Genomic DNA, 265,715 nt, shown 5'->3' with positions numbered 1-265,715 from the left:
TTCTCTGTTGGCCCCTTTCTACTTCTTATCCGCTCTTTCTCTCTCTTTTTTTTTTTTTTTAAGATTTTCTTTATTTATTTGTCAGAGAGAGTGAGCACAGGCAGATAGAGGCAGAGGGAGAAGCAGGCTCCCTGCTGAGCAAGGAGCCCGATGTGGGACTCGATCCGAGGATGCAGGAATCATTACCTGAGCCGAAGGCAGCAGCTGAACCAACTGAGCCACCCAGATGTCCCCACTCTTTCTCTCTTAATTGGATCTCTCCATTTATTGGAATCTTGGCTCATGACTTTTTAACTTTCTATGGTTTATGGCTTGTATTCTCCTCCTTGGCAGGGTCCTTTTTATGACAGCATTCCTGGAAACAAGAATTGAGCTTTATTCAGGAGACTTCTGGGTTCTGCTCCCAAGCTTGTTAGATACCATTCACCTCGTCAGGCTCCAGATCCTCTCCATGTTGGACTGCATTCCTGAAATTTGAGGTAGGATGTAGCTGGAGAAGAAGCTGAAAGTGAGGTTGGGAAGTTGGCCCAGATATTGATTATGAAAGGACCTGAATTCAGGTTCAATCTTGGGAAAGAAACATTTGGGGTTTGAAGCACAAGTGGAGAGGGAGGTTTTCTACAAAAGAGTGAAAGAGTTAAGACGTTGGGTAGATTTGTAACCCTGCAAATTCAGCCCCAGCGTAATCTGCTGAAAGTGAACAGAGGAAGGATGTTGGGAAGTGATGAAGGTTTAGAATTTCCTATGAATGTAATGAGATATATAAAAAATAATGAGTGGTGTTAAGGGTCTGTTTGAGGTTGGGGACCACTCATTTGTGGATTTAGCCTCCTGGGAAGAAATTACCTCATTGTGTGCATTTTAAATTCTGAGCAGTAATTTATTGCTGTTACATTTACTTCTAGCCTGGGTACAGAAGCTGAGGCAGATTGTCAAAATATTCAGGGCTTATGGTTTCCTCAAGATAGTCAGGGCCAGTGGTTTCTGAGCTGACACCACCAGCGGTGGAGGCCAGCGGAATTAACAGTGTCGATAAGAGAGCAGTGGAAGTGATGTTGCCAGGGGGTTAGTAGAACAGGGAGTGTGCAAAGCCATGGTCAGTTTGATAGTTGGGAAGAAAGGATTGAAGAATTGAGGGCTGGTGCTGACAGACTAGTAGTGTTTGTATGAAGACAGAAGGTTATGGCCAGAGTGTGAAATACTGGAACTTTCCATTTCCAAGGTATAGTAGTTCTGTGTGATGGTAATGTGGCAAAACTCAGGTAGTAAAGCTCAATGGTATTGACATCCAGAAACTTTAAACTAAGGTATGGATGGTCTTTCTCCTAAGAGTGGTGGGAAGTCGAAAGGTTTTCGGTAAGTAGCGATATGGTCACAGTGGCAGTTTAAAAAGATAACCTGGCTTTTGAGATGCAGAATGGATTGGTTAGAGGTGAGAGTGAAAGTAGGAAGACCAATTCACTTAGTTTGGGTTCTGAAACAGGATTCTAGGGCAAGTAGTTTATTCACAAAACAATTCCAGGAAACCTGGGTAAAGGGAGGCAAAGAGAGATAGGGAAGCGCAGAGCAAATAAAAAGTGAATTAAGATATAGCTGGGGTATCCTAACATACAAGCCCACTGTAGAACTCTTGTAAATGGTATAGAACACATAATGCTGGATTACCTCATCCGAGGACAATGGGCTGTGGTATTTATATACCAACTCCTGTTAGTTACCGGTTGAGGATTCCTCTTGGGGAATGCTAATTTCTTGGTACTTTCTCTGCCACACATATAGGAACAGAGTGGGATCCTGTGGCCAGAGAAAGCTTTGGGGGAAAAAAAGTAGAAAGTAGATTTTGGCAGAAGGAAGTCTGACATGGGGCTCAATCTCATGACCCTGGGATCATGACCTGAGCTGAAGAGTTAGACACTTAAGCGACTGAGCCTCCCAGGCAACCCGCCCTTTTTTTCAGGACAAAAATTATTAATGAAATAGTTTATAGTCTTGTTTTGTGCTAAGTCTTTAAAATCTGATGAGTATTTTACAGTTCATGCATACCTTAATTTGAACTGGCCGCATTTCTGACACTTAATTGTTGCTATATTGGACAGTACAAGTCTAGGGTATGGGTTATTTAAGAAATGCGTTCTTTTTTTTTTTCTTCAAAGATTTTATTTGTCAGAGAGAGATAGAGGGTGAAAGAGAACACAGAAGCAACAGGAGCTGCAGGCAGAGGGAGAAGCAGGTTCCCCACTGAGCAGGTAGCCCAGTGCGGGGTTTCATCCCAGGACCCCGAGATCATGACCTGAGCCTAAGGTAGGCACTTAACTGACTGAGCCATCCAGGCTCCCTGGATAAATATTTCTTATAGTTTGCCAGTTGAACAGGAAGTCCCCTTTAAGTTTTTGACATCAGAATCAGCCTTTTTATAGCTCATGGTCCTTTCATGTCTCTTAGGCCCTCTCTTCCTTTTATTATTTCAAAACCCACAATTATCAGCAGGTAATATAAGGCTGGAATTCAGAGCTCATTATCATATGAATCATATTCATGCTCCTTTTCTTTCTCCATCTTCATGATGGGAATGGGAAATTGCTATTGCCAGGTCAGTGAAATAACTTAGGACAATATAAAATGGTCCTTGAATGAGATTGTGACCTAATTATCAGAGGGCCAGAGATACTGAGATGAATAGGATGAAATATTTCAATATATTTACACGTATACAATTGGATCCTTTAGGATACTTTTATGACAGCCATGGTCAATGTGGTTCACTTATGTTTTTCTCCCAATTTGTTCATATAGGCAGTATAAAAATGAAGGCAACTCAGGCCTAGAGTGGCTTAATTGACATTAGGAGTCATAATGGCTATAACTAATTTGGAGATGATAAGTTTACTAGTTATAAAAATCTCATTTTCATGAGCTCTTTAGGAAATGTGTAGTATATTTCCTTATTTTATACATGAAAAATTCCCCTCATAAGCCTGGGCCACCTTGTAAATGGTGTCCAAAGCAGTAAACTAACAAAGTATGAAAAAAGCTTTGGATCTTTGGCTTCAGGTACACGTGGATCAAATCCTGGCTTTATTATTACTATTTTTTTTAATAAGACATGGCCTCAGTTCTATTACTTAGGTTCTCTAAGTTTCAGATGTTCCCAATATATCTTAAAGAGTTTTTTAAAAAGTGTATAACTCACTAGTTGCTGTGATGTATACACCTAAGTATGTGGGCATATTTCTATAAAAATGAGACCATATTGTGCATCTTGTTTGGTAATTTTTCCCATTTTATAATATGTTATAGGGGCGCCTGCGTGGCTCAGTGGGTTAAGCCTCTGCCTTCAGCTCAGGTCATGATCTCAGGGTTCTGGGATTGAGCCCCACATTGGGCTCTCTGCTCAGGGGGAGCCTGCTTCCCCCCCTCTCTCTCTGTCTGCCTCTCTGCCTATTCGTGATTTCTCTCTCTTTCTGTGTCAAATAAATAAATAAAATCTTAAAAAAATAATATGTTAGGGCGCCTGGGTGGCTCAGTGGGTTAAGCCACTGCCTTCGGCTCAGGTCATGATCTCAGGGTCCTGGGATCGAGTCCCGCATCAGGCTCTCTGCTCAGCAGGGAGCCTGCTTCCTCCTCTCTCTCTGCCTGCCTCTCTGCCTGCTTGTAATCTCTCTCTGTCAAATAAATAAATAAAAATCTTTAAAAAAAATAATATGTTATAAATGTTTGCCGTATCAGTAAACAGTATGCTAATCATTATACATCTATATCATCATACAGCGGTCCATCCCAAATTACTTTGAGGATTAAATGTGATGAAATACATGAATATAACTTATATAATAGTTTAAGAACAACTACAGAATATACATGTTACTGAAATTTGGATTTCATCCAGTCAGCCTGGTGGTTGACCTTTGCTAGCTGGCTGCCATCCTACAGGTGGTCTCCAGCCACCTTAAAGCAAAAACTCCATAAAAATTGCTTCCCACATCAGAACCAGGATTCATGTGTTTCAGACATCACGTAGGCACCACAATGAAGGTGACTCAGGGACCTGCATAGAAGATGTTTGTATGTCTGAAGGTAAATAATAGAATAATATTGAGCTCTTTAAAGAAAAAATGTACTATTACTAGTTCAAGACATGGAAAGCCAGCAGACTTCCAGAGGTTTTCTCAGGCATCGTTCATCAGAGCAGGAAGTTAATTTTCATTTCTGTGAAGTCCTTTATTTCCATCACCCTGGAAGTGTTTTTTCCCTTCCTTATGGAACAAAGCTCAGTTAATGACCTTCCCATTTCAGCAAGATTATCAGAACATGAAGAACACTCCAGATTTCTGTTTGAAAATATGTGTTCCTCCTACTATATTTCTAGTTTTAAAATACCTTCTTTAACATTCCAAGAATTATTTTTGTAAATGATCTTGGCTGCAGTTCAAAACACTGTATGTAGCATTTGCTCGCCTATTTCCTAGTCCTCCTCTGAGTACCATTTTATAGAAGCACTCTCAGATGGTCTGGGATGGAGACAGATCCTGAGGCCTGAGCTCCATCATGTTTCTTTCCTAAGTCATATGGGGCTGGGTCTAAGAGAGGAACTTTGAGGTCTATTGTTAGCCATTCCTCCTTTTTTTTTTTTTTTTAAGATTTTATTTATTTGACAGAGAGAGATCACAAGTAGGCAGAGAGGCAGGCAGAGAGAGAGAGAGAGAGGAGGAAGCAGGCTCCCTGCTAAGCAGAGAGCCCAATGCGGGACTCGATCCCAGGACCCTGAGATCATGACCTGAGCCGAAGGCAGCAGCTTAACCCACTGAGCCACCCAGGCGTCCCTAGCCATTCCTCCTTTTAACTACGTCTCATGAGGAGGATACTCTGAGCTAGGAGTGCTGGTGAAAATAGAGCCTGAGGGAAAGAAGGGCTGCATATTGGGCATCTGATGGTACTGCCCCAGTGGCTTCTCAACTAAGCCAGTTGATATCTCAATTCCTCAACAGAGGTAATTGTAAATACCGAAACAGAGAATCTGTCATATGGTCAACTAATATTTATGGAAGCCCCCCTATTTGTCAAGGACCATGCTGACACTGTATCGAGAAGTAAACAAGATGGGAGTAGTTTGGTTCTTGTGGACCTTCTGAATTAGAGGGGAAAAAAGGAGATATGGCAAATAATAACAACTGTGTTTAGGGAAATTGCCCTAGACCAGATTCAAGGAGATTTCCCTGAGGAAGTGACCTTTGAACTGAGACTTGAAATTAAGCGGGTGATGGGAGTGGGGGACTGGCACTTCTAGCAAAGGAAACACCTGTGAGAAGTTCCAGGTATGTATGAGAACTAAGGCTAGAGGGAAGACAGCTAAGGAGAGGGATTAGGTGGGAGATATCCACAGGGCCAAATCATATAGGGCTTTATAGGCCCTGCATATTACACCCATTTTATTTTACAGGTAAGAGGAAGAGGGAAGACACCATATGTATTAGTTTGCTAGGGCTTCCAAAGCAAAATGCTACAGACTGGGTGGCTCAAACAACAGAAATTTATTTTCTCACAGCCCTGGAGGCTGGAAGTCCAAGATCAAGGTGTTGGCAGAATGAGTTTCTCTGAGGCCTCTCTCTTTAGTTTGCCGATGGCTGCTCTTTTGCTGCCTCTTCATATGGTATTTTCCAGTGTGTGTATGCCCTTATGCCCTGGGGTCTCTTTGTGTGTAGAAGTTTCCTCTTCCCATAAGAATCCTACTCAGATTGGTTTGGGGCTCACCATACTGCCGCGTTTTAACTGAATTGCCTCCTTAAAGGTCTTATTCCTCAAAGCAGTCACATTCTGAGGAATTGGGGATTGGGGCTTCAACATGTGAATTTCGGGGGACATAATTCAGCCCATAATACTATTAATGTGCTTGTAGTGTGGAAAATAGGTTGGAGAGGGGCAGTACGGAGACACATAGGAGATTACCGAGAAGACCGATAGCGGCTTGACCAGGGTGTATGCTGTGAAGATAGACCTGCGTCAGCATCAGCAGGTCTGAGAAGCACTCTGTTGGAGGAATGATGGGATCTGAGGGTCAGAGAGTGGGAGGAGGCAGAAATGACCCCGACATTTCTGGCTTTTGCATCTGACTAGATGATGATGCACTTTATTTAGATAAAGGACAGAGTGGAAATGGAAGAGTGGTTTGTGGGGAAGATGATGGGTTTGGTTCTGCTCATGTTGAATTTGACATACTTGTCATTCACCAAGTGGATATGAAGAGTAGTTTGTTTACTGGAAGAGAAATGGACCTTTGTAACAGATAGAGCAGATTATTATATATACCAACATCCATAATAGACAAAATTGCTCTTACCTGGCTCTCATTTTGTTTTCTGTGGAAAACACTGTAGCCTTTTTCAAAAAGGTGCTCTTGACATCCTTAGAAATTTGTTCTCAGGATGCCTGGGTGGCTCAGTTGGTTGAGCAGCTGCCTTCGGCTCAGGTCATGATCCCAGCATCCTGGGATCGAGTCCCACGTCGGGCTCCTTGCTTGGCAGGGAGCCTGCTTCTCCCTCTGCCTCTGCCTGCTATTCTGTCTGCCTGTGCTCTCTCTCCACCCCCCCGATCTGATAAATAAATAAAATCTTTAAAAAAAAAAAAAGAAATTTGTTCTCAAAATTTGCGAGATTAGGGTTCTTATTAATCAATATTGTAGAATATTTCTTTAACCATCTTTCTTAGCTTTACTTGTGATTTAATGTACCTAAAGAAATTGTCTAATGTTTATACCTCCTTTTTGAGGATACAACAAATCTTTTTTCATTTCCTTCCCACATGCCAGAGCTTAGTGAAAAATGAAATCTTACATTAAAAATGAAGTCCTTGAAGGGGCGCCTGGGTGGCTCAGTGGGTTGATCCTCTGCCTTCGGCTCAGGTCATGGTCTCAGGGTCCTGGGATCGAGCCCCGCATCGGGCTCTCTGCTTGGCGGGGGGCCTGCTTCCTCCTCTCTGCCTGTGTCTCTGCCTACTTGTGATCTCTGTCTGTCAAATAAATAAATAAAATCTTTAAAAAAAAAAATGAAGTCCTTGAAACTCTTTTTAAAAAAGATTTTATTCATTTGAGAAAAAGCATGCACCACAAAAGAAGAGGGAGGAGCAGACTCACTGCTGAGCAGGAAGCCCAACTTGGGACTTGATCCCAGGACCCCAGAATCATGACCTGAGCTGAAGGCAGAGGCTGAATCAACTGAGCCACCCAGGAGTCCCCAGAGTCCTTAAAACTCTGATGTGGATGGTAGAACAGAGAGATTTTTTGTGGCAGCATTAAAGTCCCAAGCAGTACAGCTTGGTGGGGACTTGGAGGCCCCTCAGTGGAAGCAAGGGTGTTTAGTGGTAGCTGGGGAGCAGAAAGGCAGTGTTAACAGGTAGCATGGGCTTTGGCACCAGGGTCACAGATAGTGGTGTCCTTGAAATGAAGGGTGAACTTTGGGGCAGCTGGAGGCAGGCTGGAGCTAAATCAGCGGTTGGGGAAGAGCTGGGTCAGTGCTGGTAAAAGAATTTTGTTCCGTGCCCTTCCTCACACCACTTCAAGGGCCAAGGGGGAGATACAACCTTGCTAAAAGGCAGCTGTAAGGAATTAGGGTGACCAACCTGCCTGGTTTGTCCAAGCTAGAGGGATTTCTGAGGTGAGGGACTTTTGGTTTTAAAACTAGGAATGTCCTGGGAAGACTTCTAGGAAGATGGCTACCCAGTGATGAGATTGGAATAGACCTAAAATCCTTGGTCCTTAAGTGGTCTTAGAAGGAAAAATTTTAGTGTACAGCAAAGAAAGCTGCATGATTCACTCATCATAACCTTCTTAGTAAAAGGACTGCTACAATTTGCTTTATGTTTTAATAAATCAAATAATTCATGTTTTTAAAAAATTTGAGATCATTAGGTTGACCTAATCCTAGTTTGTCTGGGATGATTCCAGTTTATGTCTGTTGTCTCATGTTATTAATAGTGTCCTTTTCAGTCTCAAAGTGTCCTGATTTGAATGACAAATTATATAGTCATTCTATCTTTAATAAAATGGTCTTTCTAATTGGTTAAGAGTACTGTTTTGTGAATCTTGGCAAAGCAGGCCAATTTTTATGTCATTATGTTTGACAGTGTTCCTTTTAAGATGATTTACTATCTATTACTCCTAATAAATTAAATTTTAAAAATTAAGGTTTTCTATTCAGAAGTACTTGACCATAGTTCCACCTCTGAAATCAGAATTTATTATACACTTATATATTCTCTCTTCATCTCACTCACATTCTACCATCTCGTCATTTTACAAAAGCATCATGAATTTTAAAATTTATTTTTATTTATTTATTTATTAAAGATTTTATTTATTTATTTGACAGAGAGAGATCACAAGTAGGCAGAGAGGCAGGCAGAGAGAGAGAGAGAGGAGGAAGCAGTCTCCCTGCTGAGCAGAGAGCCCAATGCGGGACTCGATCCCAGGACCCTGAGATCATGACCTGAGCCGAAGGCAGCGACTTAACCCACTGAGCCACCCAGGCGCCCCTTAAATTTATTTCTAATTAAACAATTTTTCATAACATTTTATAAACAAGAAATCAGAATTTGAAATGGAGAAGATACTAGTGCAAATTAAGCAAGGGAAGAGGGGGAAGGATTATCTTATTAAGGAAAAAAATTAAAATAATCTGTGATGTGCTTATTGCTTGGATATATTAGATAACTTTGTTGAAAGTCACATTTTATGAATAGAAAATTAATTATACAGAATGTCTAAAAATAATTACTGTGAAATAGAAATATTTTATTATTCAAAGAATATAGAGAGTATCTGTGGATCTAAAGAAATTGTATCTCAAATAAACCTCTTTTCGGATTATGACACAGATTTGAACACATTTCACATTTGTTTACAACAAAACTGAACGTCCATTTTCATCTTTTACCCACATCTAAGATCACCCTTGTTTGCGTTTCCATGTCAATGAATGTTATTGACCACTAGAGGGAGAAACAAGAAAAGCTTTGAAGATTTTGACAAATTGAGAGATTAGTTACAAGCCAGTGGTAAAATGTATTAATTGTAGTGAATAAGGATTCAAGGAAGGCATTAACAGATACTGTTGGTTGTTGGAGATCTGTCAGTTCTAAGGGATTCTATAGAAATAATGTAACAGAAAGATGATGTGGCTTCTTTAAAGCACGAGGAAGAACATATTCTGTGGTTCCAGTTATGTTATAGTTTTGTTCAATGTGTACCTTAATCCAAAAAGTAAGTGCCATAAGTAAACATATTTTAGGATGAATGATAAGAGGATTAGCTGCTTCAGGCTTCACAGGGGGGGATAGTGGCAGTAAAGGAAAAATACTATTATAATCAAAATGATTTCCCTGTATTTTACATTAAGTGAATTTGACAATTAATACTTAAAATTATAGTTAGATATGTAGAACATAGTTGTCATAAAGTGCAGAAAATCTAATCAACTAAAGGTGTTATCTCAAATTATTCAGTACATGAATTTATCAAGAGATAATTTCTTAAATTCTTCATTAGAAAATATCTTTGAATTATTTGTTATCTAAGAAATTACTGACTCCTTAGTTATATGGAAAAGATATAAAATCTACTAATTTAACCAATATATGTTGAATATCTACTCAATGTAAAATACTCGGGAGATTCAAGACTGACTTGGACATGATCTCTTTTCTCAAGAAATTTATAGTGTGAAAAATCTATCCATAAAAATCTGTAAAACAAGGTATATGCAGGACATGCCAAGAGAGAAGCAGAGTCAGCATATGAGTATTGGGAAGGAAGAGTTACTCCTAGTTTGATGTGTCTGTGGAGGGTAGTCAGACAGGAGGAATCAGAGAAAGCTTTCTTTTTAAAAAATTTTTTTATTATTTTTTTAATAAACATATAATGTATTATTAGCTCCAGGGGTACAGGTCTGTGAATCACCAGGTTTACACACTTCACAGCACTCGCCATAGCACATACCTTCCCCAATGTCCATAACCCCACCCAGTTTGTTTTGTGAGATTGAGTCTCTTATGGTTTGTCTCCCTCCTGATCCCATCTTGTTTCATTTATTCTTTTCCTACCCCTGAAACCCCCACATTGCATCTCATCTTCCTCATATAAGGGAGATCATATGATAATTGTCAGAGAAAACTTTCTAAAAGATGGGGTATTTGAGCAAGGCCTGAAAATATTTAGGATTTATAAATGTGGCAATTACCGGAAAAACATTCTAGGTACATGGAACAGCATGAGCAAAGGCATGGAGTTAAAGTCCATGCAAATGCATGGAGCAAATGCAAATTTTTTTTTTTTTTAAAGATTTTATTAATTTATTTGACAGAGAGAAAGATCACAAGTAGGCAGAGAGTCAGGCAGAGAGAGAGGAGGAAGCAGGCTCCCGCTGAGCAAAGAGCCCGATGCGGGGCTCGATCCCAGGCCACTGGGATCATGACCTGAGCTGAAGGCAGCGGCTTAATCCACTGAGCCACCCAGGCGCCCCCCAAATTTTTTTTTTTAAAGATTTTATTTATTTATTTGACACAGAGAGATCACAAGTAGGCAGAGAGGCAGGCAGAGAGAGAGAGAGAGAGAGGGAAGCAGGCTCCCTGCTGAGCAGAGAGCCCGATGTGGGACTCGATCTCAGGACCCTGAGATCATGACCTGAGCCGAAGGCAGCGGCTTAACCCACTGAGCCACCCAGGCACCCCAACAAATGCAAAATTTTTAAGCACACTAAAACAGAGTAAAGGACAGATAATCTAAAAAGAGATAAATTCATTCTATCGTGAAATATTCTTGGTTTGAATGATAACTGTGATGGTTAATTTTATGTGTCAACTTGATTAGGCCATGGGGTGGCCAGATATTTGGTAAAAAATTCTGGATATTTCTGGGAGGTGTTTTTGGAGGAGGTTTAACTGATTTAACAGTTAAATCAGTAGACTGTGTAAAGTAGATTGCTCTCCATAATTTGGGTGGGTCTCATCCCATCAGTTGAAGGCATGGTTGACCCTACCTCAACTGAGAGTTCTCCCTTTCTTTCTTTCTTTCTTTCTTTCTTTCTTTCTTTCTTTCTTTCTTTCTTTCTTTCTTGACAGAGAGATCACAAGTAGGCAGAGAGGCAGGCAGAGAGGTGGGGGGAATCAGGGTCCTTGCTGAGCAGAGAGCCTGATGTGGGGCTCGATCCCAGGACCCTGAGATCATGACCTGAGCTGAAGGCAGAGGCTTAACCCACTGAGCCACTCAAGCGCTGCTCAACTGAGAGTTCTGACTGATGACTTTTGGTTTTGAACTGGGACATCAGCTCTGCAAACTTTGGATTTACCAGCCTTTATAACATGAGCCAATTCCTTATTTTTAAAGTTGTATTTATTTGAGAGAGAGAAAAAGGGAGAGAGTGCACAAGAGAGTGCACAAGGGAGGAGGGGCAGAGAGAGGGGGAGAAACAGATTCCCCACTTAGCAGGTAGTCCAAAGTGGGGTTTGATCCTAGGATCCTGAGATCATGACCTAAGCCAAAGGCAGACACTTAACCAACTGAGCCACTCACACGTCCCGCCGATTCCTTATAATAAATCTCTTTCTTTTTCTTTTTTCTTCTTTTTTAAGATTTTCGTTTATTTATTTGACAGAAGGAGAGAGAGCGAGCACAAGCAGGGGAGTGGCAGGCAGAGGGAGAGGAAGAAGCACACTTCCTGCCAAGCAGAGAGGCCGAGTTGGGGCTCAATCCCAGGACCCTGGGATCATGACCTGAGCAGAAGGTAGGTGCTTAATCAACTGAGCCACTCAGGTGCCCCAAGTCATATAATATTAAGTATGGATAGTTAAAAAAATATAGTGATTTCCCTTTTGGAAGCTAACCAAATTTACTTTAATATATTACTTTGTAAGAATGCTTCTTTAGCTATTACACTTGCGTTCTGGCATTTATGGGTTGTTCCCCCAAACTCTCAATTATTGATAATAAGACTTAAAAGTGCACTCATGATTTAAGCTTTAGATTAAGGCATAAAAGGAAAGCAATTTTTTTTTCTTCAAGTAGCCTAGAGGATTTTTTTGGTAAGCTATAAATATTTTATTCCTTTTTAAATGTACTAAATATTCATTCAGTTGGTGTCTATGGCAGTCATTTCACATATTTTTATGGTCCACATGGAATCTTACGATTCTAGACAGCAAGGGCAGTGGCTGCAGATTCTCTAATCCTTTCTTCCCAGGCTTTGACATAAGCGTAGCTCTAGGATATTGCATGAGGCAAAGGGGTGAGACAATAAGTCATCATCATGTGTAGCTTTGCTCACATAATCCCACCAAACTGAATATATTAGTTATCTATTCAAGTATAATTAAGATACAGTGTTATATTAACTTTAGGTGTACAGTATAATGATTTAGCAATTCTATGCGTTACTCAGTGCTCATCACAAGTACCCCTAATTCCTTTCACCTATATCACCCATCCATTTGAATTTAAATACCTGTCAAAAGAGGGGCAATCAAGACATAAAAATAAGTGACACACTGGTGATACCATGGACTCAATATATTGAATCAGCTTGATCTCCTCTTCTTCCAGAGAAAGGGCTGGTGATAATTGATGGAGTCTTTTCTGTGCCCTTTGAATCTGCTGCTGTGTCTAGTTGCTCTAGACCAGCTACCATCTGTTATGCTATTTGGGCTGAGAAAGAAACTTTTAAAAAGTCTTTCAGAGTACTTAAAAAATAATGGGTAAAAATATCTGAGACATAGTGATCTGACCATCAATATTAATTATATCAGGACTTGCATTGGAAAGGCTTATTCAGGGAAGTTTGCAAACTTGCCATTTAGGCCGCTGTATTTTATCCAGAGCCCATAGCAATGACATTTAACTTCCAGCAGATATCCGGGGTCCTAGTTAGGGCTACATGCAGCTTGAAGCACCCTGATATCCATCTGATCTTATGCTTTTATACCTTTTTATGTTTTGTCTCTCTTGCCTAGAATTCTGTATTTTGTCCTCTGGGAGTTAGCATGAGTTTGTGTTCTCTTGTAAGTGCTTTCTGAGCACTCCCATTGCAGCATGAGTTAGGTGCCCCTTGTCTGTACCCTCAGAACATCTTGTTCATAATCATGTCATTGAGCTCTGATGTAATTGATTTGCTTACCTGTCTGCCCCGCTGAAATTTCAGGCCTGGCTGCAACTGTGTCTTATTCATCCGTGGCCTAGCAAAATACCTGGCTCAGTAGACACTCAGAGAGTATTTGTTGAAAGGATGAAAGCAGTTGAAGTTTATCTTTGGAATCCTCTCATCTCCCTCCTGGCTTCCCTTCTTTTCCTTTGTAGTGCCCCAGTTGCCACTTCATCTTACCATTTTTATGCCTTTTTTCATTCTTCTGACTTGATACTGGCTCCTATTACCAGCCCCCATCTGGGTTAGGAGAAAAGGTTACTTATGTCAGAAATTACAAACTGCTGGAAAATGGGAAAGTGTTGATCACCCATTTGAAAGTGTTGCATCCTTCAGTACTTAGCAGACTGATTTTCATGCATTAGGTGTTTATTTAGATTTAAAAATGTACTGCTTTTATCCATTCATGAAAGTAATATAGTCATGTAGAGAATTTTTTAAAAATATGGATTATCATTAATAATAAAAATCACAGTCATCTGTAGATAAGCACCATCAATACTTTGGTCCATTGAGAACTTTTTCCTGTGCATATATACTCTTCCTTTTTTCTTTTTTTTTAAAGATTTTATTTATTTGACAGACAAGAGATCACAAATAGGCAGAAAGACAGGCGGTGGGGGTAGGGGGGGAAGCAGGTTCCCTGCCAAGCAGAGAGCCCAGTGTTGGTCTTGATCCCAGGACCCTAGGATCATGACCTGAGCTGAAGGCAGAGGCTTTAACCCACTGAGCCACCCAGGCGCCCCTACTCTTTTCCTTTTCGGAACAATTGGGACCATGCTTTATTAGTTCTTTTGTCCTACTTTTTTCATTTAACATTATATCATGAGCATTTCATCATGGTTTTAAGTATTCTTCTAAAATGTCACTGATTTAATGTTTTTCTTTCTTTTTTTTTTTTAAGATTTTATTTATTTATTTGACAGACAGAGATCACAAGTAAGCAGAGAGGCAGGCAGAGAGAGAGGAGGAAGCAGGTTCCTTGCTGAGCAGAGAGCCCAGGGGGCTCGATCCCAGGACCCTGAGATCATGACCTGAGCTGAAGACAGAGGCTTTAACCCACTGAGCCACCCAGACGCCTCATGTTTTTCTTATTTCTGGGAATTCAGATCCAGTTTTTTCCTTTTATAGACAAGTCTGTGATGAAAATTCTGTGACAAATCTGAACATTTCCAATTATTTCCTTAAGGTAAATTAGAATTATTTGATTGGGACACCTGGGTGGCTCAGTTGGTTAAGCATCTGACTCTTGATTTCATGTCTTGATGTCAGGATTGGGCTCTGAGGTGAGTACTGGGTGTGAAGCCTGCTCTGAAGCAGGCTTCAGAGAATCTGATTCTCCCTCTCTTTCTTCCTCTCTTTTTGCCCCTCCCTCCACTGAAAAAGAGAATTATTTGATCAGTCTGTGTCAGCATCTTAAGGTCTTTATAGATAAATCAACTTCAAGAAATGTTGCATTATTTTATCATTTATTCATTCTCTTACATATTTAGCAAGCCTTTACTATGTGCTTGATACTGTGTAGGGGTTAGGATTTTAATGGTGGATAATATATTCAAGGTCCTTGACCTTAAGCTTCTAGGGAGAGACAGATAAACAGGTAAATGATAAAAGATAAAAGAATAAGATTGTTAGTAGTGCCCTGAAGGAAACTCTGATATGATAGAGTAGGACTCTCCTTAGGTGCTGAAGGGAGGGCTTTTATGAGAGATCTCTTTTAATTTGAAACCTGAAGCACTGAGAAGGCACTAGTCTGGAGGTGAGGGTGGGGGTCTGCTGGGAAGAAGAGCATGGCAAGTAATGAGGTTGAGAAGGTCGGTAGGGCCAAAGGACCAAACCATGGTTCTCTGTTAGGTGATAGGGAGCTACTTAAAAAAACTAAGCATGAAAATATGTTTATAGGTATCAGCAGATTAATGCAATTTCAGTTTTCCTGAATACATGCACTGTAACAGAAGATTCCTAGAGAAGTTTCTTTAACTCAAAGGAATGCCCCACAGATGGAATGTGGGGTACTATGATAGGTGTCCTCTCAGATCACATTTTACATTAGGTGGCCTACATTTCCCGCATTAGGGAGTTCTTTCCAGGTTGTATTTGTTTCCACCACTGTCCGGGAGTCTGCAGAGGTATCCTGGCACGGCTAGCAGCCATGCATGGACCATGGTTCATATCTCCCCTTCAGTTAAGGTTAATAAAACTACCCAGTCATGACTTTCTTGGACTTATTGTATATGTCTACAGCAATGGAATTTGTTAAGATGTATTCTTAAATCTTTAATTTAAATATGCTTGCCACAGTTGTACTCTTTGTTTCTATACAATAATACATATTATAATTTATTTATGTATTTATTATAGGATTATATATTCTGTATAATTATTATATTTGATCTCTATACAGATAATGCATATTAGATAATCAGGATAATTTCTTATATAGAGAATTAGGAAAGAATTAATTTCAAAAAACCTCATTATTGTATGTGAGATACAGATTGAGATTCAGCAACAGGAGCTGTTTCAAATTCTAAATCCTTGGCTTTGATTAGTTTGTGTTTATATTAAAAGTCAGGCTCTGTATTCAGCTTTCAGATTTATTTTTTAGTATTGTGCATTGATGTTTACTGAGAACTTTCAGATTTATACACATTTATAAATGAAAAGCTTATTTATTTATTCTTTTTGTGTCTGGATTTTACTTCTTACCCATCAAAAATAAAATGACCCTTTATTAGAATTCAGACTTTTTTGAGACTACTCCAAAATCAAACAAGATTATAGCCAGGAAAGCATTCTTTTGATTCTTTGCCTAAAAAAGCAAGTCTAGACAATATATTCTGAGTGTTCACTTTGACAAGATATATTATAAGCAATCAAAACAAAGCTGTCTTGCATAAAAAGCAAATGAAGTCAACAAATGTTTACAGTACATCAGACCTGAGCAGTCACTGTGAGGGCAATGGAGTAGTGTATAATCTGTGCCCTATAAGAGCTTACATGCAGTCTAACAAGGAGACAAAGGTAAATTGAGTGGGGTGGGGTGTGGAATTAGGACACTGACATGTAGGAGTTTCTACTATGGCCTAGGAATTGTGCTAGTTGCTTTCATGTAAATTATTTCATGTGTAACAGAATTCATTACCATACACCAAATTCTTTAGTATTTTTCCCACTCTCCACCCATTCATCCATCTTTAGGTCATCCACAGTCCCCACTACCCTTGCTCCCCTCCCACATGCAATCATCACTGAATTCTGTTCCTGAATGCTTCCAGTAGCCTCCTGTCTGGTCTCCTTCCTCTGTTCTTTTCTCTTATTAGCTCATCTTCCCTCACATTGTGCACAGAGTGAACTCTCTAAAAGACAAATATCATTAGATTAATTACAACTCTTTTGGGATGCAAGTAACAGAATTCATTTAAAGTAACCTAAGCAGGGATGGCTGGGTGGCTCAGTTGTTTAAGCCTGTGCCTTATTTATTGGACAGAGAGAGCAAGAGAGCACAACCAAGGGGAACAACAGAGGAAGAGGGAGAAGCAAGCTCCCTACTGAGCAAGGAGACCAACACTGGGCTCAATCCCAGGACCCTCGGATCACGATCTGAGCAGAAGGTAGATGCTTAACAAACTGAGCCACCCAGGTACCTCTGAATCCATGGGTTTCCAAAAACTCCATCACATTTCTTTTTTTTTAAATAAATTAAAAAAAAATTTAAATTAACATATAGTGTATTATTAACCCCAGGGGTACAAGTCTGTGAATTGCCAGGTCCCTCACATTTCTGACAGTTTCAAATTTTTTCCCTTTGGGAGATAGGGGCCAGGGGTTTTTGTTGTTGTTTTGTTTCCTCCCCTCTCTCTCACCATTAGCACCCCAGCTTACCACTTTGGGAGGATATTGCTAGAAATGATACGAAGCTGCAAAACTCTAGGGACAAGTTAGGTGGAGAGAGTGACAAAATAGTGATGAATTGTTTAGAATTCAAGAGTGGAGCTCCTGTAACAAGGAAAAAGGTAATATCATGAACCAAGAGCACTGGATAGTGAGTGATTTTTAAAGAAGTTCTGTCATGTTTCCATAGCACCTTCTGTGTGAAGTTTACTTTACCATTTATCACAGTTCATTCTATTTGTCTGTCCATGTGGCCACATGCACATTGAGCTGTCAGCTTCCTTAAGGCAGAGACTCTTGCTTATTAATCTTTCCATCTATGGTGCTTGGCATATAGCATTTGATATATTTAGATGTCCAAAAAATGTTGAATATCCTCCACTGATTATAGGATTGTAAAGGTAGGGTCTGTGCTTCTTCATATAACCTATAAAGCACTTGGAAAGGGTAACTGAACACAAATTACTGAAAAATGATCTAAACCTTTTCTCTGTCCTTTTTTTTTTTTTTAAATATATTTTTAAAGTAAGAATTGGGACCAAAAAAGGTGTGAAAGGAGAACCAAAGCACTAGGGTTGGATGAAAATTTTTCCGGGGCCATGTACAAAAGCAGCAAAAGACTACCTAGTATGGGGGCACCTGGGTGGCTCAGTGGGTTAAAGCCTCTGCCTTCGGCTCAGGTCATGATCTCAGGGTCCTGGGATAGAGCCCCACATGGTGCTCTCTGCTCAGCAGGGAGCCTGCTTCCCTTCCTCTCTGCCTGCCTCTCTGCCTACTTGTGATCTCTCTCTCTCTCTCTCTCTCTCTGTCAAATAAATAAATAAAATCTTAAAAAAAAAAAAAAAGGACTACCTAGTATGTGTGAGGACAGTGGATAAGAGAGAATACAGGGGATTTTAAGAACTGAATTGTGAATTGTGTGTTCTTTTCTTGGTATTTGCAATTTTTTAAAGGTCCTTTTTGTTCTTGGATTGTGTTCTTTTGATAATACCAGATAGAACTCCATGGGTCACAGATTTTTAAATTTTTTATTTGTTTAATAAGGATCTGTGAAATAGAGAAGAAAAAAGATAGCCAGAAGAGAGGACAGTGAGGGTTAGAAGAAAAAAGGAGGGAATTTCAGGACACATTAATGTCAGAATGTACAAAGGAGATCCGTGAACGTAAACCATACACCCTGATTTACATTTTGAAAATAATACATTTCATTTAAATTATATATAATTTTTTCTCTGAAATTAGTGAGATTTTCACTCAGATATAAGAACTTGAGTTTTAGGGAGAGTTGAAAGACTTAGGAGAAGTTCATTTGGCATTAAGAAATTGAGCCAATCTTTTATTCTAAATTAAATGAACACTGCATAGTAATTTTTATTAAAGAAAGGAAGCCTTAACATTAAAAAACCCTCTATTATTATTTTTCAAAATGAATTATTTTATAGTAGAAACTAAAACTCCTTTTTTCCCCAAGGAAATTGAGTATTTTTATATAGAAGCATCATTTTGGGAATCAATAAAAATACTTTTTTTCCTCAATGACATATTTAGATATTGAGACTAATATAGTATATTATATTAGACTTTACCCTAAGGAACTTTAATATGCAACATCAAAAATATTCAAAAGGCAATAGAAATAAAATGAATTTCAAGAATGAATTCATTTTTAGGAACATGTGTAACTACTACAGTTATGTTATATAATCCCAAATGAATAAATTGTAAATGTGCATAAACAAGCTAGAAGCTTATCTTAAAAGTTTCTTGAGGCTTGTTCACATTTTTAAAAGTCAGGCTATTGATTACAGAATCATAGAGTTTGAGAACGGAAAGGGACTTTTAAGATGATTTTATTCAACTCTCTCATTCTATAGATGATTAAAATATGCTAATTAGGTATCAGCAAAATCGAAGTCTTCAATAATGGCTCTCTGTTGGGACAACATTTACTTCAATCTAACCATTCCTTCACCAAATCACTGCAACACACACATGCTGAAACGTGGAAAGAACAAAAACAAGCTCAGAGTTCTCTGACATTGATAATATCCCCTCATGCTGAGCCAACAAAACCTTGAAGCAGAAAGGAGGTTGTCTTTTTTTAGTTGAGTTTGCCTCAGTGTTATAAGGGTGGATGTAGAGACAGTAGATGACTCCAGTTGCATGGTTGTGGTGGCCAAAAGGAATCATTCTTATCTTCATGGGATATGGTCCACATGGTTGTTACCAGATGATTCTAGAGGGGCTGCTTTCAGTGTTTTGTTGTCAAGTCAACCTCGAGTGGGAAGATCTACAGCAGAACAGGCTGGTGTGTTCCCACAAACCCATCTTACATTTAGAGAAAAGATCCATGCTTCTGCCATGAAACAAATGAGTGAAGGCAGTCCTATGAGCAAAGTGGCCTTCAAGTATCTGCTAAGGTATGATTTTCCTACTTTCCAACCCTATCATTGGAATTAATCCAGCAATATAGCAGTTTTTGGTTTACATGCTTTTCTAGATGACTGGAAATAAATACCTTGAGGATAGGGATGGTTTTCTTCCTCTTTGTATGTCAAACACCTCACACCTGGCAGATATTCCATAACATTTTCTTAAAAAGATTTTTTAAAATTTATTTGACAGAGATCACAAGTAGGCAGAGAGGCAGGCAGAGAGAGGAGGAAGCAGACTCCCCACCGAGCAGAGAGCTCGATGCAGGGCTCCATCCCAGAACCCTGGGATCATGACCTGAGCCGAAGGCAGAGGCTTTAACCCACTGAACCACCCAGGCGCCCCTTATATAACGTTTTTGAATTGAATATGTTGCTGTTGTTTTTTTGGTCTTGTAGGGTCTTATCACCTACATCTGGTCAAGAATAATTTTAACTGAGTCTTGAAATAATAAAAGATAAACACTGAAAACATGCCTTTAATGCCCAAGGCTTTATAAAAGGTACAAAGATGAATATGTCCAGGACTCTCCTTTGGAGAGGCTCATATAGACAAGGGAAGTTTATTAGCATGGTAGGTGCCATAATAAAATACTACAGACTGGGTGGCTTAAACAAAATAATTTCTTTGCTCATAGTTCAGCAGGTTAAGAGTCTGTCAAGGGGTTCGTGGGGTTGGGTTTCCTCTAAGGCCTCTCCCCTTGCCTTGGAGATGGTAGACTTCTCCCCAGTCAGATTGGATTAGGGCCTACACTAAAGACCTCTTTTTACTTTCGCCTTTTTAAAGGTCCAGTCTTCAAATACAGTCACATCCTAAGGTACTTGGGTTAAGGCTTCAACATATAAATTTTGGGGAGTCACAGTTTAGCCCACAATAGGAAGAAAACAAAAATAAATAGCTTTAGAAATAAGTCAATCAAAGATAATTATCATATGATCTCTCTGATATGAGGAATTTGAGAGGCAGGGTGGAGTGTGGGGGCTGGGTAGGGAAGGGAAAAATGAAACAAGATGGAACTGGAGAAGGAGACAAACCATAAGAGACACTTAGTCTCAGAAAATAAACTGAGGGTTCCTGGGGGGTAGGGAGGAAAGGAGAGGGTGGCTGGGTTATGGACATTTGGAGGGTATGGTGAGTGTTGTGAATTGTGTAAGACTGATGATTCACAGACCTGTTCCCCTGAAGCAAATAATACATTATATGTTAACAAAAAATTAAAAAAAAAACACAAATAGCTTTAATACCATTCAACTCTGATGAAAAGGATCTGGGAGAAGGAGTCTCTGACAGGACGTCAGCAGGTAGAATGAAAGAGTATACTGATAATTAGAAAGGACAGTCTCCTATTACTGGAGTCTAGAGTGATTTGGCTTCTGACACACCATTGTCACCTGATTCAGATTTTCCTTAACAGAATTCACCATCCTTTTGACTTGACCGCTTGGTTAAGAGAGTTAAAATTATAGTGGTGCCAGATCAGGCAGAGTTTTCATCTTTAAATTTAATAAACCTAACTGGTGCACCCACTGTTGGAAACAAATCTGGTAAACTGTATTACAAATAATTGGCTCAGAACAGCAAACTTTGCAGGAGAACTCTGAGAAGTTCGAGTCTTAAATGGTATCTAGAATAATCAGAACATTCTCTTGAAGTTATTTTACGAAAATCAGTATGAATTTTTGAAAATCTTATTTGGAAAGCCATTGTCTAACTGGGTGAGATGATCTTGCATGAACTACACTCACTTTACATGTTACTTTTTTAAATTTAAATTTTAATTTTTTAAAAGACTTTATTTATTTGACAGAGAGAGAAACAGTGAGAGAGGGAACATAAGCAGGGGGAGTGGGAGAGGAAGAAGCAGGCTTCTCGCAGAGCAGGGAGCTCAACACAGGGCTCAGTCCCAGAATTCTGGGATCACTACCCAAGCCGAAGGCAGAAGCTTAATTACTAAGCCACCCAGGCAGCCCTACATGTTACTTTTTATGTTAAAGTCTTTAACATACAGTACAGTAGGTTCTTAGCAACTATTTGGGAGTTAGAGCCTCCTGATTCTAGTCCCATTCTGCCAGGTTCTCTCCTATGTTGCTTATTCTCAGGCAAATGGCTATTGTCAGTCTGTTTCCTTTGTTGTCTGTAAAACAGGGGTTGGTGCTTTACTTAACTTTGTGTTTTCTGGCAAGATACTTAACCATTTGATAACTCATTCATCTGTGGAGTAGCAATTGTAGGAATATCTACGTCATAAAAGTTCCTCTAAGGACTAAATAAATGAGTATAGGAAAAGCACTTAAAATAGTACCTGGCATTCAGTAAGCATTCAGTAGGTATTACTCATCATTAGTATAGTAACAGCTTAGTTCTGCTTAATAAACATTTGTTACCTGAATGAATGATACTGATTATGCGTAGTTAGAAACTGGTGGCATTCTATAACTAGGCATACATCCAAATTTGTATGATGAAGGGCCGGCCACTGGTAGGGAACAGTGGCTTATACTAGTGATGTGCAAGTGAAGACATGGAAGTAAGTTTCTGATGACTTCCTGTACCGGGTGCTATGCTACACCTCCTTCGGTGAGAGGGGAAAATTCTCTGAAAAAAATCAGTTCCGTAAAACTTTTGCTTTATTTTTGATTTGGCACAGAAGGAAGGGTGCAGACCTCATTCTGAGCTGAAGGAAGTTCAGGGAAATTTTTGTTTCATGTTTCTTTTTTGTCTTTGGTATATAGCAGGGTCAGCTAGTGCTCACCCAATATCCCTTCCTCCTTCTTCCTTGCCATTAGAGTCCTGATTTTGTTCTGGTATCCGCTCCATACCCTCTTGACACAGGAAAATCCTGATTAGTCTAAGTTGCTGATGGTAAACCACTCCCCACCATCCCAACAGCAAAAGTCTCATTTAGGAAGGGGCATGAGACAGGGTTCTGGCCAGTGATAAAGGAGGGGAAATCTACAATGGGGGTTTCTAGAAAATATTTTCTTACTCATAAAAAGACACACAGGCCAAAGTACCCTCTTTTTCTGCTGCATATTGCCATGTCAAGGTGGAATATTTGGCATTGTGGCAGCCATCCTATAAGCTAGCTATTCAAATGTAAACAATTTTTCTACTAGATCAATGAGATTCAATCTATAGCAGAAACTTAAGCCTTGATGTAAATGACTTTCTCTATGTCTCATGTGATGTTTGTGATTATCTGGTTATTACATTCTAGATTTTTATTTATTTATTTTTAAGATTTTATTAAAAAATAAAGAGAGAGAGTGAGAGAGCATGCAAGAGGAGGGGGGCAAAGGGAGAGAGAGAAGCAGAGTTGCCAATGAGCAGGGAGCCCAATGTGGGGCTCAATTCCAGGACCCTGAGATTGTTACCTGAGCTGAAGGAAGACACTTAACCACCTGAGCCACCCAGGCACCCCAATATTCTAGATTTTTAGATTCTTGATCCAGCGCATTTCAATATGTTGAAAGTTTTTAGAATTAAAAAAAGTGTTGCTTTAAATCTCTCACGATTTTTATGATTTTATTTATTTCTTTGATAGAAGACTATCAAAGATTGAGCCACCCAGATGCCCCTGTTTTCTTAATTTCAGTTTGGGTTGTTATTGCTAATGTAGAGAAATATAATTGATTTTTTGTATCCTGTAATCTTATGAGTTTTTTTTAATCTCAAATAGTTTTCAGTAGATCAATCAAGATTTTCTATATATGAGATCACATCATCAGCAAATAGAAATAGGTTTACTTTTTCCTTTCCAATCTAGATTTGTATTTCATTTTCTTGGCTACTTGCCCTGGCTAAAAATTCCAGGACAGTGTTGAACAGAAGTGGCTAAAGTAGACATCTTTATCTGGCTCCTGATCTTAGGGAAAAAGCATTCTGGCTTTCACTATTCAGTATGATGTTAGCTGTGGGTTTTTCATCCATGCCTTTTTTGGGGGTGCCTTGAAAGAGAAGAGATAGCAAGGAAACAATGGAAAAATAGATGTTGGTGGGTCTGACATTGATAGTCTTGTGCCCTGTCTTTTGGACAAAGCCCTAAAACTCATGACTATTTGAGGCATCCAAGAATAAAGCCTGACTATGGCTCCATGTGGATAGTACTAGGATTTGAAATAAAAATGCAATTAAGGGGACACCTGGGTGGCTCAGTTGGTTAAGCAGCTGCCTTTGGCTCAGGTCATGATCCCAGCGTCCTGGGATTGAGTCCCACATTGGGCTCCTTGCTCAGCAGGGAGCCTGCTTCTGCCTCTGCCTGCCATTCTGTCTGCCATTCTGTCTGCCTGTGCTCGCTCGATCTCCCTCTCTCTCTCACTGATAAATAAATAAAATCTTTAAAAAAAATGCAATTAAGTTGTAGAAAAACAAACCAAGTTATATTTCTTCCTCGTTGAGATTGGAAACTGTCTCTAATCACTGTGCTATTACTAATCATGGAATAGCTTTTATGTAAGGTGTTTTTTCACTCATAATTACTAGTAGGTAATATAATAATAATTTCAAGTAATGTACTCTTTTTGGATGCCAGTCCTGTTCAATATGAATCAATCTAGTGAATAAAATTAGTGAATAAAATTTTAAAATGCTAAAACATTTTTTGGAATTAGTATTGATTTGTTAGGGCATTTCCTCTGGATATAGTAGGGTATCTTTAATTGATTTGGAGTCAGAGAATAATACATTTACAGAAAAGTTAATTTCATTTTACACAGCAATCAATGACATTTTAGCATGTAAAGACTGTTGGAAACCTAACTGAAGATTTGAATCTTGACACGTTCCCTTTTACACATTCAAAGGAAATATTTATTCATCTGTATAAGATGAGAAATTATACTTTCTTATTTTGTAGGACTGTTGTGTAATCAGAAGCAGGGTTTCATGCAAAATGTGGACATACATTATGATTTTCCTAGCAAGATAATTACTACACTGCATTTTAATTAAAGGAAAAATCCATCTAAGTTCTTGAATTTGGCACTGGAATTCAAAACAAAAAAATACTTAAAATATTCTTTTCTCTACTTTTTCATTTATTTATTCATTTTAAGAAGCATACATTATTGTATCCATTTGAGTTTTTATTTCATTTCTCCATTTTGAAAATTTAGAAAAAGCACTGATATTGTTGCTATGTCTCTACCACATACTCACTCAATATAATTCTGTCCTCTGGCTTCAGACACTACCACCTCACTGAAATTGCCCTCTTGGAGATGACTTCTTGTCTTTAAACCCAACAATTCACCTGTGTCTACTGCTGATCCTTTCCTCCATTTTTCCTTACTTCTGTGGCATAGTATCAAACTGCTTTTTCTCTTTCTCAAACTATTCCCATTTCCTTTGTCAGTTTCATTTCTTCTTGTTTGTCCCCTTGTTTGTTCTTGGCTCTCTTTTCTTGCCTATACATGCTCATGGTTTCACTTGCTTTCTTTCTGCATATATTTCCTGTAGTTGGTAGTGGTTATCATGATCAGATACTTATTCCCCCTCAATATCTATGGACTCATTAGGGTAGCAGGAGAGATAGATGTGGCTTGCAAAATCTTAGAAAACTTTATCATTTTCATGATTAGTCCTGTTACTATAGGGGCCAGAGATGTGATGTAAATATCTAAGACAGATTCACAGGAATTAACTTTGATGATGGTTTATATTTCCTACCTCAATAAATGGCAACCCCCATGAGGAACTCTCTATTGTATCCCTAACATTTAGCAAAGTGCCTGGTGCATAATCAGTACTAAAAATAAATAAATAAATAAATAAATGAATAAAGAAAGAAAGAAAGAAAGAAAGAAAGAAACAAAGATAGAAAAACACATCTTCAACATCAACACATTTTCAGCCACTTCTCAGTTCTCTCTTATACCATACTAAGTTTTCATGCCACAATGGGTGGGGGTGTGGGGGTGGGAAGAACCTCACTGTAGATGATATTTGTCCTGAGTGTTTTCTTGAGCTCTCTTAGAATTATGACATATAGCATCCACCCATGAACCCTGGAAAAGTTCCCTGACAGCTGCAGATACTTTAGAGATGAATCTATTGCTATTCCAATTTTCATCAAACTTTGAAATTCCATAAATCATAACAATACTATCTAACTATGGTACAGTTCCAAAGGAACTATATATTATTGTAATAAAAAGGAATGTAGGGGAGGTTCTGTAAGGAGCCTAGAAGAAAGGGAGTCAATGGGTAAAACTTCAGTATCATGTTTCCATCTCTGTCTGGGAAACAACTGATAGGTCAGAAGGAAGAAGCTTTATTACCTCTTGGCAAAAGTTTCTCTGTGGCTTAATGAATGCAGGAGGCTAGTACCATTCCTGACATTGTTCAGCTCATTCTCCCAGCTTTGATTCTGTGATAAGAAGGATTCAGATATTCTACCTACCCTACATATATTTGTCTACAGGTACTAACTAAATAATGCAAACTCTACTATTGAGTCGGTAGTTTATGTTTTTCATTTTAAAAGTGTGTACTTTTAGCATGAGTTAGTTGTCCCAAATCCATTCATCTCTGGATACACTGACAAAATAGAATTTCTTTGACCTGAAAAACTAGAGGTCATACAGGGAAATGTAGTAGCTGCATCAAGGAGATATCACTCTGTGAACAATAAGCTGACCCCTTCGACAACATGTCTGGCTCTCCTATCTCTGACTCTGAAATCTCTATTTCATATCTTTTGTTCTAACTTTTGAGTTTCAGTCATCTGGACACCTCCATTTGGATATCTCAGGTCCATCTCAGACTAATTTCTAAATGCAAATTTATCATCTGAAACTCCTAGTCCAACATTACTGCTTTGGATTTCTTCATATGACATTTAGTCTTCATAGCATTTACTTGTTTTACCTACTGTCTGTCCTGCTCCACCAGAATATAAGCTCCACAAATGCAGGGGTTTTTGTATGTTTTGTTCACTGCTGTTTTCCCACTACCTACAAAAGTGCCAGGCATGAGGTGAATATTTAGTGAATATATGTTGAATGAATCTTTATGCCAAATTTGCTCCTTTCTTGGACTAAAGTCCTTACAAGTATTCATAACAATACAATTTTCTAATTTATTCAGACTCAGATCCTTGTAGTTGTTTTTGACTTTTCCTTATTCTCTTCCTATATCCATTTAGTAGACCAGTACTTTCCATGTTGTTCCTAAATATCTTATAAGTTAATGTTATACTTTCTGTATAACATTCTGACTGGGACTATGAAATAGAGATTTACTGAGTCTCATGTGTTCTAGGTTTTTGTTACCCTAATTAATCTTACAAATCACTGCCAGATCAATCTTACTTGGATATCAGCTCTCATTATGTCATTCCTTTACTTGAGGCTCGGCACTGTTTAAGTACAGAATCCTCAGTCTAGCATTTGGAACTACCACAGTATGACCCCAATCTGTCGCTTCAATTTTATCTCCTACTTTTATTTACAGATTCCTTATGGCACAAACAAACTGGGCTACTTGTTCTTTGAATACTCTTTGAACTTTCCTATCTCTGTACTTTCCTCATGCTACCTACTTCAGGAATGTTCATTACCAGCTGTTTCTTGTATTATTTGCTTTTGTAAAGCTAAATGATATCCATATACTACAATCTTTTTTTAAAAAAAAACATTTATTTATGAGAGAGAGAGAGAGCAGGGGAAGGAGCAGAGGGAGAAGGAGAGAGAGAATCCTCAAGCAGACTCCCCCAGTAAGAATGGAACCTAATGTTGGGCTCTATCCCAGGTCCCCAAGATCATGACCTGAGCCCAGAATCAAGAGTTGGATGCTTGGGGCACCTGGGTGGCTCAGTGGGTTAAGCCTCTGCCTTTGGCTCAGGTCATGATCCTGGGGTCCTGGGATCAAGCCCCGCATCAGGCTCTCTGCTCAGCAGGGAGCCTGCTTCCCTTCCTCTCTCTCTGCCTGCCTCTCTGCCTACTTGTGATCTCTCTCTGTCAAATAAATAAATAAAAATCTTTAATAAAAAAAAAAAAGAGTCGGATGCTTAAGTGACTGAACCACCCAGGAATTCTTATAATCTTTTGGTTCATCAGTTTTAAAAACTGATTTACTGTGGTAGGTGGTAGGTGAAGATTTAGCACTTTCACACTATCACACCTCTGTGCCAGGTATCTCTTATTTGTCCCTCCAGTTCCACCGACCACATGTTCTCTCTCCTAGGAGTCTTACCCGTCTCATCTGTATAGACCACATATACTGGCTTCTTGTTGGATTTGGGTCAATAGAGGTCTGAGGGAAGGAAGAGAAAGAGATTAGGGTATTTATTATCCAACTCCCTTTCAGTATCCCTCAAAAAAAGATTGTTGTTTTTTTTCACAGTGGCCTCCTCCTCACACCCCTCTTCCTTTGGGTTTTGGTAATAGCTTCCTTCCTCCTTCCTTTGGGACTAGGGAGTCTAACCTTGTGATTCCTTTACATTCCACCCATATCTGTGTGAATTATTCCTTTATAAATATATCCTTCTGGTTTATCCCAATTTATGTGTACCATTTGTTTCCTGATAGGATCTGACTGACAGGTATACTCTCCTTGCATCCTCCCAATTTAAATAAAAATTTATGGTTAAGTCAAAATTTATTGTTTATATTATGACATTACAAACACTAGTATATTTTCTTCCTGGCATAGCCTTTCATTTTTCCACAAGTTGGTTATTATCTCATTCGCTTAGTTGTCTATGCAATTTTTGCTAATTCTTACCAGGAAGACATTGAATACATTAGACATTCTATAAATTCTATTTATTCCTGGAAATCTCCCTCCTGGGCCTTACCATCTTTCTGTTTAGTCATGCTTAGGAATTGTCTGAAGCTGTTATTAGTATCTCCAGAATGCTATGAATCTCTCTTTCTTGATTTACTTTTTTGTCTTTCTGGAGCATGTGCTCTAGTAGCTTCCTAAGAAATGATACATGGGAGATATTCCTAAGAAATGATACATGGAAGGTATACTTTAAGAGGCTTTGAATATCTAAAGAAGTCTTATAATTTGGTTGGATATAAAATTCTTGGTTAAAAATGACTTTTCTCTCAGAATTTAGAAGGCATTGCTGTATTCTAATTTCTTGTGTTTCTGTTGAGAAGTGCAGTGTCATTCTAATTTCCTACTTTTGAATGTGGCTTTACGAAGTGTTTAGGATATGTGTCTTTGTGTTGGTCTTAAGATGCTTTGACTGCAGTTGGCCCTTGACATACTCTTTCACTCTGAAGATCTCTGTCCTTCAGTCCTGATATCTTCCCTGCATTACTGTAGAAGACAATCTCAGCTGCCTGGTCATTGACTTTTCTACCTATATTCTTTACAAACAGTTCTGATTTTATTTAGGCAGCAATGTGCCTATCATTGCTGTATCCAGACATGGTAATCCCATTCTTATTTGCCAGATACAGTACTTGTTTTTCCAGTTTACCTTGTAACTAATGGTGGTTGTGTATTGCTTTTCTGATCAATGAAATAAAAGCAGTCTGCTGGAGGGAGGGAGAGCTTCAGTGAATGGTTTTATTTTCTGATATGAGTCAGATGTATGGGAGAAGCTCATTGTATTATTTCTGTTTTCCTGCTTTGGATGTGATTATGGGGTTCTGGGGTCCTGGGATCAAGTCCCAGGTTGGACTCTCTGCTCAGTGGGGAGCCTGCTTCTCCCCTGAGTGCCATTCCCCCTGCTTGTGTGCTCTTTCTGTCTCTCTGTCTGACAAATAAATAAATTTTAAAAAATAATAAGAGCAGATGCTCTGCTTTTCTGGGTCAGTTACTGCTGTTCCTCTGCTTCCTATCTTCTAAGAAGATGTTGACATAACTTGTTATTGTCTTCTCTCTCATTTTCTTTGTGCTTATGGGTTTACAACTTTTTTACTTCCCCCTTTTTGGTGAGAGCAGATAAATAAGTGTGTTCAATTAGGTTTTTTTTTTTTAATGGGAAGGGGAGCTTAGTAAGTATTACATTTAAAATTTGTTGAATTGACTTAAGATACTTGGATGCCTATGGTAGCAACTAAACTTTGTCAATTCATAGGACTTCACTAACGAATGATTTATTTTTTATTTTTTTAAAAGATTTTATTTATTTATTTGGCAGGCAGAGTTCACAAATAGGCAGAGAGGCAGGCAGAGAGAGGAGGGAGCAGGCTCCCTGCTGAGCAGAGAGCTGGATGCGGGGTTCGATCCCAGGACCCTGGGATCATGATCTGAGCTGAAGGCAGAGGCTTTAACCCACTGAGCCACCCAGGCACCCCTAACCAATGATTTATTTAATGTATTATTGTATTCTAGGTTATCAGATATCTACTTTGATTTTTCTTCTGTGTTTTTTTTAATAAATTTTAAATTTTAGAACAGTTTTAGATTTATGGAAAAGTTGTAAAATTGTACAGTGTTTTCATATACTCCACACCCACTTTTCCTTATTATAAATATCTTACCTTTGTTCATTACACTATCACAATTAATGAACAAATATAACATCATTATTATTTAAAGATTTATTTATCTTAGATAGAGAGAGTGCATGCATGAGTGGAGACAGGGGCAAAGGGAGAGAGAGTGTGGAGCCCAAATTGGGGTTCAGTCCCACCACTTTGAGATCATGACCTGAGCTGAAACCAAGAGTTGGCTGCTTTAACTAACTGAGCCATCCAGGCACCATGTATTGATAGATTGTTTTAAAAAATGTCCATACTTTGTTCTGGATTCCTAAGTTTTTACCTAATATGCTTTTTCTGTTTCAGAATCCTATCCAGTCAATCCCATTTACAATTGCACCCAAAACCATAAGATACCTAGGAATAAACCTAACCAAAGAGGCAAAGAATCTGTACTCAGAATCCTATCCAGGATTTATATTTTGTTATTTATTTATTTATTTTAAAAAATATTTTATTTATTTGACAGAGAGAGAGGGAGGGAAAGAGAGCACAGAAGATAAGGGAGCAACAGGCAGAGGGAGAGGGAGAAGCAGGTTCCTCGCTAAGCAGGGAGTCCAATATGGGGCTTGATCCCAAGACCCTGAGATCATGACTTGAGCTAAAGGTAGACGCTTAACTGACTGAGCAACCCAGGAGCTCCTAATGACATTATATTTAATCATTATGTCTCCTTAGGCTCTTCTTGGCTATGACAGCTTCTCATACTTTTCTTATTTTTGATGACTTTGACAATTTTAAGGAGTGGAAATTAGCTGTTTCATAAAATGTCCCTCGGCTGGGATTTCTGTGTTATTTTTCTCACAGTTAGACTGGGTTGATGGTTTTTGGGAGGGAGACCATGGAGATAAAGTGCCATTTTTATCACATCATATCAGGAGTATTGCAGTATTGCAATATAGTTCCAATGTTAACTGCCTGGGTTTAGCAGAGACTCTGGATTAATGGCACAGTCCCTAGCAAGAATGGCTCACATAATTCAGGAGAGAGCTTACTTACTTAAGCATATACTTACAATTACAGTTTTATTATAAAGGATATAAAACACAGAGCTTTTATGTCCTTTTGCTATGGAATCAGAGTGTGTCCATCTCCTGGCACAGCATGTGTTCACTAACCAGGAAGGTCCCCTAAGCTTTGGTGTTCAGAGTTTATACTGGGGTTTCCTTACATAGGCAAAATTGACTGAATCATTAGCCATGTGATTGATCTCAATCTCCAGTACACCTCCCCTCCATGACGGAGGTTGCACTTGGCTAATCTTACCTGGTCTAAAGCCCCAACTCTCCAATTACATGGTTGGTCACTCTGGCATGTCCAGCTTCCATCATAAGTCCTTTTGTTGTCATAAACTCAGGTGTGGTCCAAGGGGCTTAAAAATGACAAAGATAAAAATATATGTTTATAAAAAATAAAAAATTAAAAAAAAATGACAAAGATACTACTATTTGGGAAATTCCAAGAATTTAAGAGTTTCCTTTCAGGAACCAGGGATAAACACCAGTCAATTTTTCTTTTATTTCACAATTACATACTGTCAACATGACTTATGACATTTATGCTGACTTTAGTCACCTGGCTGAGGTAGTGTTTGTCAGGTTTCTCTACTGTAGTTTCTTCCTCTCCACTCTTTTCCTAGTGTACTCTTTGGAAGAAAGTCACTTTGTGCACTTTGAAGGTATAGGGAGTTATTTATGCTCAACCTCTTTGAGAGGGAAGTATTTACATTAAATTATTTTGAATTCTTTGACAAAGGAGATTTCTTTCCCCACACTTATTTATTCATGATTTATATCAGTACAGCTTTATGCATATTTTATACTTTCAATTGTAATTTAACAGTACTTTGTTTATTTTATTGCTCAAGTTTTTCAGCTTTGGCCATTAGGAGCTCTTTCAGTTGGATCCTTTGTCTTTGACATGCCCCCATGACTATGTTATTTTTGTTTTTCTTCAAAAAGCACTTCCTTACTTTCTGGCACTACAATATGCTTCAATCTCATCTTGTATATTTCCTGTATCAGTCCAAGTATCAACCATTTCTCCAAGGCTTAGTAGTTCCTTTTTATTGGAGAATGATGTTACCTACATTCTTTTAAACCTGACTCCTTGTTTTAACTTTATTTTTGGAAATAATATTACCAGTCAGTGCTCATTCCCATTTTGATTTGGATGAGATTACCAAGATCTGGAAACTCTAAATCAGAGCCTCTCAATTCTCTTGCACAGGAGAAAAAACAGAGCTTTAAGTAAAAACTGCAGTTGTAAGGACACTGAATGTTTACTTTTCGGTAACCTTCAGAATCCCTGAGGATGGAATTATCTCATGAGATAGAGAAGTGAAGCTCAGGGAACTAAAGGATGAAGCTATGGAAAAGAGCAAGAGAAAACACGGTTTGACTTTTTGATTTTTTGTCTTAATTTGTATTTTTGGAGATATAACACTGGAATTCTATCTGAAAGGCCTGGGATATCTTTTCTTCTCACCAACACTTTTTATTATGAAAAATACAGACATATAGCAAGGTTGAAAGAATTTTAGAGTAAAATAATTTTACAGTGCAATCTATTCACACTACCCAGATTTTATTAACTTTTTATTCTATTGCTCTACCACATATCTACCCATCTAGTCACCCCTTTTTCATCAGTCTTACTTTTTGATGCATTTTAAAGTAAATTGCAGACATTATACTTCTCCCTAAATACTTCAGCATATGTATCAATAACTAGAGTTTAATACAGTTGTTAAACTGTAAAATTTACATATTATAACGTGTAAATCTTATGTGTATATTTGCTGAGTTTGAAACATACACATGGGTAAGGCAAACCACTATGATAATGTAGAACATTATTACTCATTATTATTAGTTCTATCATGCCCCTTTCCAAATAATCCATGCCCCCACCTCCTCCAGAGGCAATAACTATTATAATTTTTTCTCTACCTTGGATTAGTTTTATCTGTTCTAGAATTTCATATAAATGAAATCATAGAGTATGTACTCTCATGTGTTAGGTTTCTTTCACTAGCATAATGTTTTTGAGATTTATCTATATTGTTTCACATTTGTTCCTTTTCTTGCCTTTATTTATAAATACACAATAATTTGAAAATCTTTTCTTCCATTGAAGTACATCTGGGCTATTTCCAGTTTGAGGCCTTTATAAATGAAGCTGTTATGAGCACTTGCATTTGAATTTTTGTGGGATATGTTTTTGTTTCTCTTGGGTAAATGCCCAGGAGTAGAATTGCTGGTCATAGGGTAGGTGTATATTTAAGTCTTCTAATGTCAGACTATTTTTCCAAGTGGTTATATCATTTTAAATCTCCATCAATAATATAAGAAAGTGCCCTGTCAGTGTTTGGTTCTGTCATTCCTTTAAATTTTAGACATTCCAGTGTGTATGTAATGACTGATACATCACTGTAATTTTAATGTGCATTTCCCTATTGGTTAGTTATGTTGAGTACTTTTTTCATGTCCTTATTGGCTTACTGTATTTGTGTACTTATTGTCCTTTTATGAAACATCTTTTCAAACCTTTATTTTCTATCAGATTGTCTCTTTATTGTGAGTAGTATTTCTTTATATTCTAAATGAGTGCTGTCCATTGGAATTTTCTGCATAATCCAATATGTTTATTGTGAAAAGTGCTTAGTACAAATGAGGAAGTATATATATATTTTAAAGATTTTATTTATTTATTTGAAAGAGGGAAGGAGAACATGAGAAGGAGGGTCAGAGGGAGAAGCAGACTCCACATCAAGCAGGGAGCCTGATGTGGAACTCAATCCAGGGACTCCAGGGTCATGACCTGAGCTAAAGGCATTTGCTTAACCATCTTAGCCACCCAGGCACCCAAGGAAGTGTATTTTTAATTGTATTTAACTTTAATTAATTTAAATTGAAATAGCTACATTAGCTAATGGCTACCATATTGGACAGTGCAGTTTTAGATACCAGTCCTTATCAGATATATGTTTTGTAACTATTTTCTCTCAGTCTGTGGCTTGGTGATCCATTTTTTAAAAAGATTTATTTATTTATTTTAGAGAGAGAGAGAGAGAGAGAGAGAGTATGCAGGAGCAGGAGGGGTAGAGGAAGAGTGAGGGAGCATCTCAAGCAGACTCCAAGCTGAGGGCAGAGCCTGACAGGGGGTTCAATCTCATGACCTTGAGATCATGACCTGACCCCAAACTGAGTTAGCTGGTTAACTTACTGTGTCATCCAGGTGCCCCTGACTCTTCATTTTTAAAAATATCCTTTTTTAAAAAAGATTTTATTTATTTGACAGAGAGAGACACAGCAAGAGAGGGAATACAAGCATGGGGAGTAGGAGAGGGATAAGCAGGCTTCCCACCAAGCAGGGAGCCTGATGTGGGGCTTGATCCCAGAACCCTGAGATCATGAACTGAGCCAAAGGCAGATACTTAATAACTGAGCTACCCAGGCACCCCTCTTCATTTTTTTTTTAAATGGTATCTTTTGATGAGCAAAACTTTCAAATTCAATCAAGACTAATTTTTCGTTTTTTTTTTTTTTTTTTAAAAGGATGTCTGCCAAGAGCAACTCGACAGTCTCACTTTTTTTTTTTTTTTTAAAGATTTTATTTATTTAAGAGAGAGACAGTGAGAGAGAGCATGAGCGAGGAGAAGGTCAGAGGGAGAAGCAGACTCCCCGTGGAGCTGGGAGCCTGATGCGGGACTCGATCCCGGGATTCCGGGATCATGACCTGAGCCGAAGGCAGTCGTCCAACCAACTGAGCCACCCAGGCGTCCCATCGTTTTTTTTTTTTTTTTTTTAATGGCTATTTCATTCTTTGTCCCAGTTAAGAAACTTGTGATTACTCTTAAGTCAGTGGATTTATGGTCAACCTTGATGATGTGGGATGAGGGTCACCACTGTTTGAGTAACACTGTTGAAAAGATCTTTGTTACCTGATTGGATACTTTGGCACCTTTTTGAAGAACAAAAAAATTGTGTAAGTGTAGATCTATTTCTGTCCCGTTCTCTTGTATTAATCTATTTGTTGAGCTTCATGCCATTACTATACTGTTTCGTTTACTGTAGTTTTATTTTAAGTCCTAAAGTTAGAAGTGTGAACCCTTTGATTTTTTTCTTTCTCAAGATTGTTTTGAGTATTTTAGGTCCTTTGAATTTCCATAGAAATCTTAAAGTCAACTTGTTAATTTGGATTATGACTGGGATTTTGATGATTTAGATGTAATGAAAGAAACATTTGAGATATATATATATCTATATCTGTATCTATCTATCTATCTATCTATCTATCTATCTATGATTTTATTTATTTATTTGACAGAGAGATAGAGAGAGCACAAGTAGGTTGTGTGACAGGCAGAGGGAGAGGGAAAAGCAGGGTCTCCATTGAGCAGGGAGCCCGATGTGGGGCTCTATCCCAGGACTCTGGGATCATGACCTGAGCTGAAGACAGTCGCTTAACTGACTGACCCACTCAGGTGTCCCTATTTTTGAAAATGGATATTTATATAGGTTGACATATTTTAAAACTTTGTCAAGAAGGAAAATAGGGTCTGATCAGTCTCCTATGACCTAGGCCAGAAGAGAACCTATAATAATCTGTTTCTTCCATTTTGTATTGTTTACTTAGAAAGGACTTTGGACAATAATTTCTTTGGAAGAAACTGTGGTTAGAGTTGCAAACTCTCTGGAGCATAAGAAGTCAAAAATCGAGGTCCCAAGAAACGGAACAGAAACCACTTCCAAGATGAACTAGTGATTCTAAATGCAAAAACCCTCTATATAACTCTTTGATTTATGTCCTATTTAAGGAAGGCAATAAACTTTGTGCTTTTTCTGGTCTGCAGCATCTCTAAACTATTTTGCCTTTATTTTTCTCAAAATTATTTTGGGAAAAGGGAAGTTACACAACCTTGTACCCTTCAGTATAAGCTTGGAAAGTAAATCTACAGATTGTTTAATCTTTTCATGTTGCATATGAAGAAATAGAGGGGTACATGATTTGTCCAAGATCAGATAGTTATTTAGTAGCAGAGTTCTGACAATATTCCAGGCTAATATTTCCACCATGTATTCTGTGACAATAGCTAACCAGTCACTAACCCCCACACCCTGTATGTGCCTGGCAGGAGGCTAGGTATAGATGATATAAATTACCATTATGATATAGCTCTGGTCCTCAAACACCATAGAGTCCTGTGTAAGAGAAGTCACAATTAGAAAACAGTAAAAGGCAATATATAATAATGTTCCAAATTGGGTAGATTTTAAGATAAAGTGGTATGGATGCACATAGAAGCAATATTGTGCTTCATTTTAAATAAACATGGCTGTTTTATGGCAATATTGAACTGTAATCGAGAGTAGGTTGTATAAGGGAGACCTGAAATAGGCTTAGTTTGCTAACTTAAATGTATAAAATGAAAGCAATGAAATTTCACCTTAAATTCATGCTCTGTTAAACAAAATGTTAACAACTGTTAAGGAATGTAAAGATTAATACTTGGTGAAATTATCAGAGAAGGCTTAATGGAAGAAGTAGGGTTTGAGAAAGAATTTCAAGGAATGATAAAATTATGAAGGGCAAAGGATTATAAACTGTTATAAATGTTTTTTAATATTTTAATGAAATTTTATTTTAATATAATTTATATTACATTTTATATTATATTGTAAATATATATAAATATATATTTTATATTATAAATATATTTATATATAAGAATATTTAATATTTTAATGAAAATTTGAATACCTTATAAATTAAAATGTTATTTCAATGCAGTGCAAGAGAAGGCCATTAAATATGTTTATGGGTCTCTGAAATAAATTATTTTTAACTAAAGCTAGTGAAGCCCAAATTTGTCTGGGAAGCTTAGAGGTGGAAATGTCTACTGAATTAGTCAAGTCAGTATTTAGATTTCTTCTTGCAGAGGTGGTGCTATTTTGCCCAGGTGCTTCTCCTATGAGAGCTGGTCCACATGGAATTGTTTTTTTTTTTAGACAATATTCCTGTAAAGGTAATGAGAGACCTGTTTTTCCATTTTGCTTTCAGCAATTTGTCCTAAAATAAATAAACTAACGTCTCCAATATCTCATTGCCTTATCTAGAGATGGGACCAATAATAACTTCCCTACCGACCTCATAGCAGTTGTGAAACCTGAAAGGATAATATGTGTGAAAATGCTTTGAAAATCTTTCAGGTATAAGATTCAATAAATAACAATAATTGTACAGATATAGCTCAGTCGGGATTCTATAAATATTTTTAGGGATAAATTCTGCAGAATTCTCTGTAGTATTGACTTGGCTTGTCTCCAAAGACTCTAATGGACATTATTATATTTTTCCTGGGCTGTAGATAACTGTATGATTTATGTACAATATGATTAATTGAATGCTTCATATGTACTGAATCATCTTTCATCAAATTGGCAGATTTACAACTTTGCAGTGAGTTGTTATTTAGAATATCATTGGAAAAATTCTTGTTTGTATTATTTTTTACTTCTACATTAAGTACAAAAAATTGCTTTCTTTATACTTGTATCCAGATTAGTGCAATTATTTAGGAATGATGATGAACTGCTAATGCAGATAATGAAGATGAAACTTGAATTTCTTACATAACTGAAGAGAAACTATTTTTTTAAAAGATTTTATTTATTTGACAGAAAGAGAGACATCACAAGTAGGCAGAGAGGCAGGCAGAGAGAGAGGGGGAAGCAGGCTCCCCACTGAACAGAGAGCCTGATGTGGGACTCCATCCCAGGACCCTGAGATCACGACCTGAGCCGAAGGCAGAGGCTCAACCCAATGAGCCACCCAGGCTCCCCAAAGAGAAACTATTTTGATCATTGAGAGAAGAGCAAAAAGAGTAGAACTGTAACACTAATTTTTCTTTCATTAGAAAGTGAGTTCAATTGTTATCAAAAGTAGATTCAAGGGGAACCTGGGTGGCTCAGTTGGTAGAGCATGGGACTCTGGATCTCAGGGTCATGCATTCAAGCCCCATGTTGGGCATGGAGCCTGCTTTAAAATAAAAGGTGTGCTCAATTGTTACTAAGAAAAACATAACTTGATTTGTGAAGCAAAGATAGTCTTCAATTCATTGCCTTCATGTGTCTATTCTTTAGTATCGCATATTAAAATAATATTTTATGAGGTTTGATAACATAACTATTAATACTAAAATAATAACACTTAAAATTCTCAACATAGGTTCGAAATACACAAAGGATTTAATTTCTTAGCAAAATATTCACATTTTTATATGGCAAAAAAGAATTGCCATTATATGTCAATTATATCTCAATAATTAAAAAAAAACTGCTACAAGAAACAATACCTTGACTATATTATTTCCAAAATCTGGGTTACTGAATATTAGTTATCTATTGCTGCATAATTAATTACCATAAACTTGCCAGCTTAAACAACATACTTTTTTTTTTTTAAACGAGATTTATTTATTTGAGTGAGAGTAAGCAAGAGAATACAGGGAGTGGGAAGGGGCAGAGGGAGAGAGAGAATCTCAAGCAGACTCAAAGCTGAGCTCAGAGTCCTATGTGGGGCTCTATCTCACTACCCTGAGATCATGACCTGAGCTGAAACCAAGAGTTGGACCAACTCTTAACCAACAGCTTAACCAGCTGTGCCACCCAGGTGCTCCAAAGAACACACATTTATTATCTTACAGTTCCTATGGATCAGGAATCTGGGTACAACTTAACTGAGTCCTTTGCTTCATGATCTTTCATAAGGCTACAAACACGGGGTCATCCAGGGCTGGAGTCTCATTTGAAAGCTCACCTGGGAAGCATCTACTTTCAATCTACTTCCAGTCTGGTTGTTGGCAAAATTTAATTCCTTGCAGACTGTTGGGCCTCAGTTCTTTGCTGGCTGTCACCTGCTCCTTGCCACATGGCCTTTTCCATATGCAGTTTATAACTTGGCAGTTTGCTTTGTCAAAGCCAGCCAGGAGGTGCCCTAGAAAGCCAAAAGTTACAGTCCTACATATTGTAATCACAGAAGTGACATTCTATCACTGTTGTTGTATTCTGTTGGTGAGAACCAATTTATAGGTCCTGGTCACACTTAAAGGGAGAGGATTACAAAAGGGTATCAATACCAAGAGACAAGGATCATTTTGGGCCATCTTAGAGTCTGTTGGCAAGAAACTGATTCTTGTATAACATAAGCTACAGAGGGGTGCCCACGAAGAGATCATTCTCAATTAATTCTATAATCCAGAAGGAATTAGTGAGATTGGCTTAAATAATTTCCTGTTAACTATACAGCATCATAAACAAATAAGTGCCAACTAATAAGCACATTATTTTCTTCTTCTACTATTCTGTTCTTTGTCCAGTACTGTCAATTATGATATGAGATAGCCCTATATCAGACCCTGGAAAAGTGGCAAATAGTACTTCAGAAAAGTATTAGAGAAAATATAATTATATGTGTATATATTTCATCAGCAAAGTGTACTGCTTTAGTAAATGGTGTTTATTTTGTTATACTGGTAACATATCTATTAAAAATGTCATTCTCAATAGCACATTGCCAGCATGTTCCTTCACATTAATGGCCTTGGTTAAATAAAACCCTAATTCTTGCACATGATTAGAAACTTGCAAAAGGGATTCAATGTGGCATTGATATAATAAAGTCTTTGACTTTGAGAAATTGACAGAACTTCTTTTGGTAATTAAAAGAACTTTTTGTATTCTTAATTAAATCAAAACACCAGTTTTTAAACTACTTAAAATAATTATGTCACAAGTGAGTATTTTCTATGCAAAAATATTTTTCTCTTTTAAAGACTAGCAAAGACTGGAAAAGCCTGAGATGGAAGAGATTAGTAATTATCACTTCAATAGTGTTTAGACTGTTGTGTTATAGTCAGTAGATGGCCGCTAATAAGAATGAAAGTAAATTTATTAGTCTGAATCATAGGTGGTTAGGAAAATCCTACTTTTTTTTTTTGTAAGATTTTATTTATTTATTATTTTAAGAGAGAGAGGGAAAGAGAGACAGAGAGCATGCTCAAGTTGTGGGGAGGGGCAGAGGGAGAGAGAGAATCTCAAGCAGACTCCACACTGAGCACAGAGCACAGGGCTCCATCTTACAACCCTGAGATCATGACCTGAGCTGAAATCAAGAGTCAGATGTGTAACTGACTGGGCCACCCAGGCACCCCTGGAAAATTCTATTTTAAGATGCAGTGAAAAATGGACCCAAATATTGCCTAAAATGTTGTTTGGTATGAATTGGAGCATTTTGAACAGCTTAAGAGCTGTGTGGAAGGTTGAAGACAAAGATAAACTTCAGACTTTGAAGTCTGTCTGTCTATCCTAGATCATGTCGATATTATAACCCTTAATGATGGTATTTCCACTTTATTGCTCTAAATCAGCATGCAGTTGTATTTTGAGAGATTATAGTGGTTTGGTAGGAGCTCTTTACTTTTATAAATGGATGGAACAAATTTTTTTGCCTGCATATTTTTAACATGTCATGTGTAATCCCTATATATATGGTTAATAAATCCTAAATAGAAAAGGTTATTAAATGAATAGACAAGATTTGGTATCAGAACACCAAGTAGACTAAGACATTATATAAGCTTATATTATTATATTATTATTATAGAGGACATCCTCACATTTGGGGTGCTGTGTACCACAGACAAAAATCTACATTATCTCCTTTTCCCTGAAAAAAATAGAACTTCACATTAGCTGATAGGGAGGTTTGGTATCTTGATGGGGCTCTGCTTTGTCATTGTCCTTGGTGTGTTCTCCAAAGTACACAGGAAAATTCTCTTCTGAATACAGAATGAAGTAAGGTTTTAGCAAAATCTTGTAGAGACTTACGTCTTCTAATCTCTAGGATAGAACTGGAGGGTAGGAAGCACTTGGCTGAATGAATACAGGCTTGTTACTTGGAGAAAATAAACTAAAAAAGCAAAAGCATGAGAATACTAAGGCTCTGTGTGTAGCAAGTATTTGTCTTGGGGGACAATAATTTTTCTAAATTCTGATTGTGTGGCTTCTATTTCAGGATAGGATCTTCTCTGAAGCCTTAAACAGTAAATAGAGAATATATTCAGCTATAACTCGAGCCCTGTGACCTTTGTCCAAGGATTCAGCTGAGTCTTATAAATCAGAAATTCAAATGTCAAATCACCCATGATTTACCCAGCTTTGAATACTGGTATTTAGAAACCCATCCTGTCTCATTCTAGAGGTAGATTTTTAGTCAGTGGGAGGTCTATTCTCAGAAGACTATCTAGTCTAAGAATATACATATATTTGCTTTATGTAATTTAAAAAAATAAGACTGGGGAGTTTCTGTGGCAGCACCTTAGTTAACTTGAGCTAAGGTACTAAAAAGTGTTTGATATGGGAAAACTTTCTAGACCAGCTTTCCTACAGAAAGATTGACTCACTGAGAAGCTATTTACCTAAGCAGAAATAATTTATATTTCAATGTGAAAATTTATATTAGGTATAGGTAAGAAACAGTGTCATGTTTAGTCATGAGCAGAGATATTTAGAAACAAATTACACCATAGGACAAAGTAGGGGCAATAAATGGGGCTGTCATTTAGACAGGTCCATTGATGGGGTGAGGTTTTCATTTCAGCAAGCCCTCTGGACAGGATAAAAGGTTCAGTTGGGGACAACAACTTTAAAATGAAGGAACTGGCACAAGTTTCTAAGCTTTAGTTAGTATATTTAACAGACAGGAAACTGTAATACTCTCTTCTTCCTTAGTGAATTGAACAGAGGAATGAAGCAGGTTCTCAGCTGAAAAGTGAGGCTTATGGACAGTGGATCAGGCAGGCACTGCTTCTGTGTGGAAATCTGAACTTTCAGGATGTCTGTGGTCACCTGAGTATCTTTTTGGGGGGTACGGAGGGAGGGAATCTAGCAGATACAAATACATGCTTTCTAGGAAATAATACAAAGTATTACTCTATTCATAGTTAGGAGACATTTAAAAGAATCCTCTTTGTTTTGAACAAATTTGTTCATTTCTCTTGGCTGGTAGAAACCAGGACTATGCCTATGTAGTGTCCAGATGTCCACATGGTGATGTGACCTTTAATCTTCAAGGTCTTTATCTATTTATACCAGCATTGATTGAGATGCCAGATCTTTAACCATGCAGATTGTTGCCAAGTCTTCCCTTATTCTTGACCTTAAGTTCTCTTAAAGATCAGCTTTCTCTCGGCCACTCTTACAGGAGCTCTCTCAGACTGTCTGCCTACACACAACACTCGCTGTTTTTATTCTGTGGTTCTGCCACTACACTGGTAATGGGGGCATTGATTCTATTGTTCTTATATCTCTTACCCTGATTTGGGGCTCGGATGTTCCCCCTCTTTACTGAGATTCAATAGGAGAGAGGTAATCACAGTGTATCACATTCTTTCTTTGACTCTGTAATAAGCACTAATTATTTTAACTTCAAAAATCCTAATCAGCAGTGGTTAAAACAATTAATTATCTCACACAACAAGAGCTCTGGAGATTCAGTTCAGTATTGGCATAACAGCTTAACTATATGACTAAGAATTCATCTACCTGACATATGTTCACTTCATTACCCTTAGCTCTGTTGGCTTTTATCATTATATCTGTTATCACTGTGCTTCTCATGTTCACCAGATGACTGTCACACCTCCAGGTGTCACTTCCATGGTTAAGATGGGAAAAAGGAGTAGCATCAGTTATGTTCTACCTTATATAGCAAGCTTCTCAGAAGCTCCTCCAGAAAATTTCCCTTATACCATGTTGTCCAGAACTATACCATACATGCCAAGAATTATGTCTAGAATTAGCAAGTGAGACTAGGAAAGTAAGTATTTGGTTTTCCATCCTCTATAGTTGTATGATGCAAGGAAATTGAGGGTTGAAAATGCTATCTGGCCTAAGAACTTGTGAATATCTAAGTTCTCACTTTTTTTCTGTCTTGATTCCCCATAATCCCACAAAATTTTATATAGTCTTTCTAGGACAGATACTGAGTTGGCTTATTCAATACCCATTTCCAATAAATTTTTCCATGGTTTTCCTCTAGGTTAAAGATATGTATATGTTTGATTTCTCAGCTACTTTTGCTTATAGGGGTGGTCATGTGAACTGGTTCTAGACAGTTTGGTGTGTATATGGCTTCTCCCCCGACCTTCAAAGGGCAAATACTCACTAGAGAAAGCTTTTTATCTTTGTCATTCTCCTCCTTTCCTGTGTGGAACATAGCCTTGATGCCTGGAGGTGCAGCCACCATCTTGGGACAAAAGAAAGGCAACAAGATGATGGAACCTGAAGAATGAATTTGGCACATAACAACACAGTGGAGCCACTGAATCAGACCTGAATAGTCTACCAGTGACCTTTTCTTTATGAGACTAATATATCTCTGCTTATTTAAGACAATGACAGAGTTTTCTGCTACTTGCAGCCAATGTAATCCTAACTTATATAGGTAAGAAACCATGTTTTTATATCATGTGTTTCTCCCAAAGGTATTTATTGTCTTTGCCAGAGCTGTCTCCATTCTCCTTAAAGGTCCCAATTTTGAAAACTGAAAACAAAGAAACAAATTTCTTTTCTCTAATATTTTTATGTATCATAAAATGATGCCAAATAGTTTATCAAAATAGGGAAGGGCTATATAAGTAACAAGGAATTATAGGGGAAAAAGTCTTTATAAATACTACAAAACATATCTTACCATAGTTATAAGTACAAAGAAACACACCCAAATTAGGCCAAGGCAGAAGAAAGAGAATTTTTTAGATGGCTGTAGGTATATCTTATGGATTTACGAATAGGAAGTATAGCTTGAACCTCACTATGGACTAGAACCAGGAATTGGAAAGCTATTATGAATCAGTGCAGTTGTTCTCCCCTCCCTCTTTGAACACATGATCTCTTATGGTCTGCTTTATTCTTCTCTCTTGGCATTAGCTTTTTCTGCTTCTCTGTGCACAAAGAAGAAATTAGTCACTTCAGCCTCACCATTTCCAATGCAAACTAAGATTGAGTAACATCTCTTGTTTTAAAGTTTTCTGGAGAAAGACTCTCTTGGTCCAATTTTATTTTTGTGTCAATCTTTAACTCAGTTAGTGACCATGGGATGGGGTCAGATGGCTTAGATATTCTTGGGAGAAAAGGGAAAATAGTCTTTGAGAAGGGGCCATGGATGTGTGTGTGTGTGTGTGTGTGTGTGCACACGTGTATGTATGTGTGTGTTTGTGGTAGTGGTTGCTAGAGAAGAAATAATGGACATCTCTACAACTCTTCTAATATTCTATTCTGCTGAAAGGTAAATCAAATTAATGATTTATTCATTCTATGAACACTGGTATTACTTGTTCCTCCCTTTATGTTCTCTCTCAGAGAATGTCAAGACCATTTATCTAATTGTCCATGTCATAAACGTCTACATAACCAATAAGCAGCACAATAGCTAACACTTATTGAATATGTGTACTTTGTGATAGGTATTCTGCATGCATTATTTTATGTATGTATGTATGTTTATATTTTCTACATGCATTATTTTAAATTTAACCTTAAAACAACCCTACAAGTAGGTATTATCTATCTTATAAGCAAACATTTCTCTTGGATTAGTATAATAACCTTCTACCTCCCTCACCCTGGTCACACCTCACCTCTCCCAACCATTTTTTAAAATGTGGTAATCCGTAGTAATTCTAAAATAGATATCTAATTATGTTATTTTCTCACTTTAAGCCCTTCTGTGGTTCCCCTAGGATAAAGTCCAAATTCCTTTAAATGATATATAAAGTCTTTTATGATCTATGCACTCTTCATCTTTGCCAACTTCCATCTCTCTGCACCATCTTGTACCTCACACTCTATTTGCAAGCCTTAAAAATTATTTAAAGTTCTTACCAGTTCATTTCTTACTTCTGCACAACCACCATCTAGCTGTTCTCTCAGCTGATGCCTACACATTACCCACATTAAGGATTCATCTTAGAGGTTACCCTATCCAAAAGACTTCCCTGAATGATTTAGGTGCGCCTTCTTTGTAATTCTGTATCTCTCAGTGCTTTTTTCCTATACTTATTACACTGAACTGTCAGTTAACTTATTCTGTCTCTGACACTGATTGGTAAAGTCCTTGAGTGGAAGGACTTTATCTGGTTTTGTTGAAAATCCTATGTTTAGGGTAGTACTTGGTCATAGTAAGTTGCTCAGTAAATATTTGTTCAATGAATGTATCTTCATAAGTCTAGAAGAAGTTGAAAAGCCACGTGGACAGAAACAGATATTCAGCATTTCTTGCTTACTGAGTGGATTATTTTGACAGCCATTCTCTTTATTCTTATTGTTTGGGCTTATAATTTATAAAAATTGAGCAGATAAAAATTGATAAAATTAACTGAGAAAACATATTGCAAAATAAGAAAGTGACAAGCCAAAGGAAGCAGTAAGGTGAGATTGGGGGAGAAAAGGCAAGGAACTGAATTTTTTTCAGAGCTTATTTAATCAAATGTCCTTGTTAGTAAACCTAAGCCTTGCAATAATTCTTTGAGACTGAAATGTTGTGCCCGTAGTAAAGACAAGAAAATTGAAGACCAAAGTAGAGCAAAACAAACTGAATGATTATACAACAAATTCTCTACAAATAAGCAGCAAACAACAGAAATTAAAATCAACCTTAGAAAATATGGAGAATATGCCTGAGTAAGGCAACCTACACCCTAAATAATCCTTTTGCTGGGTCTGGGTTTCTGTATCAGCTTTCTAGCTTTTCTTGTACCTCTGTTTCCTTCACTCTCATCCGATTTGGATGTAGGTATACTTCATTCCTCTATACAAAATAAATTCCACTTTTGCCCTCAAGTTTTGTCTCACTTAACTTTTTCATGAGTGAAACTGACTTTATTAGACCTGCTTTCTGGTTTAACTAAACTTCTCTGAGCCCAGCAAAGCACCTGACTTCTCTTTCAGGGAATTGTAGGCAACACAGCAGTAAATATAAATATAAATATAAATATAAATATAAATATAAATATAAATACACACACACACACACACACACACACACTATTATTGTAGATCACGCGGGTTCGGGGAGGGGAGAGGTAAAATACTTAGGGGTGGGAATGTTTAAGTTACCATATTCTGCGCAGTGAGAATCTGGAGTCATTTTCAAGTTACACAATTTCCTACTTCTTTTCAGTCGGGTCAAGTCGCTAGACTTTGTTAAGTCTCATTTATTACTACTGAAAAGAGAATACTAGTAAGAGGCCCCTACCTACCTACCCGAGGATTTCTGTTAAGGACCAAACAGATGAGGTATGTGAAAAGCGCTTCACAAACATTTGGTTAACTCCGTAAACATTTGTACCTGGCTACGAACGAGACTGCATTAACTCAGGTTTCCCGGCTGAAGAAATTCAAAGACGGCTTGTCTCTAGGGAGAGGAAGCCGAGCGTTACTACGTGACGTCATCATCCCACGCCGGCCGCGACGGTTTCCGGGTTGGGCTTACAGCCGTGTTCCACGCTATGGGGTTTTGGCGGCGTTTGTTGATTTTTGGCTGGGTATCGCTTCGGGGTGGTGGCGGGGCATGTGTCCCGCTTGGGGGAAGCCGAGTGTTGGTTTGTCGGCGCCAGGTTCGTGGTGCTGCTGGACAGGGGGAGTCGGGAGGACTGAGATGCTCGGGCGGCAGGGCCCTAGGTGCCCTGGCATAACCTCTTGCGGAGGCCTCACCTCAGATCTTAACGGGTCCCCGCCAACTAGACGGCAAAATGAGACCCCGGTTGGCTGGATGTCCCCAGTTTCCAAGCAGGCCCCCAGTAGGACCTGGCCGAGGAGTGGCGGAATATGAAACAATTCTTAAACATGGATGTGTGACTTGTGCATTGTTTTATCTGTTACTTTATTTAGAAAATAGATTAAAGAGAAGTAAACACGTGGAGGATTTAACTCCGTAAGGAGACAGTTTACTTACTTTCCATTTTTAATGTCTGCGTATGCTGGCAGGTAAATTTCAGCTTAAACAGTGTATTTCCACAACTGTGATCAATAGTGGTAGGTAGATAGTACAAAAGACCTAACAAATGGAGATCAAAAGGAAGGCCCTCTAACAAACTCCGAATTTTTACTTTAACAGCATGATAATAGAGATGGCTTATTTTAAAACTTTTTTTTTTTTTTTTTTAAGTTATCTGGCGCTGACAATGAGACCTTAAAACAAAGAAGAATGCAAATCATGTCCCGAGGACTTCCAAAGCAGAAACCAATAGAAGGTGTAAAGCAAGTTATAGTTGTGGCTTCTGGAAAAGGTGGAGTTGGAAAGTCTACTACAGCAGGTATTATAGGGTATAGGATATTCTGATCTCAAGTAGGAATTTATGCCAACTGGGAAGTGCACAGCATTAAAATTAATAGTTTTAATTTTTAAAGAGTTATTTGTGAAATTGTTAATAGCTGATTTTGTAGTATTAGGAGTTGGTAGTGATTAGGAAGTTAGATTAGCAGTTTCAGAAAGCTAGGTACATAGCCAGATGCTTGACTCCTTAACTGAGGAAAAGGTGGTCAGATTATCCATCAGATCTTCAGTTTACCTAATTGTAAAATGACAATGATAACCTTTTTCATAGGGTGGCTATGTAAATTAAACATGCTAGCCACTTAGCTCAGAGTCTCTTAGATAGTAAGTGCTCAATATTTGGTTGCTGTTATTATTTTTTAAACATTTAATAACTTTAATACTAAATTATTTCTGTTCTTTGATGTTCTCTTCCAGTCTATGAATGTACATATAGCTACAAAATTGCAATGAGACTTTTTAGATTATTAAGACCTTTTTCATTTAACCATAATGTAATTTTCAACATTTATAAAATAAGCATTGATCTAATATTTGAAAAAAAATTTTTTTTATACATTTTATTTATTTATTTGACAGAGAGAGATCACAAGTAGGCGGAGAGGCAGGCAGAGAGCGAGAGAGGAGGAAGCAGGCTCCCCATTGAGCAGAGAGCCTGATGCAGGGCTTGATCCTAGGACCCTGGGATCATGACCTGAGCCAAAGGCAGAGGCTTTAACCCACTGAGCCAGCCAGGCGCCCCTGAAAATGTTTGTAAAGGTTTAACATTGTTTTAATTGTTTAAAATACCATCTAATCTTTATATCTTTTCTATTAATAATACTGGAGCAGAAAATTTGTTTTTGGTGGCTCTTTTGAATTGATTGTAGATTTCATGGTGACTGAAATGCTGCTTTCAGATTCATAGGAGAAATATCACCAGAAATAGAAGAGTTACCAGCCAAGACTAATAACTGGATATTCCTAAACTTTTTCAAAAGAAATTTTTAATTTTTTTTAAAGATGTATTTGAGAGAGGGAGAGAACAAACAGAGGGAAGGGCAGAGGAAGGAGAGAATATCCTTAAGCAGATTACCCGCTGAGCATGGAGCCTAATGCCAGGCTCTATCCCAGGCCCCTGAGATCATGCCCAAGCCAAAATCAAGAGCTAACCAATTGAGCTACCCAGATGCCCCAGAATTTCTTATTTCTAAAATGATTATTCCGGTGTAATAAGGGTAAAAGGGTAATAATTTCCCTTCTGGTCCTACAACACAATTTGTATTATTAATTTGGAGTCATAGACCCCCCACCCCTTTTTTTAAAGATATGCTTATTTTAGAGACACAGAGAGAGAGAGAGACAGCATGAACAGGAGGGGCAGAGGGAAAGGAGAGAATCTCAAGCAGACTCTTGCACTGAGCCCTGAGACAGGGCTCAGCCTCACAACCCCGGGATCAAAACATGAGTTAAAATCAAGAGTGGGCTGCTTAACTGCCTGCACTACCAGGTGCTCCTGGAGTCAGAAAACACTATTATCTTATTGTTGCCTTGTATTTTCAGTCATTAATATAGGAATGGCTGCTAATTCAAGTCTTATCCAGTTGATCTTTTTTTGCAGGTAATTTTTAAAAAATTACTATTTTATTTGTTGATTTTGGTGTAGTTCCAGATTGTCAAGATCTTTTAAATTATAGTTTTTTTGGTCCGACTATTAACCTAAAGTTGGGGAATATATGTACCTTAAAATTCTTCAGTTCCATTGAAATCAATGACATTTTGAAATAACAAGGGCTAGTACAGAGTTTTGTGACTAAAGATCTTATGTCTTCACTTAAAATGCCATTTTTAGTAATTTCCCAGTATAGCAGTTTTATGGTTGTACAACCAGCTACAAATCCAACTATATAGTTTATTAGCCTAATTTTTTTTCTCATTTTTACCTGAAGGTAACTGTGGAAGAGTTTTTCAGAAACTCTATGTTTTGAAGAAAATAAGACTTACCAAGTATTATAGTTATAATAATAGACCTCTAATATTATTATTGTTTGATAGATACTGTATTATTACTTAAGAAAGATTAGTGATTGTTCCAATGCTATATGCTACACATTTTTTTTTATTATTTTTATTTTAAAGATTTTTATTTATTTACTTGAGAGAGAGATAGTGAGAGAGAGCATGAATGAGGAGAAGGTCAGAGAGAGAAGCAGACTCCCCATGGAGCTGGGAGTCCGATGCGGGACTCGATCCCGGGACTCCAGGATCATGACCTGAGCCGAAGGCGGTCGTCTAACCAACTGAGCCACCCAGGCGTCCCTATGCTACACATTTTTACTTTCTTTCCTAAGGGCCTACAATCCATCTGTTTAATATTTTGTTTTTAAAATTTAGAAGCTTTGGGGCGCCTGGGTGGCTCAGTGGATTAAGCCGCTGCCTTCGGCTCAGGTCGGTCATGATCTCATGGTCCTGGGATTGAGTCCCGCATCAGGCTCTCTGCACAGCAGGGAGCCTGCTTCCCTCCCACCCCCCAACACCTGACTCTCTGCCTACTTGTGATATCTCTCTCTCTCTGTCAAATAAATAAGTAAAATCTTAAAAAAAATAAAATTTAGAAGCTTTTAGTCTTTGGTTCTAGAATCCACCTCTTCCTGTTTTTTGAAAATTCAGAGTACATTTATTTGTTTTCAGTAAAGTGAATTCCTTTGGATGCTGTGTGATTACTTGGACTGGTTGAAGTTGGAAAATATTTTCATGATGATATCCCTAAGTTCTTTGAGTTTTATGCAATATAATTTGTTGGGTCTGTAGGCTAGTACTTGTTTAAAATATTGTTTTTGTTTTTGGTTAGCGGATCATCTATTGCCAAGGAATGTGACAGCATTTAAATAGGAAAATATATGAAAAAATATGCAGTTGTGACATACAGTAGTATTTCAGTAAATGCCCCTTCCTTGCTTTTTTTCTTTGTTAGCATTAAACCATCTGTCCCAAAGAACTGGCCTTTACTTTTTTTCTAACAGCTCTGTCTGCATATATATACACACACATATATATGTTTGAAACTAAATATATGTTCCAAGCTATCTCAAAATTTTTCCCATTTGAATATGTATGCTAGAGATTTTTTTCAGTTATAATGATGATACATGGTTAATCCAAACATGCTCTGATTCCATTGTGTAAATGTGAGAGGATCCTAACAATGAAATGAAGTATTCTCTAAAAGTTTCTGCTTAATACTTAGATTGTATAACCTGTAATATACCTAAAATTCAGAATTATTTGATAATTTATAAAAATTGATTTGTCAAGTGTCATGTCTTAGTCTAAGTACTTTATATCAGTATTTCATTTAAATTCGCACAACAGTTATGAAAGAGGAATTATCCTCGTTTTATAGAGGAGGAAAATAAATTTAGGGGTAAAATATCCTACTGAAGGTTATGTAATAGAAGGTGGTAGAAGTAGGATTTGAACCAGGTCTGCCTTGAAAATTTATGCTCTTAATTACTTTAAAGGAAGTAATCTCAGCATCATTAATGACGTTGTTCTGTTAAAGGTGGTTGATTCACAATATGGAAGTCTACTAATCATTCTTGGAATTTTGTTACCTTGGGATCTCTTTATCTCAGGTGTAACATACCTCTGTTGCTGGGCTCAACGTGGTTTGGGGACTACTTTCCTTCTTTATGTCTTTGGGATTCACTAGCAATAGGCAGTTTTGGGAATATGTTTTACTACCTTACCTTTGACCCTCTTCTCTTTCCTTTGCACAGTGGTCCAGCCTTTCATACAGGGGTATTTGTGAGTTAGGTACTTGGAATTCCTGCAATTTCAGCATTTATGTTTAAAAGGCAAAGGATCATATATATTTTTATTTGTTAAAAGGTATATACTTTTTTGGCAAAATGTTTTTGAAAATAATTGAACTATATATATCAGTAACATTGTTTTTTAAAAGCTAAGTAGATTATTTAAACAACATTATAACAGATTATAAAAATGAGTCATTTAAAATGTTAATTGTAGGGCAGGCATCGATTGCTTATGTTGGGATGTTACTGTCTTTTTGTCTTTTTTACTTTCTGTATTCTCTCTGTCTTTATTTTTTATAAGTAAAGGAAATATATTAAAAATTTCTGTGCTTTGGTTATTACATTGAAAATATTAGAAGGCAAACTGAATTTTAATAGAGGGAAAGTCACTAAGTTTAATTACTTTTTTGTTTCTTACAGTGAACCTTGCACTTGCATTAGCAGCGAATGATTCGGTAGGTGTTTATTAATAAAAACATTAATTTATTAAAATGTTTTTTAAGGAAATGATAAAGAGCGTATTTTTCATTTATTCTGTTAGGGGCTATATCGTGTAGCTGTAGTCCCTTGCTTTTCTTTAAGGAACTAAGAAATCTGCCATAAGTACCGAGTACATCTAATGGTAATGATGAAAATGGAAGGGGTCAAAGAATTTAGGCAGCGTTTGGAAGGTAGAGAAGGCAAGAAAATGGATTCTTCCTTAGAGCTTCCAAAAGATATGTGATTCTGCCAACACCTTAATGTTAGCTCATTGAAACCCATTTTGGACGTCTGTGATAATTTCTCACAGTAGAAGTAGGAAATAAATATAGGATATCATTTTTCTTAGTTCTTAAATTTCCAAAGATGTCTTTATTTTGCCTTTATATTTGATTTGACTTTGATTTGCCTAGATGTAGAATTCCAGGTTCAAAATAATTGCATCTCTGAACCTTGTAAACAACATTCCTTTTTCTTCTGTCACGCTAATGAAATATCTGATGCTAGTCTGATTCATATTGCTCTGTAATAACCTGTGTTTTTCCCCTCAAAGCTTTTAGAGTTTTCTTTATGTCTTTTAATTTTAGAAATGTCACAAGTATGCATCCACTTGTTGACTTCAAAATTTTTTACCTGACTGGAAATTAGCCAGGCAGTTTTCAAGTTTTGAAATTTCTTCCTTGATTACTTTAAGTGGTGTGTTTGTTCTGTCTCCAGAAATCTATTAGATAGATATTAATCCTTTATGCATGTTGATTTTTTAAAGAAGATTTTATTTATTTATTTAACAGACAGAGATCACAAGTAGGCAGAGAGGCAGGCAGAGAGAGAGGGGGAAGCAGGCTCCCCACTGAGTGGAGAACCTGATGCGGGGCTCAATCCCAGGACCCTGAGATGACCTGAGCCAAAGGCAGAGGCTTAACCGATTGAGCCACCCAGGTGCCCCTGCATGTTAATTTTTCTCTCATATTCTCCATCTCTGTCTTTTGTTGTATGTTTTGGAAGATATCTTAGACTATTTTCCACATACTTTGTTGGGTTTTAGTTGTTATTTTAGCCCTTCTAATTTTTATTTTTAAATTCCAGAATTGTATTTTTTCCAGGTTTCCAGAACTCTTTCTTATATTACAAATAGTGAGAAACAATGCGTCTATCATTCATTTGAATCTCTTTGAGGATGCTAATTAAAACTAATTTAAAAATTCTTCCTTTTAGTGATCTCTACTTACTTAGCATGGTGATTCTTATAATATGGTCCTCAGACCAGCAGAATCATTATCACCTGGGAACTTGTTGGACATGCAAAATCTTGAGCCCATCTTAAACCTAATGAATCAGAATCCATGAAGGTAGAATTCTGCAGTCTGTGTGTTTTCTCTACAACCTGTTTTTAATTTGATTTAATTTAATCTAATTTTTTTTATAGAAGTGGATTCAACTTACAGTGTTATATTAGCTGGAATCTATGTTTTAATCAGCCCCTTAGATGATTTTGATGCATGCTAATGTTTGAGAATTATGGATCTAGAGTTTGTGAAAACTCTTGTCTGCTGATGGCATCCTTTTTTGTTTTCTAGTGTGGTTATGTTTTTTATTTGGTTTTAAACCATTTTTTCTCTTGTTGTTTCAATGGGAATTTGGAAAGAAGAGAGATAATCATGTGTTTTTAGGCAGCCTTATTGAAGTAAGAGCCAGTAATATATTTTTAAAAATAATTTCTCTTAGGGGACTTAGTTACTCTGGAGAAGAGACACAATCTTCGTTAAAGAAGGAAGGAGACAGGGAAGAGTCAATAGATGGGAAGGTAGATAATTTGTAGATGTGGGTTTTTTTTTTTTTTTAAGATTTTATTTATTTGACAGAGACACAGCAAGAGAGGAAGCACTAGCAGGGGGAGTGGGAGAGGGAGAAGCAGGCCTCCTGATGAGCAGGCAGCCCTCTGGGTGCTAGGCTCTATCCCAGGACCTTAGGATCATGACCTGAGCCAAAGGTAGATGCCTAATGACTGAGCCATACAGACATCCCAGTGTGGGGATCTTTTAAGTTGGTTATCATTTTAGTCAAAGCCTTGAGTCTTAAGTCAGTGTGAAGCAGCTATGTAATAGGGATCAAAGGATGAAAAGAATAGTTAAAAAGGGGTTGATTCCTTCATGTAAAGATTGCTCTTTATCTTTTTTTTTTTTTTTTTTTTTTTAAGATCTTTTAAATTTATCTGATAGAGCACACAAGCAGGTGGAGCAGCAGGCAGAAGGAGAGGAAGAAGCAGGCTTTTTGCTGAGCAGAGCCCAACCGGGGGCTTGATCCCAGAACTCTGGGATCATGACCAGACCTGAAGGCAGATGCTTAACTGACTCAGCCACCCAGGTGCCCCAGATATTGCTACTCTTGATGAGATGGTAGTTCAGAATTTTTTTTTTTATTTCTGTGTTTTTGTTTTTTTCCTTTTCTCTTCTTTCAAGGAGCAGGGTTGAAGGCAGATTCATCTTTAGTGCTTTATATGTGTGATGGAAATTGGCAACAAGAAAGGTAAAGTAGTAACACTTCACCTGGCTCATTTAGTAACCTTGAGTATCCTTACTGTTTTTAATGTTTGTAAAATCTTCCTTAGGAAGGTTTTTAGTATTCTGTGATCCTAGTGAAGGTGTTTTTTGTTGTTCATTTCTTGATTTTTTTTTTTTTTTAAGCAAAGTTAGTGTTTTTGATTCGGGACTAGCGTGTTTAATTTAAACTGTGCTCTGCCAGAGGACAGCTTGCATACAGAAAAGAAGAGCTATATCTGTTCTATATGATTTATATGTATCTGGCATAGTTTTATACTCTTCTATTTCCCAATTTAAGATTTTATTAATATTATACTTATTTGGAGGACATGTTTGGTCCTTAGGGGAAGCTCATGGTTCCTCCCAGTTCTTCTGTTTGCCTAAGTTGATATCAATGGCCAGAATATGTCTCTTTATGGGGTTAAAAACTCCAGTTAGGATGGTGTCTTTGGAGCCTCTCCAGTAATTCATTCCCAGGGAGGCTTAATTCTGTGGAGTTTGAATTATAAAAGAGGTCTCTGATTTTCTTCTCTGTAGGCCATTTTTGTTTAAGACCTTGCTAACTTTTACCTCCTTTCTTTTCCATGGGTTGTACTTGCCCTTTTTTAGCATTGGAATAGAAGATCCAGATCCAGGAAAGGGATATAGGACCAGGAAGCTATTCATTTTACTTTTGATATTGACCTTAGTAGTCTCTAAACAAGATTGTGTAAACCCCAGGGGTGTATGTAATATAGTCCATTGGGATGTAGGAAGGAAATTTTTCTTTTCTATCTGTATTAATTTTTATCTTTTAAAATTTATGTTTTTTGTGTATGCTTTATAATTTATACTATGTTAGTATATATAGTATATATGGTAGTTGCAATGTAATTTATAAACAAATATATTAACATATATTAAGGATATATGCTTAAACATATTTTACTGATTGGAGTGCATGATCAGAAAATTTCAGATGTCACTAGCCTAGGCAAAAGAAATTTCTGGGCTGGATTAGATGCCCAGTTTATAAGAAGACTACTTTATAGATTGAGGTAAAGGCCTTAATGGGAATAGGGTGCACCTTTTCCTTTTCCCTTGTCTTTTGTACTTTCATTTGGGGGATGTAGAAGGTAGTATTGCAGAGTAGAGTTTGAGATCATATGTGCTATGCATCTAAATAATGCATCCAGTGATTTGTTGGAGCTGACTCATGCTTGTTTGTGAGGGCCAATTGTTAAATTTTCAGGAATTTGGGAACTAGTTGATACCATGTTGTTACCATGAAATAGGCCATTGTGGGAATATTTAAACCATGGAAGTTGGCAAATATTGAAAATCAGAGCCCCACCACATCTTGAGCCATTTGTTAAACATTTCCTGGCACACCACAGATCATATATATTGACAATCCTTTTTTGATTTTTCTTTTTTTCAATCTTTTTTATTTTATTTTATTTTATTTGTGTGTGTGTGTTTGTGTTTCAAAATTCATTGTTTATGCACCTCACCCAGTGCTCCATGCAATATGTGCCCTCCTTAATACCCCACCAGGCTCACCCAACCCCCCACCCACCTCCCCTTCAAAACCCTCAGTTTGTTTCTCAGAGTCCACAGTCTTTCATGGTTCATCTCCCCCTCTGATTTTCCAATCATTTTTTTTTGAGAGAGGGAGAGAGGGGCAGGGCTTGGGGAGGGGCAGAGAGAGAATCCACACCCAGTGCAGAGCCTGATGCATGAGATCATGACCTGAGCCAAAATCAAGAGTCTGGTGCTTAACTGACTGAGCCACCCAGGTGTCCCCTTTTTTCTGTCTTCTTAACCATGTTATGGGTCTCATTCTTTTACAGTGTAAATTTAATAAACAGTGAGAAGGGCACTGAGACTGGGAGAGGGAAACTTAAAGACTACCAGATACCATTGATTAGCTCTGTGAGATTCCTGTCAGTTCAGTTCATTTTAGTCCAACAAATATTTGAGTTCCTATAACACTTGTTGCCAGATACCCTGAGAATATAAAGAAAAGTAAATGTGCCGTGGGAGTTCACAGCCTAAGACTACATTCACAAAACAGTGTTGTGTGTGTGTATATGTGTTTGTTTAGGTGTGTACATATTTCTGTGTATCTGTGTGTGTGTATATTTTGGTGGTGTATAGATAAATTTAGTTCAGTAATCATTTGTGAGTGAGAAAGTGCTAATTAAGACAACAGTAAGGTTTTATTGTGCTTCATAAGAGTAGACACGTTGTGTACTCTTAAAGGTTTTATAATCCTGTGAACACAAAAGGAAGATAAAAGTCTTAAAATGACGAGATATATTCAAGGTCAAATATAGTAGTGTATCCTTCTAGGATGAGTAGCTTTTCTTCCAGAGAAAAGTGATCTTTTTTTTTTTTTTTTTTTATAGAGCATTTTCATGCACATAATTGTATTTGGTTCTCACAGAAACCTGTAATGCAATGTCATAGTATTTATCAGCTTTACAGTCTTTATTGATTCTGCCCTTTCCTTGCCACATTTCATCAGTCAGCAAATACCCTTGTTTCTATCCCTGCGATGTTTTTCCAATATGTATTTTTCTATTGTCATTATTCCCACTCTAACTAAGACCCACATTACTGTTTGGCTCTTTTATTCATTTTATACTTCAGTTTTTGAGTGCCTCTTCTATCCTAAGCACTTTATTTGGAGGATATAGAAAGGAATGAGACACCTGGTCCCTGCCTTTGAGTAACTCAGACTAGAAGACCACTGCAGTGGTCCAATCTATTACCTGCTTATGCTCAAATCCATTCAGTACATAATGCCTAATTACTCTTACTAAAGCATTATTGGAATTGCATCATTCCTGCTTAGTGTCACTACTGAATGCTTTTGCTCAAGATCTTCAGCGATCTGGCTTCCATCTGCCTTCATAGGTTTGTGTTCAGTCTATCATCTAAATGGTCTTTGTGCTCTGGCCAATCTGGGTTACTTGAAGTTTCTTGCCAATTTGGGCTTGGATGTACTATGTTCTTGCTGAAATGGAGTATTCTCTTCACCTTTCTTCAGCTTACATGCCCTATCTTCCAGACTACCATTTATGGCTGTGCTGGTTATATCATGCATAAGGGTACTTGTCAAGGAGGTTGAGTATGATAGAAATCCAGACTACCCTCTTCTTGTACAACTGTAGGCTTCATTTTGTTTTATTTATTTATTTATTTTTAAAGTAAGCTCTAGACTTGGCTTGGGACTTGAACTCACAGTCCATTAAGAGTCACATGTTGTACCTACTGAACCAGCCAGGCACCCCTGCAGGCTGCATTCTCATTCACACAGAGGCACTGTATGAGCCAGCTTTGCCCTGAGGGGCAGCTTAGTGAAGTGCTTCCTAAATTCCTTTCTTTCTCTGTCTTGGGAAATCCAGTAGCACTATTTATTTGTATGATTATTGTTCTTATGCAACCATTGTGGTAATTTTTATAATGACAAATGATATAACTAACATTTATTATATGTCAAGCACTTTCCCTCATGACAGATTCTTAACTCATTTATGTTTCATAGCAACCATATGGGAATAGATACTATTATGATCCCTTTTGTAGCTAGAAAGCAGAAGTATTTGGAAGTTGAGTATTTTGCCCAGGGTCACTGAAGAAGTAAATGGCAGAGCCAAGATTTGAATGCTAACCTAGATCCTGTGCTCTTAACCTACTTGCTCAACTGCTTCTATCTTAGGTAGATTTTTATAGTTAAAGGTTGTGTTGTCTTCATCCTTGGCTATCCTTAGCAACAGCACAGTGCTTTATGATTTTGGAAATGCACAATAAATGTTTGCTGCACAGATGAATTAAGTATATAGAATGGTTTCATAGTATGTCAAGTGCCAAGTTTTGTTTTGTTTTGTTTTTTGAGAGGTGGTGTGGGACAAGAGGACTTTTTATGGCTTAGTGGGCTATTCACTGTTTTTTTCTTGCTTCTTAAAGCATGGTACATTCTATGATTCCACTTAACCCTTTTCTCATTTTGTACTCTGTATCTGCTAATCTCATTTTTTCAAATCCCTGCTCCAGTTACTACTGATGTGCCCTTGGTTCCAAATTCGTTACCAGCCAGGATCTCTCTCCTGGGTACCAGACCTGTCTGTCTAGTTGTCTCTGTAGACATCTACTGGAATGGCATCCAAGCTCAGTGTGTGTAAAACCAAACCCTTTTTCCTTATAACTTTCTTTGTCATGTGGGATCATTTGGTTCCTGCCCGCCTTCAAATTGGTCACCCATCCCTGCTGCTTCTACCACTTAAAATTCTGTATATTGTGTCCTCTCCTTTCATTCCTTAATGCTGCTGCTTTATTCAGACTCTTAACTGTGTATCTTCTGTGAGGTGATCCCTGCTGTCTATTTCTTTGCTATGATGTTTTGAGGAAAGGACTAACACTTAACCATATTATTTTAGAAGAGTTTACTTGTTTATCTCCTATGCTAATCTGTGAACCTTTTAGGGTCAATAGTTTTGGTTTTATAACTCTTTTTTAAAAATCCTCAGTGCTTAGTCCAGTGATGATACATAGTAGCTTTTTGATAAATGTTGGTAAAGACTGTGGGACATATTAAATGAAGACTGGTTGTGAATATATATACACACATACATATATATTTCATTTCTATGGCAAATTCTAACTGTTGAATAAGTTGTTCACTGCTAAATTATGCTTTTTTTTTCCTGAGGAAATGAAGTAATTAAAATTTAAATGGGATAATGTATGTGAAGAGCTTAGCACTCCGGCTGATACATAGTAAGTTCTAAATCAGTTTTTGGTATGGGTGGCTAAATAAAAGCTTTTTGTAAGTAGTATTTAAAAGTAAAAGCTGATACATGTTTTACTTACTTGACTGTTTTTGCAAAACTTATTTTAGGTTTTTACTTATTTTCCATTGCTAGAATGAATCATTAATTAGAATTTTAATTGAACTTAAAGATGGAAAGTGAAGCAGTATTATCTTCAAAGAGTTTGGGTCTTTTTGTTTTTTTTTTTCCCATTGATGTTTATCTTAAAATATTTTTTTCCCATGATCTCATAATGTCTTTACACTTAATCTTTCCAGACATACTTCTCTTCTTCACAAATTATCACTAGTGGTTCTTTAAATGTAATTAAGATTATATTAAGCCTGGAAGTTTTGTGATCATGTTATGAAAAATTAGGAAGTTTTAGTTCAAGATTTCCTTCAAGATTTAGTTTTGGTTTTTGAAAAGTTCAGCAATCTTAGAATATGTTATGTACCACCACTTAAAACACTGTAATTTTCTTCAATAATAGTTACATGTATTAGCAGTTAATAGTTATGTGTATAGCTTTTTTGTATACAGAACTGGGCTTAATTCTGGTTCTGCCTCTTGGAAGCTATATGACTTTGGCCTGTACCTATCTCCTAAGGTTTTAAGTATTAAAGGAGGTAATGTATATAAAGAATGAAGCACAGTGTCTGGCATATAATAAATGCTAATAAGAGCTATACTTATTAGCTATTGTAGTACTCCACATGCCAACCTGGACATTTTTTTTTTTTTTTAAAGATTTTATTTATTTATTTGAGAGAGAGAATGACAGAGAGAGCATGGGAAGGGGGAGGGTCAGAAGGAGAAGCAGACTCCCTGCTGAGCAGGGAGTCCAATGGGGGACTCGATCCTGGGACTCCAGGATCATGACCTGAGGCAAACGCAGTTGCTTCACCTACTGACCCACCCTGGTGCCCCTGCATATGTTATTATAATCTGGATTATTTTTATGATGTGAATTTGGATTAAATATGTATGAAACTGTGTTTCTCACAATTACCTATGTGAAATCCTGATGTATAGTACTTAGTTCAAGTTTGTAAGGTTGGGGCTTATCTTTTCTTTAATGCCAGTGTTATGAGGGGATTGCATTATTTTCAAATTGACCTGTTCTTAATGTTTTTTTTTTTTTAAATTATTGTTTTTTAGTATATGTAACATACATTTCTTATAAATATATTTTGTTTCAATATTATGGTTAGCTATTTTGGAGAAAGGGTACACTATTAGTGTTTGAAGTATAATAACTTTAAAGTTAAAGGGAAACTGGGGCAAGAGATCCAGAAGGAACATTTGCAAAACTGTAATTTTTTTCTTTTTGTTCTTCAATTCAAAGATAATTCTTGGTAAGAACTGTGTTTTATAAGTGCATTTGAATTAATAAATTTTGACTTTTACCAAGGAGAAAAAGTCTCCGAAAATGTATTTGCAATTAGAACAAAAGTCTTTACTAAAACTAAGATTTCTTTTGGTATAAATGGAACTATTTGTAATAACTGATGACTTTTCTTGCAAATATTTGATAATTGTGATATGTACATACTCATACATACATAGGGGATTATCACTTTATAATCAGTGAAAAAATAGATTTTTATTTTATTATTTTATTTTATTTTTTATTTTTTTTAAGATTTTATTTATTTATTTGTCAGAGAGAGAGCAAGCGAGAGCGAGCACAGGCAGACAGAGTGGAAGGCAGAGTCAGAGGGAGAAGCAGGCTCCCTGCGGAGCAAGGAGCCCGATGTGGGACTCGATCCCAGGACTCTGGGATCATGACCTGAGCTGAAGGCAGCTGCTTAACCAACTGAGCCACCCAGGCGTCCTGAAAAAATAGATTTTTAATGAATTACTTTTTCTTATTCTTTCATATATAGATTTGTTCATTCATTCAGTCATTCATCAGCCATCCATTTGAAGGCCCATTCTCTAGGTCCTCTGCTTAGCGTGGGATACAGAATTGAAAAAACCCTGTGTCTGTCCTCATCTTAGTTAATTTACAGCCTGAGTGACTGGAGGATTTTATTTCCATTCAAAGCAGGGATCTCTGTATGACTTGATGATTCTTGTTTCCTGTCTTTTTTCTTTCCCATTTACCACAGATGGCTTTTTCTGCTCTTTAGCCTTCTATACTGTTCCAGTTTCTTCGTTCCCATTCCATGTGACTTTTCATTGGTAATGTATTTACTGTTTTCTTTCTCTGTCTAGTATATTTTTATACAGTCATCATGCTCTTCATTTCTTTCTACCTCAGAGAAAGAGATATCACATCTGGTATCTTTATATGGACTCTTCATCCTTCACTTCCTACCTTTTCTAAGACTTTGATTCATTAATTCCTTCTGGTTATCTTCAGTTTCTCTTTACTAATTCCTTCCTTTTGATCTATTGATCTACTCATTTTACTCATACACCCCGAAAAATATAAATGTGCATTTTTTGCGTTAGTGAATAAAACAGCAGATTGTCTTTACCTCGTTTCCCTCAAGCTTCTGCCCTCTGTTACTTTCCCATTATAGGCATAGTCATACTGGAGAGAGTAATCTATACTGGCTATGTCAGTATAGATTCCTATTTTATTTTGCTACTTCCATAATTTGACTTATCACCATACAACTGAATTTCCTCTCCTAGTTACCAGTTCTCTGCCAAGTGTATTTGTTCCCTTTCTCTTGATCCTGCTTGATTTCCTGCTGCATGTGATACTGCTGACACCTTAAGAGAATTTGTTTGGCTTTTACAACAACCTTCTGTCTTAATTCTTCCCCCTTTCTCTGACTCTTTCACTATCCTCTCTAACTTTTCATATTATTCCATTTCCATAACTCTTGATTTTTCTCCCTCATACGTGCACGTCCTCCTTTGTTTTCATATACTGCTTCTTCAGTGTCTATGTCTTTTTTTAAAATCCTTATTTTCAGTAGTTTACTCAAGATCTCCATATGGTGTTTTACAGATTATGTCAGATATATTTATTTATTTATGTATTTGTTTATTCTCCAAGATTCAAATTAACAAAATAGTATAGTATTAGTTTTAGGAATAGAATTTAGTAATTCATCACTTACATATAACACCCAGTGCTCATCACAACAAGTGCCCTCCACATCACTCATTTACCCCTATTACCCCACTCACTTGCCCTCTAGCAACACTCAGTTTGTTCTCTAGTTAAGAGTCTCTTGTGGTTTGCCTCCCTCTCTGTTTTTATCTTATTTTTCCTCTCCTTCCCCTATGTTCATCTGTTCTTTGTTTTTTAAACTCCACATGAGTGGAATCATATGGTATTTTTCTTTTTCTGACTGGCTTATTTCACTTAGCATAATACATTCTAGTTCTGTCCATGGTGTTGCAAATGGCAAGATTTCATTCTTTTTCGACGACTGAGTAATATTCCTGTGTGTGTGTGTGTGTGTGTGTGTTGTGTGTGTGTGTGTGTGTATGTGTTTGTGTTTATACACATCTTTATCCATTCATCAGCCAATGGATATTTGGGCTCTTTCCATACCTTGGCTATTGTTGATAGTGCTGCTGTAAACATTGGGGTGCATGTGCCCCTTTGAATCAGTATTTTTGTATCCTTTGGATAAATACAATTGCTGAATTGTAGGGTAGTTGTCTTTGTTTTTTTTTAAGATTTTCAAGATTTTATTTATTTATTTTTTTATTTGAGAGAGAGAGAGAGAGAGAGCATGAGAGGGGGAAGGTCAGAGGGAGAAGCAGAACTCGCTGTGGAGCACGGAGCCCAATGCAGGACTTGATCCTGGGACTCCAGGATCATGATCCGAGGCAAAGGCAGTCCCTTAACCAACTGAGCCACCCAGGCACCCTGTCCTTTTAACTTAAGGAACCTCTATACTATTTTCCAGAGTGGCTGTACCAGCACTGTATCAGCTGTACCAGCTGTACCACCAACAGTGTAAGAGGGTTCCCCTTTCTCTGCATCCTTGCCAATATCTCATTTCCTGTGTTGTTAATTTTAGCCATTCTGTAAATATGACAGATTTAAATGATTGAAATGGAACCTCTTTCTCTGCAAACCTCTGTTCTGTATTCCTTAATAATTCACTTATATGTTACTATCACCCATTTCAGTTACCTATTGTTATGAAACAAGCTACCCTAAAGTGTGTGACATCAACAGCTGTTATGTTCACAGATTCTGTGAGACAGGAATTGGGATAGGAAATAGCAGGGATGGCTTGTCTTTGTTCTACAATGTTTGAGGCTTCACAAGGGAAGACTCAAAAGGCTCGATCTGGAGGCTCTTCACTCACATCTTGAACTCTTGGATTTGAAGACTGAGTTTAGCTGGGATAGTTGATTGGAGTGCATTTCCATGTTACATGAGCTTCCTTATAGCATGGAGGCCTTAGTGTAGTAGTTTGACTTCTTAAATAGTGGCTCAGGGCTCCAAGTTTGTGTCCCAGGGAATAGGGAAGCTGTATGGTCTTCTTTGACCTAGGCTTGATAGTCAGCCTAAATTCTGGATTGAAGTAGTCCTCCCCAGATTCAGGAAGAGGAAACATATACTGAACTTCCTGGGAGGGGTATCAAAAAATACGTGTCCATGTTTTAAAATTACCATACCATATCTGCTCGTATCTTGCTTAGAAACCTTGATATTATCCTTGTATTTCATTTCTCTAATCCCACTCCTCTTTTGTGTATCAGCCACTAAGTACTGGCCTTTTTAATTTGAGAAATACCTGCTTTTCTCCATTATAATGAACCTTGGTAAGAATTTGATCATATTTCATTTAAGAGTTTTCTGTAACCTCTTATTTGATCTACGTAATCTCTCTCACCTTGAATTAAATAATTCCTCGTATTGATTGTAGGATAGTTCTTACTACATACAGGTCTCTGTCCAAATTGCATAGCTTAGCTCTTAAAGGTTGGCTCTACCTAAATTTCCAGTGTGCACTTGACTTTGTGTTAACTGGTCCTTTGAATTGACTGTCTTCCTTCCTCTCCCACTTCCTTTCATCCTTTGGGTCTCGTGTTGGCTGTTCCTTCCTATGTGAAGTCTTCCTAGAGACTTCAAATAATGTCAGTTATTCCATTATTGTTCATATATTTATCTTCTGCCATTAGGGTGACTGTAGCTTCCATGAGGCCAGGGACTGTATCTTAAATCATCCATCACTGTTGGCTGGCCCATCATTACATACTTGGTAAGTGCTTGCTAGGTTGATTGGAAACAGATTATACTTTGGTGGAATTCTCCAAAGGTTTGAGTTACTGGGCTTTATTAAATGTCTGTTAAAGTTTTTAAATAAGGGAGTTTATATTCTGTACTTCAACAATTTTATTTCATTTAAAACATATACAACAAAACCCAAAAAGACCTATTTGAAATATTATTCTTGTGTGCCAGAAAATTTAGGGAAGTGGGCAAGTATTAGATTTAAAACAATCTTTGATAAGATTCAAAGCTAGAAGGATAAAGTTGAGATCAGAATAGTATTGTTTTCAGTAGTGGCATTTTTAAGCTCTAATTTTGGCCTTGAAATATTCCACATTACAGATTTCATTCCAGCCTATTTCTCTTTTGTCAGAAACATGTGATAGTTCACTTTTGGCAGTTGCACTCTGTGAAAGGGCTAGGGTCAGCACTGCTGTGCAGAATTGGGTCACTGAGTGTTCAGATGAAAGGGGGAAGAACTTTTTTAAAGAGTCTTTATGTATTGTTGGTGTAATAAGACTAAATAATTATAAGCTTGAACCTCTCACCATATTCTTGCTTCCTCCTTTGCCTCTCAAGTGCTTTGCCAAATTAACCACATCAACCAATTTTATAGAAAATGGATTGCTGTTTTTAGTAGTTCTTTAGCTATTATTCTTAGAAGCTTCTTCAGAAAGTCTCTCTCTTCTTGTCTTCCAAAAGGACATAAGTCTCCTTTGTACTTCCATAAAAATCTTAAATGGTCACTTAAAGAGAGCAGACAGTATGTTCTACTTCCGTGATTGATAAAGTGTAACTGCCTATTTTTCAGCTGAGTTGGAAGGAAGAACTCTATCCTACTGTAGCTTTAAAAGATGATTTTATTACTGTCAAGACAGATAATAAGCTAGGATTTTCTAAGAGCAATAAATGACAAAGTTGGTTTATGCCTGTGGCTCTTAAACAATGTAACATTCTTAAGGTGGGACTGGAGTAGCCTTTAAAAGCAGTTCTCTGCATGGGTTGTTCTCTGTTTAGATTTTTCCTGAATAGAATAAGACACACAAGTTTTCTTCAAACTCTGGAGCAGAGTTTGCTCTGAAATCTGCTGGAATGTTATCTGGAGTGTGATGGGGCTCTTTGCCAGTCACCATGGAAACTGATCAGGCTCTATCTAGTTCTATCCTTTGAGCTATTTGGGGTGGCTTAAATAAAAGATGACCAACATATCTAATCCTGTTCTTCACTTACATGTTTTCTTCAAAAATAATTAAAAATACAGCTTACTTAAGATAGAATAGGAGAGTTGTATCATTTCTATTAGGTTATTTAAAATATTCCATGCATTTGAAGATATTCTGGCCAAGAAACATGAATGAAAATTTTCATATTGGTGTCTTGTTTGTTGGCCTTTGTGCTTATATATGCAACAGAATAACAAATGCTAAATTTCCATTTACCTGCTTCTTGATGGAGTGGATCTTGTTATAGAAATTAAGGCATGGGTATTATTTTATCATACCATTGCCAGGTGAAATCGGGTTTAAGTGCTGATGGTGGAGACATAAAAGCTAAAAGCATTTGTGAGCAATTAAGACAATTAAATATTCAGATATTATAGACATTCAGTAGTACATCTTCTAAAATGATCAGTCTATCTAAACTTAGGGAGAGGTTTATATTTATGGTAATGTTTAGAAATTTGAACATAGTCTTTCTTATTTCCTTAGTGGGGAATTGGTGAACAGAAGGGGAAAATCTGGGCTGAAGCTGTGTGAGGAGTTGACTGGTGCTGATACAATAGTCTTTTTTTTTTTTTTTTTAATTAAATTTTAAAAATTGAGGTGAAATTCACATTGACCAAGGGTTTTGTGTTATGGGACACAGTGATTGCATTCTTCCATTTTCAAGGGTTTGTTCCATTTTCAAGGGGTGACTCTGATTAAAAAGGTATATGGGATATTGGGTGATTGAGGTTCCTCTTGGTTATTTCAAATAACATGATTTCCTTTAATGTATAATAGTGTCTATTTATATGAAATGAAAATGAAGGGTCTAATACTTGGTGCTTTGACAAATAAGAAGACTTATATTTGTTCAAGTATTTACTGAATATTTACCATTTGCTGGGCACTTTTCTGGGTCCTGGAGATATAGTGGTAAATAAGTCTAAGTTTCTGTTCTTAAGGAGTTTATATTCTAGTACAGGAGATATAATAGATAAACATATACTTTTAGGTAGTAATAAGATTTATGAAAGATTGTAAAGCAGTGTAAGGAGATAGTAATGGAAGGTGGTCTTTTAGATGGGGTTGTCAGGAAGGGGCTCTCTGAACACATTTGAACAGAGATCTCACTGAATTGAGAAACTGGGCCACAGGAAAGGCAAAAGCCCTGAGGTCGGTTCAACTTAGCTTATTTTAAAGAACAGCACGAAAATCTGTGTGGTTAGTTAGAGTGGACTCAGGGAGATATAGGCAGGGACTTGTTATGTAAACCCTTATGAGCTTTGGTGGAAATTTGGACTTTTTTCTAAGTATGATCTGGTGATTTTTGACCAGGGCGGTGATATGATTTAACTTACTCCTTAAAAGGATGTGGTTTTATTTTAGAGTATAGATGTAAGGGAATAAGAATAGAAGCAGGGAGATTTGACTAATACCTAATGCAGTAGTTTAAGCTGAAGATGATAGCTTGGACCGTGACCTACGGTGGTAGTAAAGATGTAGTGGTAAGTGTTCAGGTTCTAAAATTATGTTGAAGATAGAGACAGGAGGACTTGCTGATAAATTGGTTGTGGATTATTAAGGAAATAGATAATTTCTTGTTACTTTCTTTTTTTGATACAGCGAAATGATTTACATAATTTAATATTTTAACCATTTTTATATATAGAGTCCAGTGACATTACATGCATTCACACTATTATATAACCATTAGCACTATTTATCCCCAGAACTATTTTATCATCCCAAACTGAAATTCTGTATCTGTTAAATAATGAGACCCTATTTCCCCCACTCCCAGCCTATGGCAGCTGGCATTCTACTTTTGTTCTCTATGAATTTGGCTACTCTAGGTACTCATGTAACAGAATCATAACAGTATTTGTCCTTTTGTGTCTGCTTCTTTCACTTAGCATAATGTTTTCAAGATTTATCTATGTTGTAGCATGTATCTGAATTTCATTTCTTTTTAGCTTTCTTGATTTTGGTTTAAGCAACTGTGAGAGAGTTTAAAAAATTGATATTTTTCAAAAATATTCTAATTGGTATAGCACATTGGTTTTAAGTGGTTGTCTGCTTGTTAGTTTATTAGCCAGTTCCCTTCCTTTCTTTGTCTTAAAATAGTGGTAAGCTTTGGTATTTTAGGAGTTCTCTGAGAAATTAAAAAATTGTGGCAAGATGACTTGGGTATTGACAAGAATGGTTATTTCCAAAAACTACATAGCATAGTAATTTTATCATGGTAGAGATAGTTGAAAATTAATAGATGCTAGTGATAATAGGATAGAGGGGGCTTGTTTATGAATGGAGCATTTAGTGAGCAAACACCAGCTGTGCACCACTAAAGGTGGCATTCATCCAGGGGAAAGACATTTTGAGGAAAATTTGTGTACTTTTTTTTTTTTTTTTTTTAAACAGCAGAGAGGCTTTTTACTTAGATTGCTGGTCTCTTTTCTTTTCCAAAGGATTAAGTTTCAAAAGAAGGATCAGACCACTCTGGTGGGGTGAGATGGGGTGGAGGACATATTTGGAATAAGAAGGATGTTTGCAACATACTGGGTAGAACTTTCCCTAGGCACTGTGGTTCTTAGGCATTTGACTAAGTACTTAAGAGCCAAATCTTAATATTACTTGTTTTTCTTCATTTAATGAGAATTACTCAGCTTAATTAGCTCTCAGTTTTGTTCCTCTCAGTGGTCACACTGCAGAGCTGGTGAATATCAATTCTTTTAAAAGAATTTTCCCCATTATAAATAATACATGTTTTGAGCATCAAATCTTTACAAAAGTAGTCTGGTAGTAGAAATTGTTTTTATAATGGGGAAAGAAGGGGTTGATTTCATGTTACCAAAGGGTGTTATAAGTAATCAAAAGAAAAAGGAAAATTTGAGAATCTAGAGAGTCTATCAAATGTCATTTTTAAAAGAGGAAATTGAAGTCAGGAAAGAACAGATTTGCTTGGAAACAAGCCCTATAAATGGAACTTGAGTAGCTAACATCTGCCTTCGACAAAAATCCCCTGCAAAGCTGTGACTTCTTGTAGTCCTTGAGTTAGGACTTTGATATTTTCATATTTGCCATGGAAATGATTGTGATAATATAAATGATGTTTTATTTTTATACATGATTAAATAGGGATGATGGAAGCCAGCTGTTGTTGAAGTGCGTGTCTTACGAAACATTGGAGGGTACATGACATAGGCAGTACTAAATCAAAGGTGGCAGAGAGGGTATTGTTGAGGCTCATGGAGCAGGGGTGGGACAGATAACTTATCTTGGTGACTCTTGGTTTTGACTCTGGCAGAGTTGGATAGGTTAGCTAATTACATTACATGGCCTGTGGTTTTATGACTCAGTTTGTGAAACTGGAGAACCCAACGCATTCTTTTACAGTGTGTTTATTAAATATCTGCTGTATGTCTGATACCATGGTAGGAATTTTGGATAGAGTGGTGGATAAGACAGTCCAGCTTGTTTATTTACATCTGTAATAAGTGCCGCAAAGAGAAATCCCATCGTTACAAGGCATTTAACAGAATGCTGATCCTAATCTGAAGGTTGAGGGAGGACTTCCCAGAGGGATTAATGATACCCGCTTTCCTGCAAACACCACTATTCTCTGTCACATTACTCTGTTTCACTTTTTTCAAGGTAGTTCTTATTTATCTTTTGCTTCCATGTCTCCACCTCCTCCCTTTCCCTGCAGTTGGAATGAAAACTCCTGGGACAAGGGCCTTTATGCCAGGAAACCATGGTCGAAAGAAGCACGGGTGTGGTGGTATGAAGGAACTGAAAGAAGGCCAGTGAGGTAGTCAGTGTGAGTCACTGTGAGAGGGAAAGTAGTAACCTTAGCGATGGTGTCAAGAATTTTAGAATATATCATACTGGTAATGGGAAGCAATTTTAGACAGCGGATAGACATGATCAGATTTACTTAAAAATTACATTACTGCTACATGGTGAATGGAAGGAATATTTGAGTGGGTGCAGAAGACTAATTTAAGCTATTACACCAACCTAAGCAGGAGAGCATAGTGAGGTCTTAGACTAGGGTGTTGGTAGAGGAAATGGAAGAGGAGTTTTGGTAGGTCTTGTTGATGGACTGGATATAGGAGAGGAGAGGAAGCACTCAGCAATGACCTCCATTCCAGGTTTCTTGATTGTACAACTGAGTTGATATCAGATACATTTTCTGAATGCATTCGAAAAATACTTATTTTCAGATTTGGTATACAGTAGAATTGCCCTGATTGCAAAAACTCAGAAATATGTTGACCTTTTCCAGTCAATTTTTGGTCAGGATAGAAGAGCACAGTACTTTTTAGTCTATATTGTTTCACCTACTTATAAGTAATCTGTATCCTTGCTTGAGGTTTGTGAATTTTTATAATTGGAGTCCTGCCACTTTTAAGAATTTTTTTTTATTTGCTTTTTATTTTGATGTAGTCCCAATAGTTTGTTTTTGCTTTTGTTTCCTGTGCTTCTGGGACCTATCTAGAAAAAAGTTGCATGACTGATACCAGAAAATTACTGCCTGTACTTTCTTCTAGGATTTTTGTGGTTTCAGGTCTCATCTTTAGATCCTTAATCCATTTTGAGTTTATTTTTGTGTATGGTAAAAGAGGGTGGTCTAGTTTCATTCTTTGGATGTAGCTGTTTTTTTTTCCCCAGCACCATTTGTTGAAGAGACTGTCTTTTTCTCATTTCATATTCTTGGCTCTTTTATCGAAGATTAATTGGGTATATATCATGAGTTTGTTTCTGGGCTTTAGATCCTGTTCCATTGATATATGTATCTGTTTTTGTGCCAGTATCATACTGTTTTGATTACTACAGCTTTGAAGTATAACTTGAAATCTGGAATTGTGCTACCTCCAGCTTTCTTTTTCTTTTTCAAGATTGTTTTGGCTATTTGGGGTCTTTTGTGATTCCATACAAATTTTGGGATTACTTGTTCTAGTTCTGTGAAAAATGCTGTTGGTATTTTGTTAGGGATTGCATTAAATCTGTGGATTGCTTTGAGTAGTATGGACATTGTAACAATATTATTCTCATTCTATATTCTGTAATCTATTCTATTTTATTCTAATCCATGTGCATGAAATATCTTTCCATTTATTTGTGTTGTCTTCAGTTTCTTTCACTGGTGTTTTATAGTTTACAGAGTACAAATCTTTTACCTTTTCAGTTAAGTTTATTCCTAGGTATTTTATTATGTAGTTATAAGTGGAGTTGCTTTCTTGATTTCTTTTTTCGTTGCTTCATTATTAGTATTTATAAATACAGCAGATTTCTATACAATGATTTTGTGTCCTGTGACCTTACTGAATTCATTTATCAGTTCTAGTAGTTTTTTGGTATAGTTTTTAGGGTTTTCTTTTTTTCCCCCCAAGCTTTTTTTTTTTTTTTTTTGAACTCAGGTTAGTTAACATATAGTGTAGTATTAGTTTCTGGAGTATAATTTAGTGATTCATCATTTACATACAACATCCAGTGCTCATCACAAGTGTTCTCCTTAATAACCATGACCCATTTACCCATTCTCTCCACCCAGCTCCCCTCCAGAAACCCTCAGTTTGTTCTCTCAACAGTCTCTTATGGTTTGCTTCCCTCTCTGTTTTTTATCTTACTTTATTTCTCCTCTCCTTCCCCTCTTGTTCATCTGTTATGTTTCTTAAATTCTACATGTGAGTGAAATCATATGGTATTTGTCTTTTCTCTGACTTATTTCACTTATCATAATACATTCTAGTTCCATTCACATTATTGCAAATGGCAAGATTTTATTCTTTTTGGTGGCTGAGTAATGTAAATAACGAATCTCTTTATCCATTCCTTCAGTTAATAGTCATTTGTGCTCTTTCTAAACTTAGTCTGTTGTTGATAATAGTGCTATAAACATCGAAATGCATGTGTTCCTTTGAATTAGTATTTTTGTATCCCTTGGATAAATACTTAGTAGTGCAATTGCTGGTCGTAGGGTAAATCTATTTTAACTTTTTGAGGACCCTCCATACTGTTTTCTGGAGTTGCTGCATCAGTTTGCATTCCTACCTATAGTGTAAGAGGGTTCTCCTTTCTCTGCATTCTTGCAAGGTCAAAGAGGTTGCTGCCTGTTTTCTCTAGGATTTTGATGTTTTCTACATTTAGGTGTTTTATCCATTTTGAATTTATTTTTGTGTATGGTATGAGAAAGTGGTCTAGTTTCATTCTTCTGCATGCTGCTGTTCAGTTTTCCCAGCACCATTTGTTGAAGAGACTTCTTTCCAGCTTTGCTGAAGACTAGTTGACCATATAGTTGTGGGTCCATTTCTAGGTTCTCTAGTTGGTTCCATTGATGTATATCTGTTTTTGTGCCAATGTCATACCATCTTGATGATTATAACTTTGTAATACAGCTTGAAGTCTGCTATTGTCATACCTCCCACTTTGCTTTTATTTTTCAAAATTACTTCGGCTATTTGGGGTCTTTTCTGATTCCATACCAATTTTGGATTGTTTGTTCTAGCTCTGTTAAAAATGCTTTTGATATTTTGATAGGGATGGCACTGAATGTGTAGATTGCTTTGGGTAGTATAGACATTTTAATAATATTTGTTCTTTTTTTTTTATTAAAGATTTTATTTATTTATTTGACAGAGAGAGAGAGATCACAGTAGGCAGAGAGGCAGGCAGAGAGAGAAGGGGGAAGCAGGCTCTCCCCCGAGCAGAGAGTCCGATGGGGGCTTGATCCCAGGACCCTGAGATCATGACCTGAGCAGAGGCAGAGGCTTAACCCACTGAGTCACCCAGGTACCCCAATAATATTTGTTCTTCCAGTCCAAGAGCATGGAATGTTTTTCCATTTCGTTGTGTCTTCTTCAGTTTCTTTCATAAATGTTCTATAGTTTTCAGTGTAACCTCTTTGGTTAGGTATATTCCTGCGTATCTTATAGTTTTAGTTGCAATGTAGATGGGATTGAATCCTTGATTTCTCTTTCTGCTGCTTTATTATTGGTGTATAGAAGTGCAACAGATTTCTGTATGTTGATTTTATATACTGCAACTTTGCTGAATTCCTCTATCAGTTCTAGCCATTTTTTTGTGGACTCTGTTAGGTTTTCTATATAGAGTATCATGTCATCTATAAAGAGTGAAAGTTTGACTTCTTCCTTGCTGAGATGGATGCCTTTTATTTCTTTTTTTGTCTGATTGCTGAGGCTAAGACTTCCAGTGCTATGATGAACAGCAGTGGTGAACATGGACATCTGTGTTGTGTTCCTGACCTTAGAGGAAAGGCTCTAAGTTTTTTTTACATTGAGGATGGTATTAGCTCTGGGTTGGCTATGGATATGTTCTTTCTATCCCTACTTTCTTGAGGGTTTTTATCAAGAAAGGATGCTGTATTTTGTCAAATACTTACTCTGCATCTATTGAGAGGATCATATAGTTCTTGTCCTTTCTTTTTTTAATGTGGTATATCATGTTGATTGTTTTGCAGATATTGAACCATCCCTGAAGCCCAGGAATAAATCCCACTTGAACATGGTGAATAATACTTTTAATGTACTGTTGGATTTGGTTAGCTAGTATCTTGTTGAGGATTTTTGCATCCATGTTCATCAGGGGTATTGGTCTATAATTCTCATTTTTGGTGGGGTCTCTCTGGTTTTAAAATCAAGGTAATGCTGGCCTTGTAGAATGAGTTTGGAAACTTCCCTTCTATTTCTATTTTTTGGAACAGCTTCAAAAGAACAGGTATTAATTCTTCTTTAAGTGTTTGGTAGAATTCCCCTGGGAAGCCATCTGGTCCTGGGGTCTTGTTTGTTGGGAGATTTTTTTTAATACTACTTCAGCTTCTTTGTTGGTTATGGCTCTGTTCAGATTTTCTGTTTCTTCCTGTTTCAGTTTTGGCAGTTTGTATGTTTCCAGGAATGTATCCACTTCTTTCAGATTGCCCAGTGTTTTGGCACATGATTGCTTATAATATTCTCTTATTGTTTGTATTTTTGTGGTGTTGGTTGCGAACTCTCCTTTTCATTTGTAATTTTATTTGGGTTCTCTTTTCTTTTTGATAAGTCTGTCTAGGGGTTTACCAATTTTGTTAATTCTTTCAAAGAACCAGCTCCTAGTTTTGTTGATCTGTTCTACTGTTTTATTTTTATTTCTTTATCATTTATTCATGCCCTGATCTTAATTATTTCCCTGTGCCTGCTAGTTTTAGGCCTTATTTGCTATTCTTTTTCTAGCTCTTTTAGGTGTGAGGTTAGGTTGTGCATTTGAGACTTTTCTTGCTTCTTGAGGAGAGACTCTATTGTTAGATCCTGCTAGATACTTCCCTCTTATGACAGCCTTTGCTGTGTCCCAAAGATTTTGGACTGCTGTGTTTTTATTTTTATTTGCTTCCATGTATTATTTAAATTCTTCTTTAATTTTCTGATTAACCCATTCATTCTTTAGTATGCTGTTCTTTAGCCTTTATGTTTTTTGGTCTTTCCAAATTTTTTCTTGTGATTGACTTCAAGTTTCAAAGCATTGTGATCTGAATATATACATGGTATCATCTCAGTCTTTTTGTATTGGTTGAGGCATGATTTGTGACCCAGTATATGATCTGTTTTGGAGAATGTTCTATGTGCACTTCAAAAGAATGTGTATTCTGCTTTAGGCTGAAGTGCTCCAAATATATCTGTTAAGTCTGATCCATTATGTCATTCAAAGCCTTTGTTTCCTTGCTGATCTTCTGCTTAGATGATCTGACCATACCTACTGTATGAGTAGGGCATTAAAGTCCCATATTATTATTGTATTATTATTAATGAATTTCTTTAAGCTTAACTAATTTATATATTATATATTCATTTGTTATTAATTGATTTACATATATTTGCTCTCAAGTCGAGGTCATAAATTTATAGTTGTTAGATCTTCTTGTTGGATAGACCCCTTTATTATGATAGAGTGCCCTTCTTCATCTTTTATTACAGTCTTTGGTTTAAAATCTAATTTGTCTGATGTAAGTATGGCTACTCCAGCTTTCTTTTGATGTCCATTAGTATGATAAATGGTTCTTTACCCCCTTACTTTAAATCTGGAGGTGTCTTTGGGTCTAAAATGAGTCTCTTGTAAGCAGCATATCAATAGGTCTTTTTTTTTTTTTTTAATCTATTCTGATAGCCTGTGTCTTTTGATTTAGGATTTAGTCCATTTGCATTCAAAGTAGCTATTGGTAGTTATGAATTTAGTGCCATTATATTATCATAAAGTCTCTGTTTCTATAGATTGTTTCTGTTCCTTTGTAGTCTTCCTGCTCAAGCTCTTGCAGAGCTGTTATAGTGTTCTAGTGTTCATGAACTCTGTTCATAAACTCTTTTAGTTCTTGCTTATCTTGAAAACTCTTTATCCCTCCTGTTCTGAAAGACAGCCTTGCTGGATATAGTATTTTTGGCTGCATGTTTTTCCCATTCAGCATTTTGACTATATCATGCCACTCTCTCTGGCCTGCTGTGTTTTTGTGGTCTGGTCTGCTGCCAATCTTATGTGTCTACTCTTGTAGGTTAAGGGTGTTTTGTCTCTAGTTGTTTTCAGAATTCTCTGTCTTTGTATTTTGCAAGTTTCCCTGTGATATGTCTTGGTATTGACCTGTTTTTGTTGATCTTGAAAGGAGTTCACCTTGCCTTTTGGGTTTTAATGCATTTGAGCTATAATTGTTCAAACAGATCTTCTGCCCCTTTTTTCTGTTCTTCTTCTGGGACTCCTATGCTATGGATACTATTGCACTTGGTGGAATCTCTCAGTTCCCTAAGTCTATATTTGTGATCTAGTAGTTTTCTTTCCCTCTTTTCAGCTTCATTATTTTCTATAATTTTATCTTCTTTATCACCTATTCACTTTTTTGCTTCTTCCATCTTCATTGGGATTACATCCAGTCAATTTTGCATTGCAGTTACAGCATTTTTTTATTTTGGCCTGACTAGTTTTTAGGTCTTTTATCTCTGCAGCCAGGGTTTCTCTGGTTACTTTTATGCTTCTTTCAAACCCAACTAGTGTTCTTTTTTTTTTTTTTTAAGATTTTTTATTTATTTATTTGACAGATCACAAGTAGGCAGAGAGAGAGGAGGAAGCAGGCTCCCCGCTGAGCAGAGAGCCTGATGTGGGGCTCAATCCTGGGGTCATGACCTGAGCTGAAGGCAGAGGCTTTAACCCACTGAGCCACCCAGGTGGCCCCCCTCAGCTAGTGTTCTTATAACTATTTTTCTAAATTCTTATTTAGATATATTGCTTGTATCTGTTTTGAGCAAATCCCTTGCTGTGATTTCTTTTTTTTTTTTTTTAGTTTTTTAAAATTTATAAACATATATTTTTATCCCTCTTGCTGTGATTTCTTGATCTTCCTTTGGGGAGAATTCCTCTGTCTTATTATGTCTAGGTTTCTTCCCTTTGCATGTTATGAAAGCATGTACTGATTCATGCTTCTGAGAGATCCTGTATTAAGAAGGGGTCCTAGGAAGCCTGGGTGGCTCAGTTGTTTAAGCTTCTGCTCAAGTTATGATCTCAGGGTCCTGGGATCAAGCCCCATGTCAGGCTTCCTGCTCATTGGGGAGTCTGCTTCTCCCTCTGGTCATCCTGGCTCCCCTGCTCCCCCACTCATGCATGCTTGCTCTGTCTCTCACAAATAAATAAATAAAATCTTAAAAAAAAAAAAAAGAATGGGTCCTACACTGTCCAGGGCCTGGCACTCTGGGAAGTGTTTCTGGTGTGTGCTGTGTGCACTCTGCTATTGTGTTTGGCTGCTCTTTAACACAGGTGGGTCCTCTACAGAGTTCTTCCTTCTTGTAGTGAGGAGTGTTTGGACCTTTAATTAGGTTTGCTTTATTTGTTTGTGAAGATAGGCCTGATTAAAAAAAAAAAAAAAAAAAAAAAGCCTGATCCCAGAAAAGAGAAAAGGAAAAGGAAAAAGAAAACAAACTAACAAAGGAAGTACAAGCCTGATTCCAAAGAAAAAGGAGGAAGAAAAAAAAAGCCTGATCCAAAAAACTGAGAAAAGGAAACAAGCCAGGAGGAAGGAAAAAAAAAAGGCCTGATCTTACTTCCACCAGAATTGAAGCTGACTCTTTGGGAGCACTTTATGATCAGTAGCCTTGATGCATGTGGAGGGCCTATGTTGGTCTTCTGAGGGAGAGGCCCACTGCAGTGGCTCAGAGTCAGACCTGCCCTTGTAAAGATTCTCCTGCCGTGTAGGGGACAGGGTTTGGTATAAGTGACTCCAGCCTCTGCTGGAGGTGCTGTGTTTCTCTCTGAAGTCCAGCCATGCTAGTGTGTGTGCATGTGTGTGTAAGATGCTGTCCCCTTATCCTTTCATCCCCGAAGAGGGGAACCTGGGGCTGCCACTGTTAAGGAGGCCCTCAGAGAAAAGTGAACAGTCTCCTTACCTGTGTCCCAGGCTTTCATAAGATCCTTGTCCTCCATTAATCTTTGCCTGGCTGTCTGCACGCATGGTGCCACAGTGCTTCTGAGTTTTATCTCTGGCCAGTGGCTGGGATTCAAAACAAAGTTTAAAGTACCCAGCAGCACATGGACTCTCTCCCGTCCTCTGGAGGAGAGCCTTGCAGTGTTACTCTTGGCATTCTCTGTCCCAGAAAAGCAGTCGCATGCTTGCATGAGTGTCTGGAGTCTTACGTTGAAGCACAGTAAAGAGCTGCCGCTAGGTTTATCTGCCTGTGTGCCTCTGTCCCCTGCTGTTGAATGTCCCCTTAGTACCACTCGGAGGGCCATTTGTCCTTGGAGAGGCAAAATACCGTCTTCCAAATGTGCTCCAGGAAGGGGAACATTCTCTCCTTGTGTGACCCAGGGGATCCCCATACCTTGATGTCTTGCACAAACCCTACTCACTGATCTCTCTCCCCCTATTCCTGACTTTACTCTTCAAAAAGGGTTCCCACCCCTCCATGGCACCATGGCTTTTCTCTCTCCTAATTCACGTCTCTCAACCTCCTATCTGCCTCGTTCTTCCCTCCGATTGTGTATATTGTGTATATTGTTTCCTCCCTCCCTCCCTTCTTCCCTTTCCCTCGCTCTTTCTTTCTATTTTATTTATTTATTTGAGAGAGGGTGAAGGCGAGCACAACAGGGGGGGAAGGGCAGAGGGAAAGCGCTTAGCAGGGAATCTGACATGGGACTTGATCATGACCTGAGCTACAGGTAGATGCTTAACTGATTGAGCTACCCAGGTGCCCTGTATAGATTATTTTTAAAATCCTCATTAATTTTCTAGTTGTTCAAAATGATTTGACGTTGATCTAGCTGTGTTTGAAGAATGAGGCTTGAAGAACGAGGCAACCCCAGGGTCCCACTACTACTCTGCCATCTTCACTCCTTCCTCTTAAAGGTTTTCTATATATAGTATGTTGTCTGCAAGTAGTGACAGTTTTACTTCTTCCTTACCAATTTGGATGCCTTTTATTCGTTGTCTGATTTCTGGGCTAGGACCTACAGTACTACGGTGAATAAAAGTGGTGAGAGTGGATGTTCTCGTCTTATTCCTAATCTTAGGGGAAAAGCTCTCAGTTTTTCACCTTTAAAATACAATGTTTGCTGTGGGTTTTTCATGTGTGGACTTTGTTATGTTGAGGTATGTTCCCTCTGCTACTTTTTTGAGAGTGTTTATCATAAACGGGTGTTGTACTTCATCAAGTGCTTTTTCTGCATCTATGAAACTATCATATGGTTTTTATTCTTTTATTTTTATTTATTTATTTATTAGTTTATTAATATTTTATTTATTTATTTGATAGACAGAGGCCCCAAGCTGGCAGAAAGGCAGGCAGAGAGGGAGAAGGGGGGGAAGCAGGCTCCCTGGTGAGCAGAGAGCCCGATGCCGGGCTGGATCCCAGGATCCTGGGATCATGACCTGAGCCGAAGGCAGAGGCCCAACCCACTGAGCCTCCCAGGCACCTCTATTCGTTCTTTTATTGATTCGATGTATTACATCGATAGATTTGCACATATTGAACCACCCTCCCTTGCCTTGCAGAAATAAATCTCACTTGATCATGGTGAATGATTTTCTTTAATATATTGTTGGATTTGGTTTGCTAATATTTTACTGACAATTTTTGCTTATTTGTTCATCATAGATATGTGCCTGGAGTTCTCTTTTTTTTGTACTGTCTTTATCTGGTTTTGGGTAATGTAGTCCTCATAGAATAAATCTGGAAGTTTTCCATCCTCTACTATTTTTTGGAATGGTTTGAGAACAATCAGTATTAACTCTTCTTTAAATGTTTGGTAGAATCCACCTGTGAAGCAATCTGGTCCTGGACTTTTATTTGTTGGGAGTTTTTTGATTACTGATTGAATTTCATGTTCAGATTTTCTATTTCTTCTTGATTCAATTTTAGAAGGTTATATGTTTCTAGGAATTACCCATTTCTTCTATGTTATCCAATTTGTTGGCATATAATTTTTCATAATATTCTCTTACGATTGTATGTCTGTGGTGTCATTGTTATTTCTTGTCTTCTTGTCTTGCATTTCTCATTTTGTTTATTTGAGACTTTTCTCTCTCTTTTTTTTTTTTTTTGGATGAGTCTGGTTAAAGTTTTATCAATTTTGTTGATCATTTGATGAGCCAGCTCTTGGTTTTGTTAATCTGTTTTGTTTTTTGTTTCTTTTTTTTTTTTTTAAGACTTTATTTATTCATTTGATAGAGATCACAAGTAGGCAGAGAGGCAGGCAGAGAGAGAGGAAGGGAAGCAGGCCCCCTGCTGAGCAGAGAGCCCGATGCGGGACTCGATCCCAGGATCCCGAGATCACGACCTGAGCCGAAGGCAGCGGCTTAATCCACTGAGCCACCCAGGCGCCCCTTGTTTTTTGTTTCTATTTCATTTATTTCTGCTCTAATCTTTATTATTTCCTTCTTTCTGCTGCTTTTGGATTTTGTTTGTTCTTCTTTTTCTAGCTCTTTTAGGTGTAAGGTTAGGTATTGGAGATTTTTTTTTTTGCTTTTTTATTAGGCCTTTATTGTTATAAACGTCTCTCTTAGCTCCAAGATTTTGGAATGTTGTGTTTTCATTCCTATCTTTTTTTAATGGTTTGAGATAAAATTCACATACCATATAGTTCATCTGCTTGAAGTATAATTTAATGGCTCTTAATATAGTCACAGAATTGTATATCTTTCATCACCAATTTTAGAACATTTTCATTGCTCAAAAAATAAACCTTATATCCTTAGCTTCTATTTCTTCATGTACCCTTAGTTCTAGGCAACCATGAATTTATTTTCTGTCTTTATAGATTTACCTATTTGGACATTTCATATAAATGGAATCATACAATGTGGTCTTTTGTGACTGGCTTCTTTCACTTAGCTTTATGTTTTCAAGATTAATCCATGTTGTGGTATCTTTCAGTTCTTCATTTCTTTGTATTGCTGAGTCTGTTGTATGGGTATACCACTTTTTATTTATCTGTTTAACCAGTTGATGAACATTTGGTTGTTTCTACTTTTTGGCTATTATGAATAATGCTGCTATGAATATTTGTTTATAACTTTTTTTTTAAAGATTTTATTTATTTTTTTGACAGAGAGAAATCACAAGTAGAGAGGCAGGCAGAGAGAGAGAGAGAGAGAGAGAGAGGAGGAAGCAGGCTCCCTGCCAAGCAGAGAGCCCGATGCAGGACTCCATCCCTGAGATCTCAGGGACATGATCCCTGAGATTATGACCTGAGCTGAAAGCAGAGGCTTAACCCACTGAGCCACCCAGGCGCCCCTGTTTATAACTTTTTATAAAGTTTTTATATAAACTTTATATAAAAGTGTATGTCCAATACACTTTCTGTTCTCTTGGGGATATACCTAGTAGAGAATGCTGGATCATGTCACAACTCTATGTTTAACCATTTGGGGAATTGCCAGAGTGTTTCCAAACTTCATACTTACACCACTTTACATTTCTTCTAGCAGTGATGGAACATTCCAAATTTTCAACATCCTTTTCTAAAACTTACTTTCTCTTTTTGATTATAGTTATATTTCTGGGTATGAAGTGGTTTCCCAGTGTAGTTTCAATAAAAACTAAATGATAAAACCAAACTAAAGCAATAATGAGATTGAAGCTGGGCAGTTTACTGGCTAGTCGAATTTAAGAAGTCATTTTAATCATAAAAGAGTAGAGATGATTTGCATATATGACTATATATATGTGTATATATATATGTGTGTGTGTATATATATATATATATGACTTGCATTTTGTAAGGCTTTACCTTCTCTTTTTGGTTCTTATTTAGCAATTAACAGTTAACTTTTATACCTAGGTTCAAAAGGTTTTGAGGTTCCACAAAAATGATCTTTACAACTATCTCAAATATATATATATATTTTTAAGATTTTATTTATTTATTTGACAGACAGAGATCACAAGTAGGCAGAGAGGCAGGCAGAGAGAGAGAGAGAGAGAGAGAGAGGGAAGCAGGCTTCCTGCGGAGCAGGGAGCCCGATGCGGGGCTCGATCCCAGGACCCTGAGATCATGACCTGAGCCGAAGGCAGCAGCCCAAACCACTGAGCCACCCAGGCGCCCCTACCTCAAATATTTTTGTTATAGTTTTTCTTTCCCTTTAAATTACAGTGTCCATCCCTTTTGGCTCCAAAACAACATAGTTGAGAATGCCGAGGTGATTGTGAGCAAACTCAGTTGACCAATATAAGGACCATCTTCAGACACTGTGTTTACTCATGGGTGCTACCTTTATGAAGTTTCCAGCCTTGTGGGATAAATGTATTTATTTATTTATTAAAAATTTTTTTTTTAAAAAGATTTATGTATTTATTTTTTAAGATTTTATTTATTTATTTGGACAGAGAGAGATCACAAGTAGGCAGAGAGAGAGGGGGAAGCAGGCTTCCTGCTGAGCAGAGAGCCCAATGCGGGCCTTGATCCCAGGACTCTGAGACCATGACCTAAGCCGAAGGCAGAGACCCAACCCATTGAGCCACGCAGGCACCCTACATGTATTTATTTATGTATGAGGAAGAATGCAGCAAGCATAGTAATTGGTAGGTATAAACAGAGTGTGTTAATACCATAATGGAGAGGAATTAATTCCAGTTTTAAGCAAAGGCAGTATTTTGAAAATTAAGTAGAATGTTGGCAGGTAGAAAAATAGCAGAAAAGAAGAAAATTCTAGGTTGAAGTTACTATGTGAGCAAAGTCATGATAGGAGATATTGGAATCAGAAGTAATCTGTATGGGGGCGCCTGGGTGGCTTAGTGGGTTAAAGCCTCTGCCTTTGGCTAAGGTCATGATCCCAGGGTCTTGGGAACGAGCTCCGCATCGGGCTCTCTGCTCAGTGGGGAGCCTGCTTCCTCCTCTCTCTCTGCCTGCTTCTCTGCCTACTTGTGATCTCTGTCTGTCAAATAAATAAATAAAATCTTAAAAAAAAAAAAAAGAAGTAATCTGTATGGCTAGTGTATGGTGTATTGGGACCAGAGGGCTTGTGGGGAGTCAAACGGAAGATAGACTGGATGCTTATGTTATGTAAAAGAGTTTGGATTTTGTCCTATAATCAGTGGGATATGCTAAAAAGTTTTCTACTAATGCACAATACGTGATAAAATTTATGCTTTCAGAGGTAAGATTTATAGTGATATTGAACAACAAATTAGGACAGATGGGTGGCAAGGATACTGTCACAATAGCCAAAGTGAGAGTTGACTTTTCAGCTAAAATTGACTTAAGAAATAGTTGTTGTTGTTTTTTAAAATCACTTAACAAGAAATGTGGAAGTTACAGAGTTGGTTAAAAGGAAGCCCAGCTCTATCAGGTAGCATTTCTGCATTTCTTTTGGCTTAATCCTTGTGGTCACAAGATGGCTGTCTCATTCAGTCATGAAGAGGAAGGTAAAGCGTGTGCTTTCTTACGTTTTTTTGTTAGGGAAGAAAACTTTCATTAGGCACTCTGAAGTTTCATTAACCAGGACTGGATCTTATGACTGGTTTAGCTGCAAGGGAAAGTGGGGAATCTGACATTTTACACCTTAATATTAGGAGGTGTGTTCTACCTTTGAAAAGAAGGGGTGGGGGCAAGGCTTCTCAGGGGGCTAACAACCAGCAGTCCTCAGATGCTAATATCCTGTGGTTAGTAGTAAAAAGGCAAAGGAAGAGACAGATTTAATAGGTTAGAAGGGATTAAGGACTACTCTAGGCTTTGGTGGTGAATGAGAAGATGGTGATGCCATTTACCATAATGTATTTCCCAATTTGAAATTGAATTGAGTCCTTACTCTATTAATAACATTTATTGTCCATAAAACTTGATTCCTAGGACCCTTTAATCTTACTTTCTAATTACTAATGTAATGGAACATGGAGGAGGAAGTGGAGGTAGCATGGCAGTTTTTAAGTGCTACTTCTAGGACCAGTGCCAGCTTGCTACATCAGAATCACCTTGGGAGCTTGTTAAATCAGAATTTCTGGGAATTGATATTTTTAGGTCTGGGATTTGACCATCAATTTTGTTAACAAGATCCCCAGGTAATTCTGATACACAGCTCGGTTTGGATATATTTGGTAGGAAAAGTGTGGACTTCAGTTTTAGGCAAACCTGTATTTGAATCCCCGCTCTTCACTTATTAACTCTGTGAACTTGACTTCTCAGAGCTGAGGCCCCCCACCTGTGATATATGTAATAATAGTAATATAATTATTAATGTTACCAAATGATATACCACAATTGCTAACCCAGGAAATGAATGGGTGCCCCTTGGCACTGCTGTGGTCAGTTGCTCTGTCCTGGCTAATCTGAGGGGCCTAGACAAGTTGAAAGCATAACCCCTGTGCTGGATTTGCCAACACTTTTTCTTAAGAAACTCGAATAAACTTGTTGCAAGAGAAACCAGTCACTCAAGAAATGAGGATTTGGAAAAGAGTAATGGAGAAACTTATTTGAGATGTTGGCAGCCAGGACAGGTGGCAGGGTCAAGTCTTACCAACTGACCTCTCCACCGGCAAGATGGACATCTAGAATTTTACAGGAGATATTCAGGGGGTATGCCAAGAGAGCAGGCAGAGAGTGCATGGTCATGGGTGGGGGGACTCTGTATGTGTTCAGCTCACAATTATGGGCAGGGAAGAGGATGTGTGGTCTAGGCATTCTTTTGCTGTCAGGACTTTTCTGGTTTGGTGGTTGGAATGTTCTGGTCCTTGTAGAATGTCTTGTCAGTGCCTCAAGAAAGTGCAATTAGAAATAAGCACAATGGGGGCGCCTGGGTGGCTCAGTGGGTTAAGTCACTGCCTTCGGCTCAGGTCATGATCTCAGGGTCCTGGGATCGAGTCCCGCATCGGGCTCTCTGCTCAGCGGGGAGCTTGCTTCCTCTCTCTCTGCCTGCCTCTCCATCTATGTGATTTCTGTCAAATAAATAAATAAAAAATCTTTAAAAAAAAAAAAAGAAATAAGCACAATGATTTTTAGTTAGAGCATGAGTTAAGCAGTCTTGTTTGTTACTGGTTTTATTTTATTTTTTTTTTTATAGATTTTTTTTTGTTTGTTTGTTTATTTGACAGAGATTACAAGTAGACAGAGAGGCAGGCAGAGAGAGAGAGGAGGAAGCAGGCTCCCTGCTGAGCAGAGAGCCCGATGCGGGACTTGATCCCAGGACCCTGGGATCATGACCTGAGCCTAAGGCAGCGGCTTAACCCACTGAGCCACCCAGGCGCCCCTATTACTGGTTTTAATTGTTGGGGTCTATAGTTGAGCCAGAGGTTTTGCTAACATTAGTAGCTACTGTATAGAGCTATTGTAAAATATAGGGATACATATGCAATGTGTCTAGCATAGTAACTGGTACATTGTAAACATTCATTAAATCACTTTTTTTTTTGCATGGAGCAATGGGTGTGGTGCATAAACAATGAATTATGGAGCACTGAAAAAAAATTAAATAAAAAAAAAACACTTTTTTTTTGGGTATTAGCCTGTAGTAAGTACTACATATTTGAATTAGCAAAGAAACACAGATTTCTATACAACTACAACAAAAGGCAAATAAGAAACAGACTATAGTAAATTGCTTCTCTTGGTGCTTGCTTCTCTTAGTATCCATTGTTATCAGTAGCTGATTTCCTTTTGGTCCAGCTAAATATCTTCCAGTCTTGAGCATTTGAATCTTTGTTTTCTATTTTTGCATTTAAAAAATTGTTTTTTTAAAGATTTTATTTATTTGGCAGAGAGAGAGAGAGAAAGAGCACAAGCAGAGGGAGCAGCAGGTAGAGGGAGAAGCAGGCTTCTGCTGACTGAGCAAGGAGCCCAATGCAGGACTTGATCCCAGGACCCTGGAACCATGACCTGAGCCAAAGGCAGATACTTAACTGATTGAGCCACCTAGCTGTCCCCTTTTTTTACATCTTTAAAAAGATTTGTTTATTTGTTTATTATTATGTTCGATTAGCCAACATACAGTACATCATTAGTTTTTGATGTAGTGTTCAATGATTCATTAGTTGTGTATAACTCCCAGTGCTCATCACAACACGTGCCCTCCTTAATGCCCGTCACCCATTATCCCAACCCCCTAACCCCCTACCTTCTGTAACCCTCAGTTTGTTTCCCAGAGTCTTTGTTTTCTTAACTGCATTTTTGGCTGCGTCTGTTTTGTGCAATCTATAAAAATCAGGTACACCAAAAACTCTAAATCCAATTTCTGTGAAATATGTTACTTAATAATAGTAGAGGCTATTTTTCACAGTGTTTTCATATAAAACCTTAAACTAGACATAGTTCTTGATCTTAAAAAACAAAAAACAGTATCAATTCAGATGAAAGTAATAAGTGCACATTAAGGATCATTTTGTTACTCTCAAAGCTTATGTAGTTACCTGGGTTAATAATGAGAATTTTTTTTAGGTGGTTGTCGTGTGTGGGGAATAACTCCTTGTTGAGAGTGAATGCTTATTTTTCCAGTTTCAGTGTATAAAGGCGTATTGGTGGAAGGGAGGGAAGGCACTAACATTGAAAACTTATGCTGCTTGAGGAATTTGACTTAATTTGTTTCATTGGACAGAGACAGCATATTGTAGTATTACCTGTAGACTCTGAAGACACGCTGCCTGAGTTTGTGTCCCAGTTCTGCACTTAAAGCTTCCTGACTTTGGGTAAATTACTAACCTTTCTGTGCCTCGGTTTCTTTATTGAGGATTATTATACACCTACTTCAAAAGGTTGTTGTGAGGATTAAATAAGCTAACATACATAAAGTCTCTAGAAAGTGCCTGGTCTGTAGTACTATATAGTTGTTAGCTTTCCTTTACATTTCACAAATTTATGTTGCTCTGTAATTTCACAAAACTCCTGTAAGGTCCGTGTCTTCTTAATCTTTATTTTATCGGTAATAAACTAAAGTTCCATGAGGTTAGCAACTTATCTGTAATCAATCACCCATTTATTTATTTATTTAGTAAAAGATTTTATTTATTTATTTGTCAGAGTGAGCATAGGCAGACTGAGTGGCAAGCAGAGGCAGACGGAGAAGCAGGCTCCTGCCGAGCAAGGAGCCCGATGCTGGGATCACGACCTGAGCCCAAGGCAGCGGCTTAACCAACTGACTGAGCCACCCAGGCGTCCCATTGCGCATTTATTTAGTGATGCAAATCCTAGATTGCTTCTTCATGCATTCGACTATGACGTTAGTATGTTAGTTATTAAAAAAATTCTAAAAATAGTAATCACTTATGAGATTTATATGGTATTAAGTAATACCAATTTTCATTTATCAGAAAAACATTTTTGCTACTTGGCAATAGAATTAATAAATTAACCATTTTTGAATTTTGAGTAGGGTGTTAATACTTTGAAAAAAATCTGTTGTTGACCTTTACTTTAAAATATTGCATCAAGGGGCACTTGGATGGCTCAGTTGGGTAAGCGTTGCTCAGGTCATGCACCCAGGATCATGTGATCCAGTCCTATTTTGGGCACTTTGCTCACTGGGTAGTCTTCTGCTCCCTCTCACTGTTCCTCTGTGAGATAAATAAATAGATAAATAAATAGAATCTTAAAAAAAAAAATACCCCTTCAAGAGGTAATGGAGATATTTTAAAATGTGTTGTATATTGCAATAGCTATTTAATTCAAATTTGTTTGTAAGTTTTATATTATGTTATATAATATAGTATATAAATATAATTAAATATATAATATGTATAAGTATATAGCATATCTATGTAATTTGTAACATCATTTTGTAGATGACAATCATAAGGGTACCTTGAGGGTTTTTCATAATTATTTTTTTCACTTATGATCTGGATGCTATCTGTGATTAAGTAGATTTTCCAGATCCCCAAGGTTCACACATTTTATAGAAAATAGAGGTAGTAATGTTAACTAATTTTAAACACTAATGTATATTAATCGTATTACCTGACTTGAGACATAGGTGTCTGCCTCTATGGCATCTTTTATAATAGTTCAGAGTACTGAGTAAGAACTTAAAATCAAATATTAAAATAAAAGATGAGGCAATTAAAAAAAAATTTTTTTAAATTTTTATTTATTTATTTGGCAGAGAGAGAGATCACAAGTAGACAGAGAGGCAGGCAGAGAGAAGGGAAAAGCAGGCCCCCTGCCGAGTAGAGAGCCCAATGTGGGGCTCGATCCCAGGACCCTGAGATCATGACCCGAGCTGAAGGCAGAGGCTTAACCCACTGGGCCACCCAGGCGCCCCAAGATGAGGCAATTTTAATAAAATTATGTAACAGAGGGGTGGAAGTGTGTTAAACTAAATCCTAAAGCCAATCTTCTTTTAGGAATCCTTCCTTGGTTTTTCTTCCGCTTCCTCCACAAGCACACAGACACAATATACCACACTCACCCAACAGGATGAAATAGAAATATTGTTTTATAATCTTCAGATAGGTAAAAAGCCTAAAACTGCCCTTCTTCTCTATTTTCTACATGGTTTCAGGAAGCTTTATGCACAACATACTTTGAGATTTCCAATTAGAAGCGGTAGCAATTTTGTTTTGAATAGTTCTAAAGAATCTATTGGCTGGGTGTTTCCTCTTCAGTACCCTTTGGCCTACCTTTTAAATTTCTTTTGGGAAAATGCAGCTTGCTGCCAGTAATTCATTCTCTCACTTTGTTCATGGAAGTTGCTGAATTCGATTATGAGTTAGAACACTTACCCTGGTTTTACATTTGGTATATTCTTTCTTACTTTCATTTCATGTATAACATATTGGTGGCAAAACTGCTGCATATCATTTGAATTTCTGGATCTGATTCTGTCCAATAAGAAGTTACCCAGATCTTTTTCACAGAACAATCTATCTTTCTTTCTTAATTATTCTCCTGCCTCTTCCCTAATTTGGTTCTCACCAATTCATTTTACTTCTCTCAATTTTTTTTTTCTCAGTAAATTATTTTCCCCCATCCCATCTCCTTGAGGAATAAGGAGGGCTCTTCATCCTCAGCAGGGCAGAGTTTCCTCTCAGGCCACTGAGAGGAAATGAGCAGAAGGGGTTTCAAAACCAGCTGCTTGGCTCCTATGATTTTGAGTCTGGAGGGTGGATCTAGTGCTCTGTTAACATCCAATTCCTGTGATTGCTCTATTGCTCTTCTCTGGAAGAGCTGCGTTCAGAATTGTAAATGCTTTCCCCTGCATTGCAGTTTAGCTAAGAATATTCTAAAGGAATTGATGTTGGTTTTCAGTGCTTTTGCTGTAGTACTTTATCTGGTTTAGGAAAGGTTCTTGTTTGGTTAGGTTTCTAAGTTTGTAGGCTTGGATTCTGGCAAAAAACTGGTTGGTTGATGTAACAATGCGATGACTTATTTTTAGGGTTTACTGTCTAGAAGTATCTTTTTCAGCATTTTATGAATTACCATAGTGATAATAGGCTAATTTTTCTCTGTATTTGAAGACTTGACTGAGGACAATAATACCTTTCCCCCACCTTGAATTATACAGGCCAAGGATTTAAGGTTTTTCTTTTCTTAATATTAAGTTGTTTTATCTGTGATTTACTGTCTCTGTTACTAGATGAAAATGTGGAATTTAAGGGAATTGCTTTTTGTTAAATAATATGTTACTTATTTTGTTCTGGAAAGGAAAAAAACCACAATGGAAGTCTGGTGCAGCCATTTTATATTCGAAACTCTACTGAACCTAATCTTGCTAGTGAGCAGGTTTAAAAGTTGCTCTCTTTTTAATGGGCCCTCTCATACCATGTTTGTGGCTTTTGTTTTCAAAGATTTATCTATTATACTTTGATTATTTATTTATTTACTGTAGCCCACCGTAGCCATTCTTTGCACTAGATCTTCTTTCTGGAAGTCCTGTTTTTCTGGAGTTGAGATCAATAGAAAAATGAAGATGACATGGATTTTCATTGGGAAAAGTGGTGGTTAGGCATTGGTTGCAAGGATATGAATCTTTCTCTAACACCAGAATACTTTTAGCCGTATATATATTATGTGATTTTAAATCCTGTAAGTTAAAATGTTTGTATAGAAGTAGTAGAAGAGGGACTTTTATGAAATCATAGAATGTTAAAGCTGAAGAGGGATCTTAGGGATCATATAGTAACTATCCTGATATTGTGTAGAGGAACAAATGGAGGCTTGTTCATTTCTTTTTTAGTCCATCCATCCATCCATCCATCCATTCACTGAACAAATATTTATTTAATGTTTACTGTTTAAGGTGCTGGAGATGTCCCTACCCTTAAGGAGTTTGTAGTAAATAGATAATAAACATTATAAGTAAGCTAAAGAGGTAGAAAGTGGTAAAAGTGATCTGGGGTTGGGGTGGTGCTTGAGGGTGAAGGTAGATTTAGGGTAAGCTGCATTGAAAAGATGATATTTGGGCAGAGATTTAAAGGAGATGAGAAAATGGACTTATGACTCTCTGAGGGAAGAGTCTGTCAAGCAAAAGGAGCAGCCAGTTTAAGGGCAAATGGATAGGAGCATGTCTAGCTTTCTGTTCAAGGGCCAGTAAAAAGGCAATTGGCTCCTTGGCTTAGAAGTGGAGAGAGTAATAGGTGATGAAATTAACAGAATTGGGAGGTAGGAGGTAGGGAACTGGCTAGATTATGTGGAGTGTGGTGAATTGTGAGGACTTTGGTTTTTACATGAGTGAAATGGGGGAAGGTTGGGGGTGTGATGAGGGTTTTGAGCACGCATGATCTGACTTACATTTCAACTGAATCATTCTGACTGCACTGTTGATGAGAGATGCCAGGGTAGGGTTGCTAGATTTAGAAAATAAAAATATAGGACACCCCACTCAGTTAAATTTGAATTTCAGATAAACAGCGAATAATTTTTGTATATATATGTCCCATGCAATATGTGACTGACTATTCACCCATATGGCAGAATGTTAACTACTCTTTTATATCTATGTCTATTTATATATATATATACACTTTAAATTCTTCAGTGTTACTGTTGCTTACTATAAATTACCATTACCACGATCCTGCTGGTTCCAAGGCTTGTGCCCTTAATGCAAATTTTGTCTTACTCTTTCCTGTATTATCTATATTACTGTTTTTCACATCGTAGTCATCTTATACCTTAGAACATTAAAATGCAGTTTGTTGGACCCCAGCCTACACCTACTGAAGCAGAATTTCTTGGGGTAGAACACGGGGTCTCTATGACTGCCTACTGTTCAAGGTTCTAGGTACAGTAGAACAAGACATACAGAAATCCTTACTGTAATGGAATTAACATTTTACTGGGGAGACACAATTAATAAAACAAGTAAGTAAATATACAGTATGTTAAGTATCAGTAGAGATGCTAAGAAGAAAGAAAAAGTAGGAAGGGAGGGGGAAATGTCCAGTAGAATGGTGAAGAAACTGCATTTTAGATGGTGGCCAGTGAAAGCATCACTATGCAGTGATGTTTAAAAAAAGTAATGGAGAGAACCAGGTGGGTATCTGGGGGAACAGGATTGTAGGCTGAAGGAACAACTGCAGAAGGCAGGTGCATGCTTCGTGTGTTTAAGATGCTGCGGGGGGTGGGGGGGAGGGCGGTGTCTGTGGAATGGAAGGAAAAGGAGGAGAAGGATAGAGGATGAGATGAGAGAGATAAAGGGGAATGGCTGGTGACTGTTAGCATTTGGGCTTTATTGTGTGTTGGAGAGAGATTTGGATATTAGACCCAGTTGTGGCATTATCTCTGGATCTGTTGCTTCACCACTAAAAAGTGAACAGAAGACTAAGATGATCTCTTTAAGTTTTCTTCTGCCCTAAAATAGTCTGTAATTTGAAATCTATTATTTCTCTTCTGTTTCTGCTTTCCCCCCCAGCTCTTCGCAAGTAATTAGTTAATCATTTGGGATTGTTGTATATTTTTCATGAATCTATCTCTGTTTGTGCTCCTATAGCCGAAGTTTGAGCTCCTTATAGCTCCTTTTTACCTTTATGTTGCCCTTGTTCCTCTTTCGTTACCAAACTTGAAGATTTAGACAGTCCTTTAGTAAATAGGAGGAAATAGTTTCTTTGTCACCTTGTTTAACCGTTCGTTAGCCATTAGTTTTGTCCCCATCAGATTCTTGTTTAATTTTAGCTAATATAATTAAGAAACATATTTTTCTCTACCAAGAGATTGAAATTCTAGTGAATGGCAGCTTGACTTAAAACACGGCAGAAAGAGAAGAAAGAGCCTTGACTGAATTCAAATCCCAAATGCTAGTCCAAGATTAAGTGAAATGTAATGTGCAGGGAATCATGAGATTCTTAACTAGATGATGATTCTTCCTTTTTTTTTTTTTTTTAAGCTTTTATTTATTTATTTGACACACAGAGATCACAAGTAGGCAGGCAGGCAGGCAGAGAGAGAGAAAGAGAGAGAGGAAGAAGCAGGCTTCCTACAGCACAGAGAGCCCAATGTGGGACTTGATCCCAGGAATCATGACCTGAGCCGAAGGCAGAGCCTTAACCCACTGAGCCACCGAGGCGTCCTTAACTAGATACTTTTATGGAAAGGAAAACCTTTTGGTAGGTCTTAGTCTTAAATAGATGTATGCCTAGAAATAATTGGGTGAGATCCTTCTAAAATTATTTTTGTTTGTTTTTTGGTGGGATCTGTTAACAGATGACAAGGATAAAAGGAACATGTCATGAAGTTTTATGATCTTTAATATAAATTCTGTTGAAAGAACGAAGCAGTATTAAAACTGTTGTTGGTGCCTTTGAAACCCAACACAAGAAAATAGGACTTGTAGGCTCTCAAATTATAGCTTTCATGTGGTAGTAATGAAACAGTATAATCACTCTGAGTAAATCTGCCATATTACAGGGTGATATGAATTGTAAAGAAAGAAATCCCAAAATCTAAATAGTATTTTGGAGTTTGATCTGTTTTGTTTTATGTCATCTGCTAGACTTTGAGAACTTCAGGAGAGTCAGAAAAAGAGTGTAATGTTAGGTACCAACATATTAGGTTACATTTATGACAACTTTAAAGATTGGGCAATCACACTCTAAGATAGTAAGTTTATAGTTATTTTTGCTAATCATTTTTATCTGTTGTGTATTTGGTGGGACTTTTATGTGACTATTCTCTTAAGCCTGGCTGAAATTAAATATAAGAGAAGTTCTAATTGGAGCTTTCTTGACTGAATATTTCAGGAGGAATGAGGTAGAAGGGACTCATAAAACTTAGCTAGTTAGACACTCAGCTGCATATATTTATTTATAGCCTTCTATCTTGCTCATTTGTGTTCTTACAGTATAAAACTCTGAAAATTTAAATTAACAGACTATTTATACACCTATAATAGGAGTCTATTTAAAAACAATGGAGTAAATTATGAAAAACAAACGAGGCTTTTTTGGCACTTTTTGAACATTAGTGAGTTCTTGAGTTGAAAATATGTTCAAGGTAATTTTTGTAGCTATGGTAATTTTACTGGTCCAGGAACTATGCCAATTCTAAGTACAATATGATTTAATTAGTATAGGCTCAGTGTTTTTGTTTAATGGACACCAATTTTATTCATGATATTCAAGACATGCTTAGTTCCAGTGAAACAGCATGAAAAGTATGCTCTTTATTGCTTTTAAAAACTACCCAATTAAAGATATGGAAGTAAATCTTTAATGAGATAGCTTCTCTGACATTAAAAGAGATGACTGTGTTCTACCTGCTCTTGGCAAAACCAAAATTAGATTGTTGGGTGATTGAATAACTTGGTCATGAAAACGTTTATTTTTTATTTTATTTTTTAAAAAATATTTTATTTATTTATTTGTCAGAGAGAAAGGGAGAGAGAAAGCGCACAAGCAGGTAGAGAGGCAGGCAGAGGCGGGGAGAGAAGCAGGCTCCCTGCTGAGCAAGGAGCCCGGCGCAGGAGACTTGATCCCAGGACCCTGGGATCATGACCTAAGCCAAAGGCAGTGGCTTAACCCACTGAGCCACCCAGGCATCCCGAAAACTTTTATTTTCTAAATTGAAGTTGGCAAACTGTGATCTGTGGACCATACCCTGACTGTTTTTGTAAATAAAGTTTTATTGGAACACAGCTGTGTTCATTCATGGACATACTGACTGTGCTTTTGTGCTATAGTGATAGTGTTGAGTAGTTGTGGATCATATGATTCCCAATGCCTAAAATAGTACTGTTTGGCCCTTTAAGGAAAAGCATGCTGACCCCTGCCATATATCTAAACTTTTTGTAGTCAAACCGTGTTAAAGTTCTGATGGAGATTTTTGAAGTTAGTATTTTGGGGTTTAATTTCTCACTCTGCTTCATTCTAAAACACGCACACACACACACACACACACACACACACACAAACACACACACTTTTGAGTGTTAGTTTCCAGCTTTCTCATCCATAGGTAAGCATAATACCACCTTGCACCATTGCTATGAGTAGTCAAGGAGAAATGTAAATAAAATGTTTAGGGTACTTGGCATCAAGAAGGAATTCAAGCAATAAGGGGGTATAATTAGGGGGAAGTTTAGGTGTTTAGTTGGGTAATTTAGGATGGCGTGCTTTCTAAAAATTTTCTTTCTTTTTTTTTCTTCCTAAAATTAACCAAAAAAAAAAAAAAATTCTGAATTCTAATTTGTCCATAGAACTGGCTGTAGAGGTCTGTTTTATCCATGTTTTAATATAATCTTGTTGATTAACTTCCCATCTTTTCCTCCCTCCCTTCTTACCTGTCCTTGTCTTCTCTTCTTCCTGAACTTCATACCTTCCTTTCTGTTTCCTTTTTGATATATGTAAACCTTGGTACTAAATTTAGGTCAGTGAGTAGTAACTATTCCTAGGGAGAGTATGCAGAGAACCTAACACACTGAAGATTCTCTTATCTTTGGCTCTGTTTTCTAGGAAACAAAGGAACTCTAAAATCTTGTAATGGCCTCTCCCCCTCCACCCTCTATTCGTTTTTTTTTAAGAGAGTGAGTGAGCATACTTGTGGCTGCCCCCTTTATTCTTATGTTATTATGTATATTAATAGCCATCTAGGTGTGTGTAAAATCTGTTTTTACCACAGCAAATTTTGGGGCAGATCTTGAGCTTTGTCTTGAACCTGATGCCAAGAATGTTTAGATAGGCATGGTTTTCATATTTTCAGGACAAATAGATGATAGATTCTCTTTAACATTTTGAAGGAAACTTAAAGACTGAGGGATGAAAAAATTGACCCAAGCAGGATCACTTAGTTATTTCCTTGTTTCATAAAAATAAACTTAGAAGTTAAGTTATTTTACTTGACTTTATTTTTAGGAAATCAGTTTGAAACCTGGGACCTAACCTTTTCAAGTTATTACAAAACCAACATTAATATAAATAACAAAGCAGAAAAAATTGTTAGAATAGTTTTGTTTTTATTGACATTTATTATTTTGTGAACTTGGTGTAGGCAGCCTGGGTCTAAGGATCCAGAGTGGGGGTTCTCCACAGGACCAGCCAAGAGAGTCCTTGGCTTGTGTGTAGGGTAGAAATCAGACATGAGCTGGAGAAAGTGAAAGTGAAACAACAGAACAAGATGGTCTGTCTGGGCAATCTGGAAAGGAAAACAGAATGAGTCTCATTGTTGCTTGGGGCTAGGGTTTTTATATTGGAAAGGGGTCTAGGGCATGTATTCCTTTGGGAATCCAGGGTAGGGTCTGATCAAAGGTGAGAGTCAAGTGAACAATAAGGTAGCACTATTGGTGCCAGTGTCAGCTGAGGTTTGTTCAAGCTAATGTCCTGGAACATATTTGGGATCTAGCTCTTCTTAGGTATTTGGGGCTTAGGACAAGCTCAGAGAATGGTTAACTTTTTTGCTTCCCTCTTAAAGTGGGAACTGAGCTTCTTTGGCTTATTCAGAGGCAAATAAGGATCATAAGTAAATGAGTTTTACTAGAAAAACAGAGTATTTCTAGAATGGAGTCTCTTCAGCTTCTTTACCTTAATAGTTCTAGCATTAGCAGACCCTTGGATAATAGTATCAACAGTTACCCACATTTCATAAGGCTTTAGTCTCCCTCATTTGAAAATCTCTTTTTAAAATATATTTATTTATTTATTGGAGAGAGAGAGGGAGAGAAAGAGAGAAGGAGTGGGATAAGAGGGAGGGAGAAAGCAGACTCCCCACTGAGCAGGGAGCCTGACATGGGGCTGGATCCCTGGACCTGAGCCCAAGACAGACACTTAACCAACTGAGCCACCCAGGCACCCCTGAAAATCTTTTTATCCATAATAAATTTAATTCTGTTCTAGTTTAGTTTAACTAAATCAGTTTATGGTTTAAAAAAGAGTTCAGAACTGGTCAGAATTTTTCATTGGGAATTCCAACCCTTTTTAAAGCTAATACTTAAATGCATTAAACCTAAATTTTATATGCTATCTTTCTATTAAAGTTAAAGTATTCTTCCTGTTTTCTCACTTATTTTACAGTAAGCTGAGATTTTGGTAGAGGCAGATTTTAATCCCTAGTCCTTCAGGTTTCTGTGAGTCACACAGGGACGTTAAATGATTTTCTGAGAACTGCAGTTTTAGTATAAAATTAGGGACATAAGTGTTGAATGTACCTTATTTTATGTATTAATAGGAACCAGAGAGCAAGGTTTAAAAAGTAATTTTGTGTCTGGAAATAGGTAAATAACATGGAAGATGGGGGATTATTTAATTAAAAGAAGGTTTTTTTGAGGGGTTAAGAATTTTATCTTGCCAGGATACAGAGAGAGAGAGGGAGGAGATTCCAAGTCCTGGTGAAACATAACTCAAAGACATATAGTTAGAGTTAGCATTCTGTTTGCTCATGTATGGAAAAACCAGTAACAGATTGATTTACTCCCATCAAAGGAGAAATGGGCAGGGGGGAGAAGAAAAAAAAAACATATTTGGGAATAGTGAATTTTGTTTCCCTTTAATTGGCTATGTCGTTGATGAACTGGCAACTAGTAAAGAGGACAATCAGGTTATTCTGCCCGTGGTAGGTAGATGCGTTGTCAATGAAAAACAGTTTTAGTTGTTTATGAATTCTCCAGAGGACGTTGGGTGTTTAACTGTGACTTCCATGTAAGAGGTTGTCTCTGTATTATGTCTGCCACTGTCCTCATTAGCATTTCCATGTGGGGTCTGTGTCAGAATTTCTCACTTGCTTTATTAAGTCTTAGTCCCATGATTTTTTTTTTTTTTTCATTTTGTATTCTTAGGTGTGTTGGATGGGCTTTCCAAAGGTTGATGCTCCATCTTCCTGTGGTTTTGTTTGCCATTGTATGTCATTATTTTAACATTGTCTTTGTGTAAATTGTTAGTCTTCAGACCAAAAAGGTCTTAGTCTATTTGAGACTCTATGGGAGATCTGAAGCACAATGTGTAAAGTGTTTGCAGGGAGTTTCTCTCCTCAGTTATCTAGAAGAAATTGGTAAACCAATAAGAAGTATTTATCTAAGTAGTTTATGATCTTTTACCTTACTTTTGCTTTGAGAAAGTTTAGGTTAGGATTTTGGAATATTTTGCGAGTTTTCTTCTTTATAGTTAGATTTACTATTGCTGTGTGTGTTATCATTGACAAAGAGTGGAAATAATCTTACAATAATTTCTGTTTCCTTCTAGTCAAAGACTGTTGGTTTGCTCGATGTGGATGTGTATGGCCCTTCGATTCCAAAGATGATGAATCTGAAAGGAAGTCCAGAATTATCACAGAGTAAGTAAAGACAAGCTAGATAATATAGTTAGACATAATAGTTATGCCTTTTTTTAAATTAACTCCTGAGTTTCAGGCATTTTGCCATGTACCCTGTGTACCTTCAGCATAGTGTAGTATGGTAATTCTGAAATCAGAAATGGAGCCACACTGTCTGGGTTTGAATCCTAGCTCTGTTATTGACTGTGTGGCTTTGGCTGAATTGTTTAACCTCTTTGTACCTCGCCTCTGCCCCTTATGTAAAATAAACTTAACAATTTTGCTGTGAGAAATCATTCAGTTAGAAATTGCAGGATGCCTGGGTGGCTCAGTCAATTAAGCCGTTGCCTTTGGCTCAGGTCATTACCCCAGGGTACTGGGATCGAGTCTTGCATCGGGCTCCTTGCTCGACAGGGAGCCTCCTTCTCTCTCTGCCTCAGCCTGCTATTCTGCCTGCTTATGTGCTCTCTCTCTCTCTCTCTCTCTGACAAATAAATAAATAAATAAATAAAATCTTAAAAAAAAAGAAATTGCTATTAAGTGTAATGCATTTGACCTTGTGCATGGCACATAGTCAGTGATCATTATCTCTTTACACTAAGTGTTTGGATGTTTGAAAGTATTTGAATAGAAAGTATATATTTGTGTTAGCAGACATAAAGGTTATTTTTTCTAATCAAATTTTTGTCATGTTTGTCTTAAGGTATTTTGAAAAAAAACACCCAAAACATTAGTTTATTTTTCCAGCCTTCACTGCTATTAATAGGACAGTAATTTTTTAAAAAATTTTATTTATTTATTTGACAGACAGAGATCACAAGTAGGCAGAGAGGCAGGTAGAGATAGGGGGAAGCAGTCTCCCTGCTGAGCAGAGAGCCCAATGTGGGGCTCGATTCCAGGACACTGGGATCATGACCTGAGCCGAAGGCAGAGGCTTTAACCCACTGAGCCACCCAGGTGCCCCAGGACAGTAATTTTTTGAGTAAATCTTTTAATATTTACTCTGCTTGTTATTACACTCTCTTGGAAAGCTGGAAAATATAAAGCATTAAGAACAAAGAGGGGTCACCTGGGTGGCTCAGTGGGTTAAAGCCTCTGCCTTCGGCTCAGGTCATGATCCCAGGGTCCTGGAATTGAGCCCCACATCAGGCTCTCTGCTCAGCGGGGAGCCTGCTTCCGCCTCTCTCTGCCTGCCTCTCTGACTACGTGTAATCTCTGTCTATCAAATAAATAAATAAAAAAAATTAAAAAAAAAAGAACAAGGAGATGCTGTGATCATAGAATGAAGTATTGGATGGGGGTGCCTGGCTGCATTGGGCTGTGGAGACTACTTTAAAAAAAAAAGTATTGGAAAAACTTGTAATTTCTTGAAAAATGGTTTTAAGTGAATGAAATTAACTTATTCAAATTTATTTCAAATTTTAGGGGTGCCTGGGTGGCTTAGTTGGTTAAGCAGCTGACTTTTGATTTAGGCTGAGGTCATGATCTCAGAGTCCTGGGATGGGGCCCTGTGCGTTGGCTCTGTGCTCAGTGGGGAGTCAACCTGAAGATTCTCTCTCTCTCTTCCCCTTCCCCTGTCTGTGCTCATGTGTGCTCTCTCTCTCTCAAACAAATGAATGTTTAAAGAAAATTGTATTTCAAATTATAACTAGAGTATATAATTGAAGAATTTCTTCTCATTTCTTATTGGGCTTTTTCTTTTCCATAGATCTAGAACAAAATGACTATTTACTATAGGGTTTTTGTTGGATTATCTGTGTAAATAATAGAAGTATTTTGTTGTTGTCATTAAATGTTAATTAGGCACTGTCTGCTATTTAATGTGCTTTTGTTTGTGTTTTCGTTGTTGGAGTCAATTACAGTGTTAAGTTCTGAATAATTGTAGGAAATTTGAAGATGTAGTGATGATAAAATTGACCCTAGCAGTCCTATATCATAAACACCCACTGAGTTTTCTTGTTTGATGAAAATATAAACTTAAAAAGCTAAGTTATTCTAGCTTCTTTTTTCTTTGTCCTTTCAGTGGAATGCATACTTAGTTTGCAAATATGTGACATATGCCAAGATGTCAAACTTTCACAAAGGAGTAATGAATTTGCGTACTTTAAATGATAGACTTATTATGTCTGTCTCTTGATTAAAGTAATGTGAAAACTGGTGCAGCAGCACATGAGTGATGGCAAAACGGAGCCCTGGTGTCAGTTTTTTCTTAAGTAGTCTGTTCAGTCTATGCCAACATAAATACTTGAAATGAACTTTAATTTCTTTCTTCTTGTTTTACTGAAGCTGTAATCTTAAATTTGATGTTTGCAAATTGGCTGCCATTAAATAGGCTTTCTGGTAAAGATGAGATACTGGAAATCTTGGAAAGCCTTAAAAGAATACTTCTTTTGTGTTGACAAGCTGATCTTAAGTCACCCAAGAAATAAATTGAATGGTTAAGGCATTCACTTAAAAGAATGTGGATTCTTAAAGGCCCAAACTTATAAATTATTTTTTTGAATCTTAGATAAACCTGCCACCATTATACTAATTGGTCTCATTTTGACATTTCTGTATTTTAACATTTTAATTTATCCTGTTATACTCTCTATTGCAGAAAAAATTATCTAATTAACAATAAAGAAAAACTGTGAAAGATTTGTTATCAGCAGGTCCTAAATCTTTGTAGTCTCTGAGAAACAAACTGAGGGTTTTGGAGGGGAGAGGAGTGGAGGGTTAGGTGAGCCTGGCGGTGGGTACTAAGGAGGGCACGTATTACTGGGTGTGGTACATAAACAATGAATTTTGTAACACTGAGAAAATAAAAAAAAATCTTTGTGTTTATGATTAACACCTCCCTCAAGATAAATGGGTTCGTCTATGTCTCTTTCACTTTTTGAGTTATATCAGGGAGCTGTCATTAAGATATGTAGACTAGTGGTATGGTACATTTGTAATATGCCATATCTTTTAGGGCTGTTTGTACTTCACGTTTCTCTTTTCTAGTCTGATTCCAGGTTAAAAATTTTTTTTTCTTATTTCCTAATCTCTGATCATTCCCAGTGTTTTTCAAAATTTTTGGCACATTTTCAATATCTTCTCTCAGATGAGAAAAATTAAAAGAACTTGCTATTGTTAGGTAGTGGGAGGATTAACTTGCAATTTTATTTTTAATACTCTATTTTTACTTATGTGCCTTGCAAATTTTTGCTTTTTAAAATAGACTTCATTATTGCTGATTCATAGTTACTTTAATAATTTACTGGGTACTTTAGAAACCTTTTAGGGGTACTTAAAATGTATTTCTTTTTTTTTTCCTTTTCCTTTTTTTACAGGAGAACAGAGCTTTATTTTTATTTTTGATTAAGATATAATTCACATACCATAAATGTCACCATTTCTCTTTTCTTTTCTTTTTTCTTCTTTTTCTTTTTCTTTCTTCCTTTCTTCCTCCCTCCCTCCCTTTCTTTCTTTCCTTTCTTCTTTGTTTCTTTGTTTCTTTCTTCTTTCTTGTTAACAGAAAGTAAAGCATTTAGGAAAGTAATTAGGTAAAAGCAGGGTGTAAAATGAGTTTGGAAGGTGAAAGACCCAGGCACCTGTGTGGCTCAATCGGTTAAGCATCTGCTTTCTGCTTAGGCCGTGATCCCAGGGCCCTGGAATTGAGCTACCTTTGAGCTCCCTGCTCAGAGTCAATTTCTCCTTCTCCTTTGGGTTCTCTCTATCTCTCTTTCTCTCAAATAAATAAATAAAATCTTTAAAAAAGCCAAAATAAAATAAGATAAAATATTGAAGGTGGAAGATGTCGGGAATATTCACATGTGAGTTGAAGACTATATAGGAAAAGGCAAAAAGCCATAAAAAAGAACACTATACTAAGAGGCAAGGAAAGTTTTGATAGTCTAGATTTGGTTAGGCTAACTTAGAAGAGATTAGACATGTTACAAAAAAAAAAAAGAAGTAATCTTTTTCACGTTCCTTCTGGATCTCTACTCTAGATTTTGTGTATGTGGTGTGCATACAGGGTAATGCATTGGAATGAGATTTTTCTTGTCAAAATTGGATAGTTTTTATATCCCCATGTTCATAGTAGCATTATTCACTGTTACGATTATGAATTCACTATTCATTATTCCATTACGTGGAAGCTATCCCGTATCTATTGGGAGATGATTAGATAAGCAAAATGTGGTATACGCATAGAATACAATGTTATTCAGTCTTAAAAAGGAAGGCAGGAGCTTCATTGGTGAACACGTGATTTGGGGAGAGTGGAACACTTGCAGAGGTATTTCTGTTTACGTAGCAAATATTAATGGGCGTATTGTATAGTTAGTAAGCATGAGAAATATTTGATCTGTTGACTGTCAGATCAAATAAGGTTTGATACCCATTCTCTTGGAGCTTATAGTAGATAGACTAGCCAGTGATCATAAGCATAATAAGCATAAGTAAATGCTATAAAATAAGTGTGGGCTTGCTTCTTTGTGAACCGAGATGAGGACTCTAAAGCAGGGAATTTAGAGAGGAGTCATTCTTGGAGGAATGATTTTTGAGCTAAATTTTTTAAAATGGATAAGCCAGGAGTTTGTTGTAAGAGGGGGTTGGGGATTGAAAGGGAGGAGGAGATTCCAGGCAGAAGGAATATTATGTGTCAAAAGCCCGCAGAATGCAAACTGCTTAGTATGGCAGAAGTGAAGAATCTCTGTGGATATTCTTCTGTGGAATCACTGTGGAGATTCTCTGTGAAGTTGTAGGAGTAAGATTGGGCCCAGAAAGATAGGTGATGGTCTTACCATAAATACCTTTTTGTGCTTGTTCGAGGAACTGAAGTGTAACTCACAGGCAATGAGAAACTGTCATGGATTTTAGGGAAGGGAGTGACATCAGTTCTGTATCTTAGGAAGATCATTTTGGCAGTGTTGTGGAGGAAAGATAATAGGCCCACCGGGTGGGGGTGGGTAGGGCCAGTTAGGATACTATTAAAGTGATCCGGTGAGATGTGATAAGGCTTGATTTAAGTCTGTGAACTGGAGGGGAAGGGTCCTAATTGAAAGATATTCAAGAGATTGAAAGAATAGGGTTTGGTAATTCATTGAGTATTACTGGGAAAAAGGTCTCTAGGACAGCTCCTGGATTTCTGGGTTGAGTGATTGTTTAGATAGTTGTATCATTCATCAGGATAGAGCAGAGAGGAAAAAGGCGTAAATTTGAGGAAAATAGTAATGAGTTAAGGTTTATTGAATTTGATGTCCAAAGAGAGTCAACAGGTGTTGGAATATATTGTGTTCAGGAGAGAGGTTTGGGTTAACAATACAGATTTGGGAGTTAGCAGTGTGTGGGTGTGTGTATGATATTTGAAGTTGTTAGTTTAGATGACTGATTTTCAGCCTGGAGTGATTTTTCCCTCAGGAGACATTTGGCAATGAATAGAGAATTTTGATTGTCACAAATGAGGGATCTAGTGGGTAGAGGCCAGGGATGCTGCTAAAACACCCTGCAGTGCACTAAACATCCCCTTACAATAAAATGTTACCTGGTCCAAAATGTGAGTTATGCTGTGGTTGAGAAATTCTGACTTATCTGATAGCCTGGAAGGGTTATAAATGGAGTCAGGTATAGGACTGAGGGTAGAATTTGGGGAGGTTAACCTAAAGGGATTAGAAAAAGACTGAGAAGCACTGACCAGAGAAGTAGAAAGAAGACAAGGAAAATGGTGCCCCTTAAAAGCCAAGAGGAAGTTTTAGGAGGGAGTAGTAAGTAAACATTTTCAGAGTGGCTAAATAAGGTAATAGTTTAAAATTATATTTAAATTTAACAATGTCTTCCAACTACTTTCGAAGACAGTACAACTTGCGTTTTGCTTCTTGAGGAAATTTATTTTATCAAGTATATATGGTTATTGGGAAATCAGTCATTTGGGAAGCAATTATTGAACATGTCTATAATGATACTGTGCTATGTTCTAGGGAATAAAGATGAGTAAGATGTAAACTCTGTTCTTGAGGAGCTTACAGTCTGGGGGGGACATGGAAAATGTTAGCACCCTATGTACTATGGGAAGGTAGGAACAGAGGATCATGGAAAAAGAGAGGAACTTCTTCTTCTTTTTTTTTTTCTGAAGATTTTATTTATTTATTTCACAGAGAGGGAGACAGTGAGAGCAGGAACACAAGCAGGGGAAATAGGAGAGGGAGAAGCAGGCTTCCCCTCGAGCAGGGAGTCTGATGCGGGGCTTGATCCCAGGACCCTGGGATCATGACCTGAGCAGAAGGCAGATGCTTAATGACGGAGGCACCCAGGCACCCATTAAAAAAAAAAAAAAAAATATATATATATATATATATATATATATATGTGTGTGTGTGTGTGTGTGTGTGTGTGTGTGTGTGTGTATATCTATTTTTATTAACATAAAGTGTATTATTGGGATACAGGTCTGTGACTCATCAGCCTTATAAATTCACAGCACTCACATAGCACATACCCTCCCCAATGTCTATAACCCAGCCACATATCTCTCCCCCACCTCCCTCCAGCAACCCTCAGGTTGTTTCCTGAGATTAAGAGGCTCTTATGGTTTGTCTCCCTCCCAGGTCCCATCTTGTTTCATTTCTTCCCTCTCTACCCCCAACGACCCCCGCCCTGCCTCTCAAATTCCTCATATCAGAGAGATCATATGATCATTGTCTTTCTCTAATTGATTTATTTCGCTTAGCATCTTTCTGTGATGTAGGCCAGCCAGATTTGGACCCTGATAAGCCTTTGAACCATAAGGCACAAAAAAGAGTAAGAGACTTGGTCATATTAGAGAGAGAGAGAGAGAGAAAGAGATTATATTTATCTTTTAAATTTTGTTTTAAATTTTGATATTGAACAAAAAACAAACATTTAAACTATGGGTGATATTCCATCTGTCATAAACAAAATATGTATGTGGGATGTATTTATAAATCATAATTTAATCTCCCATCCTTCTGCTACTTCCACCCCAAAATAGTCCTTTGTCTTCAGTGGCTGAGGCTTGCCTTGTGTGCTCTATAACCTTCCTCCTTCCTCTCTGCTGACTTTTGTTTCTTTGTAATCTCAGATGGACACTGGAAATGGTAGTAGTAACTGGGGGCTGTATCCGAATCTGAACAGTATCATGTGTCTCTCAGTTTGTCTTTTTTTTTTTTTTTTATGTATGGTATTCTGTAAAAAAATACATCTTGTTTAGCTTGCAACTTAAACAGTTACACAGGTGTTTTTCCCCCTGAGACAGCCATTGGAATGCCGTACATGGCAGAGCTGCTTTATGTGTACTTCTCATTTGTCACACAGACTGTTAAAAAGACATGCATTCAAGGGTCAGGATTTCATAAATTAAATACTTACCACTACTTTATTGAGGACATTCTAGAGTGAAATTGGCTTTTATTTTTACTGTTGTGCATGGTGGTGAATATGATGACTGTTAAATACAGTTTGGTTCTGCCACTGCCTTGGTTTCTACTGAGGTGCTGGCAGTCTTACCTACTATTGTTTTTAAACCATCAGTGCAAAAGTCTACTCAGTTAAAAGCCAATAATATCTTAATTTTTTATGAAAATAGTTTTACCCTGTTGGATCATTTGAAAGGTTCTTGAGGATCTCCAGAGGACCAGTGACCATACTTGGAGAACTGTTGGCTTAATGGAAGGTTCTTTAATCAGAAATCGGAAGTCTTACTTTCTAGTTTAGTAATTCTTATTATGGATTTCACAAAATTATTTGCTTCATTTTTTTCCTTTTTTTAAAAAATGATGTAGAAGTGAGTGGTCCAAAGTTTATGTTTGAAGTCTGGAAATAATATTTTAGATGTGGCACTTTGTAAACAATCCTGTAGAGACTTGAACTAGTTCTTTTCTCTCCATTTATTTTGTTTACTGTACTGGCATTAAGGTGCCTGGGGCAATAACTTGTTTTTAAAAAACTTCTAAATAATTTTTAAAAAAATGTAATACTTGAATATGATTTTTGTCAACAAAAACACTGCATTCGTGTTGGAATCTAGACTGTAAGATACAAAGTTGTCCTCAAGCTACTTGTAACCTGATTAATAAAACACTCAGAAATAGCAATATAATGTATTCTATGCTATCACATAATTGATTTAAAGGAGATACAGGAGACCCATGAGGGTAAGATTGAGAGCTGGGGAAGTGGAGAATAGCTCTGTGAAGATACTAGACTTAAATTGTACCTTAATGGAAATGGGGAAATAATATGTGGCAAGGTACAGAGAGAACATATCATATTTCTCAATTACTCTTTTTCCTTCTCAAATTCTGTTCATCCCTTTTTCTGTTTATATTCCCTTTTCCCTTTCTGTGGTTTGGGATGTACTTTTTCTTTTACTCCTTTTCTTTGAACTGATCTGAGGACTGTCATTTGTGCTTCTTTTAAGCCAATGTGCTGTGTTGGAAAGATCTTGGGCTTTCATTCAGGCTGACCCACCCCCCAGTTCCCATGGCAGTACTCAGTGCTGTGTATTCCTGGGCAAGTTCCACAACTTTGAAGGCAGTATGAAAAAATAAGTGAGTTAATAAATTTAAGGGTTCTTAATACATGTTAACTGCTTTTCCCTATCTTTACAAATGGTCAGTGGTAACAGAAAGTGCATTAATTGGTTAATAGCATGATTTGATGGAATTTATCTGTTACAGAGCAAAAGACTTATTACAAGGTGGGCAGTAAGCTACAGTAGGGCTTTAGAGTCTAAGAGGCTTGCAGTTAGATCCTGGCTATAGCTTATGTTACTACTTTTGTGTACTTTGGGCAAGTTGTTTTAAACTCTTCTTGCCTTAGTTTGTTTATATAATGAATGGGAATGGTTTTGGGAAGATAGTTGGCAAGGTCTCCCCAAGTATTTCCTTCTTTAATTGAATATGATTTTGTTCAGCCTCAACTGTCATAAATATCTTAACACACTTTGCCCACTTCTAGAGGTCTGTCCATGTAAAAAAGCCCGTCTTGTCCTTTACTGAAAAGTTTGCCAGTTTCTGTTGTATGCAGTTAAGTTACTTGTAATCTATTTGATTCTTTTAAACTTTGCCTGGGTGGGTCCAGAGCAGTCTTTAGTCTATGGCTAATATACTCCAGTACTATAGCAGTACCTTTCTGAACACTTTACCATGTATTGTGAGATCTCTCCTCTTTGGCTGGTGGAAACGTAAGTATTCCAGCTGTGTGCCATTTGGGGGAATTGTACAGTGTACAGCCCTCCACTGATTCTTTCGTCAGTCCTGTGGAATTTTCTTTCACTCCTGTGCAGATGAATACTCAGCCAGGGACTCCATAGATACCCTCTGTGGTTCTCTTGAGTTCTTTGTGTTGCTCCTTCCTCTCTGATATTCTGCCTTATAAATTCTAGCTGCCTTTGTCTTGCCTAACTTTGATTCTGTTGTCTCAGCTCAGCAAGCTTACTGGGGTTCGTTTGAATTTCCCCTCTCTGGGCTACAGCCTGGAAACTGCTTCTAGGGCAGTATACTGTAGCAGTCATAGGACTCATGTTCTTGTTTCTCTTCTTTTAGGGATCATGGTCCTCCTACCTATTGTAGCATGTCTAAAAACATACTTTTACATGTTTTGTTCAGTTTTTTAAAGTATGTGTATTGGGGGGTAGTGGTGGTGATTATTAGAGAGCCAGTTCTGCTCCTGCTACTCTTTTATCAACCAGAAGCAAAGTTATATTCATAGTTTTTACTTTTTTTTTTCCTTTTCCTATATACTCTCTAGAGCACTAAGAATTCAGATGAGTTTGCCATCTTTGCAGTTACTTTTGTTTTCAAAGCAGTTTAGTGCCATAGCTACCTGTATTAATCTGGGTTCTTCAGAAAACCAGAATCAAGAGATACAGATAGATACATTGGCTTACATGGTTAAGGAGACTGAGGAGTCCCAAGACCTACATTTAGCAAGCTGGAGACTCAAGAGAGCTGTTTTGTGTAGTTCTAGTATGTGTCCAAAGGCCTGAGAACCAGGAGAACCAATGGTGTAAATTGCAGTCTGACTCTGAAGGCAGCTGACTGGCAGAGAGAACAAATTCTGCCTTATTCTGCCTTTTTGTTCTATTCTGGTCTTCAGTGGATTGGATGAAGCCTACCCAGGGAGGATAATCTATTTTACTCTATTTGTTGATTCAGATGTTAATCTTATCAGAAAGACTCTCACAGGTACATTCCAAATAATGTTAAATCATTTATCTGGATACCCCGTGGTCAAATTGCCAAAATTAGCCACTGCTCTACTGGGTGTCCCCGCTTTGCTCTTCATCTAATTTGTATAATCATGAATCTTGATAATGTGAAATACATTTCTAGTGGTCCCATTTCTTTCCACTATAGAGATTATCTCTTCATTTTAGAATAACTTTAGTCTCATTTTGAGGATCTTTTTCTTGGGGCCACTTTCCAACAAAAAGACATGATTATTTGAGATGGACTATTTGTATTAGATAGAATAACTGTTGATTAACAGTGAAGCAATTACTGCTTCCAGCCTGAAGAGGTTAAGAGAGGAAGCATATCCAAATCTTGAAGGAGACAGTCCTATAGAGATGTCTGCCTTGGGAGAATCAGTGATTGACACTCAGTGGAGGGACCCAGCCAGCCCAAGACCACCCCACTGAGAGAAAAACAAGGAAATGAAATACCCTGACCTCCCTCTCCTTCCTCTTTCTGCTCTGCTTTTGATGCAGTCTATACAGGAGTCTCCCCAGGTCTGAGGACAAGGTGAACTGGAAGGGTGAGTGACAGATAATCAACAAAGACAGGGTTATAGTAGTTGCCTGGCCCTTTCCTTCAGAAACAGAGGGGTTTCAGGGTGCTCTCTGCCTTCAGCTCGGTCATGATCCCAGGACCCTGGAATCGAGCCCCGCATAGGGCTCTCTGATCAGCAGGAAACCTGCTTCCTCTTCTCTCTCTCTCTGCCTGCCTTTCTGCCTACTTGTGATTTGTCTGTCAAATAAATATATAAAATCTTAAAAAAAACAAAAACAAAAACAAAGGTGTTTCAAGACTCAATCCTAGGATTTGAAATGAGAGAAACATCCATCTTATAAATTGTCATCTGCTTGCCTTTTTGTATGCATATAGTTACTCCTAGTAGTATTCTGTGTATGTACTGAAGAATTGATGAGGGAGGAAGGAATAATGTTATATTTTCTAGATTCCATTAAATTCATGTGCAAATTTGTGTTACAGATAAGGAGGGTGATACAAAAAACAAAGTTTGCCCAGAGTAGTAGGCTAGAATCTAGATACTCTGTAGCCCACAATGTATTTGTGTATAAGAAAATTATCAGACGAAAAGACTACCAGAGGGAAAGAGAATAAAATATTGATGTATATCGAAGTGGTTTATTCAACTCTAAAACAATAGTGGCAATGATTTATATGTAAGCTGTATTTCTATGTCAGCTGTATGTTACATGCCTCTTCTACTTTGAACTTATTAATAGACATAGATAGGTAATTAATTCAGTCTCTTAGTCATTAAGAAGAACCTTGGTGGAAATGAGGCATTCCTTATTATTATTTTTTAATTTTTATTATTTATTTATTTAATTCTTATTAATTAATTAATTAATTTGTTGGCATTCCTTATTATGAACAGAGACTGAGAACATTTAATTATCAACAAATTAGGAATATGAATTAAAATGGCTGCTGCTCTGTACCTTTAGCTGATGTGAAACTCTCAGTTTGTGGTATTATAAAATTATGGAATCCACAAAAGTATGATAGGTGGTGATCTGGCTCCTGTCTAAACACCTCCAGTGAGGGAGATTTTGCTAGTTTATGACAGGTCTATTTAATGTTATTGTTTTGAACAAAAATCTGCCGCCTTATAACTTTGACGTGCTTTCACTAGTTCTGTCCTTATGAGAACCACCTAATCTATTTTCTTTTGATAACATGTGAGATATTTGTACACCATGATTGCAGCCTCAGGTTTTTTCTCAGGTACGCAGTTTCCAGCTTTCAGCTCTTTCTCCTATTAATACATTTTTGAGTAGGATGACCGTTCTAGTTATTTTTCTGGTCATGGGTCACTTTGTCAATATGCCACTTAAATAAAAGTTGCCCATGTTTGAATATTATTTCTTGGCGTATTCTGAAGTGATGTAGTGAATGCATTTTTAATTACCCAGTACAAAATGGTGAGCAAGGCAATAAAGGAGAAAAGGGCTAGAATCAGTTCTTTATACTTCCTTACTTCTTTATAGTATACTTACTCAACCCCCATAGTTATGGAATTACGAAAGGAAACAACTGGATTCATCAGTTTCCTTTAATCTTTTATTTCCCTATTGATTGTCTGTGATTTTTTTGTCCCCACCGTCGGTTTTTTTCCCCCAACATCTTAAGTTCCTTTAGCTCTAAGGAATCGACAAACTGCAGTTACTGTGAGATACTTGAATTTACACGTTGAAACTTCATTTAGGCTTACTCGTCGGTTTTTTTCCCCCAACATCTTAAGTTCCTTTAGCTCTAAGGAATCGACAAACTGCAGTTACTGTGAGATACTTGAATTTACACGTTGAAACTTCATTTAGGCTTACTCACTTTCAAAAACTCTCACAGTTTTGGCAGTTTGGCTATTGTAATGTTTATGTTTACTATTTGCTATCTAGTTTATTGCTAGCCATTGAAAATAGGGACTGTTTCTTGGCCTTACTATGATAGCTGATTACTCTTTGAAAAGATTACCTTCAACCTTTTAGAGTAGTTAGTAAGATTGTATAAGTAGACAGCCATGAAAGTCAAGTAGGAAGTAATGGTGGGCATGCAAGGTTATGTTTTATAGTCATGATTTATATCATACCTAATTGTTGGTTATCATTTTGTAAGAGCAACAGCAGTAAATTACAAACTAATATCTTTGTTGCCTCTTTCCTGTCAATAAAAAGAATAGTATTGTGGCATGAGTCAGATGAGAAAAATAAGAGAAAAAAGCAGAATCCAATCAGTCAGTAAAGAGGTTAGTTGAGGAGCTCCTGGGTGGTTCAGTTGGTTAAGCCTCTGCCTTTGGCTCAGGTCATGATCTCAGGGTCCTGGGATCGAGCCCCACATCGGGCTCTCTGCTCAGCAGGGGGCCTCATTCCCCATCCCCCGACCACCTGCCTCTTTGCCTACTTGTGATTCTCTCTCTGTCAAATAAATAAATAAAATCTTAAAAAAAAAAGAGTTTAGTTGAATCTGAGTATAGTATACAGAACATCACCGGCTTAAAGCAGGTGATTAAATGTTGTGTTAGGAGGTTGCTTAAAGCAATGGAAGGAATGCATGATATATTGCATTGCAAAAAAGTAATGTGCTTGAAAGTCCCAGTAATGTAAGAAGAAATTTAGCATGCTAGCCAGGTAGAACTCTGCTAGGAGCCCCTGTGATCCTTTCTTGACTCTCTCTGACTGATGATCACTATCCCTAAACCATATCTTGGTGAACATGATACCTTTAGTTATGAAACAGATCTATTATTAATAATTTTATATTAAGTTTAGGAAGAAGTTTTATAATCCTTGTGACACTATGTGTGTATTTGTTTTTAAAGGTGCTTGAAATGTTTTGTTTTGTTTGGTTAAGAGATCAAACATACTAGAGAATCTGACCTGTTAACTTTGTGATTTTAAATGATTTTAAATTTTGAAGTGTTTGATACTATATACTAAGTGAATGAGTGAATGAATGGATAGAATTCTCTTAAGTGAATAGTGTTTCAATAAACACTAAATAAATGGATAAATGAATAAAATAAAATTCATTTTTATAGAATTGTAATTTATATTTAGTGTTTGTTAGGGTTACAGCTATTATATAAATTAATGACTTTTAATCCTAAATGATGTAGAATGAAATTTTTAAAAGCACTTGCTATTCTAGAACTACTTTAATGATAGCCCTATAACCAGAATCACACAACTATCTGATATTGCAGTGTTTCATTACCTTTCTGTACAGTGTCTAGTTTACTGTGGGGTCACAGATATCAGTGACAATACTTGCTATTCCTTCTTCCCTCTGATTTCTTATGTATATACTCTGATATATGGGCTATTCATATGAGCCACCAAACCTCTAGTATAACTAAATGGGTAATGTACTAAGGCTTTTATTGTATACACAAAATATTTATGGAAGGGAGTTGGCCCATGAGTTTTGTAAATGTATTATCTTTGATAGTTTTTACGTTTTTATTGTAATTTATTTATATTCTACAGCTGTGTCTTTTTTTTTAATTTTTTATTTTTTATAAACATATATTTTTATCCCCAGGGGTACAGGTCTGTGAATCACCAGGTTTACATACTTCACAGCACTCACCAAAGCACATACCCTCCCCAATGTCCATAATCCCACCCCCTTCTCCCAAACCCCCTCCCCCCAGCAACCCTCAGTTTGTTTTGTGAGATTAAGAGTCACTTATGGTTTGTCTCCCTCCCAATCCCATCTTGTTTCATTTATTCTTCTCCTACCCACTTAAGCCCCCATGTTGCATCACCACTTCCTCATATTAGGGAGATCATATGATAGTTGTCTTTCTCTGCTTGACTTATTTCACTAAGCATGATACGCTCTAGTTCCATCCATGTTGTCGCAAATGGCAAGATTTCATTTCTTTTGATGGCTGCATAGTATTCCATTGTGTATATATACCACATCTTCTTGATCCATTCATTTGTTGATGGACATCTAGGTTCTTTCCATAGTTTGGCTATTGTGGACATTGTACAGCTGTGTCTTTTTACTACATAACATTTTTGTTATGTTAGATCAGTTTTTTTAGTAGTCTTCTTAAAATAGTTTTTCATTTCTATGATGATGTGGGGCTTGATTCCAGGACCCTGGGATCACTACCTGAGCTGAAGGCAGAAGCTTAATGACTCAGCCATCCAGGGACCCCTAATTTCTTATAATAAATAATATTTTACTGCACTACAAATGCCTGGATGACCAAATATAGGGTTTTCAGGTTTCCTTCAGTATCTATTTACTTTTGACTATTTAGCTATTCAGAAAATTGTTTTGGTCATAATATAAACATAAGTTTTGAGTACCAGTTACACTAAGTAAGTGGAATATGGTATTTTTTGGGGGAGATAGTTTGGAGCCACAAAAAATAAACAATCATACAGGATAACATTTGGTAAGTGTTAGATCCTAGAGAAGATAGGAAGAGGAAATGATTTTGGAGAGCTGGTCTGGAGGCTGCCAGGGAAGAAAGGGATTTAGATAAGCAGAGAGGAGGCTGGGGATAGACTTGCACTTTTCTTAGCTGTAAAATAGAGATAAGCACTTGCCTCATAGGATTGTTGTAAGGTTTCATTGAAAGACAGTATCTGTAAACTACCTTCTGCATGCAGTGCTGCATGACACAAAATGTAACTCTTGGGGTGCCTGGGTGGCTCAGTGGGTTAAAGCCTCTGCCTTCAGCTCAGGTCATGGTCCCAGGGTCCTGGGATCGAGCCGCAAATCGGGCTCTCTGCTCAGCAGGGAGCCTGCTTCCTCCCCTCTCTGCCTCCCTCTCTGCCTACTTGTGATCTTTGTCTGTCAAATAAATAAATAAAATCTTTAAAAAAAAATAGTAACTTTTATTGTGTTACTCCTCTAGAGTGAATGTAAGTGGTTCATTCTGTCATCTTTTAAATTTTTTCTTCCCAGATGCCTGACTATTCCCTTTAAGATCTCACATTGTTTCCATCTTAAATATTAACTGGTTACCTGGCACATAATGTGGAAAAATTCTGAGTTTCTATCTGGTTTCAGCAGGAAGGAATGTGATCAGTTAGCAATTAGTAAGCGATCATTTAATGATGCCAAGGCAGGTATAAAGTGGAATGGTGGTATATGGTTTGTGGAAGTTAGAGCATACTTGCATACATGTATTTATCGTCTTTACCGAAAGTTCCATTTTCACCTGTTTTTTTCTAGCTTTCCTTTCATTTGTTCCTGTTAAATCTACAATATAAATTAGCAAGTTTTCAGAGGTAGGATATCAAGTTTATTTTCTATGCTTCTAGTTAGTATTTGCTGAGTGATTAAGTAAATGAATAGAATTTTAGCCCTATAGTAGACAAGAGTCTAAGATACCACCATTGCTCTAAAATATCCCTTATATAGATAGTCTGCCATTTATATTCTCTCTTTTTCCTTTTTTTTTTTTTGAGACAGAGAGAGAGAGAAAGCATGCATGTGCATGCGAGCAGGGACAGGGGCCAGAGGGAGAGGGTACCTTAAGCAGGGTCCACACCCCACATGGGGCTTGATCTCACAACCCTGGGATCATAATCTGAGCCAGAATCAAGAGTCAGAGGCTTAACTGACTGAGCCACCCAGGTGCCCCTCCCCATTTATATTCTATTGAGTAGATTCCATTTAAAAATACTTGTATCTTTTACAAAGCTTAAGCTTTCAAAGTGATTTACTTGTTTCAGGTTCTTTTCCTGATGGAAACCTCATGAGAAAATGAGTTTTGATTAAGAAAGGGATGCATTGGAAAAGAAAGGGGCAGTTTCTTTCCTGGGGATAGAGGTTGGATTTTAAAAGGGATACCTGGATGGCTTTCAGTTTTGAGATGGGTGGATGCCTGGGGTGAGATAGTAAGACTCCAAGGTGGTACAAAAGGGAAAGTATGTTGAAGATAAATGCAATATATTTTATTTTATTTTAGGGGATTTACTAACTTTTTAATTTAAATTCAATTAATAGGGGTGCCTGGGTGGTTCAGTGGGTTAAAGCCTTTGCTTTCGGCTCAGGTCATGATCCCAGGGTCCTGGGATCAAGCCCCGCATCGGGCTCTCTGAGTGGCAGGGAGCCTGCTTCCCTTCCTCTCTCTCCCTGCCTTTCTGCCTACTTGTGATATCTGTCTGTCAGATGAATAAATAAAATCTTGTAAAAAATTAAAAAACAGACAATCATATCAAAAAATGGGCAGAAGATATGAACAGACACTTCTCCAATGAAGACATACAAATGGCTATCAGACACATGAAAAAATGTTCATCATCACTAGCCATCAGGGAGATTCAGATTAAAACCACATTGAGATACCACCTTACACTAGTTAGAATGGCCAAAATTAGCAAGACAGGAAGCAACATGTGTTGGAGGGGATGTGGAGAAAGGGGAACCCTCTTACACTGTTGGTGGCAATGCAAGTTGGTGCAGCCACTTTGGAAACCAGTGTGGAGATTCCTCAAGAAATTAAAAATAGAGCTTCCCTATGACCCTGCAATTGCACTACTGGGTATACCCCAAAGATACAGATGGAGTGAAAAGAAGGGCCATCTGTATCCCAGTGTTTATAGCAGCAATGGCCATGGTCACCAAACTGTGGAAAGAACCAAGATGCCCTTAAACGGACGAATGGATAAGGAAGATGTGGTGCATATACACTATGTAGTATTATGCCTCCATCAGAAAGGACAAATACCCAACTTTTGTAGCAATGTGGACGGGACTGGGAGAGATTATGCTGAGTGAAATAAGTCAAGCAGAGAGAGTCAATTATCATATGGTTTCACTTATTTGTGGAGCATAACAAATAGCATGGAGGACATGGGGAGTTAGAGAGGAGGAGGGAGTTAGGGGAAATTGGAAGGGGAGGTGAACCATGAGAGACTATGGACTCTGAAAAACAATCTGAGGGTTTTGAAGGGGCGGGGGGTGGGAGGTCGGGGTACCAGGTGGTGGGTATTATAGAGGGCATGGATTGCATGGAGCACTGGGTGTGGTGAAAAAAATAACGAATACTGTTATGCTGAAAATAAATAAAAAATAAATTTAAAAAATTAAAAATCAATTCAATTAATATATAATGTACTATTGGTTTCAGAGATACAGGTCTATGATTCATCAGTCTTATATAATACTCAATGTCATTACATCATGTGCCTTCCTTAATGTCCACCACCCAGTTACCCCATTCCCCCACCTTTCTCCCCTCCAGCAACCCTCAGTTTGTTTCCTATGATTAAGAGTTTCTTATGGTTTGTCTTCCCTCTGATTTTGTCTTGTTTTACTTTTTCCTCTCTTCACCTATGATCTTCTTTTTTGTTTCTTAAATTCCACATATCAGTGAGATCATATGATAATTGTCTTTCTCTGATTGTTTTATTTCATTTAGTATAATACCCTCTAGTTCCATCTATATTGTTGCAAATGGGAAGATTTCATTTTTTGATGGCTGAGTAGTATTCTATAGTGTGTGTGTACACCACATTTTCTTTATCCATAATGAAAAATTTTAAGATTTTACTTATTTATTTATTTGTCAGAGAGAGAGAGAGAGAGAGCGCGCACTAGCGGGCAGTCAGGCAGAGGCAGAGAAAGAAGCAGGTTCCCTGCTGAGCAAGGAGCCTGATTTGGGACTTGATCCCAGGACCCTGGGATCATGACCTGAGCTGAAGGCAGCAGCTTAACTGATTGAGCCACCCAGGTGTCCCCATAATAAAAAAAATTTAAAATATTTATTTATTTTAGAAAGAGCAAGTGGGGGTGGGGCAGAGGAAGAGGGAGAGAATCCTCAAGCAGAGTCCCCACTGAGCATGGAGCTCAATGCAGGGCTCAATCCCAGAGTCCTGATATCATGACCTGAGCCAAAACCAAGAGTCAGTTGTTTAATCGATTGAGCCACCCAGGTGCCCTGGTAAATGAAATTTTAATATCAAAAGTGATAGGTGTAAAATTGGAAAAACATTGAAGATTTTTCTTTGTAGTCTTTCTGCTCCCTTTCTAGATCTCTTTCCTTTCTACTTCTAGATACAGTATTATTATACTGCATATTATACTACAGTATTTTTGTACAGTATTATTATACTATACTAGGTAGTCCAGGTTGGCATTTGCTTTTTGATCCATTCCATTTTCTTACCTTTACTCATCTTTTTTCTAAATCATTTTCTTCCAGTAAGCAAGTAGGGTATTCTAAACCTTTTCTGGATACTAACTTGGTGGAACTACTTTGTCAAATCCAGCCACTTGAAGTTCTCCTGAAAGAATAGGATGCAACTTCTTTCTTGCATCTGATTTCTCATGAGAAAGGATCTTGGTTTTAGAAAGAAAAGAAGAAATAGGAAAGTAGATGGTGAGAACGTGAAATTGTAAACTTCATACTGGGTGTCCTTTCCTACTTTCTGAAGGTTTTTGTACCCTTTGAATGTCTTGTCATGAATATGTGGATATGTGTTTGTTTTTATAAACTATTGCATCTATGTTATGTTTAAGTATTCTTTAAAATTCATGAAATGAGGGTGCATATTCTCTGTCCTCATTAAAAAAATGGATTTAATATCTCTGTTATGTGATTTCAACTTACAATTTTTTTTCAGAAATATATTCCTGAACCTTGGTGTTCAGCTGTATTTAAAACTCTTCTTTTATTTTTGGAACCAGTGAACAGAGTAGAAGGTACAGAGATTTTTCAGCTTATTGCTAATACCAACTTAAGTGGGATTGTCTACTATTTAGGTGATTCATGAACAGTGGGATCCCTACAAAAAGAAAATTTGATTCTAGATGAGAGTTATCCTTGGAACATTTAACAATTTCAACTTTAATAGAAAGATTTAAAGCAGCCTTTCTTATGCCTTTTTCCTTTTTGCCTAGCTCTTTGACATGGTCACAATGTCTTTTCTAGCTTGACAATTAATTTATGATATAAAAGTGATCCCTAAGCCTGTTTGAAATCCACTAGTGACACACAGTCCATTAATTAAATTCACACCTGTTAGCAATGATGGAACTTTGTTGTAATAGAGTGAGGAGGATGTGGTATAGTGTCATTCATTCTGTGAATGGCATTATGGCAGTCGAAATGGTTTGACTTGCAGTAAGAATCTTTTGTGCTTCAATGTATGAGCTATCACAAAGATAGGAGGAAATAGGAAATAATGATCTGTATCATGAGATACAGACTTCAGATAATGGTGAAGCTGTTACAGGACAGTGGATTCCAAAGTTTCAATGTAAACTTTCAACCACTGGTACTTTGTTAGTTTTTCTATTAGGTTTTGTGTAGGAATTGCTATACACATTTTTTAAACATAAAATTTTTTGGAAAATAAACTAATTTGTACCTGAAATCATGAGTTGTTGTTCAGAACATTTCTCTACTAATTTAAAAGTATGGTTTCAGTTTGTGTGGTCATTCAGTTCTGGTAATTTTACTAACTAAGATAAAATGCTTTTAGGCATTATTGATTTTGCTTACTGGTATGCTGGAAAAGATAAAGAAGAATGTGCCTCTAACCTTCTTTTTACTGTATATGCTGCACATGTTTAGGACTCTCAGTGTACATTTTTCTCTGTTAAATTCTGAAGAAATGCATTTTAACATGATGATGAATCTACTCACATTGCTAATTTCAGTTTACAATTTATCATTCACTAAACTACAAGAAATATTTAAATTACACATTTTCCCTGAATTGGGATTAGGCATACTGATAAAGTAGATTAAAGAGTATTCACATATGGTGTTAGAGATTTTGGTTTTCAATTTTGTGAAAAGGCTTTGGACTGTCCCAGTGGCTTAGTTTGTTCCGGCTGCTATAACAAAAATACTCTAGGCTGGGTGGCTTAAACAACAAACATTTATTTCTCCCTGTTTTGGAGGCTAGAAAATTCAAGGTCAAGGTTCAAGATCAAAATAATGAAAATGAAAACTGCTTACTGCTTCATAAACAGCTGTCTTCTCACTCTGTCCTCTCATGGCAGACCGGGCAAGAGAACTCTCCATGGAGTATCTAAGCCCATTCACAAGAGCTCTGCCCTCCTGACCTAATTACTAATACCATCACATTGAGGGTTAGGATTTCAACATATAAATTTAGACGGGAACACAACATTCAGTTTCTAACACATAGTTTAAATTTCCAATTTTAATTTGAACTTAAAGCCATGTTTTGAGCAGATCTAAGTCCTTAGATTATCTGTTTCAAATGGAGGATTAGGTGAATAGATGATATCCATATTCTCCTGTTTTATTTTGGTGTAAACTTTTCCATGTTACACTAAAAATAAGTGTAGTGCCATTGCTATTGCAGTTTTTTTTTTTTAAAATAAAGATTGTTTATTTATTTATTTGAAGGACAGAGATTACAAACAGGGAGAGAGATAGGCAGAGAGAGGGGAGGGAAGCAGGCTCCCTGCTGAGCAGAGAGCCCGATTTGGGACTCCCGATCCCAGGACCCTGGGATCATGACCTGAGCCAAAGGCAGAAGCTTTAACGCACTGAGCCACCCAGGCACCCCTGCGATTGCAGGTTTTAGCCAATCCACTAAAACAAGGAAAGCAGTAGGGGTTATTAATAGTGGAAAGGGAAAGGCAAAATATGGCTGTCCACATAGAAAATTTAAAGGAAATGATCAGGAAACTTTTCGAAAAGTAAGAGTTCTGGAAGATACCAGAGGGGATATAAGATCACTAAAAATCAGTAGCTTTCCATTTCCAATACTGGCAATATGGCAGACTCTCCAGGAATAGCATACCTTAAAATATTATATGGAATATTAACAAAAACGACTTTTCAGTATATGTCTGATATAGTAGGAAAGGAAGGGAATTACTCAGAACTCAGAAATAACAGTGTGGCCCAACTGGTGTAAGTGGGCACTGGAATTGGCATTTACCCAGGTGTTATCTGATAATCCTTGGGGGTTTAGGGACTATATTTTACAGGACTGTGTGTGAAGGAATGGAGACAAAGTTTGACACCTAAGGCAGGAGGAAAGTTCAATGGGGAATCACCATGTAAGAGCTGGGCACCCTTAGGATGTCATCCTTAAATGACCAATGAAATAAATCTTTCCTGCATTAGTGGTTATTGGGGATATGTGTTAGATTTGTCCTTGTCTCTGGGAAGAAATGGCAGATAAGATTAGGAACAACTGAACAGAAAATTAACTGGAATATAGATGAAAAGAAAGTACTCAGAACATAGTACATAGAGAAGAACTGGAAAACAAATGAAAAGTTTGAGAGACATGGAGGATACCAGAAGGTCCAACATAGGTCTAATCCTTGTTCTAGAAGGAGATAATGGAGAAACAAACAGAGGTGACATTTAAGGAGATAATGGCTGAGAATTTGTGGAGATAGAACTAAGATTCAGGAAAACAGTGGCACATGTGTTGGTTTGGGAGGGACAGTGATTGGATTTGAAACAATCAAAGAAGAAGAAGATAGAAGTATTGCTTAACTTTATACTTTAAATATGTTTTTAAAAAATACTAGATAATCATTGTATGAGTAGAAATGGAGTATATGATTTCTATTCTAAAAGAGGGAAAAATGTAATGAGGGGAAGAATCTAAAAAAATAAGACTACTAAAAAAAGTGAGGTAAAGAAAGTACAAAGTAGAATGGTAGATGTTAAGTACAAATATATCAACAATATAGATATAAATATTACACAACTTACCAGTGAAAGCATAATATTGTAAGTCAAGAGAAAATGAAAAATAAAACCAAAACCCAGATAGGTTAAAGCTATTTACAAGAGATATCACCTAAAACATAAAAATATACATAGGTGGAGAGTTAAAGGATTGAAAAACATAAATCAGGTGATATGAAAGAAAGTAAGTATAGTTATGTTAATATCAGACAAAATAGACTTTAAAGCAAAAGTATTACTGAAGGTAAAGAATAACTACCTATAAACAAGCCTGATCTAATGGCCATAAATAGAATATTTTTTTCAAGCACACGTACAACATTTACAAAAATTGATTATGGAATAGGCCATGAAGCAAGTTTCAGTGAATTTCAAAGATTGGTATCATTCAGACTGCATTCCTTAACTACCATGCAATTACTTTAGAAGTTTATAGCAAAATAATGACTAAAAACATCTATGCATTTGGAAATTAAAAACAATTTCTAAATAACCTGTGGTCGAAAGGAGAAATAATGAAAATGAAAACTTGTGGTATAAAGCTAAAATAATATTTAGAGATAGACTTCAGTATTTATATTTACAAAAGAAGAAAGACTGAAAATAAATGAGCTGTTTAACTTAAGAAGTTAGAACAATGCAATAAATCCAAAGGAAGTAGAAGGAAGGAAGTGATTAAGAGCAGAAGTTAATGAACTTGAAAACAAAGATACAGTAAAGAATCAAGAGAACAAAAATTGGTTTTTTGAAAACTAATAAGTTAGACAATGCGTGGCAAGGTAAAATTAAAAAGTAAAGGGAGAGAAGACCTATAAATATATTGAAAATAAAAAAAAGAACTTGATAGGTATAACCATGGGTTTCAAGTAGAGAAGATGTTTGGACAACTTTATGCTAATACATTTGAAAATTTTGTTGAGATGGGAAATCTCTAGAAAAATACACATAACTAAATCAGATTGAGGAAGAAATAGAATATCTATATTATTCCATTAATAAATGGAATCAGTAGTTAAAAATCTTACCATGAACATAGCAAGCCAATATTCAATAAATAATTCCAATCTTATATACAAACTAATTCATGGAATAGAAAATATATAGAAGTATATAATACTTCCCAGTTTAGTTTATGAGGCTAGTAAAACCTTAGTAGGATAGAAGAATTTCTGAAAAGGGAAAATTACAGGCCAGCCTCTCTAATTAATGTATGTAAAAATTTTTAAGCAAATATTAGCAAGCCATTTAGCATTTATAAAATAACTATATTGTAGTTAAATTGGATTTAATCCAGGGAAGCAAGTTTGGTTCAACATTAAAAAAAAAAAAGTTTGTTAATGTAATTTACCATTTTAGTAGGTTAAAGGAGAAAAAGTATATGATAATTCAGAAAGATGCAGGGAAGGCATTTATAAATCTGAATAAGCATTTATATCTTCTTCAACTAGGACTAAGAGGGAATTTTACTTGACCTGATTTATAAAAAATACATAGCAAGCATCATACTGTGAACTGTTTTTTTTTTTTGTTTGTTTGTTTTTTGTTTTTTTTTTTTTTTTTACTGTTAAAGCATTTCATTTAAAATTAGGAATGAGACAAGGAGTCCTGGTATCATAGCTTTTATTTAACATCGCACAGGCACTCCTAATCTGCAAATAAATCCAAACACAGTAACATTCATGAATGGGGAATTGAATTAAAAAAAAACTGTAATTATTTGTAGTAAATATCATTATTAAAATAGAAAAATTAAAAAAAACTTTAAATTATGAAAATGGATAAGAGAATTTAGCGGGGTGGCTAGATATAAGAATAATATATGAGAAAATTAAATTTCTGTGTGCTAGCAATAATGAGTTAGAAATTACAGTTTCAGAAAATGTATAAATAGCTTACAAAATACAGGGCACCTAGGGACAAATATAACAAAAAGTGTACAAATTTTATGTGGAAAAAATTCCAAAACTTTATAGAAAGATTTCAAAGATGTATATAAGCAGAAAAACAAGATATTCATGGATAGGAATACAGAATTTTATAAAGACGTCAGTTTTTTCTAATAATATCACAAATCTACTCAAACTTCCGTTTGTGGGAAGTGACCGAGTATACAATTTATAAAGATGAGCAAAAGGCTGTGAATAGGTAAGACACTTCTGAAGAGAGAGAACCAGGTAGGTGATTTACTCTGCCACAGAGTAGAACTTAAATGGTATGTAAAGGTATTGCATGCACCCTGCTTGGTTTTGGCTTGAGAATAGACAAATTAGTGGAACTGCATGAAAAGAGAGCCCAGAAACAGACTTACACATATATGGAAACCTGACTTATGACAAAGCTGGCATTGCAGATTATTGAAGGTAGGACAATTTATTATCCACTTGGAAAGAAAAGAAAATGGATTCTTACATGCTACACAGAATTAATTACAGATGGTTTAAGGACTTACATATGAAATGTAAAACTATAAAGGGTTTAGAAGACAATATAGGAGAATATCTCAATGACAATATATTAGGGAAGGCTTTCTTCAGTAAGAAAAAGGATAAACCATAAAGGAAAAAATTAATTTATTTGATTACATAAAAATAAAAACTTGTGTGGGTGCCTGGCTGGCTCAGTGAGTAGAGCATGTGACTCTTGATTTGGGGGTTGTAAATCTCTCTACCCTACATTGGGTATAGAGATTACTTTAAAACACACACACACACACACACACACGCACATGCACATTGAAAAATATAAAAATATATAAAACATATATTTAAAAAGTAAGCTTCTGTTTTTCTAAAGACACTATAATGAGTTCAGCAGAGGGGCACCAGGGTGGCTCAGTTGGTTAAGCAGCTGCCTTTGGCTCAGGTCATGATGCCGGGGGTCCTGGAATCGAACTGCGTATCGGGCTTCCTGCTCAGTAGAGAGCCTGCTTCTGCCTCTCCCTCTGCCTGCCACCCCGCCTACTTGTGCTTTCACTCTATCTCTGTCAAATACATAACTCAAATCTTTAAAAAAAAAAAAAAAGTTCAGCGGAGGGTTTTTCAAGATAAGGAACATTATTGCCTAGTGCATTTGATGAATATATTTGATACACAACTGGAAGATAGTTTAGGAACAAATTACTAGGAAATACTAGGAAATGAAGGACACACATAAATGCATCACAAAGATCTCCCTACCACCAATTTAGGGAGACAAAGGAAAAATAATCATATTGTATGCTATATTACTCAGCTGTTAATAACCTTTATGTGATTATCTAATAAAAATGGTGATATAATTATATTGAGAGGATGAGTGCATGAAAAGTGTGCCTGTGTTCATGAATAAGAACTATATCCTATAATATTTTATGAGATAACTGAAAACTTTGAAACTTTAAATAAGGTTCACAGATTAATGAATCATAATCAATTTACTGATTGTGGTAATTATACTATGGTTATGTAAGATGTTAACATTATGGAAAGCTAGATAAAGGGTATATGAGGATTCTGTACTGTTTCTGCAACTTTCTGTAAGCCTAAGATTAATTCAAAATAAGGAGTTAAAAAAACCAATTGAGAGTTGTTGGCTCTGGGAATTAAGAAATGGGAGAGGGTTGTAGGATATTGCTTTTCAGTAACCATTTTATAGTACAACTTGTCTATTTTTAAAAATATATTTTATTTGAATTAATTTAGGTGACATATACTATATTACTAGTTTCAGGGGTTGAATTTTAGTGATTCATCAGTTGCATATAACACCCAGTGCTTCCACTCACCTCCCCTCCAGCAATCCTCAGTTTGTTTCCTACAGTTAAGAGTCTCTTATGGTTTGCCTCCCTCTCTGTTTTCATCTTAGTTTATTTTTCCTTCCCTTTCCTATGTTCATCTGTTTTGTTTCTTAAATTTCACATATGAGTGAAATCAAATGGCATTTGTCTTTCTCTGACTGACTTATTTTGCTTATTGTAGTATACTGTAGCTCCATCCACATTGTTGCAAATGGCAAGATTTCCTTCTTTTCGATGGCTGAATAATGTTCCATTATATATGGGAATGTAGCTGCACAGATAGTTTGATAAAAGAAACTATATTTTACAGTAATCTAAACTACTTTATAGTTTATATACTTGTTAGTTGATTATATAAAGTGTATCTTTTTTAGATTTGGGCATAATCAGTCGATTGTTTTTCCCTTGAGATTAGTGTAACTTGTTTCAGATTACAAAGTAGAGTTTAAAATATTTTCTTTATTTTGGTAAAATACACATAACATAAAATTTACCATCTTAACCTTTTTAAATATATAGTTCAGTGGTATTAAATACATTAGTAACATTGTGCAACTATTACCACCATCCATCTCCATTGCTCTTTTTGTCTTGTAAAACTGAAACTTCATATTCTTCAAACAGTAACACACCTCTTTGTGCCCCTGGCAACAGCCATTCTCCTTTTTGTCTGTTTGATTTTCACTACTTTAAGTACTTCATCCGATGAGAATTATACAGTTTTTCTCTTTTTGTGTCACCTAGGATAATGTCCTCATAGTTCATCCATGTTGTAGCATATGTCAGAATTTCCTTCTTTTTAAAGACTGAATAATATTCCACTGTGTGTGTGTGTGTGTGTATGTGTATGTGTGTGTGTGAGAGAGAGAGAGAGAGAGAGAGAGAGAGAGACTTGGCTTTATCCATTCATCTGTCAGTGGACACTTGGGTTGCTTCCATATTGTGGAATGTGAATAATTATTGTGAATAATGCTGCCATGAACATGAGTGGACAAATACCTCTTTGAGACCCTGAGACCCTCCTTTCATCTATTTTGGGTATGTACCAAGAAGTGGAATTCTTGAATCATGTGGTAATTTATCTTTAATTTTTTGAGGAACCACCCTATTATTTTCCATAGCAGCTATACTATTTTAAATCCCTACGGATAGTGTATAAACTTCTTCAGATTTCTCCATATTCTCCAATACTTGTTACTTTCTGTTTTTGTTTGTGGGGTTTTTTTTTTTTTTGGTGGGGGGATGGTAATAGGTATGAGATGGTATCTTATTTTAATTTTGATACACATTTCCCCAATGATCAGTGATGTTGAACATTTTTCCATGTGCTTTTTGGCCATTTGTATATCTTTCTTGAAGAAATGTCTCTTCGCTTCCTTTGCTGGTTTTCAAATTAGGCTTTGTTTTTTATTGTCATTGTAGAGTTTTGAGATTTAATATGTTCTGGATATGAATTCCTTGTAAGATATATGATTTATAGATGTTTTCTCTCATTTTGTGCCTTGCTTTTTTACTTGTTGATATTGTCTTTGATGCACAACATTTAAATATTTTCATTAAGTCCAGGGATGCCTTGGTGGTTCAGTTGGTTAAATGTCTGCCTTTGGCTCGGGTCATGATCCCAGAGTGCTGGGATCAAGTGCTGCATCGGGCTCCTCCCTCTGTTTTCTGCTCTCCTGCTTGTGCTTTCTCTCTCTCTCTTCTTCTGACAAATAAATATATAAATAAAATCTTTAAATAAAAATTTTTCTTCATTAAGTCCAATTTGTCTATTACTTTTGTTGCCTGTGCTTTTGATGTCAGACCCAAGGAAACATTGCTAAATCCAATGATATGAGGCTTTTACTCTGTTGTTTTTTTTTTCTAAAAATCTTACAGTTTTAGCTCTCAGTTTAACTTAATTTTTATATGTGTAAGGGTCTAACTTCATTCTTTTGCATGTGGATATCCAGTTTTCTCAGCACCAATTGTTTTCTTTTTTTTTTTTTTTTTAAAGATTTATTTATTTGACAGAGAGAAATCACAAGTAGATTGTGAGAGAAATCACAAGTAGACGGAGAGGCAGGCAGAGAGAGAGAGAGGGAAGCAGGCTCCCTGCTGAGCAGAGAGCCCGATGTGGGACTCGATCCCAGGACCCTGAGATCATGACCTGAGCCGAAGGCAGCGGCTTAAACCACTGAGCCACCCAGGCGCCCTCAGCACCAATTGTTGAAAAGACTGTCCTTTCTGCCTTGAATGATCTTGGCTTCCCATAAAAAACCATTTGACTGTATATATGATGGTTTTATTTCTAGGCTCTCTGTTCTTTTTTATTTTTTTTTTTAAGATTTTATTTATTTATTTGACAGAGAGAGAGATCACAAGTAGGCAGAGAGTCAGGCAGAGAGAGAGGGGGAAGCAGGCTCCCCAATGCAGGGCTTGATCCCAGGACCCTTAGATCGTGACCTGAGCCAAAGGCAGCAGCTTAATCCACTGAGCCACCCAGATGCCCCTAGACTCTCTGTGCTTTTCCATTGATCTATTTTCGGTCTTTATGCCAATATCTCACTGATTTATTTAATGTAGCTTTGTAATAAATTTTGAAATCAGGAGGTATGAATGCTCCAGCTTTGTTCTTTTTTTTCTTGATTGATTTGCTTATTTGGGATCCCTTCAGATTCCATATGAATTTTTGGATGAAATTTTTTATTTCTGCAAAAAATGACATTGGAATTTTGGTAAGGTTGCATTGCATCAGCAGATTGCTTTGGACAATATTGACAATATTATGTCTTCCAGTCAATGAACATGATACGTGTTTCCTTTTATTTATGTCTTCTTTGATTTTTTCAGCAATGTTTTGAGATTTTCATGTACAAGTCTTTCATTCTTTGTGGTGACGGTAGTTCTGAAGTATTTAATTCTTTTTGATGCTGTTATAAATGGGAAAGTTTTCATAATTTTGTTTTCAGATTATTTATCGTTCGTGTCTAGAAATGCAATGGATTTTTATGTGTTAATTTTGTATCCTGATATTATGCTGAGTTCATTTATTAGCTCTAGTAGTTTTTTGTGGAATCTTAAGGGTTTTCTATATAAGATCATATCGTCTGTGAAAAGGGAGAACTTGACTTCTTCCTTTCCAATTTGGATGCTGTTTATTTCTTTTTCTTGTGTAATTGCTCTGGCTCTTCCAGTATTATGTTGCATAAAAGTGGCAGAAGTGGGCATCCTTGTCTTGTTCCTGATCTTAGAGGAAAAACTTTAAGTCTTTTACCGTTAAGTATGATGTTTGCTGTGGGTTTTTCATATACTGCTTTTATTATGTTGAGATACAAAGTAGAGTTTTTCTACTCTTGAATTTTTTATACTTTACAAATTCTTCAAGTAAGGAAAAAAGAAATAGGGATAACTTATTAGATGCCTGTGTGCATATTTGTGTACTTGTCTTGCAAATGCATACTACATAAACTTAAGAATGTAATTTATATATCTATATATGAATAAAATTGGTGGATAAAATTACTTATTGAGGATATTTTTTAGAGACACTTAAAAATTATACATGGATTGTTTCTTTTTTTCTTTTCTTTCCTTTATTTTTTAAAAAGATTTTATTTATTTGAGAGAGAGGGAGATAGAGAGAACATGAGTGATGAGGGGGAGGGACAGGGGAGAAACAGGCTTCCTGCTTAACAGGGAGCTTGACACGGGGCTTGATCCAGAACCCTGGGATCATGCCCCCTGCCAAAGGCAGATAGTTAACTGACTGAACTGCCCAAACACCCCAGCTGGGTTGTTTCTTAATAAAATTGTATTCCAGCTGTTTATAGATGTGCATCTATTGGAAGTATTGGTTGTATGCTTGGTATAATGTTTAAACTATTGCAGATTTAGGTGGAATCAGTTGAAAGTTAAAGAGCAGCAGTATGAGTAGCCATTTGTATTTTTAATTTGATACTTTTTTTGGTTAATTTGACACTTTTTGTTAAAAAAAAGTCATTACGTTTATATATTCTAAAAGAGAGGGTTTTTTTGTTTTTTAAATTTCAGGCAATCTAATGAGGCCTCTTTTGAATTATGGTATTGCTTGGTAAGTATATGTTACTTTTTTTATGCTACTTTTCAGAATAATGTTGATTAATATGTGTAAATTAGTTGCATTTTTGGTTTACTATTGCAGTATGTCTATGGGCTTCCTGGTTGAAGAGACTGCACCAGTTGTTTGGAGAGGCCTTATGGTAATGTCAGCTATTGAGAAATTATTAAGGCAGGTAAGAAAATTGCATTGAGTATCATTTTATTATTGGCACACGGTGGTTAATGCATTTGCTGATTGGAGAGTTGTTAAAATTTGTGGTCAGGTCTTTTTTCTCTTTTTCGTCGCCATCCTGCCACGTGCTGCGCGCTGTTAATTGACCATATCTTCTCACAAGACTTTCAGGATTAAGTGATTCCTGGCCAAGAAACAAAAGCATAATCGTCCCATTCCCCAGTAGATTCGGATAAAAACTGGTAATAAAATCAGGTACAACTCCAAGAGGAGGCACTGGAGGAGAACCAAGCTGGGTCTCTAAGACGTCCCACATCACACAATGACACACCTAATTGGCACCACGTATTTAATTAAGCTACTTGAGGATCATGTGTTCTATTCCATCACCCTGTAAACACCTTTCTGCCTGGCCAATAGATACCATTTATCAGCGAAAGATTTTTCTGTTACTATAGCTCTGCACTAGTGGGTTGGTTTGGTAATAAACGTGAGGCCTTTGAGCTGTAAAATAAATAAATAAATAAATAAAATTTGTGGTCAGGTTTGAGATGTTTTGCAGAAGAATCCAGCTGATGGGGGAAAAAAAAAAAAGAATCCAGCTGATAAACTGAATATATAATGACTTCTGTGGTGCAAAGACCAATTTCACTGGTCTGTGATTTAATCTTCCCTATTGCTTAGGAGTAGGGAAAATCCTAACATCTTATTTTACATTATTCTTTTGCCTTGTTGAGTCTGTTTTGAGACAAATCTATTTGATAAGTAATCTCTCTTCTTTAAATTTATGGTTAATCTCATCATGGCCAATGTTGGATTATAAGGGCAGTATAGAAGTTCTTGGATATAGAAAAATTTACGTAAATCATGCTCATTTTAAAATTGCTTAGGACCAAAATGAGGGGTGCCTGGGTGGCTCAGTGGGTTGAGCCGCTTCCTTCGGCTTGGGTCATGATCCCAGGGTCCTGGGATCGAGCCCCACATCGGGTTCTCTGCTCCGAGGAGTGTCTGCTTCCTCCTCTCTCTCTGCCTGCCTCTCTGCCTACTTGCGATCTGTCAAATAAATAAATAAAATCTTAAAAAAAAAAAAAAGACCAAAATGAAATTTTGTTTTATTTTGAGTATATCTGGCTCTATATTTATGTATATAATATCTGTCCAATCAGCTTAAATTTATCCTTAAGGAAGAGACCAGTTGATTGGATAATATAAAAATATCAGATGGGCTATATGTTATTTATAGAAATAATTTTAATTTTTTTCTGGTAGCTGTGAATTTACAGTTAATTATGTTTTGGTAAGTACCATAAGTAATTTGGAATTTCTCTACCATTTACAGCAATTACCCTGATATATTCAGATTTCACTTTGGGTCAGGCATCATGCCATAGGTTGATAATTTCAATCATAGATATTTCTATATTCATTTCTATTTGTAAGAGTTGATAGCTGAAATATATCTTGGACTCTGAAACTCTTCTTTTTTCATTGTCACATCTTGTCTTCCTTCTGCTTGAATTTTCATAAATGTGCTCTTTGATCTCTGGTCCCAGAATCCTCCCACTTACTAGTGCATTCAAGTCTCTCAGCTGCATTTCCTCCACTTTTATACTCAGATCCTAATTGGCTATTTCAGTTATATTCCCAACAATACCCCTTCTTTATCATTTCCTTTGTGACCTTGATCTTTATCCTTTATTTGTGTGAATTAGCCAGTCTTTCTCTCTTTTTTTAAAGGAAATTATAAAAAAGTCTTTATTTAGTTTATATTTAAAGTTAGAATCAATAGAAATTTAGAAACACTGAAAGGAAAATTCTGATTTTGTCATCAGAATATTTTCAGTGCTCATTTTTCCCCTCCTCTGTTAGTGTTTTAATTCTCAACAGGGAAATGATTCAGATTTTCTTCTAAGCCTTATGGATGGCCACAAGAAGATAGAAATACTTCTACTTTCCACAGTGATCAGAGACTTAGAGACCCTAGTCAGTGATAAGAGTCACACAGCTAAGTGTTTGTGCTCCCCTCTGAGGGATGCAGGATCCTGCCTTTAAGTGTCCTTTTTGAGTATTAAGTTCCATTTAAACCTCAGATTGCAACAGGTGGTGAAAACATCTCTACAAAGGAGCCCCTGAACGTGGAAGAGAGAGATCCGTGTGCACATACCCTTAGGAGAGGGACAGAGGAGGTGTCCCATGGGAAAAGTGAGAGTAAACCTGACAGTACAAGTTAATTAGGCTGCAAACAATTTTGCACCTAAAATTCAAACTTAGCAGTTTAGTAACTGCTTTTATAAATGAAGAAAACTTTTATTAGACTAGAAGTGGATGATCAAAAGTCTGAAAGAACCAGAATATATTGTTTTTTTCATTCTGTGAGGAATTGGGAAAGAGAAGAGGGGCAGGATTCCATTTCATATTCTCAGTCAATATCCCTCTATAACCCAGCCTCTTTTATCTACTGCTGATTACTGTCAGAGAGTGTAGAATAATTGTGTTAGTTGCTGGCAATATATACATTTTTGATTTCTGAATTCAGCTACACTCTCATCACTTTAGTCATCTGACATTATTCATGTTCTTCTCAACATTCATCAAATGCCAAGCTTAAAAATTATTTATGGAATTTGATAGTCTGGCTGAGGAGCTAGTGGAGATTTGGAGAATTGGCTCTCTGACACATAAATCATATAAAAGTCAGTTTACTTTGATAAGTGCTGAAAGTACATTTTTAGCAAACTTGCTATAAAATATCAAGATGGAAGATGGGGTGACAAAATGGCTCCTTTACTTATTTTATTAGAATGCTCTAGGTATTTCCTAAGACTTCTAAGATATTAGGTAAAATATTAGGATATTAGGACATTAGACTACATATTTATCTTGCAGTCTTTTGAAAAGTTACCATTATCATTTGCTCATCTTAATTGGAGCTGAAAACAATATTTTTGGACTACCCTGTGACCTGTACTAATCATGTCAACTGCTAATTAAGGAGTGTTTTGTTTTTGTTTTTTTGTTTTGCTTTAAAAGGTAGACCAGTTTTCGGAAGTTTAACAGCCCTTGTGAAAATTTACTATCTGGGTAGATGCTCTGTATAGCAGTTGATTGTGGAGGCTGCCTAATTCATTGGCTGATGAAAAAAATTTAATGTAATATATACATAAAAGAGTGTACAAATCATAAGTGTACAGATAGATGGATTATCCCTAAGTGAAAATACCTTTATATTTTTTCAGGACATAATAAATAGAATACTAGTGTTCAAGTTATGTCTCTTCCTAGTTGGTGTTTTTGGGGGAACAAGATAAATACTTGTGGTCAGTCTGCCATTTGAACTGAAAGTTCAGTATTTTCCCACCCCTGTCTCTTATATTTTATTGAGTTAGTTATATGTACTATGGGATGCAGAGATCTTACATGTATGGTTCAATTATTTTTGATAAATGTATATACCTGTATAACCACACTTCAATCAAGATAGAGAACATTTCCATCCCCTTACTACATTTCCTTGGGCTTCCTTCTGTTCAATCCCCCATTCATAAGCCATCACAGTTCTGATTTGTAGTATCATAAATGAGTTCTGTTTTGTTCTTATACTTCATATAAATGGAACCCTACAGACTGTATAGCCTTTTTTATCTGGTTTCTTTCTTTTAGCCTAATGCTTTTGAACATCATCCTCTTATTGCCTATATCAGTAGTTGAGTACTTTCTATTACTGAGTAATATTGAGTTATAATACTCAGTAATAAAAAGTTATAGTGCTCAATATTACTCAATACTCAATTGAGTAATACTCAATATTATTGAGTAATATTGAGTAATTACTGAGTAGTATTCCATCAAATGAATATAATCAAATATTGTTTGTTCTTCTGTTGATGGACATTTGGGTAGACTCCAGTTTTTGGCTAATATGAGTAATTCTGCTATAAATACTTATACACGGTTCATTTGAGTTTTAGTTGCTTCACATCTTGTCACTATTGCTGTGTCATTTTCTTCACTAGTGGGTATAAAATAGTATCTTCTTACTGTTGTATATTAGATATCACACTGTATCTTCCTTTATGAAGTGTCTATTCAAGTCTTTTGCTCATTTTTTTAATTGGCCCATTTTTCTTCTTGTACTTGAGTTGCAAGAGTTTTAATATATTCTTGCTGTGAGTCCATTGTCATTCCCAATATGTGTATTGGGAATATTTTTCCCAGTCTGTGGATTGCCTTTTCATTAACTGATGTTTTAAATTTTCATGAAATCTGATTTATCCAAAAAATTTTTTTCATGCTGAATGCTTTTTGTGTCCTCTCTAAGAAATCCTTGCCTATCTACCCCAAGGTTATGAAGATATTCTTATATATTTTTTCTCAAAGCTTTATAGCTTTGGCTTGCCCATCTAGATTTAAATTTTCTGTGGGATGTGAGATAAGGGTATATATTTATTCATAGTTTTGGTATAATAGCAAATACATTTGTTTTTTGTTCCTGGGTCCTGGTACAAAGCTCCTAAGACCCTTGGAATTTCCTGATGATAGGAGTAGCTTTTGTAACTCATGTGGGGCCCCTTTTTGAGCACACCTGAGTTCAGGCTAGTAAGATGAATTAGGGTGGGGTCCCTGGATAATCTCAGGATGGGGCTGATCACCAGAAAGATCAACTGTTTAGAGGGTTAGGACTTTTAGCCCCACCCACTGACCTCTGGGAAGGGGAAGGAGGGTGGAGTGCAGATTAAGCTCTGTGAAAACTCTTGATGAACTTCTGGGTTGGTGAGTGTATCTATATCCTGATGGGTTGTGCAAAACTAGCTTCCTTCTACGCTGAGGGCCTTTTTGGACCTCTCCCTTTGTATCTCTTCATCTGGCTATTTATCTATATCCTTTTAATAACCTTTATGATAAATTAATAAACATAAGTAAATGTTACTCTGAGTTCTGTGAGCCACTCTAGCAAATTAATCAAACCTGAAGGCAGAGTTCATGATTTATAGCTAGTCAGTCCAGAAGCATGCATAGGTAACAACCTGAACTTGTGATTGGTATCTGAAGTGGTAGTAGTCTAGTCAGACTGAGCCCTTAATCAGACCTGTGGGATCTTATGCTGTATCCAGATAATATCGGAATCAAACTAATTGTTTGGAGTAGGAAAACACATAGTAGTTTATCTAGCTGTTCTAGCACCATTTGTTTTAAGATTTCATTTTCCCCATTGAATTGACTTGATACCTTAGATGAAAATCAGTGGAGTATATGTGTATGGGTTTATCTCTGGGTAATACTGTATTGTATTCCATCTGTCTTATTTAAGCCTTACAGCAAAACCATACTATCTGATATTTGTAGCTGTGTAGAAAGCTCAAAGTCAGAAGGTGTGGGTCTTCCAACTTTTTTTTTTTTTAAGATTAAAAGAACCTTCACTAGTTTCTTTTCCATTTCTGTATAAATTTTAGATTCAGCTTGTCAGTTCGTACAGAAAAGCATGTTGGTATTTTCACTACGTTGCTATTGAATGTATAGTGGAATAGTATTGAATGTATAGATCAGTGTTTTGTGAATCAAGATCCTGACAACATTGAGGTTTCTAATCCATGAGCATGGTATGTTTTTATATTTATTTAGATTTTCTTTGATTTCTTGGAGTAATATATAGTTTTTAGTATATTGGTCTTAGAGTTTTGTTAGATTTATTCGGAATATTTTATGTTCTGAGATGGTTTTAGAATTGTATTTTGTATTTAATTTCAAATTTTTGCTGTTAGGACAGAGTATCACTTAAGTAGTATAGTAAATTTCTTAGGTATTTTATATGCACATTTAATAACTTTCTTAGGTAGTTTATATGCACGTGATTTAGTAACTTTCTTAGGTATTTTATATGCACATGATTATGTTGTCTGTAAGTAAAACAGCTTCACCACTTCGTTTCCTATCTATTTCTTTCATTTCATTTCATTTTCTTATTGTATTGCCTAGTAGAAAAGATGAGAGGTGATATCCTTGTCTTCATCTGGATTTGTAGGGTACAGTAACGGTAAGTATTTCATCTTAAAGAATGATAGTGGTAGGTTTTCACTGGTGACCTCTGACCTCCCTGTTTCTTTGTTTGCTAAGAGTTCTTATTATGGATGGGCATTGAATTTTTTTCAAATGCTTTTTCCTTCCCATTTATTGAAATGATGATATGGTTTTTCTCTTTCATTTTATGGATTTGGTGATTTACATTGATTTTCTGTGTTAGGCCAACCTTGCATTCCTGGGATAGATTTTCCTTGGTCATAATATTTTAATTATTATAAGTAATATTGTAATTACTTCTAAAATATTGCTAGATTAAATTTGCTAATGTCTTATTAAGTTTTATGTCATATTTGTGAGGATATTAATAGTTTAATGTTAATTAATATTGATAGTTTTTTTTAAATAAAGATTTTATTTATTTATTTGATAGAGAGAGATCACAAGTAGGCAGAGAGGCAGGCAGAGAGAGAGGAGGAAGCAGGCTCCCTGCTGAGCAGAGGGCCTGACGTGGGGCTCAATCCCAAGACCCTGGGATCATGACCCGAGTTGAAGACAGAGGCCTTAACTCACTGAGCCACTGAGGCGCCCCTGGGATTTTCTATATAGAGTATCATGTCATCTGCAAAAATGGAAAGATTATTTTTTCCTTACCAATCTGGATGCCTTTTATTTTTTTCCTCTTGTCTGATTGCTGCGGCCAGGACTTCCAGCACTGTGTTGAGTGAATGTGGTGAGAATTGACATTCTTATCTTGTCCCTGATCTTACAGGAAAAGCTCTCAGTTTTTCCCCATTGAGTATAATGATAGTTGTGGGTTTTTTCATATATGGCCTTTATAATGTTAGCTATGTTCCTTCCATACCTGCTTTGTTTTGAGGGTTTTTATCGTGAATGGATGTGTACTTTGTCAATGATTTTTACTATACCTATTGAAATGATCATATGATTTTGATATTTTCTGTTGATGGGATAAATCATGTTGATTGATTTGCAGATACTGAACCATGCATCATGGGAATAAATCTTACTTGATTGTAGTGTACTTCTTATAAAATTAATTATCTTACAACAGTATAGTTTGCTTCACCACCTCCCATCCTTTGTGTATTGTTGAGATATATTTTATTTTACCTATTTTTTATTTTGAGAGAGAGAGTGGGGAAGGAGGGACAAAGGGAGAGGGAGAGAGAGAATCTCAAGCAGGCTTCACACTCAATGCAGAGCCTGACGTGGGGCTTTTTATCTCGTGATCTGAGTCAGACACTTAACCACCTGAGCCACTCGGGTGTCCCTGTTGTGATGTATTTTAAATATATGTACATTATAGGGACACCTGGGTGGCTCAATCCTTTAGTGGTGCCTTCAGCTCAGGTCATGATCCCAAGGTCCTGGGATCGAGCCCTGCCTTCTGCTCCCCATTCATCATCCCCCTTCTTCTTCTGCCCCTCCCTGCTCATTCTCTCACTCTCTGTCCCAAATAATAAATAAATAAATAACCTTTTAAAAAAATAAATATATGTATATAACAAATCTCACAATATGGTGTTAACTGGTTTATTTAAATAGTGATTCTTTAAAGAAACTAAGAAAACAGTCTATTGTAATTACACATAATTTGCTATATGTGTGCTTTTCATTTCTTTAGATTTGAGTTTCATCTATCACTTTTCTTTATCCTGAAGAATTTTGTTTAGTGTCTTGTTGTGTGGGTCTGCTGGTGAAGAATTTTCTCAACATTCATTTTATTTTATCTTTTTTACTTTCACTGCATATAGAATTGTGTGTTGGTATTTTTTTCTTCAATTCTTTAAAGGTGCTGTTCCATTGTCATCTGTCTTTCATCATTTCCAATGAGAAATCTGCCATCATTTTTATAATTTTTCCTTGTGATTAATATATTTTTTTCTCTGTATACCACTTAAACGTTGATATTCTCCAGAAATATGCCCATAGCTCAGGAACTAAGGGCATGGACTCTGGAGCCACATTTGCTTGGTTCCAATCTCAGTTGCACATCTGATTGTTATATGTTCCTTGGGCAAAACCTGAGCTATAGTTTCCTTATGTATAAAATGGGGCTTATAGCAGTTAAGTAGTTGTGAAGATTCAATGATTTAATATGTAATATGATAAAAAGCATATTAAGTAACTCTAAGTGTGCCCTGTTTCTATTGTATTTTATTATTTGTAATACAAATTAGACTGTTTTTGTATGATTTAACATTAATCAGGGTGCATCTTCTTAGAGATGGCTTCTTAGAATTGCTTTATTCCCGGCTTTGTCAGATTCTTTCCCAGAGGTTTTGTGTTTCTCCAGTAACCTGGGGCACTTTCAACCTGAGGCAACTTTAAATTGACTTCTCTGTTGGAGGTTTTGAGACCAGTCTGGTGGTATAAATTCAGATCTGAAAGCTGCATGCTTAACAACTTGCAATTTATCTTCTTATGGAGGTATTTTTCTGCTTTATAGCAGTGCCCAAATTGAGAGATGAACATTTCCTTGAAATTTATTTCTAAATTGTGGTTTTATATTTCATCTGTCTTTAGTTTAAGAGAGAGTAGTCCTTTGGGGCCCCAGCTGTATATAGGATTCTTGTATTAGATTCCTCCTCATCGTAGGTGTTTTTTTCCTCTTTCAGTGCTTCATAAAATAATGATTCATCATATATAGTCAGTGTGGTATTAGATTTGTTGATGTTAGGTATCATCTTTATTGTCACCATCATCATCATCCTCCCTGAGACACCTCTTCTATTTTCATAGCTTCAACTATATTAATTACAGCAAGAGAAAAGTAATGGGTTGAGGACTTCTGTTTGATTGACATTCCTAGTTTAGAGTAGGTGATTTTGTGGGAGAAAAAGAAAATAATAAAGAGGAAAAGAAGTACTTCAAGAAGTAGGAAAACAAGGATACTAATGTCATGAAAATTAAGTGTTTAGAGCAGTGGCTCTTCAACATACCTAAATATTAGAATCATTTGGGATTTTTTAAAAAGATTTTATTTATTTATTTGAGAGAGCGTGTACATAGAGGGAGAGGGAAAAGCGGACTCCCCACTGAGCAGAGAGCCCAATGTGGGTCTTGATCCCAGGACCCTGAGATCATGACCCAAGCTGAAGGTAGACACTTAACCGACTGAGCTAGCCAGGTGCCCTTACTTCTACCTGAATCATGTAGGAACCTCAAACATTTCAGTTTTCAGGTCACACTCTAGACTGGTTAAATCATGAATTCTTGGTATGTAACCCAGGCATCAGCATTTTTGGAGTTCTCCAACTGATACCATTGTGTAGACAAGTTTGGGAGCCAGTGGTTTTCTAAGTTTTAAGAATAAAAGGTTATTGAGAATGAGGCTTGAAAACAGGCAAGGAGATAATAGATGTTAGGTGGTTACTTGTAATCCTTTAGTAGAACAGTGAATGAAAAAAGTCATAGGGTTTTAAGAATGGATACATACAGCAAGACCATGGATGTAGAGGTATAGTCTGCTTGTTAGATAAAATTGGCCGTGCTGTGGGCTTTGAGGTGTGGAAAAGGAAAGGAAAATAGGATGAAGGCCTAAGGAGGCCCTTTTCATTTGCTTTCCATTTGAAAGCGCATTTCATTTGCTTACAAAAGAGGCAGCCATATCTGTTCCAAGGCGTAGGATACAATGAACAGGGACTGAATACGTAGAATGTGAGAGGATTACTGGGAAGGTCTTATTAGGAAAGAGTCAAAGGGAATAGGATTAAAAATTTATGTAAATGAATTAGTTTTGGAAAATAAGTCTAGTTCCATGTTTGGTGAGTAGAATGGAAAGAAGAGTAGATGAGGGAGCCCATTGTACCTGGTACTAAAAAGACAAGAATTACATTTTCTTTACATCTTCTCAGTGGAAGGAAAAAGATAGTTTACTCAATAGAGCAAATTTGATCCATAAATTTCAGTATTCATAAAAATTATATGGGGAGCAAGTTGAAAATTCAGTTGAATTTTCAGTTGAAATCCAGGGGAGGAACCAAGAGTTTGCATTTTTAATAGACGATCCCAGTTGGCTTAACTAATGCTGGTGGTTCTAAAAGGTCAGGCCTAGGCATTCAACTGTCCAGAGGTGTAGTGCTTTTTAACTGCTTTTAAAATTAAAAAAGAGAGAGAGAGAGAGATGAAGAGATTAATGATAGGATCCCTATGTCGTCATAAAGCCCCACTGGATGCTAAATATGGTGAATTTTTAGTTTTGCTAAGTTTTTGTAATGTCTTTAGCAACTCTCTGAAATCTGAAAACTGACATGCAAACTTGTTGGATTCAGGATCAGCATGGCGGAAAGTCTAAAGGGGGAAGTAATTTAGAGCATTAATGAGGGAAATACTGAAATCTAGGCTTGATTTCCAGTCAAACAGTAGTGAGGAGGAATTAGGAGTATGGGTAAAATTGGAGGGATTAAATAATAGAAAATCACCTGTGATAGGAAGAAGTGCTTCAGTAGCTAGGGAAGGAACTGGTGAAAAAAGTGACAGATAAATTGATTTTATTCTGAGAAGGGACATTAGAAAAGTTAGGCTTTTCTTTTTCTTTCTCTTTTTTTTTCTTTCTTTTTTTAAAAAATTCAGATGGAATTGGAAAATGAGGTATTATTGAGGAAACTCAGGTTTCTATTCAAGTGAGAAAAATGTCAAGTATCAAGGTATCTCATGGTGGAGCAGTAATAGGGTTGCCAGCAGTTAATTTGAATATCAGATACACAATGGATAATTTTTGGTACAGGTATGTCACAAATATTGGTTGGGACATACACTAAAATGTTTGATATTCAAACTTAACTGAATGGGGGGTCCTCTACTTTATTTGCTAAATCTGGCAACGCTAAGTGGAGGTGATGTTTTATAAGACACACAGGAAGGTGTATAAGAGTCAGGTTGGGAGAAGGTAGGCATGGTGGGGTTTTGAGTGTCAAAATATGAAGTAATGTCAAGGGAACGTTAGTGGAGAGTGGCAGGTGTGAGTAAATGAAAGAGGTATGCATTAAAATGGGAGATGGGGCAAGAATTATATTAGGATGGGGGAACCTTACTGGGATCATTCTTTGTAATTTGGTGAAGGAAGATATTTGGTCAACTTCTTTTACTGACATCTGGAGCTTCTTCTGGAGGGTAACATTTTTCTGCATACAGAATTGACAGTATAGGGAATCTCATGGTTTCAACTTGCCAATGTCTAGTAATTTATAGGCATAATTTCACTCCATCTCCTTTGTGCTTCACTTGGTAAAAGGAAGGAAAGAGATCGAGGAATGAATATGATATATGTTCATAATGTTTTTGGTGTTGCATTGTGAAAAAGCATGTCAGTTTATAAAAATAGCAGTTAAATTTTATGATCAATTAAGATAATTAGGCAGATAAATGTTAGAATGTCATTTTGAGCACTGGATTTATCAGTGTGTCTTCTTTTTTATTCTCCTGAGTTTTGAAACAATTTCCTTTTATTTTCTATTTTGATTTTAAATAATTAAAGACAGAGACATCTAGTACATTTCATTCAATGAATATCTAATGTTTTAAATTCTTTTGTTGCTTGTTAAGATTACTGAGTAGTATTTTTTCTCCTAAATTGTGCTCAACATACATATCATTAGTTTTAACTCAAATGACTAAGTCTAGTTTTAGAATCTTTGAGTTTAAAAATGTGGGATATTGGGAAAAAATAATTTTAGGTATTAGAAAGAGCACTACGGAAAGAAAAACTTCAAAGGCTAGTCTGGTGTCAGCTCCTGCTGTGGTCACAGTGTAAACCCTGGAGACCAGGGATTTGGCAGCAGTTTCAGTGCTTTTAGTTCAATCTCCAGTATCCCCAAATGCGATGCAGATGCCAGTTTTCTTCTCTAGGGTTCTGATAATGGCATATAATGAGTTGGTTGTTTCCTAGCAACTGAAGAAGCAGTTTTACTTTAGCTGATCCTGCGGTAGGAATGAGACATTTTCCCTTGATAGTTGGTATTAGTGATTTCCCTGACAATGGAATTTCACTTCTGAATAAGGAATGTTCTCAGCCTTTGGTTTCCTAAAGAATTTTGCTTTTGAGTGTGGGCTAAGCTCTGCTTAATCCTGTGTAAAGTGAAAAAAAAAAAAAAAAAAAAAAAATTGAGCTCCCTAAGCACCTCTCATGGGAAGAGCCAAAGGAGTTTGATACATCATTTTTCAAATGGTAAGTGATTGTACAAAGAGCTATAATAGGTCTATTTTTCCCAGTGTTAAAGGTAATCAACAACCATTTTTTTTTTTCTGTATTTGATGTTTGAGGTAATAGAGATTTATTAAGTATTGGCTGGCATGTTGTCGAAAAGATATATATGAAATTATATTACCAGTACCATTTCAAATACAAGGGAATATAACACAATCCTATTTTCTAATCTGTAACCCACTTGATTTCAAACAGTATTGAATACAAAAATGTTATGGTAATTATTATCATTATAGTTTACTTTAAAGTAAACCATTGAACAGTTCAGTGTTTAAATATTAGTAGTTGTAAAGCAGTAGTTGTAAGGTACCTCCAACTGAATACTATTAGCAGTACTACTAAATCCAGAGGTCTTCTGATTCTTAAGTTAAATGGAGGCATGAGAAAATTATTATCAACGACCTTCTTTTAGTCATTCATAGTTTAAACAGTTTCTAAAGAAATACCCGTTTTTCTCCTTTGACATAACTAATAAATTACCTTTCTCTTCCAGATTTATATGTATATTAGGTTTCAGAGGTTCCCAAATGCTTAGGCAAAGAGATAAAATATTAAATGATGTTCTTAAGATAATTAAGTTAACCATATCTAAATATACCAAAAAAATTTGTTGCCTTGCATGAAAAGGTTTATAGACTACGCACTAACTGTATAGATAAAGTTACTGATTGTCTTCATTGTCAGTTTTGGGCATCTGGCCTTACTCATTCCTCTCTATGATTCTTGCATCATTGGATACTTAGCAGGTCTCATATTTAAAAATATTTAATAAATAAAAATACTTTACTAGGTCTCCATGAAGCATTAAGAAATAAAGAACACTAATTAGTTAATTTTTTCCTTAAAACCCTTTTAAACAAACACAAAACATTTAAGTTAGTGCTCTTAGATTTCTTTGGAACTTAAATCTGAGGCTAAAGAGTCAAGTATGTTAAGCCTCTCTCCTTTCCCTTTAAAACTATAGATTAGTGAAGAAGGAAGTAGATATATAACTAAAGCCCAATTCTTTGAAATATTTTTCTGAGGCAGTATTATCTAGTAAATAGCTCAGTTTGATTAATCTGGTTTGATTGTGCATTCATTCATTCGTTCATTCAACAATTTATTGAGCTGGCATCATATAATTATTGCTGTACTTTTAAAATGTCATTGGGCTTTTCATCATCTGCAACAGGAGACATTTAGCAGTTACTATAGAGGCATTGGTTAGATGCTGAGGACATATGGATGTATAAATAAAGCTTTTAGTTACAGACCTAGTGTTAATTTATAGTCATAAGCAGGATATTTAGGTATATTAGAAATTTTGATGATTCTCAGATACTTTTTAACAGTGTTTTATTTCAGGCAGTTAAAGTTGGAACTTTGAGATCAAGTGTAAGTATTATCTAGTGTTGACCATTCTTGGTGGTGGTATTGTTATAGGATACCAGATTTCATGGATTCATTTGGGTTCTATGCCATAGAAGAAAACATATGGTCTTAGCATTGAAAGAGAACATGTTCTGAGGAATTAGGCACAGCTTATGAATATTAATTGCTGGTTATTTCCTCTTATTAAAATGCTCTTCTTTTTCCAGTAATCAGAGGTGACATTCATGAGTACCTCCCAACTCACTGTGATGCCTGAGTACTTAACACATGCAGTTTTCAATATTGTAATGTTCTTTTTTCACATGTTGTATTGTACATATCTATTGTACATACGTAAGAGGGAAAGCTAGTATAGTTTTTCAGATTGGTATCTTTTGTCCCCAGCCCTCTACCCAAGTCATTTTTTGCTGGGGTTTTCAAGAGTTAGTGTAGGTCTGGTCAGTGTCATTACTAATTTACTCTTCTATTCTGGTTCCTATTAGAACAGGTATAAAGCACTTTTCACCTGATAAAACTACTTAGTGACCTGAAGGTTTAAGTGGGTAATTTTATAAAACAACAACAACAACAAAAAATAGAACGATAGAAATAAAGCAAGGAAAGCATTTAAAAAAAGAGTTACTGTTCTTCAGTGTCAACCACTGATATTCTCCTTTCTTACTCTGTGTAGTTTTGGTTTGGAGTAATTTGTAAGGCTGGGAGGGCCTTGACTTTTAGAGCTTCTTTTCTAACCTGACACCCAGGGAAAGCCTCCTGGTGCAGCCCTCTCATTATATATAGCTGAACCAAACTACCTTCTGCTCTGTGTGAGTGATTGGCCTCATTGGATCAGCCCTAGTCCTGGTACCTTTGGAAGATGAAGGTACTTTTCTTTTCTTGGCCATGAATTCCTTGAATTTCTTACTTAGGTTTTAGGCCTTTCTGTTACATCTTGTTCTTCCCTGGGTGCAGGAACTAGCAAGTCACTTCCTCTTCTCCCATTTGGTGTATCATTAGCTCTTTTTTCATACCAGTCCTCTTCTTTGGCGAGGTTAGGCTTCTTTACCTATCTAGTTACATGTCCTTCTTACCCAGAACTTTTAAATATGATATTGGGTTTCTCATCTATGATCTTTCCCTTTCTTCCCAGTTCAAAGCTTTTGTTTACTTTGGATGGATCTTTTGATCTGAGTGAAAAACAAGTTCTCAGCTCATTTATAGGCTAACCCATACTCTAAGAATGATTGAAGCCATGGGCTTAGATTACCGGTTTTACTTCTCTGTCACTGGCTCAAGTGCTTCCTAAGGAGGGGTGTGTGGGACCTTGCCCTGATTTTATCCCTTCATATCAATTTTCATTCTTAGCGGTGAACATAAAGAAACAGAAATCTTACTTTCAGGGCATAGAATGGGAAGAGGGACACAACTTAATTATCGGATCAAAATGAGTTTTAACAACAGATTTCATTTATGATTGTTCTGGCATCTCAATAAATGAGTTAGGACAATTAGGAAACCAGAGCATCTGGTGCCTGACTCTGAAAGGAGAGTAGGAAAGGAAGTAAAAAGAAAGAGAAAGGATAAGCAGGTACCAAGAAAGCAAAGTCAGCATTGTGATTTAAACTTGGCCAATGTTTCATTGATGAAGCAAAGGTGCTTAAGTATTGATTTGTGTGACAACACAGAGAAACTTCCCATTTCCTTCTTTCTGGCCCAGGAGAAGTATTTACCAGAGGACAGTCTAGAGGTCCTGGGATAGTTCATATAAGTGTGAGCTCTAACTAGAGCTCTAACACAAGTACAAAGAATGCTGACTTGTTTATAACAGAACTGATAAAATGGACTGTCTCGTTTAATTCAACGCAGCAGTCAAAATTAGTGCAAAAGGAAGCACTAATAGAAAAATGTGCCAAGTCAGTGAAATACATCGATCAAAGGGGAATAGAAGGATGGCAGACACAATTCATTAGCAAACGCTGGTAAGGCTAAAATAATTTGCCTTAGAAAATGAATAAATTAAAAGGCCGGTTCCCAAACCCTTATAATATCCTATTTCTACCTTGAACACTTTAGAATCCTAACTTTTTCACTCTTTTGTCTTATTGATACAGATCTTAAAGATTTAATCTACATTGATTAGAGGGAGGGCCTTGATTTCTGTAGTCATGATCAGGGAGCATTAATAAAAGATCACATAATGGAATGCCTAGGTGGCTCAGTGGGTTAAAGCCTCTGCCTTTGGCTCAGGTAATGATCCCAGGGTCCTGGGATCGAGCCCTACATCAGACTCTCTGCTCCCCCCTCCTCTCTCTGCCTCCCTCTCTGCCTACCTGTGATCTCTGTCTGTCAAATAAATAAATAAAATCTTTAAAAAAAAAAAGGTCATGTAAGCTTACTTATTGGGCCCTTAAGAATCTTAGACCTGTGGTCCCTGTCAGTTGATCAGGGGTTGCCCCATCTCAGGTGCAGATGGGGAGTCTTAGTTGGGGTAGATTTCATATTTAACTCTAACCCCATCTAAGGGGTTAGAGTTAAATATTAGAAGCCTGCCAAAGCTATTCAAATTCCAACAAGGTTTGGATCCCAAGCAGGTTATGAGAGAGTTGTGGATACTTTTGAGGATTTCATAGGATTATGACCCTTTATTATTACTTAGGCAGATACTATATTTAATTGATTTTAAGATACATGTATTTCTAATTTTCATATCTCTGAATTGGATTATGTTCTATAATCAGCAACATCTTGGCATTATATCAGTTTAATTATTAACTTTTTCTCTTTGTTAGTATATAAAATAATGGGTGGTGTATTTTATAATCTGTGGTATTTTCTATTTGATGAGACGCATTAATTATTTTGTTGTGATTACTTTAATGCATTTGAATTGTATTCTCGCCTTTTCCACAATCACTGCAGAGTGATTCCATGTCATTCATTTTGGTCCGGTGGCTCTCTTTTGGGAGGGAGGGTGTTTGTTTGTTTGTTTGTTTGTTTGTTTTAATCAGGGACTCAATCCCCAAACCCTGGGATCATGACCTGAGCTGGAGGCAGATGCTTAACCGACTTAGCCACCCAGGCGCCCAGTTGTTGAAGGACTGTATTAAGCTGCTGATGGCAATTTTGGCAACCTGTTCATTCTCTTTCATTCCTCTATCACTAGCTTAATTTTCCTTCTCATTACTTACTCAGAGACTGCCAGAGTATTCTTCCCAGTATGTAACTCAAATGATGTCAGTCATTTCAAAGACTATCAGTATCTCCCTATTTACTTATTAAAGCGACCTACCCTCTAACTTTATTCATTCTTTCAACGGTTAGATTTTAGACAGATTGTGATTAAAGAAGACACAGAACCTGTCACTGTAGATTCTTTTCTTTCCTGTGAACCTTCACGTACTGAATTTTTAAAAAATTGTCAATGCTATGTATCTTTCATAGTTTGAAAATAATGCAGTACTAATTTATATTCGTAGATGGTTGTATGTAATACTTGTTTTATAAAATATTGGTTCATTTTATGCTGATAAAAGGAAATGACTTGTGATCAATTAAAATGTTTTCAAAACTTTCTTTTTTGTGTTTACGCTAAACCTATGCATATATTTATAAGTACAAGTATGTTAGAACTAATTAGTTTATCTTGATAGAGTCTTAAATTTGGTATATTAGTTTTTTGAATGTAGACAACATGAGATTAAATAGGTTGAATTAATGTATTAACCTTAGATAATTCCATACTACTAAAAATAGCTACCTGTTGTCAGGTATTTATTAGGTGTAAATACTATTGATTTGTATTATCTCATTTAATCCACACAATTCTGTATAATAAATACTATTGTTATTTTGCCCAAATGAAGAAACTGAGGCATTAAGAGATTAAATAACTTGGGCAGAGCCCCATAAGTAATTTCTGATTCTGTAAGCTAAATTTTTTTTTATTCTCAATTATATATCTTTATTAACAAAAGATAAATAAAATAAAAAGTAGACATTGTTAGACTTTATGTTGAACCACTCCATATTATGGTAGGAGTATGAAAACGTAAATCATTGACTTTCTTGAAGTAGATAAGAATGAGCTCTCTTTGCATTGCTGTTTGAACTTCGTACTAGTACTAGTTTGAATCTAGCTATGGTATCCATAGTACTTGACAATTTGATTGTTACTCTCACCAGCACAATTTCTTAGATGGTAACTTAATGTGGTATCCTAGTGGGTTTTGGTAGCTTAGAAGCCAGAGAGCTGTTAAAAGCCAATTACTTATGTCAGGGTTTGAAACAGGCTGTTTTCATGATCCCACTCTCACTGTATTATCTTCACAATGTTCTTAGAAGAGGCCTGAGGATCATGGTAGTCTCAGTTATTAATAGCCCTATAAGCTATCCTTGTAATTCTCAATTTCAGGTTTTGCTTTCTGCAATTTTTATACAATTACAAGCAATTTTTGCTTTCTGTAAAGATTAGGTACAATGGATACTCTACAGTCTTCTAAAATTTAATATTCATGATCATTATATAAAGGCAATCACAATTAAAACAACAAATAGTACCACAAACCATACTCTATGATAGAGGAAAGGGTTTCTGTGTCTAAAGGCTCATGTCCAGAATGGTAAAACACCTAGTACTGATCAGTGACTCGAAGATAACAAAAGAGTTATTTTTCCATTCAAAGACTAATCCATTTAGTTCTGGGTATAAAGTATAAGGAAATATTTAAAAAATCAAAATTATATAACCAAATAGAAAACAGAATTATGACTATACAAACTGAAATGGGGCATAAAGTCATACATATATTCTAAAGGTTTCCTTTCAGTAACCTGATTTATTTTTAGCTTTAGACCAGGAAAACCTTAGAAGGCAAAAACAAACAATACTCAAATAACTACAACTATAGTTACTAGTAATTTGAAAAAACAAAACTGTGATTTTGAGAAAGAGTAACTCATCTGTCTTTAAAATGTGTACTAGCACTAGATAAAGGGCCATAAGAATTGAGGAAATAAAGTTAGAGACTTAATAAATGTTGAGTAGAAGATGTTCTTGTTAGGTAGAGAGCCAAGGCCTCTTTGCACATCACTTAATATAAAACTGGAAGTAAAATAAAAATATACACTTAATGTGCTTCCTCTTTGTTTTTGTTTCTTCAGTGTGTAAAGAAATGAATTTGCTATGAGACTTCCAGAGTCTTTATTAAAGTCAGGCAGCAAGAGTAGTAGTCATGGGTTTTTTCCATCTATAATCATCAGCAAGAAGCTGAAAAGAATGTATCAGCTGTGTCTATCTTGGGTGACTGTCTATAACTAGTTACTACTGTCCAAGGAAGGAAGCCATGGGGTCATCTGGCCTCTGACGTTTCATTCTATAGGCTTCCATTTCCTCTTCAGTGGGTTCCCGAGTTTCATATATGCTGTTGTAAGGCCGCTTCCTCTCATCAATTTGCATGATCTCCTTGACATGAAGAAGGCGGGCCTCCTCTGCATTCAGTGCCTTTTTCAATTTTTCATGTTTCTTTTCTTCAATCATCACTATCTGAACTGTTCTTTCGATGCTTCTTTTTCTTCTTCTTTTTCTTCTTTTTATCTTCTTTTAATTTTTCCTGATGCATCTCCATGAGGGTTTGAGGTTTTTTCACAGATTCTTCTCCAGTTATATCATTTATAATACATTCCTCTGAATTAGCAATCTCCTTGCCAGCTTCTCCAGTGCAATAGGAATACTTGAAAAAAGAGTGACAGCATTTGTATCCCCATCGGCCTTCTTTCCAGTAAGATCCCCAGATATGTGTGTGATTGTGGATCTTCACATCTTCCTCATACTTAGAGCAGGCGACAGCCCGCTCCTGTCCTTTGATGACTGTCCCATGTCTTGAATACTCCACATAGTCTTCAGTCTGAGCTAAAAGCAATTCAGCTGGAGGGGCATCCAAGTGTTCTTGGCCACCATACTTTTCCAAGATGCTTTCTTTCTGCTGTTCTTTGAAGTCTTCTTTTTTGACTTTGAAGGACTTGTACAGCAGCTCTAGTTTTGTAGGATCAGCCTGCAGATGCACTTCAGATCCCTTGTCATAGGCTTCCCAAGCAAACAACTGTGTCTGAGCCATTGAAATGGTGTCTCCTGTGTATCTTACAAAGTTATCCCCTGCATAGCTCACTTCATCTGGATTCTTCCCTGCGTTGGCATAGGGATTCTCTCTCATCGCTCTAGTTTTGGGATCATAGTAAGCAGAATTTGGATCTAAATTCCGCAAATATTTTGCAATATCTTCTCGAATCCTGAGATTCCGGACAGTAATTCGCCTCTTAGAGTCAAAGTTCTGTCCAGGCATGTCAATATCATCTGCATATTTATCTTCATCCTCATCTTCACTATTATGATCTTTTTCCGTCTGAGAATTTGGTTCCTCTTCTCCCCACTGGTGTTTTGGAGAATTAGCCTGTTCCACTAATTTTCCTGAGGCTAATTCCTCTTGGAGTTTCTGGGCTTTCAGGGTTCGTTTTGCCAGATCAACTTTGGCATATTCTTCCACAATTTTCATGTGTTCCTCTGGATTGTAGCCATTCCACCGGTCCCTCTTCCCATCATAGTCAAACATCAGCTGAGGCTGGACATGTTCATCTGGAGCTATATTAGTACCTGTAAATTTTGCTCCAACTCGCCTAGGTCTCTCAAAGCAGTCTTTCTTTTTGTGTGTCATGGCCCCGCAATTTTCACATGCCCCCTTGCGGTACTTAGTAGTTATGGAATTCTCTTTTACACCTCTCTTGTACCATTCTCCAGATGAGCTGTATTGCTTCTGTTTCTCTGGTTGTGGTCTCTGGTGCTTTAAAGTAGGTCTTTTTGATGGATCGATATACCATGGCACTGAAGAAACATACTGAGGTATATGAGGATTGATGTCTTTTCCTTCTTCATCAACTTCTGCTGGAGCATTACCCAGTTTTCGTTGTTCTTCTAGCTCCTTCTTCTTTCTCCAGTCCTCTCTGGTCATCTTCTTTGGTTCCTCTAGACTCATTTCTTTGGACCCCGACAGGGGGGCCGCATTAACTGCATCTACAGCTGCAGCTGACATGGTTATCTGGACCCCTCCAGTCGGGCCACAGGCCACCCCGAAATCACCCGACAAAAATGAAATCAATCCCTGTAAGCTAAATTTTTTAACTATCAACTGAAGTTTCAAAAGGTTCAAGTTTTCACTTTCATATTATCTTAATATTATTGAAATGCTAATTGATGTTATTAAGAACTTTCCTTTGTCAATTGACTGCAGATTTTTTATTTTGTACTTTGTACATTATAAGACATATTTGAGACAATGTCTTTGCAATCTTTTAGCTCTACTATTCATTATTTAAATGCCACTTTTCAGTCTCCCTCACTGCATTTTATTAATTTAGATGATTTCTTACTTTGGTGCAGTTTTATATGGAGATGAGTTATAAAGTCTTTTTAGTAGTGTTTGGCAGTGAAAAGTTTGACAAACATGTTTATGTTATGATGCCAGTAACTGTAGTAATATAAGTTATTTATAAACTGTAGTAGTTATAAAATGCTTTTTATTAATTAAAAAATTGAATGTTTTATAAATATCCATTATTTGGACTGAATCATACTTCGCTGAGGTACGATGGCATTTCCCAGGCAGTTATCTAGAAGAAGCTATACTTTAGTAAAAGGAAATGACTTTCTCTCTCAGTGACATAGCTGGTGTTTATTATATCCAAATTAAAACACAATAGTACTTTTCTTAGTATTTAATTGTTGAGACTTCTTTACTGCTTAGTGAAATTTAGGGAAGCACTCGGCCATTAATAGTTCAGTAGACTAGTTACTGTTCTAGTAATTTCAGTTAGACATTTTCAGCTCTTGAAAGCTCAGGTAGTGAGTTCTTTTTAAGTAATTCTTTTCACCTTGCAAACAGATTTATTTAGACAGAACAGATATTACAGAGAGTTTAGATCAAATATGAAGTTACAGGGCATAGTTCCCACAAGACTGACCTCACTTCTGACTCCAATTTAGGGATTGCCGAGACCACCCTTAAATTTAATAATTTGCTAGAAGGATTCACAGAAGACACTGAAAGGTCTATACTCATGTGTATGGTTATTACAGGGAAAGGAAACAGATTAGAACCAATTAGGAGAAGAAGCACACTGGGCAGCATTTGGGTAATTACCAAATGCAGAGCGTCCATTGTCTTCTTCCTGTGATGTGAGGGCACATTACTTTCCTGGTCTTGATGTATGATGTTATATGTTGAGTATATCCAGGCAAGGAAGCTCACCTGAGTCTTGGTTTTTAGAATTCTTTTTTTCTTATTCTTTTAATTAAAATATTTTTTTAAATTATGAATTTTTAAAAGAAAATTTAAAAATTAAAAAATTTTAATTCAGTTAATCAACATATAATGTATTATTGGTTTCAGAGATACAGGTCTGTGGCTCATCAGTCTTATATAATACCTGGTGCTCATTATATCACTTGGTCTCCTTAATGTCCATCACCCAGTTACTCCATTCCCCCCACCCTTTGCCCCTCCAGCAACCCTCAGTTTGTTTCCTATGATTAAAAGAGTCTCTCATGGTTTGTCTCCTTCACTGGTGTCGTCTTGTTTTATTTTTTTCTTCTTTTCCCCTATGATCCATTTTTTTTTTCTCTAAAATTCCATGTATCAGTGAGATCATATGATAATTGTCTTTTTCTGATTGACTTATTTCACTTAGCATGATACCCCTAGTTCCATCCATATCATGGCAAATGGCAAGATTTCATCTTCTTGATGGCTATGTAATATTCCATTATAGATATATATCACGTCTTCTTTATCCATTCATCTGTTGATGGGCATCTGGGCTCTTTCCATAGTTTGCTGTTGTGGACATTGTTGCTATAAACATTGGGGTGTAGATACCCCTTCAGATCGCTACATTTGTATCCTTGGGGTAAATACCCAGTGATTCAGTTGCTGGGTCATAGAGTAACTGTATTTGCAACTTTTTGAGGAACCTCCATACTATTTTCCAGAGTGGCTGCACCAGCTTACATTCTCACCAACAGCGTAGGAGGGTTCCCCTTCTGCATCCTCACCAACAGCTTCCATTTCCTGATTTGCTAATTTTAGCCATTGAAACTGGTGTGAAGTGGTATCTCATTGTGGTTTTGATTTGTATTTCCCTGATGCTATGTGATGTTCAGGACTTTTTCATATGTCTGTTGGCCATTTGGATGTCTTCTTTGGAGAAATATCTTTGTTGGAACTCTTGTCATATGGTCATGATTGATTGTACGTATGGCTGATCTCAGTCTTTAATCTCTAGCTGCTCCAAGCATGACCCAAAGCCACCCTAAATTACATTGTTATTGTCCGGCTAGCCCAAGGCACTGGGTGAACAAAGACCTTAGAGATTACTTCCTAGAAGCTGGTAAAAGGCCACTTTTAGGGGGAGAGGAGGTTTGCTTTTTTGGGCAAGGTTAAATTCTATACAGATACTGTGTGTATAATACTTGTTTATAGAATGAATTTGTGTCTGAGGCTAAATCTAGTGTGTTAGAAACACTGGGAAAATCTAAGTATTTTAACTCAGAATGGGAATTTCTGGAAATTATAGTTGGTCTGAGCGTGGCGTTTTCCAGCCAGAGAGATTTCTGGGAATGCTTTGGGTATCTTGAGGCCTGCTGATTCTGCTATACCCCATATTCCTGTCACTCTTGTTAACTGCCCAAATATAAGCCTCTCTGATCATTAAAAAAAAAAAAAACAACTCTTTTTTATAATGTTTAGGATTCCCTTTCTCCTAAACCTATAACTTCCTTCCTCTTCTTCCCAAATTGTTGTTTTGAGCTCTAGTTTCTATTAAATGCATTCTCCTTAATAACCTTAACTGAGAACTCCTCAGTCTCTTTGCCCTAACTGAAAACTGCTATTCTTTGTAGACACTGCTTTTCACAAAGTCTTCTTAAGTGGATGCAGCTCATTCTTTACTCATTGTCTACATGTGGATTTAGGGTGAGATTTTGCATATTCCTAGGGCAACTTCTGTTCTAGCTCTCCTCCATAATCATATTCTTTTTGATAATCATGGTTATTAAAAGTTTAATCACCTTTTCCCTCTCTTCTTTGATCACCTTTTTCATTTCATTTCTTAAAGACAGTGACACTTCCTTTTCAGCCACCATCTTGGTTCCAGCCACCATCTTGGATGACTTTAGAGTTTATGTACATTAACTCCGATTAATATCCTTAGCCTTTCAATTTCTTCACTTTCGTAGTGTGAGTTCCCTCAATCTTTGTTCTGCTTCAGCTGTCTGTTTTCATGGTATACCCTCAATCTTGTCCTCTGGTAGAATTCATTGTCCTTATCTTACCATATTGTCTCATCCTTTCTTCCCTCTTATTATGGCCACTGTAGCTTAGGTTCCTTGGCTGTCCCACTCTGTCTGTCTTTTCATACCTTTGATTTCTTTCCTAACAAAGATTTCATGACACACTATTTCACTACCTTACTGATAACTTCATCTCCTTTGTACCCTTGTCTCTCCATTGTACCACCTACCTCAAATCCAGTCTAGTTTGGATTCAGCATTCTTTCTCTCTTCTTCCTCTCAGGCTGCTGGGTGCTGCTGGAGAAGTCCTTAAAAATGGCAGTCTGAATTAATGATTTCTAAAATTGAATCTTCTGTTGTCCAGTAATCCCTGAGTTTTTTCTTCTCTTCTTTTTTTTCTGTCTCACCTAGAAACCTGTTATCTTCATGAGGACTACTGAAAAATCTGCTTTGTTATTCTGAAGACCTCTGTCCTTCCCCGTATCTTCCCCTTGACTTTTAGATTGATCTGATTTTCTGCTTGACAAAGAAAATTAAATTTATGTGGTACAAACTCTTTCAAGTCCTGTGCAGCCCTCTTACAAACTTACCTGTAGCTAAACTCATTCTGACCTCTTCCTTTTTGTGTCTCTGGTTTTTTTCTCTGATAACTCTTTCACATAAGTATTTAAACATGCATGTGGCAGACAGTATCGACTGACTATGTAAAAGTCATTTCCACCTTCATCTCCCTTACTTCCTCAAAATAGAGTCTGGAAAGTCGTATAGTTACTCAGATTCTCTTGTAGCTAGGAAGAGCCAACCATGTGACCTAGTTCTAACCAATGAGACATGAGGGAAAGTCAGATGTAGGGAATGGGGCTCTGGGTAATGTGTTTTGCTTCCTAATAGAGGGTCTAGGTTTATAATTCCCCTTTCTTTTTTTCTTTTTTTTTTTTTTAATTTTTTAAATTATTTGACAGAGAGAGAGAAAGATCACAAGTAGGCAGAGAGGCAGGCAGAGAGAGAGTAGGAAGCAGGCTCCCCTCAGTCAGAGAACCCATTGTGGGTCTCGATCACAGGAGCCTGAGACCATGACCTGAGCTGAAGGCAGAGGCTTAATCTACTGAGCCACCCAGGCACCCTGTAATTCTGCTTTCTTTTTGTTGGAAATATATTGTACGGACATGATGCCTGGCAGTGGTATCCATTTTGTGGCAGAGGTTGGTCTGGTGACATCACGAAGATTCTGACAAAACCCTAGGGGTGTCTACTGACTTTTGTTAAATAAGCAATAAATGTCCCAGGGGTTTAAGCATTGTTTGCTATGTTTTCTGTTACTTGCAGCCGAAAGCATTTTAACTTACAAAAGTTTCTTTCCCACAAAACCAAGAATAAGCAACTCTGTTTTTGACTCCATTAGATACTAGTCTAATTTTCCTTCTCTGTTGCAGCCAAGCTTCTTGAACGAATTTTCTGAATATGTCTCTGTTTTATCTTTCATCTACTTTTATCTATATTTATCTTTACCATGCATTAGCCAGGGTCGTCAGAGGGTTTGCTTTTTTTTTTTTTAAACGCTTTGTTTACCTTTCAGTTCTTATTTTAATTGATCTTTCTCTCTACAGTATTCGATCAGTTAGCTTTAATCTTTAAATACTCTTCTCCATTAGTGTCCATCACATTGCATTCTCCTATGCTATATACTTTTTATTGTCTTTTTCTCATTCTACTGTATAGTTTCTCTTCCTCTACTAATTTTTAAAATATTAGTCCTCAGCACAGGTATAACTATCCCAATTTTACAGGCCTAGAGACTAAGTGATCTTAGGTCATATAATTAGTAAATAGTGCAGCCATCATTTGAAGAGAGTATAAAGGTTTTATAATTCATCTCTTGGAATCTCTGTGATCTTGTGCTTTCCTTGGGCAATATCATTCATTCCTGAAACCCAGATACTTACGTTCATCCCCAAAATGTCTCCTGAGTTGTACAAACACCTATCACAAGTGCAACTCCCAGCTGGGTATCTCTGCTTGACAGTCATATTGATACCTCAAAGTCTGGAAATCCAGATTAGAACTCTTCATTGTCCTGCACATGTGTGACCCTCCTCCTTCCTTACTTGTGACAGAGACTGATGGACATTATCATCCACGTAGCTGTAAAGACCAAAATCCTGGGTGTCATCTTTGACTCATCCTTTTTTCCCACTGCTCATATTCATTGTGTCCTGTTCTCCCATCTCTTTTGCTGTGCCTACCCCCAGTGTAGTTTACCCTTATCTCTCTCCCCAGGAAAGCTGTAACACTCCACATCTATATCCCTGTGTAATCTGAAATAGTCCAACTAATCTTTCTTTCTTTCTTTTTTTTTTTTTTTTAAAGATTCCATCCATTTATTTGCCATACAGAGATCACAAGTAGGCAGAGAGGCAGGCAGAGAGCCCTGAGCCACGGAGCAGAGAGCCCGATGTGGGGCTCCATCCCAGGACCCTGGGATCATGACCTGAGCTGAAGGCAGAGGCTTTAACCCACTGAGCCACCCAGGTGCCCCCTGACTAATCTTTTTTAAATGCAGATCTCATCATGTTACTTTCCTGATTTAGACTCTTTAGTGATAACTTGTCACAGTGACACTGTGTTGTCTCCAGGCCTTTGTACATGCTCTTTCCTCTTCCTCTATCTTCTCTGCCTGCTCCCTGTTGCTGTTCATTCCAGATAGTGCTCTGTGGTAGTTCTATGTTTTCCCCCAGCATAGCTAAAAAATCCTTTTGTTCATTTTGTGAAATTTGAAATAATTCTGTTGCATTCCTAGGAATTTCAAATATTGAATAGTTTGCTTTTAATTTGTGTCTCCTTCCCCCTTAATCCAAGCCCTCAAAAACAAAATAGAAACTCAAGTCTGTTTAGCTTTATGCTTCTCCAAGCAAGCTGACATTGCCTAACTTGAGAATCGATTATGTGCCAAAAGTCAGCTGATGCTGTTTGGGGGAAAAAAAAATGGCATTTGCAGCCTTCAGCTCTAGCCACTGAACCTGACAAGTTCTGACATCTCTTCTCTTGGCTGCCTCTTACTTCTTTTTCTGTTTCCATGGAAATGGACATCAGATCACAGAAACATAGTAAGATACTGGTGGCTAATTGCTGTTGCAGATTTCTGAATTCTCTTTGTTTGTGGAGTGATTATTTTAGTGACTCTTTCCCTCTATGCAGTATGTGGTAGTTAGCTAAAACATCTAAGGCAGTTTCTGGATTTGAGAGCCAGATGATGTTTCCCAAGGATACTCACTAATGAGTATCCTAAAATGTATCCTCTATTTCAGCTCTCAGAGAAAATATATTTTAATTTAAGAACTGTAATCTTGTCAGAGTAGAGCACTCAATTTCAAACCAGGAGATCTGGCCTTAGTCCCAGATCTTCTCTTGTCTCAGTTTGACCTTGGTCAATTTTGTTATATTTATTCAATGAACCCATTGCTACTACTTAGTCCTGAGGCTTATTTACAAGTTTGTCCTAGAGAAAAGACTGCCTCTCTACCAGTATGTTTTTTTTTTTTCCAGTATATTTTAATAGAAAAACATAGAAATAAGATATGCAACTAATTTTAGTTAAGGAAATCAAACAAGGTTTCTAGACATCTAAAATGGAAAAATGCTTTTAATTCCAGCTCTATTTTCAACTTCTGTAACATGGTTAGATAAGGCTTGTCATATGGCTAGAAAAATTAACTTGAGAATCTCTTTTTAATGTACATGTGGTTTCCCAAGACACATACATCCTATCCTATGGCAAAGTAAAGTGATTACATTTATAGTTGAAATATTCTGTCCATTTCCTATTTAATGAAGAAAGTTATTACATTGCTTAATTTGTATTTTATTCACATCCAGGATGTAGGAAGATTTGCCACAGCCATATGCCTCTATAGTCGGCTTATCTCTGCCAGGTCAGGATTTCCTTGTAAATCTAAATTTAGAACTTGGAAAGCCAGGTTTTGTTAAGTGCAAGAAGGGACTTCCATGTACACATAAAAGAGATTAGTATTGCTGAGCCACTTCTTCAGCATATAGTGTCTGCTTTTTATCAAATGTACTTGAGTAATTGAAATTGAGTATGATCAGAATAAATCTGTTTTTGCATGACTACACAGAATAAAATACAGGTTTATACCGAAGTCCCACTTGGTAGTTGCCTGTGTACAGAAAACAAACCATACATGAGAAGACATTATTAATAATTTAAATGGGAAGTAATCCATTTTATACTGTGTAATTGTGGTAAATCTTTCCAAAAGTGAAAAAAAGCACTGCTTTAATCAATTTGCTGTGAATTTAGTTTCCTATAATGAACCTGCAGTAGAATTGGGGTCTGGTTGTGTCAGACTCCCTCTGTTTGTGACATAGCTGTAGGCTTCAGTAGATTACCACAGGTCCCAGCACTTAAGGTACAGTGCTTTAGAACAAAAGTTTAAGTAAAAAATATTCCACAGTTGTTGTAGGTAATCAGAAAAAGAATGTTTGGGGCACCTGGGTGGCTCAGTGGGTTAAGCTGCTGCCTTCAACTCAGGTCATGATCTCAGGGTCCTGGGATCGAGCCCCGCATCGGGCTCTCTGCTCAGCAGGGAGCCTGCTTCCTCCTCTCTCTGTTCTTGCCTCTCTGCCTGCTTGTCACCTCTCTCTGTCAAATAAATAAAAAAAAACCTTAAAAAAAGACAAAGAATGTTCAAGAAAGAAATTATAATGCCCTACTACCCTGCTATCAAATTAAGTCTCTGTTGACTTTTTGGCATTTTCTTTCACTTAGAAAAATTCTATCAACATATAAAACAGAACTGGAAAAAAATTGGGATAATGCTATATGTGCTGCTTTGTAAAAGCCTATTGACTTCATTTCCCATATCATGAACATTTTACCTTGGTGTCATGTATTCTTTAAAAATGATTTTGGGGCACCAGATGGCTCAAGCATTTGAGTGTCCAACTTTTGATTTCAGGTCAGATCATCTCTCAGGGTCATGAGATGGAGCAGAGCCTTGCGTGGGTCTCCACAGTCACAGGGAGTCTGCTTGAGATTCTCTCCCTCTCCCCCTCCCCAACTGTCACATGCACTCTCTCTCTCAAATAAGTGAGTAAATCATTAAAAAAGTAAATCTTTAAAAAACTATTTTAAGAAATACATAATATACTATCACAAATGATTCCATAATTTAACTTTTAAGCTAATAATCGATATTTAGATTGTTTTCTTATCAACTTCTTTGAACAGGAGCCTATAAACTTTCTATATCCTTTCAGTCAATATGGAAAGTACCTAAATTATCTGGTTTTCCTGGCTGGTACCTCAGAAATTTTTACTTTGTTTTATTTTAGTTTGCCATATCTCACACTTAATCTAAATCTTACCAATATTATCTCCAAAATACCTCTCGAATTTGTTCCTTCATCTCCATTCTCACTGTGATTGCAGTTGTTAAGTCTTCATCATTTAAGTTGGATTATTGCAGTAGTCTCATATCTTTTTTTTTTTTAAGTAGTAGTCTCATATCTAACTGATCTTTTCTACTGCTGATCTCTTCTTTCAGTATATTACTTATTGTCAAAATTGTCTTTCAAGAGCATAGATATGGTCATATGTTACCTGGCTTTAACGTCTTTGATATTTTCCCCAGTGTCTGCTGCATAAAGTTTAACTTCTTAGTCTGATATTCATGGGTATTCATATTTTGACCCTGTCTAACCCTTTAACCTAATTTTTCTCTTCTCCTTTTCACATTTTTTGTATCATAGGGAGCCTTCACTTAACATATTAAGGTTCTCACAGCCCTTCATATACTTTGGGCTCTTTCTGTTTTCTGTGGACTATCCCTCATCCCTGGTATTTACTTGCTTTCCTTCTTTCAAGACTTCAGCTCAAATATTACCTATTCTGTAAAGCTCTGCTGTCCAGTACAGTAACCACTAGCCACATGTGGCTATTAAAACTAATTAAAAAATAGAATTCAGTTCCTCAGTCGTATTAGCCACATTTTAAGTATGCAATAGCTAGTAGTTAGTGGCTATTGTTTTGGGCAACACGTGTTAAAGAACATTTTCCTCATTGAAGAAACTTCTATTAGATAGCACTGCTACAAAGCCTTTTCTAAAATAATTGATTTTCTCCTCAGAGCTTCTGTAACCTTTAAGATTAGCTATTTTAAAAAGCCCTTGAATTCCTTTATGGGTAGGAAGGAACTTAGCCTTATTCTTTTCATCTCTAGCATCTAGAATAGTACCTGGCAAGTAATTGAATTTCAAGATATGTTGACTAAATGAATAAATGAGTAAAAAAAAAAAAATGACATGAGTTTTCTGAAGTCATGTGAATTATGACAATTTTAAGGGTCTTTCAAGTCTAGAGAAATACTGATTCTCTTTTGTAAAATGCATGGTTGTTGGTTTCAATTCATTAGTGCCTCACAAAACCTTAGACAGATTGCTCACTTTCTCTTATTCTTTTATCATCAAAACATTCGGGAATTAGGTCTATTTCCCCCATACAGTTTAATATAAAGCCAACATTTACTCTATGCCAGATATTGTAAACCTTACACAAAAGTGTAAAGCATTTTCTGTAGATTCTGCACTCTTGCTCGAGTTTATACTCCATGAGCTGAGATAGCAGACATTTAGCTTGTGCCTGGAATTCTTACCTCCTTAATTTTATTTAATTTTCATAATATTTTGATGAAATCCTCTTTTTTCCTGTTTTGCAGATAAGGAAGCAAGCAGAGAGAGAAGCTAAGGAGTTTGCGTAAAGTCATATATAGCTGTGAAGGGACTTTTTATTACACCTCAGCTGCCTCTCATTTGAACTGTTAATACATTCAGTGCCTCTGGGTAGCTTTGATGATTTATATATTTTGTAATTGTTCGTTCATGGCCAGAGTATGTCTCTTGGTTTCTGGTTTTTAAAAAACCAACAGCCTGAAAAATATATCAAAGAAGCTATAGTGCCCTACTTTTAACATTTTGTGATTGACCGCTATGGCCTGATATCATGCCTGGCCTAATAGGATCTGACCACATCAGGTTAAGGGAATAACCATAAATTCTCTAGGGAGTAGAATTCCAGAAGCCTTTGGGAGGCATTTAATTACTCTATGAATTGCAATTATCATCTGTTACCACTGGCTGTCTAGCTGATTTTAAAAAATACTTCCCAACATCAACATTTAAAAAATTACACAGTATAGTGCCTGGGACAAAGTTAGTGTTCAGTGATGGTTTGTTTAATGAATGTGTGATAAATAACAGAGATACTGTTAATTGGTAGTATTAATAGCTAACATTGTGTGAATGTTTTCTCTTTGCCCAGCATTGTGCTAAGCTCTTCACTTGAATTATTTCACTTCATTCATTGACTGTTGAACACATACAGTGTGCTAGGCACCATGCTTGGTGCTAGAGATACAGTGGTAAACAAAGACCTTGTTCTCATGGATCATTCTTTTTGGTGCGAGAGACAGGAATAAACACATAAGTAAATATTGGTTAGTGATCAGTGCTGTGGGAAAAAAATACATAAATGATCCAGGGAAGGCTTATCTGAGAAGGTGATGTTTAAAGCAGTCTGGAATGGAAGGACAGAGAGTAAGCCTTCCAAGAGTGTTGGGGATTAGAACATTCAGAGTGGAGGGAACGAGTATAAAAGTGAGCAAGGAGGCCAGGGACTAGATCTTCTAGAATTTTACAGGCTGTGGTGAGGGTTTGGAATTTTATTCCAAATATGATGAAAGCCCTTAGAGCTCTGTTTTTGGGTAGTGGAGTCCTATTATCTGATTTTTGTTTTCAAGGGATCACTTTGGCAGCTTGGAGAGAGAATAGAATAGGGGGAGTGGGAAGAAAGGGGCAAGAAGAATGGAAGTAGTTTTAGTATTCCAGCAACCTGTGAGATAGGTTCTATCATTTTCTCCAGTTTTAGGTTAGAACACAGAGGTCCAGAAAGTTTAGGAGGCTGTTCAGTGCTATGGATCTAGTCTGTTTTATATGGTCTTTGCTATTATATTATACTGCCTGACTTCCATGAATGAGTTTTAAGGATTTTTAGTATTGTATATTAAGCCAGTATAGCTAATATGTATGTAAATTTCCACTAAATGTTGTCTTTTTAAAATTATTTATTTATTTATTTGTTTGTTTTTAGTAGACCCATATGGGGCTTGAACTCATGCCCCCTAGGTCAAGAGTTGCATGCTCTACGGATTGAGCCAGCCAGGTGCCCCAAATGTCTTTCTTAGTGAGACTGGTTTCTTAATAGTTAACAAGTTGTGAAAGCATATATTACATAGAATCTGTTAATTCTGTACATTCATTAATTGTTACTCATACCAGAATGAATAAACCACCATTTCTTTATCAGTTCTGAGAGTTCTCTTTTACCTGTGTCCATTTGGAGAGTTGTGAAGATAGGACAAGAATACATGTATTTTTCTTTAAATTTTTAAAAATAATTTTATTTATTCATTTGACAGAAATCACAAATAGGCAGAGAGGCAGGGAAGCAGACTCCCCGCTGAGCAGAGAGCCTGACCCGGGGCTTGATCCTAGGACCCTGAGGTCATGACCCGAGCCGAAGGCAGAGGCTTTAACCCACTGAGCCACCCAGGCACCCCTTCTTTCAAGTTTTTATTTTAATTTCAGTGTAGTTAACATACACTGTTATATTAGTTACAGTGTACAATACAGTGATTTAACAATTCTGTACATTGCTCAGTGCTCATTATGATAAGTGTATAAGAATATGTATATTCTTATTAAAATGTACTTATTAGAATGCTTTTTTATTAAAACAAGTTTCTTCTTTGTGTAAGTATAAACTACTCTAAGACTTAATTTCACTAATCAGTAACTGATTCATGGAAATAATGAAAACTTAATGATTGAATTAAAACAGGAAAACCAACACAATTTTTAGGTACCAATACAAGTTTTAGGTCTAATAAAAAGATGGGTTTAGGGTAAGAATATAACCTTGGAAAAATTTCTTTCATCTTCTGAGCCTATTTCTTCATCTAAAGTGAATATAGTATTACCAACTTCATTGGGCTGTTGTGATAATTAAATGTGATAATGCTTCTACAGTGTCAGCTATATTGTTTTGTACATAGGGTTAGTAAATGTTACACTCTTATTAAAATCAATATTGTGGGTTCAGGAAATTTTGTTCAAAAAAAGTTTAGTAATTCCTCATTAATAGCCTAAATTCTTATAAAACCTTAGTATTTTTGCTCATTTGTTTCCCCATCTTATGGCTCATGTCTTAGGAAGGACTACTAGAGCTACTGGTGGAATTATTTTAGCCTTTAGGACACAAAATTCAGAGATGCATGATAGCTGTCTTTAAATCTATAAAGGGTTGCCATATGGAACAGGGATTTGTTTTTCATGATTTAGGAGAGCAAAACTATGATCAGAGGGTGAAAACTGTAGTAAAGATTATTTTGGCTCATTAAAATACTCTTCCAAAAATAGAGTTAATACTTTATTGGATTGGCCATAGCTGCATCAATTTTCCAGAATGTGTAAGGGACTAAAGTTTTTATTTTGTTTTGTTTTGTTTTTACTTAGTTTGAAGATTTCTTCAACCTGAGAATCACTAAAATATAGGCTACATGAAAGAAGAGATCATGTCTGTCTTGGCCACTGTAGTATCTTCAATGCCGAATACTGTGCCTGATGTGTTTGTTGAATGAGTGAATGAGTCAGTTATTAGTGGAATTCATCTGTATACTTCATTCCTCTGTACCTTAAGTTCTAATTTTGGTTGATGGCTTGACTATTTATTTGGGTTAAAAATGAGGGAAACTGCAGAGAATTGCTATTTGGTAAGCAAACAAAGTTAGTGGAAGATTCTCAACAGTGACAGTGACTGTTGATATTTTGGGTCAGATAATTGTTTTGTCTTTTACATTATAAGATTTTTAACAGCATCTCTGGCTGTTAAATACTCATCAGTTGCCAATAGTACTCTTCCTTTCATGGCAGTGAAAAATGACTCCAGATATTGCCCAGTGTCCTGTGGGGAGCAGATTGTTCCTTGTTGAGAACTACTGACTTAGTGAATAGCCCACTAGAGCATACCCATGCAAAAGACAAATCCAGGGAGATCCCTTCTATGTGCTAGATGGGATGATGCCTGTTTGTTTGATAAAGCCAGTTAGGTCTTTCAATTAAAAAAAGGAACAAATCCAATTTTTTATTATAAGAAGTTAGAGAAAATGGTGATTATCATTTAAGAAAGCTCATTGCAAATTTTTGTTTTAAGATGAACTATATACACTTGTATATTGAGGCCTGTATATAGCTTTATAATGAAGAAGTTGTCTGTGTAATGCTTCTGCATTTCTGCCTTGCTTTGAAACATGAAGTTGATTCTTTAGTTTTAGCTTCTCAGTAAAGAAAGGCTCACTATGGGACGCCTGGGTGGCTCAGTTGGTTAAGCAGCTGCCTTCAGCTCAGGTCCCAATGTGGAGTCCCACATTGGGCTCCTTGCTCGGCGGGGAGCCTGCTTCTCCCTCTGCCTCTGCCTGCCATTCTGTCTGCCTGTGCTCGCTCTCTCTCCCTCTCTCTCTGACAAATAAATAAATAAAATCTTTAAAAAAAAAAAAGAAAGAAAGAAAGGCTCACTATATTTCTTTGGTGGTAGTAGAATTATTTATACTGTGTTTTTAGCCCCAAATTGCTTTGACAACCATTATATGTTGCAGTACAGGTATGGAGAAGTAAAAATTAGGGGTTGATGGAAATGGTGGCTTGTAATAATGAAAGACAAAGACAGTATAAAGTATGATTAGAAAAGATAGCAGGAGCAGAAAGCTGGGCAGCTGATAGAAGTAGGAGTACAAATTTTTTTAAGTGGTATATATATTTAAGATTTTATGTTTTGTCTTAGTCTAAGAGTATGATCATCTCATGATAGATGTGGTTTCATAAGTAATTATGGTATACACCATTCACATTGGAAGTCAGTTATTTTTAGGCCTTACTGAGTTACTTTTTTACTTCTTTCCCCAGTATTTATGTTAATATTTCCTCTTGTTTAAGTCTTCTAAAAGGCAAGTTCTAATAAATCCTTACTTGCATTATATTTTAACTCAGTGTATTTTCTTGTCACATCACACTTTCTTTACAACATACTTTACCAAACTATTCATGGTCTTGATTTAATTATAAGCTAGATGCTGTTGCATTTTAATATTCAACACTTGCATACATATTGTGATGTAGTCATTTCTAAAATGTAGTACACTCACTAGGCATTATTATAAAGAAAGCAACTGTCAGCATTTCCATTATAAACCCTAATTTATTTTTAAGGAGTTTCTGACCTGTCTATTTCTAAATTGCTTTTGCTGAAACCTACTATAGAAGTTGTCAGCTGAAATCTAAGTTTTGTTATATTTTATATAAAGGGAAAAATTGAAGCTAGTATTTTTGACTACTTTGCGTCACAGCATTTAAAACACTCATATTTTTAGTGGATTCAGGTGCTTTTTACTTGATATTTATCTATTTCTCATTAACTTAAGTGAGAAAATGGAAACTGACAGCCAGTTAAATAGGCTTGTTTCTTTTCCTGTGTTGTGCTGTAAAAATTTTGGAAGAATTATTTGAAAAGTATTTACTGAGTAGATGCATTAAATATTTTGTTAGAACCACCTTAGAACATGAAAGTATCTTTATGAAACCCATAGGAAATAAAATCCAGGTTTACTAGGAACAGAGAAACTTCTAAAAGCATGAGCTATAATGAGATTCTGGAGATAGCTGTATGATTGCAAAAGTGAATAACTTTTTAATGATCAAGAGTTAGGATTCTTATTCTCATGGTCCTCCTCGAGTAGTATTATTTTGCAGTCATAACCTGGCTGATTTCTGCTCCTCCCTGTTTTTGTGAGATGTCATTGTTACTATGAGTAGGTGTTTCTATATCATCCTTTCAGATTGCTTTTAAATACTGGAAAGCCACAGTTATGACTTATTTATTACCTTATTTTGAACTTGAGATTTTAGTATTCTCTTAAACTGATTACCAAATAAATGGTAAACTTTACTTAATGTAAATTTTATACAAAATTTAAAGTATAAAGATGTTTATTAAAAATTGAATGAGTTTATTCACTTATAATTATTCAATAAATATGTATATCTTACCTCCTATGTACTAGTCACTGTATGTAGAATATATAACAATGAGCAAAACAGGCACAGTCTATGCCCTCTTGTATAGTCTAGTAAGGGAGTTAGATAATAAGCAAGTAAAAAAAAAGTAAAAAAGCACCAGTTTATTTCAGTTGGGTTTTATATCCCCAAATCTTACCTTTTTATAAATGATCCATAACACAGAAACCTATATTTAAATGTACAAGTTTTTAAATTTTATCAGAACATAAAGATTAAAGCATCATATTACTTGAACTATACCTAAACTCTTCTTATTTCTATACTAATGGAATCTTTTTGCTTATATGTATATGTTAATTAGTAATTGCTGTTGTCTACGAAATTGATTTTGTGTCTATTTCCAGTGTTTGGCCATCTAAATAGTATTACTTATTCTAATAGAATTTCTAGGTAGGGGCACCTGGGTAGCTCAGTTGTTTGAGCATCTGACTCTTGATTTCGGCTCAGGGTCCTGAAATTGAGCTCTCTATTGGGCTCCATGCTCAGCAAGGAGTCCGCTTTAGATTTTTTCCTCTGTGCCTCCCCCTCTCACTCTGCTTTTCTCTCCTCTTGCACTCTTTCAGTAAAATACATAAGTAAATAAATCTTTTTAAAGATTTTCTTTATTTATTTGATAGAGAGAGAGGGATCGCAAGTAGGCAGAGCAGCAGACAGAGAGGGGGGGGGGAAGCAGACTCCCTGCCAAGCAGAGAGCCCAATGCAGGGCTCGATCCCAGGACCCTGGGATCATGACCTGAGCCAAAGGCAGAGGCTTAACCCACTGAGCCACCCAGGCTCCCCTAAATAAATCTTTTTTAAAAAAGATTTTATTCATTTATTGGCCAGAGAGAACATGTGCACCAGCAGGGGGATCGGGAAAGGAAGAGGGAGAAGCAGGCTCCTCCCTGAGCAGGGAGTACAATGTGGGGCTAGATCCCAGGATCCTGAGATGATGACCTGAGCCAAAGGCAAAGATACTTGGCTGACTGAGCCACCCAGGTGCCCATAAATAAATAAATCTTAAGGAAAAAAAAAAAAAAAGAATTTCTTGGTAGGTAGTCCTTTGTAATGTTTATATTTCTTAATTGTTTTCTTTTTCTTATTGCATAGTCTAGCATCAGTAGTTGAATTATAAATAATAATAATAGTAGTCATCCTTGTCTTATATTTGATATTGATAGCAGTGTTTCTCCTCTTTCACTATTATGTATGATGTTTGCCATATGTTTCTAGTATATCTTTTTAGCAAGTTATGGAGATTTCCTTTTATTCTTAGTTTACATAGATTTAATGATTTAGAACAAGACTCTGTTTATATGATGTTAGTCTAGATAATTTGGACTAACTCTCCTGCCAAAGACAACTAAAGAAGCTGGGTAAAATATGAAACAAATTCTTAGAAGAGTCTGGGAGAGGATGAGAACTGGTAGAAATAACCTCATTTTCTCAAAACTACTTTTTTCTAAGAATATTTATTGATCATAACCTACCAGCTTTGAAACTGATTCCTGCTTTCAGATATTTCACTAAATTGGGGATACAAATAAAAACCTAGAGTGTGCCATGTGTAGTCTTCCCTTACTGTAAGCTGGAATAGCAAAATACTGGGTCCTCAGAGTAAGAGTGAATTAATGATAATCTAACCCTCCTAAAAACTTGCAACACAACTTTTCAACATGTGATCAGGGAATTTTAAATCTGGAATCTGGGCTATGATTTTCTCGGATTGATAGAGAAATAAGAGAAGTAAATGAAAATTCTCTGTTGAGGAGCATTCCATTATCCAATGTATCAGGTTGCTTTTTTGAAATAATGTTTTTTAATTACATTTTCCACAGTGCAGGCAAAAATAATCAGGCGTAAAAGGAGAAAAGACATGATGAGTAAGAATACTAGCAGATATAACAGAAAATAGAAATGGAGTCAGTGAAAATGAGATACTGGGATTATTAGATACAGACTATAAACAACTAAGCTTGCTATCTTCAAAGAAATAAAGCTCAAATGAAAATTTAGCAAGGAACTGGAGACTCGAAAAATTTAACCTAGCAGGTTTGAAGAAGAATTAGATAATTCCAGAAGTGGAAAAATACTATTTAAAACTTAGTTTTTAACTTTAACATCAGATTGGATTATACTGAAAAGAGAATTAGTGAACCAGAAGATAGGTTGAAGAAATAATCCACAGTGAAATGGAGAATGTGAAAAAGTGGAAAATACAAAGGAGAGAGTAAGATACATAGACATTCAAGATACATAGACAATCAAGCTGGTTAGCTTGATTTCAAAATTCCGTACTTAGTGTATATATTAAGTTTGACTTAGACACATTACATTTTTTTTTTGTGCCTCTGGATTTGTATCATCACTTCTAAAATGGATACTGTTTTGTTACTGGCAGTTTTCACTTACTTAGCTTAGTCAATAGAGGGCTCAATTTTTTTTCGCTATAACTTTTCCTATCTTCCACTCAATCATTTAATGAAAATATTTACTAGGTAATATCTGCCAAACCATAATGTAGGTGTCAGGAATGGAATCAAAGAATATTTTGCTCTTGAGATGCTCGAAGACTGCTGTCAGTTCTCAGTGTGTAACTGGACAGTTGAGAGACTGATTCCTGGAAGTGCCCTATGCTCTAAAAACCCAGGGCCAAACATTTCAACACTGTGGCAACTATCCATTGTTGTGAATGACATTCAGGAATAACACTGCCTCCTTTTTGTGCCTTTCTTAGGAAAGAGCATCACTAGTAGATAATCTCAATTTTATCTACAACTCAAGTCAGATTTATAATATAAACTAAGGAATTCAAGGTGTTTCCAGCTTTCTAGTTCTTTATATTGAAATGAAGCTGAACCCAGATTGTAATTCTTTTACTACTTATGCTGACTTTACTTCATTCTTTATTCAACTTGCTCAGTTTCAAAAGTAGTTAGTTGGATTAGGCTCTGGGCAACTCATTTAATTATTTTATGTTTCAGATTCTTATAAAAAACAGCACCTTCTGCACATACTCTCATAGCTTTACTGTGTTTAAAAACTTGAATTAAAGTATAGCTGACTCTTGAACAGCATAGTTTAAACTGCATAGGTCTGCTTCTACATACTTTTTTTTAGTAACTACTGTGAGTATATTTTCTTTTCCTTGTGACTTTTCTAAAACTCTAATAAAATTTTTTGGTTTTCTTTGATTGCCTCTGGTCTAGCTTTGGAAGGTTGAAAGGGCTCTCTGGAATCTTCTTGTCTTATTTCCAGGTTGCTGCTGCCGCAGCTTTTAAGCCCCCACTCCCACCCCACCCACAACTTTTGTACCTCCTGGAAAATGTGAATGCGCAGAGCCTTCTTGGTCACCAGCAGTGGTGGGCTTTTCAGTAGTACAGAGGGGGAAGGTACACTCAATCCCCAATTCCTTGCCTGTCTTCTCAAAGACATCATAGTTGTTCTTTCTTTCTTTCTTTTTTTTTTTTTTTTTAAGATTTTATTTTATTTATTTGAGACAGAGAGGGAAGAACATGAGTTGGGTGAGAGGGACAGAGAGAGGGGAAGAGTGAGAAGCAGATTCCCCAGCGGGGAGCCTGAGGCGGGGCTTGATCCCAGGACCCTGGGATCGGGACCTGAGCTGAAGGAAGATGCTTAACTGACTGAACCATGCAGGCATGCTGACACTGTAGTTTGTCTTGTGGAGGTTTCTGAGCCGCTTTTTCTTCTGATCGATGCTTATCAGCAGATTGTGCTTGTGGGCTTTGTTCTTTGGATACGTATGTGTGTGTTCTTTCTAAGTGCAGATCTTGACAGTCAAGGCAACAGTTTGAGCCTCCACGAAACTGGTGGCCTCATGATTTGCCATGATCTTGTTCATCAACGGCCCTTACTTAATTTTTAGTTTCATCTTCTGATTCACCATTTCCAAAGACAAAATTCTTTTTATGATATCATCAAGCTTTTCAATTCCAGTATGGAAGGGGGTGGGTATTCATCTTAACAGACTGGTTTCTACATGGCATGTCCATGAATGGTCAGGAGGATGATACCTCAAGGAGGTGAGGGAAGGGCCCACTGGTCAGAGGGAGGTGTGGGTACTCCCGGTACCAACTGGGTTACACAGGCACCACCATACCGGCTCAGACTCCACCAATTGAGAGTTCCATATGATTTTCTTAATGTTTTACTTTCTCTTGCTTACTTTGTGGTAAGAATACAATATATAGTATATATAATATACAAAATATGTTAACTGTTCATATTATCAGTAAAACTTCTAGTCAGCAGTAGGCTATTTGTAGTTAAATTTTTAAGGAGTCAAAAGTGATACATGGATTTTAAAAAAGATTTATTTTTGCTTGAGAAAGAGAGCACAAGCAGGGGTTGAGAGGGGCAGAGGGAGAAGCAGGCTCCCTGCTGAGCAGGGAACCAGATGCAGGACTCGATCCCAGGACCCTGGGATCATGACCTGAGCAAAAGGTAGATGCTTAACTGACTGAGCCACCTAGGTGATTTATACATGGATTTATGACTGTATGGAGTATTGGTGTCCTTAGTTCCCACATTGTTCAAGGATCAGCTATATATTCCAAATTCTTAAAAAAAAAGAGGAGTGAGTTATCATGTCCTTCCTTTGGCACTAATGGTAATGATTTTTTAAACATTTATTTTTATTTTTGTTATTTCATTTGAGAGAGAGAGAATGAGAAATCAGGAGAGAAAAACATGAGCCAGGGGGACAGGAGCAGAGGGAGAAGCAGACTCTCGCTAAGCAGGAATCCCGACTTGGGGCTCAATCCTGGGACTTCAGGATCATGACCTGAGCTGAAGGAAGATGCTTAACTGACTGAGCCACCTGGTCACCCCTTAGACATTTTTTTTTTTTTTTTTTTAATTTGACAGAGATCACAAGTAGGCAGAGAGGCAGGCTCAGAGACAGAGGTGGGGAAACAGGCTCCCTGTTCAGCAGAGAGCCTGATGCGGGGCTCCATCCTAGGACCCTGGGATCATGACCTGAGCCGGAGGCAGAGGCTTTAACCCACTGAGCCACCCAGGTGCCTCCCTTAAACATTTTTTAAATTGCTTAATTGAATGAATTGCATTTAAAGATTCTGGATATTCTACAAATTATACATTAAAAAAATTTTATTTGTCAAAGAAGAGAGAGCACAAACAAGCAGGAGGAGCCTCTAGCAGGCAGGGAGAAGCAGGATCCCTGCTGAGAGAGGAGCTGGACGCGGGACTCAATCTCAGGATCCTGGGATCATGACCCAAGCCGAAGACAGATGCTTAACCAACTGAGCTACTTAGGTGTCCCCAAATTTTACATTTTTAGGATCATATTCCCTAATCCACTGCTGGATTAAGTGTACTAGTTTTGAAATATAGGATTACACTTTTTTCCCTTTTTTTTTTTTTGGTGTATTAATTTCCTTATTGGAAGAACTCTTCCTCAAAACTCTCTGGATCAAATGCCTTTTGGGGAGTTAACTTTAAATAGAGCTAAGAGTAATTTTTATTTCAGTAAAATATGAGTTTATTCAAGAATAGCAGAGGAATTGCAGTTCAGGATAAGCTGTAGCAAACCTATAGCCAAGTCCAAAGAGACAGTGGAAAGGTCGGCTTTTTTTGTTTCAGGAGGAAATTGGAAAGGGTTGTTTAAACAAAGGTATATTTGCGAAAAACAAGAGTTTTAGGTAGTTTTGAGGTCGTCGTGATGGCTTCTCATGGCTGCCATCAGTGGTTTGTGTGCTGTTGCTGGGGCAAGGAGGGGTCTTCCTTTCTTAAAAGCAGGAGGGAAAAAAAAAAAGGGCAGGAGATAAGAGCGTCTGGGTGACTCAGTGGGTTAAGCCACTGCCTTCAGCTCAGGTCATGATCTCAGCGTCCTGGGATCGAGTCCCGCATCGGGCTCTCTGATCTGCAGGAAGCCTGCTTCCCGCTCTCTGTCTCTGCCTAGTTGTGATCTCTCTCTCTCAAATAAATAAATAAAGCCTTAAAAAAAAAAAGCAGGAGATAAAATTACTGTGTGAAAACTGTACTTTTTTCTTCAAATAATTCTTAACTTCCTTCTTGCTGATTATGTAGGCAACAATGAGTGGTACATGCACAAGAGCTCTTCATTCAGGGCTTTACAACTCCATTTTAATGAGGTTTCCTTTATTTTCACAGGATTATGAGTTGACTGTTTTCTATTTTTTTGTGTGTGTTATTTATTTAGTCATTCAGGTATTCTACATGTTCTTGTGTCAGTTTTATTAATTTGTAGTTTCTAAGAAAATGGTCCATTTCATGTAGTTTGAAAATTTTATTGGTATGATGTATTTAGTATTTTCTTACAATATCAAAACTTTGTTTCATAGCTGTTCTTAAAACGCTTATTTCTAATATTTTCTTAATGATACTTGTCAAAATGTTACTTTGTTTTACTAGTCTGAGGAAAAAAGCTGGTTTTATTGATAGGTTGGTTGTATTTATTTTACGGAAGTATAGTTTATATAAAATAAGGTGCAAGGATAAATAATTGAACATTTTGGTGAGTTTTGGATATCAGTTATATCCATGTAGTCAACATCCAAAATGAGATAAAGAGCATTTCCATTACAACAGAAACTTCCCTAGTGCTCCTTTTCAGTTATTTTCTTTCCCCACCCCTGGGATAATCACTTTCTGAATTTTTTATTTTATTTACTTTCTATTTTTAAAGATTTTATTTATTTATTTGACAGAGAGAGAGAGAGATCACAAGTAGGCGGGGAGGGGGGAGTAGGTTCTCTGCTGAGCTGAGAGCCTGATGTGGGGATCCATCCTAGGACCCTGAGGAAAAGGCAGAGGCTTTAACCCACTGAGCCACCCAGGTGCCCCCACTTTTTGAGTTTTTTTAAATCACAGAGTAGTTTTTCCTTTGTTCAATAGAAAGATTTTGAGATTTATCAATGCCGTGTGTATTAGTAATCTGTTCTTTCTATTGTTGAATAATATTTCATTATATTAATGTACCACAGCTTGTTTATTTACTGTCTTGTAAATAAACAAGGATTGTCTCTCTTTTTGTGTCTTTGTGTGGCTAGAATAAATCTGCTAGCAATGTCCATAATAGTCAAACTATGGAAAGAACCTAGATGTCCATCAACAGATGAACAGATAAAGAAGATATATATATATGTGTGTGTGTGCGTGTATGTGTACAATGGAATACTATGCAGCCATCAAAAGAAATTAAATATTGCCATTTGCAACAATGTGGATAGAGCTAGAGGGTATTATGCTGAGCAAAATAAGTCAATCAGAGAAAGACAATTATCATATGATCTCTCTGATATGAGGAATTTGAGAGGCAGGGCGGCGGGGGGGGGTGTAGTAGGGAAGGAAAAAAAATGAAACAAGATGGGATTGGGAGGGAGACAAACCATAAGAGACACTTAATCTCACAAAACAAACTGAGGCTTGCTGTGGGATGGAGGGTAGGGAGAGGATGGTTGGGTTATGGACATTGGGGAGGGTATGTGCTATGGTAAGTGCTGTGAAATGTTTAAGCCTGGTGATTCACAGACCTGGACCCCTGGGGCAAATAATACATTATATGTCAATAAAAATAATTTAAAAATAAGAATATAGCTGCTATTAGAAACATTTTGTACAAGTTGTCTCCTGTACTGTATGATTGCTTTGCAATCTTTTCAATAGTTGGTATTGTCATTCTTTTTTATTTTAGCCATTCTATAAAGAGTGTAATTGCATCTTTTAAAAAATATGCAAAATACCATTATTACATTGAAAATAGTTAGCAAAAATTCCTTAATATTGTCAAATATCCAGTCTGTGTTTAAATTTCCTCAGTGATTTTTATGAAGTTTTTTACATTTTGTTCAAGCCTGTACCCAAACAATTATGGTGTAACTGGTTTGTGTGTCTCTTACATCTTTTAAAATCTGTGTCACATTTCACGTAGAGAAGCAAACCAGTAGGATATATATTTTTAAAAATTTTAATATACTTAAAATTGACCCTGGAACCACATGGATTTGCTTCTTCCGCTGCCAGCTGCTCCCCCTGCTTGTGCTCACTCTCTCTCTCTGACAAATAAATGAACAAAATCTTTTAAAAAAAAATTCAAAGGGAGCTTAATTACTCAGGAAAAAAAAATTTGAAAATCAGACTATTTGGAGAACTGAGATAAGAGATGGCCAATTACATGGTTTGTTTAATCATTAGGTATTTTTTTCATCAGAGGCTACAACCTTACAGAGTTTGTGATAAGTGATTTTGTCATGTGAGCTTTGCTTTTTTATAGACTAAATTTGGTGAGCTTGAGTTTCAGATTCAGATGATTGGGGTGGGCCTTCCTTGTTCGTTGTCTTCTCAACTCGTGTTTTTATTTTATACTATTATTTGGTATGCTTCCAGGTACTTTGAAGAATAGATTTAAATATCTCTTCATGTATTTTCTTTCTGGCAGGGAGGTAATGATAATCTGAACAGTCCAGGGCAGGAATGTGTCACCTAATGTTTGAGGAGAGAAATAGCTTCAAATTTTAGCATTTCTTGTAGCACCAGAAGCTATGTTAGTTCATTAATTGGTAAGGAATAAAAGATTTTTTACTTCCTATGTGAAGAATGTCTTAAACTAAACTTTCCAATTTCTCTTTTTCTTTGGAGTTTTTGGTAGTGATTTATGAATAGATGTTCTTCAAAATTGTGTTTTGTTGTATAGGTATATCCATCCCTGGTCTCATAAAGTTTAGTTTTAGGGAGAAAGTGGGGGAAAATTCTGTTATATAATATTTGGTCATTTATGTTCATTTTTAAAACTTTGGAGGTTAGGCAAAGAATATTTCCATGGAGATGATATTTTAATAAGATTGGATAGACATACACAGAATTTTGAAAGTAAGTTGGTCAGTAAATTAGGTTAGAGAAAGGTATACCCAAGAGTGTGGATATATATATATATATATGTATGAATACATTTTTGAATTGATTTTTTTTTAAATACCCCGTTTTTAAAACATATTTATTTATTTGACAGAGAAAGAGAGATCATAAGTAGGCAGAGACGGCCAGAGAGAGAGGGGGGAAGCGGGCTCCCCACTGAGCAGAGAGCCCAATGAGGGGCTCGAGCCCAGGACCCTGAGATCATGACCTGAGCCGAAGGCAGTGGCTTAACCCACTGAGCCACCCAGGCACCCCAAATATCCCATATTTTTACAAAAGAAATTGGAGGCAATCTAAAATAAAAACATGAAAAAATATAACAAAAACCAAACCCCAAGACAGAAGATAAACCTGGAGAAATATAAAGGAAGGGGATAGGAAAACCATACCAAAATAATAAAAGAATATCTGTGATCCTTTTTTACTCTGAATTCTCAAGCTCCAGAGATGTTATTAGGATTGGCCTAATTCTCTACTGGCATTATATAATTAATGTTCTTTAACCATTGAATTATAAAAACTCACTTCTCTCTCAAAGATCATGTTATGGGATCATTCACTTATTACCTGTGTCTTTCCTATTATCTATTAGTTACATATCTATTAAAATCTATTAAGATACCAAATTCGACTGTCCATAAATCACCTGGAGTTTTTATTAAAATGCTTATTTTGATTCAGTAAGCCCCAACAGTTTTCCTTGGGATCAGATAATCCTTGAAATTCTTGAAATTCTGGGTCTGCATATCTCTAACTTGTATAAAGTAATTAGGGTGACATTCTAACCCAACTCCTTGGAAACTATATTACACTAATTTTTACAGAAATACTTTCTCCCACACTAATACTGTGGGAGAAAGTATTTTTTTAAAAAATATTTTATTTATTTATTTGACAGAGAGAAATCACAAGTAGATGGAGAGGCAGGCAGAGAGAGAGAGAGGGAAGCAGGCTCCCCGCCAAGCAGAGAGCCCGATGCGGGACTCGATCCCAGGACCCTGAGATCATGACCTGAGCCGAAGGCAGCGGCTTAACCCACTGAGCCACCCAGGCGCCCCTGGGAGAAAGTATTTTTGAGAGGAGGTCAAAGAAATAGCAATGAGAAAGGTAAAGGGAATGAAAATATTGTGCTCTGCTATTGTCAAGCTAAGCTATAACTCTATTTCTCACCTTATTTACAGGGTAAGGATAATCTATTAGAAGATTGACAGAGTAACAAACTGTATTTGGGGATTGCTTAGCATCTAGAAAGGGAGAATGAGAAGGAAGAAACAGAAAATTTTTACCAAGGGGAGGCAGTGAGAATGAAGTGGAATGAGAAAAAAAATGTGCTGTTTTAGATGGAGAATGTATATTAGCAAAAAATTTAAGGCTAAGAGTCAGTCTGCCTTATGACATATACATGAATATAAAGGATCTATTTTGTATTACAGAGAATGTTGATATATTGTTTGATATTTGTACATTCTGTGTTTAAACAAATGATTTGGAAATCTTCTGACTATGCATTTTTGAATAATTGATATTCAGAATACATAATGTCATCTATGAAGATGTTTGGTGGAGCTGATTTGCATTAAAACATTCATGATTCTCAGCAAGGAAAATACACAGAAGCACAAAACAGTTAATTATCTTTCTTTTAAAATTAATGTCAAGACAAGCATTTAAAAGTAAGATAAAATGTAGTATTTAAAGAAAATCCTATGTCAGATTTCAAAATATTTTATAACTGTACATAAGAAATAGAATTTTATGTATTTTAATGTTTATATTGAAGATCTTATGGAATCTTTTTTAAAAAATTCTTTAGACTTAATAGCTTTTGCAGATGAACTTAGACTCCTTTCTTTTCAACAGTTTCCTATAGGTCCAGGATATCTCTCTCTTCAATTATTGAAATATTTTATCTGTATTTGTAATATTTAGAATTTATTTATGTGTATCTTATTTTCTCACCTTGTAGTTTTTTTTAGCTGACAGAACTGTTTGTTTTGCTCTGAGTAGCTCAGTAGAGTACAATTAACAGGAGCAGTGTTGATGTAGGGAAATGTAACCCAGAGCTATCTTTGCATATTAGAAGAAGGACATTGTATCCTAGAATACAGTTACCGTTAAATAAGCTGCACTTATGCATAAGTATAGTTATAAGGCCTAACGGAGATCAGTAGCATTTGTTTAGCTGTTACTCATAATTATAATACATATAAGAATGATTCATTACAAAGGAGTGATTCATTTGTGATTTTTATCTTACCAATTAATCAGATATTATGTTAATGTATGTTATCAAAATAGGGTAACATTATGAAATTTTTTTTTTTAAGATTTTATTTATTTGTCAGAGAGAGAGAGAGTGAGCAAGGCAGACAGAATGACAGGCAGAGGCAGAGGGAGAAGCAGGCTCCCTGCTGAGCAAGGAGCCCGATGTGGGACTCGATCCCAGGACACTGGGATCACGACCTGAGCTGAAGTCAGCCGCTTAACCAACTGAGCCCCCCAGGCATCCCACATTATGAAATTTTTATATGAAGAAATGATTTGTGGCAAATCTAATATCCATTTTGTATATGAAAATTGAGGTATTGTGTCTAGAAATCTTGTCATTCAGAAAGTAATATTAACTATTTTTATTGCTGTTGATAATAATTTGAGGTTAGGCTCTTTTCTTTCTTCTTAAACCTTCCATATTCTCCCTTTTGAGGGAGAGACAAGGGACCCAACAGTACTATTTGAATTATTATTACTCACTTAGAAATGGGAGAATGGAAAATTAGCTTGTAAAAGATGAATTGGAGCTCCCATCTTCCCCCAAAATTAAGTTGTTAATGCTAAGTAACTGGTTAATGTTTTTGAGCTCTGTTTCTCTAATTTTTCTGTATCCAGCTGTTTGTATATCCATTCTATTTATGGTGGTATGTTAGCTTGTGTGAGAGATTGATAATTATTCTGGTTTGAAACCATATTTATTACCAGGCACCTGGGTGGCTCAGTTGGTTAAGCATCTGCTTTCAGCTCAGATCATGATCCCAGGGTCCTGGGATCAAGCCCCATGTCCGGCTCTCTGCTCAGTGGGAAGCCTGCCTCTCTTCTTCTTCTGCCCCTCTCTCTGCTTCTGTTCTCCTTCTCAGTTTCAGATAAATAAATAAGTAAAATCTTATAAAAAATAATATTTATTATAAGGTTACAGGCCTATACCTCTGAAAACAATAATATACACTATATGTTAATTAATTGAAATTAAATAAAAAATATTTTTAAAAAGATAGTAATAATATTCATTACATTTTAAAATTTTTTACCCAGTATTGCTTCTCAGCCATTTGGTTAAGATCAAGAGTAAAATTTTTTGGCCATGGTGTCCTTTGTTAATGTATATGGGGGGAAAGGTGAGAAAATGAGTTGTCTGAGGAAAAAGAGTAGAGATTTATTTTCTTTGATGTTATTTTTATTTTAGGAAAAAATTATTATCAAAAAATACCATAAGACTATTTTATTTCTACTTTCTGAAATTTTTAATTATTTTCAGTCAGGATAAAGAAAAAAACAGTAATAAGGATTTGGTAAATATTTATTTAATTTTTCTTAAATCTGCTCTCTTTTTAGTGTTTCCCATAAACTAAGGCGCTTAGATGCTTGTTGATATTTTTTCCCCTTGCCACGAAAATATAATCTATCGGCAAGTCCTCTAGACTTTACATTCCAAATATATATTTAATCTGTCTGCTTTTCTTCATCTTCTCTACCATCCTTGTATAACTCATCATCATTAGGAGTCATTTAGACTCCTGCAAGAGCCTTCTAAGTGGTGTCGGTGCTTTCACTCTTGCTTTCCTACATATCACTGTATTCTCCTGACAGTATTTAGAAAGATCTTTAAAAACTTCCCTACTGAAACTAATCAGTACACTAAGCAGCCATTTTATTATTTGAAAAACTTAAAAATAAAGAGAATCAAGTATTTTTCTTACACTGTTAAGCAAATGGTTGATGAAGGAAGTTTTTCCTTTACTGACGTATTTCAGTTGATAAATAAAGAAAGAATTATAGAATTGTAATATCAATATTTTACAACCCCTAATTAAGTATTATAATAGATCTAAGAGTAATTATTACTAACTGCTAATATATGCATATAGAGAGAACACATTATGTGCTTCCCAGTCAGAGTCCATAACATCAACTATGGTATGGAGTAGTTTTGCTAGAAGTTTGAACCTGAATCTGGTTAAACATTCATATCTAACTACCAGTTTGTAGGAAATACAGTAGACAGAGGAACATGGTAAGTGATACTGTAAGGATGCCATCGGGAAGTCTGGAGTGTGGAAAATCCGATAGGACAAGTAACCCAGTTTTTCTTTGCCTCCCAACAAATAAATTGTAAGGAGAAAAAAGTGATGGAATCATAATCTATATATTAAAAGACCACAAAACTCAGTAACTGAAGAGTTTGGACCTTATTTGGATTTGACTTTAACCAGTGAGCTTCAGAAAAAATTGATACACAGAAAAATTTGGACACTGGCTAGATAGTTGGTGATTTTAATAAATTATTACTGAAAATAATGATTTAGTGATAGGGGTTATATTTGTAAGAAGAGTCCTTATCTTTTAGTGATACATGTTAAAATGTATATAAATGAAGGGGAGGGGGTGGGAGGATCAGTGAGCCTGGTGATGGGTATTAAGAAGGGCATGTATTGCATGGAGCACTGGGTATTATATGCAAACAATGAATCATGGAACACTACATCAGAAACTAATGATGTATTGTATGGTGACTAACATAACCAAAAAAATGGTATGTCTCTGGGGTAGATGGGGAATGAATAAAGGTACAGATAAAGCAAGATTAGGCATGAATTGATAATTGTTGAAACTGGATGATAAATATATGTGGATCCCTTTTGCTCTGTTCTCTTTTTTTCACACACATTTAAACTTTCTATAATTAAATTTAAAACAAAAAGCCTTTGCACTTAGACTCTAATCCAAACTCTTGATTTTAGCAGATTCGACGCAGTCTGACATCTACTTACCCCATATCACATTATACTTGCTTTTTCCATTTTCCTCAGATACCCCAAATTCATTCTTACTTTACAGCCCTTGAATTTGATGTTCTATCTGGAACCTTCTTCCCCTAGATCTTCAGTATCTGTCCCCTGTTGGCATTCAGTTCTCATTTTGATTTTTTTTTTAGGCCTTATTTTAATGTCACCTGAGAACAGCTAGCTGTGACAATCATCTAATCGAGTTTTGTTTTCATCAGAACACTCATCCTGATTTGACATTTCCTTTTCTATTTATTTATTTATTTATTCATTGTTTCTACCCATTAGAGTAGAAGCTACATGTGGGTAGTGGTAAGATCTTACCTATCTTGTTCACTTTTAGATTTCCAGGACTTTCTCTATAAATAACTAGCAAATATAGTTGCTACTCAGTCATTGTTTTTTGAGTGAGTCAATTAAATGTTTATGAAGCTGTTGAATACTAGGAAGATTAATATTATTAATCTTTTACTTTTAGAATATCAACATTATATGGTTTTGTTGCATAGTGAAAGTATTTAAAATTCAGCTGGCATTTTCACTATTAGTGTTTTCAAAGGCTCATGTGCAACAGAATTAGCTTTGTAGCAAAGCTTCAGAAAGATTTCAAAAAATTCACAAAATGTCAAAATTTCTTGTAGCATTTATTTAAAAATATTTGTATTTGGGGTAATTAGTGTCACATTTTATCTTAAGAGCTGTTTTTTTGTATCTACATAAGTAGAGGTTAAAATTTGTGATATGTGTTTATATATGATATGAAAATTTGGGAAACATTTCATGACATGTGAATTATAATGAAACACTTATAATTATATCTTCTATCAAGAAGGAACTGAAAAATACTTTATAGATAAATATATTAGAGGAGCTGAAACTATAAAACTATGAGATCTCTTTATTAAAAAAAAAAAAATAGAAGGCCTCCTGGATGTCTCAGTTGGTTAAATGTCCAACTCCTGATTTAGTTTCAGGTCATGATCTCAGGGTCATGAGATCCAGCCCCATGTTGGGCTCCATCCTCAGCATAGTGTCTACTTGAGATTCTCTTTCTCCCTCTGCCCCTCCCCCTACTCATTCTCTCTCTCTCTCATAAATAAATAAAATATTTAAAAGAAAAAAGCATTAAAAACAATGTATTTGTTAAAAATAAATATATATAATATATATACATATATAAACAAATAAATATATGTTTATATAAGTACATTTATATTTCCAAGTAAGTATTGTCATTTCAACATAATGCTTAAGGGAAGTTGTTCATAAGGGTTATTAGAATAAAATGATATGTTTAACCGACAAAGTAATTTTACCCTGATATTTATTAGAGATACATAGATGATTCAGACCGGTGCATTCCCTCCTGTGTCCTTAGGAAGCTCTCCCTCTTCAGCACAATATGTGCTGCAGAGTTGGGCTTATTTGTGTCATGGCCAAGGTGGTTCCTCTTATCATCCTCCATGTGTAGCATATGGAGTTGTAGATCATGACCTTTCTACCAGAAATATGCTATTATCTGCTTCTCTTCTTTACTCTCTTTTATTAGGTGGTATAAATCTGGGAACTTCTTTCAGATTGGCTCTTTGCAGAGACATATTTTATTCTACGTAGATTTCCTTATTTATTCTTTTGCTCATTTATTCATTTATTTCTTTATTCAGCATAGGTTTATTGTGGCTTGTCATATAAAAAACATAAGCATTGAGATTGTAAGGAATTATATAGGGATTAAACAAAACACAATATATTTATTCAGGGGTGTTGTCTTTAAAAGAGCTTCTCTTTTGCAGTTGTCTTTAGAATGAATTTTTAAGTTACATACATGCCCACACATTTATCTTAGTTTAGCCCTATCTTAGTTTAGGGGGAGTCAGAGAAAATGAGCCTTTCCTCAGTCTCCCAGGGAAAGAAAGGGTGAGAAGACAGAATATTACTAGGCCCCGGATGAACCCAGTGCTGGAGTCTAACAAGGCCTAGTTTTCTACCAAGGGAAATGTTGATTTTCCTTGTTATGGCCCTGGTTTTGCTCCCCTGCTCAGTCTCAGGTTTTTAGAAGTCTAATTCCCAGAATTCCTCCTTCCTTTAGTTCCCTAACATTTCACTTCTGGGAGAAGACTGCCACCCTCTTGTATCAGGATCCTGGAGGCATTGTCATCTTGCACAGTGGTGAGATGAGATCTCTCTAGTACCTTGCCATTTGGTTGTCTGTTGGACTTAGAACCTGAAGGCTGGGGAGACTCAAATCTCACAAGAGTATGTTTGAGCCCTGGATGGCCAGCTGAATTGTTTCCTCCGTGGAAAACATCATCTTGGAGGGGAACTCAGTCTGGCTTCAGAGTGTCATCTGGGATAACTAGGTGTTCAGAGACATGCCCAATTCAGATGAAGGTGCCTCTGGGGACATAACAGGCCCTGGGGGGATGATTTGATTTGTGGATCTCTGTCTCACATACTTCACTCAGCTGTTTTACCAATAGGTTTGGGGGTCTCCACTGCTGGTCTTTATGGGTATCCATGCAGCGCCAAAGGTAGGAGAGTGGGGATTTGAGTCCTGGGCCTGATTAGGACCTTCTAGGTGCTCCTTTGTGAGCAGGCTGGGCTGTGGGGTTTGCATTTGGATGGGAGTGCACAGGATACCTGTATTGGATAAATGAGGATCTGCCGTCCCTGCCCAGTGGAGGGGGCACTGGAGTGACTGGGATGCTCTTGACCAAGCGCATCCTGACAAGGGGGAATAGAGTAGGGCAGGACCCAGCCTGGGTGAGGAGAGGTCACTGGGCCTAATTCTGTCTTTGTATGCACAACAACTACAGTGTGTTGGTTAATTATTTATTTAACTATTTTCTCATTAAAGGATATTGCTCTTTGAGCCATTTTTTCTTTATTTTAAAAAATATTGCCTCAAAATCTTTATATATGAGATAGCACTGTTTTGGATGTATGATTTCTGTGTTTATTAACCTAATAAAGCATGGATTATGGTGTACATATATGTGTGTGTGGGCTAAGTGAACCAAGTTCTTGTCTTTGTGAATTTGATATTTTCCTAGGTGCCTTTACATTATACCAAGTTTTTTTTTTTTTTTAAGATTTTATTTATTTATTTGATAGAGAGAGATCACAAGTAGGCAGAGAGGCAGGCAGAAAGAGAGGAGGAAGCAGGCTCCCTGCTGAGCAGCGAGCCCGATGCGGGACTCGATCCCAGGACGCTGAGATCATGACCTGAGCCGAAGGCAGTGGCTTAACCCACTGAGCCACCCAGGCACCCTATACCAAGTTTTTTGAGAGCCAATTTCTCTTCTTTCCTTTCTTTCTTTCCCTCCCTTTCTTCCTTTCCCTTACTTCTTTTCTTTTTTGGTACGAATATTTAAGTTCTACTCTCTTAAAAAATTTCAGTTACACAGTACAGTGTTATCAACTATGCTCACCATGTTTTACAATAGTTCCTGAGACCTTAATCATTTTACAGATGAAAGTTTGTACCCTTTTAATAACCACTCCTTATTTCCTGCACATTCCAGCCTCTTGCAACCACTTTACAACTCTATGAATTTGAGGGTTTTTTTTTTTTTTTTAAATTTCACATACGCGATGTCATACAGTATTGTCTTTCTGTGTGACTTACTTCATTTAGCATAATGCCCTCAAGGTCCATCCAGTGTTGTCACAAATGACAGGATTTTCGTCTTTCTCATAGCTGAGTAATATTTTATTATATATACATATACACCACATCTTCTTTCTCCATTTGTTTATTGACATTTAGGTTGTTTCCACATCTTGGCTCTTGTGAATAATGCTGCCATAAACAAAGGAGTGCAGATATCTCTTTGATACCCTGTTTTCATTTTCTTTGAAAAATTTATACTTAGAAGTGGGATTGCTGGATCATATGGTAGTTCTATTTTTAATTTGTTAAGGAACTTTCATAGTGTTTTCCTTAATGGCTTCACCAGTTTACATTCGCAGCACAGTGCATGAGGATTTCACATTTTTGCCAACACTTGTTACTTCTTGTCTTTTTGATGATATCCATTCTAACAGGTGTGACTTGGTAGTTCATTGTGGTTTTGATTTACATTTCTCTCATGATTAGTGAGTGATATCAGGTACCTTTTCATGAAACTTTTGGCCATTTATGTCTTTTTTTGAAAAATATCTTTTTAGTTCTTCTGTCCAGTTTTTTAATTGGGTTGTTTCAAGTTTTTTGCTGTTGAGTTATATGAGCTCTTTCTGTATTTTGGATAGTAACATCTTATCATCAGATATATAACTGTCAAGTATTTTCTCCCGTTCACTAGGTTACCTTTTCAGTTTGTTTTCTTTTATTTTTTTTTAGAGAAGGACAAACAGAGATCATGGCACTGGGGAAGAACAGAGGGTAAGGTAGAGGGAATCTTTTTTTTTTTTTTTAAGACTTTATTTATTTGAGAGAGAGTGAAACCAAGAGAGACCAGAGGGAGAGAGAGAAGCAGACTCACACTGAGTGGTGAGCCTGGTGGAGGGCTCGGTCCCAAGCCCTGAGATCATGACCTGAGGTGAAGGCAGACACTTAATCAACTGAGCCACCCAGGCACTCCAGAAGAGGGAATCTTAAGCAGACTCTATAGCCCAGTATGGAGCCCAAAGCTGAGGCTTTCACCACTGAAATAAAGCGGTGGAGGCTTAACTGACTCATCTACCCATGCACCCCTGTACAGAAGCCTTTTAATATGATGTAGGCCTACTTATTTATTTTTGCTTAAATAAATAAGAAATAATTTTTGCTTTATTTTGCTTAAATAAAAATATTTTTGCTTAAATATTTTTACTTATTTATTATTTCCTTTGCATTTGATGTTAAATACAGACAGTGTCAAAGCACTTAACACCCTGTTTTCTTTAGGCATTTTACAGTTTCAGGTCTCTTTTCTATTCTTTTATTTATTTTGAGTATAAGATAGTGGTCCAGGTTCATGCTTTTGCATGTGGCTATCCAGTTCTCCCAAAACCTTTTGCTGAGGAAACTGTTCTTTCCCCATTGTTTATTCTCAGGAAAAAGAAATTTTTTTTAACCAAACATATCAGAGTTTAATTAGTCATGCTATAATTACTGAGAATAAAATTGAATTTTTGCCATAGTTTTTTGGGGAGAGAACAGAGGCCCTGTGTTTTCAAAATAAAGGGTGAAGGTATTTTGTAAAAATCTTTTCTAACTATATTAGAACATAAGGTATACACAGGCTTTTAGGCAAAGATAATCTTGCTTAATATTTCATGTTTAAGGAAGTTTCTAAGTTAATTGAACTATGAATGGTTTTTAAGATGTGACAGGACCTATGAAATTGAGTATAAAAAAACTTAGAATGATTAGTTCTTGAAAAAGCCAGACACTTATAGCTTCTTTAGTAGTTGGTTTTTCCTTCAGTCTGTTGGGCCATCAATAGACAAGTCTGCTTCTATGGTGGTCATGCCTATAGCACCTCCTAGTATAGAACCCAGAGCCTACAAACCATCCATAATGGTCAGTGCTGATTTTGAGTGCTTCATATTTCTGTGAATGATATGTCAGTTTTAATGCTTTCAGTTGTTTGAAAAGAAGAAGACAAATTTAGGGTATTGATGAAAGTTTTATGTGCAGAACTTTGCTGCCACAATTATTTAGTAATGTAAATGCAGTCAGATCCAGTTTTTTTATAGATGTGTTGATCCTGTGTATAGGAGTCTCTGTGGCCCATACTGCTAATGGGTGTGGATAGCCCTCCACAGAGGCAAGAATATTGGGATTTTTACTGCAAAGCATTTTTGCATTTGAACATCTGATTTTGGAACATATAGCTTTTTGATTTATAGATAAATGCTACTGAGCTTAGTTTATATATAGTGTTTGGTCAAGTATCTGCCATAAGCCTAAGATAAATGCTGATTGAAAGAGCCTAACTGAGGAATGTTTTAACTGGTTATTCTTGAGTTTTCTTCATGAATCACTTGTGTAGCTTTCCTTCACAAAATGGTGAAATTTATACTCTGAGCTTCCATCAAGAGTCAATGTAAGAAACATCTATGTCTCTACTTCTTTTGGAGGCTGATGGAGGAGGAATGGGACAGTGAGGAAGGAGGTAACTCTCATAGAAAGACAATACATTATATGGAAGAAATAAAGACTCTGGTGCCAGAGGGCCATCAGTTCTGATGTCTGGTGCCAGAGGCCTTCAGTTCTGGTGGTGGGAAGATGTGAAGTGTCTCTTTTAATTACCTCTGTGTTTTCCAACAAAATAAGACATATATTGGGTTGTATGGACCCTGCACTGTGCTTGGCCTGAAGGTACAAAAGTAAGACTTGTCCTCTGCCCTTAAAAGAACAATTCATTATTTAATAGTAAGATAGGAGTATGACCCTGTTGCTAAACAACATTTCTTTCAGTTTTTTTCTTGGTGTCCAAGTTTTAGCCTTAGTTTTCTCATTGTAGAGGGTGGCCCTTTGTGTTTTTTCATGTGTTGACTGGGGAATTGAGAGAGAGAGGAGAGGTAGTGATTGGTTGATTGATTGATTCAAGCTATTAGCTAACATTTTGTGTTGGGAATTTATACATATTTCCTTACTCTGGTTTACTGTCTTATATATTAATATTTCAGAATTACTGAGATAATACTTGAATCAAGGAGTTAATTCTGTACATCTTGCTTGCTGGAACCAGAGTAGCTTGGTCAGAACATCAACCTTTAATTTTGTTTGTTCATTTACAACTAGTTTGTAGTTTTAGTTATTTATTTTTTTTTTAAGATTTATTTATTTAGGGGAGAAAGAGCACACACACAGGTACAGGAAGGGGCAAAGAGAGAGAGAGAGAATCCCTAGCAGACTCTGTGTTGAGCATGGAGGCTGATGTGGGGTTCTATCTCATGACCATGAGATCATGACCTGAGCCAAAACCAGGAGTCAGAGGCTTAATTAACCGACTTAACCACCCAGGCACCCGTCTGGTTTGCAGTTTTAAATACAAGACTCAAATGTCAGACTATGCCTGTTTTCTTGCAATTCTTCAAAAGTTTGGATACATCATATAAAATTATTTCTTCAACTGTAAGAAAAACAAGATTATCATGTTAAAATGTGGCTTAAAATCATAGTCTGGTTAATATCAATCTAATTGATAACAAAGATTTTTAAACTGGCAGTCATGATATTTGAAACATATTTGAAATAAAAATGACTTATCTGGACACTGGTACTGAAACTGAGAAAATATATTCCAAATAATCTATATTTATCATTATTATCTTATTTGAGAATCATCACTTACTAAGTAGTTAGTTTATATATAGAACACAGATCTGTGTTGAGTTTCACCATGATCCAATTATTTTTCTTCTGTTTCATAGCATGGCTTACACCTCCTACACTGGTCTGCATTCTGTGATGTATGTGCCACTGGAGGCAGGGATAGAGCAGGGAATATTGGAGTTCAAGCCCTATTGATTTATGGGGTTTGGGCATAATTTTTGTTTGAGAAGGTTATAATGATACTTAACTAGGTAATATTACCTTTCTAGTTGTATAGAGAGCAAAGCGAGGTCTAGAAAGATGACTTTCATCAAGATGACAAGTGATGTACTAGGCGGTTTGCTTATTGTCCTCTTTTCCCAGCTTCACGAGGGCAGGAACTTCAGGTTTCTTGTTCATTGCTGCATTCTTAGTGTCTAGAACAGTGGTGGGCACATGTAAATGTTAGTATTAATTTCTTAGAGTTAAACCTTGTAAGAATTATCCTCTGTACTCGCTTGTGTATACTCTGCCTTTAAGCATGTATATTAATGTGTGATCTATAATATTAAGATAAATGTGAGCACACTAGATACCTTTTCAGGTAAGAACAACTTCTAGATACATTGCTATGTTCACTTGCTCATCAGGGTACAAAATTATTATGAACAAGCCTAGATATAATATAGACCAGTGTGTTTAAATGAGAATGAAGGAATAGCTGCTCTTTTAATGGTCTTTTAATGAGATGCATAAAATTTAGCCCGTTTTCCTATTTCTTTGCAATTTAGTGATCTCAGGTTTCTTACATGTCTTTTGGGTACTTCTGAAGTAATTATGTAGTTTAGGAAGTTGGAAATTGCTGAAGCTGATGAGATGGGAATTAGGTTGTTTTATGTGTTTATTTTTTTCCTCAATCCTCAAACCTGTTTTCCCATCTATTATCTGTATCATCTCCATCTCTATTCTCATAAATGTATTCCTTAATTTTTCTCAAAATCCTTTGTGCTAAAAGTAGTTATAGTTTAAAGCTGCTGCATTATTTAGTTCTCATTAGGAAGTCATTTATAACAGTAAATTTATTGTTTTTCTCTATAGCTTTGTAGATGGCAGGTCTACTTAACAGGAACAAGGTAGAGGTCACTAAAATGTAGAAATTTAATACGTTCAAACAACATGTAAGACTTCTTTTCTGTTCACTTCTTTGCCCTTATTTTTAGTCATTTACATATTTTTAAATTGTGTTGTGACTGAATATTTTCAAGCTTAGTAGTATTTGCGCATGTGAAATTTTCCTTTAATTTACAAAAAGCTATTTAACTGCTTATGTCATCTAGGCATATGGAAAAGGTTTTTTTAAGTTATTTGTTTCAATCATTTTGGAATGTGGTGACCTCAGAAATGGGCAAATATTTTCTTAGCATTTAGTTAAAAGAATAAACATGGTATGCTCATTGAGAGAAATTTAAATTTTGACTTACATGATAAGAAAAACTTCTCTTTTTTTCAGTGTTATACTATTGCTTAATTACCCAGTGCCACCTTTTTTTAATCTATGATCTCATTTCCTCTTCAGATAAAAACCTCTCTAAAGTGGACAAAGGTTTTTTTTATTATCTCTATTTTGTGGAGTAAGTTTTGGGCAAGTCATTTGACTTCTTAGTTTCATTTTCTTTATCTGTAAAATAAGAGCAGTGGGCAAGATAATCTCCGAGGTCCTTTCAAGCTCTGTAATTCTGTGTTTATACTCTTGTAAAATGAAGGGACAGGGACATAGAGAAGTTGAGCCCTTGGCTGCGTTTAAATAATGAATTAATAATAATACCTTGATATCTGACTTTCTGATTAGCTGTTTATTGACCCTTTCCCACAGTCCTTATGCCTATTACTGAAACTTTGCTGATTTCTTTTCTATTTGAAAATACAGCAGTTGGGGCGCGTAGGTGGCTCAGTGGGTTAAAGCCTCTGCCTTTGGCTCAGGTCATGATCTCAGGGTCCTGGGATCAAGCCCCGCATCGGGCTCTCTGCTCGGCAGGTTAGCCTTCTTCCCTCCCTCTCTCTCTCTCTGCCTGCCTCTCTGCCTACTTGTGATCTCTCTCTCTCTGTCAGATAAATAAATAAAATCTTTTTAAAAAAAGAAAAATAAAAAGCTAAAATATATTTCTGCATTTTCAAGTTAAATTTTTATAATTTAGTAGGTGCTCATTCATGTTTTTAAAAGGGGGAGTTCTTATAAATACCAATTCCCATGACAACTAAAAACAAATCAGAAGAGAAAGCATATCTGAAGTTATGTAGTATGAGTAATAAGTAAATCAGAAGTAATCCAGTCTCACATGTAGCAAAAAAAAAAAAAAAAAAGATTTTTTTTTTTTTTTTGAGATTATGTATTTATTTGAGGGAGAGCAAGAGAAAGCAGGAGAGGGTTCGAGTGGGGGGGGAGGGGCAGAGGGAGAGAGAGAGGAGCCCAATGACAGGGGCTTCATCCCAGGACCCAGGGATCATGACCTTATCCAACGGCAGACACTTAACTCACAGCCATCCCGGTGTCCTGGAAATATTTAAAAAAAAAATTTTTTTTTTTTTTTTAGTATAGTTGAGGTGCAGTGTTATGTTACTTTCAGATGTACAACAAGTTTATACATTATGCTATGTTCACCACAAGTGTAACTACCATCTGTCCCTATGCATCATATTACTTATTATTGCCTATATTCCTTATGCTGTGCCTTTTATTTCCATGACTTATTTATTCCATAACTGGAAGCTTTTATCTCCCACTCCCCTTGACTTATTTTGCTCAGCCCCCTACCTTCCTCTCCTCTGATAATCATTTGTTCTCTATGTTTATAGGTCTAATTCTGGTTTTTTGTTTGTTTATTCATTTGTTTTGTTTTTATTTTTTATATTTTATTTTGTTTTTGAATTCTACATATGAATGAAATCATATGGTATGTCTCATTTCACTTAGCGTAATACCCTCTAGGCCCACCCATGTTGTCTCAAATGGCAAGATCTCATTTTTTTTTTTAACGCAGATTTTCTGACTGCGTTATATTGCATTCCATAGCACATCTTCCTTAATCTGTCTCTCACTGGATAAGAAAGATTCTTTTTTTTTTAAAGATTTTATTTATTTATTTGACAGACAGAGATCACAAGTAGGCAGAGAGTCGGGCAGAGAGAGAGAGAGGAGGAAGCAGGCTCCCTGCAGAGCAGAGAGCCCAATGTGGGGCTCGATTCCAGAACCCTGGGATCATGACCTGAGCCGAAGGCAGAAGCTTTAACCCACTGAGTCACCCAGGCGCCCCAATAAGAAAGATTATTAAGTGACAATTTTCTTCTGTCCTTTTATTGATCCAAATTTGTATTTGAGTGTGTAGTAAGCATTGGAATGTTTTGTTGGCTGAGTATATATATTGCTATCATGAGTGTTTATAGAAAGAAGTTTTATATTATTTGGAAAGTTAGATTAGACTTCTCAACCTTTAAGGGTTTGTGATTGAATTCCTTCCTGTTCCTCACCTCAGTGACAATCCCTTCCACAACTTTTCAGGATTGTATCAATCTTGTAAATTATGACATTTTATATAGATATAACACATTAATTTCTAGATGAGCTAGGATGAGGTGTTTTAGGATAGCAGTCAGAGTAGATTGTAGTTCAGTACAAATTTAAATATAAGTTCTTTGAAAAATTCAGCTTAATTTTCTTTCTTATTTATTTATTTATTTATTTATTTTAAAAGATTTTACTTATTTGACAGACAGAGATCACAAGTAGGCGAGAGGCAGGCAGAGAGACAGAGAGAGGAGGAAGCAGGCTCCCTGATAAGCAGAGAGCTCGATGCGGGGCTCGATCCCAAGACCCTGAGATCATGACCTGAGCTGAAGGCAGAGGTTTAACACGCTGAGCCACCCAGGCGCCCCTCAGCTTAATTTTCTAAAGGCAATATGATCACTATAAAATTTATTCAGTATAACAAGTAACATTTAGGTTTTTCTTTTTTTTAGGATTTTATTTATTTATTTGACACAGAGAGAGAGAGAGATCATGAGTAGGCATAGAGGCAGGCAGAGGCTGATGCGGGGCTCGATCCCAGGACCCTGAGATCGTGACCCGAGCCAAAGGCAGAGGCTTTAACACACTGAGCCACCCAGGCGACCCTAGTTTTTTGTTTTTATATAAAAACAGCTTTAATTCACTATTCCATATAAAATTCCTCACAGATATTTTTTGATTGAAACAAGTAAATCATAGTCACACTTTTTCTTTTTAAGTAGTTGCAAAGAAATTTAGTGTAAAACACTTTATTTTACTATAGAGAAAACTGAGGTCCAGTTTAACTGAGGTTAATTCTCTGACCCATGGTTGTATAGCTAATTAGTAACAAAGATTATTGGAATTTAGATATGCCAATTATCAAACTAAAACCCTTTTATCTGATGAGTAGGTATCTGGATTCTTTTCTGTACTCAGCTAGATTCATAGTCTAGATTTTTGCCAAACTCCTCCTTTACAGTGCTGTGCTGTTTTTATTTTTTTTTAAACATTGTAATAATTTCTGAACCATAATTTAAAACCCAAAAGCTGCATTATAGTAGCTCACACTTAAAATACAATGGCATATGGAACTACAGTTTCTCACAGTTGGTTTCCTACTTGATATGATTTAGATCTATAAATTTTTAGAATAAAATCTGATCCAGTTTCAAAAATATTATGTTCAAAACCTGTAGATATTTTAAAAAATCTTTATTTACTTTCTCTTTTTAGTTTCTATAAGTTATTTACTTTGATTTAAACAATTACTCCACATAATTCTTTTGTATAAATGGTTGTATTATGGTTACTGATTTAAAATAAAACCAAAATTTAATAGTAGATTATCAAAAGCTAAATTATTTTTTAACAGCTCAAAGGAAATTTATAGTTAACATTTCCATAGTTACTGGACCCTTGCTCTATAACGTAAAACACTTTTAAAGGATCGTATAAGGAAAGAATATGAACTATGACAAATCATAAAAAACAATCTCAAGTAAAAGAAACATTGTAATTAACCAGAAAAGGAAAAAAATAGAGGAAGTGAATGAATTCTTCTATTTCTTACTTCTGTTATCTAAGTAAATAATTTTCTCTGGGTCTGTGGACTTCATTTTATGTATCTATTTTATTTTACACTGAAGAAGTGATATAGAAAAGTTAATATGTTCTTGTGGTAATGAGGTTTGCTAGCAGAACTCTTCAGGGGCTTGGAGAAGAGTAATGGTGAACCCCGTTCTGTGAGAGACTGGGAATATGACTTGAGTTACACAGACCAGGATTTGTATCACTGCTCCACCACTTACCAACAGCTTGACCTTGGGCAACTTTCTTAACTTCTCTAGTCCTTAGTATTTTTAATCTGTAAAATAGTGATCATAATGCCTCTTTTATAATATTTTGTAATCATGTCTGTAAAAAGTGTTTGTGCCTGTCTAATAATAAGCTCTCACTAATAGTTCTTTTCTTCCTGCTCTCTTTTACCTACCTATAGACCTACTCTCCACCTCTTCCCTCTTCACTGGTCCAATTCCCCCTGATAGACTAAGGCTCTGAAGTAGGACTTCACATGGCAAGTAACTGAACTAAATAAACACAACAAGGGCAGCTATTCACATTATTCCTGGCTAGTGCCTTGGGCAGGCTGGTCTCCTGAAGCAAGTACCCCCAATTTCTATATCCTTAATAACTGGACAATGACTGTGCATTCTCTTAGTGAGGCTCCTTGCAGCTTTTATGGCAGCTATAATCCTGCTCCTTTAGGACCTTGAATTCTCCCCCAATACAGTGTTTTTTTCTTTCTTTTTCTTTTCTTTCTTTTTTTTTTTTAAGATTTTATTTATTTATTTGACAGACAGAGATCACAAGTAGGCAGAGAGACAGGCAGAGAGAGGAGGAAGCAGGCTCCCTGCTGAGCAGAGAGCCTGATTTGGGGCTCCATCCCAGGACCCTGAGATCATGACTTGAGCCAAAGGCAGAGACTTAACCCACTGAGCCACCCAGGTGCCACTACAGTGTTTTTTTCTAAGGATATTCTTTTAAAGAATATTATAGTTTTCCATGTTAAAGAAAGTACTACATGTCTAAATGTATTTTATAGACTATACCAAATTATGTTAATAAAGTGATGCATTACTCCTACTTAAAAAAAAAGAAATTCTGCGGTTCCAGCCTTTGGGTATATAGGAAGAGTTTTAAATTTTTTTAATCAATGTTTTAAAAATAAAATATCTTGATTCTCAGGTTTATAATATTTTAGGGGTTTTTTTTGGTACCAGGCCTGTCCTTCACTAACCTCTGCTTCTAGGTTATGTACATCTGTATTAGCAGTTGGCCTACAGCAGGACTCTAGAAAACTTAGAGAGATAGTTCCATAATGAACTAGAATACTCTTTCTTTTGTGGTAGTGTCATTGTTTTTATGTTGTGAGGTTTTACTGTTTTAGCTGTAGTATGGATTTACATGGGCATCTGTGGGCTGGCCTGGGAATTGGATAATCTTTTAAATACTATTTCAGAAACTAGGTACAGAGTTACCAGAGATTGACCCATATATCCACTTTTAGACAGGAAGTCGTCTTTGCTGTCTCCATGTTGTCAGGGCCAGTCTGCCCTAGACCTCTACTAGACCAACTGAGAAAACAAGAGATGATGATAAAGGGAAAGATGAAGAGTAAAGTTTCTCTTCTCTTTGCTCTCAGAACATTACTGCTGTAGCTTGGGTTGGTAGTACCTTGGAGGTATTTATTCAAGTATCTTCCTGTCTCGCCTGCCAGCACTCACACATACACCTTTACTTATAGAAAGGAACATATGTGAAAATGGATTAGAGAACTTTATCATCTAAAAGATGTGGATATATTAGGGAAAACATTTGTATCATTATAACTTGAATAATTTTTTTCTTATTTTATAATTGGGTCAGCTGTCTCATCAAAATAATCTTCATGGTTAAATTTATTATTTTTTTTTCACAATTCAGTAAGCCCATCAACTCAAGTAGAAATCTTGTGCTATTCAGATTTTATTCCTATTGTAGTATTTATATCTAAATGCACTTTTGTAGCAATTTTCTTCTTACAACCAAAATAAAATATTGTATGATTTTATGAATAGGCCATTGGATAGAGCAAAAATATGGTTCAGATTTAAAGAGAACCACTCTATGTTCTATTTTAGGTTTATTTGTATATAAAAGGTGTCTCACGTGGCAAAATTTTAATTTTAGTGACATAAAATTGTAAAGGGCAACTTGATTCATAGAATCACTCAGTGGATGTTAATGGAAAACTGCCTAGGCATTATGGAGGAGATTGGATGTGGAGGCAGAGTCCAGAGATTAATAAAGAATAGACTCTTCCTTCAGGGATCTTACACTGAAGTTGGGGAAATAGCTATGTATAAAAAAATAAGTACCCTAGAAGTTTTAGAACTTGAAGGCCCAGTAAAAACCTGGAAGTTAGTTGAATTGAAAATCCTGGGAGCTTGGTAATTTGCCCAACAATTTGTCCATGGGCCTGAGATAAGGTTAGCTGCATCTCCTGTCCTATCCTAGTAGTGGCATGGTTTCATGTCTGGGATTCCAAGCAAAGCACAATTACTGTTCTGTTTGCTATTTGGGTAATACTGTACCTAACTAGAGTTGGAGAACCAGGAAATCAGAGACAGATGGAAGAACTTAGTCATAGGACAGATGTAACAACAGATACATGGCCAGAATCATACATAGGGACACCACCTTGAGATCTACTAATTATGAGTCAAAGTAGGCATAAGAGTCAAAACCCAACTCTACAGTAAGTAATTAAGAGCAGATTGGAAGGGAAGAGACAGTGTCTGGCCCAGCTCAACTAACTTTAAGAATTGGCCTTCTCACTTACAGAGCGAGCGCCTTATAAATGGGCTGCCTGTTACAGCCCACTTTTAATTATTCAATCTAGATTTTTTTTTCCCATTTATCTTGCTTTTTTATTTCTCTATTTGTTCTTTAGTTACACCTTTTTCTTGCCCTTAGGAGTTTAATTCTTCTTGGCCACTACTTTTACCTCCAGCAGGCTATAGCTCTGCCTCTCTTTCTTGGCTATGACTTTCCTCCCTGATTCCACAGGGCCCAGGGTCTACCCGACTGATGTTATCTTTATCTGACTCATATTGGCCTTGCTAGCAGACCTAAGATTTCTGGGACACTTCCTCTGCTTTGGAGAAGCGTATGTTGACCCTGTGGTGCTTAAATTGTCTAATGATGATGATGGAAACTGCCACCCTCGAGGCTGACTGTGGTAAACTGCTTGAGCCAGCTAGGAAGCCAAAGATGGAATACATCTGTGGGCTCTTCCTTTTCATACTTATACCTCAACCTGCTTGCACTTAAGCTCCCATTGTCCTCTAGAGTGAGGCCTGATTGCTGCTGCTTCAGTCAGCTTCTTAACAGAAGTGCCCATGGAAGAAAGTGGACCATGTTCTTTTCCCATTCATAGCACCACACTCTCCATAACTAATGTCCTGAAAATGATAAATTACTTTATCTACCCACATAGAAGGTACATTTTATCTCCTCAGAAAGGAGGGAATTGCCTTTATTCCAGTTTTTTACTTACAGATTATCAAGCGTTATTTTGAATATAAATTATAAACTATTGTTTGGAGAAGGCCTGTCAGCCTAAAATGACCCCAATTGGTGCTAGTTGGGAATAGTTTCCCTTCATAAGGTTGACCCCCCTGCAAAAAAAAGAAATGAAAATAACTTAATACAGGTTTGGAAATTACTCCTGGTGGCATAACTTTCAAGTGTTGAATATTTTAATAAAGTGAAAGAGCAATTAAAGAAAGGCAATAACATAAGTGGAGGTGATGTAAAAATTTACAACTGCATATGTATCTATGGGACAGATGAAAAAACGATGTTCTAATGTTGTTTAAATGGCTTTGGACAAAGGCTCAGTGACTCCATTATATTTGGATATTAAAATCCCATTATCTCAAACCCTTTAGAGGTTATATGTTATTGTATAAGGGAGACATCTTGCACAGATGTCTGACCATTGATATTGTTGACCATTGGTATTGTTTTTGATCCTCCCATTATGCTGTTTGCATTCCCCTTCAGATTATTTTTTAAAGAGTTTATTTATTTATTTATTTTAGAGAGAGTGTGTGTACATAAGTACCAACAAATGGAGAAGCAGTGCAGAAGGGAGAGGGCGGAGAAAGAATCTCAGGCAGACTTATTGCTGAGCCCCATGTGGAAGTCAATCCCATGACCCTACGATCATGACCTGAGCCAAAACCAAGTTTCAGAAGCCTAACTGACTGAGCCCCTGAGGCACCTTCCACTTCAGATTTGATGCACATGTTTGGCTCCCTACCACATTGCTGAATTCTCTGCTGTAGTGCTACCTCTTTACCTGCATGGCATCTCTGAGCTTGGTAACTCTGCTTATAGACTGATTAACTCTGTATTGATGGAATCCTTTTAGTTTGGAGCCTGAGAGGGTTTTACCAGAGGTGAGGTTGCCATGAGGCTAATGAAGTTTAAACTCCAGATTCCATGCTCACATAGGTTCCTGTGGGATGCTGGGAGTTGTAGAATGTTCCAGGTGGAGAGAGGAAGCAGGTTGCAGTCAGGAAGCATTTCTATGTAATCATTTATGTTATTCAAGAGATCTCAGAGAAAGGAACTTGAATTTCTAAAGCTTCAGCATTTTAGGGTGATTTCTTGTCACGTTCTAAATAAGTATTTATTTTTATACCTAAATTTGCCTTCATAATTTTGTATTCTTTTTTTTTTTTTTAAGATTTCATTTATTTATTTGACAGAGAAAAAGCCAGAGAGAGAGAACACAAGTAGGGGGAGTGGGAGAGGGGGAAGCAGGCTTCCCACTGAGCAGGGAGTCTGATGCAGGGCTTGATCCCAGGACCCTGGGATCATGACCTGAGCCGAAGGCAGAGGCTTAATGATTGAGCCACCCAGGTGCTATAATTTTGTATTCTTATTCATAGAAGGGATTACACAAATTGTATATGCTTCAGGTCATACAGAATCTCAGTGGGATCCACCACTGGTTTTTACTAAATGAGGTACCTGGGTATTTTGCTATTACTTACTTACCTGCATTTAGTAACACACAACTTACAAGAATAAACAAACACTAAGTAGAATCTAAAGAATACCCAAATCACTCTAAAACCAATGCTTTGCTTACTCTTTTAGAAGAGAACTGGAACTTGCTGGCAGCCAGTATATTGTACTGTTAGTACTAGTAACTGCTGTAGGACAGGAATTCACATACTGACTTTAATTCAAGTCTGCATGCCTTTGTGGAATGCCTTCTGTGTGTGTGATCAAGGTGCTGGGCCAGAATCATTTTTTCGTTTAAATGCAATTTAAGAGTCATCTGAAATTGTCTTAACAGTGACGTATTTTTAGTTCCTTGGAACCCTAATAGCAGTTCTCCTTAAAGAAATAAGAAATTGGAGCCAGTGTGATAAATAGGATTAAATGCCAGGGAACAACAATGATAAATTGTTAGCACCAGTCATTTGATGTTCTCTGAAGCGAAGAGGCTCGTCAGTCTGCCAGTGCCAAGAGTTTCAGTGTAGAGGATATAAAATGAAGAGTATCCTTAATCTTTTTTATAGATAGTTTCATAGATGATGGCCCTGGGTAAGTTTGGGGTAACTATTTTTCAAACCAAGGAGCCCTAAATTGAAAATGAGCTGCTTTATATTCATCATTTCATCATTGTTTTAAAATATGTCATTCAATCAGTTATCAAATACTTGTGTCTGAAAAATATCATAAAATTCCTAAAAGACAAGTTAATATATAATGATAAATGTTTTGAAGAAAAACAAAGTCAGAGAAGGAGAGAGATTGATAGTTGGGGGTGGAGGTGCTGTTTTAGAAATGCTATTCCATGAATTTGCAAAGCAGACCCTCACTGGTTAGAACCTTTTTTCCACTTGCTATTGCTTCTGCCTGGAAAGCTTTGTTTCTTTTAGTCAACTGCTTTAGTTATTTTCTGACTTCATTCACTTTAAAGTAGTACCTTAGACCACCATTCTATTATTTTTCCCTACTGTGTAAGTGTATCTTTACCATTTGACTTTGGGAATCAAAGAGATTAAAAGAAAATTCTTGGGGTACCTGGATGGTTTAGTTCGTTAAGCATCTGCTTTCGGCTCAGGTCATGATCTCAGGGTCCTGGGATGGATCCCCATGTTATGGGTTCCCTGCTCAGCAGGGAGTCTGCTTGTCCCTCTACCCCACCCCCCACTAGTGTTCTTGCACGCTTTTTCTCTTTCAAATAAATAAAGAAAATCTTTTTTTTAAAGTTCAGTTCTTTGATAAATCCTTTGCTTTCTGAATTCTTACTACTTGCTTTCAGAAATTCAGATATTAAAGACGTTTTTAACTTATCTCTTTCTATTTAATCTATATATCTGAATTAAGAACGAAGCAATTTTTTATAGTAAAGGAATTTACTTTCTTCATAGCACTTTGTACCTTCTGATTTGTCTGTTTGTCTGCCTGACTCCCTCACTCATTTCACAGTGGCAGTGGGAAGGCCGGGACTTTGTTTTTGTCTTCTGCTCTATCCCCATCACCTGGAACAGTGCCTGGTACCTAATTAATTCTCAATAAATATGTGTTGAATATATGTGTTAATAGATGAATGAACCATTGCTCTCTAGCTATGTTGATCTTCTTTCACTTGCTTACATTTACTAACCTCTTTCCTTTGCAGAGGTTATTTCATTATATGCTTGATATCTGTCTCCTTCTATATGATAAATTCTGTGCAGTTAGAGACCATGGAGCCATTTAGTTATTAGTACCTAACTCAATGCCTAATATGTAGTAGGTACTGAAATGTTCTATGGGTGAATGATTGAATGAATGAATGATAAGGAGAAGTACCTAGTAGGAATACTATATCTAATCTAATGGAAGTTAAGGGAAGTGACTTTCAAGCTGGGATCTGAAGAGTGAGGATCAATTAGCAGGTGAAGAAGACCAGGCAGTGTTCTGGAGCTTCAGCTCAGATTTTATCCTGAAGGCAGTAGAAGAATTTTAAACAAAAAAGTGGCAGTATAAGACTTGCATTTTAGATGGACCATTTTTCAGCAGTGTTAGGAACAGGCTGGGTGGACAGTGTCAAAGTGGAGAGTCTGGTTGGGAAGCTTTGGTGATACATGGTTGTGTTCTCTATTGGGTTCTTGGCAATGGGAAAGAGATAAGTAGATACACTTGAGAGATTTTCAGAAGGTAGAATAAGTGACTGGGGCTAGTAAGAGAAAGGGAAGAGTTAAATATGATTCCAAGCTTCCACCTTTGGCAAATGAGAAGAACATAGGGCTATTCACTGAGACTGTTTACTCAGAGGGAGTAACCATCTAAGGAGAAAAGAGTCTGAGGAACCCTTAAGACCTATCTAATCTGAGGCTGAGCCTTAAGAAGTTGGTAATATAGCCGAATTTTCTAGGTAAAGATACCTAGAAAGATGCCTGGAAGGAAATAATCAAAATGTTAATAGTATTGGAAGTCTAGTTATATTTCTAAGTTTTGGTTATCATTATTAGTATGTTTTATGAAGGAAAAAGTTCATTAACAGTTATATTAGGATCTTCCATAGGAAATGTTGTACCACAAAATCCAAGGACACAAAGCTAAGGCCTTCCTAGGCAATTCCCAATGAAAATAAAGTAATGGTCCTGAATAGAAGCCCACTGTGGAATGGGTTTACCTTTAGTGTGTGGTGTGTGTGTGTGTGTGTTGAGGGTAGGGTAAGAGAGGAGTGGTCATTGGGAAATTTAGCCTTTTCATTCAGAGAAGGTCTTCTGGAGCCGGGAAGTGTCTCTTATTTATTCATTTATCTTTAACCTTCAATATAGTCCCTGATAGTCATGGTTTAAGTGAAAACTATTATTATAGATATTGTTATTAATACATTTATTTTTGTTAATATCACTATTCACTGTAATTGTTATACAGTGATATTATTTGTTTCATCTTGGTTTTTAGGTAGATTGGGGCCAACTCAACTATTTAGTTGTTGACATGCCACCAGGAACTGGAGATGTGCAGTTATCAGTCACACAGAATATTCCCATTTCAGGTAATCTTAAACCTTAAAGTAATTTGTTGCTGTCTTTATTGTTTTGCTATTGCTATATAGAAAAACAAACTTTATGACAGAAAAACATTTTTATGTCTTCAAAAATAGTTATTCATAAATTTTTATTTAGAAATCAGATTCATAAATTAAATTTTTCAAAATTTTACCAGAATGAGTGTGTTTACAAAAACATAAAGACATTTTGAAAAGGTGGTGATATAAATCTGTGTTCTAGAAAAACAATAACACTTAAATGTTGCTTGGGTAGAACATGACTGGCTCACAGCTGTCCTGCAGTGACAGCATAGTGCCTGCTCCATGGCAGGCACTCAGTAAATATTGAGTAAATACTGAATATGAGTAAATATTAGGGAAGTTTGGCTTTTTGGTAAATACAAGCATGGGAAAATTTTATATTCAGTTAATTATTTAATGTTAACCTTAAGAGAGCAATAGACATATTAGCTTTACATCAACTACCCAATTTTTCATTATGGTAGTAGATATCTTTTCCGTGATACAAAATTTAATTCAATAGTTAACTTTTATGTTGAATCTGTTTCCAAGGATTTTCCTAAATTCCAGTGGAGAAATAATTGTAAATCTCCCTTATATATAAAGACTTTGGGAAAATAATGGAAGTTTAAAATGTCATTACAAATCAAATATCTATTGGTAATAAATAACCAAGAAATATTACTGACAATCATCAAAAGGTTTAGAATCTAGATTTTTGATGTTATACACATTGATTGGAAATATCAATACAGCATCATCAAAATGAATTTTTTTTGACCACTGCCTCAAAGGGCAGTAACATGAATATTTTTGATATTTAAATACATTTATTACCTTACCTGAGGCTGAGACTTTTTCTTTGGTGAAGCAAGCTAGAAAATAATGAAATGAGAGTAAATTGAAATAACACAAAAGTAGTTGAATACATCTTTTTTGTAATCAGCGTACTAGATAATCTTTTTTTTTTTTCCAGTATTTTTGGACTTGTATATTTTTGAATCCTAAGAATATTCACTAAATGTTTATTGAATAAAATGTGCTCCAGACACCTTGAAATGCCTGTTGCAGATTTCCAGAATACTTACAATATTATGTGGATAATACATTGATATAATTGGGCTAAATTATTGTCTGTTCCCTAAATAGTGACTTGGTACATTGAAAAAATTTAATTTACTTCACACAGATAAACTGATAGCCCCAAGCAATTTACCTTTGTTTACTCAAATAACAGCTCTTATATTTGGACAGGATTTAAGATTATGCCACTCTATTTTTATTTGTGCTTATACTCTAAAATCAACAGTGTGTGGATTGAGGTTAAGATTTGTTTCTTATATACTAAAATTTAACCAGTAATATTTCTTTATTCCTTTCTGTTGTGCAGCCATCACCACCATCCAACTCCAGAACTTTCTCATCTTCCCAAACTGAAATTCTATATTTGTTAAACAATAACTCTTCATTTCCTCTTCTCACTAAACCCAGATAACCACTGTTCTTTCAGAAACAATATTTTTTATGTTAAGATGAGGAAATGATGGGGCACCTAGGTGGCTCAGTGGGTTAAAGCCTCTACTGGGTTCTGGGATCAAGCCCCTCTTCAGGCTCTGTGCTCAGCAGGGAGCCTGCTTCCCCTTCTTTCTCTGCCTGCCTCTCTGCCTACTTGTGATCTCTCTCTCTCTGTCAAATAAATAAATAAATAAATAACATCTTTAAAAAAAAAAAAAAGATGAGGAAATGATGAATGAGGAAAATATATGAGGAAAATATATTTTAGATAGATAAATTTTATATATCCAGTTTGACTTTATGCTTTATTAATACAATTTTAAATCAACAAATGTTTATCCGTATAAAGATAGATGCTAAGCACTGTAGAAGATCCAAGGGTAATTAAAACCACAAATATTTTCCCTAGATCAGAGTTCCATACCTTTTTTGATACTCAGAACTTTTTTGAGGTAGATTAATACATGGGTTCTCTCCAGGAATATGTATTTGTATGTACAGAAACACTGTTTTAATGTGTTTTTTCTGGAGGTCCACAGTTCTTAGGTTAGAAACCCCGGCTATAGACTGTAGAACAAGGGGAAGGGCAGGGGGAACAAATGGCTGCTAAGAAAAGAACTACCATTCAGTGTGAAAAGTGCTAAATGAGAAATCTAAACCCCATGATACCAGGTCTCTCAAAGGACAAAGAGATGGATATGAGAGGATTGTAAAATACTTGATGGAGATGAGCTTTAAAGAATAAATATGAGGGGTGCCTGGGTGGTTCAGTTTGTTAAGCATCTGCCTCTTGATTTCAGCTCAGGTCATGAACTCACGGAGGCTACTGAAGACTCTCTCTTCTCTCTCCCTCTGCCCCATCCCTGCATGTTCTCTCCTGGTCTCTGAAGAAAAAGAATAAATATGATACATTGTAGAGCATTCAAGATAGCACCATACCTTGTTTGCTTTGCTTTTTCTCACCCCAAGGGATAGAAATCAGAAAATGAAACTGAAGGTGTTTATAATTCTGTGATAGAAACACATGTTTTACTTCTCATTTAAAAAAAAAAAGTCTGATCCATTAAAAAAAAAAAATAGATCCAGGTCCTAAAGATGCTTTTGAAAATTCATAAACTTAGTGATTTCTGGACTATGGAAGTAAAATTATTATTTATCAGTATTTTCTAAATTTTCTTTAATGAGTATGTTTTTATTTTTAATTTTAAAAAGTAAATATAGGGATGCCTGGGTGGCTCAGATGTTTAAGTGTCTGCCCTCAGCTCAGGCCATGATCCCGGGGTCCTGGGATCGAGTCACGCATCAGGTTCTCCCTGCTCAGCGGGGAGCCTGCTTCCTCCTCCCCCTTTTCTTCTTCCCCTGTTTGTGCTCTTTCTCTCTCTCAAATAAATAAATAAATAAAATCTAAAAAAAAAAAAAAAAGTAAATATAAAGCACTAATTCTTTAAGGACAGATTTCTGTATAAATTGGTACCATGATAATTGCCCATTATCAATAAACCGCCATTTAAGGACAGTCTCTCATATATTAATTTTTATATTTAATTATCACAGGTATTATCCTTATTTTCTTAAATCTTTGAAGATTTAAGCCACTTTCCCAAGATCACACAGTTACCGTAGTCCATAGCTAAGGTTCATATCAATTCTGATTCAGTTTAAATGTCATGCTCTCAACCTCTACATAAAGCTCTTCTAATACAAAGCCCAACAACATTTGACTCACTCATTTTCTGAGTTTAGTTCTATTCCATTCAAACCTATTAGGTTGACATTATAATGTAGGTGATCTCTGATAAAAATAAATTTGTTCATGAATATGTTTAAACCTGTGCACCCCAGTATGTTTATCCAACCAGCAGTCTGTGTTAGTGTTTACTATATTCAGTTTTGTTTGTGTTTTGATTCCTGAGAGATTACTTTGGGCTTCTTTAACTCATATATTCCAGGGAAGGTCTGGAGATCATTTAGAATCAGTCTCCTTTGACCTTTAGGAGCAGAGCCCCAAATGATTCTTGAAAAGACCAGTATCATCTTTGGGCTGATCATACTGGTCTTTGACAGTTGGCTACTTTCCAGGTGCACTGGCTCTCAGTATAGGATTGCAGCTATCACTGTTAGTACGTTCATACTCTGGGTCATTATGTCAATATTAAAATTAACAGCTATGAAAAGACTGGATTTTTTATACTGAACATCTGTTAATTTTATATTTAACAAACAAAAATCCAACAATAAAAGTATCCTACCAAATGATGTGTGTGGGGTTGGCGGTGGGGGGAGATACATGTGTTTGTGTGTGTGTGTATGCGTGTGTGTGTGTGTGTGTGTGTGTGTGTTAAAGGCTGAGTTCCTGAGGTTTGGTTTTATTCAGGCCATTGTCATTTCATATTTAATATATCTGAGGAAATAAAAATTGATCTGTCTCCCAGGAAGGGTACCAACCAAGGAGTTGCTGAACTGGGTTGAATCATGGGTTTCATCAACTTGTATCATCTGAAACAGCCTATCAGATTCATATCGTCTTTCTAAGCCTGAATGAATTATCTCTTCTCTAATTATGAACCTAACTTTCCTTTCCTCTTATCATTGACTTTAGAACTCTTTTAAGATACTCTGTATTCTACCTTTTCTTATGTCTCATATCCTGTAAACCATATAAGCTTTTTAGACTCCCATTTGAGCACCTCTGTGATCTGACTTCCCGTTCCATCCTCCTAAACTCCTTCACATAACCTGGGAGTCCCCTCTCCAAACCCTTAAGTACTCACTGCCACCTCCATCCTCCGTTATTTCCCAAAGTTTCTGTCTTTATATATATCTGACCCTCTAATCAGTGGGTACCCAAATCCTACATGCCCTTTATTTCAAATTTCTACTTCCTGTTATCTTCCTCAAATCCCTACTTGGGAATCATTTCTCCCTCTTTGGAATTCACATAACATTTCATTTAGACTGCTCTTATAGCACTTCTAATGTTCTCCATTTATAGCCTGCAAAACTGTGTTTTCTTCAGAATGTTACTTCCTGGAGGGCTAAGGATCTGTTTAATTCATCCTTGTATTTCACACAGTGCCAAACTACATGCCTTCCTGTAACCACTCAGTAAATGTTGAATCAGTGAATGAGTGTTTTATCTATATGTCTGTATTATCTGCTCACCTGGGAGGTAAACTACTTCAATCTAGAACTTTTTCCTATTCACCATAGTATTTCTTAGAGTACTTTGGACAGTGGCTTATGCAATTAATATTGATTGAATAAATAACAAAGATAGTTGACTAGTTATCACTGTTTATATAAACAGATTTGTTGCCTCCTTATCTTTCTTACCATCCTACTCGCTCAGTCCTGTGATTTCCTCCACCCCAACTGGTTTTATCCAGGTGTTTTTTCTGTATAAGTTTAAAAAAGGATTCATTAAAAACATGCGTTTTATTTCACTCTCCCTTTGAGAGAAAAATATTTTCAATTTAGGGATTTACTTATGCTGTCCTTTTTCCTATTCTTTATATAATGTCCTTGTGGCTTGATGGTACCTTTTAGTATTAACTTTGTTTTGGTGTCTGGGAAATAATGTGCATGCGGACACTTGCTCTTTGGTTACATACAGGCTCTGTACCAAATTAATAAGGAGAATCATTAGCGTTGCAGGGATGCTTAGCAAGGTGCTAACTGCCTCTCTGACTTTTTATCCTTATCTTTGGAATACTTGCCTACCCCACAGACTTATAAGGGTCAAATAAGATAATGTGAAAGCTCCACCTAAATGTATTACATTTTTTTAGAAACTACTTTGAGTTTCTTGGTGGGGATGGTGGTGAGATGTTGTCATTTAGAAAGAGCCTTTATATCAACTTTGCATGTCTTGATGCCATGTTGAGAATGAAATGAAATGTTTTATATTTGTAAAGGGACATCCTTTTGGAAAATTTATGGAGGCAGACCTGTATAAGCAAGAAGATCCTTTTACTGAATGCTAATTAGCAACTCTTTGTATGCATTCCATTTTTTTGTTCCATCAAATGGATAACAAGCTCATTATAAGAAGAAACTTAAAAAAAAAAAAATCCCTGTGTTTAAAGTGTTGTGTACCAACAACAGAAATAAATATGTTGATAGCAGTATTCGTGGCTAATGATTTGAATTTAAGCATACATGGGCTATTGAATCATTGCATGCTACAAATACCGAGAAGTTATAGTGCTTACCAGAGGGAAAAGAGACAGAATAAAGGATGGGAGATAACCAGTTATAGTCTTTGGATTTGTTCTTGTTGAACTCGCCAAGGCACAAAGGCAGAGTTGTTAGTGCTGGTTTTATTTTTCTTACTCTCCCTCCTTCTCGCTTTTTTTCCAAGTGATTAAGTTTGCTGGGTTTTTGCTTGTTGTTTGTTAAGCATTTAAATTGTTGCCATATACTGAGTGGGGTAATTTCAGGGTTGACTTCTGGGTTTTTTAAGACATAGTGATGAGCTCCTGGGAATTTTCTTTCTTTTTTTTTTTTTAATTTTTTAAATTATGTTAGTCTTCATACAGTACATCATTAGTTTTTGATGTAGTGTTCCATGATTAATTGTTTGCGTGTAACACCCAGTGCTCCATGCAATATAGCCTCCTTAATACCCATCACCAGGCTAACCCATCCACCCCACCCTCCAAACCCTGTTTGTTTCTTGAAGTCCATAATCTGTCATGGTTCCTCTCCCCCTCTGATTTTCCCTCCTTCACTTTTCCCTTCCTTCTCCTAATGTCCTCCATGCTATTCCTTATGTTCCACAAATAAGTGAAACCGTATGATAATTGACTTTCTCTGCTTGGCTTATTTCACTTAGCATAATCTCCTCTAGTCCCATCCACCGTGATGCAAAAGCTAGGTATTCGTCCTTTCTGATGGCTGAGTAATATTCCATTGAATATACACATCTTCTTCTTCTTCTTTTTTTTTAAATACACATTTTCTTTATCCATTCATCTGTTGAAGGGCATGTGTGCTCTTTCCACAGTTTGGCTACCGTGGCCATTCCTGCTATGAATGTTGGGGTGCATATGGCCCTTCTTTTTACGACATCTGTATCTTTGGGATAAATACCCGGTAGTGCAATTTCCAGGTCATAGTGTAGCTCTATTTTTAGTTTTTTGAGGAACCTCCCCACTGTTTCCCAAAGTGGCTGTAACCAGCTTGCATTCTCACCAACAGTGTAAGAGGGTTCCCCTTTCTCCACAGCCTCTACAATATTTGTTGTTTCTTGGCTTGTTAATTTTTGCCATTCTGACTAGTGTAAGGTGGTATCTCAGTGTGGTTTTGATATGAATTTCCTGGTAGCTAGTGATGATGAACATTTTGCATGTGTCTGTTAGCCATTTGTATGTATCTTGAATACCAGCCCTTAATCTGTGGTGTCATTTGCAAATATCTTCTCCCATTCTGTGAGTTGTCGCTTTGTTTTGTTGATTGTTTCCTTTGCTGTGCAGAAGCTTTTTATCTTGATGAAGTCCCCAAAATTCATTTTCACTTTTGTTTCCCTTGCCTTTGGAGATATGTCTTGAAAGAAGTTGCTGTGGCTGATGTCAAAGAGGTTACTGCTTCTCTTCTCCTCTAGGATTTTGATGGACTCCTGTCTCACGTTGAGGTCTTTCATCCATTTTGAGTTTATCTTTGTATATGGTGTAAGAGAATGGTCTAGTTTCATTCTTCTGTATATAGCTGTCCAATTTTCCCAGCACCGTTTATTGAAGAGACTTTTCCATTGGATATTTTTTCCTGCTTTGCCAAAGATTATTTGACCATAGACTTGAGGGTTCATATCTGGGCTCTCTATTCTGTTCCATTGGTCCATATGTCTGTTTTTGTGCCAGTACCATGCTGTCTTGGTGATCATGGCTTTGTAGAATAGCTTGAAGTCAGGCAACGTGATGCCCCCAGCTATGTTTTTCTTTTTCAACATTTCTTTGGTAATTTGGGGTCTTTTCTGGTTCCATACAAATTTTAGAATTTTTTGTTCCAGCACTTTGAAAAATCCCAATGGTATTGATCAGGATGGCGTAGATTGCTCTGGGCAGCATAGACATTTTAACAATGTTTATTCTTCTAATCCATGAGCATGGAATGTTTTTTCCATCTTTTTGTGTCATCTTCAATTTATTTCACAAGTGTTCTATAGTTCCTAGAGTATAGATTGTTTACTTCTTTGGTTAGATTTATTCCAAGGTATCTTCTGGTTTTTGGTGCTATTGCAAACAAAATTGATTCTTTAATTTCTCTTTCTGCAGTTTCATTGTTAGTATATAAGAAAGCAGCTGATTTCTGTGCATTGATTTTGTATACTGCCATATTACTGAATTGCTCTATGACTTCTAATAATTTGGGGGTGGAATCTTTTGGGTTTTCCACATAAATTATCATATCATTTGTGAAGAGAGAGAGTTTGACTTCTTCTTTGCAATTTGAATACCTTTTATTTCCTCTTGTTGTCTGATTGCTGTTTCTAAGACTTCTGGTACTATGTTGAACTATAGTGGCGAGAGCGGCATCCTTGTCATGTTCCTGATCTTAAGGGAAAGGCTCTCAGCTTTTCCCCATTGAGAGTGATATTCGCTGTGGGTTTTTCATAGATGGATTTTATGAAATTGAGGAATGTTCTCTCTATCCCTATACTCTGAAGAGTTCAGGAAAGGATGCTGTATTTTCCTAAATGCTTTTTCTGCATGAATTGAGAGAATCATGTGGTTCTTCTCTCTTCTCTTATTAATTTGTTCTATCACACTGATTGATTTGTGAAAGTAGAACCATCTTTGCATCCCAGGGATAAATCCCACCTGGTCATGGTGGATAATCCTTTTAATGTACTGTTGGATCCTATTAGCTAGGATCTTGTTGAGAATTTTGGCATCCATATTCATCAGGGATATTGGTCTGAAATTTTCCTTTTTGATAGGGTCTTTACCTGGTTTGGGGATCAAGGTAATGCTGGCCTCAGAGAAAGAATCCGGAAGTTCTCCTTCTGTTTCTATTTTTTGAAAAAACTTCAGGAGACTCCCCTGGGAGTCCATCAGGTCCTGGACTCTTGTGTTTTGGGAGGTGTTTGGTCACTGCTTCAATCTGATTACTGGTTTTTGGTCTGTTCAGGTTGTCAGTTTCTTCCTTGTTCAGTCTTGGAAATTTATAGGTTTCCAGGAATGCATCCATTTCTTCCAGGTTGCTTAACTTATTGGCATATAGGTGTTAATAATAATTTCTGATAATTGTTTCTATTTCCTTGGTGTTAGTTATGACCTTTCCTCTTTCATTCATAATTTTATTAATTTGGGCCTTTTCACTTTTCTTTTGGGTAAGTCTGGCCAGTGGTTCATCTATTTTATTAATTCTTTCAAAGAACCAGCTTCTAGTTTAATTGATGCGTTCTACTGTATTTCTGGTTTCCTAATTCATTGATCTCTGCTGTAATCTTAATTATTTCCCTTCTTGTGCATGAGTTAGGCTTAATATGTTGTTGATTCTCCCGTTCTTTAAGGTGTAAAGATAGTTTGTGTATTCAGGACTTTTCTTTTTCTTTTTTGAGGGAGGCTTGGATCGCTATGTATTTCTCCCTTAGGACCACCTTTGCCATATCCCATAGGTTTTGAACCAATGTGCTTTTGTTTTCATTGGTTTCCATGAATTATTTAAGTTCTTCTTTGATTTCCTGGTTGATCCAAATATTTTTGGGTAAGATGGTCTTTAGCTTCCATGTGTTTGAATTTCTTTGAAACTTTTTCTTGTGATTGAGTTCCAGTTTCAAAGCATTGTAGTCTAAAAATATTCAGGGAATTATCTCAGTCTTTTCTTACCAGTTGAGACCTGATTTGTGACCCAGTGTATGGTCTGTTCTGGAGAAAATTCCATGTGCACTCAAGAAGAATGAGTATTCTGTTGTTTAGGGTGGAATGTTCTGTATATATCTATGAGGTCCACCTGGTCCATTGTGTCATTCAAAGCTCTCATTTTTTTGTTGATTTTCTGCTTAGATAATCTGTCTATAGCTGAGAGTGGAGTGTTAAGGTCTCCTGCAATTACCATATTATTATCAACGTGTCTCTTTATTTTCCTGAACCATTTGGTTTATGTAGTTGGTTTATGTAGTTGGCTGGGGCATAGATATTTACAATTGTCATATCTTGTTGGATGGACCGTTTAAGAATGATATAGTATCCTTCTGTATCTCTGACTACAGTCTTTAGCTTAAAATCTGATTTGTCTGACATGAGAATTGCTACCCCAGCTTTCTTTTGTGGTCGGTTGGGCATGAAAGATGGTTCTCGGGGGCACCTGGGTGGCTCAGTCGATTAGCATCTGTCTTCAGCTCCAGTCATGATTGCAGGGTCCTGGGATGGAGCACCACACCAAGCTCTCTGCTCTAGCAGGAAGCTTGCTTCTCTAAGAGTTTTAATATTACATGCTAGGATGTTGGTTTATTCTCCTTGATCTTGGGAGGTGTTCTCTCTGCCTCTCGGATATGAATGGTTGTTTTGTTCCCCAGATTAGGGAAGCTCTCAGCTAGGATGTGCTCAGATATATCTTCTAGTTCTCTCTCTCTCTCTCTCTCTCTCCCCCCTCAGGGATCCCAATAATTCTGACATTGGAACATTTCATGGCATCATTTATTTCTCTAATTCTGTTTTCATGAATTCTAAGCTGTTTGTTCAGGTCTCCTCTTGACCCTTCTTTTCTTTCAGTTTGTTTCTAGATCACTAATTCGTTCTTCTGCTTCATTTACCACTAGCTGTCTAGATTTGCTTGGATCTCATTGATATCATTTTTATGTCCTGCCAGATCAGCTCTCACTTCTGCTCTTAGAGAATCTATGTTGCCATTAATGATTTTCTCCATTATAGCTATTGTCTACATAACTATTACCCTGAAGTCTGTTTCTGACATCTTGCTTATTCCATATCTGTTAGTTCTGTAGCAGAAGTCACAGTCTCTGAACTTTTCCTGTGTTGGAGGTTCCTCCTCTTAGTCATTCTGTTGAGGAGTAGTTGAGGGAATGTACAGAGTCCAAATTATTGCCTACAACCCAAGCAAGATGGCACCTGTTTTATAAGGGACCTTAGGGTTGCTGGCCTCTTGATCTTTCAGTCTGTCTTCTGGGGCAGGGACCTGCTGTGCTGTTGCTCAGACAACGCTGTTTAGGCAGAGTTGCCCTGCCCCCTGTTGGGGGATGGGCTTAGTGAAAACCATTTTTGGAGGGCTTTTCTTCTCTGGGGTCTTGATCTGGTAGCTTTCTGCATCTCTTCCAGGAGTCAGAGCAGAAGTGACAGTATCTCCAGAGAGATTGGAGTCTGATCTCCAGTGAGCCCTCCAGGCCATACTGCCTCTGTTTTTCATCTGTGCTGCTAAAAGCTGCAGCATCCTGGGTTGTGTGCCCCATAGCAGCCCTCCCAGCCCTTGCTTCCAGGTCCAGGGACGTCTCTCCCCTTTATTCTTCTAAATTTGCTGCTCCCAATTTGCACATGCGCCCTGTAGCTCCAGATTTCAGTCTGGGGGTTGCCCTAAAGTCCTTTCCCTATGGCTACCTACCCTACCTACCTGTCTGTGCACAGGAGGCTTTTGCACGCCTATGGCCCAGGATCCAGAGGCTCCCTTTCCCTTCCATTTATCTTCCAGTAGAAGATTAGAATCATGGCTTTCTGCTTCATGCCTCGAAACCAACTGGTGATAATTTGTTGGTATAGATCTTGATATATCTTCTTACATCTCAGGCTGATATTGTGGTTGTTCAGAGTGGTCTGGTAGATATCTAGCTCTGGAAATAGGGTCCCCTACTCCTCCACTGTCTGGCCCCCCTCTCCCTTGAGTACCTTCCTGGGAATTTTCAGACCTTTATCTGCTCTTCCATAGTAGAAGAGGATTAATATTTCTTTGATTAACATTATAAGTACCTTGAATATTTTGAAAATATTTGCATGTAGTGATATTTGAATTCTAAAAGATGTTATCTGTTTTTTTTCTTTCTTCCTTTGCTTGAACTGAGGTCCTCTTCATGACTATATAAAGACTATCTGAATTTGATTTTAACTCTTGAAATTAAGTGAAAAGTTGATGCTTCACATTTTTATGTGAAGCATATTTTCTTATTCAAGACACTGGAGAGTTTTAGTAAGTTATTTGTATTCAGATGCTATATTAATCAGGGTCTGGGCAGGAAACAGATGACATACCTTAAAAGCAATAACAGAATGAAGTTAATGAACGGACTGGTAATGGAGGTGTAGGCAGCATTAAGGAAACCAGCAAGAGAGAATGAAGTAACCAGAGACTAGAGACAAGAAGTCATTACTGTCCCCTCTGCCTAATGGGGCCAAGGGATGAACTGTGTCAGTAGAACCTAAAGGCTGCTAGAGCCATGGAAGAGGGTATGCCTCTCGGAAGTGTGGCCGCAGAGGGACTAAGCCATGGCCAGAACTGCTGCAAGGTATCGAATGAGTGGTGTATGAGGTAGGTAATAATACTGCAGCCTCTTTTTCCTCTCAGTCTCATATCCTGCAGGTGCCTCCTACTGGCAGATTCCCCATTGGAAGCCAAAAGGTAAGAAAACTCAGGTGGTATAGTCCACAGAGGTCAGCTACCCAGACACTGGTCAGGACAGAGAGGGGTGGAGAATGAAGCAGAACTTGGTAGGGGGAAGGAGGTGAAGTGCAACAAGTGGAAAATAACTAAAACAGCTTCTCTTCATCTTCTGGTCCTCATTATAATTGTGAATTAGTGGCTTGCAGTAGATGAAATACAAAGCAAAGATTTGTGGATAATACAGATACCAGTAATAAAGTCAAAGTCGTGAAAATCCATACGATCACAAGGCAAAATTGTACTGTCATCAGGTTTATGAACAGACTATTTATTTGTAGATAAGCAGTGACATAAGTATATTCTGTATAGTGGGGAATAATGTATAGAAGAATTTATTTTGATAGGATAGAGTTATGAAAAGAAGTTGCCCTTTATTAAGTAAAAATTGATGTAGGAGTGAAATTTTTGGAAACTTATTATAATAGAATGGACAAAGATTGAACACTGGAGAGGGGAGCCATCATGGTTCCTTCTTTGTTCTCTTTTTCTTTCAGGGAGGGGCAGAAGTGGAACAGAAAACAGCCAGATAGTTCTAGTGTGGGTCCTGCTTTGATTTCTTTTTCCTAGAGAGGGAGTTACTGTATATGGCAGAGTAGTCAGCTAGATAATATGCTGAATGTCCATGGGCTCAAGAGGAGCTGCTCTAGCAAACTGGTATTTACATTACAAAAATGAGGTATTGACCTTTCTTTCATGACCCTTTCTGTCTGGCCCCTGTGGTCAGAAGGAAAGCCAGAGGCCTTTCTGCCTCTCATTCATTTAAATGAGATGAGGTAGGAATTTTAAATTAAGGCACCTTAATATTTCAGTCATTGTTTAAAATGAAAGGCATTTATTGCTTGTGAAAGGCATTGGGCTTATTGCTACAGTAACCGAACTCCGATTCCTTCATCAGAGATACATGAGAAAAAGCTGTACAAGTCCACACTAGAGTTTTTGCCTCCACCAGTAGTTTGGCCTAATCAGTGATCTCTTTTCAGGTAACACTCTTTGATTACTAATTTGGACAGTTGTTTTGATAATATGAAAACCTGTTGGGTTTGGGAGGATCAGAAGCTTATTGTTACTATTGTTGTGTAAGTGAATTACCTTAGGCCATCACTTGAAATAGTTTCCTTGTTATTTGGTATTTACTCTCTCAGAGCAAAAGGAGCACAGTGGTTTCACTTAGGTAATCTAAATGAAATCTTTTAAATTTTTTCTTGTATAGCTATTTCTTTCCCTTCTTAGAATTGTTTTCAAATTTAAAAGAGTAATTCTTTTAAGATCCAGTCCTGATCTTTTGAAAAACTATTAAACTGAAAGAAAAATGTTTGGCTATTTTGGATTTTAGTGCTTTGTTTCCCTTACATTTAATATAAACAATATAAAATTACATTTTATAATGACCTCAAACTGTAAAGCTAGAAACATGCTGATACTTCAAAAGTAGAAAACTTAGGTCATAGCTATTCCTATTCAAAGATATTAAATCTTCATTTATGTTTTCAATTTGCAGAATGGAACTTTGAAGGAGACAGTCAATTTTGGACTTCTTCCATGTGTACTGTATTTCCATGCAAATATTGGGCAGAGTTAAAATGAATGGATATTTGTCAAGAGTTACATGATAGAGGAGAGAATTATTGTTTTATTTATCAAATTATAAGAATTCTTTTCAAAATAAATATGTCCTTTTGTTACACAAATTGTAGCCAGGTGTTAAAGAATAGAAACTATTCCAGGGTTTTATTGTTTAGGAGATTTCTGGTATTCAGTCTGGAACTTCAGTCTTTGTTACATTAGGAATCAAATTATAAAATTAAATATGATGTCATTGGTTAATGAACAACAGTATTTTCAATCTAAATTTTAAAGAAATAAGCTTTTTGGGGCTTTGTATTTACATTAACATATTTTATAGGTGGAAGTTATAACATATCACTTAATAGTTCAAAGAAATAGTCTGAGAATTAACAAATTCTGAACTATGACATGGAAAGACCCAGGATTTTAAAACTTTCCTCAAATGATTCTTATATAATTGGTTTTCAGAATCACTTTGTCTTGACCAACCTATCTGACATTTGAATTCCTGAATCATTTAGCTTGTGTTTGGTTGGGAAGCTTCGGAGGTAGTTCATTCAGTTTCATTGTTTAAGAATTTCTGGGTACTTCCTTCATGATATATAACTTAATTCCTTAATGTTTTAAAGTTCAATGAATAGTATAATGGCCGATGGTTAGTCAGGGTCATATTAAAAGCTACTTTTAAATTCATTAACTATTTGTATATAGAAAAAATACAAGTTCTACAATCCATCACTTAAAAGTTTTTGCACTTGATCATACATTTTAGAAATTTGATTAGAATCTGAAGCTTAGCTCTGAAGATTGTTTTTACGTCTCAAGTATGATGGTATTTGGAAATGGAACAAAGCTTTTCCATATTAAGTCTCAGTCTCTATTTCCTGAGACATACCTGCTTAAATAAAGTTAGGGTAATCAGGGAGTAGTAATTCTCCTCTCTAGTGTTTATATTAGAGAAAGAATATGTATAAAAGGAATGTGATTCATTATTAAACAAACAGCCTTTGGTGGTGGCTCACTGTGAGCATGGGCAGACTGAGCTATATGTGCATCTAACAGAATTTGAAATGTAAAATATTAAATCTAAGAGTACAATATGAACAGACTATCATGGAAGAGCAAAAGAGCTTTCTTTCTGTTGTAGAGACATAGGTATACAACAAGTAGGTTCCCCAAGGTGTTTACTGATCCAATTAAGGATGGAGTCAAGACTGGAAAGAAGCAAGGGTTTTATCTTAACTTTACTGGAAACATCAAAAGTGAGGGGAAGGAAAGAATAAAAGAGCAAGAGAGCCTGAGTGAAGAGTATGAGCTGTTTGTTTCCAGCCCAAGCTCTTTAAAATCTCTGAAAGTCTCACTTGTCCCAAATGGTTCCTTAGTGGAAGGAAAGAATAAAAGAGCAAGAGAGCCTGAGTGAAGAGTATGAGCTGTTTGTTTCCAGCCCAAGCTCTTTAAAATCTCTGAAAGTCTCACTTGTCTCAAATGGTTCCTTAGTGACCAGCAGTCTGGATAGCCCTGGTAAATTCTTTATTAACATCATTAAGATGAGGTGATTGGAAGCCCATTACCTGTTAACTCTATTATTGAAGAGCCAATCTTTGTCCCTAAGTGGCAGATACACATCTAGATTCCTTTGGCAAACTTGAATTCTTATTAAAGTTCTGAAGAGCACACTCTCTCTCACGAGTAATTTTGAAATACTGTGGTTTCCACTAATTACAGTGTTTTTATAATTCTTTTTGGAAGCCATTTACAAACTTCCTGTGCCATAATTCATTTCTAAAGTGAGCAAAATAATGATTGATCTTTAGATTAGTAAAACATATCCCCTTTGTGAATATAGTCAGTTCTCTATTGGAATGGAGTATAGAGTCCAAAACTGATTCATGAAAGAATTATTTATATTTCCTGTTGAAACACAGTCTGTGGGTACATTTTGGATAGATTTACCTTTTTAATCATGTTTTATTTAATTACATCTAGTATTAGTGGATTTTCTTTGATCTTACAGCAAATAATTTTTATAATTAAGGAATTTGGGGGCTACAGAGGAGAAAGGAGGAGCTAAAAAAATGCCAAAGCTAATTTACTTTATAGTTAATAAACAATGATATATTTGGTATTATTTATGTTAGACTAACAGAAGTTGAATGGTTATTTTACTGCAAGTATCTAAGAGAATCAGCACCACTAAATATTAGAGTTCTGTGAACATTAAGAATAGTTAATTTGGGCCTCCTGGGTGGTTTAAATGTCCAACTTTTGATTTCAGCCTAGGTCATGAGTTCGATCCCCACACTGGGCTCTATGCTGGGCATGGAGCTACTTAAAAAAACAAAACAAACAAACAAACAAACAAACAATAGCAGTTAATTTATTCTTTTAAGTCCTAATTGACTTTATATTGATATACTCAAAAGTTGGAAAGTATGTAGTTACTCATCTAGGTATGAGCAGTTTTTGTTGCACATATTGGGTTCCAACACTGAAGTTCTCAATCAAGCATGGGAATTAGATATAATTTATACCCTGAGACTCAAAATGGCATAGTTGAGTAGTTCCACACTCGTATCATTATGATCAGCTCAACATCTGGAATAATCAATTTCAAATGTTTCACTACTCTGAACTCTGACCAAAATTCAGATATACAGTTACAGATTTTCTTTTTAATAGTCAAGATAATTAGCAATTAAAACAATACTCTGAATAATTATTGTTTAGGATGTTTACATACTTGCCAGAATCTGCGAGATAATCTTTTATAGTAAATGTTAGTTGAACCTTTTAAAAAGATTACAACTTGGAAGATAACATTTAAAAATATTATTTAATTGCTTGGACTTAGACATTTACTCTAGAAAATGGTTAGAAAATTCTCCCTGGGATTCTTGCGATAGGGGTTTTTATGATACTATGTTTTACCCCCAGAAGATACTTCCATTTATTGCAAACTGAGCCTTCTCTTTGTTACTACTAACATTCCTTGTTGTCAGTAAAGAGAGCAAAAGTTTCCCAACTAACCCTCCCATCAGAAAACTGAAGTGACATCATCAGTGATAGTATTAAAGGGGAAAAATTTGGATTAGTTCATATTGGTTAATGCCCTGATAAAAATGAAAATTTATGAGGTAGACAGCCAAGAATCATAAAGATAAAATGTAATAACAGATTTAGAGACCATATTTTAAGAAATGAGATATGGTAACAAGAAAAAAATTGATATAATTCCTTGAAAATTTTAAAATCTAGGTTGTAAGACACAGATTGATGAGTAACGATTAAATTTAATTTTAACATAGGTTTTGTTTGTTGCTTGCTTTATTTCCTTCTACATTTTAAAAGTCATTGTAGGACTATCTGAAATGGTTACTTGTATTAAAATTTGGTATGTTAGGCATGCCTGGGTGGCTCAGTCTGTTAAGCATCTGCCTTTGGCTCAGGTTATGATCTCGGGTCCTGGGTTCGAGTCCCACATCAGGCTCCTTGCTAAGTGGAGAGCCTGCTTCTCCCTCTGTGTGCCGCTCCCCCTGTTTGAGCTTGCGTGCCCTCTCTCTCTGACAAATAAATAAAATATTTAAAAAAATTGATACAACAAAAGAAATAGTGATTTTTGCATGAGCCAGTTGTTTTTGTATTCTTCAAAGAAGGCTAGAAATTTTTTTTTCCGAATAATGCTAAAGACTGATTACATTGTGATTAAGAACTTAATTATTTAAGATGTACTTCAGCGAAAGAACTCTTATACGGATTTTATTTATTTGAGAGTGAGAGAGAGCACCTACATACGAGCATGGAGGGGAGTGGGCAGAGGGAGAGGGAGAAGCAGGCTTCCCAATGAGCAAGGGGCCCCGTGTGGAGCTCAATTCCAGGACCCTGGGATCATGACCTGAGTCAAAGGCAGATGCTTAACCAACTGAAGCACCCAGGCACCCCGCAAAAATCTTTTATATATGTGGCTGGCTGTTCTAATGGAATGTTTACATCTTGTAAGTATTTGATGAGACATAGAAGATGTTCATTGTCCTTGTCAAAAAGTTGTTACTAGGTGCACCGGGGTGGCTCAGTTGGTTGAATTAAGCCTTCGGCTCAGCTCATGATCCCAGGGTCGTGGGATCGAGCCCCACATTGGGCTCCCTGATTGGCAGGAAGCCTGCTTCTTCCACTCCCCCTGCTTGTATTCCCTCTCTCACAGTCTTTGTCAAATAAATAAATAAAATCTTTTTTAAAAAAGTTGTTATTAACTGGTGTATGAATGGTGCTATTTAGATTACAGAGAAACTCAAATGTTTTGGATGCTTACTTGTGATACTGTGTTAGGGTTAAGTAAAGAGAAAAACCAAGGCACTTCAGTCCTTCTCTCTAGGATCTTATAGCTATCAAAATAATGTCACCAAATATTTTTATAACACTTTCACATTCTTTTTTTTTTTAATGGGATATCTCTTTAAGTTAAATAGGCACAATGGAAATAGGTGGATTTTATAGAAGAGTTCATTGAGATGTATTGAGATTTAGTGAACTATTCAAGGTTGTATAGTTACAAAGACATAGTAAACAGAGCCAGAATCCAGAGCTCTTAACTCCTAGTTCAAGGAGTTACCTACTAAGAGTTCATGCAGCAGTAGTCCAGGATAGATGATTTGAAAATAAAAGAAAATTATTTAAATCACCTATTTTTTGTTAAGTGCCTATTTTGTACATGGCATTATAGCAGTTTTGTTTGATTAAAAAATGAGAAAAATCATAACTGTCCATGAAATTGTATTATACAGTGGTAATACAAATAGTAGACAAAGGTAATTTAGAATAATAAAATGAGTATATCCTGTGAAAGCTAAAAGTGCTTTTTAGGGCTAATGCAATAGAAAACTCCCTGTGTACAGGTATATAATTAAGACAGAATTTGGTGGAAATAGCCAAGGAGGTTTTATTTACATGAAGAGAGTAGCTCTGCGATTGAGAGGTCATTATTCTTGGAGTAGGATAGTATTTCACATTCACTTAAATAGGTTCACTGAACAGTCAGGATGAACAGGAGTGGCTTTAGAAACTATAGTTAAGAGGCAGTGCTAAAGCATATAATCAGAGCTAGCTGAGACCTTGGAGACTATCTAGTCCTTTCATTAATGTTATAGCTAAGGAAACTGAGTCCTAGAGTGAGTCTGAGTTACTTGCCAAAGGTCAGTCACACAGCTGGATGGGGGCAGTACTGGAATTCGATTCCTTCCAAATGCTTGGATATGAAAAAACAGTTTAAATAGATTGATAAAAGAACCTAGAAGGTGACAAATTGTGGATGTATATTGGATCTGTGAAGTAGAGTTGAGTATAGTTTTTACAGAGATGTGACTTCCATCAATCTTTGAAAGACAGGAAAGAGAACAGTTGACTAGTTTTTGGTTCCGTGGGCAGAGCAAATAAAAATAGAAGGCTGTAGTGACCCATGGAACAGTTTGAAAAGTAGAATGAGCTGCCTCATGGTACGTATAAAAATGACCTTCCCAGCAACTTCTAAGATATTTTATTAATAACAGTAATAAAGATAATAATGGTGATTATATGAGCGACAAGAACATCAGCTACCTTTTATTGACTGAATGTATATCCTGTGTCTAGGCATCATGTCAGGCATCTTAGGTATATTAGTTTCATTTAATTATTTCTCTGAAATTTAGTTTCCTCATTTACAAAATGGCATGGTAATACCAATCTCAGAGAGATTAAGGTAATTACCTTAGTGACAGAGGAAGTTGGCTATGGAATAAAAATTTGAATTCTGATTCTGTTGGAATTCCAAAGGTAGTGTTTCTCAGACTTGAGTAATGAATAGGCCCTCCTTCTAAGGGAAAAATAATTTGTTCCATACCCCATATTGACTTATTTTTATCATAAGACTACTTAACTATGTATAAATGTAAATTTCTTAAATTTATAGTTCTTAAATATTTTAAAAACTAAAAACATTAGAGTAAAAAAAAGCAAAACTTTAAAAAAATCAATAAAATTAAAATTAATGACATTAATATTAAAGTTGGAGTGTGTTTTGGCTGAAAGGAAAATACTGATTGCAAGATGAATTTGTAGCTAACTCTTATAGCACATATTTTTTGTTTGGCAAGCTTGTACTGCAGTGTGCTTTGTGCTAACTTGGTTCCCCTGCTACTTGTCTTTGTTTTGACTTCAAAATATCCCTTCAGCAATACTTCGTAGTATCTTATGATCTTCATTTGATATAGTCCCTTATTTATTGTTGATACTACCTATCTTTTCATAAGTTGTGATGAACAACTATCACTTGGTACCAATTTGATGGTTTGGAGCTCTGAAATGTCATGTCAATGTATATTTATTTTAAAAATATGGTCATCCAGGTCATGTAGGATATGTTTATGTTAATTATTTTTTAGGTTATCATCTAGAAGAACCCACAAAATTTAAGAAATCACAAACTACAAATCATAACCTCCCCTCTGGTGTTTCTACTTAAAAGTTTACACAGCACTTTCTCTCAAAACACTATGGTAGAACCATCTGGTTTCTGCAGGGTCATAGTAGAAACCTAGGAAAGCCTTGATTTCCACTTACTTTTGGTACTGCTTTCATCGAGGCCACCTCTGTTTTGCATCTCAGTTTCTATCACAACTTCTAGTTTTACCCACCAAACTATTCTCCATAGGGCCTTCTTCACTAGTGAGTTTCTTTAATATAAACTTTCAGGACTCAGCTCAGGAATCACCTCTCTCTGAAACCTTTCCTCTCTCCTTTTTCATCCCATGCATTATCATCTTTGCCTTTCTGACCCATAGAATGAATTACTTCTCTTTTCCTTTATTTCTCCTTTTTAACTCCAGAGTATCAAAGAGGCATACTTATACTTCTGTTACATTGCTTAGCACATTGTTTTGTAATCCTTAATTTTTGGATTTTCCAAATAGATTATTAGCTTCTTGAAAGTAGTGTCTGTCTTGTGCATCTTCTAACTAGCACATTGTCTGGAAGAAAGTTCTGATGATATATCTGTGATCTTGAATCATTGGTCAGTCAGTTATTATTTTAGAACTGAGGAGTCAAAAATAGGCAAGAGCAAGGTAGACATTTCCTCATCTTTCCCATTCATGTGTCTAAACTGTATACAAATTACCTAGTTAATGTAGTACTCTTTAAGCATGTAAGCAATATAATTATGGAAGTAATCTTTCCATAAAGAATTAAATGATGGCATCATTTTACTTTCTTTTTGTTTTGTTTTCTCTTGGCTAGGTGCTGTGATTGTCTCCACACCCCAGGACATTGCACTGATGGATGCACGCAAGGGTGCAGAGATGTTTCGAAAAGTCCATGTGCCTGTAAGCATTTACAGCTTCATTGTTATTATATGAAACACTCTAACTGAAGAAACAAGTCATTGAGAAATACAGTCCAAATTTTAATTTAGTTCTTGCAGAAATCTGTAGAAAAACCTACTTCATCTTTATGGTTACTTTAACAACATGCGTATAGGTGCAAACATGTATATATATTATATTAATCAAGAAAAATTCTAATTGCATTAAAATATTTTTAGAAGAATTCTGAAACATCTTTCAGGTATGAGTTTTGTGACCAAGTACTACCTCTCCAGATACTTGCAGATATTATTGACAAAAACACCCCCACATCAGTGTTTAGAAGGAGATACTTGAATAAGGCACTGATAGGAGGACAGGTGAAAACGGTGATTTTTTTCCATCTGTCTCATTCATAACTCATTCATAGCTCATCACCTTCTAAAAAATATCTAAGGATTTTCTATGCAATATGACAAAATAAAAATGTAATAGTATTAAGACAAAACACAATTAAAATCAGAAACAGAAGTGAATCTGTAAACAAACTGCAGGCCATTAAGGGACTTAAATACATGCCAGGAGTAATCCATGAATTTTCTAGCAACCATGTAGGGCCTTTATAAAACTGCCCATTTCTATAAGGTTGGACAGAGCACAGCAACTGAGACCAGAGAGGCATAAATCTCTCCTAGGTCTATATGACTATCTAGTGGCCTAGTTTAATTCAGGAATAGATTTTAGAGCTTATAGAGCAGAGTTTTTTAGACTTCAGCCATGAATTAGCTTCAGGGGTCTCATGATTCTTTGTCCCTCCTCCTTTTCCCAGTCCCCAAATGATATGTTCACTTTGAGTTTGTTTTGGTATGGAGAGAATTCATAACTTTCATTGAATTCTTCAATGAAACTGAAATGGTATGAGATCCAGTGATGCACTAGCATGAATGGACTCTCATAAATGTTTTTCTCTCAGGGGAGCATCTGAGAAGTGTAAAACAGTAGAGTAGTGGAGTTGAGATGATCCTCTTTGACAGGTATCTCTTCTCCTTGCCGGTTAGTGCAGAGCTGTAGGCATTAACACTCCATGGAGCTTTGCACTGGGAAATTGAAGTCTTAGGAAAATTGAAGAGCCCGATAAGGATAATCTGAGAGTATTGTCTTAGGAAAATTGTCTTAGGAAAATTGAAGAGCCCAATAAGGATAATCTGAGAGTATTTCCATGATCAGAAAGTATTAAAGTCCAGTCTTTATATTTGGATAAATGAGTGATAAAATCCCCATTGTATTCTCTGTTGTGAATTTTAGCTTGGAAATTTTTTTAAAGCAATGGTAACCAAATGAGCACCATAGAAAAATGTCTCAAACACATAGTTTGAGCAATGTGACTTCCTATTATGCCCTCCAAGATAAACCAGGTGCAAGTGTTACCTACCCAAATAACTAAATAAGAATATTTATATTGGATTTTAAAATATAAGTCAGCAAAAAGTTAGAGAGCTATCTGCCAAAAATTATGAGAGCAAGTGATACATAATCCTTCTTTCTAGCAGAAATTATGTAACAGGGCCAACGGTCTGTTATTGCCACTCCAAGGGCAATAGTAATCCTATCAGCATATCAGTGAAGGTTAATTTCTCATTCTGTAAGATGAAGATAGAGGCATATGTTGTTTACTTAAAAGCATTATGAAATTCTTGGGGGAAAAGTTTTTTAAAAGCAGAAACCAGGGGTTCCTGGGTGGCTCAGTGGGTTGGGGCCTCTGTCTTCAGCTCAGGTCACAGTCTCAGGGTCCTGGGATCGAGCCCTGCATCGGGCTGTCTGTGCAGCAGGTAGCCTGCTTCCTCCTCTCTCTCTGCCTCTCTGCCTACTTGTGATCTCTGTCAGCCAAATAAATAAATAAATATTTTAAAAAAAAAAAGCAGAAACCAGCACTTTTTATTCTTCACTCTGTAAATTATTATTTTGTACACCAAGAGACTATTTCAGCCAGTGTTGTCACTTGATGTGACTATGACTGTGGGGCAGGTTTTACATGCACTTTACTAGTCTATGGTCTAATGACCATAGTTGGCAAATTCAGCACATGTACCTTTAAGTCTTTAGGTTATTTTCACTTATCCACAGCACCTGATTCTTATGGCCCTGTAAGTAAAGAAGCAAACAATCTCATAATTGTTCTAACAGATTTTCCTCTACACTCAAGGATAAAGGGACAAAGGGTGAGACAGAGACTCCTATGGAACATAACAATGGGGAAGGGATGGTCACTACATTTATATTAGGCTGTTGCTAGGTGGGTGTCATTGAAAATGAAAGTTAAAGATATTAGCAAGAAATACAGCGAGGAAATATTTCACGTGAAGGATCTTGGGCTGCATAAAGCTCATAGACTAGTGCAGTATTAGGGAATGAAAGAGCTGTTTGTTTTTTTTTTGTTTTTTTTTAAAGATTTTATTTATTTATTTGACAGAGAGAAATCACAAGTAGGTAGAGAGGCAGGCAGAGAGAGAGAGGAGGAAGCAGGTTCCCTGCTGAGCAGAGAGCCTGATGCGGGACTCGATCCCAGGACCCTGAGATCATGACCTGAGCCGAAGGCAGCGGCTTAACCACTGAGCCACCCAGGCACCCTGAAAGAGCTGTTTGTAAACAGAAAGTTAATGTTGGGGTTTAAGTTTGTAGGATTGGAATGGTTCTGGGTCATGACAAAGCCCAGGGTGTGGTTGGTTATGGGTGTGTGGGGCTGAAATGGAATACAAGTGAAAGTCATCAGAAATGATGATCCTTCCAAGTTGGCTCTTTAACATTGTCCTGTATCTTTATTATAACCCTCTTTTTTTTCACCCCTATGATTCAATTATTTCTAAATAGCAAAAATTTTAAAAGGAGGTAGAATATCTTAATCATCTCTTAAACCTGCAGAACAAGATAGGTGCTCAGTAATCTTTGCAAGTGAATGAGAGAACTTTCCAGCAATGAGTTCTGTAAACAATTGGACAACCATGGTGCATTGTAAAGGGAATCCTGGCTGTGAGTGCGATGTGGATTTGATTATTTCTGAGATCTTTCTGGCATTTAAGAGCCTTGGAGTCTAAGTAATGGCAGAGCATTTTAAATTAGAAAGTGTGCCATAAATGCAAAGGAGTAATATTATGCTTTGTTTATACCACTTCATTTTTTTCCTGGTTTTTAGTCTTGCTTTCTGTTTTTGCCCCTTTTGAAGTGCATTAGTTACCATGGAAACAGTGATGTCATTGAAATTCATTGGTATGGACAGCTTAGTAATGTCTACAAGAACATTTTAAAGTTGATTTAAATGGTTTCTTAAAATTAAAGGCTTGGGGTGCCTATGTGGCTCAATTGGTTAAGAATCTGTCTTTAGCACAGGTCATGACCCCAGGGCCCTGGGATCCAGCCCCACAAAGGGCTCCCTTCTCAGCAGGGAGTCTGCTTCTCCCTCTGCCCCTCCCCCCACTCATGTGCTCTCTCTTTCACTCACTCACTCTCACAAATAAATACATAAAATCTTGAAAAAAAAAACAAACAAACCCTCGAGGCTTGGATAGGTGAAGGAGAAGAAGAGATAACTGTGAAATTCTTTGTTCTCTGCCTGAAATCATATCAGCTCTGCCAAATCCTGGATTATCTCAGTTTTTGTAGATAGACTGTTTTTTTTTAAATAATAAATTTTATTCAATCTTACACATTTTGAACGGTGGATACTTCTTGCCTTATGTCATTTTTACCCATTTTTATTGCTTCTTCTACAGTGGAGGCCCAGGTACCTCAATTTGGAGCTCTTCTACCATTTGAACTTGTAGAGTTACAGGGATTTCACTATCCAGCCCTGACTCCTTGGGCAGGCAGTCTCCTTCCCAGCTCCTGATAAATATATTGAAGTATTAAAGTATATTTCCCCTCTTATTCCTTCTGTACATAAGGATCCCTTAGTTAATTTTAATTCAGTAAGTAGTTTATTTTACAAATATATATATTTACTCCTACTGAGTGCCTTCTATAAGGAAAATACTGTGATAAGGTCCCTTATTGATTAGAAAAAAAAAGAAGACAAATGAAGCCTTTTTTGCCAAGTACCTTATCATCCTGTAAACTAGCTCTATTATGGTGAAGGGGTTCTGAATTCTGAAGAACACAAGACATTTCTTCTTTGGGCTATTAAAGTAGGGCTTTCATGGAAAAGTCATGATTTTTTTCATGTCCATGTTATTTTGCATATCCTGGTCCCTTTGCTGATAGGCCATTGTTAGCTTGGGAACTCAGATTCATGTTTCAAATCCCTGTGCAGGCATTGCTTTCTCTAGGAAGCTTTTATCAAACTCCCAAAAAAGGTTAATCTTTTCTCTGAACTACTTGAACATATTTATGGTTTGGCTCTCCACAGAAGAAGTAAGTTCTGGAGGGCAAGAAAAATGCCTTAACTATTCTTTTTTTTTTTTTTTTTAAGATTTTATTTATTTATTTGACAGATAGAGATCACAAGTAGGCAGAGAGGCAGGCAGAGAGAGAGGAGGAAACAGGCTCCCTGCTGAGCAGAGAGCCCGATGTGGGGCTTGATCCCACAACTTGGGATCATGACCCAAGCAGAAGGCAGAGGCTTTAACCCACTGAGCCATCCTTAAATGTTCAGTTACCTGGTGTATAGCAGACATATGATAAATACTTATCATATAGACATTTGACCTGGTATATAATGCCAGCCACAATCTGTTGTCTTTATCCCCAACTCACAGGCCACTCTGCCTTGCATTCTGTCAGCAAGACTGATCATTTTCTTCTTGTAGATTCCCACAAAGTTTCTTTCTTTGTGGCCTCGAGCATGCTGTTTCTCCACATGAAAGCCCTTTACCCTCATTTTTCACTTGGTAGCTCCTTTGTATCCTTTGCTACTTAGATTAAATCATTCTTTTTCTGAGAGACTATTAACCAGGTGAACTCGTTCTAGTGTGTGATCTAGTAACACTCTATTTTCCTTTTTGTAACTGTTTAACCAGGTGAACTCGTTCTAGTGTGTGATCTAGTAACACTCTATTTTCCTTTTTGTAACTGTTTTCATATTTGTCAGTACTTTGATTTTTACTACCGCATTTGTAGTACCATGAACACTCTGTGCCAAGAACATATAGCTCTCAACTAAATATACACAGAATGAATGAATGGAGTTGGATTTTCATAGTTCTATCAGAGGACGAGAATAGGGACAGAATTTAGTCTGAAAAGAATCAGGAGATCACAAGTTGTGTTCGAGATTGTTCAGTTTGTCAATAGTTGAAGTTGCATGTTTCATTGTGGCTCTGCTAGGCCCAGGTTTGGTAGAGCTTCAACCAGCTGAGGATTTGAACTTGCTTCTTGAGAATTTTAGAGGAGTCCATAAATAATGTTGGTTGGGAAATAGACTTAATTAGAATAGAGCTTTAAAAATATTTAATTTGGTAGAAATGAATAGAAAGGACAGGAGCCAGGAGAGTTAAAGCATTAAGGAAGTATTTGCAATGGCCAGAGTTACACAGCAGGTTGTGACCCACCAATAAGCCATGAAACCAATACAGTGAAAGATGAAGCCAAAGGTTTTAGAATTCTTATTTTAAGATTATCTATTTATTTGTTTGTTTGTTTATGACAGAGAGAGAGCAAGCGCACAATAGCAGAGGAAGAGGGAGAAGCAAACTCTCTTCTGAGTAGGCAGCCTGATGTGGGACTTGATCCCAGGACCCCAGGATCATGGCCTGAGTTGAAGGCAGATTGTCGCTCTCGCCAGCAAGAACAACACGGAGACACGCGTGGAGGCAAACTTCTTTAATGGCTTCTTTTTATCTTCTTCCCCCTCTGGCGCAGCACAGCACGCAGCTCCCACCGCCCCGCTCGGGCGTCCCCGCCGCCTCCAGGGCCGCGCGCCGCGCCTCGGCGGTGGGCGCCGCCATGGTCGGGCTGCGGCCCCATCCGGCCGGCGGGCCTGGCTCCCGGCGGGCCCGCCCCTCTACAAGTACATTCAAGCATATATACACCGGCAGCTTAACCCGCCTAGCCAATCACCGCAGTGCTCATGCACCTCCCGCGTGAGTGGACCTAAATGAACAGCCAATCATATTCAGTCCCTTACAGCTCTTATAGTAGGCCTCCTGTACTGGCTCCCGACACAAATGTTTAACCGACTGAGCCACCCAGGCTCCCCAAAACCAAAGGTTTTAAACAATATTAGGGTAGATTGCTCTTAGGAAGACAAAGTGTTATTTCATAAAGATTTGGTCTCAGTTGTACATATATATAAGTATGCATTTATATTGGATCAAGATTTAAAATACTTCTCTTATGGTAAGACAGATTTTTTTTTAAATTAAATTTTTATTTTTTATTAACATATAATGTATGATTAGTTCCAGGGGTATAGGTCTGTGGATCGCCAGGTTTATGCACTTCACAGCACTCACCATAGCACATACCCTTTCCAATGTCCATAACCCAACCACCCTCTCCCTACCCCCCTTCCCCCAGCAACCCTCAGTTTGTTCTGTGAGATTGAGTCTCTTATAATTTGTCTCCCTTCCAATCCCATCCTGTTTCATTTTTTCCTTCCATATCCCCCAAATCCCCCACATTGCCTCTCAAATTCTTCATATCAGGGAGATCATGTGATAATTTTCTTTCTCTGATTGACTTATTTTGCTCAGCATAATACCCTCTAGTTCCATCCACATTATTGCAAATGGCAAGATTTCATTTCTTTTGATGGCTGTATAGTATTCCATTGTACATATATACCACATCTTCTTTATCCATTCATCTGTTGATGGACATCTAGGTTCTTTCCATAGGTTGGCTATTGTGGACATTGCTGCTGTAAACATTCGGGTGCATGTGCCCCTTCCGATCACTATGTTTGTATCTTTAGGGTAAATACCCAGTAATGCAATTGCTGGGTCATAAGGTAGCTCTATTTTCAACTTTTTGAGGAACGTCCATGCTGTTTTCCAGAGTAGTTGTACCAGCTTGCATTCCCACCAACAGCGTAGGAGGGTTCCCCTTTCTCTGCATCCTTGCCAGCATCTGTCATTTCCTGACTTGTTAATTTTAGCCATTCTGACTGGTGTGAGGTGGTATCTCATTGTGGTTTTGATTTGTATTTCCCTGATGCTGAGTGATGTGGAGCACTTTTTCATGTGTCTTTGGCCATCTGGATGTCTTCTTTGCAGAAATGTCTGTTCATGTCCTCTGCCCATTTCTAGATTGGATTATTTGTTCTTTGGGTGTTGAGCTTGATAAGTTCTTGATAAATCTTGGTAGATTTTGGATACTAGTCTTTTATCTGATATGTCATTTTCAAATATCTTCTCCTATTCTGTCAGTTGTCTTTTGGTTTTGTTGACTATTTACTTTGCTATGCAAAAGCTGTTGATCTTGATGAAATCCCAATAGTTCATTTTTGCCCTTGCTTCCCTTGCTTTTGGCGATGTTCCTAGGAAGACGTTGCTGCGGCTGAGGTCAAGGAGGTTGCTGTCTGTGTTCTCCTCAAGGATTTTGATGGATTCCTTTCTCACATTGAGGTCCTTCATCCATTTTGAGTCTATTTTTGTGTGTGGTATAAGGAAATGGTCCAGTTTCATTTTTGTGCATGTGGCACAAAAATGCACAGAAATAAGTTGCATTTTGATTTTCCCAACACCATTTGTTGAAGAGACTGTCTTTTTTTCCATTGGTCATTCTTTCCTGCTTTATCGAAGATTAATTAACCATAGAGTTGAGGGTCTATTTCTGGGCTCTCTATTCTGTTCCATTGATCTATGTGTCTATTTTTGTGCCAGTACCATACTGTCTTGATGATGACAGCTTTATAATAGAGCTTGAGGTCTGGAATTGTGATGCCACTAATGTTGGCTTTCTTTTTCAACATTCCTCTGGCTATTCGAGGTCTTTTCTGGTTCTATATAAATTTTAAGATTATTTTTTCCATTTCTTTGAAAAAAATGGATGGTATTTTGATAGGGATTGCATTAAACATATGGATTGCTTTAGGTAGCGTAAACATTTTCACAATATTTGTTCTTCCAATCCATGAGCATGAAACATTTTTCCATTTCTTTGTGTCTTCCTCAATTTCTTTCATGAGTACTTTATAGTTTTCTGAGTATAGTTTCTTTGCCTCTTTGGTTAGATTTATTCCTAGGTACCTTATGGATTTGGGTGCAATTGTAAATGGGATTGACTCCCAAATTTCTCTTTCTTCTGTCTTGTTATTGGTGTATAGAAATGCAACTTATTTCTGTGCATTGATTTTATATCCTGACACTTTACTGAATTCCTGTACAAGTTCTAGCAGATTTGGAGTGGAATCTTTTGGGTTTTCCACATAAAGTATCATACCATCTGCAAAGAGTGATAGTTTGACTTCTTCTTTGCTGATTTGGATGCCTTTAATTTCTTTTTGTTTTCTGATTGCTGAGGCTAGGACTTCTAGTACTATGTTGAATAGTAATGGTGATAATGGACATCCTTGCTGTGTTCCTGACCTTAGCAGAAAAGCTCTGTTTTTCCTCCATTGAGAATGATATTTGCTGTGGGTTTTTCATAGATGGCTTTGGTGATATTAAGGTATGTACCCTATACTTTGAAGAGTTTTGATCAAGAAAGGATGCTGTGGGACGCCTGGGTGGCTCAGTGGGTTAAAGCCTCTGCCTTCGGCTCAGGTCATGATCCCAGAGTCCTGGGATTGAGCCACACATCAGGCTCTCTGCTCAGCAGGGAGCCTCCTTCCCCCTCTCTCTCTCTGCCTGCCTCTCTGCTTACTTGTGATCTCTGTCAAATAAATAAATAAAAATCTTTAAAAAAAATAGAAAGGATGCTGTACTTTGTCAAATGCTTTTTCAGCATTTATTGAGAGTATCATATGGTTCTTATTCTTTCTTTTATTAATGTAGTGTATCACATTGGTTGATTTGTGGATGTTTTGGGAAATTTTTTTTTAAAGATTTTATTTATTTATTCGACAGAGAGTTCACAAGTAAGCAGAGAGGCAGGCAGAGAGAGGGGAAGGGAAGTAGGCTCCCCGCTGAGCAGAGGGCCCAATACGGGACTCAATCCCAGGACCCCGAGATCATGACCTGAACGGAAGTCAGTGGCTTAACCCACTGAGCCACCCAGGCTCCCTGTTTTGGGAAACTTTTGGTGACTGCTTCAAGCTCCTTGCTGGTTATGGGTCTGTTCAGATTTTCTATTTCTTCCTGGTTCAGTTTTGGTAATTTTTGTGTCTCTAGGAAAGCATCCATTTCTTCCAGATAGTCAAATTTGGGGGCATATAGTTGCTCATAGTATGTTCTTATAATTGTTTGTACTTCTTTGGTGTTGGTTGTGATCTGTCCTCTCTCATTCATGATTTTATTTATTTAGGTCCTTCCTATTTTGTTTTTGGTAAGTCTGGCCAGGGGTTTATCAGTCTTATTAATTCTTTCAAAGAACCAGCTCCTAGTTTCATTGATGGGTTCTATTGTTTTTTTGGTTTCTATTTCTGCTCTGATCTTTATTATTTCTCTTCTCCTGCTGGGTTTAGGCTTTCTTTGCTGTTCTTTCTCCAGCTCCTTTAGGTGTAGGGTTAGGTTGTGTACTTGAGACCTTTCTTGTTTCTTGAGAAAGGCTTGTATCACTGTATACTTTCCTCCCAGGACTGCCTTTTCTGCGTCCCACAGATTTTGAACAATGTGCTTTCATCATCATTTGTTTCCATAATTTCCTGGTTGACCCATTCATTCTTTAGTAGGATGCTCTTTAGCCTCCATGTATTTGTGGTCTTTCCAAATTCCTCTACCTGCAGAGCATTGTGGTCTAAAAGTATGCAAGGAATGATCCCAATCTTTTGGTACCAGTTGAGAACTGATTTGTGATGCAGAATGTGATCTATTCTGGAGACTATTCCATGTGCACTAGAGAAGAATGTGTATTCTGTTGCTTTGGGATGGAATGCTCTGAATATATCTGTGATGTCCATCTGCTCCAGTGTGTCATTTAAGGCCTTTTTTCCTTGTTGACCTTTTGCTTGGATGATCTGTCCATTTCAGTGAGAGGGATGTTAAAGTCGCCTACTATTATTGTGTTATTGCCGATGTGTTTCTTTAATTTTGTTAATTGGTTTATATAGTTGGATGCTCCCATATTAGGGGCATAGATATTTAAAATTGTTAGATCTTCTTGTTGGACACACCCTTTGAGTGTGATAGAGTGTCCTATTTCATCTCTTATTATCGTCTTTGGCTTAAAATCTAATTTATCTGATATGAGGATTGCCACCCCAGCTTCTTTTAATGTCCATTAGCATAGTAAATTGTTTTCCACCTCCTCACTTTAAATCTGGAGGTGTCTTTGGGTCTAAAATGAGTTTCTTGTAGACAGCATATTGATCGGTTTTGTTTTTTTATCCATTCTGATACTCTCTGTCTTTTGATTGGGGCATTTAGTCCATTAACATTCAGAGTAACTATTGAGAGATATGAATTTAGTGCCATTGTATTGCCTGTAAGGTGACTGTTACTGTATATTGTCTCTGATTCCTTTCTGGTCTACTACTTTGAGGCTCTCTCTTTGCTTAGAGAACCCTTTCAGTATTTCGGGTAGAGCTGGTTTGGCACTTGCAACTTCTTTTAGTTTTTGTTTGTCCTGGAAGCTTTTTGTGTCTCCTTCTATTTTCAATGATAGCCTAGCTGGATATAGTATTCTTGGCTGCAAATTTTTCTCAGTGCTCTGAATATATCATGCCAGTTCTTTCTGGCCTGCCAGGTCTCTGTGGATAAGTCTGCTGCCAATCTAATATTTTTACCTTTGTATGCTACAGACTTTTTGTCCCAAGCTGCTTTCAGGATTTTCTCTTTGTCACTGAGACTTGTAAGTTTTACTATTAGATCACAGGGTGTGGACCTATTCGTACTGATTTTGAGGGGGTTCTCTCCACCTTCTGGATTTTGATGCTTGGTCCCTTTGCCATATTAGAGAAATTCTCCACAATAATTCACTCCAATATACCTTCTGCTCCTCTCTCTCTTTCTTCTTCTTCTGGAATCCCAATTATTCTAATATTGTTTCATCTTATGATATCACTTATCTCTCGAATTCTCCCCTCATGGTCCAGTAGTTGTTTGTCTCTCTTTTGCTCAGCTTCTTTATTCTCCACAATTTTGTCTTCTATATCACTAATTCTCTCTTCTGCCTCATTTATCCTAGCAGTAAGAGCCTCCATTTTGTTACACCTCATTAATAGCTTTCTTGATTTTAGCTTGGTTAGATTTTAGTTCTTTTCTTTCTCCAGAAAGGCTTTTATTTCTCCAGACAGGGTTTTTCTAACATCTTCCATGCCTTTTTCGAACCCAGCTAGCACCTTGAGAATTGTCATTCTGAACGCTAAATCTGACATATTACCAATGTCCTTATTGATTGGGTCCCTAGCTTTCGGTACTGCCTCTTATTCTTTTTTGTGTGTGTGTGGTGACTTTTTCTGCCTTGTCATTTTATCTAGATAAGAATATAAGAACGAGAGAATAAAAAAATAAAAGAGTTGCAAAGACCCCAGAAAAATGTGCGTTAACCAAATCAGAAGTGACCCCAGATGTTGGGGAGAAGAAAGCGGGTAAAAAGAAGTTAAAAGAAAATAAATTACAAATAAATTAATTGAAATAAATAAATTAATTAAAATAAATTAATTAAATTAAAATAAAATAAATAAAAATTATATATATATAGTATATATAATAAAAATTTTATATATATATATTAGACTGGTGAATGGAACAGAGCCACTCACTTGATTTGGGGTGTATTTTGGTCTCTTAGAAGAAACTACCTCCCAAGATTTTAAAGAAAGAAAAACATATATATACAAAAATAAGGGTAAATACAATGAAGGATGAAATATGACTATAAAGATGAAAATTTTTATTTTTTTTTAAGAATAAAAATAAATTTTTTAATAAATAAAATTTTTTTAAAGATTTTTATTTATTTACATGACAGAGAGAGATCACAAGCAGGCAGAGAGAGAGGAAGGGAAGCAGGCTCCCCGCTGAGCAGAGAGCCCGATGTGGGATTCAATCCTAGGATCCGAGATCACAACCTGAGCCGAAGGCAGAGGCTTTAATCCACTGAGCCACACGGGCCCCCCTGTAAAGATGAAAATTTTTTTAAAAATTTAAAAAAGGAGTTGATAAGGTAAGTTGGTTGGGAAAAGAAAGACAAAGAAAGTGGAGAGAATTTGCTCAAGCTGGAGACTAGAACAAAGCCCTGTGCTAGATTTAGGGTATATTTTGATCTATTAGAAGTTGTATTCCAAAATTTTTCAGAACAAAACACCCTATATGTATACAAAAAATAAAGTTAGATACAATGAAGGATAAAATATGACTATAATAATGAAGGTTCAAAAAGATTTTTTTTTAAAAAGTATTTTATTTATTTATTTGAGAGAGAGAGATCACAAGTAGGCAGAGAGGCGGGCAGAGAGAGAGGGGAAAGCAGGCTCCTCCGTGAGAAGAGAGCCCGATGTGGGGCTCGATCCCAGGACCCTGAGAACATGACCTGGGCTGAAGGCAGAGGCTTAACCCACTGAGCCACCCAGGCGCCCCTCAAAAAGATTTTTTTAAGAAGAGTATTGTTAAGATAAACTAGTTAAAAAAACGTTAAAAATAGGAGAGAGTAAAAGTTAAAATGAATATGAAAAATATGAATATAAAAGAAATATGAAAAAGATGTGAAAGAATATGAAAAAAAGTTTTAAAATTTAATTAACTTTGCAAGACTAAAGAATCATGAATTCCATGTTTTGCTTTCCCCTCCTCTGGAATTCTGCTATTCTCCTTGATTGGTGAGCTTGGTCTTGGCTGGATGTTCTTGCTGATCTTCTGGGGGAGGAGCCTGTTGCTGTGATTCTCAAATGCCTTTGCCTGAGGCAGAATTGCACTGTCCTTGCCAGGGGCCAGTCTAAGCAATCTGCTGGCCAGATCCTTTGTTCCCTGAATGCTTTTTGTAGAGCTCTTTCAGAAAGTGGTCAATTTTCTGTTTCTAGAATTGCTGCTCTTCTTCTCTTCTATCTCTTATGGCTCCAAGAGGCCCCGCCAGATACACACTCCCACACACATGCTATGGTGCTCCCTGGACTCTGCTATGGATATGGCCTCTTTAAAGCTCAGAGAAGGATGATTTATATGCTTTCAAACAGATTGATGGCCTATTCACCTCAGTCTCATATTTGATCAATACAGGGATGCCTGCCCACTCTTGGTATCTGCTCAGGTTCTGATCTCAAAGGTCCTGAGACTGAGCTCCCTCCGCACTTAGCAGGGAGGCTGCTTGGGCTCCTCTCCCTCTGCCTACAGTTTTAATAATTTGGAAAAACACTGGTGTAGGTGATGTGAGGAAGAGTTTGATCTAGAATAACAGCATTGAAGATGGAAAGGGGAATAAATGTAGTTGGCATTTTGAAGGAAGAATTGACAGCTTGGCAATTGATTACATAGGGTGGGGTGGTTAGAAAAAAAAATGGCAGAAATCTAAGAGATTTTGAGAGTTAGGCTGCCATTAATAAATCTACCAGGAGCTAGTTTTTTGCTCAGGATGATGGTGAGGTAGAAATAAGAGGCTAGATTCTCAGTCACAGATTCCTGCCCTTATTCTCTACGAAGGTTGTGATTTAAAACTGTTTGGCAAGGAAGAGACTAGTAGAGAAAATGATTTGGTGTTGGCCTTTTTAGTACTATTCAGATCACATGATATATGTGACCATCCCTTCTCCTCACAAAACCAGATTTATTAATCTGTATATTTGTAGCCTCTTTTACACAGATTGATTTTTTTCTTAGCACTGGGAGAGGTATATTCTTTAATATATGTATAACCTCTTTTATGGTTGCAAATTAAATTGCTTTAGAAATTTTATAATTATTTTTTAAGCAATAGGGTGCTACTTACAGAGACATTTTTACATAGTGGTAAAGAGAATGAGCTAAGAAGTCTGAATGCTATAGTTTGAATCCTAGCTCTTTCACTTTGTAGCTGTAGGACCTACTCAGGTTATTTAATTCATAATGCGGGAATTATAGTACTGTTTCCTTCAGAAGTTTGAGGGGAGAAATAAATGAGATAATGCCCACAAAGGGCTTAGCACAGTGTTTGACACAGGCTGACCAACCAATGTCAATGTAACTAATGTTGTTTATCATAATTACTTTTAGAATGTTATCATGAATCAGATAAATTTGTAATTCATAGATATTTTTGCATTTGGCCTACATATTTTGACTAGTTCCTTTTTTGCTAATAAGAATTTTAATAAGAAATTGTTAAAAATTTAGATGAATATTGTCTTTGAGATTTCCTTATTCCATGAGTACTTCACTTGAGCCTAAACCATTCTCTTCATACAGATTAAATTGCTAAAGTTATATAGAGTCAAAATTATTTAAAATTTGCATTATTAAAAAAATTTTTTAAATAAAATTTACATTATTTAATACAGTTCATTACTGTCACAAATAAACCTCAAAATATACAATGATGCAAATACAATAGCAGTTTATTTCTTACTCATGGGACAGTACTCAGAGATGAACAGGTGATCAGAGTGGTCTTCTTCCAGGAAGTTATTTAGGCCACTATAGCCTCTGCCATGTTCAAAATGAGTTCTAAGCCCACCTTTGGGGCTATTCTCATTTGAACCAGCCAGAAGGGAAAGATAGCATAGAGGCATGCTTATGGAAATTTTTATGGACCAGACATACATATGTGTGTGTACATGTTTCACTAAAACTCAGTCATGTGGTCACTTGTCACTGTTCTCGAGGAGCCCAAGAAATGTAGGTTAGATCTGTGCCAAGCAAGATGAGACCATGGACTTAGGTCAACAGCTACCTGTCTGCTATAGTTGACCTGGAAACAAAGTATAGATTGTAATAGATAGATAGATAGATAGATAGATTGATTGATTGATTTTAGTATAAATTTGCTTACCATTAGGTTCTGACTGTCTAGATGGGCAAGTGAGACAGGAAATGGGTGGATTGAAAAATGGGGAGGAGTTAAGGGGCCATAGGTTTTGATAGTCAAGAGAGGTATAATGAATGTGTTTTAGGTAAGGGGAGTTCCATGGACAGGAGAAGGAAGTGAAGTCTAAAGCCTCCTATATTGCAGTAGTTAGTATGAAGAGGGTTCAAATTAGTCCTTCCTTTATAACTGTGCTCTTAATTACTGTGCTAAATTGCCCTACTAAACTGTATTGACTCATCATTGTTTCAGACAACCTAGTTCTAAGGACAAAATCCTGGAGTCCATTTACTTGTCTTTCTTGGTGACTTCCACATACAAACCAATGACTCAGCTGGTTTGAATTTTGGCTATGTTATTTATTAACTGTGTGATCTAGAGCAAATAATATACATTCAATGTTTTGTGATCCATTTCATTGGTCCTTTTGGCAATTCAATGAGATTATACATATGTATATTCAAATTATATCAAAATAATACCATATGTATATATGGTATTATAAGGGTGGCTCTGAATGTTATTGTTCTAGTGTTAGATTTTAGGAGTCATTATTACAGAGATCATCATTTGTTGTAAACCCTCATTTTGAGATTCAGGATATAAAGAAGTTGAATTGTACCTCAAGGACCCACAACTATTTAATTGGTTCCTGAAAGGAACATGAATGTAAGGTTTCCCCACTTATTGTTCTTTCTGTGCCAGACTACTTCTTCTAAAAGAGAAAACAAGCCACCCATCTCATTTTTAAAAAAATATAATATTTGGGAGCACCTGGGTGAACAAGACAGTTAAGCATCCAACCTTGATTTCGGCTTAGGTGGTGATCTCAGGGTCACGGAATGGAGCCCCGCTGCAGACTTCCAAGTGCAGAGTCTCCTTGGGACTTCTCTCTCCCTCTCTCTCTGCTCTTCTCCGCTATGCTCACTCAAACTATCTCTCTCTAAAGTAAATGAAAATAAGTCTCTAAAAAAATTATATTTGTACACTTGTTTCAGGAAATATAATAAAAACTGGTTCAATGCTAATGGTGAACTGAATAGCACTTAAGAATCTAATCTATTTCAGTTATTGTTATTCATTCTCTATTTAACAATCAATTTCTCCTCATTTTTTCTTAAATCATAGTTTTTAATGCTTGTGACAATTTCCAACCAGCAAGAATTTAACCTGATTGTAACCTTGAGAAATTGGATTAAATAGTAGCCTGAAAATCTTACTTGTTACTTACCTGAATCTGAATTTAAAATACCAAGAAGAAATAAAAATTGGGGCCTTTTGAGCTTGCTTAATTCAGTTGGACACAAAAATCCAATATTTCAGAGCAACATTGATATTTCAAGAGAGTCAATTTTTTAAAAGTTAATAAAAGAAGTACCCTTCTGAGGCAACGATGGATTGGAATAACATAAAAATAACACATAAAAGGTTTGTGGTGGCTGATGTTAAGCAGGCATGTAGCATTTACTTTCAGTATACAAATAGCAGAAGAAAAAGAGATAAGGATCTTATACATTTTTTTCCTCTGAAATTTTTTTCTATTTTGACACAAAAAAAGGATCTTATATTTTGATGAGACATTTAAAAAAATGATTGAGCATGCTTACAGCTGCATCTCAATGGTATTATGTAAATTAAGCTCTAGCAAAGCATCTGCTTTCTAATGTTTCTACTATGAAAGATATACGTAATAGCTCTATAATAAACAGCTTAAGAACACATAAAGTATTCATACAGTATAAAGCTGTGGCCGGGAGGACAGTAGAGGATGGTATGGACATGAACGCTTTCCTGTTTAAAAGAATTTTTTTTGAATAAAATTGTCATATGGATATTCTAATGTTCTTTCTTATTTTATTAACTGCTCCTGTTCAAAACTCATTGATTATAGAACTCTACTCTTAAAAACTAGCATAGTGTTTTCTAATCTTTTTAATACTCGAGGTTCTTTTCTGAATTTTCTTCCAGCTAACCCTGTTGTTTCAAAAAGTTGTCTACCACATACTCTGCATATGTTAATAAGTAATTTGTTCTCTTTTTCTAATTAATCAGATAAATATGTGTGTCATCACACTCAGTTGATGTAATTTCAACTAAAAGCAAAGAAACTTGACAGTTTGTCTTTCCTATATAGTCTTGAAGGTAAAGGTTTCATGTTCCTTCAATTTTTAAAAGTACTCATAAATCACTGATCCTCATAAATGTTTTTGTTCATCTTTAGGACCTTGAAACAACATAAAATTAAGGGGAACTACCAAAATCGGTTCTATGGTCACTCTTTAGTTGTCTGCAACAGTGCTTTCCAATTGAAATGTAATGCAAGTCACAAATGTGATGTAAAAATTTTTAGTACCCATGTTTTAAAATGTAGGGAAAAACCCAGATGACCTTAATTTTAATAATATACTAGTGTAATCAATATCAAAGTTGAGAACCTATCAACAAAGGAATTCTATTGAAAAACTAGGAGTTCTTATAATTCAATAAGAAGACCTATATACAATGGAAAAAATAGACAAGAGAACTGAACACTTTACAGAGGAGAATATACAAATGATCAATAAACATGTAAAAATATGCTCAACTTCTTTAATAATTATGGCAATGCAAATTAAAATCTCAGGACAGAGGATGGGCCCAATGTCAGGAAGAAAGAGGACCAACTGGAATATACCTGCAGTCCTGCAAATTTCTTTCCCCACCTCTAACCAAAGGAAACTATAGAGTGTAATGCCTATGGCTTCACTTCCACCTCCTAAAACTTGTGTCATTTTACTTTTAGGGAACTTTAACGAGGAGCTATAAAGGAAGAAAGTCTCTAGGAAATACAATTCCCAGTATAAACAGATTAATGATTTGAACAGTCCAGCACAATGAGATACCACTATCTGCTCACCATACTTGAGAAAATAAAATCGATGTGATTTGCAACAATGTGGATGGAACTAGAGGGTATTATGCTAAACAAAAAAGTCAGTCAGAGAAACACAGTTATCATATGATCTCATTCATGTGGAATTTAAGAAACAAAACAGAGGATCATAGGGAAGAGAGTTAAAAATAATAAAACAACAAAATCAGGGGGAGACAAACCGTAAGAGATTCTTAACTGCAGGAAACAAGCTAAGATTTGCTGGAGGGGAGAAGGGAGGAGGTTGGGTAGCTGGGTGATATTAAGGAGGGCACTTGAAGTAATGAGGACTGAGTGTTATAACTGATGAATCACTAAATTCTGCTTCTGAAACTAATAATACAGTATATATTAATTAAATTGAATTGAAATAAGTTTTCATTTTCCTAAATGGTTTTACCAGTTTAAAATCGTTGTACCAGTTTGCATTCGGCTGAAACTAAGAATTTTACTTGCTCTGTGTCCTCACCATGATTTGGTATTTGATGTTGTTGCTGTCTTATAGACATTCCACTGTTCTAATCAGGTCTTAAGAATGAATGCGTGGCATCTCATTGTGGTTTTAATTTGCATTTCTCTGATGATTAATGAAGTTTGAAAACTTTATTTTCAAGTTTATTTGTCTTTAAGGAGTGCCTGTTAAGTCTTGCCCATTTTAAAAAAATTTCTGATGTTCTCTTATTGGCTTGTAGAGTTCTTTATATATTCCAGATAAAAGCCCTTTGTCATGGATGTGTATTATAAATCCCATCTCCTGCTTTATAGCTTGTCTTTTCACTGTCTAAATTGTGTCTTCCAACTAAGTTACTAATTTTAATGTAGCCAGTTTAACAAAATAATTTTTTAATTTATGTTTAGTGCTTTTTGTCCTGCTGGAAAAATTTCACACTGCTCACACCATAACTCAGCCATGCTGGTCTTTCAGTTCCTTGAAGGAGACTTGTACCCCTACTTCTTCCTTGAGAGTTTCCCTCCTTTTCTCCTAATTTTTACCTGCTTTTTCTTTAACTTTTAGGTTACATATTTCCTGAAGGAACTCCTCTGTGACTCTAAGGATAGATACGGGTTTCTCTGTTCTATGCTCTCATAATCCTCTGTGCTTTGCTTCCAGAGAAGCTCTTCCATCTTCAAAGTAGATTTTTGAACTATTAATTGTTCAGTCCGCTTCTCTAATTAGTGTGCAAGCTCCAGGAGGGCAAGAATCAAGTCTGTTTTGCTTACCTCTGTATGCTACTCCTTTTGTTTAGCTCAGTTACTGGCATGTAATAGGAGCTTATTAAATATTGAGTTTGCTTATAGTTTTATGTTTGTGACATTTTGTAGTCTATATAGAGAACATGACTGAGACATTTATATAGGCCATGGAGAACAATAATAAGATATTGATAATAAGTTAATCATGTAAGTTGAAAATACAGTCTTGCCCCATACCCTCCTATGTCTTGGGGAGTCCAAGAGATTCTGGAGTAGAGATGCTTTTCCTATTCTCTTTGGATTAGAATATACCCTCACCTACATTTTCACAATATTCAAGTGTTTTCCCTTTTCCCATTTCTTGAGTGATATTTTTATGTTTAAGTTGAAAGCTGTACAGTGAGGGGAGTATATCACATTTAACATAAATGGCAGTAAAACTGCCCAAGCAATGGGTGTATGATATAGACATACTGAATAAACAAATAAGGGGTTGTGATCGTTAGCTATGTTTTCTGCTGGCTTTTTGGAGATGGTATTGAATTACCAAAGTACAATATGATTTATTTTTTATAATACTTTGCATCAGCAAAAGATATATTAGATGCATGGAAAATGCTTAGCTACAAATTTATGTCCCTCACAATTTGTCTTCATTTGCCTTATGTTCTGGGAAACTTTAGTCTGTTCAGTTTCCCTTTTCAGAAAGAATAAGAAATTTTCTTGTCTGTATGGTTCATTGTGGATTGTCAGTGCTATTCTTCATTTAAAATGCAAATGTTCTAACAGAAATCTCCTATAATGATGATCTTTTTGGTGGAGTTGATAAGATGATAGAGACATATTATCTCTAAGCCTTTGATAATTGTGTTCCTTATTTTTATTCTAGAAGAGACTCACTGCTTTTCATTAATAAGAAAATGGGATTAAAAGAAACATGAATAAGGATTATATTTGCAGAGCCTATTTATTCAGCACATGTTTATAAAGTATCTATTTTGTTCCAGAAGCTAATGAAACTCAGAGATGGATACTTTCTATAAGACTTTAAATTTTTGTTTCAAATGATAGCATTCTGATAAGAGTTGAATTTTAGTGTTTTGCTAGCTGTGTTCTTTTTCTCAGCAATGGAATGAGGGTGACAAAATACCCATCTCATAAAGTTTTTGATAGGAGTAAATAAGATAGTTCACCTAAAACACTTATCCGGTGCCTGGTGTATAATAAGCACTCAGTATTTGTTAGCTGTCATTTATCATGAGACTTCATTCACAATAGCCTCTTTTCCATTTTTTTTCTCCCTGCGTCTTTCTGCTTATTTTTTCTGTATCGTTATCAGAGCTAAGTTTCTGAAATACAGATCTGATTGTGTAATATTACCTCTTAGGACCATCTTTTCAACTTGAAAAACCTTTCCTGGACCATCTTTTCAACTTTAAAAATCTTTTGTGGTTTTCTGTTGTCACAAGAAGAAAATCATGAGTGCCATTTAGCACCTTGCCATTGGACCCTGACCTCCCTTATCAAGCCAGCTTCTGCCTTTGCCCCCCAAGAGCGTGCAGCCCAAATAAGCCATGTGCAGTTATATTTCACTGTCTTGTGTTCCACTTTCTGCCTAGAATTCCTGCCTCAACCCTCTCACCCTCAACCCAATGAAACAATTCTGGGTAATATGGGCAGCTCAGAGATATCTCTTGTTCTTCCCAGACAGAATTTTTCTTATCCCTGTCATTTCATTATCTTTAGCATTTATCACATTACTAAAGTTAATTACATGTGCCTTGCTCTCCCACTAGTTTGTGAGTTCTCTTTAAAGCAGAGACCGTAACTTATTTATGACTGTATCACTAGAACCCAGTGGGCACTCAGTAAAAACTTGTTGAAATAATGGATTAAAGGAGAAGTGAGATGGGGGAAATAGGAGGGGGAGACAAACCATGAGAGACTGTGGACTCTGAGAAACAAACTGAGGGTTTTGGAGAGGAGGGGGTGGGGAGTTGGGTGAGCCTGGTGGTGGGTATTCAGGAGGGTACATATTGCTTGGAGCACTGGGTGTGGTGCATAAACAATGAATTTTGGAACACTGAAAAGAAATAAAATAGAAAAAAATTTGGTTTAATTTTGTTTTAATTTCAGTGGTTTTTGTTATTCTAGATCCTGGGCCTTGTCCAAAATATGAGTGTTTTCCAGTGTCCAAAATGTAAACAGAAAACTCATATTTTTGGTGCTGATGGTGCAAGAAGACTAGCACGGACTCTTGATCTTGATGTTCTAGGTAAGACCACAGGATATTCCTTGCAAAGGAAATGGCAGAAAGGAAGGTGGGGATAAAGCATGGTGATGAAGAATGACTCAGAAAACGATGAATTGTCTTCAGTTTGTGCTTTAAATTAAGATAGTATTGGGAGTTGTATGTTTTAACCTTCCTTTGCTTTTTATAATACTTCATTAGTAGAAGGCTTTTTGAAGAGGAGGTTTGTTCTGCCAATTATAACTTTTGCTGTAGGTAAAAACTGCCTGTATTTTGAATTCGAGAAGAGTTTCATGGTTTGAGTACTGTAATTGAAGTCCTTATTTTAAATAATGGTCATTGGTTGTTTGCTAAGGGGACACATCTTTCAGTATAAAGAGGTATATGAAAACACCTGGTTAATATGTTGTAGCAACCTTTCTAAGTTTCAGTTCTTGGTATATATGAAAAAATGCCTGTCTGAGAAGTTCTGAACTTGTCACTCCTTTTGTTCTAGAAAGATAATGTCTTCTGTTTTCTGTAATCTCTTTATATGTTTTTGGTCCAAAAGATATGGCACCTGAAATACACATTATATGTACTGTTTATGTTACTGAATTGAGGGATTAATTAGTGTTGTAAGAAGTAAAATCAGGTGGGGCGCCTGGGTGGCTCAGTGGGTTAAGCCGCTGCCATCGGCTCAGGTCATGATCTCAGAGTCCTGGGATCGAGTCCCGCATCGGGCTCTCTGCTCAGCAGAGAGCCTGCTTCCCTCTCTCTCTCTACCTGCCTCTCCATCTACTTGTGATTTCTCTCTGTCAAATAAATAAATAAAAATCTTAAAAAAAAAAAAAAAGAAGTAAAATCAGGTGTTAAGTGAGCAAAACACAGATTTTAAGTAAAACATAATTCTTTAACAATCCACAGGCAACTTAATGGACGTTTTAGGAAACGTGTTGATATTTTCCTTTTGAATGAGTTTCTGTTCTGGGCAAAGGCAGATGTTAGATGCTGAATAAGGGAGGAAGAGAGTGAATTATTAGTTTTAGGTAGTTAACAATTAAGATCCCTTAGAGATCAGGGAATTTCAAAACATTCTTGATTATAATTAAATTTCTAAAAGTTGATGTTAAATGTGTTATTGTTATTATGCATTTGTACTGTAGCAGCCACCACAGTACCAGGTGAATACTAATGATATATTTTGATACATTGCTATAATTATAGCCACTAATTATATTCTGCAACTGTTTTTTATTTAACTAACCTAGAAAGTTCAATTTCCCAAATCTGCGTAATAACAACAGATTGACATTCACTTATGTAATAAAGTAAATGTGTAATTATAATGGCATTATTGAATTTTACTGACAATATTATAATTCCCTGATTTATAAATGGGTGGTATGATATCGTAAATCACTTATTTTGAATTTGAAATATATCTCATAGAGAAACAATTTCACATATGGAAGTTCCATTTTAATCAACAGCTCACAAATGTTTAGTTACCCTAAAAATGTGTCAGAAACACTGAATACTGATCACAAAAAACAGATAGTGCTTATAGGTTGTTGTATCTAATAGTGTTCTGGGAAAAATAATTCAGTGTTCCAATACAGGGCACATCTCTTCCTTTTAATGCAGTCATGGGGCTCAGTGAGACCTCCCATGATCTGGAGCAGGGGCTCCAATAACAAAGAGGCTGGAGGCAGGAAGGAGGAACTGAAGTCAGGGTAAGAGCTCTTCCAGTTATGGCCTTATGGCTGGTTGAATTCCCCAGGAACCCTTATATGTCCTTTACTGACTCCCTGGCTGCCTTTTAATTTACTTAAATACACTGGGCTATATTTAAAAAATTATTTGGTAAAATGGCTGTCAGAACTTTCTCGGTATTACCTACAAGGACAGATTATGCATAGTCATTATGTCTCTGAAATATGCCCTTGCTTCCTTCAGACCTAGCCCCTCAAAGATAATTTAAAGGCCAGGCTGCACTTTACTCACTCTACATATCTTTATTCCTTTTTGTCCCTCTCTGTTAAATAGCTGTTAGCCCATTACCAGTCTCACTATGGTGTGCCACCTGTTTTCTAAAAAGGTTTTCGTCTTTCTTCATCAATTCTTCTTTGCTTATAGATAGGATTATGAGTCTCTAGAAGGCAGAAACTATATTGAGAGGTGACTATATATAAAGAAAACAGTTTTGCTTTTTTTCCTTCCATGATTGTGGTAGAACTGGAACCATTCAGGATTCGTTAGTATGATGGCATAAATCAAGGAAAAAGCTTTATGGGTTTCTAAGAATTTTCTTTAACATATTTTTCCATATCCCTGTGACAGTTTCTTGCACTCTTAAATTGATATATAGAATAGACATCAGATTTACTGAAAAGCTAATCTTTTAGTGACTACAGAAATATTCAGGTATTTTGTCATTGGCTATTGACATTTAGGAAAGATTTAAAGAACTGATTAAGACAAAATAATTTGCTGACAAGAGAAGAATGAATTATGTACTTTATAATATAACTTGTAATAGATTTTTAATTTTGTAGCATATATTTCTGCTTTATTTATCTAGCCTGGCCTGGTGCTGCTGACTTACTTATATAAACACACATGTATGTTTCAGTAATGCTTGCATGGATTTGGAGTGGTTCTAGGAATGCTCAGTATCATGACAAGTCAACTTTTCTACTTATGACTCCATTTACTGCATTTTAAGTCTAAATCTTTTGAAAGGCTTCATTTGTAAAGGGGTGGTAGAGTCAATTGTATGATGGATCAGAGCATTTTTCCCCTAAATTCTACCACCTAATAGTAACACAGGAAAGACACACCACCTTTTCAACCTCAAGTGTGTATAAAGGAGGTTCTTAAATACTTCCTGAGATCTCATCTGGTTCACAAGTTTTATGTAATGCTATAAAGATCGATACATGATAAAAGAAAAATAGTTCCATTGGATAAAGAGAAAGGTAGTGGAGATAACAGATCTGCCTTACTTTTCAGCAGTTCTCTTAACTCACTCATCTGCCAATATCAGGAAGATAATTTTGTTACACTTTTTTTTTTGATGAATTTGTCTCCCCATCTTTTTTGTCTCATTTCCTCTTATTGCTTGGTATGATGTGTCTATATCAGATATTACCGAGAGAAATACTTCTGCAAATGTCTTCCAAGCCATTTCTTGCTGGAAGACCTCTAGCAAAGAATAAATCAGAGGCCTTATCCCTTGATCCGCTGCCATATAGCTTTCATATATACATAACACAATCCTCGAACTACCCTCCAATGAAATACGTTGGCCCTAATTTTCATTTGAAATTCCTTTTTCAGAGATTTAGCAACTTAAAGATAGTCATAGTTCAAGTTGACTTGAATGAATTTAATTTAAACTTGTTTTTTTGTGTTTTTTTTTCTGAAGTTCAAATAGTGAAATTCCAAATGCCTATGTAAACTTTTGTAGTATTAATGGATGTCTGGTGGGCTCTTTTAGGAGACATTCCCTTACATCTTAATATAAGGGAAACTTCAGATACAGGCCAGCCGATTGTGTTTTCACAGCCTGATAGTGATGAGGTAAGTGATGTTTTTATATATGTATTTTAGTGTTTTTTTTACAGGATATATATATACTTTCTGATATTTACAAAGAAAATTGGGAATATCCAGTTTATTTGCAATGCATTTTTAAACAAAGATAAGTTAATTTATTTAAAGCATCTTTAAATAACTATTTTATATCATAAGTATATCAGTGCTTGCTCTGAATTATTATCTGAACAAGTTTACCTGCAAAGGCCTATCACCTAGCCAGTTTTCTCATGAAGAACACAAATAATGAGTGTTTATCAAATTCTTATTTTTCTGGCTAGCAGTATCTAAATACCCAAGATTACCATATTTCAGTATTAGACGTTCATCTGATTGTTAGGAGAAGGAAAACTGATGTAAGAAAGTATTGAGTTGGGGGCACCTGGATGAGGCAGTTGATTGAGCATCCCAGTTGGCTTCAACTCAGGTCATGATCTTGGGGTCGTGAGATAGAGCCTCGTATCAGGCTCCACACTCAGTGCATGGTCTGCTTGAAATTTTCTCTCCCTTTTCCTCTGCCTCTCCCGCTCATGCTGTTTTTCTAAAGTAAATAAACCTTAAAAAAAAAAAGAAAGAAAGAAAGAAAAGAAAGTGTTAAGTTGGATATAAGGAAGTTGTTTTATGCATTAGAGATGGGATTTTCACTACATATATTTTAATAAATATGATTGAGGAGGTAAGGTCAAAACTGGTTGTGTTTCATGAGCCAACGTCATTGGAGATATAGTTGATAGATTTTCAAGACTGCTGAAGCTTTATGACTTTAAGAATAAAATCTTTTATTTTACTCTCTTTTTTAGATAGGAATAAAATTAATTATATGTATTTCTTCTGTCCTAAGTAACACTTGCTATATAAGCTAGAAGCTCAGCTATCATCTAGATGCATCAGCTTTGATGTAGTTTTTGTGCTTCTTTGCTGAAAAGCCCCAGTCAGCCTTCTTACTGTTATTCCTTTTTGTTTTTCCTTAGCTCATGGGTTTACCTTTATAGTACTATTATTTTGGCTATCCGTAACTACTACTACTTTCATTCCTTCCTTCCCTTCTCAAATCTTGTGTGAACTGGAAAATAAAAGAGCTGAGGTTGGTTAAAGCTAAAAATAAAGTAAGGGTAAAAATGATGGTTACCCTATGAACACCAATCTTGGATAAGTAAAGTACCTTCATTTAGAATTCTTTCTTTCAGGGGCCCAAGATCTTTTCCCTTTCTTCAAAGTCCACAGTTATGGTGTAGGTGATTAAGTTGCTGGGGATATGATCTCTGAGGAAGAGTATAATGTGTAGCACTTATCATTGTGTTTCTTTTCTCTGACTTACAGGTAGTAAATGTTAAATTTCCTTTTCAGTCTTTTCTTAGAAATCTCCCAGATAAGCAAAAACTGTAACCCTTTGTTATTCTCATAATTAGTCTGGCAACCCAGCTACCATAGGTGTACTTTATGTAGTGGATGAAAGTTGTATGAAATTCGAGTGTGTTTTAATTACATACTTGTAAAAAAACATATTTTATTTATTTGACAGAGAGAGATCACAAGTAGGCAAAGAGGCAGGCACAGAGAGGGGGGAAAGCGGGCTCCCCGCCAGGCAGAGAACCCAATGGGGGGCTTGATCCCAGGACCCCAAGGTCATGACCCAAGCCGAAGGCAGAGGCTTAACCCACTCAGCCACCCAAGAGCCTCTAATGACATACTTCTTTTTTTTTTTTTTAAGATTTTATTTATTTATTTCACAGACAGGCAGAAATCACAAGTAGGCAGAGAGGCAGGCAGAGAGAGGAAGGGAAGCAGGCTCCCTGGTCGGCTTGATGCAGGGCTTGATCCCAGAAACCTGGGATCATGACCTGAGCCTAAGGCAGAGGCTTTAACCCACTGGGCCACCCAGACACCCCCCTAATTACATACTTTTAAATACCTCCAAAGAATAGACTAAAGACATTCTATGGTGATTTCTTATAGAATACTTACTAAATTATATCAATTACGAGTTTAGATTTTTAAGTATTTTCTCCACCTATCCATTATTACTTTTTTCTTTGAGATTTCTGAAAAGAAGTAAAAGGAATGTAATAAAAGAGAAAACATAAAGCAACCATCAAAAGATAATGTGATTTAAAACTCTAAACAGTAGTGTCTGTGTAGTTTTTTGGAGTTAAGTTTTTTTAATCTCATTTACATTTGCATAAACATTAGACCTACTATTTTACTGTTGCTCACTGACATTTATGAGAATGAGGACAGCCTAACCCTTTGTAGCTTGTGCTAGGTTTGATTTGGTGAGGTCTTGGCAAGAGTAGTGAGAATTTCGTGTTCCACATTGTCAACCTTAAATATGAAAACTTCTGAGCAATTTTAAGACTTAGGCATGGCCATGAAAAGAAAAAAAACAATGCTTATTCTGTTTCCATGGAAATTATTACTTCCTACTCTTAGATTGCAGACATTCATTATTAGTAATCATCCTCCTAATAATAATAGCAATTACAGTGTAACAGATGCTGTCAGACATTTTACTTACATAATTTTATGCTCACAACAATTTAATGCAATGTATAAATAGTCCCCATTTTACACACGAGGAAACTGAGGTACAGGGGACTTAAATAATTTTCCCAAGGTTATAGAACAGATAAATGATAAAATGTGATTAATAGACAAGGGTTTTCCTTGCAAACATTGGCGTCTTTCCATTATATCACCTCCCAGGTCTTAGGTTTGATTTCTTTAATTTGTTTTAAAAGGTAGTACAATACTTGGGTGCAGTAAATACATTATTTTATTTGATTCTCTTAACACATTTGTGAGATACGTATAATAATTTCCATTTTTCAGGTGAACAAGCAAAGGTTCATTTACAATAAAGAACTGTCCAAGATAGTGCTAGAGGCTATTTCCCCTCAGTTTTGACAGCGTACTCTATGTATTCTCTTATGAATGCAGTACTTCACTTCCTAATAAACTGCAGGATTAGTTTGGTGTCTGTGATGTACATTTAGACTAGCTTTCGGTTCGCCTCCTGTTCATATCACAGGATCCTTCTGTTTACTCTTGTGATGAATCTTGCCTCTTGATAAACTTTTTCTTTCCCTTTTACCCTATGAACACCAACAGAAATACGCTCACAGGAGCTAGTCACAGCCCTCTCAGCAAATTCTGTTGTTGTTTGTGGAAGCTTAATATCGATTCTACTTACATGTCTTCATTTAAAGAATAAAGTTTATACTTTTCAACATTATAAACTTCTGTGAAAGTTAATGGGACTGAACAAATAAAATTGTCAATCATTGGCCTCTTAGATGAACACTTTTTATTGTTTGCTTTTAGGGGTTGACCTACAAGTAAAATTATTAATTAGTAAAGGTTTCATTTTTAGCTTTTTGTTTTCTAACTCCACCTTCTCCGTTTTCTATCACTCCCTTCTCCCAACCCCAGATTCCAGGACTGTCACTCTCTGCACAGCCCATCTTTTAAAATTAGGCAACAGGCACTTCATTCTCCCAGGAACATTTAACTTTGAGTGGACACAAATACTATAGTAATAGTGATTAATTTCAAATATGATTTATGCTGAATTTAAGGCATCTTCAGAAAAGTTGTAAGGAGCTACTGCACCAATTAAAAAGTACCAGCAAGCTGCTGCCTCCTCAGTCATTGGGCAAAATCTTCTGAACATGTGCACTGCTAACAAAAGGGGAGTAATTGAAACTCCAAATATAGTAGTGTATAATAGCCAGAGAAAGCCACAGAGGAGGGGAGAGGAAGTGGACATTTAGGATTCAGAACTCTTAAATCCAGTAGCATTGCCTCTTGTTGGTGTGATTATAATTGCTAATTTAACTTTATCTATCTTTTGCCTTTACTTGAGTCCAGGACACAGTGGTGGAACCATGATTGACTAATAATTTTGTGGTTTCATCCTTTTGTTATCAAATAAAAGTTCTTAATATTGGCATACAGAAAGGTGTGCTATAAGGTATTCTTGGTAAAGACTTTCAATGTAATGTGGAAGCTTTATTATCTTTATTATCTTAGAACTTCTAAATTATTACCTTATGATGTTAATATGAAATGATTGTATATGATAAAGTAGAACTTCAGATATTTAAAAATAAAGACAAAGGAAAAAGTTCTTTATAAAACTTCTTGCATTTTGATTGCCATCCCTTTCCTTTAACTTGTTAATATACAGCAGACAAATGGGATCCAGCTGTCTTATCTGTGCTTCTGGATGGCCCAATAAAAGATCTTGAATAGAAGTGTTATTCTGTGTATATTTGAGGTGATGAAAGAGAGAGTATTAACAGTTTGAGAAATCTAAATCATATTTTTTACATATGATACACATATTTGCCTTTTTGCTAGTTATGGATTAGACAAATTCATAGGTACCTTTCCTTAGCCCAGGAGAAGTACCTGTGGGTACATGTTCATATGAACTCTTCAGTGAGATTGTAAATTACCTGAGGATGTAACAGTGATAATAGCAGCTACTAACTGTTTGCTTCTTTTGTGCCAGTACTGAACATACTTTATTATTACTTAATACTCCCCCAAATGCTTGAGATAGATACTATTACTTTCGCCATTTTAGAGATGTGGAAACTGAGTCTTAGAAGGGTTAAATTAAGTAACTTGCCTAAGGCCTCATAGCTAATAAGTGATGGAGCTAAGATTTTAAACCATGCTTGTCTGACATCAGAGCCTCAACTCTTCACAAGTGAGCTATTCTGCCTTCCTTTTGTATCATTACATCCCACAGATTCCCAAAACAGTAACTTGCATATGATAAGAACCAAAATGTATTTGTTGAAATGATACTGCATTGGCTGAAAAAATTCAATATCAACAGTTTTGTAGAAATTGAAACTGAAACTAAGCACTTTCGGTGGTTTCTTAGCAAATGACAGTCTAATCAGTACTTTGAGTGTGATATATTGAAAGTTTAAGCTTGGAGACAGTCCATTAAAAAACAAAGGTTAAATGTAGCAAATTTGATTATTCTGGAATCATTCATCTCTTTTTGTAGTCTGATAGGTTTATGACTGTGATTTACCATAAGTAAGAATTTAAAGATGATAGAATGATGGCCTTCTGTCAGCTTGCCTTAGTGAACTTTACATTTTCATCACAAAAATTTTAGACTTAATCACTCAGAAAAGCTACTAGGAGATAAAAGGTATTTACAAAGATGCCTGGGTAAAAATCAGCACACTAGATTTAAGAGAAATATTTATTTACAAAGTATTTCCATTTTTACACAAAACAGTTGTTTCTGTTAAGTATAGCAGAGAGTGAAACCATTTTTAGATAAAGCATTCTGTTTAAAATTGTTTGTACTTTGGATTTACTGTTTAATATGTAGTAGAAGGATCTAAGCTTTGGAGTTAGATGGACCCAGGTTTGAATGTTTGCCAGCTTACTGACTTTGTGACCTTGAGCAAACAACTCCCAGTTGTGTGCTTTATCCAAGTCCAGTTGATGACGCTTGTTTTACATAAGTGAGATTACTTATACAAAGTATTTGGTAGAGTAGGTATTAGATAAAAACAATTAAGGCTTTATTCATATTTCGAGAACTATTCTTTTTTTTTCTTTAATGAACTCATAGGTGAGATTTTAGCACTTTTCTGATAAGATAAAGCATAATTCAGCTGTTAGGGCTCAAGTATGGTTTTTAAAAGTGAAAATGTGTGAAACACGCTTGAAACATCTTCAAGTCTGGGTAAACAAACCTCAGATTGTTCTTTTATCATGCAGAGTCAGAGTTGGTCAGCCTAGGTTTGAAGACCAGCTCATCCCATATTAACTGTAATGCTTTGGGCAAGACCATTCACCTTTCTGGTTCTTGGTTTCCTTATCTTTAAGTGGGGTTAATGACAGAATTTATCCCTTAGGGTAGCTGCAAGTTTAAATGAAACAGTACTTGGTAGATACTAAGTACTCAAGTAAATTTTAGCTATTATCAGAATAGTAGATGTAGTAGTAGTAAGAGTAGTAGCAGTGGTGGTGGCAGTAGTACATGCAAAACTCCAAGTATGTAAATGTAGAAATTAATGGTTTTAGAAGATCTTACTATTGTGTCTTACAGATACTTTTTATAGATAAGATAGGGAAAATAGGTAATATTTACAATTGCAATTGTCTGGAGCTTCTAAGATGCAGATGTCATGATCATTGATCTGACTGGGCCATGTAGGCTTTGGCTTAGTTTGTGGTGCACAGTGGCTTGGGGGTTGCTCTTAGTATTCAGCTGCATAAGGACCCCACAGAAGAAGGGTGTAACAACTGACCCCAGGAATTCTTTGATGGAATCCAAAATTCAGCAAGTGAAGAAGCCTATGAGGTGCTCACTGCTGATACTGGATGCCATTCTCAGAGAGATAAGGAAGGTGCTTTCCAAGGATAAACCATAGAGTGGTAATAAACAGTTCTATTTAAAATTACTAACAGCTCTTATGCCAAAGAAGTTTTGACAGTATCTAACTCAAGATATCAATTTGTCAGAAGAGGAAGATAAAATTTTTCTACAACTATACTGGATTGCTGGTTTGCTGAAATGGGAATTAGAGCTTAAAAACAGTAATTGCTGGTATTAAATATTTTTTCAGAAAGTCACCTTGTAAGTATTTGCCCAATAAAGAATCTAAAATTCTTTCTACCCTTTCACACCTTCAGTGTACACAACAGCATCCTCTTGCTGCTGAATTTCTTCATCTCACTCAGCCTTTTCCCTATTCCATTCAGGAGACAGCTCTGGCAGACAGTTCATGAGTTATTTGATGTCTGCTGGGGAGAAGTACAGAACAAATGAATCTCTTCTTTTCCAGGCCAAAGCTTACCTAAGGATCGCTGCAGAAGTGGTAAAAAGATTGCCACCACCTCTAGAGTGAGTGCCCCAAGTGGTCTGGAAATTTGCCTGGTGCTTAACAATAAGAAGACTTTCGGAAATCAGCGATGTGGTGATGAAACCTACAGGAATTATAGCAATCATAATTGTTTTCTTCTATTTCTAAGGAAATAATGTCTTATTTTCAGATTTAATTTGCTAAGCAATGACTCACAAATAAAATTTTTATATATTGATGCTAACTGCTACATTTAGGAATTTTTCTGAAAGCTGATGTGTACCAACTGCACAGAACTGCATTTATTTTAATGAACATCCCCTAGGAGAATCATGAGTTTGTGTTAGAAGCCCAGGCTTCCATTCAAGAAAGAAGGTGCTCTTTTTGTGGGACTACAGAGTTAGTCATTTAAAGGATTTACTAAATTTGTGTGCTGATATGACTATGATGCTCTCCATCAGTCAGTTGGGTCTAGATTTAAATTTTGCTTTGGGCTATCTTGGATACATTCTTAATATAAATAAACCTCTGTTTCATCTGGACCAGGCTTTACCCTAGACTTACTAAATATAATCTGCAGGGGTGGACCTGGACATGTATATTTTTTAACAAGATTATAATGATTTTGATGATCTGATTATGATGGAAATAGAATAATAGGAAACAATTTATCAAGTATTTTCTTGTCATTAGAGTTAATCTTCCATTCATATGAGTGAGGTACTATTGTTATCTCCACTGCATAGAGGACAAAACAGGTATGGGTGTGTTAAGTGTCTTGCTAAAGGTTACTATTCCAGCAAGCGATGGAGCTGGAATTTGAACTTGGGCAGTGGGATACTGGATCCTTCCTTTTTTATACCAAGGAGCATATATTTATTTCAAAAGAGAAATGTGGTATTCAGCACAATCTCCCTTGTCCTCTTTTAGGAGCATTTCATGGAGTTTGTGTTTCAAATGCTATGCTTTGAAAAACATTTATTTTACTAATGGAGGCTCAGAGAAATTCAGGGGGCTTCCCAAGGTCAGGTAGCAAGATAGTTACAAAATTGCAAGTACTGATAAGAATCATTGGTTGATAAAGAACCAGTCTATGATCTTTGGCAAATACCTTTACATCTTTTGCTTTGCCTCTGACTTAAATAGCCAGAAAATTAGGCAAAGAGTTACATGTCATTATAAACATGTTTTCACACACTTATATTCACATAAAAAAAAAAAAACTGAACATGATTGTTCATGGAATTTTTATTTGTAATAACTAAAAACAACCCAGAGTTTTTCTATGGGCAAGTAGTAAGACAAACTGTGATAAATCCATACTGTGGAATATTAGTCTGCAGTATGAAAGAACAAACTATGGATACATGTAACAACAACAGTGAATTCAGAGAATTATGCTGAATGAAAAAGCCAATCCTAAAAGGTTTTATACCATATGGCTCCATTTATGGAACATTCTTGAAATGACAAAAATTATAGAAATGGAGAACAGATTAGTGGTTTCCAGAATTTAAGGGGGGAGGGTTGCTAGGGAGAGAATTATGCATGGCTATAAAAGGGCAACATAAAGAATCCTTGTGATGATGGAAATGTGTTCTCTATTGTCACTGTGTCAATGTCAGTATCTTGGGAGCTATTGTACTGTAGTTTTGCAAGATGTTATTATTGGAGGAAATTGGGTAAAAGGGCAAAATGGAATCTGCATTATTTCTTACAACTGCATGTGAATCTACAGTTGCCTCAACATAAAAATAAAAGTTTAGGGGGTGCCTGGGTGACTCAGCTGTTAAGCGGCTGGCTCCTGACATGATCACAAGATCGTGGGATCAAGCCCCACATGGGACTCCCTGCTTTGTGGGAAGCCTGCTTTCCCCTCTCCTACTCACCCTGCTTGTGTTCCCTCTCTCACTGTGTCTCTGTCAAATAAGTAAAATAAAATCTTTAAAAATAAATAAATAAGTGGATGAATGAATGAATGAATGTTTAATTAAATAAACACATGCTGCTGTGTCTGAATTGAAATGACTTGCGCCAAATTATCCATGCTAATTAAAATCATGAATAGAAGTATTTGTGAATACACAGTAATCAACCTTCATCACTGTTAGAAGGAAATAATGACTTTAAGTTGTAGATATATATTTGTGTTTTTACATTTTTTTCAGACAAGGCTGATATAAATAATCATTGAGCACTTTTTTTTTTTTATTTTTATTTATTTATTTTTTTTTTTAAAGATTTTTTTTTTTTTTAATTTATTTATTTGACAGACAGAGATCACAAGTAGGCAGAGAGGCAGGCAGAGAGAGAGAGGAGGAGGAAGCAGGCTCTCCGCAGAGCAGACAGCCCGATGCGGGGCTCGATCCCAGGACCCTGGGATCATGACCTGAGCCGAAAGCAGAGGCTTTAACCCACTGAGCCACCCAGGCGCCCCAATCATTGAGCACTTCTAAATAACAAAAAGCATTTACTTGAACTAGGCATAACTTTACCTAGAAAAAAAATGATTTAAAGAAGCTCCAGAGACAATAAAAGTTGTGTGCCAATTTAATACATCTCATAGGGAAATGGCAAAGGTCTTTTTTTTTTTTTTTCATAAATATACGACTTCGAAAAGAGCTTCATGTAAAATCGCCTGCCCTCTTCTCCTTTACCCTTGCCTACAAGTCTCTGCAGATTCTTCCAAGAAAGGCACTGAAAAGATGGTGGTTGGATTATATATACAGGTTCATAAGTAGAAGAAGAAAAAGTAACAATAAGAGCAAGAATGAAGCTTATTCTAAAATTTAGCCTATGGCTGCCTTTGCTAAGCTTCAAAGAGCTGACTTTAAAGATAGACACAGCTAGTCTGCCTGTTGTTAGGGATAGTATTTATTCCTTATTCTTCACATTTCCATAGAATGTAGAGAATTTCCATTCCATTCTCCAGGAGGCAAAGGCAAGCTGCCCCACTCTCTTCATGCCAGGGAAGGAGGAGTGATGCATCTTATGGGTAAATTTCTACCTGTCTGAATTTCTTTGATTTCAACCAAATCCTGAGCTTTCTAAGGCAGGCTGCAGGGAAACTTGTCCATCTCAGCCTTGGACTTGGGTGTGCAAGTCCATCTAGGTAGCCCACTGTGGTCACATATCCTCTAATCCAGCTTTTTGTCAGTAAGGTAGCTAATATTATTTACCTTTATCTGAATTCTGTGTTTCTCAGTTATAAACAGGGGAAGAATTCCACCCCCCCCCCCACCAACCTCCACATTCCAAAAACATACCAAATATCTTTCTACAAAAGTACATTAGAGGGCGCCTGGGTGGCTCAGTGGGTTAAGCCGCTGCCTTCGGCTCAGGTCATGATCTCAGGGTCCTGGGATCGAGTCCCGCATCGGGCTCCCTGCTCGGCGGGGGGGCCTGCTTCCCTTCCTCTCTCTCTGCCTGCCTCTCTGCCTACTTGTGATTTCTCTCAGTCAAATAAATAAATAAAATCTTTAAAAAAAAAAAAGTACATTAGAGTTCAGATACTTATATCACTCCATCGGAAACACTTCTAATAAAAAAATAAGTTCACAAAAGCCAGAAGCTTTGTGGGGTAGGGGGAAGTGGGAAGAGGCTATAATGAAGTATTATACACACACACACACACACACACACACACACAGAGTAAAGCATGGGAGACATAAATATATAGGTCAGTTGTCTACAAAGTGGACACCCAGGTAACTACCAACCAGGTTAAGAAGTAAACCAGCACTGACATCACAGAAGCCTCAGTATTTTCTCTCACAATTGTTGTGCTCTCCTTCCCTTACAAAAATAACCATATACTGATATCTTACTACCTAAGCTTATACCCTTCAACATTATAGTCTCGTCTATTTTTTGCAATTTATATTAAATGGAGTTATACAGTATTTTGCTGTATATTAATGATTTTTATTTTGCCCTATATTAACTGCTCTATATTGTTTCTGAGTTCCACATCTACTATTGCATATAGCAGTTTTTCATATTATTTCTTATAGAACATTACATTGTTTGAATATACCCAACTCACCTGGTCCACTGTAGATGGATATTTGGATTGATTCCAATGTTTTATCCTTACAAATAGTGCTGCTTTGCACATTCTTGTACATATTTTCTTGGTATTTCATACTTAAATTTCCATTGTTATTTCTGGGAGTGGGATTATTGGTAGTTGTTTAGTTGGTATCTCGTTGTGGTTTTAACTTTGCATTTACTGGTTACAGATGAAGTTGAGTACCTTTACATGTATTTATTGGCTAATTAGATTTCCTCTTTTGTATACTGTCCAGTCACATCTCTTGCCCATTTTTCTATGTTTTTGGTGTGTTTATGAATCCTTGTCAGTTCTGTGTTGCAGATATCTTTCACACTCTATTTTGATTTGTCTGTCACTTTCTTAATGTTGTCATTTTGACAATCAATCTTAATTTTAACATGTTCAAATTTTTTATTTTCCTTTATGATTATTGATTTTTGTGCAGTGCCCCAAGGCAATGAAAATATTATCCTATGTTAATTTCTAGAAGTTTTAACATTGTTTTGCTTTCTACATTTAGTTCTATAATCCACTTGGAATTATTTTTTGGTTATTAGATTGAGATAGCCTTTAAGCATTTTGTGGGCTTTTTATTTCTTGTGGCTATCTAATTGTCCACTGAGACAGTCCTTTTCCTCTACTTTTCTGCAGTACCACCTTTGTTGTAAATTAAATGTCTCTCTTTCTATGGTTCTGTTTCTGGACTTTTATTCTGAACCATTGGTTTATTTGTCTGCCTTTGCACCAATAACTCACTGTTTTGTTTATCATTACCTTGTTCTTCAAAAATGTTTTGGCAATTCTTGATTTTTTTCATTTTTATATAAATTTTAGGGCCAGCTTGTGACATTCAAAACAACATCAAACTACTGGAGGGTCTCAATTTTGCTGAGGTTGGAGAAGATTAGGAAGAGCATCATACAAGAAAAAACTGTATGATCTACAAAATCATAATTTTTCTTAAACCCACCAGAGATCCTAACAGCCAAGTCATCTGAAATGTATGAAAAGACAGATCCCTTCAAGGAGCAACAGGATGCAGGTATACCTTTGGCAAAACACAGAAGAAAAAGATGACAAACTCCCTGTAATAGCAGGTAGGAAAAATCCAGTGAAAATTTTTTAACAAATTGCTAACAACTGAGTGTGGAATAACAGAGTAACTAGCACACCTGGAAGCTGCTATTGGAGGGGAGTTTGCACCCACTCATAGGTTTTTCTCTGTGGACCTCACAGGGTGCCCAAGAGAAGACTTGAACATGGGACAAGGGACTAGTGAAAGCCTTGAGTAGTACAGGCCTGGAGAAGGAGAGTAGCTGATGCTTTGAGAAAAACACAAAATCTTTCCTGACTTTCCTTTCCTATAAAACAAACACCAGTAAGTCACTAGGGGACGGTAGTAAAACTGTCCTCAGATGAAGACACATTATGACTGTAGGAGAGGAAATAGAAAACCCTCCAGTCATCGGGGAGAACAGGAAGTCATCTTAACCCTGGCCACTAAAGACATCCTATCATTGAGGGGAGGGTTGGCATCACTGAGGAAGCCCATTCACCAAGATTCAGGGACATAGGTCTTATCTGAGCTAAGGCTAGATCAAGACAACAGAGAATACCCTGCCCCACAGCAAGCTAGCAAACACTAAGTATAATATATTAGCAGTATCCACTGGTGGAGGAGGGGTAAAGACTATGAATAGAGAGATTAAAAGCTAAGAGTGGAGGAACCCATCCTTCAGTTTAAGCACAAGGTAATACCAGAGGGGTTTGAAGCCAGTGGTGTACTAAAGGTAACCATAACAACAACAAAACCTAAATAAGATGAACTCCTGACTAAATTAACTCAGTCCTGTACATTAAGTTTCTAACAAAAAGAATCATGCACATTTCAGCCATAAATACTATTTACTTCCATTTTTACTATCCTATATTTGATGTCCAGTATTCAGTGTAAACAATTATAAGACAACAGAACTAGAACATATAATCCTGAAATTCTTAGGGAACCACAAAAGACCCTAAATAGCCAAAGCAATCTTGAGAAAGAAGTACAAAGCTGGAGGTATCGCATTCCCAGATTTTAAGACACACTACAGAGTTATAGTAATCAAAACAGTATGGTACTGGCACAAAAAATAGTCACATAGGTCAGTGGAACAGGATACAAAGAGCCCAGAAATAAATCCATACTTACATGGTCAATTCATCTATGATAATGGGGGAAAGAATATACAATGACCAAAAGAAAGTTTTTCAATAAATGGTATTGGGAAAACTGGATCACTTTCTTGCACAATACATAAAAATAAACAGAGTGGATTAACGACCTAAATGTGAGAACTGAAGCCACAAACTCCTAAAAATGTAGGCAGTAATTTCTTGGACATTGGTCTTAGCAAAATATTTATGAGTGTGCCTCCTCAGACAGGAGAAACAAAGGCAAAAATAATCTAATAGGACTACACCAAAATTAAAAGCCCTTGCACAGCAAAGGAAAGCATCAACAAAACAAAAAAGCAGAAAATATTTGCAAATTATATATTCAATAAGAAATTAATATACCAAACATATACAACTCAACATCAAAAAAATACTCTGATTATAAATAGGCAAAGGACCTCAGTAGATACTTTTCCAGAGAAGGTTAGAGATGGCCAACAAGGCATATGAAAAGATGCCCAACATCACTAATTGTCAGAGAAATGCAAATCAAAACTGTAATAATAACTCACACCTGTCACAATGGGTAGTATCAAAAACCAAAAAAAAGGGGCACCTGGGTGGCTCAGTGGGTTAAAGCCTCTGCCTTCGGCTCAGGTCATGATCCCAGGGTCCTGGGATCGAGCCCCGCATTGGGCTCTCTGCTCAGCGGGGAGCCTGCTTCCTCCTCTCTCTCTGCCTGCCTCTCTGCCTACTTGGGATCTCTTTCTCTGTGTCAAATAAGTAAATAAAATCTTTAAAAGAAGAAAAAAATAACAAATGTTGGCAAGGATGTAGAGAAAAGGGAAACTTCATGCTGAGTTGATGGGACATTACATTGATGCAGCCACCATGGAAAACAGTATGAGGTTCCTCAAAAAATTAAAAATAGAAAAATTATACTATCCAATAATTCCACTACTGTTATTTACCTTACGCAAATGAAAACATTAATTTGAAAAGATACATCTACCGCTATGTTTATTGCAGCATTATTTGTAATAGTCAAGATATAGAAGCAACGTAAGTGTCCCTGATAGATGAATGGATAAAGAAGATGTGATATAATGTGTGTCTATGTATGTGTGTGATGGAATAGTAGCCATAAAAAAGAATGAGATTTTTTTTGCCATTTGTGCCATGGATACACCTAGAAGGTATTATGCTAAGTGAAATAAGTCATAGAAGGACAAATACTATATAATTTTACTTATATGTAAAATCTGAAGAACAAAACAAATGATCAAACAAGAAAACAGAAACAGACTCTTAAATACAAAAAACAAACTGGTGATTTCCAGAGGGAGTGGGGTAGGGGGATGGGAGAAATAGGTAAAGGGTAAGAGATACAAACTTTCAGTTAATAAAATAAGTAAGTCAGAGATTAAAAGTACAGCATAGACAATATAGTCAATAATATTGTAATAATTTTATATGGTGGCTACACTTAGGATGAGCATTGAGTAACATATAGAATTGTTGGATCACCATGTTTTACCCCTAAAACTAATATAGTGTTTTATTTCAATGATACTTCAATAATTTAAAAAAAAAAACACTGTTTAAAAGTTATAGGACATAAAAAGCACGAAACATTAAGCCCTTATCAAAAGACAAAGCACTCAACAGAACCAGACACAAAGATGACTCAGATGTTTGCACTATGAAATAAGTAATGTCTATGATTAATATGTTAAAGGGTCTAATGGGAAAAGGACAACATGCTTGAGCACATGGGGAGTTTGACAGATAGATGGAAACCATAAGAACAAATAAAATAGAAATGCTGGAAGGGGAAAAACAAAACAAAACAAAGAGTACTAGAGATCAAGGATGCCTTTGGGCTCATCAGTAAACCTGGACAGATGAAGAAAAAATAAGTGAATTTGGATATAGGTAATAGGAACTACCCAAATTGAAGTACAAAGAATAAAGTTACACACACAGATGTTCACATGTGTGAACTAGAGCTGGGAATAAATTAGCATCTCAGAAGAAGAAAGGAATACTGGGACAGACAAAATATTTAAAGAGATAACTACTAAGAATTCTCTTGATAAAGTGGGAGGTATCAAACTGGAAAATTCACAGAGCTTGGAAGGCCCCAAGTGGGATTTTTAAAAACAAATAACAGATTGAAACTGCTGGAAAGACAAAGATAAAAAGAAAATCTTGAAGGCAATAAATGGAAAAATTCACATTACATACAGACAACAAAAATACGAATTATAGTAGACCTGCCCTTTGTAAGGCATATAACAATTAATAAAATACTGAAATTTTAAAAACTGCCAATCCAGAATCCTATGCCATGAAAATAACATTCAAAAAGGAAAAACTTGGGGCAACTTGGTAGCTCAGTTGGTTAAGCATCCAACTCTTGGTTTGGGCTCAGATCATGATCTCATGGGTCTGGGATCTAGCTTTGTGTCAGACTTAGTGGTCAGCAGGGAGTCTGCTTAAAGATTCTCTCCCCCTGCCCTTCTTCCTACTCATGCTTTCTCTCTCAAATAAATCAATCTTAAAAAAGAAAAAGGAATTTTTTTTTTTTAACAAGGGTTGAGGGAATTTATTAATAGCAGACTATACTACAATAAATGCTATAGGAAATTCTTCAGGCAGAGGGAATAGAACACCAGATGGAAACTTTGATCTAAATAAAGAACTGAAGGGACGCCTGGGTGGCTCAGTGGTTTGGGCTGCTGCCTTCGGCTTGGGTCATGATCTCAGGGTCCTAGGATCAAGCCTCGCATCAGGCTCTCTGCTCCGCAGGAAGCCTGCTTCCCTCTCTCTCTCTCTCTCTCTCTGCCTGCCTCTCTGCCTACTTGTGATCTCTGTCTGTCAAATAAATAAATAAAATCTTTTAAATAAAATAAATAAATAAATAAAGAACTGAAGATCTCTGAAAATGGTTAAAATAAAGATAAACATAAAAAGTACTTATTGTCTTGAGGCACCTGGTTACCTTAGTCAGTTAAGCATCTGCCTTCTGCTTGGGTCATGATCCCAGGGTCCTGGGAACAAGCCCTGCATCAGGCTCCCTGCTCAGCTGAAAGCCCGCTTCTCCATCTCCCTTTGCCCCTCTCCCCAGCTCTGTCTCTCAAATAAATAAATAAAATATTTTTTTAAAGTACTTACCTTATTTTTTATCATCCTTAAAGACAATTATCTAAATATAAAATAACAACATTGTGGATTTACAGAATATATAAAAATAAAATATATGAGAACAATATACAAAAGATGAGGGGGTATATTTGGAGTATACTATTGTAAGATTCTTATACTATAGGAAAAAATGTATAATTGTATTTGAAATATTAATTAAAACCAAACACTGTAAATTTTAAACAATTACTAACCTTTTTTCAAAAATAGGGTTAAATAATAAACCAGTAATGGAGATAAAATTGAATCATAAATATTTAATCCAAAAGCAAGCAGAAGTAGAAAGTATAAAAGGAACAAAGAGCAGATAGAACAAACAGAAAACAACTTAGCAAGATGGGATATTTTTATCTAAACATATGGATAACTATAGTGAATGAAAATGTTCAAAACATACAAATAAAAAGACAGAGATTATCAGATTGGATAAAAAAGCAAGAGCCTACTATATACTATCTAAAAGAAATCCATTTTAAATATAAAGATACAAGTAGGCTAAAAGTAAAAGATGGAAAAGACATACATTGTAAACATTAATCTAAAGAAAAATAGAATGGCTATATCACACCCAGTAGACCTCAAAACAAGGCATATTAGCAGAACTAAAAATCCATATTACATTATAAAGGTATTAAGTAGCCAAGAAGATGTAACAATCCTAAATCTGTGTCCACCTAACAAAATAGCTTTGAAATATAGGAAGCAAACATTAATGAAACTAAAAGTAAAAGCAGACAAACCCATAATCACAGAGATTCCAATACTTCTCTCTCAGTAATTGATGGAACAAGGACAGTAAGTGTGAGAAGATCTAAACAATGATCAACATTTATAGACCATTTCTCCCCAGAACAACAGAATATATATTATTTTCAAGGACACATGGGACATTCACCAAAATATATCATATTCTGGGTCATAAAACATTCATCAACATTTAAATAACTAAAATCATATAAAGCATGTTCTCTTGCCATAAAAATTAAATAGAATTCAATAGCAAGAAGATATCTGGAAACCTCCAAGGATTTGGAAATAAAGTAATTCTAAATTGTATGTCAGAAAAGAAGGAACAAGGGAAATTATAAAATATTTTGACTGAATGGAAAGGGAAGTAAAACGTCGATTTGTGGTATACTCCTTTAAATAGTGCTTACAGGAAAACTTAGAGCACCAAATGCTTACACTAGAAAAGAAGAAATCTCCTGTCTATGAAATAATCTTCTCTATTAAGAACCTCGATATAGAAGAGTAAGTTAAATCCAAAGCAAACAAAAAAGCAACAAATGAAATTGAGAAGAAAAGCAGTAAAAATCAGTGAAATCAAAAGCTGGTGTTTTGAAAAGTGACCAAAACTGACAAACCTGTAGCCAGACTCATTTAGAAGAGAGACCGTTGGACTTATATTACCAATATCAGAAATGTAATAGGAGTTATAAATAAGATCCTACAGACATTAAAAGCACAATAGGAGCTATTACAATTTTATGCCCATAAAATTGATAACTCAGATGAAATAGACAAATTTCTTGAAAAATACTACCAAAGCTTATTCAAGAACTGGAGAACCTAAATAGACATAAGTTACATAAATGTAATTTGTAGTTAAGAGTCAACAAAGTAACCCCCAGCCCTGGATGTCATCACTGGAAAAATGTATACCAGCATTTATGAAAGAAATAATACTAGTTCTGTAGAAATTATTCCAGAAGACAGAAGAGGAGGAAGCACTTCCTAGCTCATTATTTGAAGCTAGCATTACCCTGGTAACTAAACCAAAGCCAGTATATGAAGACTACATATAAATATTCCTCATGACCATATATACAAAATATTAAGTGAACTATTATTTAATTAAATCCATCACGTATAAAAAGAACAATGCATTGTGACCAAGAGGTCATTATCCTGGGAATGCAAGGTTGCTTAAACATTTGAAAATAAATCAATGTAAATAGCAGCTTGAAAAACAGACAGACTAAAAAAAAACACCTAATTTATCCTATTTATCCTAATAGATGCATAAAAAGCAAATGACAAAGTTAGCATTATTTATGATAACAATTCTCAGCAAACAAGGAATAAAAGACAACTTTTTCAACCTGATAGAAAGTACCTACAAGCAGATTTACAGCTAATATCATAACTAATGGTGAAACACTAACTACTTTCCTTCTAAGATTGGGACCAAGGCAAGGTTGTCTAAACTCACCGCTATTATTCAGTATCATACTGGAGGTTTTATCAGTGCAATAGAAAAAAATAAAGAAGAAAGCATATAGATTGGAAAGGAAGAAATGTAAATGTAAATTACAGATGACATGATTGTCTGTGGGAAAAAATCCCCCCAAATAGACAAAAAATGTAACAAGAACTAAGAAGTCAATTTAGCAGACTTGCAGTATACAAAGTTAGTATACAAAAATCAATTTTATTACTATATACTAGCAATGAATGATTGGAAGTTGAAGAAAAGTGCAATTTATAATAGCACAAACAACATTAAATGTAAATCTAACAAGATATGTGAACAAATACAAAACACTAATAAAGAAAACAAAAATGGTGAGCGATCACATTCATGGTTTGGAATACTTAATATTGTTAAGACATCTGTTCTCCTCAGGTGGAGCTATACTCAATGCAATTCCAATCAAAATCCCAGGAGGCTCTCATGCTGAAGTTGACAACTTGAGTCTAAAATTTATATGGAAATAAAGAGGGTCTAGGATAATGAAAACAGTTTTGAAAAAATACTGAAGTCAGAGGACATACATTACCTGATTTCAAGGCTTTTTATAAAGGTACAGTCATCAAGACATTGTGGTTTTGGTGTACAGATAGACATGTAGATCCATGGAACAGAACAGAGAATTTAGAAATAGGCATAAATTAATATGATTTTCAATAAAGATGCTAAGGCAATTCAATGGGGAATATAAAATCTTATTTATCACCTGTGCTCTAACAATGAGACAATCTTTTGCAAAGAAACATATCTACAAAAATTAGAATGGATCATATATCTAAATACAAAATCTAAAACCATGAAACTTCTAGAAGGAAAACATAGGAGAAAACCTTCATGATCTTAAGTTAGGCAAAAATTTCTTAAACAGGACGTAGAAAAATCACTATAAAACTATAAAAGAAAAGGTTAAATTATACTTCATAAAAATAAAAACGAGAGTATAAAAACACAGTTAAGGAAAGACAATTTTCATATTTTAGAGAAAACATTTATAAAACATATCTGACAAAGATTTTATATCTAAACTTTTTTTTAATCTAAACGTTTTGTATGTAAAGAACTCTTACAATCCATTAGAAAGACCAAAGAAAAATCCCTTGTTTTAAAATGAGCAAAGGATTTGATTAGAGACTTCACCAAGAAAGAGATACCCCTGAAAAATAACATGAAAAGTACTCTCCATCTTTAGTCAGTAGGAAAATGCCCCAAAGCCCCCAAAACAAAACCAAACCCCACAATGAGATATTACTATGCAGCCACAATAGTGGCTACAGTGAAAAAGACTGACCACATCAACTCTTGTGATGATAGGGGTCCACCAGAATTCTATCTCATACACTGTTGATGGAAATATAAAATGGTACATTAACATTTGGAAAGCATCTGGCATATTCTAAAAGAGTTAAACATGCACTAGCTACAATCTAACTGTTCTCCTACATATTTACCCAAGAGAAATAAAACATCTATCCCCTGAAGACTTATCTATGAATAAATATTCCTACCAGTTTTGTCTATAATATCCAGAAGCTGGAAACAACTCATATGTACACCAAATGGTGAATGGACACACCAGATTTGCACTATATATGCAGTAGAGTATTTCATAGAAACAACTGGAATGAATTATTGATATAATATTAATAAATCAATGCTGAGTGAAAGCAGTAGACAAAAAAGGTGGAGCCTGTATAATTCCATTTACTTTGTTAAAGATTTTATTTGTTCATTTGTTTATTTGAAAATGAGAGTGAGCAAGAGAAAGAGTGTAAGTCGGGGGAGAACCAGAGGGATAGAGACAAGCGGACTCCTCACTGAGCACGGAATCCCACACAGGGCTCCATCCCACAACCCTAAGATCACAGCCTGAGCAGAAACCAAGAGTCCCATGCTCAACTAACTCCACCACTCAGGTACCCCTGTATAATTCCATTTACATAATTTCTAGAAAATGTATACTCAACTACTTGAAAAGTAAATCAGTGATTGACTGGAGATAGATGTTGGGGGAGAAAAGGGAAGGAGAGAGGGTAGAATTAAAAAGGAAATAAAGAAACTTTGGGAATCAATAACTTGATTTTAGTGAGGTTTCACAGTATTTACTGTGGCCTAAACCAATCAACTTGTACACTTAAAATATGTGCAGTTTGGAGCACCTGGATGATTCAGTTGGTTGAGCAGCAGACTCTTAGTTTTGGCTCAGGTCATGGTTTCAGGGTCATGAGAGCAAGCTCTGTGCTAAGTAGGTAGCCTACTTGAGATTCTCTCTCTCCCTCTGCTTCTCCCCCTCCTTGCATGACCTTTTCTCTCTAAAATAAATAAATATTTAGTAAATAAATATGTGCAGTTGATTGTGCATCAGTTATACCACAATAAAGTTATTTTAAAAACTAGGTACTAATGAATTGCTTTCTGATACTAGATTATAGATTATATTAGATTATACTTTTCAGAATAGTATTTTTATAAGAGAACCCTTTTCAAATGTCTAACATGTCATAATTCCATATACGGTTATTTTCAAATCCCTTTTTCAAACTCTGATTTTTTTTTTTCTATCTAAAAAAGCTTGTTGAAAACTAGATGAATATTCTCTCTTGAGCTAGTTTGGATGAATATTGATGTTTAGATTTCAGGTTGAAACTTGAAGGATAATCAATTCAATTACTTGCTTTCTTTCCTTTCTTCTGTCACATCCTATTGTGTGATCTGAAGCAACAAATTGTTTTCACATTTAAAACTATTTTAAAATAATTTGGCTTAAAGTTTCCATAGACTACAATGATAATAGAATTTGGTCATAGACCACTTTCCTAATCAGAAACTTTTACTTAAATAACATTTAAATCCAATCTTCAGTGTAAAGCATATCAGCACTTTGAAAATCTTATTAAACTCTGAAATTGAATGACCTATATAAATAATGATGTGCCATACTTGTAATGTATTAATTGAAAAGTAGCTGACTTTCATCCCCAGGAATGTCAGGTTTGTAACAACAGATAAGTTGGCTAATACATAAAAGATGTTTAATACAAAAAAGAATATCCCTTGATAAAAAAAAAAAAAAAAGACAAAAAGTCATTTATTTGAAGATTTTTTTCAAACTACTTTCTTGCTTCTTATTATTTGTAATCTTGGATAGATATTTTATTATTATTTTTTAAAGATTTTATTTATTTATTTGACAGAGACAGCGAGATAGGGAACACAAGAAGGGGGAGCAGCAGAGGGAGAAGGAGAAGCAGGCTGCATGCTGAGCAGGGAGCCTGAAGCAGGGCTCGATCCCAGGACACTGGGATCATGACCTGAGCTGAAGGCAAAAGCTTAACGACTGAGCCACCAAGGGCCACTTGTATAAATATTTTAAAGTTTCATAGTTATTGGTTTCTATTTCTTCTCATTCATACATACCCTATGCCTTTGGTAATTATTATACTACTACAGATTTGTTTGGGCATTTACAGCACCATTAGTGGTCTTCTACAAAGTGAATTCTGTCAAGCAATAATGATTTTTAATTAATTAATATTTTAAGAAAGATTTTATTTATTTACTTGAGAGAGAGAGAGAGAGAGCATGAGAAGATGAGAGGGAGAAGCAGATTCCCCACTGAGCAGGGATCCCGATGTGGGACTCCATCCTGGGACTCCAGGACCATGACCCGAGCCAAAGGCAATTGCTTAGCCAACTGAGCCACCCAGATGCCCTAATTTTTTTTCTTTTAACTGAGAAATAAAATAGGAGCAATAAATTATCTTCAACGATATCTGTTTCAAGTATTAAGAAAGATTTTT

The 265,715-nt window shown here is 36.5% G+C and overlaps 1 protein-coding gene, 2 long non-coding RNA genes and 1 pseudogene across 13 annotated transcripts; 1 reads left to right on the top strand and 3 right to left on the bottom strand.

Moving 5' to 3' along the window:
- Positions 1 to 35,806: 35,806 nt before the first annotated feature.
- LOC309868278 lies at positions 35,807 to 46,460 on the bottom strand. Its single transcript, XR_014313615.1, has 4 exons — positions 46,361 to 46,460; positions 43,178 to 43,258; positions 38,771 to 38,947; positions 35,807 to 36,153 (listed from the first exon to the last, which is right to left on the bottom strand). It is a non-coding gene; the product is annotated as an uncharacterized lncRNA (long non-coding RNA).
- On the top strand, positions 46,456 to 252,205 carry NUBPL (NUBP iron-sulfur cluster assembly factor, mitochondrial). 10 transcript variants are annotated; one of them, XM_082737924.1, is made up of 12 exons: positions 46,458 to 46,628; positions 47,180 to 47,327; positions 51,565 to 51,599; positions 96,412 to 96,502; positions 126,690 to 126,729; positions 126,820 to 126,910; positions 181,344 to 181,385; positions 197,317 to 197,410; positions 218,381 to 218,466; positions 239,729 to 239,849; positions 243,307 to 243,389; positions 250,229 to 252,205. In XM_082737924.1, the coding sequence occupies exons 1-12, from the start codon at positions 46,521 to 46,523 to the stop codon at positions 250,289 to 250,291; spliced, it is 1,002 nt and encodes a 333-aa protein (XP_082594050.1). In that variant the 5' UTR covers positions 46,458 to 46,520; the 3' UTR covers positions 250,292 to 252,205. The 10 variants fall into 10 exon arrangements, 8 of the variants coding, with proteins under 8 accessions (XP_082594053.1, XP_082594050.1, XP_082594052.1 ...); XM_082737931.1 differs by lacking the exon at positions 181,344 to 181,385 and adding an exon at positions 54,084 to 54,150 and having other exon boundaries at positions 46,492 to 46,628; XR_014313608.1 differs by lacking the exon at positions 250,229 to 252,205 and having other exon boundaries at positions 46,456 to 46,628; positions 239,729 to 240,459; positions 240,674 to 243,389.
- LOC309866874 (pre-mRNA-splicing factor SLU7 pseudogene) lies at positions 144,444 to 147,654 on the bottom strand (annotated as a pseudogene). Its single transcript has one exon. The product of its transcript is annotated as a pre-mRNA-splicing factor SLU7 pseudogene (transcript).
- LOC309868280 lies at positions 183,856 to 200,070 on the bottom strand. The gene is made up of 5 exons (XR_014313617.1): positions 199,880 to 200,070; positions 198,268 to 198,300; positions 189,600 to 189,655; positions 184,530 to 184,684; positions 183,856 to 184,065 (listed from the first exon to the last, which is right to left on the bottom strand). It is a non-coding gene; the product is annotated as an uncharacterized lncRNA (long non-coding RNA).
- Positions 252,206 to 265,715: the final 13,510 nt, after the last annotated feature.

This window comes from Mustela nivalis, assembly GCF_964662115.1.
Source record: "Mustela nivalis genome assembly, chromosome: 6".
Lineage (NCBI taxonomy): Eukaryota > Metazoa > Chordata > Mammalia > Carnivora > Mustelidae > Mustela > Mustela nivalis.
Note: the sequence above shows the minus strand (reverse complement) of the source record. Positions and strands in the feature narration are given on the sequence as shown.

What these genes read in the sequence shown, in the direction of transcription:
- NUBPL (XM_082737924.1), top strand. Translation starts at nt 46,521, where the DNA reads ATGGGGTTTTGGCGGCGTTTGTTGATTTTTGGCTGGGTATCGCTTCGG. An exon ending in TGTTGGTTTGTCGGCGCCAG is followed by an intron (nt 46,629 to 47,179) that starts GTTCGTGGTGCT and finishes TTTTTTTTTAAG; the next exon opens with TTATCTGGCGCTGACAATGA. An exon ending in TCTTGATCTTGATGTTCTAG is followed by an intron (nt 239,850 to 243,306) that starts GTAAGACCACAG and finishes GGGCTCTTTTAG; the next exon opens with GAGACATTCCCTTACATCTT.